Consider the following 257,719-nt stretch of genomic DNA (forward strand, 5'->3'; position numbering starts at 1 on the left):
TTTTTTTCTTTGTAGCAAAACACCGCGTTGTCACATTGGGGCTCCAAAAAGCACGATATTTTTAATAGTTGAGCTACGGATAAGGGAGTAACTTTGACAAGCTATTGCGGGACTATGCTGTGATGTTCTTGAACGTAATTGCATACAGCATGCAGATCAGTTATGCATCCTCTAACTTTTTCTAAGAAATTTCATTAACATAAATGTTACTTTCAAATGAAGAAAAAGCCCTTTGCCGACATATCAATTTAAGTAATATACACCTTTGTATCGCCAGACGTCATTGTATTTACGCTTGTTAGTCACACCAACAAAGGCGAGGCAAGACCGATTTAGTATATTGTACTATCTTCAAAGGCATCCAAGCGATCGCGTTGTAGTCGATATAAAAGACTGACTGGACACGGAGGTTGGTTTTTGGTGTCACTTTATCGCAATATCGCATAATACATTCGGATGTATTTGCCCTTAATCTAAGCAAGTTAAGACATTAATACTGTTATGAAGCATATCATTTTTTTCGTTGATATATCCCCTTTCTTGTCGAATGCTGATATTTTACATTAGTTGTTGATGCTAATGTTAAAACAGAAAGATTTCAATGCACATGCAAATTTTAGACCGAAAACACGAAAATTTACGCATAATTTCTCACATTTTTCGAAAAATATGAACCGGACAGTCCCGGAAACGATTGCAACCGATTTATGATATCTTAATCATAGTGAATTGCGTATTCATTTCAAGATTTTTCCATTATCTGTACAAAAAATATTAAGGATAAGGCATATCAATTAATTTTGGCAGCCATCTTGGATTTATGCAAATTAGATGCCTTTCCCATATTCGGAAAGTTTGGGACTTTTAGTATGTTGTACTAGGGACCTTACAGAAATGCATTGTGATAAAAAAAATTCTGTTGCAATTTGTTCCAAGTTTGGTCAAAATTTGGGCTAAAATGACTGGGCTATTGGGGATCCAAATGTCATCCGTCTGTTGCAAACCTTATGACACATAACTCCGCACCCATACGTCACCTTATGACACATAACTCCGCACCCATACGTCACTTTTCAACAAAATTTGGATGGTAGATGGACTTGGGGGACCTGCATGTTAGGCTGCAGTCAGAGGTCACATGGTAAGGTCAAAGGTCATTAAAGTTTACATGCAAGACTCTTATGACGCCTAACTCCACAGCCGTAAGTCACTTTTCAACCAAACTTGGATAGAAGATGTACTTGGGGGACCTGCATGTTATGCTGCAGTTGGAGGTCACATGGTAAGGTCAAAGGTCATTTTCAAGTCAATTTTAAAATTAACATCAATTACATGCAAGACTCTTTAAGACACCTAACTCCTCAACCATAATTCACTTTTCAACCAAACTTAGATGGTAGATGTACTTTGGGGACCTGCATATCATACTGCAGTGGGAGGTCACATGGTCAGGCCAAAGGTCATTTTCAGGTCAACTTTAAAGTTTACATGCAAGACTCTCTTATGATACCTTACTCTGCAGTTGCGTGGCCTAGCAAATCATGATATTTTTGGTCATATTCATTATTGGGTGAGACACAAAATCGCTTATGCCTTGTTCTTATGTTATTATATAAAATCATAGTTGTTTCATTTTATTCACACATTTGTGAATGATAAGTCTCCCTTGTAATGTAATAAGTTGTTATACCAATAGTTTTGGTTCTTGAAGGAAAAAAATTGAATAAACCTAATTTCATAATAAAATACAAACGAACAAATGGGGATATGACATCAATTTGGTCATTGAATATTCATGAAGACATGCCCAGAACTGTTTCACAGGAATAATGCAAATCTTTTATATGCCATAACTGTTATATCTTGTCCAATTTTGATCAAATTTTCTGTATTTTGTTTTTTCTGATTTTTCTTAATCTCTTCAAATTACATCATTTTCAGCCTGGAGTACCCCTTTAAGGATGTTATTAAAAAAAAATATACAGATGTTTTATTTCTATCCAGCACCCTATCAAAATAAAATTTGATGTAAAATCATTAGTTATCCATTAAAACAATTTATTGTTTTATAGCCTCTACATCATAATTGTTTTGGGCACATGCATTCTTATAATCTGGTTATTAATTGGAATAGTTACTGTAAGATACATTTACTTTGGGGGATTTTATTTACCAAAATTAGAGATATGATTTAAACTTAAAGTATTTTGTGGATATTGTACACAGGAAAAATGCAACAATCACATCTAATAAAATAAATATATATGTACATTATTCTAATACATGTTTATTCATTCACAAAATTGATATTTCTATAATGTATGGGAAGATACCATTTGCACAAAATATTTTCAGCACCAATTATTTTCTTTTCCAATCAAGAGGAAACTTTAGACGGCATTCGCTTTAATCATATCCAGCAACTCTGAAAGGACAGGACAATTTAGTCAGTGTTGACGACTACAGTGCTTTGATATACATATTCAAGCTCTGTTATCCAATCTTATTTTTTACAGACTTTGGATAAAATGATGCTAAGTGAAAAATTCTTCATTTCATACACGATAATGCCAAAAAGTAAAGGTCACCAAAAATGTGAAATTATAAATTGAATTATGTCAACAGAGAGGGAGAGAAGAGAGAAATAGCAATTTCAGTACAATCTTCTGGGAAACAAACTAACAGCATTTTTAAGACCTCTCCTTGTTTTTGTTAATGGGTTAAAACTTGAAACAGTGATATGCAAATTAGAGAGTTTATGTCAATGTAAGATAAATTTTCTTATATACTTTAAAGTACATCATATAAAAATTTCTATTTCCAACTGTCGTTAACTCCTCAAGGAATCCTCATTCTAATTTATTCTAACAGAAAGACATCTTTGTGAAAGAAGAATGAACATAAAAACAATTTCATATGCCACAATTAAAAAGAAAAAATGAGATATAGTATTGACTGCAAACAAAGTATTTCATATCAAAGAGGTTGACATGTGGTGCTCCATAAAGTTCTCAAACTCTTTAATGATTATTAGCACAAGGCCTAATTAAATAACTATCGATCAACCAAAGTCATGAATTTTTTTTCAAAATGTGGCTTTTCTTGTAAATGGACAGAGCATAAAATCACACTGATAAGAACACTTTGCAAATCTTTGATTGCTTTTTAAGGCTCCATAATCTCGAGAATTTGAACAGTAAACAAAGAGGTAGATAAGGTGCATTGCAAAAAAAAACCTACTGATGACATAGGTCTAATCCATATCAATTGGATGGGCATAGACATTCATTTCCAAGTTTAAATAAAAGTAGTGCACACCATTTGATCACTTGTTACTAAATCGCATTCATGCTTTCTTAGCAGTTGGATACAACAACCACACTATATCGTGCACAGTATAGTAAAATTCATTTGATGTGAATGAACAAATCAAACAGTTGCATGTTTGATGAGATTGTATTAACAATCATTCAGTTTGACTAGATAGGTATTTTCCCCAAATGCCTTGACATGAAGTTTGCTATAATCCAGAGATATGCAATCATGGCAATGAAATGTTCTTTCTCCTTGCTGTAGCAGAATGGTTTCCTTGTAAATACCTCAATATAAATTCAATTCACTATTAACTTTCTTTCAATATCATTTTTGGTAAAGTTCTCAAAGTAAGAAACCTGCTGTTACGTTTTATCCCTGATTATCCCAAATTCATCTTCTAGTTCAACACTTAAAGAGTTTTCATTATCAACAAACATCTCTTCTAAGGCTATAGCAAGACTCTCTCCCATCAAGATGGGTCTATCTGTTGGTTGATAAGACTCTACTTTCTGACATCTCCTCAATGGCCATACAATGTGACTGGCTTTGGCATGTAGCAGACCAAGAGCAATCTGACAAGACAAAAAATATTGTATAATATTGCACGTTTTCATGTTTGGGGAAAAAATAAGTGGCACAAGAAAGATGTATTAAAAATGTGTTCAATAAAAAAAATATTCATCCTGACATAAACATGAAAAGAGAATATTTGCTTGAATAATAAATAGTAAATATTGAGACTAGGAGATTACTGTCTAAAAGAATATTTGCAATTCAGTTCTTCCTTACACTAGGACCGATAAGCCTTTTAATGAAGGTCCATTGGACAAATATTGTTTTTAGTCCTACCCTGATATATATATATATATAAAAAATCATAGATCAATCTCTTGAAAAGCACTGCACTTGACAGAACTTGTGAAGGGGGACAGAATAGTCTCCAAGTTAAATTTTACTACAGGAGTTAGAATATTAATACTTCAGAAGTAACTTTTCTACATTGAATAATAATTATCCCTGGTATTAAAAAAGATAACTTAATGTTTAGAGAATGTATGCTGTATCTTTTTGAATGATAAAGGGAAATCCAAACTTAGTAATAAAAGAATTGTGTGAATGGGAAAATAAGAAAAACAATGGTGAAAGTTATTGGACCAGGAAAAGAAAATACAGCAGTTCAAAAATGATAATTAAATGATCTTTTGAATGATATCAAATATGCATTGTGTAAAATTTGGATTTGGGAGAAATTAATGGCCAAACTCAGATTTACAAACTTTTTTTGAGGGGTTTAGTTAAAGATCACTGATCATTCTTACATTTGTTTTAAACTTATAAGGAATGAGTTGTCTTCTCCTTGGTACATTTCCCCTAATACGGTGGATATTTAATTTTCACATGCCATCATAAAGGAAAATATTCTGAGTGAAACTTTCAACAAAGATGACTTTTTATTAATTTTGTTTATTAGAGAAAATTGAGCAGAAGTCCCATTCTCCACACTATAAAGATATCACTATGTGTCCAATTTTAATTTCCCCAAAACCTACAGTGATTTCAACCCATTTTCCACACCATAAAGATATCACTATCTGTCCAATTTTAACTTCTCCAAACCTACAGTGATTTAAACCCATTCTCCACAATTATAAAGATATCACTATGTGTCCAATTTGAATTCCCCATACATATACCATAGTGATTTCAACTTCACTACTTACATATAAATTTCCAATGTTGTCAATTCTCATACAATATCAAATTTCACAAGATCTGCTTCTCTGAATTTGATTCCTCATTGAAGATAACTTTCTACTTGGTTTGGATTCCCCATTATCATCCCTACTGATACTTACTGGTCCAAAGTAATTACTATCCAGACTGACTTCTCTATGGTCTCCTTCCAACCAGCAGTGACCCTCTGGTACAGTCACATAACGGTTTTTATATCCCAATGTTCTGCAACACAATGATTTACAAGAAAATTTAAAATCTAAAATCTCCCAAAACATGTTGAAATTTGCATAAGTCATTTTATGGCCCAAGTCCAAGCCAAATTTCAGACCAGAATATGCAAAACATGTGTTGGTAACATATTCTAGGTGAAATTTCACTTAAGTCAGAAACGGATTTCTGTGGTCCGAAGAGCTTAACTTAGGTAAAGTCACCATTATCTGATTCAGGAAAGCAGTCACAAATAAGCCCTAATCATAAGTTCTTCCTTACTATGCATTTTTTTCAAGCTTCATCATAGTATTACATCGGCGATTGGTCTGTCACATTAAAACAAGAATTAATTTATTGTACAACGCTTACTTAGCTTGTTGTACGCGAACAAATGAGAGGTTGAATGTTAAACATTCATACCATTGCACACAAGACGTACCATCTACACTATACCGTAGAAAATGTACCGTTGCACGGCTTTAGGAGGTGACATCACAATACGATTTATGAAGGTGCAATACGCGTCTATAAGCCTGCTGGCTAAATGCGCAATGCTGCCCAAGGTCATGTGCGCTTGTGGGATTTTCCTTTTCGTTTTCAATTTTTTTGCTCCCTTCTCATAGATTACTGCAGGGAAAAACTCTTGTTTTTTTTTCATATTTTCGCTAAATTCTGAGGCACTGTACTACACAAATAGCGAGTATTCTTATTCGTGCAATGGTGCGAGATTTTGCATTCGGTGAAAGAAAGAGACGCTCTATTCAATAGAGCATCTTTCTTTCACCTCATGCAAAATCTCGCAACATCGCACTCATGCCTTTTCACTTTGTATAATGACAAGCTGATACCTACAATGAAATATTAGATAGTTTCTTGACTGTACAGTCCTCTTTTCAAGATTCAATCAGAAGCACGTAAGCATTGGCAGATGGTGGGCTTGGATGATCCCCCAATGTAATTAATATAGAAGAGAATGTCATGCTCCTCCACCCATCAGAGGGTAATAACCTCCCTTTTTCAGAAATAATAACAACTTTTTGTTTTGCCTGTCTAGTTATTTTGGAAACAATAAAATCATTTGACAATGAGAACCATTTTCCCCTCAAATTCTTGCAAAACAAAACTAGAATATTGTTCTAACCCCTCCCTCACCCCATAAATAGGTAACCGTAATACCGGATCCACTCTTGCACACATCGCTCATACTTGGATTGTGATCATTTTGAGCAGTCAATGGTCATGACATCACAATGCATTTTATAAATCTCTTTATTAAATTGAAAGTCTCTATTAAATGTTGATTTCATTTAAAATTAAGTGCTAATCTAAAATAGATTACAACAAAAGATTTACCACAATAATTGTAAGACCAATAGACCAACAAAGGGCAGTCAAACTTACCTTATTGTATCTCCTTCAAGAGCAATAACCCTTTTAATTAAAACTTCCCGAGGGTGATGAGGAGAGCTGGCAATAAAAAATAAATGAATTACATGTAAAAAACAAATAAAAAATCAAGACTTGAAAAGTTGAAAGTGCTGGTTAAACATACATGGTGACTGCATCACACATGATATTGAACGATAATTTTTTTTGATTGGTAGGCCTACATAGTGCACTAGGCTTCACGGTACACCATGAAGCTTTCTTGGGCAAGTGTTGGTCCTGAAAAGGACCACCCAATCTCGACGTTTCAACAATTGTGTTCTTGCCATCCTTTCTCCTAAGGACGACAAAGATTACACTTGTCAAAACGTATTATCAAAATTGTGTCTTTTCATTTTTAAATAACTATTAATAGTTGTTTTCAAAGGTCAGCACTGCTGGCTGCTGTATTTAATGGTGAAGGCAAGACTGCCAGAGGCACTCCACTTGTTTCTAATCAAAAAGAGAGTCTGTAAAGATGAAGATCTGCATCAATCTTACTTTCCACGAATAGAGGGCCTCACAAAAATATGCTCAAAATTAAAGTTTTTGAGCACTCTGGTGAATAAAAGATATTATTACCCGTATCAGACATCTGAGCTGGTCATTTACAAACCCGTATTGCCCTACATTTTCTGAATATCAGGAAGGGATAGGTATATTGTTTGTATTTTCCTCGGTCTCAATGCGCATATTTACTTTGCTTGCAGAGACGACGCAAAATATACCTTTGTATTTTTCCTGGTCTCTCATCCGGGTATTTGAGGATGCGTATAAAGAGATACGCTTCATAAGGATCTGCGCACCAACAATATACGTCATAATAAAGACAACGCTGGATCCGAGCGCTTGCAAGTACGTCATAATGGTAAAGTGCAGAGCCTAGACCCTGATATTAACATGACACAATAGAACTCTATTTTTAAAAAAAATATCCCCATTATCATGATTTTTGCTCTAAATATCTGATTTGGATGATAATGAAAATACTGACTAGCTCTTCTTTCGGGGAACATCAAATATATTGCCCTTAAATGACCCATATTGCCCTCGTCTAAAGACTCGGGTCAATATGATTCTTTTGCTGGCAATATATTTGATGTTCCCCTCAAGGCCAGTCAATATTATATAATTATTCCTAAGTCTATAATAAAAACAATCACACCTGAATGAAAGGGGGGGGTTGTCACAAAAGTGATATTCTAAAGACTTTTTTGAGTGTGTGTTGTATGTTGAATAGACTCACCAGTCTGGGTAGTTTCCAGCTCGAGCAAGTGCCAACAAGGAAATACATGTACGACACTTAGATTCAATGTTTATTTTTATGAATTCATAAAAAAATATATAAATGTTCATTATAAATTGTTTTAAAGAGAAATGCCAGTAGTTGCAGTAAAGACTGATTTTATGAGAAAGTTTGTAAAACCAGGCTTAATTGTCAGAATATCATCGAGGATCTCGATCTGGTACAGTTACATAAACTGAACTTTGTGAAATCTTGAAATCTACGCTGAAAAATGTTCACACTGAAGATCACCAACACAGATAGGCACACGTGGGACAGAGTAATAATATTGCTGGAATAAAGACCCGACGGAAGTGACCGAATCCGCGCTTATTTTGCTTATTTCTCAGCAATTACACAATTTCTTCCAGAATCCTTTGGCACATATTTTTTATTCATACAAACAGACACTTGGGTGGTCATTATATTAGATTCTGTCAAAAGTCATTTTGAGATCGTTACCAAAACTGGAATTTATCTTTAATATCAGTTTGTGCTATGACACATGTTATAACATTTTGTGGATTAATTATTAGAGATCTATTTAAAACTAAATTGTGCAGTTTATAACAAAGCAAATATAAGATGAAATTACCAAATTAAATTAATGGAAAAGGATGAAGGTGTTATGAATCCTTGACAAGGAATGAATGAAAATTGAATTTAAACAAGTAAATTAAAAATACTAGAACTATACAAAATATAAAATCATCAGTTAAATAAGACCTCAAGTACATGTAGAACACTGATAATTTGATTACTGATTCTTGTTTACATCCCAAGGAGATTGCACATTCTAGATGAGCCATCCAGCAAAAATGTGTGTACTGCAGAAGTATAGACAAGAATATTCAGAGAAATTTCCTGTACTTTCTACCTCAGAACGCAGAGAACAGTATACGTACTGCACAGTGTGTTCAGCGGACGTAAACACTGACTACGAGGGAATCAGTGATATACAACGAAATATAAACTAAAAAAAGCATAGCACATGCAGAAGCTACAATGTACATGTACTAATGGAAAGCCCCTGACATATTTCACAACCTCAGATGTAAACGTTATTGATGCAGAGGTTTTGTTGACAGAATTCATCATTGAACATAGCATTCCTCTTAGTGTGGCAGACCACTGCAGAAAACTATTGAAGAAGATGTTCCAGGATTCTCAGATTGCTCAAAAGTATGCATGTGGCCGAACAAAGACCAGTTACATTGTTGATACTCTCGGGAAAGACAGCCAGAAAAGAATTCTGAAAAGCATCAGGGAATCGGCATTCAGCAGACCCAGTGTGGGTGAGATACTTTGCTCCCAAAGAAGTCATGTCTGTACTTCTGTCACTCACTGTGTGTGCCAAACCATCAACTGAAGAAAATATATTCCTGCTTCTTCAAAGTGAAATGGAAAGTTTTTAATTCCCAGGAAAAACCTTGTCTGCTCTTTTCTCTTTTTTTTTGCTGATAATGCATTGGAGATGCTTGGCAAGGTGAAAGGAGTTTCTGCATTCATACAGAAAAAACACCATCTTTGTATGTTGCCTGTAAGATACTACACATGTAATTGTAGATTTCTTTGAATAAAATTGCAAATTGCAGATTGTGAATATGAAATTTAGAAAATAACTGATTTGTTCCTTTTTCTTTAATTTATTTTATTCAATCTAATTTGATTTTCTGTTTGTGTATTCATTTACTTATTTATTCATTATTTTTTTATTTCATTTTATTTTTTTTTTTTGGGGGGGGAAGGTCTTGTTTGAAGAAAGTTTGGCAGAGACCTAGTAATCACTTACCGTATCCTGTTAGTCTGTTAGTCTCAATACACATGCAGTAACACTATAATTAAACAACCATAATGCTAAATTATACGATTACCAAAAAATATACAGCATATTTACAGTGCGTATCAAAAAAAGTTTACACTTTGAAAAAAAAATTTACTTTCATTGGATAGATGAGACCGAAACCAAAGATTATATGTGAAAAAATTACCCACATGTTGTATATTTTTTAATTCCCAGGGCTTTTTCAAAGTGTAAACTTATTTTTTGATACGCACTGTATATATCCATATAATCATTTCCTGTTTTCCTAATACAGGCTGCCCCTGTCACCTTATGCATAATGCTGCAGAGACCATAAAAACATCTTTCAGTCAAGATTGAAGATCTACTCATAGACATTTTCTATCATCTGGAAAAAAGTAGTAAGAAGAAGCAGTCATCTAAAGCCCATCAGGAGAAGACAGGTGCCCCTCCTCATAAGATACTGCCTGCACTTGTTAGCTGTCTCTTGGACATTGCATTGCAAGATTTCTTGAACAATGGGATGCATTGCTATCATTCTTCAAAGAAGTAGTTGCCAAAGATAAAACTATAATAAAAAAATGTGTTGAACAGGGCTCATCACTGTCAAAGCCTGCATCCCTGACACAAATGAGTGATACTTCTGCTATCAAACAAAAGTCAGCTGGTATGCCTTGCACCAAGACACCATTGAGTGAAGGTGGAAATCTTGCAACAAAAAAGAGAAGAAACAGAAGTCTTTTGACTTGCCTGCCTGGCTCTAAGAAAGCAATACCCAGTAACTTCATCTGTCAAGCCTAGCAAAAACATACACGCTGCAACTTCATAGTGCCAAGATACATCAAGTTCTGAGTTTATGTCAAGTAGATTAAAGACTTGTGTTGCCACTCCATTCTTTCCAAGAGAGCCTGGGGTCTTGATACTGGAATGTCAAGTTTACAAGCCTTCAAAGCGTTTGTCATCATCATAAAGTAATGCTTCAAGAAAGTCAACTTCAAAGGGGTGTAATTCTGCCACATAATCTTCCATAACAAACACTGATACTAATCCTCAGCATGTAATTTCTAGGATGACTGATCTGAATGTCAAATTGAGCTGTTTGAACTGCTGTTGTTTGAGAGCAATGTGATTCTTCAGAAGGATAAGCCTTGTATCAATAGCTTACACAGTACATTCTGCTCTCAGTTCTGTGATCTTTTGGTAAGGTTTGTTAAACCTCAAGTGATAACATCACAAACTAATGTATATGAAGTAGACTTCACTAATGAAGATAATCAAAAGACTTTAAGAGTGATGAGTTGTATGTGAGTCAGACAGTCAGAACGTTTATTCAGTTGAATGGACAAGAATGTGTCTGAAGAACTTCTACAAGTGTGTACGAAGCTACATGTATTATGTCACCGCCTGTAGGGTCAAGCTTACCCTTTCAAAAAGGGAGTCCTTCAAAATGCTGAAGTTTTGAGAGTGTCCAAGAGAAATTAAGTAACACTGAAGCAATGGCTCTACTTTGCTATGATTATGAGATATTAACATTTGCTTGGAGATGGGGAAAGAGAGAGCATACAGAAGAATTCTGCAGGTTTCAGGTTGATTCTCTAGATGACATTTTGAAGCAAGAGAAGAGATTCAATGAAGTATGGAATGAAATTTCTAAACTGAAGTTACCTGCAAGTTGTGGTGCAAGGTATACTGCTCTAGTCCAGCTAGCAAAGATTGTCATGGTCATGTCTAGTTCCGGTCAAGCTTGTCAACAAAAGTATTGGGGAATTTGATAATGAGAAGGATGGGCATGGTAGCTACATCTACACCCTGCTATGCAGTTACCCATTCTGCAGCTCTCCTGAAGCAGGCAAAGCAAGCCACATCAACTGGCCTGAAATCATAGACTGAAAAATGCTTGTTGTTGGTAAGATTGATCTTACATCATTATGTAGTACACATACACAACTGTCAATAGCAAAAAATGCTAATGATATGTAATAACAGACAAAAAAGAATTGATAAATTATATCAAATTACATGAAGTTAAGTCATCATCTGGTGTGGTAATGAGGGTGAATTTGCTTTAAAAAGTGTTGGGAAGTGCTACTTTTACATGCTGAAAATGCAAAGAGTCCTTATCGTTGGCGGGGACACCTGCTAGGCACCCTCGTAGCTTTGATACTGATTTTTACTATCAAAGCTTTGCAGGTAAGATGTAATATTAAAATGAGGTGCAATAGCAACCGTGTGTCCCCTTATACCATTGTGTGCTAAACATACAAATGCCTGTTCTCCCTGACATGGCTTTCAAAAATGAATAAAGAATAGCAAGTGGAACGCCTCTGCCAGTCTCGCCTGCATTATGCGATACAATAAACCAGCAGTGCTGACTTTGAAAACAGATATTGAATAATTATTCAAAAAAGAAAACACTCATATGATAATAAAGTAAAATACTATATGTCCATCGACCAAAGTAGACATTTGACCATAATCATATAACCTAATATGTGTGCAAAACAATCATTCATACTTGATTGCCATTCATGTAATGTATGTCTAAGCTTTATGAACTATAACCTTTCTAAGTTATGATTAAGATTTCATAAATACCCTAAGCATGATCAAAGTTAATTGACAATAAATGACCTTTGACCTTGGTCATGTGAACTGAAACTCGCACAAGATGTTCAAGGATATGTAATTGCTCTTATGTCTAAGTTTCATAAACTAGATCCATGAACTTAAGTTATGAGTTATGACGACAATTCCACGAATTCCCCCAACATGGCCAAAGTTCAACGACACTAAGTGACATTTGAACTTGGTAATGTGACCTGAAACTTACAATGTACATGTAGGCAGGATCCTCATTAATATTTGATTACCCTTATGTCCAAATTTCATTATCTAGGTCCACATACTTTCTAAGCCATGACTTTTAAAAAACTTAACCTTGGTTAAGATTTCAATGTTGACGACGCCGCCGCAGTCACCATTGGATAAACGGCACCTATCGCCTTCCTCTCCTATGCAGGTGAGACAAAAATCATAATCTCAACTGAGATAATTAATGGCTGATAAGTTTGGAAATTATGTTCTCTAAACTTTAAGGCTCTAAAAAAAACATCTTCTTGAGATGCCAAGCAAAGAATATGTTTATTGAACCACAAAAAGTACATTCATCATCGAGATCTATACTATAGATGGTGGTGTAAATGTCAATTCTGTTTGCAAAGATTTTGTTTTTAAACCAATATTCATCTTAGATATAATTACTGTTATTACTGTATATTATCTAAAGGCCTGTTCACACCACCCGAGCGTCGTTTGAGCGGTCGTGAAGCGGTAGGGAAAGAGGGTATAATTTCGCTCTAAAAAATTGGGGAAAAAATCGAAAACAAAAATCGAAAACAATCGAAATCGAAAATGGTGAACGGTAGCAAGCTGTGATGATTTTTTTCTCTCAGCTCCACGACCGCTCCAACAACGCTCGGGCGGTGTGACCATGCCTTTACTGCCTTACTTTTTAAAGTAAGCAACTTTGGTCTACAATATAACTCACATTAAAGAAACAACATCTCCCCTCTCGATGTTATAGTCACGTACAGACCATCGGCTCAAGAATAATACATCCCTTTGCTTAGAAGAATCTGGATTTAAGGCAGGCTGAAGAATAAAACAATCTATTTTAAGTTAGCAGCAACAAGATTTTGAAAAAGAAAAACTTGAAAGGTCAAGGTTTATAATAAACTTTAGGATAAGCTCACCCTTAAAAACTTAATTGTAAATATAAAGCAAAACAAGTGTCGCTAGGGCGAGCACATAATACGCCCGTCTGTAACGCGGAAAACAGAGTTATTGGTCAAGCAAGAAAAGTGAAGGGTGGCAACTTGTCCTTTGACATTTTGACCTCACAATCGATAGGCTTTCTGGGATCTGTGCTAGTTTCATACACACCAAATAATATGAGCCAAGGTTAAGTTAAACTGAAGTTATCGCGATTACAAGGAAAAGTTAACAGACGGATGGACAGACAGACGGATATCGAGCGTGATACCATAATACATCCCGTAGGATGGGAGTATAAAAATCAACGAAATGTCATTTTATCAAAAAATGGAAAATAGGTTTTATTATACAGAACATCAACAAATTATTTAACACCTGCTCCTTAAAGAAAAAAGTCATCAAGATACAAGTGGAACACCTCTGGCAGTCTCGCCTGCATTACGCCATTCAATATACTAGCATCAGTGTTGACTTTAATTTACTAAATTTACAAACATGAGTGCCGCTAAAGGCGAGCAAGACGGAAAATGGAGTAATTGGTTAAGCAAGAAAAGTGGAAGGTGGCGACTTCACCTTTGACCTTCTGACCTCAAAAGCAATAGAATTGCTGGGATCCATGCTAGTAACATACACACTAAATTATACGAGCCTAGGTTGAGTTAAACTGAAGTTATCGTGTATACAAGGGAAAGTTAACAGATGGAAAGACGGACGGACACCAAGCGTGATACTATAATACGTCCAGTGTAGATGGGCGTATAGAAAAAACGCAATTCATATGATAATAAAATACTATGTTCATTGATGCCGCAAATTTCATCAAAATCAGATAACAAATAATAAAGTTATTGAAGTTTAAAGTTTAGCAATATTTTGTGAAAACAGTCGTCATGAATACATGTATTCATTAGGTGGGCTGATGTCACATCTCCACTTTCCGTTTTCTTTTGTTATTACATGTAGTATGTACATAAAATCATATTTTTTTCATTATTTCATACTTGTGTGAATAATATGTCTCCCTTATAATGACATAAGTTGCAGCAATAAATATCTCATGCACTAAAATCAGTTGTCAATCCAATTTTTCTAGTTCTTGGAGGAAAAAATTTAATAAACCTAAAATTCATATAATAAAATACAAAAGAACAAGTGGAGATGTGACATCAGCCCACCTAATTAATATTCATCATGACTGTATTCACAAAATATTACTAAACTTTAAAATTCAATAACTTTGATATTTGTTATTCGATTTTGATGAAATTTTCGGCATTTTGCGCCGTAAATTCTACTCTATGTATTAAAATATAAATATTTTCAGCACTGACCATCCCTTTAATTCTTGGATTTGGGATAACTTGAGATGTAAAACAGTGAAGCAAAACAAAAATCTGCACTAATAGCTAATTGAATTTAAGATACAGATTAGACCTATAGCTTATGATTTATCACAATCATTACAAATGAAGAAAAAGATTATGAAAAGTCCATATGAAGAGGTGCGTTTTAAATCGTAGGGTAGGCCCCTATCATGACAAGTTCTCTCCTTCTACCCCAGTCTCGATCGGCCATTTTGTTATGATTCACAACAAAAACGGCTGATCGAGACTGGGGAGGAGAGAACTTTTCAGATTTTTGAGGTTTCAGTCTGTGCATCGATGTCAGGATTCTACCACTCGTTAGACCTTCATCCATATAATCGTTGTAAGTGCATAATTTCTGTTTTCACAATTTATCTTGCTAGATATTTTGACCATAATCTACCCTTGTCCCGTGAGTATGGGTAAATACACGATAAGCTCCTGGGCGCCGGACTAGCCTGGAGGCGTCTGGGAGTGAAAGTTATATACTCTACGTATGGTCACTCCCCTAACGCCTGGATTTGCTTTATATGCCTCTCCGTGGAGGCCAGGATTACCCGTGTTGAACCTAGACCTAAATCACCAATTTTATTTTTTGTTTTTCGCCCAAAGTTATGTACATGGGCAAGTTTTATGTTAACCCCCATTTTTTAACTTTTTCATTACTTTTCATTAAATAAATAGTATCAAAATTGAAAGAAGTTAAGAGCAAGAGCGTTCACTTACCCCGTCTGTTTACGTCGCCATTTTTATTTCTTTTAAAATACTTGCATTTGCCGATTAATATCACGATTTGTAAAATATTTGTTTCGGTTAAGCTTGTAACCGATTTTGCAATCGGCTACCGATTCCATTCGATTTCACCACAATCGGCGATCACTTGCCGATCTTCGATCATGCCCCTTGAAGGAAAAAATCGGATAAAAAAATTGGCGTAGATCTAACGTTAATTACAGTGCGTGATCCTTCAGAACATATTTCAAGATTGTTTTTGAGGTGCTAGCTAAGAAAGACGCAGTATTATCTCTGACGATGTGGTGATAGTGGATGCCGCCGTGAAATTTTAAAGGTTGTATTACTGATGGAGATCACAGCGCTTCTCTCTTACAACGTTTATGATGATAGACATCTTCTCTTCAACCTCTTGGTCATAGCAGACGCCGCCGTGAAGTTTTAAAGGTTGTATTATTGACGGAGATCACTGCGCTACTCTCTTACATCGTTTATGATGAAAGACATCTTCTCTTCAACCTCGTGGTGATAGCGGACCCCGCCATGAACTTAATTAAGTCGTATTATTGACGGAGCTTGTTGCGTAACTATCTTACATCGTTTATGATGATATACATCTTCTTTTCAACCTCGTGGTGATAGCGACGCCGGCGTGAAGTTTTAAAGGTTGTATTATTGACAGAGATCACTGCGCTACTCTCTTACATCGTTTATGATGAAAGACATTTTCTCTTCGACCTCGTGGTGATAGCGGACCCCGCCGTGAACTTAAAAAGTTGTATTATTGACGGAGTTTGTTGCGTTACTATCTTACATCGTTTGTGATAATATACATGTACATCTTCTCTTCAACCTCGTGGTGATAGCAGACCCCGCCCTGAACTTAAAAAGTCGTATTATTGTTGGAGTTCGTTGCGTTACTATCTTACATGGTTTGTGATGATATACATGTATGTACATCTTCTCTTCAACCTCGTGGTGATAGCGGACCCGCCGTGAACTTAATAAGGTCGTCTTGACGGACATCACGGCGCTACTCTCTTACATTGTCTAAGATGATAGACATCTTCTCTTCAACCTCGTGGTGTTAGCGGACGCCGCCATGAACTTAACAAGGTCGTATTATTGACAAACATCATTGCGCGACTCTCTTACATCGTACGAGATCAAGAGATCATTCCAATAATTCTAAATAGCTAGCACCTCACATAAAAATACTTAAATGTCCCGCCGATCGTTTATTGACATGTGATCTTTGAGAATTATTTTCATTTTATTTTCCTTTGCTCGGAAGCTGCGTCATTCGTTTATCTTTCTAATAAAAATCACTCATTTTAATGTAAAGCAGTAACACCTCAAAACACTTTTAAAACATGTTTCAAATGATCGCGCATGTTGGCGACTTCCATTCCAATGCATTCGTCTTTGTGACTATGTCAGGAAGATGCGCGCGACCGCAAACAAAATTTTAATTTATTCCTTTGTTTTTAAACATCACCGATTCGATTTTCGATTCGATTTCGATTTTAGAAGCTTAACTGCCTATCCGATTTTCGATCTGATTTTTTATTCGATTTCATTTAGGCCTACAACATTAGTTTCTGTTGATAAATATCATAAAGTAATTTATATATTTATTAAAACAAATATTTTGCGATTCCTGATATCTATCGGCAGATGCAAGTATTTTTTAAATCCAAGTTGGCAGCTCCCTGGGTTAGGTCTAGTCACTCATACAATGAACAAGGTTATGATATATATATGTCATTATGTGTGGCAAAATCAGGGTGGCAATGTTTGGCTTATTTTCTCTTTTTCTTTGGGGCAAATGCCTGATTTTTTACACTGATAGTTTCCAATACACCTATTTTTCATACAACTTGACTCTTATTTAAATTTGATTCTTTAAATCATTTTTTCTTAATTAAAAACAGAGATCAAATTCAAAAAATGAAAATTTTCTTGCCATATTACTTTCCACCAATAGAGGGCGTACACAAAAATATGCCCAAAATTCAAGTTTTTGAGTGCTCTGGTGAATACAAAAATTTATATTCCCAAGTTACTAATGAAAAATCAATTGCAACTGTATGGAAATTAGTAATTTTGGTCACAAAAGTGATATTTTAATGATTTTTTAGTGTGTGCTCTGTACAACATTGGCATTCCATAGTCCTACCTGTAGATTCCCCACAGGCAGGGTGGTAGCAGTGAACAAGTGGGTCTAGTACCGGTACCGTAGTAGAGTCCACCAACCACGGCATGCATGGTAAGCTAATTGCCGGCCCGGCGGCACGGCACGAAAGCCTTCGACCTAGTACCTAGTCATGCTAGTAGAGTAACGTTACTTACCTGCATCGATTTGCCCGAGACTGTTGCAAAATATCCTATATTATCAAAAAATGCCAGAGACCCGCCAACTCCTAGAGTAAAACCACCTGCAAACACTCTAAAAGCCTGCTTTCCGGTCATTGTTAGCTCAAGTTGATAATTCTTGTCCCGGCAGGGAATTAAATCACGACACGTTCTCAAACCATCGATAAATTTATTAAGCAAAGACACTAAATAATACGACATGTCAACTCCGCGTGCTTCCGTAGGTAGCGAGAGCCCTTTAACAGTGCGCGTGCCCTACAATGAGAACGTAAAGAAAATTACACCTTTCACCTGTCAAATAAATTAGGGGGCTCTCACAAAAGGTTCCCCACACAGCAAGCAAAAAAAAAGATATTAAAAAAAATCATCTTTTTCATATGAATGAAAATAACCTCGCGACTTATTAGTATTTGGCTCACCGGCCACGCTGAAAAACCCCGCTATTTCAAACTTTGAGCACGTGCATTGTTGAATTAGCCCTTCACTCTAGATAGCTCTATATACAATTGTTTAAAGTTTTAAACAGGCTATTCAATTCTTCAATTAGAGTGACGGGCACAGTGGCGTAATTTCGGGAGACACGGGGGCATGATGAGAAAAAAGAAAGAAAGGGAAGGAAAGGAAAGGGATCGAAGGGGGGAAGTGGAAAGAAAACTACGAAAAACATGAACAATGGGAAACGGAAGGAAACTCGCTGGAAAAGATGACGGTCGCAATCAGGACAAAAAGTCCTTCGCAAAACACGAGACATTCCCGTCCTTTCGTTTGAGGACGCGGACGCTTATTTACAACGGTCGTTGACTTTGGAAGGGACTTTTTGGGCCCGTCATCATGGTCGTAAAACTCAGTCCTGCAATGCAAATTGTGTGACATGAGATTTTTTTTTCGTTTCGCATCTGCGACGGAAACATTCAATATGCGTTTCGTGTGCAAAATTCTGGTTGCTACTATGGTAACAGCGATTTATCCGATTGAGGACGACTTTCCAAAGCCACATTTGACTCCTCCTAGGGCTCGAGAGGCCGCCCGGGGGCCCACTTCCATTGATTAGTGGATACCAATAGCGACCACCGGTAAAAGGGGACAGAGTGGGCAGGTACGTTACGTATATAGGCCTATGTAACGTTATAAGGGTGTCAAAACGATGTTTAAAATGCTGAAATAAGAGATATATATTCAATACTTGTAGGGTTTCACAAGCCAAATACTTGTTAAGAGATGCATTTTCATAATCTGGAAAAGAATTGCTTCCCTTGTTTAGCATGTTTAGGGTACTTTTCGAAACCCCATGGTCGTGCCTGGTATCCACTCATCAATGGAAGTGGTCCCCCCGGAATTTAAATCTAATCCCCATTTCTGGGGAATGTAAAACATAATGCCCCTCACATCGTGTGCGAGAGGCATATCGTTTGTGTATAAGGAGTAAACAAAAGAAGCAAAGAAACAAAAGAAACAAAAGGAAACGAGTTCAAAGGTATCGCATATGATGTGTACATATCAACGCATGCGAAATGTTCGGCTGGAGAGGTTGATCTTAAGCCCCAGTCACATATAGAGCCCGGACCACCCCGGACCATCCCGGATCTGATCCGGGGTGGTCCGGGGAGAGATCCGTGTTGGCACCTTGGGCATCCTTGGAGGTCCGGGGTGGTCCGTGTTGGTCCTTGAACGTCCGGGAGGCCAACACGGCAGTTTTTGACTGTCAAAAACATCCGGCGTCATCCGTGGACTGCCGTGTTGGCAAAGCCATCCGGGATGGTCCGTGTAGGTCCGTGTGGCTGCCGTGTAGGTCCGTGTAGCTGCCGTGTAGGTCCGTGTAGCTGCCGTGTAGGTCCGTGTGGCTGCCTGGAGTATCCTTGGCAGTCCGTGTTCTTTTTTCCCCATCAAAATCATTACAGCGCTATTTACTTTATGAACTTTTCAGTAGTTATTAAACAGTTGACACAAACATGCTTAATTTATTCAAGTGGATGATTAAATGATTCAGGATATTTTCTTACGCTTTGGAGATTGGCCCCAACCTAATATTTGTAAACTTAGTGCATGTATGAATAATTTTTTTCCTTTTTTTCCTAATATTTACCCACTACTTTGTTATCATATGTATATGTTATATGTTATGTACCTGTTACATCGAAATTGTACATTAAGTTTTATACTACTGCCCTGCATCGACAGTAATATGCGTCATAACCTGGGCCTATCTTAATTGTTATTATGTTTTGTATAGACTTTGTAAATTTATTTCCTTTATTGTGATTTTAATGAAGTGATATCAAATCAAATCGAAATTACATTTGTCGTTCAAGATTTAAAGTACTTAACATTTAACAACTACTGTTAAAACAGTAAACTGTGTTGTATAAAAAAAAAACTGCGTTTTTACTGGTTAAGGAACTTTTGATATATTTTTAAACACAACATGATAATTTTGCGACAAGGATGAGAAAAAAATGAACAAATAGATAAATAAATATATAATTAGATAAATATCAGCTCATTGTTGTGAACAGATTTTCATTTGCCGTGCTGGTCAATATAGCTGCCGTGTTGGTCCTTGAGCTGACGTGTTGGTCCGTGTAGCTGACGTGTTGGTCCTTGTAGCTGACGTGTTGGTCCGTGTTGTTGACGTGTTGGTCCGTGTAGCTGACGTGTTGGTCCGTGTAGCTGACGTGTTGGTCCGTGTAGCTGACGTGTTGGTCCGTGTAGCTGACGTGTTGGTCCTTGTAGCTGACGTGTTGGTCCGTGTTGCTGACGTGTTGGTCCGTGTAGCTGACGGGTTGGTCCGTGTTGCTGACGTGTTGGTCCGTGTTGACGACGTGCTCTGCCGGCATGGTCCGTGTAGATCCGTGTGAAGCTGCCGTGTTGATGCCGTGTTTACAGTCATCCGGTTCAAAACTATCCCGGACCTCCCCGGATCATGCCGGTATTGCCGTGTTGATCCGTGAGGATCCGTGTCTATATGTGACTGGGGCTTTATCCATGAAATCAATTGCCAGTGATCCACCAATAATCCACATTAAATGTAATATCGATTCGATGGACTGTAATGATCTATATTTAAGCCTTCATTCAGTAAGGTTTTTCCTCACTCAATATGTTCTCGATTTGTTTGAAAAACCACTTTCTTGTCCATGTCATAAATCTATTTTAGGTCCTGCATTTTGAATATCTCCAGCCATCAGTCGTAACATGCATGTATGCGGTACGGGTGTCGCGGAAAGGGATTTTGCACACGAAAAGCAGATTTGTAGGGCCTGTAACCTCCCTGTTACACAAAGCTTAGCATTGATCGTAGAGCAATTTTCTACGTTTGATTTTATTGACTGTAATGCACAATCAATCTTAAAAATCAAGTGTATGATTAAGCGTTAACTTTTGTGTTAGGGGACCCTAATACTAGCGTCCGTGATGATTGCGAAAGGTCCCAATTATATATCCCCACAGACGGTGGAGTAACTACGGGGGCACGTGCCCCCTCCCCCAATTGGCTGCCCCCCCCCCAAAAAAAAAGGAGAAAAGGAAAATAAAAGGGAAAAGCGTATAGTTGGAGGGAGATGAAATTGGATATCATATTGTATAGTAGTATTATGTTATGTCATGTTAAATAATGTATATTATACTATATTACATCATATTTTAATAACTTTATGAAATAGGCCTACTCATTGCTTAGGTGTGTTCATCATTCCTGGTGTTCACATTTTTGTCTGTTCAAAGAGATATATAAACCTGTTGTACTACAAAACATCCTGTTTTCAAGTCCGAAAATATATACAATAATACATATATCATCGCATTTCCAGTTATTAATGATTTATGTCGTGACATAATATGCTCATTTTAATGACGACTAAAAGGGATTGCCTCTTTGAAGGTCTCAATTCCCGCTTACGTTCGCAATATTTTGGTGAGATAATTATGTCTGTTCTTTATGAATTCCTAAAAACAGTCCCCTTTTTCTGGTCAGAATTATTAGTTTGATGAAATAGGCCTACGGTCTTAGTGAATTCTTAAAAACAAGAATTCTTCAGGTCTGAATTTCAAAAATGTTCAGCTCACACTTTTCACTCGTAATATTTGATTAAAGAGATATTCATGTTCATGATTACAATGAATTCACAAAATCAGCACTCTGGTGAGATTATGAGATAGGCCTATGTATAAGCTCTTCATGAATTTCTATAAGAAACGGTCCTTAAAAAAACTGTTTGGGGTCAATATATACAAAAATTTGGCGCACTTTGTGCTCGCATCGTTTGTTTATTGAGAAAGGTGTATCGTGATTACAAAAATGTTGCTTATGACATCTATTTTTTTGTCTGAATATGAAAAAAAAAACTTCAGCTCGCACTTCGCGCTCGCATTATACACGTTTGTGACATTTCTTAATTATCTCTCTATTAGGTCAGCATATCTGGCGCGCGCTTCAATTTAAAGAGATTCAAAATTTTTGCTGGTGCCACAGCCCCATCATGGCAGTGACCCAAGCCATGTGTCCCTACCAAAGTAAAGATTTGCGCCCCTTGCGTTGGCAATTAGAGCACCGTTAAAAAGCTTTGTCTAAATCTCCAAAGCTACCGGGGGCTAAGGGCTCATATAACCTTCAAATGGCTCAAGGCTCCCTGTATGAACTCCTCCTGAATTAAACGTTGAAGCCACTATAGCGTACCTACGGGGGTGGCGAGAGACGTATCCCTGCCCCCCTGACGAACTTGAGGAACAGACCGGGGGAACAGACCCTTTTTTTTTTGCTTGTCAAATTTTTCTTGTACGAAATCCTATAGTTGTGGGGTTTTTTTGGGCCCGGAGCGGACGAATTTGCCCCCCCCCCCCTAGGTACGCCACTTGTTGAAGCACTGTCGTACAGGGGGGGGGGGTGCTTGGCTCCATTGCAAATAAAAAAAATATAGGATGTAACACAGTGAAATTAATGGAGAACAATTAGTTAGATTATTTGCTGAATATGATGGAAAATCCATCACTTAATTAGAATTTCATTTAAAAAAGCAAAAACGTTTTTTGGCTCGCTTCGCTTTTTTTTTTAATGTGTTGTGTTAAGCGATATATAATATGTACCGCGATTTTTTAAAGGATGTTTTATTGTATTCTCTCAAAAATCAAAATACACAATCACAATATATAAGCAATTTGTACAAACTATTTGAAACATAATTATATCCATTATCAATATAATTATACATCAGATTTCAAAAATACAAGAAATTAACTCTAACGCGTTTCAGCAATTACAAAATGAAAAATTAACAAGATATATGACATGAACAGAGAGAAAAAAAATTGATTAAAATATCGGTCATCTGTAAGGTTTAAAATGGCCTTAATAGCCCACGGTCCCCACTTACTAAGCGCTGGCGTACGGATAGAAGGGTTTAGGCAAGGGGGTCTCAAACATTTTCTTGGAAGGGCCAGAGGAGACTCCAAGTAAACCTGAAAGGGCCAGGGTGAAATGGATACTTAGAAACAAATGCGCGCGAAGCGCAAAGACCCTTGCATTCGGGGTCCTAGATGCTCTCCTGTGTAATCTTGCCCTAATTTTGGAAGTATTTAATCCAACTAATTGATAACAGTTTCATATGGAACGCAGGCAAAATTAGAAATTAATGATAACAAAACTGCATAGTAATTTGTTAAAAGGAATCTAGATTGTACCTAAACATACCTGGTATTGGGGAGACAGATAATGTCTTGAAATATTTAATATTTTTTGTAGTCAAAGTAGATTGAATAATAGAACATGTCTATTGTAGACTCTATATGTCAATCTCCTAGTCACTTTCAATATGGGAAACGTGACAGGCTGCCAGCAACAAGTTGCTTGAACCAAGGAGCTTCAAACAGAAGCTCCTTGCTTGAACCTTTTTCACTAAAGGTGTAATTGCCAGACGAAGGCACTGGTGCAAATGTTTATTTATTGATCTATGTTTCATATTGTGACTTAAATATGTTTATAAAAACCCAGTAGAGGGTCGCGGCCCGGTTTGAGAACCCCTGGTTTAGGTCATGACTCCCAATTATACAATAACAATAAAGAAAAAGAGGAAAGAAATGAAGGAAAAGTGTAAGAAAGGATGTTGTATTCTGAATGCCATATCAAAATATATCTCAAAGTTAGATTCTCATGAAAAGATGATTTTTTTTTCTCGCTCTCTTGGCTTGCTCAGGACTTATGTAAAGTAAATTTTGTCACATGCGACCCCTGTTACGCCCATGCATATGGCAAGCCGCGCGTTTTATCATTTATTCCTATTTCTTATTATGATATCAAGGATTCATTTCTTGATATCAAGAAATAGGAATAAATGATAAAACGGCTCGCCATACGCCCCTATATTAGGGGTCATTCCCAGGGGGGTGCAGTTACATTGACGGGGTCATTGCAGAACACTAACGTCCCCCAGGGTCGATCGGATTGTTATTACCATTAAGGGTCTATCCTATCAATGCTACCTATGCAGTGCGGTGCGGTTTCCAATCCGGCTTTCGCGAGTGAGCTCTCTCCGTAATTACGTGTCTTTGATAAGGCAATTCAAAGTCTGAAAAGTTAGTTGGCTGCAAGTTATAGTGCAGCGCAGGTACTAGGTGTCAGTCAATGTTCATTTCATACGAATAATTCGAGGATGTCATACCGACCGGCTGGCTATGAGGATGAGTATGATAGTAGTGACTCTGACGACTACTACTTTGGAGGAAGTAATTCAGCGAAATCGCAGGTAAACATTTATTTTTTTTATTCTGCTTGCAGTTACCGGTACGGCGCTCGTACGGTACCGTACGCGGGAGGACACGTGTTGTTGTAAAACACTAGTGGGATAGGGCAGCGGGAAATCCTCTGCGAGATTCGTGGATCACATTCTACGGCTCAGGCGATGGTTCTTGATCAATCCAGGCCAGGCAGCTCCCGCCCGCTTCCCGGGAGCGGGAGCCCAGGAGCTCGCCGTGCATTTACTCATATTTAGGCATTATCGTGATACATGTATAGGGAACCACCGTTCACTTCATACAGCAGCGCTTTATTCCAGTCACACGCACGGTTCCCTATTTCCACCTCCATTCACTGTCTTTGTACACAATGCACAAGTGCGCGTACACAAATCTACGAGTGGTTCCCAAAACCACGATTTGGCCCATATTTACTCACGGGACTAGGGTAGATTGTGGTCACAATAACTGTCTCAGAAATAAAATTGAGGAAACAGAAATTATGATTTATGAACTTTACTTACCGTGATTCACCCAAGGCCTAGCCTGGAGGCTTCTAGAGAGTAAAAATCATTTACTAACGTAAGCCACTGCTATATGGTAGTGGATCGTATTACCGAACACTTCATGAATTCAATCATATCAAAAACATTATTCTCATAAAATTCACCAAACTTTAACCAAAAATATACAATTACCTACAAAATATAAATATGTAAAAAAATTGATGAAATCGTTTTTCCTTTTGACGATATTAGCTTCCAATCGGACCCCTCTCCACATGTGAAATATTTTGGTCACTTGAAAAAGGTATCGTATTACCGAACGTGTGTTTTCTATGGGAAAAGTTGAGAAAACAACAAAATCACTGATGAGCTATTTTGACCATATTTTATTATTTTTAGAATATTAAAGGGGAAGTTCACCCAGAAAAAAACTTTGTTGTAAAAATAGCAGAAAAAATAGTAAAAAATATTGGTGAAGGTTTGAGGAAAATCCGTTAAAGAGTAAGAGCGATATTAGAGTTCAAAGTTTTGGATTTGTGACATCATAAACGAGCAGCTGCCCTATGTGTTATGTAATATAAAATGCATGAATTTAAAATTTTGTATGGTTCCTGATGACTCAATTTTGTTTTCTATTCATGGTCAGGTGTGAAATGATTTGTCTATTGATATACAAAAGGTACAGTGAAAACCATTTTCAATTTTCTGAGAAAATAACATTTCATTGATTTTTTACCATTCGCTATGTAGGAATGCTGCTCGCATATGACGTCACAAATCAAATAATTGAAATTCTAATAACTTTTTAATTAGTTGATGAATTTTTCTCAAACCTTCGGCAATATTTCTTATTATTTTTTCTGCTATTTTTACAATAAACTTTTTGTCAGGGTGAACTTCCCCTTTAAGACTTTGAAAATGTGTTTTTGACCATTTTTCATCATCTTTCTATTCAAGTTCCCTTTGGAAGGATGTTGCAAAGAATTGAGCGTATGAAATTATTCGGTAATACAAGGCCGATCGGTAATACAATCACTCACGATACTACCCTGGTCCCTGCCTGTGGGGAATCTATAGGTAGGACTATGGTATGCCAATGTTGTTTGTACAGAGCACACACTTTAAAAAATCATTAAAATATCACTTTTGTGACCAAAATAACTAATTTCCATACAGTTGCAATTTATTTTTCATTAGTAACTTGGGATTAATTTTTGTATTCACCAGAGCGCTCAAAAACTTGAATTTTGGGCATATTTTTTTGTATGCCCTCTATTGGTGGAAAGTAATATGGCAAGAAAATTTTCATTTTTTGATCTCTATTTTTAATTAAGAAAAAAATAATTTAAAGAATCAAATTTAAATAAGAGTCAAGTTGTATGAATAATAGGTGTATTGGAAACTGTCAGTGTAAAAAAATCAAGCATTTGCCCCAAAGAAAAAGAGAAAATAAGCCAAACATTGCCACCCTTATTTTGCCACACACGGAGATATAAGTGAGAACAAGGTTATAATCATAACCTTGTTTATTGAATGAGTGACGTAAGCTTACTCTCATACGAAGCCAGGTCTTCCTGGTCATTGACCCACACGACGGAAGCCACAACCTGAAACTTTCACCCCCGAAATTTATACTTTCCTTCGAAAAGATCTAGCCCTAAATCATGTACATGGGATAAACTTCATGTCCGACATTTCTACACTCGTTATTTTTTTAACAAGAATTCATAAAAAAAAAAAATTAAAAAATATTGTGAAAAGACGGAAGAGACTTGCCCGATGTTTACGCCGCAATCTTGCTTCCTATTGTTCTTCGCCAACGTTACCCGACGCACGCGTCTCTTCCTGCTTTTCACAATATTTTTCTCATTTTTTAAAATGAATTCTTGTTCAAAAAATAACAACGAGACGAGAGTGTAGAAATGTCGGACATGAAGTCCTATCCCATGTACATGATTTAGGGCCAGATCTTATAGAAGGAAAGTAGAAATCTCGGGGGTGAAAATTTCAGGTTTTGGCTTCCGTCGTGTGGGTCAATGACCAGGAAGACCTGGCTTTGTATGAGAGTAAGCTTACGTTAGTAAATGATTTTTGTCTCACCTGCGAAGCAGAGTGAGACTATAGGCGCCGCTTTTCCGACGGCGGTGGCGGCGGCGGCGTCAACATCAAATCTTAACCTGAGGTTAAGTTTTTGAAATGACGTCATAACTTAGAAAATGTATGGACCTAGTTCATAAAACTTGGCCATAAGGTTAATCAAGTATCACTGAACATCCTATTAGAGTTTCATGTCACATGACCAAGGTCAAAGGTCATTTAGGGTCAATGAACTTTGGCCGAAATGGGGATATCCAAGGCTCCACATTAACTTTTTTTGGTGGTGGCCCGTTTCGGGCCACCAAAACCTTCAAATAAATTTTTTTGGTGGCCCACTAATAAGGTTTGGTGGCCCGAAAAATATAAAGAAAAACATTAATTAAAAATGAATAAAACAAGCTGAAATATTCTGAAATAACACGTACCACTATTCTTTGTACATCTTGTATGTAAATCGTGCTTGCTGTTATTTTACTTTGCTTATTTTGTGGTAATATATATATTGTTCTATCATTGTAAATATGAAATGATTGAAAGAGAATAAAAGAATTGTATTGTTCCCAGGTTGTGTAGATTTTTAATCTCCGTATAGACACATACTCATGATGATAAAGTAAATAGTGCATATCAAACTCAGATAGATTTACAAAACAATGATTTTTCCTTTCTTCCTTTTTGATTGTTAAACCTAGATTATGCAGGCCCCAAATCGAGTTTATTTTCTCTTTTCCAGCATATTATAGCAGGAGAAAATCACATGCTGCAGAATAAGAACAATGTGTAAAAGGGGGAAATAAACAAAAATAATTTTTAGAATAGTATTGAAAAAAGAAAACAAAAATTGTAAAAATGAATACGGTAAGTGAAATAAAACAAAAGAAAAAATGAAGAAAGAAAAAAACAAAGAACAGGTCATAAAAAAAAAATTTGAGAAAAAACGAAAGAAAATTTAAGAAAAATAAATAAAACAAAATTATCAAAAAATGGGGGAAATTATTATTATTCAGTAGAAACATGTTCTTTAATCAGGCATTTTCAATGGGAAGGGGTATAAATGGTTTAATCACAGAAAAAAATGAAAGAAAAAAATAAAATGGCAAAAGTTATCTGGAAAAAACAGTGAGAAAATTCCTTCCCTATATTTGACAAAATGATGGGAAAAAAATCACATGTCATATCAATGAAATGCCTTCCCAAAGTATTTACTTCCGTAAGAATGGTTTAAGAAGTCATTTGTAAACAAGAAAGAAAGAGCTGCCTATTTATTTTTGGCTCAAAGAGACACAGCTTCGAAATATACCAAACATCAACATACATACTAATGCACATACGGGACTGTGATGTACTCACCTATGTGTTTTATGTGTATTGATGCATTTGGAAATCGGTCTTTTTGAGTCAAAAGAGAGGTCATTATTCCTCCTTTTAATGCTTGCAATTAATCAGGTTTCAGTAATATGGACTGTAGAAGGGCATTTCATTGGTGTAAAATGTGACTTTGACGTAGATTTCCAAAGTTCTGGGGAAGATTTCTTAGCAGTAACATTTCGTATCACAGCTCCCTGGGTCTGAATAGTCTGCTCGTGCACAGCTAGCTGCATTGGTTTCATGCATGCAAAGCTCAGCCAGACAGCCGGTGCGGCCGGCTGAATAATAGTTACTGTATGCTAGCGGTAGGCCTACATACTGTCATGACTATGCAATCTTTGTGTGTGTGTATTTGTGTGTAGATTAACAAAAAAGGCGCATGACGAATTGGCTTGCAATTTTAACTGTAGAAGGTTGATAAATGCATGCAAAATCGGGAGAAAAATTGCGCTACTTTGAAAATTATTGGTTGCCCGATTCGGGCCACCAAAACTTAACATTTTTTCAATAATGGTTGCCCGAGATGAATTTTTTGTGGCCCCGGGCCACCGCTAATGTCGAGCCTTGGGATATCTGTTGAATTCCCATCATAACTTTGAAAGTTTATGGATCTGATTCATGAAACTTGGACATAATAGTAATCAAGCATCACTGAACATTTTGTGCAAGTTTCAGGTCTCATGATTAAGGTCAAAGGTCATTTAGGGTCAATGAACTTTGGCCGAATCGGGGGTATCTGTTGAATTACCATCATAACTTTGAAAGTTTATTGGTCTAGTACATTAAACTTGGACATTAGAGTAATCAAGTATCTCTGAACATCCTGTGCGCGTTTCAGGTCACATGACCAAGGTCAAAAGGTCAATGAACTTTGGCCGAATTGGGTGTATCTGTTGAATTACCATCATAACTTTGAAAGTTTATGGATCTGATTCATGAAACTTGTACATAAGAGTAATCAAGTATCACTGAACATCCTGTGCGAGTTTCAGGTCACATGATCAAGGTCAAAGGTCATGTAAGGTCAATGAACTTTGGCCATGTTGGGGTTTTTTGTTGAATAACCATCATATCTCTAAGTTTATTGGTCTAGTTCATAAAAAGTGGACATAAGAGTAACCATGTATCACTGAACATCTTGTGCGAGTTAGATTAGTATTCAAAGTCAGCACTGCTGCTATATTGAACCGCGTGATGCAGGTGAGACGGCCAGAGGCATTCCACTTGTTACTCTCTAGAAGCCGCCTGGCTACCAAGGCCAGGGTTCATTACCATCCTGCCTGTGGGGGCCAAATTCGCTATTGTGCCCAAGCGCCATTAAAACTGCTCAGCCCAACGAAAATTATTATTGCTAGATGTGCGCAGAGCTACCAAGCATTTTGGACTCTTGTTCATCCCCTCAAATCTCTGTCTCATGCAACTATCACAGCCTATCCCTATATACATTGTACACAATGACTGATCTCACTCAGATTCACAGAAAATCTCACGCATAGCTGGTCTTTGAACTTGGCATCTCTGCGTGCGTAAGAGCATGGGCGACCGTAACCCAGGGGCTTACCATGTAGTTGACCATACTCAAGGGACTAGCGTGATTTATGGTCTAAATATTTCTCCAAATGAATTGTGAAAAGAGAAATTATGCACTTACCATGATTGTATGGATGAAGGTCTAACGAGTGGCAGTTTTCCTGACATCTGGGCACAGACTGGAACCTCAAAAAACGAAAAGTTCTCTCCTACCCCCGTCTCGATGGGCCATTTTTGTTATGAATTGTAACAAAAATCCATGATGGATTCAAAAATAAAATTCTGAAATGGCTGCTAGTACTTAAAGCGGACATAGCTCATTTCATTCTGCCCTGGCAGAAGTGATTTTTATGTCTGAACCACTGGTTTCAAGGGTCAAATAATATATTAGGATAAGTAGTCTGTTATGTCCAAAAATGGAAGATGGCTTCCAAAACATGATCTTTGAAATTGGCTGCTGATACTTAAAGAGGACATAGCTCATTTCATATAGACCTGGGAGATGTGATTTTTGGTGTCTAAACCACTGGCTTCAAGGGTCAATTAATTAGAATCTATGCCACTTTCAGTATCAGCAGCCATTTTAGAATCAATTTTTGGAAGCCATCTTGGATTTTGGTCATACCAGACCACTGACTGTCCTTAAAATTTGTCCTAATGTATTATTTTGACCCTTGAATCCAGTGGTTTAGACACCAAAATGGCATCTCCCACTCCCAGGCCGATTTGAAACAAACTATGTCTGCTTTAAAACAACAGCAGTCAATTTAGAATCAATTTTTGGAAGCCAACATAGATTTTTTGAAATACCAGACCACTGGCTGTCCTTAGCTTGTCCCAATGTTCTAATTCTCCATTAAAACCATTAAATAGAAACCAAATTAAAGCCATTTATGTAAGCAATAGATGTATTGTGGATTTTTTATTCATTGGCAGCCATTTTGGGCACCATCTTGGATTTTCCTGGTACCCTGGAGTGCTAATATTCACTGTAACTTGTATCAATGAATTTGTTTACCCACTGGACCATGGAATATGAACCGAAGTACGACTATAGGGTGGATGAGTGAGTTACATCCATTTACAGTGAATGGCGGCCATCTTGGACGCCATCTTGAAAATAACTACTGTCCTGTATGCAGATTTTGGTAGATTTTTGTCTCGCCTGCGTAGCGGAGCGAGACATAGGTATCACTATTTCTGGCGTCGGCGTCATCGTCAACAATTGTGTTGTACACCCAATAACTTTCTACAGCTTCGAGGTGGGATCACCATATTCATACCAGAGGTCCATCTCGTGAAAGCACAGGTCAAGTTCGAATATGAGTTGAATTTGAATAAGGTCAAAGGTCAATGAACTTTCCATGACTGGCACTGTGCTATGTTGTACATGTACACCCAATAACTTTCTACAGCTTTGAGGTGGGAGCACCAAATTCATACCAGAGGTCCATCTCCTGAAGGCACAGGTCAAGTTCGAATATGAGTCGAATTTGAATAAGGTCAAAGGTCAATGAACTTTCCATGACTGGCACTGTGCTGTGCTGTATATCCAATAACTTTCTACAGCTTGGAGGTGGGATCACCAAATTCATACCAGAGGTCCATCTCCTGAAGGCACAGGTCAAGTTCGAATATGAGTCGAATTTGAATAAGGTCAAAGGTCAATGAACTTTTATGACTGGCACTGTGCTGTGCTGTATATCCAATAACTTTCTACAGCTTCGAGGTGGGATCACCAAATTCATACCAGAGGTCCATCTCCTGAAGGCACAGGTCAAGTTCGAATGAGTCGAATTTGAATAAGGTTAAAGGTCAAAGGTCAATGAACTTTCCATGACTGGCACTGTGCTGTGTTGTACACCCAATAACTTTCTCTAGCTTCGAGGTGGGATCACCAAATTCATACCAGAGGTCCATCTCCTGAAGGCACAGGTCAAGTTCGAATATGAGTCGAATTTGAATAAGGTCAAAGGTCAATGAACTTTTCATGACTGGCACTGTGCTGTGTTGTACACCCAATAACTTTCTACAGCTTTGAGGTGGGATCACCAAATTCATACCAGAGGTCCATCTCCTGAAGGCACAGGTCAAGTTCGAATGAGTCGAATTTGAATAAGGTCAAAGAACTTTCCATGACTGGCACTGTGCTGTCTTGTACACCCAATAACTTTCTATAGCTTTGAGATGGGATCACCAAATTCATACCAGAGGTCCATCTCCTGAAGGCACAGGTCAAGTTCGAATATGAGTCGAATTTGAATAAGGTCAAAGGTCAAAGGTCAATGAACTTTCCATGACTGGCACTGTGCTGTGTTGTACACCCAATAACTTTCTATAGCTTCGAGATGGGATCGCCAAATTCATACCAGAGGTCCATCTCCTGAAGGCACAGGTCAAGTTCGAATGAGTCGAATTTGAATAAGGGTAAAGGTCAAAGGTCAATGAACTTTCCATGACTGGCACTGTGCTGTGTTGTACACCCAATAACTTTCTACAGCTTCGAGGTGGGATCACCAAATTCATACCAGAGGTCCATCTCCTGAAGGCACAGGTCAACTTCGAATATGAGTCTAATTTGAATGAGGTCAAAGGTCAATGAACTTTCCATGACTGGCACTGTGCTGTGTTGTACACCCAATAACTTTCTACAGCTTCGAGGTAGGATTGCCAAATTCATACAAGAGGTCCATCTTTTGAAGGTGCAGGTCAAGTTCGAATGTGAGTTGAATTTGATTAAGGTCAAAGGTCTATGAACATTTTACTTCAGAACTCAGTACTCTCTATACTTGAACCAGATTTTGTATTTTACTTGTTTATTCTTTAAAAGCTGTTGTTGTTATTTATTTAATGAGCTATAGTTCTCGGCACCATTTATAATATTCACACAAATTTGCCAAAGGTACAATAGAAAAGCTGTCAAAGTTTTCACTCACATTATTATGAATTACATTCTTTTTCACTAACATTCATTTCCTTACTTCCATGGAAATCATTATAGCTTCATAGTATTAACAGCATTCTTAGTGTTATCTCATTTCAAAGTAGGCCTAAAGCATTATTGCATATGTGAACTGTCAGAACCACAATTCACCCCCTAAACTGCTGACAGCCTCGGAAGTCATATAGCATAGTTTTGACATACATTCTCTTCATGACTGCAATATGCAGGCGAGACAACGCTTGGCGTTTGCCTTGTTAGTATGCTTTTCCTGAGGTAATTTATACTGCAAGAGATCATTTGTTGCAATTTGCTCCAGGTCAAACCATATATTGACCCGTCTACCCGGTAAGCGGAGGATAATCTGAACTTGGTGTTTTCTACATATGTATGTGTGGTTGAGTGAGATACACACAGACACTTATACCTGCTTACCTGGACATCCCCAGGGGATTTGTGTGTGGCACTGTGGCTTTATAATTGTTCAAGTCATTTAAAATTTTGATGTTATTTTCTTGTAGCTTTTTTTGTTATTGAGCCAATTACTATGGTCCTGTAGGACATGTGCAAACTGGGAAGTTTGTTTAATCCCTTTTCATTGGTCTTTCTTTTTCCATTTTGTGATTCTGAAACTGAATGATGTGAGGGCCTATCTGTGATTGAACCAATCTCTTAATGACATGTCCTTGAAGTTACAGTAGCCTGTGTAAAATATATTGTTCATTTGACTGACTGGAATTTGTGCAGTGCCCTTGTAAAGTTTGATCAGTTTCTTTTGGAACCCAATTATATGCTTACATATAGCTCAAAATTACAGGATTTGATCTTTGCAGAAAGCTTTAATACAGTCATGGTAGAAACTGAAACCAATTCTGTAGTTTCAAGTCAAGAATTCTAATTCAAAGCAACTTGTCACTGATGAGATACATGTACCTGTGTAGTAGGCCACATCATAAATGAGTGGATTTGTATGTGATTTTCCTTCAAATGAAAATTTGTTTTATTATTTTGGAATGATTGATGATTTCTAATGAACTTTGTGCTTTACAGCTTTCCAGTAATACTCAGCTCTTTTGAAAATTCAGCATTTATATGATTTGAAAGGAAATAATTGGTTTTACACTGCAAAAATTCCGGTGGTGATGTAACACCAGCCCAGAATCTATATATGTCCACACCAGAGAAGTATTGAATCGACACCAGTTTGGAATCAAACCGATGCTGTTTTAATACTAATTTGTGTTGTAACACCTTTCTGGTGTTAGACCAAAATGAAATTGGTGTTGTGTAACACTTCTCTGGTGTGGACATATACAGTGCATCCCACAAAAAATGAAACTGAGATTTATTGATGATTTATCATAACTTAATTACAAATTCAATAGACAAATGACCTACCATTGTAAAGCTTAGAATCTCCTCTTTTATCCGAAATTACTTAGATTATTTCTCATTCACGTATGAGTGAGCAAAAACAATTTGAAGAGGAGATACCAAAAAGTCATTTGACAGGCTGTATCTGGGTTTCGAAAAGAAAACCACATTTTCAAAAAGTTCGATATCTGCTCTTTAATCAATTTGATACCTCAATTTCAGAAAATAGCAAATTTATTTGGTTATTTGAAATAAGGCTTGAATTTCAGTAATTTCATAAAATTAAGAGGTACTACATGCTAGCGTTCAAACTCACTTGACACTCTGTTTTGTTATTGATCAGCCATGAATTAAGTCTTTTGTTAACGATGCGAAAGCTTCTGTGGGAAACCGGTGAAAACACGTTTATTTAATGAAATTATGGAAAAACAAGTATTATTTCGAGGGAACATAACTTTTTTACTTCTTGACCATTTTTTGTGACTAAGGTATCAAATAAAAGAGCAGATATTGAACTTTTTAGGCATGTGATTTTCTTTTTTAAATTCAGATACCCCCTGCCAAATGACTTTTTGGTATCTCCTCTTCAAATTATTTTTGCTCACTCGTACGTGAATGAGAAATAATCTAAGTAATTTCGGATGAAAGAGGAGATTCTAAGCTTTAAAATGGTAGGTCATTTGTCTATTGTATTTGTGATTAAGTTATGATAAATCATCACTTAATCTCGGTTTCGTTTTTTCTGGGACGCACTGTATAGATTCTAGGCTGATGTTAAATCAACACCGGAGTTTTTGCAGTGTAACATATGCATAGCTAGTAGAATACAGATTCACCAAGTTCTGATGTGATTTTCAATTTTCAGTCAGTATTTTCCCTCTTGCAAAGGGTTGCTGAAGTCTCATGCCATGATGACATTCACTCTTTCCCCTTCTTTCTCTCTTGAGCTTCCTTCTTATTAAGACCAATTTTCTTGATCGTCGTAAGTTCTTCAAGATGAAGACACTCTTCTCACTACCTTCCTAAATCTAGTTTACTGGAAACTAGTTAAACGTGTAGTGAGAAACTGAGAATGGTCGAAGTGATCTTCCAAACCGGTTCAGAAAACCACCTTGTGATGTCGTTTTCAAGATCACTTTGCTTCGTTAAACTGGTTTTAGCAAGTGAGGACCCAACTGTTCTTCGGGAAGCGATCTTCAAAAATGATTGCTTTACATGAAGTGATTTTGAAAACCACTTTCATGTGATCAAGTGGGAATGCTAGCAAAGTGATATAGTAATACCCAGAATGCCACGATGACACTCACAGTCTCACACCCCTTTCATAAAACCATCCTCCAATTATCCGCCTAAGAGTTATGTGGATAATTCATTAAAAATTGCATTCACAAACTCCGAAAATAACCTGCACTTTTTTTACGAGCGCTCGACCTGAAAAGGCGGATACATGTAATTGTCATGGCAACTGCACATGCCCCCTCCGATGGGGTTGCGTTGGAAAAGGGTGACCTTGTGACCGCACCATGGCAATTATCCGCATTACTTTGGAAATGCGTTCATTAAGTCAAAATCTGGTCCCGATGCTGCTATCATGCGGATAATTGAAGCATCGAAATAATGCGGATAACACTGGTCTTGCTCCGATCTTACGACCAAATTATGCGGATAATGTCTGCATAATTGGGTTTATAAAAGGGGTATCACTCCTTCCACTTCTTTCTCTCTTGAGCTTCTTCCTCATTCACACTAATTTTTTTGGGGGGGTTTACTTTCCTTCTTCACCACATAATAGTAATACCCAGGGTTTCAGCATATATATCATAGGGTGCGTTTATTCAACACTTTTTTACCCTAGAATCATGATTCAAATCACGATTCTGCAGAATCACGATTGCGTTTAGTCGAAAGTGGAAATAAACTTCTTTCAAATCACAAACATGAAACACGGAAAAAGGGGCGTTTGGAAAGACGTTTCTGTAGAATCACGAACGAAAAAGGTCGTATAAACAATATCGTGATTTGAATCATGATTCTATGACGTCATTGTGTCGTGCTTCTTCCGGGTTCGACTCAAAGGCGCTCGCTGTGTTTCATGCAGGTTAATTTTCGTGTAGCAGTATTGCCAGTGTACTAGTACCGGTATATACCAATTGTCACGTGCATTTAGGAATTATCATTCTGTGTATTGTACCCCCGGGGTTGTACTGTAGATTTGTATATTTCGTTGTTTTCATCAATCATATCCTCAAGTTCCAAAGGCACAAATTGGACTGACGACGAACTCAGGGCTCTGCTTGTGCTTTGGCCTGAAGCAAAAGCATCCCTTACCGGCGGCGCTTGCGAGGGAGGGATTTCTACGGAGATGTGGCACCGCCTGTCGAGACAAAATTAACAGAATTTGTGCCCAGTACTACGGCTACCGAACACCATTTTCGATGAACCGACAAGATTTAATACAAGTAAACAAAAACAATACGAGGTACAATACACGGAATTCTGGAAGTAAAAGATTTATTTTTCGGAAGCCGGGTAAACGTTGCACAAACGATCGCGCGTTAGCTCGAGCGGCAGCAAAAATCTAGCAGCCGACTTGAAGTTAGAAACGCGCGAAAATGTTGACCTATACTTCCTGGGTCAAACTGCGCACTGTGATGCGCACTGGATCGGCCCGAATTCAGGGAGAAACAGCGTTAGAAAGATGGTCGTATAAACGCTGATTCTGTCGGATCGTGATTCATGTTGCTGTTTTGAATTATGATTCAAATCATGATTCTGGGTTGAGGTCACATAAACGCAGCCATAGTCTTCCAAGGTTAAGACATTTCCAGGGTCATTTCTAATCCATTTGTGTGTATATTTCTGTTTTGTGACTTGCAGGGTAATGGAACCACAGGAACTAATGGAAACATGGGAGGTTTTGGGATGGCAACTCCTTCAAAAGTCCAGAGGGACCAACAAGGGTCACCTATCGTTCTAGATGACTTCAAGACAGCTGCTTCTAGGGGCAAGCTAGAAGAGGTGCAGGAATTCATTGAGAGGGGTAGAGTAGTTTTCTATAATATTCAGTCTTTGTATCAAAACCACATGTACAGAGTTGGGTGAATTTTTTTTCATTTGAACTCAGCATGGTATCCATTTTGTGTGTGTTTTTGCATGGATGCCACTTTTCCATCTTTTTCCCTGCTATCTGTCTTATTTCAGTATTTCTGACTTTTCCTGTTTTCTGTGTATTAAAAAAATCGGAAAGTCCTCCTTTTTTCCCCCTCTTTCTCTTGATTGTGATGCATGTCGATCGACGGAGTGAGAGATATTTTTTCCACGAGATATTTGCTATTATACAGTACATCATAAACGCGCGCACTACCCACTATGTTCATTGAGTTATGCTTTTATCAAGGCTTTCCGATTAGAATTCTTGATATTCTGGCCAATCAATGTGAGCGACAAGTTCCGAATGCACCCACATAGACAAGCGCAAAGCAGCGGCACGAATCGCGATATAATAGTGACTGGTAAATACATCTGTAAGGATGATGACATCAACCAAGATGGCAACTTACGATGACCAACGAAAGGATCGAGGATGACTGTTTGGATCATCATTTGAAAGGAATTAGCGGTAACTGCGGTCTAAGGTACGATGTTTCTGAATTTTCTATATTTTCTTGTAAATTTGGATATAATTATTTACTTATAATGTGACATTTTATGAACAAAAAAAATAATGATCCAAAAATCAGGTCTGACGAATGTTGGATCTAACGTTATGGCTCCCTGGGTTAGCTGATACGTTGTCTTTACGTACGGGGCAACAACTCTTCAGTCTATGTATTTGTGAGTGGAGCCAACGCGGTTCAGTGGAACAACCAAAATACAGACACTGAAGCTTTTGGTCTAGCGTTCTAGGAGCAAAACACAACAACTAACTACTGTCAGTTTTTTACCTGTGTCCATCCCAAAATTTAAGGTGGATTCCCCCCCCCTAATTTTTTTGGCTTCTGCCGCCAATGCCCCAATTCACTGTTCTTGGACACTTTCCCTGCCCGCAATAGGTTTCATTATTTTTGGAGGACACCTAGTGGCATCCCAGTGCCATGCATAATGAATTTGGTTTGACCAGGCTATTAAACATGATAATAATTGTTATGAAATGAAGTTCTGCTTCCATTGCAGTAATGAATTTATTCAGCTGGAGCCCCAAGTTTCGATGGAGATTTTAAGCTGAATTAGTATATCATTGATCTCATAATCTGATGACCTGGGTTCAAACTCAAGTCACCTGTAACCCTTTGGTGTAAAAGCATTCTTCAGAGAGATTATCCAACATTTTTTTTTATGTATGAACTCTACTAGACATGAGCAGCATTCTATAAAAAGAAACAAAGTGGAAATAAAAGTGAAATTAGGACCAATCAAACAGGATGGACATTGTTTATTTGATGAGATCTGTAAAAATAAAATATGAAAGGAAGTCACTGTAAACATGTGACTGAGGTTGTTTGTGAAGGAGAGAAAGCTAGAAAAACACATGTAGAAAGGGGGGTTGTGTGTACCTTCCCATTTACAAATTAGGATTAGACTTTTGAAATAATATTGCATCACTAGGTGGTTTCAATCCACTTTGAAGTTCCTCAGTTTCAGATATTTTCTGATTTGCCATGACAAGGCTCCACATTAACTTTTTTTGGTGGTGGCCCGTTCGGGCCACCAAAACCTTCAAATAATTTTTTTTGGTGGCCCATTAGTAAAGTTTGGTGGCCCGAAAAATATGAAGAAAAACATTAATTTAAAATGAATAAAACAAATTGAAATATTCTGCAGTCACTGACAGTAACACGTACCACTATTCTTTTTACATCTTGTCTGTAAATCGTGCTTGCTGTTATTTTACTTTGCTTATTTTGTGGTAATATATAAATTGTTCTATCATTGTAAATATGAAATGATTGGAAGAGAATAAAAGAATTGTATTGTTCCCAGGTTGTGGACTTTCAATCTCCGTATCGACACACACTCATAATGGTAAAGTAAATAAATAGTGCATATAGCAAACTCAGATAGATTTACAAAACAATTATTTTTCCTTTCTTCCTTTTTGATCATAAAACCTAGATTATGCAGGCCCCAAATCCAGTTTATTTTCTCTTTTCCAGCATATTATAGCAGGAGAAAATCACAGAAAAATATGCTGCAGAATTAGAACAATGTGTAAAAGGGGGAAATAAACAAAAATCATTTTTAGAATAGTATACTGAAAAAAGAAATCAAAAATTGTAAAAAATGAATAAGTGAAATAAAACAAAAGAAAAAATGAAGAAAGAAAAAACAAAGAACAGGAAAAAAACATTTGAGAAAAAACAAAAGAAAATGTAAGAAAAATGAATAAGACAAAATTATCAAAAAATGGGGAAAATTATTATTATTATTCAGTAGAAACATGTTCTTTAATCAGGCATATTCAATGGGAAGGGGTATGAATAGTTTAATCACTGTAAAAAAAAATGAGAAAACGGCAAAAATTATCTGGAAAAAACAGTGAGAAAATTCCTTCCCTATATTTGACAAAATGATGGAAAAATTCACATTTCATATCAATGAAATGCCTTCCCAAAGTATTTACTTCCTTAAGAGTGGTTTGAGAAGTCATTTGTAAACAAGAAAGAAAGAAGCTGTCTATTTATTTTTGGCTAGAAGAGACACAGCTTCGAAATAAACCAAATATCAACATACATACAAATGCACATACGGGACTGTGATGTACTCACCTATGTGTTTTATGTGTATTTGGAAATCGGTCTTTTTGAGTCAAAAGAGAGGTCATAATTCCTCCTTTTAATGCTTGCAGATAATCAGGTTTCAGTAATACGGACTGTAGAAGGGCATTTCATTGGTGTAAAATGTGACTTTGACGTAGATTTTCAGGGTTCTGGGGAAGATTTCTTAGCAGTAACATTTCGTATCACAGCTCCCTGAGTCTGAATAGTCTGCTCGCGCACAGCTACATGTAGCTGCATGCAGTGGTTTCATGCACTCAAAGCTCAGCCATACAGCCGGCAAGGCCGGCTGAATAATAGTTACTGTATGCTAGCGGTAGGCCTACGTACTGTCATGACTATGCAATCTTTGTATGTGTGTATTTGTGTGTAGATTAATAAAAAAGGTGCATGACGAATTGGCTTGCAATTTGAACTGTACAAAGTTGATAAATACATGCAAAATCGGGAGAAAAATTGCGCTACTTTGAAAATTATTGGTTGCCCGATTCGGGCCACCAAAACTTAACATTTTTTCAATAATGGTTGCCCGAGATGAATTTTTGGTGGCCCCGGGCCACCGCTAATGTCCAGCCTTTTCCATGACCATAAAATATCGGGTATTACCGCGATACATGTAATATCCCAGAAAGAAAATACTCCTGAATAGTAAGTACTAGTCAAAACAATGAGATCTTTCGCAGGGATTTGTATTTTGGCAGTGTGAAAGCAAATTACAGGACTTTTTTTATTTGAGTACAGACTCCATGAGTGGCTGCTGAGCTAGTTATTTTGAATCTTGCGTATTGCCTGTTTATCAGACCATACTGTGCATTTCCCGAATTGCATGTTTCTGGGCAGTATGAATGCAGGAATAATTATCATGTATTTTTAAGCCTGAAAAAGTTTTAATGATTTAACAGGGATTCTTGTGATCGAGGGAGTATGAAACCACCTCATCAAGGCTTAAACTATTATAATTTTGAACAGATAAAGTAAAATCAGTCCTACATGTACCTGAAAATGTCATCAAAATCAGACTAACATTGCATTTAAAATGTTTGCATTATTTTGGTGAAACAGTTTTTTTTTTCGTTTTTGGTTGCTACCCCTAACTCTGAATAATAATGCAATTTTAGTGTATACACAGTTTATTACATGTGCATTTTATCTTTGTATCATGCTTGTCTTTATGCACGGTTTTACTGAGGGCACTTGAAAATATATTGCAAGTGAACTGAAGAGTACGAAAGTGCCAGCGCCAGAAAGTCTCCTGTTCAGGAGATAAGTGGCATGAAAGTAAAACTGTTACATACATTGTATAGTGGTATTGTAAACAGGAACATTATATAGTGCTTGTTTGATGCTATTAACAGAAATTAATTGTCTGTTTCAATTAAGTTAAGCCTGAGTCATATCGATTATTTTGAAAACCGGTGTTCGACAGCTCTAATTCGATCGAACATCGATGCATCGAATATTGAAGGCGGGGAAAATTTAGTCTTTTGTTTTTGCGTCGATGCGATGCGCTTTGCATATGCACTACGTACTGACGGTATGCGCTGGCGTTGGCCGGGTGAGCGTTGCACAAGCAGATGACAGCAAAGTTCGTTTGTATTTTCCATGATCACAAAACACACAAAAAGGCCGGGGACCAAAGCAGAATTCTTCCCAAAATATCTTCAACAATGATATTTGCAGATGACAACATATAAGTTTAAAATGAAACAATAATAAAGACATGAATCATGCAGAGTCGATCCGAATGATTTTCGGTCAACTAGCATTCACAGTCCATTCACCAGCCCCGTCCGCAGCTCCGTACACTCACTCTGCCGAAACGACAGGCGTGCTTGACGTCAGCGCCAGCAAACAAGTGCAATCAACGGAGAGCGCTGTAACTTGCCTGAGATTGTGTAGTTTGATCCAAAATGAGCTCCAAATAAATTTATGGGAATAAATACGTAATTTTCTCTGGATGGTCATTTGAATTGCTATTCAATGCTGATATAACGATTGTGAGGAAAGATTGTGGAATATGAGTTATGACGATGTTCGAGAATTAATCCTGATAATGACAATCCAGTTTTTTAGACGCAATTGAGCATGCGATCAAAATGAATACGAATGTTTCGAATCGAACCCTAAATTCATCTAAATTATTACGATTTAACAAGATTTTATGGTCATACTAAGAATATTGACGATGTCAGCAAAGTATGTTATGTTCATATGGAAGAATTAATACTGGCTGGATTATTTCTATTGTTATTCCATCTCTAGACGTCTCCTCCAAGCTCCGAGAAAATAAGCACAATGCACATGCGTGTTTGATGACGTATGACATATTTTTCCATTCATGAAATCAGAGCCCAAAGTTGGGCACAAACTAGCTTCAAATTGATGGGGAAAAAAAAATCAAACACAATTTTCTCTGTTTTGCCATGTAAAATGTTGCTGAGAACAATTATTTTCTTCAATTCAGGTGTTGCAGTGGACTGCATGTTAAAAGCAGGTTGGACTGCTCTGATGTATGCAGCAAGTTGTGGTCAAGCTGAGATGGTCAAATATCTGCTAGATCAGGGAGCTAATCCAGATTTCAACAAGGCATCTTGTTAGTATCATACCCTACTCATGCTACTCTCTCATTCTATATTCACTTTCTCTTTTAAGTTTACTATATAGAATAAAAACTGGATTCCAAAGAAGCTGGTTAAATTTTACAGGGGCACTGCACAAATTCTACTCCGTCAAAATGAACAATTTTGTTACGCAGGTTAGTTTCAATAATCTTTACTAAGCACATGTCAAGCCAATCACTTAAACATGCATTTTAAGGACATGTTTGATAAACTGGGAAGTTTGTTTTGTTTTCATTGGTATTGTGCCATTTTGTGACGTTGGATTTTGAAACCAGTTGAAGTGATGGGCTATACCCTGTCTGTGGCGCGAACCAATCTCTGAATTATTGAATGTTCATTCTGACTGAGTGGAATTTGTGCAGTGCCCTTGTAAAGTTTGATCAGTTTCTTTTGGAATCTAGTTTATTTACCTTGACCTTTTATTTAAATACCTTCGTGTACAGATGGGCAGTTCCACGGTAACGGAGTGACATTCAGAAACAATTTTTTTTTTGCATTCAAACAAAGATACATGTATCACCCATATTTCAATAGTTATTTGCAAAGAAATGGTACCTGACAGTAGTTGCTGAAACCCACTTTTCAAAATAATTTAATACATTTGTTATTTTGATCCGCTGAATTAATGAGATATGAATATTCTTAAACATGGTTACGGAGTGACGCAAAAGGACATGCATATTTGAGGAGAAAACATATTGCTAAAACTCTGTGAATTTTGGATTGCTATCATAATTTTAATTCATTTATTGGATTGTATGTTCTAGCTTTAGTATGCTGCATTACATTAAAAAATTGGTGTATTATTTCATTTATTATGACTAAAACCGTAAACCCATACCCGGTTACAGAGTGACGGTTACAGAGTGACATCAGAAATATCCACTCACAGGCAACATAAAATGAACTTATATTTCAAAATTTTTGTTTGATATGATGTAAAATGATGACCTAAAATTTTACGAAACAAGCAATAGTTTTCTGTTGAATTGAAATTAAGTAAAAAACAATCTATGTAGTCCAGTGTATAGAATTTCTTGTATTGTTGCTATTTTTGTTCCCCTTTTGTGTAGTCCGTATGTGTATGAGTTTTGATAGAAAAATTTGATCCAGATTTGAAATACAGCCAATTTGGAAAATGTCCACTTTTGCTTGGAATTGCCCAAATGCATCTGCAACAGTTTATGTGTCTTGATATATTTTCACTTATTTTTTCTTGGCTAATAGCCTACATGTATTCAGTAATCTTTCTTAAGTTACCGTTCCCCTCTCTCTCTCTCTTACTAGTTATCTAACTTAATTCTCAAATTTACTATTGTTCTTCGTGATATAAAGGTAATATTTTGGGAAATAGGAAATACTGTATTGTTTGATAGTGTTTTAAGATATTTTCATTATTTGAAAATAAAATTACTGACTGTATTTAAGCCTGTGTGCATATTGATTTATTTTATGATTTATTTCAGTCATGTATAGTCCTCTGATGGCTGTGTGTTCCAGTAACCTACCTGAGAGGTCTATTTTAGAATGCTTGACACTCCTAACTGATCGCGGTGCAGATGTTAATACTCATGAAAAGTAAGTCCATGCCCCTGTTACACAAAGCTTTGAGATCAGGGATTCAGACAAATTGGGCAAGAGTGTTCGTTTCAATATGAAAAAAATCCTCTTAGGGTAGGATTTATACCAGAGATTTATCCTTTTACATTGATTTTTGTCTCGCCCACCAGAGGTGAAGGCGAGACTTAGGGATCCAAATGTTGTCTGTCGTCCGTCCGTCACAATCCAAATGACACATAACTCCACAACCGTAAGTCGCTTTTCAACCAAACTTGGGTGGTAGATGGATTTGGGCGACCTGTGTAATTTGCTGCAGTCGGAGGTCACATGGTAAGGTCAAAGATCATTTTCAGGTCAACATTAAAGTTTACATGCAGGTCAACATTAAGGTTTAAATGCAAGACTCTATTATGACACCTAACTCCACAACCGTAAGTCACTTTTCAACCAAATTTATATAGTAGATGGACTTGGGGGAACTGCATGTGATGCTGCAGTCAGAGGTCACATGGTTAGGTCAAAGGTCATTTTCAGGTCAGTGGTAAAGTTTACATGCAAGACTCTCTTATGACACCTAACTCAGCAACCATAAGTCACTTTTCAACAAATCTTGGATGGTAGATGTACTTAGGCGTCCTGCATGTTATGCTGCAGTCAGAGGTCACATGGTAAGGTCAAAGGTCATTTTCAGGTCAGCAATAAAGTTTACGTGCAAGGCTCTTATGACAAGTGTTATTCCATCCCAGTCATTTCACAATGAAGTTTTGATACAATTCTGTTGCGTGCCCTCGCAAATCACAATATTTCTGGTTATTTTCATAAGTGGGCGAGACACAAAATCGCTTTTGCCTTGTTAATTCTGTCTGTTTACGTTGAACACTTCTTCAATTTCAGAGGAAAGAATCAGCCATTTTCGGAGAGGATTATGTGTAGTTTTGGCCCAAAATGAAACAAGAAAGTGTGTCAGTTGGCAGGCATTTCCTGAACTAATTGTATGCAACTTAATTGAGTTGGCTTGTTTTCCTTAACCTTTCCTAATCCTATATGTACATGAATTTTGAGGTATATGTCAGAGTAATTAATTGTTCTCCTTGACTCACAAATTTTACTACTCATTCACTCTTGTGCAATCAATATTTAGAACTTTTTCTAGTTGATAAGTGTTTGCCAAATACAATTTAAAGCTTCTGCCAATTTATACAAAATGATGAAACGGCATGTTCATTGATCTGTGTGTATAGGTAGACCATGTACTTGAATTTTACAAAGTTTTAACAAAAGCATGAATAGGGGAAGGTGGGGTAAGTTGTGACACTTTTTGCATTTTGCATGCCAGATTTGATATGAATAATAATATTCTAGAAATAAGTACCTAGCCTTTAGCTTTGATTCTTGGGAAATGTTTTTCACCTATATATAACTTTCTACCCCCACACTGAAAGTCATTGTGACCTTTGAAAAAAACAATGTCAAATGGTTCAACTTGCCCCATCTATGAGGTAAATTGTGCCATGTTCTGGGGTAAGTTGAGCCACAAAAACTATGTACAAAATGTATGCGGGAAGAGCCATTGTGTCAATCTTATCATTTTAAGTCTTTTTAACTTGCTAATTCTCTATAAATACTAACATCCTCTAAAGGTAAAAGAAATGTCATGTGAATTCACACATTTCTGCCTGTATATCAATGACTTTTTAAAGTTTTTTTTTTTATTACCATAAGAATTACTATGGCTCAACTTGCCCCATGTTGAATGGCTCATATTACCCCAGTCCTAACTTAATGCAATATTTTCACATCCACACATTTCTTATGCATCCATCATCTAAAAGACTATGACAAGAATGAGAATCCATAGCTGGACTAAGAATATTGTTCTTATTTCTTTATCATATCAAAGACATGTGCGGATGAAAAGCACTTATCTATTTCACACCCTTTTTTACTTTTTTTTGCTGAAATTTGTATTTTTCCCTCTAAAAAATTAAGTTCTGTTTCAAAGTTGAAAACAATGTGGTGGGGTTAAGGATTATGTAATGGGTCATCAAATACATGACACCACCACAATGTCTGACTCATTCATTATTGGCCTGGGGGTGGTGGCTCAACTTGCCCTTTTGCTCATCTTATCCCACCTTCCCCTACTGCACTTCAGTTTAGTATCATTGATTGTTTACACAATTATTTACATAGCAAATTATATGTACCTTATATATCTGGCTTATTTACTCACAGGTACATGTATTTATTAAAAGTTCAATTAAAATTGCACTTCATGCAAAGTGGCCATCTAGGAAAACCCATTATTTTTGGTTATTTAGGAGCCGCTTTTCTGACGACGGCAACGTCGACATTGAAAGCTTAACCTTGGTTAAGTTTTTGAAATGTCATCATAACTTAGAAAGTATATGGATCTAGTTCATAAAACTTAGACATAAGGGTAATGAAGTATTACTGGACTTTCTGTTAAGGTCATTTGGGGTCAATGAACTTAGACGTTGTTGGGGAATCAATATCGAAATCTTAACCAAGTTTAAGTTTTTGAAATGTTGTCATAACTTCCAAAGTATATGGACCTAGTTCATAAAACTTAAACATAAGGGTAATAGTGTATCCTGCCTGAGTTTCATGTCACATGATTAAGGTCAAACGTCACTTAGAGTCAACAAACTTTGGCCATGTTAGGGTTATTTGAGGAATTGTCATCATAACTTTAGAAGTTTATGAATCTAGTTCATGATACTTGAACATGAGAGCAACCATGTATTCCTAAATATCATGCACGAGTTCCAGGTCACATGACCAAGGTTAAAGGTCACTAAGGGTCAATGAACTTTGGCCATATTGGGGGTATTTGAGGAATTGTCATCATAACTTTGAAATTTTAGTGATCTAGTTCATGAAACTTGGACACAAGAGCAATCTCCTGGAACATCCTGTGCTAGATTCAAGTCACATGATCAAGGTCAAAGGTCATTTAGGGTCAGCAAACTTTGGTAATGTTAGGGGTATTTGTGGAATTGTCACCATAACTTTAAAAGTCTATGGATTTAGTTCATGAAACTTGGATATCAGAGCAGCAATGTATCCCTGAATACCCTGTGTGTGTTTCAGGAACATGGCCAAGATCAAAGGTCACTTAAAGGTCAATGAACTCTGGCCAAGTAGGGAATATGTGTTGAATTGGCATAACTAAGGAAGTTTATGGTACTTGCTTATGAAACATCGACATAAGGATAATCAAGTATGAATGATGGTTTTGCACGTCTTATGTCACATGATCATGGTCAAAGGTCATTTTGGGTCAATGGACATAATATTTTATTATCATATTAGTGTTTGTTTTCTTGTGTGAATGATTATTCTTTAGCTGTTTTTCAAAGAAAGCACTGCTGCTATATCGAATTGCTTAATGCAGGCGAGACTGCCAGAGGCGTTCCACTTGTTTAGTAGAAATATCAGCCTGATAAAGTCATTTTAATTTTGACTTTATTTCGTGTGGAATAAAATCTTTTGGACTAGCATAAGTGATGCCTTGATGGAAATTGTTCAAGATTGAAGATTCATCTTGATATTTTTGTGGAAGAACCATGGTGTAGTGGTTCTGACACTCGCCTTGTAAACAGAGATTTGTGTGTTTGAATCTCATCACGGTCTAGCGTCCTTTGGCAAGGCGTTGATCCAGTTCCACTCTCGACCCAGGTGCTAAGTGGGTTCTCAGTAGGATGCGAAGATATTGTATGTTTGAATTTGTCAGCGCCATAATAAGGCTGCAATGAATGCAAGGAATACACTCCAGGGAGTGGAAATTGTCCACTTTTCGTGCGGGATCAAAATGAATCCAATGACCGGGGTAATAATATGCTGTAAAGCGCTTTGAGCCATTCTGGGAAAAGTGCTATATAAAAATTGGCTATAAAGGGCGTGTACAAGAGCTTAATACTCCTAATTATGTTGTCATAGGTCAGGATTTATTAACCCAGGAGCTCACCGTGTATTTACCCATACTCACAGGACTAAGTAGATTACGGTAAAAATATCTAGCAAAATAAATTGTGAAACAGAAATTATGCACTTTCCACGATTATATGGATGAAGGTCTGTCATATGGCAGTACCCTGACATCGAGGCACAGATTAGAACCTCAAAAAACCAAAAAGTTTTGTCGTGATAACTCTCCTAATTATTTCAAAATTCATAACAAAATGGCTGATCTGAGACTGGGGTAAAAGGAGACTCCCAGTGGTTCGGAAATTATTGATGTTTGTTTAGGGGGAGGGGACTTACTTTTTTTGTTGTGTATTGATCAAGTTCATGAAACTTGGATATATGGGGAATGGTGCATTACTGAAGACCCTGCCTGAGTTTAAGGTCACATGACAAATGCAAAAGGTCATTTAGGGTCAACAAACTTTGGCTATGTTGGGGGTATTTGTGAAATTGTCGTAAAATTTTAAAGATCTAGTTGAAACTTGTATCCCTGAATATCCTGTGCAAGTTTCAGGCACATGAGCAAGGCTAAAGGTCATTTAAGGTCAATGAACTTTGTTAATATTGGGGTTATTTGTGAAATTGTCATCATAACTTACAAACTTTATGGATCTAGTTCTTGAAACAGACATAAGGGTAATGAAGTATGAATGATTGTCTTTAGTCACATGGTCAATGTCAAAGGTGATTTTGGGTAAATGGACATAGTATTTTATTATCATATGAATGTTTTCTTTTGCGAATTATTATTCTGTAGTTGTTTTCAAAATCCGCACAATTTGCGTAATGCAGGCGAGACTGCTAGAGATGTTCCACTTTTTTTCTTCATGCTTCTTTTATTTTGATACCTCTCACATTCATTCATTATTATTTTCTTATGAATATCAGGAAGTGTTCTATATTGGTCTGTGCCATAAAAATATTTTTCCCTAATCTAATTTTTCATTGACCTGCTAAACAGTTATTGGCTGAAGCTCATTACTGTGTTCAAATAGAATTAAATGAATGTATGAAATAAATTTTCAAATATTTTCTTAAAAGCCTCTATTGCTATTGATAAATTTATGGAGCTCTTTGATCTTCATTTCTTGTTTAACTCTTGTTCCTTGTTTTAAAAACTTAGATTTTGTTTTATATTTATATTGACTTGTGATCGAGATGTTGATGCATGGTATTTGCCAAATGTTTTCATCAGTTCTATTCATTGGAACTAACACAGGAAATGACTATCAGTTCAAGCTGGCAGATATGATCCCTAGCTTGGTTTCCTGTCAGCTAGTCAGTGTTACTGTATATCAGACTCTCTCCATTAGATTTAATGTGGGACCTCCTTTATTTTACTTTAAAAACAAAAACAGGAGGCATAAGAGTGATTGACCCCCAAATCACAATTCAGAACAGGTCTGTTTGTATTAAAGAGAACAGAATCTGACATTCCGTAAAAGACCTTATTCACACAAAATAACAGTGTAAAGGGATCATGTTACAGTTAACTACTCTTAATTCAGTCATTTTCCATACTATTATGTAAATACAACAAATTAAAATTGATGCATGAAATATTCTTTCCTATGCCCTTAGACTCACAAAATTTAGATCACCACGTTCCATTGCCACCTAGAAGTTTTTTGTTTTTTATTTATTTATTTATTTTGGGGGCCTGGGATTTGAAAGATGATTATTTAAAAAAAAGGGTAACTAAACTAGTAAGGTTAAATCATAAGTGGATAAAATAATAAAGAGATGTAGCCCCTACTTCTAACAATTTTGCCAGAAATTGAGTATTGCTACTTTTTTAGATAATAGGTATATGATTGAAATTTAGTCCCCTATGTTGCTTATTTGAAGCTTTTGTCCATGACCATTTCCAAGTTGACTTTCACCTTTGATATTTCAAAAGGTGGTTTCAGACCGCCTCGAAGTTCGGCAGTTCCAGGTATTTTGGTAATGTGAAAGCAAACTACGCATAATTTCCCCAAAAGAAAATACCTGCTAAATAGTAAGTACTCAGACCATACTGTGCATGCTCGTAACTTCAGGAACTTATCCCGAAAGGTATGTTTCAGGGCGGTGTGAATGCAGGAATAATTAATGGGTATTTTTTAGCCTAAAAAGGTTCTTGTAATTGAATGGGGATTCTTATGATCGAGGCGGTTTGAAACCACCTATTGATGCTTGACTCTTCCCTTTATAATGATAACAGTAAGTTTGGTGTCATTCAGATAGTAATCAATTTTAATCTATGGATGATATTGCTTACCCTTGTCATGAATTATTTGGCATTTTGCCTACAATGTGTGACAATCCTGCATTATGTATTGAAATCTGGCAGGATTACCATAATACTAGTCAAGGTCATGTAGAATTGAGTGCTAATGCACAGCAGGACGGAAAGTGCTTACTTGCTGAAGTTTACATTCCACCGAGAATGCAATTTCACAATGGGTTCTTTTATTTCTTAAAATTTGTATTGCATTTTGGAAATATACACCTTAAAAGCATGAACCTTTTAATTTGTAAAAAAAATTGTATCTGAAATTATTAGGTGATATTGGTTTTGCAAGAATAAAAAAAATTGCATTTTTAATGCATTTGCTCATTTTGGAGTTTTGTGAATTGATTCAATTTGCATTTTATCAGTATTGTAAGTGACTGTATGCATACATTCTGGGCTATGTTCAAAAGTTTGGTCACAAAAGATAAATGGATGTAAGAAAATTTGTTGGCTTGGGATAATGATACATTCTAATATTTTTGAGAAAGATTTCCACATAATTGCAGGTTAGTGGAAACTCCAAATATTTTGTGATTTGGGACACTGTTGAGAAACTCAAGCTCTATTCTGTATGCTCTTTTCCTTTCCATGAAGAACATAGGTATTAAAACACATTTTATCCTGCTTGCGTACCAGCTCGTTGCCAGTGTAAGGAAGCCAAACAACTTACATGAAATGATGTTTTTCCTGTAAAGTTTCCTCTCTTACAATCATCAAGTTGAAGTTCTGAAAACTCATAAAACCCTGGCATATTTTGGATATGATCTCTGACCTATCTTTTATGAGAAGGCTGACACTACCATTCCCTGCCTTCTTTCATCATTCTAACTGGCCCAGCACAATGACCCTGTTACTCTAATACTGTCACAATCACGATTTCGGTCATGATTGGAGGTGGCTGAAACATTTCAACCATATTCCTTTCGTTATACAGCCTCCCCCTTCTTCTCTTTCTCTGTCTCTCTGCCTCTCTCAATCTCCCCCCCCCCCCATCATGTCTGTCTAAAAAAAAAATAGTTAATCGCCGTAAAAAATCCCACTTTACCTCGACTTGCATTTCTTTCCTCTTTTTTTCAAACCTTTTAGCGTGAGATAGTTTCAATAGAATAAATATATTTGAATTTCTATTTGGATCATTTATTGTTGTGATATTCGGTACCTGCTTTTGTCTGATAAAGAAATAAAAGTTTAGAGCATAAAACGGCATAGAACCTGAGCTAGTATAATTAAATAGTTAACAATTGATTCTGCAACAATGTGCACAATAGCATGCCTGATAATAGAAATTCAGTCAAATTTGTTTGCTGTAGCGTCCTGTCCATATCTCAACTTTTCATATTTGTGCTTAGCTGTCAAAAAGAACCAAAACATCAGTCTTCTGTAAGAATTCTCTGAAAAATCTGCTTATAGACACAAATGAATAACCTCCTCCTGTCCTAAATGTTCAAGTACATAGAAGCAAGGTCCATTTCTGATATTTAATAAGTACTGTTCAGGGATGTTTGCTTCAACATCATACAAATGTATATTCCTATAAAATGTGTCATTTCAAATATGACTATGAAAGTAAAAGTAAGCAATGTAACCATATTTATATAGTTAAGTCAAATAAAGGAGGGTTGAAATGTTGAAATGATTGATAGTATATCAAATATAGGACACAATAAATGGATCTCTCCGTCTCAGGCACAATAGTTTTGTCATTTTGTCTTTCATTATCACACACAAGTACATAATGATTGTATGATGATGCTGAGTAAAGAGATTCAATTATCTGATGGATGTGTACACCATATTCTCATCCCTTTTGGAGATGGTATTATGGGAAGGTGTTGAATTCAGAAGGCCATACTATGTCCTGAGTTTATATCTAGTCATGATTAATATGATTAACCAGAGACTGGATATTTTCTCTTATGTGTTTTCAAGCAGAGAGAAGTCATAGAGTAAATTACAAAGATACACAAAGTATTCAGCTTTCTTTGAGATACATCTTGGAATGTTTCTTAGAAGTATTATCATAACCACAATATTTGCTGATGTAATGCAGCAATAATGTTGCCAATTTACCAGCCCGGAAACGTTTGATGTGGGCGGGGTGTCCAGGGACTTATCATAGTGTGCCAGATCAACTAAGTTCATTCTAAAATAGGTTTCACTTTAGCATGGTGCTTACACATTTTATGCACTTTGAAATGCGGTTAGGCTATCGACTTATGTATACTGTGTGTAAGAGAGAGAGAAAGAAAGGCATGTTCATGGTTGAATTATCTTTATCTTGTTATGCGTATCAAGCATATTTTTATGGAACATTTAGCCAGCACAATCGTAAGAAAGAAATTTGTGATTTGGGTGATCAACTCTTCTGTACTAAATGGTTTCTCAAAGTGGTATTTATAACAAGAAAGACATGTGGTGTCAATTGCAATTGGGGACCTGAGAAAAATTGGAACTATTTCAGTTTTTGTATGAAATATATGTATATCTCTTATGTTTCTCTTTTGTCTCTCTTTCAATCATTTCAAGGAAATTATATACATATTTTTTTACTAATGTTTGTGCACACAAAACATTTAACAGCATTTCTGAAAAGGGGGAAATGACAAAATATACTTGTGGGGTTCACAAAAGAGTCCATGAAATCAAGATTATGAGAAACCAATTCCAAAATGAGGTGCCACATGGACACTGTTTTCTCTTATCATGGAGCATAAAGTTCTAAATCGAAATCAAGAAGCATTATGTCTATGTGTATTGCAACTTAGAAACTTTTTTTATCTTTGAAATCCGTCCTGCCTTTTTATTACATTGGGTTGTAACCTGATACTAATAGGCCCTTAACACATACATGTCGTGACATTCGATATAGGATGCTGTTACATGAAAATTATTTGTAGCAAAAGAAACCGGAGGAAGAAAATAATAGATTCCTTGTATTATTTACAAAAAATAGGAAATAAGCTCAACTTAAATAGAACAGCTATGCAAATCAAGCATTTGGTATTGTGTTTATTTATTACATAGTTGTTGGTCAGGGTAGGAGCGGGGGGGGGGGGGGTGATTTCTTATATGCAGCTGTAGTGAGATATGAGTCATGAAAGTCAATATCAAGTTTCAGATTGTACAGAGTTTGCAAGTGATCATGATCATATATTTGAGTATGATGACTTCTATTTGTCAAGTCAACATCATAGGTTATCATGTCTTATATTCCCACCCAACCTCATTCTATCCCATCATAATTCCCTCATTTTAATAAAGTATATGTGTTTAATATGTCACCCTCTGTTATCATAATTATGTGATAAAGAATATTTTAAATGGCTCTGATTTGAGAAATTTAGAATGATCGATTTATAGCTTTTTCTTTTCTTTTTGTTGGAGAATGGTTACCTGTATCTCTGTCTATTCTCTTTGTTGAGTTGAGTGCAAACGAGCCCATGTGAATGACAATTGTTTAAATGAAGGCAAGCATGAAAAATGGCCCCTGTGCAGCCTGTCAGTCTCCACAATATTAGATAATGTGAAATACAGAAGTGGATAACAAGAATACTAGTACTCCCATTGTAACCCATTTCACTACTCTTTTTTTGTACCCTGTATGTGGTCAAAAGCGGAAGGGATCATTTGAAATGTATCATATTTCACTTGATAGCAAATCTTTAGATCCTGTTTTGTGGTATTTTTGTTTGATATATATTTTTGGGTTTTACTTTCAGAAATGGATATTTAATAGTCTCATTACTATTACCCAACTTTAGAATACATGTATATTAATGATTATATTAAAGAGGGACGCTTGATTAAAAATCACATGAAGGAGAAAAAGTGATAGAATGGATCATGTATCTTAATTTTGTACACTGATCAGAGAATGATTTTACTTGTCAAATTTTGATTAGCAGTTTTATACCCTTTTCATAAACCCATCCTCCAATTAGCCGCCTATTAAAGAGTAATGCGGATAATTCATTAAAAATTGCGTTTACAAACTCCGAAAATAATCCGCATTATTTTTACGAGCGCTCGTTCTGAAAAAGGCGGATAATCGTCATGGCAACTGCACACTCCCCCTTCGATGGGGTTGCATAACTTGCGTTGGAAAAGGGTGACCCTGTGACCGCACCATGGCAATTATCCGCATTACTTTTGAAATGCGTTCATAAAGTCAATATTTGGTCCTGATGCTGCTATTATGCAGATAATTGCAGCATCAAAATAATGCGAATAACTCTGGTCCTCCGATTTTACGACCAAATTATGCTGCTTTTAGCCGCATAATTGGGTTTATGAAAGGGGTATTAGTCATCAGAGAAAGAATTTCAGCAAACTTATGTACAGTCCTATCTAAAAACCCACAATAGGACATTTCTAAAGCAGTATTATAAAGAATACAGAACAAAAAGCAATATGATGCCAGGAAAATTATTCTCTGGTATGAACTTGGGTATAGTATTTCCCAACATTAATTTCATATAAACATAGCAAATTTTGTGATGACACTTTTGTGTCTCTTTAAAATTCATACTGTTCAAGTTCATTCAGCAAACTTGTAAAAAATTTATATTAAAAAAAATGCTTTAAACCCTGTGAAAATATCCCATTTCCAAGTGAGACAACTCTTCAAGATCTGTATGACTCATTGGTGAAAATTATATTTGAGTATCTTAGTCAGTGGAGGTGAGGTAAATCAGAATTAGTTTCAGCTATTATGAAAGTTACATGTATCTCACCTGGCAGTTTACGATGCAATGAGAGAACAACACTCAGGCATAGAATGTTACAGTGTGACATTAAAGTATGAAAAAAAATCATGATTAGCTCAGAGTAATACATACTTGTTTTTATTCTAATTTTATGATTTCTGTAGGTTAAGAAATAGGAGCTCACCTTAATAGAAGTTCACCTTTTTACCATTGCAAGAAAACCCCATACTCACACTGGGTCACAAAAGTTTGTAGTCAGTCAAGTCTGAGTTCATTATGCCTTGATAATACTGATTTGTATTACCAGGGTAAATTGTCTTATGCCTTGATAGTACTCATCTGTATTACCAGGGTAAATTGTCTTATGCCTTGATAATACTGATCTATATTTCCAGGGTAAATTGTCTTATGTTCTTCATTTCATTTACCTCTTTTATTTGTCTGTGTTAAATGTTGTATATTATAGTGGTTATTTGTTTATTGTAGTTGAATTATTATAACAAGTTCTCATTAATGTTTGTGTCACATGACAGAAGTCACATGACTCCTTTGATGGTTGCTTCCCAACATGGCCATGTCAGGGTTGTAGAGAAGCTGTTGTCTTGTGGAGCAGAGGTTAACAATGTGGACAACAGGAGATGGCCAGTAAGTATCATCATTTTTTAGTTTGAAAATAATAGTATTGGCCTTTGTCTTTAGTAGATCAACAGAAAAAGATTGGCTGTGTACATATAAGAATCAAACTTCAACACATAACTTCTCGCAGCCATAACAGGGGATGCTTTCAAAGAAGAGTAATAAACTTTTAAATGGATTATGCAATGAGCATGATGCGTCGCAATGTCAGTGCATACATTCTCATTTGTTAGGTATACTTGAAGCTGCATCCCCCAGTTATCAATCAACAGTAAAAACAGCACCCAAACCGAATCAGTCAAAATGTTGATATGTTTGGCACTGCTCAGTCAAACTGCTCAGTCAAGTTTCAGCGCAATTCAAAGTAAGTTCCAACTTTATTTTTAATAGGAATTTTCTGGCACCAGACATTCACATATTTTTCTCTTTGAGACACCTTACCGAGTTTCAGAGCCACATCTTTCTCATAGGAATCCTGCAAGCATCTTTTCACTACAAATTGTCACAGTTCATTATTGACAAAATAATGGGTAATGTGGGTAAACATTTACAAAATAAATGGCAGTGTATCCTATTGCCGGACACTTTTATTTCAGTGCTTTAAAAATGACAACTAGAGGAAATACAATCAAGAAAAAAAATTCACTTGCTATTCCAAATATTCTGAAAATTATGAATATGATGAAATAATTTTATATTTTCCAACCGTTTTCTTTGCACCGCACTTGCCGCATACCCCTTCGCGAAAAGCAATTATTTTCTTACGTGACAAATTACATCCTATTTCCGGACGCGCGCCGGATGGGTCAAAATATTTTTGATTATGATGATGTAAGAAAGAATTGCATGTGATTTTTTCATGATATATCATATATCATGAGTAAATTCTAAGTTTTTGTCTGCTTTCTTATATTGATTCTGAGCAGATCTTTGTAATAAATTTGTGTTTGCCATAAACTAATTTCATTTTTTTTTATTGCGCGTTCGATATGGCACTTTCCAGTATTAATGCTCGTTCATATTGTGACCCTCAGACATCAAGTTCTATTGATGCGCTGTCGATCGTCGACGGCTCTCTATGCACGGTAAACCTCGCGCATGGCCGGGATTCCGGGTAATTGTGAACAAGCCGCGGCCGTCGACGATCTGAGCGATGGAGCGGACGAGATTGAAATTCGGCATATAATTAGGTCCGTATTTCCATCAGAAAATAGATCAGTTGGAATCAATTGTTAATGCAAAACTATGTTATATGATATTCTAAGCATTTTCTGTCATTTTAGAGAAAAATAAGGTAAAAGTTTGATTTTTTCGCCTTGTTTTTGCAATCTTGTTCTTTGAATTGATCTGTGAAATTGAACTGTGGAAGTCTTACGGAACGAAATTGATTTCGTACGCAGTAATATGCGCGTCCGGAAATATGATAGTGTCCGGTAATACAATACATGCCTATACTAATAGTCCCCTTGATTGCTGGATTTCTACTAAAATAAACGACATGGAAGAAGCTTGTGGTAAGCCACCTGAACAGATAAATAGATTGATTCTAATCTCTACTGATTTTTATTCTAACACTCCAAATTCCTTTGATTTGTTGTCAAATGGTAATTTGGGTATGTACATGGAGCCTAATTAGTGACTTTAATTTTATGCTGCAACTCACCATCGAGAACTATTGCAATTTTTTTTCCTATATTGATATTCTATCCAAAATGATTTAGATCTGCAGTGTGAAGTCTTGTAAAACATATCATTGGTTGCATTGTATTATGAGTGATGAATCATCATTCAATTATGATTGATTGAGAATGAAACATACTAGTAGTTGAGTACTAAACATGCGAACACGTGTATGTGCACCTGCATGCTCCTTTATAATGTACACAGACCTAACAAACATTTGGAATCAATCATGACATAGTCTGTACACTCGGTTAAACCAAATTACTTGTACTTTTTTTCTTTTGTATAATATTTTGTCTCTACCACATCTTTCTCTGTGTTTCTTCAGTTGTTCTATTTCCACTAAGTTCTTTTATCTGTTACTGTATAGGCATTGTTCTATGCAGCTGAAGGAGGTCACACTAGGGTTGTTGAATTACTACTAGCAAACAGAGCAGATGCTACCAAGTGTAGTAATGATGGGACAGCAGCAGACATTGCTTACAGCAAAGACCATGTCAAGGTTTGTATATCATCTTGTCCAGCCATTTGTGACTCCTTCAGAATGACAATAATTATTCCATACTGGGTTAACATGGGTCAGGAGAGATAAGATTTTTTTTCTTTTCAAAAGTTATTGAAAATCGTGTCTCTGATTGGCATTTATCCATAATTTGTTTAGCAAAGTCGCCATTGGTCAACCATATGTACACTGGAATCAAAATTACAGAAACTTACAGTATGATTATATTCTTCTAAACAGGGTAGGAATTAATTTTTTTTTTTTAGGGGCTACTTTTTTTTTTATATTTGGGCTACCACTGAATATCTTGGGGCTATTTTCAAATTCATGGGGCTACATTTTTATCGCATATCAGCAATTACCTTTTGGCATTACGAGACTCACTGTAACCCAACAGCTCAGAACATTTTTTTTTTGCTCCCGGTGGTGGGGGAATGCCCTACAGGCCTTACAATAATCAACGGTGATCCCACAGTCGCCTTCAGCTTCACACACTTCAGATTTGAGCCAATTGAGGCCCCAAGACTTTATTGGCTTATTCAAACATTTAAGAAATCAGATTCAAATGTTTAAGTGTGTTTGACACCCTCACTCCACATCCCCTTTACAACCACACACACATATGGGCTTATATTTTTTATCTTTAAGAACCATGAAAAATGACCCTCCCCCCCAAAAAAAAAAAAAAAAATTTAAATAAAATTAATGAATAAAACAAACATAAAGGAGAGAGGGAGAGATGGAGAAAGAGAGAATTCAGATCAAATAATAAATTTAGAATTTTTTTTTCATGGTTAGAATCACAGGTGTGGGTGAGGGTTTGTGTGTGATTGTGACTGTGAGGTGCACTTGGATTGTAAAGAAATTATGTTAAAGAAATGAAATTAATATCTTACTCAGCCTATTCAAATTCCAACACATAGCCACAGGCTATACCTTCAACCTTAAGTTTTTCGAAAGTTATTTTGAAAACGCAGATCTCCACAGAAAATGCCTTTCATTCTGGGAGAGTCTAAATTCGGTGAAAATGTATGCATTAATAACTTAAATATTAATCACAATGAAGAAATCATAAAGTGTTTTGACAGTTTTCAAAAATTAACATGAAATCTAAACTCTATCTGAAACAGAAAATCACCATCACTTAGGCCATTACTGATAGAATTCTCACCCAGAGCTCTGGCAGAGAACGTGAGCTCTAGCTGGCTAGCTAACAGCATGCAAGTACCACACTCAAGCGCACAGCGTCCTCCTATTTTTTTTTTTAGATTGAGCCTTGTTTGATGATTTATTGTCAGATATTTACCCCTCTTCAAGAAAGAAATTAAAAAGTTATAATTCACAACTATAAGCGAAGTGATTTTGGATTATTAAGGCTCCGGTTTGACAAGCAAAGACAGCGACTGTGAGGATAAAAACTCGCACATCGTATGTGCTGTGAACGGATTTATTTCCTGAGCAATTAAAATTATTATATCACAGAATTGTGATATCCCAAATGGGAAATGTGTGCATTAGATATTGCACATGGTGAAGTATGGAAAAACCATGGTATTGAAAAAGAGATGCACTTGGCAATTTGAAACTGTGCTTATCGTAAATTGAAAGTTACTTGATTTTAGCTTTCCAGATATTCAAATTTATACATGTACGATATGGCTTCGCTGCTTATCTATCTCGCACTCCGACTTGACGATGTTGATAAGCAGAGCTGTCACAATCACCAGCTGATCGCTTAGTACACATACCTAGTACACATACTGTACGATGCATGTGGTCTCGTTACCAGCTGTGCAGTCTAATCGTGCATGCGTACATATACATAAGCCATGTGGCAAGTGCGTCAACAATTCTAAAAAGCCTGTGCTAAAGACTATGCGTACTCCGCATCCCATATTGCATTGCACGTTTATTTACAACCGCGAAGCTTCCGGTGTTGCGGAAGGCTCGGATAATGCATGGACCGTTCAACTTGAAGCTGGCAAGGGCGATATAAAAGATGCGCTTGCTCCGCCGCCGGAGAACGTAATTGTGTGAAGTATTTTTAACATTGTCGATGGTATTTTATTGGGGCGATTCTAAAATAAATAGTCGCCCCAAAGCATTGGGTTTTGAGAATTTTTAGGGGCGATTTGGGCTGCCATGGGGGCGAAATCGCCCGTCGCCCCCGTGTAATTCCGACGCTGCTTCTAAAAAACAGGATTCTTGTTGTAAATTTCAGTGTACCTATGCATAATATTGTGATATGTAGAGATGCCAGTGTTCTGGCTGTAGCCGGAATTTAAAAAAAAAAAATTACCTGAAGTTCCGGCTGGTTGACTTCTCATGCTGGAAAGAACAGTCACTGGCCAGACACAGCCGTTCAGAGAGTACTGCACAGTCCTTCTTATTTATAATTTTGTGGAGCTCAATAAACTGCTCTCCTCATTTTTTCTCAGAATTGCTTTCCTAGATCCTCAATTTAATACAATACATGTATGCTAAATTGTAGATTTTCATTAAAATTGTTAATGCAATATATGTGTAGCTATTAATCAATTTGTGGTGAAACTAGGTCTGGCCCTGGGTCATTACAATTACAAAATATCACACTCCTGAGTTTGAAAAAGAAAAACTGCTGAAATTTCACATTTTACAATTTTAAATCCATGAAATGGCCATCTATTTTCCATGATTCCTTGAAATTATTTGATTCAGTTGAAAACTATCAGGAAAATAAATAATATTCAGCTCTTTCTTAACCCTATCTAGGCCGGGGTATTTTGGGAGTTTCTATGGCCGTCGACCACGCGATCGCGCCGAAAATTGGCACGCGGGTTGCCGGGGCATAATCTACAAGATTGTATAGTAATTTATTTCATGCGAATCGCTATTAAGTGATTATGCTAATTTATGCGTGATTTTTTTTTCTCTCTGCCTCTTCCTTGAGGATTTATTGTTTAAAAATATTTACAAATATACATATTTACATGAGAATAACTTTTTTCACATTTATTTTTTCAATTTATGCGTAATTAGTATGCGACATCATACTTTTCCCTCTAACTCCCTAAATAAAGTTCCAAATGTACCAATTTTTGGTATAGAAACTCTTTGTGGTGTCCTTAGCAAGTTTACATGAAAAAAATTGTGATATCAAATTATTTTCTTATGTATTATATTGTTTTTTGCAATTTCTTATGTATTTCTTTGTTTTTTGGACCTTTTGTTTGTCATTGTTTTTTCAATGAAATTTGTTGGGGACTCTTCTGTGATCATAAAAAGCATAAAATGAATACATTTAGACTAGAAAAACTAAAAATAATCATACATTTATGAATTTTGGTTGAAAACACAATTTGCATTGACTTTGTACACGAAATCACGTTTTTGAGCAATTTTCGGTCTGACATGCACTTACATAATGTTGCGTAATTTCGGAACCACGTACCCTGGTGACGCAAAATTGGTCTCAAAAGTTGCGCAAGACTTGAAAGTAAAAAGTCAGCGAGCGTCGCGTCAAAATATTTGGCACGGCGAAAATATCGCGCGATTCGTTGAAGGGGGGGCCTCCGAGGCCACCCCCCCCCCCCCCGGCCTAGATAGGGTTAAGTCTGATTGATTATGTTGAAATCAGTAAATATTGAAGTCTCAAATGTAGACTTCCATGGTGTTGCAATATGAACTGAAAACGATTGTTTGATTGTTTACACTTGGTCATCGTCATGAAAATCTACATATGGGACTACAATATTTACCGAGTTTAACATCAGAAATCAGAGCCAAGAAACAGGTGAATATTCTTCATTTTTTGGTAGTTTCTAACTAAATTAAAATAATTTCAAGGAATTATGGAAAATAGATGCCAATTTCATGAATATAAGGATGTAAAATGTGACATTTTAGCAGTTTTTTTTTAAATTATTATAATTTAAGGAGTGCTGGCGCGATCACGCTCATCAAAGATGAAGGTCTAACTGCATGCAATATGAAACCCGGAAGTTGCAGCGGCCATTCACTCCTGCATTACACTCGAACCCCATGTCGAATGAAGGCCTGTCACAAGCATGCCGTCAAATTGATTTCTATGCAAATTCAATTCTGTATACTTCCTCTGTTGGTGATGTACATGTACGATTACCATATATGGTATAACTCCAGCAATGGTCAATGGTCATTTGGTTTGTACATCAGATTAATTAGAATTACTTAACCTTGACCTGGGATGTGTCACAAACTGAATCATAACAAACAACATGAAAATTATTTATAAAATCAATAGATTAATTAACGGGGCCCTATGGCTGTCTCAATGAAGATCTCAATCTACTCCACAGGCCTGTCAAGCTAAGGCAGAGATGTAACTCATATACAAGTTGAAACCAGAGTCTGATTACATAGTTTCATTTTCATGTATGAAACAGAACAGTAAATTGGATAGCCTTGAATTATCAAATAATGGGTAGTTCCTGGCAGATAATCATTTGAGGAAGCAATTAGAAAATTATATCTAAAGCAAATATTTGGTGTAGCCACTTCCATATGATATATAGTTAGCTTAGTTATAACCACTGCCATTTTGCCCTAAATGCAAGGTTATCAACATCCTGAATGGAACTAGATTTCAGCTTAATATACATTAAATGGTCATTGTGTATTTTTTTAAATCTCAGTAAATGTTGGAATGAAAATTATATTCCTTTTTTTTAAAGTGCGATGTGATTTACTTTGGAATGTACATTGCTTGTAATTGTTTATAATTTTGGTTTGTGGTTAACATGCCATCCTGTTTTGAAAAGGAAACGGTTTATCAGACCAGTATTTAACCTATAGGTATTGTCAGGTAGAGGTATTTAACTTTTTTGTGACCTTGTACAGAGTAAACATATCCTGACTATATGGAAAGTTCCATTCAAAGACATAGGAGAAAAGTGCATAATACTAAAGAGCTTGCCATAGTAAGACAAATGAGTTTGATATTATTTAGTTGTTTACATGGAGTTAGTTACTGGGTAGATAGTTTGTTTTTTTATATAGAGCAGCTTCAACAACTTGATCCTACATACCCAGGGGTGTACTAAAATGATATTTTGATTGGGGTGTTCCCTAAAATTAGAAGTGACCATAAGGTGTAAAATACAATGTCTTATAACAATTATGATCTAACAGGCATAGTGGAAAACTTGGTCTAGGGAACTTCACATTGTTGTTAGTATTAGTAAGCTTGATTTCTGCATCCATTCTTTCCCATTGGCTCTGCTTGCAAACAGCTCTCTTTTTATTTGGGGACCTTCAGAGCGAAGATGAGCAGCTGCAGATTATCTAGATAACTAAAATGGGTCTGAAAAATAGGTTGTCAAAGCAGCATATCTGTGTGTGAGCTGTCCCCCTCCCCAACAGAACAACATTTGAAACTAAGTATAGAAAACTAATTGTACATCATAATTCTGAAATTGACGTACTTTTATGACAAAATTCATCTTCAAACTTGACCAACACTGTGTGGTCTCTCATTGACTGTATAATCAATGTATGTTATGACCTGAAGACATGTTATTGTGAATCATCTTGCCAGAAGATTTAAAAAGGCAATCCCCAAGTGAGTGATGCTTCGTTAGAAGGGTAATACCATGATTTTTATTGAATTACCCTTTCTTTTTTTTTCTTTTTTTTTCTGGTTCTAACCTGTAGTTGTCTGAGTTACTCGAAGCTGCTGCTAATCCAGCCAAATCAAAGACTGCTAATGGCACCACCTCATCTCTACCACCTAGTAATCCCATCAGAGCAGGGTAAGGATTAGGTCCTATTACCTGGGTAACCTTTCATGAAAATTTTTTTCAGTGCATCTAATAAAACAAGAGGGAAATCACTGAAGAATTTTTCTTTCACGTTGTCATTTTCTGACTGTTATCTTAGTAATAGACACCTGTGTTTGTCAGCAAATCAAAACCAAAGTTTTCAGTTCACTACATTTGTCAGGGCTGAGACTCTTCATTAAATGCCCACCCCCCCCCCTCCCTCCACCCTGAAGTTTACACTTTACAATCATCTCAGGCATCATATCTCAATTTTATCCTTTTTGTTTGTTTGTTCAAGACATCCAAGTAATTGCAAAACAAAGCTGTTTCATAGAGGAAGACTGATCAATATGTAATTTTTTATTAAAGTGAGCATTTCACTTTGTTCTGATTTTTAAAAAAATCTCATTTTATTTTTTTTTAAATGGGCTAAACATTAGGCTTATAGTGTAAAATGCAATCCCAAAAGTTTAAAAGTATCATATTTAAAGGAACTATTTAAACTTTGGAGATGTAAACCAAAGTTTGAAAATAATTGGGGGTGGTTTCAATGTTCAATGTCTTACAGACGGTTCTCAAATCAGGCTAATAAATTGCTACTTGTGTCTTAATTAGAGTTTTTAATCCTATATCATGGTCTGTGTCTGTTTTTTAGGACAAATACATGCATTCATACACACGTTTCATCTTAGTTTGAGAATTTTTCAATCAGCTGCTGTCAAAGTGAAACAATCAGTTTAAGATACACTCAATTTAGATAAACAGTATATCTTCTTAAGATTAGATCCACAGTCTCATTCTCATTCACCAATCCCTTCAAATTTTGCCATTTTTTATTTTCTTTATGTATACTTTGTAATTATGTATCATTTCACTCTAATGACAATTTTTTTTTGATACTTGCCTTAATTAAAGTTTAACACCAAGTTCATTGTCAAACGTCAGAACTGTGTGTCTCATTCATAAATTCCCCAATGGGCATTTGATTATCAATTCTCACACTTCATGATAGACAAAACAGTTGGGAATGCAGGAAAGCAACCATGAAAAGGTGCTTTTATAGGGGGATTCCTGCTAAAATATGTGGTAAAGACTTTTTGACAAGGTCCCTTAGATATTTTACACTCTAATCTGGGAAATGTTAAATGAACTCCCATCTGCATCCCTAAAGCGAAATGTTCCTTATTTGATAGGGAAAGCTTTGCTAATGAGATAATTTGATTAATTTTTCAGAGGTGATATTTCACCATCGACACCCGCCACAACTACAACTGCTCCTACAACAAACAGTATCACCAACCACCAACCTCCACCACCTCCTAGCAAAGCATCTACCATGTCTAATCATCAGCCCTACCATGTCCTAGATGATCTAGAACTTTTCCTGTATGGCCTTAAGTTAGGTGACCTCATCCCTCTCTTTAAGGACCATGAAGTCACATTTCCTCAACTCCTTCAGATCTCAGAGGAAGATTTAGAGAAGGTAGGCATTGGCTAGATCAAGGATATTCATTATAAAACTAATACTAAGGAAATATCATGACTCTTTGTTTTTCATCCTTACAAATTTCAAAGAGAAGCAATTTTTCTTCATCCTGCTATGTAAGGCAAGCTTACGTAATATCGTGCTTTGAAATCTGCCTATCATGATGAAAGAAATGAAAGGTCATTTGACCAAAATTGCCCATGAAGTAACTACGAACTGGTCTATTTTGGTCAAATGACCTTTCATTTCTTTCATCATGATAGGCAGATTTCAAAGCAAGATATTACGTAAGCTTGCCTTACATAGCAGGATTAAGGAATTAAATAGACCAGGGGGGCGTTTCATGAAAGGACTTGTCGGACGTTTTATCCGACAAGTCCCATTTTATCAGACAGTTACCATAGGAACAGTGCCTCACAGCCAATCAAAATCATGGAAAGATGTCAGATCTGACAACTTGTCGGATGAAAATATTGATGAAACGCTCCCCCGGTGACTAGAATAGCACACCAATGAACACTTAGTGGAGGTATTTGTTGCATTCCTACTTTGAATGCATATCTTAGCATGTTGCACAATGTATTTGACAAACTGTGAAATACCAGTTGTTCGTGGAAGCATTGTTGTTTTTTGTGGATGTAAATGAAAACGACAATTCAAAAGAATATATGAATAATCAAGACATCAAAGTTGGTGCTTTTCTCATTAGATTTTAAAGCACCATGTCACTTTAGTACAAATGACCTTCTTCTTCTGATCATGCGTAGAATCTTTTGATCATGCGCATTGTCCATGTAGTAACTACGAACTGGTCTATTGATTGGTTGATAATTTTGATTAACAACCAAAATTATAAATTGATTTGCTATATTTGAGACTGATCTTTCAATTTCTGTATAACTACTTGCGAGCAGCCAGGAAAATGTGTAAAAATTTGTATTTTTCCTGTTGAATTTTGATTCATTTTGGATACTTAAAAGGTATTAAAAAAAGATTTTTTACCTAGTAATTCATGTAATATTTCAGAGTATTTTTCTTTCCTCAAAATTTAGTCTTGATATTCATTTACGTAGATCCTTGATCAGGGTTCGAGACATGTTTATTGCCATGAGTTAGAATTTACAGAAAGCATGTTGACATAGCTAGAATGTGGAATGAATTAGAGCAATGCATTGAGGGTTGGTTTTGTGTAGTTGCCTATTTATACAGTAGTACAGATAGGTTGCCCGACAGGCATACATCATCTTTAAGGAGCCATGTAAGGGCTCTTGATATTTCAATTCTCTTGATTTGAATATCTTTTATCATTGGTTTGATTTTTTTTGTCTGTGTTTTTATTTGATAGATTGGTGTGAGTCAAGTAGGGAATCGAAAGAGAATTGTAGAGTCAATACATGCAATCCATAGGAAAAAATGGGAACCAAACAGTATTAGGAAACCATCCTTAGTTTTAAGGTGAGTGAAAATTGCAGAAGAACTGTTTACAAAGCTTAACCATGCACATGAAATAATGGACTAACATTAGATGAAATTAGTGGCTTGACGCCTTCAGAACCATCCAGTTTCTGTAAGAAAATATGGAATTTCATAGAATGCAACATACTTGTAAATGGTCAACTTTATCTGATGGAAAGAAAATCTGATTTATCTCCTGGGAACAATTCATGATCAGCCTCATGAAATATTGTGTAAAGATATGATAATTAAAGGACAAGTCCACCCCAACAAAATGTAGATTTATATAAAAAGAGAAAAATAAAACAATCATAACACTGAAAATTTCATCAAAATCGGATGTAAAATAAGAAAATTATGACATTTTTTAATTTCACTTAATTTCACAAAACAGTTATATGGACATCCTGGTCGGTATGCAAATGAGGGAACTGATGACATCACTCACTATTTCTTATGTATTTTATCATATGAAATATGAAACACTCTAATTTTCTCCTCATTGTACAGTGAAAGTTTTATTTTTCCCTGAACATGTGGAGTTACCATTGTTTAACATTTTATGGTTAAGTAAAGTTGGTCCTTATTGTGTAATCTATAAAAACAAAATATTGTATATAATTCAAACAAAAAAAACAAAAGAAATAGTGAGGGACATCATCGATTCCCTTATATTTGTATTGTGCATACAACTATTTTGTGAAAAATAAGTGAAACTTTAAAATGTCATAGCTTTCTTATTTTACATCTGATTTTGATGAAATTTTCAGCCTTATGCTTGTTTGATTTTTCTCTATCGATTCAAATCAACAATATTTCTGGGGTGGACTTGACCTTTACATATTGAGGCCTTGTGAATGCCTCTGATTGAATCGTATTATTTCATACAAGGTTGACTGTAGTAAAATGCTAGAACTGGAACGTCACCCTTATCTTCATTAATGCAGAAGCAATCTTGATGAATCCTATGTAAAAAATCATGTGATCAGATCAAAATGAGAGGCAATAAAGAAAGGCTTAGCAATTTTCAAATAAACAATGTGTCTTATTAACCACATGGTGTGATAGAGAATAATGGAGGAATACTAGTATCATAGCTTCTTTTCTTTGCTATTATGCTTAACCTAAGTAGTATGTCTGATGCTAGCCACCGCCTGTACACTGTCAGGCAAAAAAATCAATTTTTTTTTTCCATTGGGATACTTTTCTCAACTTATTACCTAAATATGCAACATTTGATAAGCTTTAACATTGCAGTAAATGAAATTTTCCAGGACTCCTTTCTTAAGTCTCCCAGGCTCTTGAGCATTTTGGGCACAAAATCACCCCTGGCCCTGTAAATTTTTTCCCCCGGCACTATGTTCATGCATTGGTTGTTGCTTTCTTTTTGTCAACCTTGATTTTGTATGGGTTTTTCATATGAAAAATGCCAAAGAATACACAACTAATGTAAGACCAGTGGGTATTAGCAGCGGCTTCCTCGCAGATACTGTGTATAGTCTTCTGCATTAGAGGTATTATTGACATTTTATGTAACATCATCAGACTCGTCGATGAAATGGCAAAAGCTGCAGCCTCCACATAGATAATAGGCTAGTATCATGATGGATCTGTTAAACAAAACTTAAAGGGAAAAACCCTTACAAATAGTTTATAAAAATACCAGAAATTATTGTAAAAGATATTTATGAAGGTTTGAGGAAAATTCACCAAAGAGGGAAGAAAAAAAAGTCATTATCATATGCAAGCAGCTTTCCATGTGTTTTTATTTAGAAATATCAGTGTAAATAATGTAATTTTCTCAAAAAAATGTAAATTGTTTTTATTGTACCTTCAGTATAATAACAGATAAATCATTTTACACCCACTCTTGAAAGAAAAAAAAAATGTTTAACTCATAATGAACTATTCAAAAAATTTAAATTGATGCATTTTACATTACATTACATGACATATGGGGCAGCTGTTGTGTATGACGTCACAAATCCAAAACGGCAGTTCTAATAACTTTCTTAATCTTTGATGGATTTTTATCAAAGCTTCACTAAATATTTTTTTTGGGGGGGGGTTCTGGTATTTTTACAACAAAACTTTTTGTCTGGGCGAACTTGCAATAGTTAGTAGACTAACCAACCAGAAGTAAACTGCTTGTTTTCACTTTGAAACATGTAACTTCACAGAGGTTAATTTTTTTGGTTTACCAATCAAGAGACCTGCTATGAGTCTGGGATTTGGGATTGTTGGAAACTAGAACTGCGATGATCCGAAGTAAATATCCATCACGAGTTTGGTCAAATTCTTGCTGTCAGAACTTTTATTGCATTAGTCCAACGGGCGTTCATGATGGACAGATTATAATGCAAGTCAATTGGCCTTTTGCAAATTTCGTATTGATTCAATTTCCCCATGTTTTGTCAATGGCATGGCTCTTTAACATCTTTTCCTTGGATGTGGTGTCAAACTTACTTGTTTCTATTAAATTAATTAATTTATTTGGCATTCAGTTTGCACATTTACTAGGAAGAAACACCTAGGGGTTCATTCTCAGCTGCACAAACATGATTTAAAAACGTGAACGCCCTGATCAAGCAAATGCTCAAGCTGCTCTGACAGAGCTTGAAAAAAACCAAAGCAAGTGCTTTAACGCACAAGCAAAATGTTTGCTTTGTGCATGCGCTTTTCAGCAATAGCTTAATCATCAAGGATTGACAAGAAAATCCTAGCAGTAATATAGCAATTGCTTGAACTTACTAACAAAAAATTGGCTGGCTCATTTTATGCATACGGAATCAATTAAAAGCCAAGCAATTGCTACTTTTTATGCATCTGACGCATTATCGTTATTTTCCAGTCTTCCAGAAACCCACTTAATCCTTGACAATGTCAACAAGCATGTAGCATACATCAAGTCAAGTATTGTTCACATTAGAGACAACTTAGATAGACACAACAGCTTAACAGATCCTCGTCAAGACCCTGGAAGTCGAGACCTAGTATCAACGGTCTGTACAGAAATGCTTAATAACACCAAACTGTTACATCAAGAACTGAGATCTCTCAAGATACAAATTAATTCGGTAAATTAAACAATCTTACACTCTTCATTTAACCAGACTTACCTGAACTTGTTCCTCTTTATTGTTTGTATTTTCAAACTAACTTTGATAATGCCAATCTGTAATTCCTATCAGATATTCAATGCTTCTTATATGATCTTGTAGATTAAATGATTTTTCAGAGGAATTTTATATCAAAAAATATTTTATCAATACTATTTAGTAAATGGGTATTTCTTTTCTCTTGATATTTTCTTTGGTCATTTTGGTTAATAAACATAAATTTTAATTTAAACCTCATGGAGATTAGAGATGTGGCAATTTGTAAATACTGTCAACAATGTCTAATAATTCAATGGTTTCTTTTTGTAAAATTTGTATAGTATATTTATATTGATACACATTTTACTGGAATTTTCTGTAAATTGAGATGTTACAATGGCATTATTGGCAATTGATTACTCCTGAGTATTACTCATGTTGTATTTTTGTTCTCTATATCCCTTATGTAGGCCTGTGATACTACCCCTGATGTTGTACCTGCTGATCTGATTGAAGATCCTGATAAACAACACATGTCAATACTAAGGAAAACTTTATTGGCACTCATGGTTGCAGGGGTGGCTGGAAGTGTAGCATGGTATTACAAATCAAGATAGTTAGTTCTGTCTTAGGTGATTAAACGTCCTTCATTATGTTCTGTGGGTTTTTTTTCCTTTGATGTATTATCTTTTGTAAACTGTGTGAAACACGGAGAGTATTTGCTATACACGTTTGAAAAAAAATGTTAAGTTTAGTTCTGTCATTTTATTGTCTCCTGGTGGGTGTTTCATAAAGCTGTTCGTAAGTTAAGAGCGACTTAAAGAACGACTGGTGATCCTTTCTTGTGGTAAATTGTATATTCATTGGCGATTTGGTTAAGTGCATCAGAAATGTTCACCAGTCATTCTTAAAGTCACTCTTAACTTACAAACAGCTTTATGAAACGGCCCCCAGGATACCAAGCTAGCTGATTGAATTTGAATGAATCTATACATTCAGACACTTGCAATCAGCTAGCTTGGTATCCTGGGGGCCGTTTCATAAAGCTGTTTGTAAGTGAAAGATTGAACATACAGACAAAAAAAATTGAGCAGGGGTAGTAGGAGAAAGAACACCAAAATGTTTTGTTTTGATACAGGACACCTATTATTGGGAATCAGGTAAATCTTTCAAACTTTATTGGGATGAAGTTTCAAATGACCAGCATGTCTACGTGAATGTTATTGTTATGATTATGTCATGAATATCATAAGTGATTTGGGGTACAATTAATAATTTTAATTGTTTTTTTTATTACTGAGGAGTTGGGATATTCATTACTTGTAAGACTTTATTTCTTGTCAGGGGCCGTAAAGATGTTGATTTAATCTATTTTGAACAGGAATCATATTTCCAAGGAAATTATTTTTTTTAACCGTCAATGGTTAATCTGTTATTTTTCACCAGGAAGTCAAGTAAAGCAATGATTTATGGATGTAAACCTCATAAATTGTATTCTGCAGAAGAATACAATTTATTGTATGCTATTTTGGGTAAGTCATTTGCCATTTTCATATAAATATATTGTCACATCAGAATCTTTAAAGAAAACACCAGTGTTGGCTATCTTAGGAGTATTGATAAGTTTTTCAGATGTAGTCTCATTTGCTATCGCAGCAAAATCTGTATAAAAGAATACCAAGTTATAATATTTTCATGCCTTTTACAAGTCATCCGCAACCAAGTGAATAAGAGGTGAATATCACTTTATAACATGTATGTTGTATAGTGCAGTATACTTTGTATGAAATAAAAGCATATTTGTTAGTTATTTTATGTCAAGTGTTTAGCTTTTTCATTGATTTTTTTTTGCCAGTGCAAAATGCTATTGGTAAAATAGTATATCGTGCTTTTCTTGCCAAATAGTATCCTCAGTGCTGAAGCATTCATGTCATTGTTCATGTTATTCTTATCCATCTTATGTCAATATAATTACTGATCGCAGACCATCGTTACCAGGTTCTATTCATGCTCTAAACAAATGCATATCATAAAATGGATGTATGCATTCTAATAAAATATTTGGCTGAGGGCCGATCATGTGACATGCATCATTTCTATTTTTACATGGACCGCCCTTTTTTTTTCTAACAATCGTTCATTAGGAAAGTTGATTTGCCCGCATATTGGCAAGCCTATTTGTGCTGTATTGGACTGACCGGCTAAGCTGCGCGCGCGTGCTGCTCTACTCATCAAGGTTGTGATTTCTAATCTTACATTTTATTGACATACAGTTTGATATCTTATTTATGGTATTGTACATTTATTTCAGAAAAATGGCAACTGCACAACATTTTAGTGGATGCATTTTGAACATCAAGAACATCAATTGTCAAATGTTTCCTGCAATTTTGTTTGAAAGAGTAGACCTTCAAATTAAGAATAGTTTTGTCAATCTAACATAAGTTTAGATCTAGAATCATGTTTATTATTTAACGACAAGATCCCTTTCTCATTTTCAAAACAAATAACTTGCAGCTCTTGTAAGTGCATCAGTTCAAAATAGCCAATTTGATAACTGCACGATTGTCCATAGCCATTCCGCTGCTCATCCTGACTCCAGACAAGTAGTTAATGCTTGCACTAATATGACCCAACAAACTCCTTGTATATTGTTAAACTGCCATGTAACATGTGACTTCACCTGAACTAAAAGAAGAACAAGTTTATGGATATGTTATGTTATGTGCAATTTACCAGACTCTTCAAACCACCTTTGTAGATCTTGTCATTTTTGCATATTTGCTTTTGTGATTTATATGGCAAAGAAAACTTCATTCCATGTACAAATTAAATATTTCATTTCTTTTATGACCCTTAAAAAGGATGCTGAAGGTTATCTATGTCACATTCATACCGTCTTTACACAGTAACTCGACTTGGGGGTTCGACACCCGAGCCATGCTCAACATGGCAATTTTATGCTGTGTAAAACACAATCATTGTGGTCCGCGAGCCATGTGATCCACCAAAATTGTAGGTTTCAACCCGTGAGCCGAGTCAGACTCGCCTATTTTTTTTAGTGTAAATAGAAAGCCTTGTCGAACCTGCATAACCCAGGTTAAACATGGCATATATTTGTGATGTCTATTCTACTTCCATTCCTGATTGCGGACCGTGGCAAACTCACCATTTTTGTTTCAGTATAAATGCGATCACAGTTGCCCTCTTCGCGGCGTTTGACACTGCTTAAAGATTCAACACTCGAGCCGAGTCACTGTGTAAACATGGTATTATATCAAACATGAAGTTGATAGTGTTCATTTTGTAGAGCATTTCATTAATTTAAGTCTATGTCCATTAATGCCAGGAAGATTCTCTGAATGGGTGCTATTTTTACTACATCTATCCATGCCATAGTTATATCTCTTTTTGTTTTGATTTGTGTAATAATCCACTGCCCAGGGCTATTTTGAAATTTAAGGAGCTATATTTCATATTTTTAAAGACAAATCACCTTTTCCATTTCTTCCCATGTAATGTGCCCTACAGAAAAGTCACCCTGCCCTTAAATCATTGAAATCTAAGTAGTCCTGATTAAGTGTCCTTTTCATTATTGAAGTTACATTTACTAATTTCAAGAGCAATGTTGATATTTAATTGCATTTATTTTGTTCGCACTAAAAAAAAGTAATGACATCCACCAGAATAACAATATTGTAATATCTCTGAGAAAAGATAAAATACAGAGAAAAGACGATTTTCAGAGTACCGTCCCTGGACTATAATAAACTAAATTGGGTTACAGCTTTATGTACATAAGGTTATTGCTCGTTCAATAAATCCTGATGGTCCACGTCTTTGTACTGTGCTTTTCATGAAAATAAAACCCAAATCACTGATGTTGAGAAAATGTGACTATAATGAATAAGCAATAAACAAATACTTTGAAGTATTTGGCCTCTTTCTTTGTGCTGCTTTTTTGTGCAAGTTTGATTTTATGTCTGTGTTTTCTTCACTGCAGTTATGTACAGTACCTTTATTTAGAAATAAGTGGATATCAAAAGAGTTGCAACTTAGTAAGTATTAATTGTTGACTGCTGCTGTCACATTCATTCAATGAAAAGGAATACATTAACTTAATCGATATGAATATTGTTTGGCTGGGAGGGGGGCGGTTGTGAAGGGAAGGGTGTATTAAAATCATGCACAATATTGTGTGAAAGTAGTGGGAAAATGGTTAGCTTTTGCAGGCATTTTCCTGAAGTTCACATCTATGCTATTTTTCTCATGGTAAATTGACAAAATGGGAGCATTACTAAACAAAAATTGCTTGTTATAAATTACAGTATATGTTTAGTAAATGTCTATGCATATGATTTGCTTGAAGCTTGCCTGTCTCAACATTTTATTTTTAGAGCTTACATTATGATATATGAATATGAAAACAATAACATGAAACAAGTGATATTATAAGTTTGGAGCTGTTAGCTATACAAACTATGTTTATCTTGTTTTTGAAACTTTTAAGTAAATGTAAAGTGAATTGTAGTTCATACAAAATTATTCAACTGTAAAAAAATATAAACATACAATTGTGGCACAGTATAAGATATCTTGTTTACTAGATCAGGGAGGACATTACTTATCTGGATGTGGATGGGATTATATACCAAGGTGATATTAATAATTTCATTATGTAAAATTCCATTGTGTCTTCCAAATCATGTTTGATAAATGACAATACATGCAAGTCACAATAAATTTCATGAGTGAGATGCAAATAAAGTTTTTGTTTATGTTATTTTTTCTCAGTGATTTTATGTTGGTTGTATTATGTGGACACATTTCTGTTATGTAGTTGATTACTTATTTTAGCAAGGGAACTACTAATATACTTTGTAAACAGACAGGGATAACAGGGCAATGATACCATCATATTTAGGGCAGTTCCATAAAATAGTAAACCTTTTTTTAAAATTTAAAAGGTCAAGTTTGCAACAAGTTCTAAACCTTTTCTAAAGCTTTGAAATGATCAAAATTAATGTTGTCCAAGTTGTTATTATGTCAGGTTTCTAAAAAATAAGTTAGGTTTTTTTTATTTTTCTTCTATCTTTTAAACCAAATATATGAAAAGCAGGCACTTTCAAATGTACGTCCGACCCCCTTTCACATACACTTTTTTTCTTACAAGCAAAACAACAGCAGATAAATTTTCCCAAAGTCAGATGCAAAGCAAGCTTGGTTTGTTTAATATATATACCAGGTAGCTCACCACTAGTCCAGGATTTCAAGTTAAGTGGGGATCGGACGTACAACTTTTTTGTACGTCCGACCCCCTGTACGTCCGACCCCTTTGAAACTTTTTTTATGAAGTTATCTTTCACTGCTCAGATATTTTTTGCAAAAGTTTAATATCATAACATCTTTTACTCTTATTAATCTTTCAAAATTGATTACGAATTTCAATTTCAATCTAGTTTAAAATGACCTTTTTTGTATTTTTTTTACCCAACAAATAGTGGGGGCAAATTTCACCTCCATCTTTTATATTTTGCATGATAGTTCTTTAACACACCTTGATATTGCTGTATAGTTTTATTGTTTTTTTCATTGAAGTCTTGCACAAGTTTTGAGACCAATTTCACAAAGAATACCACACATTTTTGACAATATGTAGATTTTTAAATGATGATATCATATTCAAGAAATGGTGATTTATTTGTGTTTTGTGTGCATATTCAATGGAAACTGCCTTCCTTCATCTCAAATTATCACATAAGTTTGAATTTAGTGGTAATTATGACTGAATAATAGCCTGCAGGAAATTAAAAAAAGAAAATCAAAATCAAAAACCTACAAATACATGAGAAATTTAATAAACAAAGAAGTTCCATATAAAAGAAGAAATTGCCACTTCCCCTCAATCTCAGGTACAGCAATTGCCCCTCTATGGGAAATAGATCTGCCCATTTGCTATAATGATACATGGATGTCTAGACTATTCTACTTTTGCCTATAGGGGTGTAAGTTATGAAAATGTGAAGGGTTATTCATTTAATTTTGACTTGTTCTCATTTCTTTATTTCTGCATCAACCTTGTTCAAACTTGGTACAAATGATCCTTGGTTGATACCATGTGTGTGTTGATGAGGTCAAAGGTCATCTAGGGGTCAAAAGGTCAAAAGATAAGAGGCCATTAAGTCATTTTTTGACAGATTTTGTTTAAATCATTTTTTTTGCATCAATATTGTTCAAACTTGAAACACAAAATCAGTGGGTAATACGATTTTTTGGTTGATGAAGATGATAGTTTCTAAGGTTATTTAGGGGTCAAAAGGTCACTATTGCTCATTTTGTTATTTCAAGGTCAATTGTTCAAGCTCTCTAGGGGTCAAAATTTAACTTTCGATACCAGTATTTTTTGTATATGTATTGTATTCAAATGTATTCAAACTTGGAACAATTATCATTGGGTAGTACCACATATTTTCTAAAGAGGATGGAGAGGTCAAATGTCATCTAGGTGTAAAAATGTCAAATGACATATTTCTGCATTAATTTTGCCCAAACTTTGAACAAAACGATCAGTGGGGAAAATTACATGTGTTCTTGAGGATGGAGAGATCAAACGTCATCTAGGGGTCAAAATGTCATATTGCATGTTTTGTTGATTGCAACATCAGGGAAGACTCATGGTTCATAACCCACCTTATTCAAACAAAGTTTGTAACAGGACAAGTTTTTTAATGTTGAAGAAATTCTTTGTCATGTCTTTTGCAAACCATTAAAAAAGATACATTTTACTTGAAGTTTAACAGTAAGAAATATCCTGCATTGTGTGAATAGTTGAGTTGTTTAATTATTGATGTGATCTAAAAATGTAGATATCAAAATGGAAACAGTTTAAACCCACTGACTCATTTGTTATAGATATGAGGAGCATTTTGCTTGACTGTAAGAAAAATCAGTATGGGGGTCGGACGTACACTGTCTGCGTGCATGTCAACTTTAATCAAGCATAACTCTTCACCAGCATCAGATTCATTTGTTAATTCCATCTTATGTGAAAGACAACTAACCAAACAGTATGTATATTTAAAAAAATTCCAGTTTAGAATGTCTAAGTTTGGTGTAACTGATCTTCAAAGGGGGTCGGACGTAGAGTGTGCAAATATTTTGCACAATGTATGGCAGTGAGTCCAAACTTCGCGGACGGTCATTATCTCCAAAACTAGCCAATATCGTTAAAATCTGACATCATCAATGTGAAAAGCGACCTAAAATTACCCTTCGTTGAAAGTTTCTTTAGGATTAGTCCAGTATTCATGAAAATATTGGCAAAAGATCGGCAAATTTGTCACCGTTAGCGCCTGTTTTGAAGAAAGCAACAAGAATCACGATATCACCATTTTACAAGCAGAAATCATCAAAAATGTGAGTTAAATGTGGTACTAACCGATTCCATAGCATTTTGCCATCAATCTGATATAAATATTTCACTTTTTGAGCTTGAGTCTTTGTTTAAATCTCCACAAAAGCTTTGGTGCGCGAAGTTAGGTCACACTTTTTCTCAACGAGTTTCCAGCACAGCCCGCATTCGCTGATCGGAATAGAATTTTGAGATCGCGATACCGGCGAAACCCCTTGACCTACTTTACATTTTCGTCCATGATTTTATAGTTTACAATCTTGCCGTAAATGTGGTAACTATTTCTTGAATTGGTTTTGTATAAATTATGAATAATTTGTGGACAAAATTAAGCCTGGGGCGGTATTCTGAAAACGTTCTTATCTTAATTTTGTTCTTATCTACGTCACTTTCTTAAATTGGTATTCTGAAAACGTTCTTATCTTTTTCTTATCTTTTGTTCTTATCTTTGTTCTTATCTTGCTCTCCACCCAATGCTGAGCGCGTAAATTTACAACTCGCGCATATAATACCAAATCGCGCTAAAAGATAAGAACAGAATGTAGATAAGTGGTATTCTGAAAACGTTCTTATCTTTTTTCTTTCTTATCTTTCACGATATTTAAGATAATATTTAAGATAGCTAGAGGGTTATCACATCTCACGATGTCCGCGTTTTTCTTGCTAAAAATCGATGGCCTCTAGTAGTAACAAGTACCCACAAGTATTCCTCCCACCATTTATTTCATTCACCCTTTATTTTGCCCGTCTCTTTTTTCTATCCCTTCTTTCTTTTCCATTTTTTATTCCTTTCTATCTATCTGTCTTTCTTCCTTTCTCTCTGTCTGTCTTTCTTACTTTCTATCTGTCTGTCTTTCGCCCTTTCTATCTGTCTGTCTTTCTGTCTTTCTATCTGTTTGTATTTCTTCCTTTCTGTCTGTCTTTCTTCCTATCTGTCTGTCTTTCTTCTTTTCTTTCATTCTTCATTTATATCTTTACTTTTGTTCTGTTTGAATCTTTTAATTTCTATTTTTTTCTTTTGCTTTGTTTCATTTATACTTCATCTTTCTTCCTTTTTTATTTTCCCTTTTCGTTTTATCCCTCCTTTTTTTTTCTTTACTGAGTCTTTTTTCTGCTTTCCCCCGTTTCTCTTCCTTTTCTTTCTTTTTCTTTTTTCTTTCTTTCTTCCTTCACTTGTTTGTAATCTTTATTTTTCTTCCTTATTTTTATTCCATTCTTTCGTTTTTATGCTTTCTTTTCCTTTTTTAATCATTCATTTCATTTTCCCCCTTTTTCTTCCTTCCCTTTAATAATTCTTAATTTTTCTATTTTTTTTATTTCTGTTTTCTGACACTTTTGTGTGTTTTTTTACTTTCTTTCTTCTTTTTCATTATTTTGCTCATTCTTTTTTCGTTCGTTATTTACTCTTTTTCTTTACTTTCTTTCTTCTCTCTGTCTTTCTTCTATTAACTTTTTCTTTATTCTTTCCATTGATTTTTTTTTCGTTTTTTTTTCCCAACTTTTTATTTTCCCTTTCGTTTTCTTTTTCTTTCTTTCTTTCTTTCTTTTTTTTCTTTCTTTCTTTCCTTATTTCCTTTTTTCTATGAATTTACCTTTCTTTCTTTATCTTTTTGTAGTCTTCATATTTGCGTCAAATTTCCTTTCATTTTTTTCTCTCATCTTTATTTCTTTGTTTAATTTTCTTTTTTTTTCTCTCTTCCTTCACTTTTTACATTTTTATTCCCTTTTTTCTCTTTCTTTTTTTTTCTTTCTAACTTTCTTTCATTCGTTTTTTTTTTAGACTTTTTTTTCTTTTTCGGTTCCTTGTTAATTTATTTTATCTTATATTAGTTTGACCTTTTTCTATTTTTGTGTGTATTCCTTTTAGTTAATTTCTTTTTTTCTTCATTTTTGTTCCTTCACTTTATCATGGATAATTGTTCTATTTTTTTTCTTCCTTTTCCTTCTTTTATTCATTCTATTTTCTTTCTTTTTTATTTTTGAATTCTTTTTGCTTGCTTTCTTTCGTTTACTCTTTATTTTTTCATTATTTTCTGCTTTGTCCCTTTCATCTTTTTTTTCTGCTTCATTCTGACCCTTTTCTGTCTTCTTTCTTTCATACCTACTTACTTTCTTTCTTCATATTTTGTTCTTTATTCGTACCTGCTTTATTTACTTTTCTTACTTTTTTTTGCACGTGGACGTCTCGAAATAATAAAATCAGTCATTGCGTATAAAATGCCTATTTCGCGCAATGCGCCAGAAACGGTGAACGCGCAGCGCCCATGATATTCTCTTCACATAAGGAACGCTTCTATTGGTTAAACTGCCAATATAAAGCGCATTTTGATTGGTAAAATCTAAAAAATGGGCGTGTTGGAGATAAGAAGGGGGCAGTCCTTACAGAGATAAGAACGCGTTAAGAAGATTTTCAGAATACCGATTTGCAATGATTTTAGCGTCTTCTTATCTCAGTGAGATAAGATAAAAGATAAGAACAAAGATAAGAACGTTTTCAGAATACCACCCCTGATGAATATTTTTGAAAAGTGCGCGAAGTTTGGACACCCCATCATACATCCGACCCAGGGGGTGGAAACTCCGCTTCTGCATCCGGTCAGACATGGGGAAATTTTGGAAGGTCAAAAGTGCACACTGCTCCCATTTTTCGCGTACAAGGCTATGGACACCGCAACTTCATGGCACACCAGCGAAACAGAGGCGTGGTCATAAATTGGCCTGCGCGCACAGCGTAAAAATATGCAAATAAGCAAATTGTCAGAAATTAGCATAATACGCGACGTGATTGAATATGAAATGTATAGAGCTGCGTCTTTGGCAAATTCATCTCATTGATCGTTTTCCCCCTCAAGGTATTCAGTTGTTTATTCATCTTTTCTTGTTTACATATTTTTAATTCTTTCGCGATTATTACTACATCAATTAAGATATTTCCCTGGAAGACATTTTGGAAGCTTACAAGAGATCCATTAGTAGGATTGAACTTAGGGGTCTGCTTGCTCTATTCATCAGGTGTTCATCACTGCCCATTATTTTCATTACACATCATGAATAGCCACAAATATTTGTTTATTTTTTGGGGGTGGGGTACATACTTAAAATGATCTGAGCAAGAGAGCAATCAGGTCATTTTGTCTTTATTTTGATATTGAAATGAACAATCTGGTGCAAATCTTGTGAAGATTTTTTTTAAAAGTCTGAGTTTGGAATGGGAGCCAAAGAGAGCCCAGTACCCCCCCCCCCCCCATGTATTTGCTCTCATCAACGCTATCTTAAAGGTCACTTCAATATAAAATAAAAATTTTGTACCTGCCCACCCCCTATATTTCTCTATCAATTCCACCCCCCCCCCCCTCTCTCTTCCACACACACACATTCCACATAATCATGCGAGCAAACAATTATTCTCATTTCATTTTTATTTCTATCCCACTTTTAAATCAAACTCATTCATGTCTTAAATTCGGCTGCACCTGAATGTCACAGTATGCCATGTTGCAATGGCTTTTATGGGCTATCTTGCCACGCATGTTATTTTGATACTAAATACCTGTTGTACTAGTATTATACCCATGGATACCCGACATACAGAATCAATCAATCAGTAGCACCATCATATTCCAGTCATATAGAAGTGATCTTCAGTGCCATTTCATCACAACACAGTTTGGTAGCAATAACATCATCATCACATATCTTTCACGCAATATAAATTGGTGGATTAAGTAAATCACGAATATCAAGATTAGAAAGTAATATTTCAAATTAAAATGTTTATTAGTTAATAAATTTTTGAATACATGATAAAAATATTTTTTTCTCACCAAAGCATCAAATTACATCAGCAAAATGCCTGTAATGAGTGCAACAGAAATTGCAAGGATATTACAAGAGAGGGGATGTATTTTTTTGGTAAAATCTAGAGAAAAAAATATGAAAAAAATAAGTATGTATATTCACTTACATAGTTATTGATAAGCCTTACATAGTCAATATAAGGGGGGCATCAAGGATGCCATTAATAAAAAGATTATCAATATACCTCTCTCTCAAAGTCAGTTACTAAAATATCAAATTATTTTTTCAGCATTTGCTGACAAGAAATATCATGCTAATCTAATCGGTGACACTTCATACAAAAAGGGGAGCACATTTCTCTAAAGAGTGCCTTCCCAAATCTGCACATTGGTAAATCAGTAACAAAGTTGCTTATTGTCTATTGTTGTGAAGTGCTGCTAGAGCTGTGTTCTATTTCCAACAAATTCTTTTATTTGCAGAGCTAATCTAGTTCATTATACGGGACATCGACAATACAGTGTTACAAAGACAAAGAGATTAAAAAAAAAATAGTGCAACTTTTCACTTCCCCCAGAAAATGAATTCAACAGCTTAATGTCCAGCAATACATACAGGTTCTTGTTTCATAAGGACTTCAATTATGGTAAATTGGCCCCAAATGTAACTAGCAACTAGCATGGGAACCCCAATGTTGATCTGTTGCTTTAATGTTTCCATGGTAATTACCAGAATGGCAAAGCTAGAATAGTGGTTGGTCTTAAAGCTAAATTCCAGCAGTTGCAGTAAAACACTGATTTCGTGAGAAAGTCTGTAAAACCAAGGTTAAGTATTACTATATCATCGTCGATCTAGATCTGGTACAGTTACATAAACTGAACTTCGTGAAATCATTAAATCTAGGCTGAAAAACAATCACACTGAAAATCGCTTACACAGATGGGCACACGTGGGACAGTGTATATTAAATTGCTGGAATAAAGACCCGACGGAAGTGCCCGAATCCGCGCTTATTTTGCTTATTTCTCAGCAATTACACAATTTCTTCCAGAATCCTTTGGCACATATTTTTTATTCATATAAACAGACACTTGGGTGGTCATTATATTGGATTCTGTAAAAAGTCATTTTGAGATCGTTACCAAAACTGGAATTTACCTTTAATGAATTGGGGTCCAGGACTGAGAGTGATTTCTTCGCCCTCTGTTCTGTCACCTTGTTTTTATTATGCACATTTTTTCAATGAAAATCCATTATTTCTTATCACCTTTTATATGTCTGTAGGCATGTATGTTACATAGCCCAGACCTCAGTAAAGGCCCATTCTGCATTGTTTAGATTACCAGAATACAACCTATCCCTTTCAAACTACTAATATTATTCAAAGTGCTTTCACTACTATAAGTACTACATGTAGATGATTAGAACATTAATAAAGGGGGGGGGATAAGTGTGCCCTTTCGAAAAATATTTTAATCTTGTGTGAAACCTATGGACCTAAATATCTATACTCCAAATAATCTTTTTTTGTTCAACAGATGTGTAGTTTAAGCAACATTCAATATGTATCGACACATTTATTTAAATTCATTAAATTTTTAAATCTGTAATTGCAATGAAGCAACTGCTTGTTATGAACCTGGCCTTCATATTTCTTCTTGATCTGCCCTGGTGATACTCAAACAGCCTGTGAAACCTGCATAGTAAACAAAAAGAAAAGGGAACAAAATGAGCTGCTGATATGAATTATTCTTACTCATCTAGTCCAGTTTATTTAGAAGTTTCAAACTTTTTATGAGCCCTTACTCTTCCATGCAATATTATTTTAAAAATGCACATGTAGAAACTTATGTTGCCTGATAAAAAATCATAGATCACTATTATAGATCATTATTCATATAACTTTTTTTATCAAGTGTGAAAACACATTCAAATATATATCGAAAGATTAATCTCAATATTTTGTCCTTTTTTATTTCTGTCTTCAGAGTAACTGAGTTTTAAAGTGATTTTATGTATGATTAATATAGCTAAGATAGATGGACAATAAGTATGCATTGATGATAACGGAAATACTGGTGAATCTGAATCCAAAGAATATTGTCTCATCATGGAGCTTTACTTTATGGGATATAACATGATTCAGAAAAATAGGTTTTTTATATTTTTATGAAAACAAGCATACCTGGCAAGCTTTTAGATCAGATATCCTGTTACTCATCAGATTGTACCTCTTGGTGATGTGCAAATGGTATTTGACTTTGTACTTCTGAATAGGCTGGGACTGCTAAGAACTGGATCCCATTGGATCTGCAATTCAATATACATACAATACTTTACAGTTAAAAAATTCAAAAGTGATAAACAAAATTCCTCTCTAAAAACAATTTTTCAGAGTTTCCAGCTTTCACAATTCCTAACTAGAAAAAAGCAGGTCTTGACCAAAAACTAAATGGTTCAAGCATACGTGGCCTACTCTAGTGAGGTCTTTTGTCAATCTTCAATATATATACACACCAAGCCAGCTTTGACAGATGTAAGATAATTATCATTTGTGTGATAATATGGCTCTCGCTCATTCATCAGTGCGAGTCAATCATTAAATTTTTTGCACTCGTCAATAAACATGTCTGATTTGAATCTCTACGTTAAGTGAGTTCCTCTTTAAGTTTAAGTTTGATTTTTATTTTAAAAAAGGGTTAGCTCACTTGCTGGCAGGTTTAAATGACCCTTTGCCTTTCACCACAAATAACATCAAGTGAGGACAATAAAGATAAATCAATCGGATCAGCCGCTCTCTCTGCTTAGCCTTATACTTAAACAATTCAAAATAGGGCACTATAAATTTTCTCAACCCTTCCCAAAAAACAATTGAGCAGTTTGAACCCTGACATAGAAATGTTGCCCCCCCCCCCCCGAAAAAAAAAGAATCATTAAACTCCTTTGCTAGGCTAATCATATTTTAGTCCAACGGTCCAGCCAGGAACTAAAATGAAATTAAAGTTAACTTAAAAAATCTTTGTAGAAAAAAAGTCAAACCATACAGATCTAGATTTTTTTTTAAATCTATATCTACGATAGACCTATCCTAGGGGCTTACTTTTATTAAAAAAAAAGAAAAACGTTAACATCTGTCTCAAATCATTCCACGAGTGACCATGGGCATGGCAAAATCTACCAATATCATTCCAAACAGATTCATCATTCAGTTCATTTAGATTTAATTTCATTTCATTTTAAATGCAGATAATTATATTGAAATAGCGGTGTCGAAAAATCAGTACTCGGCCCATGGCCTATAACTTCAAATTTCAACTCGAGCTTGTTTGACACTTAATTTCCAAAACCTAATGACCTAGCCTACCGTGATCGGCAATTTCGCAGCCGGCTGGCACCGGCGATATCAAAGTCCGCATCCCGCTCTGGCTATATATTTGGCTTAATTTTGATGCAGCTTTGCCGTTAAACAAGTCCACATCTAACCCTGATATTTGACAATAAGAACTGAAATACAGATTTAATAAGGGCGGACATGAAGCATCCCAATTAACCAACTTAGTTCTACGAAAAACTATATTATTTTCTGACAAAATATGTCAGTCAGATTTCAGACTTATTGGATCAGGACAGGAAAAAGAAATGGAAATATGGAAATTGTGGTTTGCATTGTAAACTGCACATAAAGCCATGCATGCGACGCCGAACCCCAGCAAACACATTACAATTTCAACTAAGATCAAAGTAAAAAATTGAACTTAACTTACTTTTATTCCTATGGAATGTCATTAGATTGATATTAATGTTTCCTCCAAGACTTCTGCTCCATTGAAGTTCACTCAGAAATCATGATTTCGAACATCAATTCTAAAAACAGATAATTAGACTTGCTATTGTATTTCAAAAAGTTGAATTTCGCAGAATAAAAAAGAACGACACTTCGCACAGATATCGTAGGGAATTGTGGGACGGAAAAAAATGTTTAATGCATGAGGACATGAATAAAACATTAGCGTTTTATCCAATTATACAAGTGCATTGTGCGTATTTTGACGTCATTACTCATGAATTAAACATTGACCTTCCAAAATCAACCTTCAAATTGGACAAATGGCAGCCATGTTTGTTATGTACAAAACCTATGGAAAATCAAAAACGCGCAAAAAGAGTTGCCTCTCTAGCTCCCTTCGGGAGCTTACGTATACGTAAGATCGTATCTCTGTGATCCGACCCCTTCAAAGTGTACGTCCGACCCCAAATAGATCAGCCTGTAACTAAAACAAGGCGATGCCTATCAATTTCTTTGCTTCATTTCTTTTAAGATTCATCCTCTAGCTAACAGCTCATACTACAATTTTAGTACCTGCATCACAAAAATCACAGAGATTTTGACATGAACTCAAAGCATAAACCTGTTTTCGTCTGATGTACGTCCGACCCCTCACATTTTTGCCCATATTTTTCTATTCTTCATATTGCTGAGCGCGTAAATTTACAACTCGCGCATATAATACCAAAGCGCGCTAAAAGATAAGAACAGAATGAAGATAAGTGGTATTTTGAAAACGTTCTTATCTTTTTTCTTTGTTATCTTTCACGATATTTAAGATAATATTAAGATGACTAGAAGGATATCACATCTCACGATGTCCACGTTTTTTCTTGCTCAAAATCGATGGCCTCTAGTAGTAACAAATACCCACAAGTATTCCTCCCATCATTTCCTCCATTTACCCTTTATTTTGCCCGTCTCTTTTTTTTCTATCCCTTCTTTCTGTTCTTTTTTTTCTTCCTTTCTATCTGTCTGTCTTTCTTTATTTCTATCTGTCTGTCTTTCTTCTTTTCTTTCATTCTTCTTCATTTATATCTTTTCTTTTGTTCTGTTTGAATCTTTTGATTTATTTTTTTCTTTTGCTTTGTTTCATTTATACTTCACCTTTCTTCATTCTTTATTTTCCCTTTTCGTTTTATCCCTTTCTTTTTTTTCTTTACTGAGTATTTTGTCTACTTTCCCCCGTTTCTCTTCCTTTTCTTTCTTTTTCCTTTTTCTTTCTTCCTTCACTTGTTTGTAATCTTTTTATTTTTCTTCCTTATTTTTCTTCCATTCTTTCGTTTTTATACATGCTTTACCTTTTTTAATCATTCATTTTATTTTTCCCCCCTTTTCTTCATTCCCTTTAATAATTCTTACTTTTTCTTTCCTATTTTTGTTATTTCTGCTTTCTGACACTTTTGTGTCTTTTTTACTTTCTTTCTTTTTTTTCTTTATTTTGCTCATTCTTTTTTCGTTCGTTCTTAGTTTACTCTCTTTTTTACTTTCTCCTATTAACTTTTTCTTTATTCTTTCCATTGATTTTTTTTTCGTTTTCTTTCCCCAACTTCATATTTTCCCTTTTCGTTTTCTTTTTCTTTCTTTCTTTCTATCCTTCTTTCTTTCTTTTTTTCTTTCTTTCTTTCTTTGAATTTTCCTTTCTTTCCTTTATCTTTTGTAGTCTTCATATTTTCTCTCATCTTTATTTCTTTGTTTAATTTTCTTTTTTTTTCTCTCTTCCTTCACTTTTTACATTTTTATTCCCTTTTTTCTCTTTTTTTCTTTCTAATTTTCTTTCATTCGTTTTTTAAGACTTTTTTTTCTTTTTCGGTTCCTTGTTACTTTATTTTATCTTATTAGTTAGACCTTTTTTCTATTTTTGTGTGCATTCATTTTAGTTAATCATATTTTTCTTCATTTTTGTTCCTTCACTTTATCATTGATAATTGTTCTATTTCTTTCTTCCGTTTCCTTCTTTTATTCACTGCACTTACTTTCATACCTACTTACTTTCTTTCTTCATATTTTGTTCTTTATTCATATTTTGTTCTTTATTCGTACCTGCTTAATTTTTACTTTTCTTTCTTTTTTTGTGGACGTGGACGTCTCGAAATAATAAAATCAGTCATTGCGTATATAAAATGCCTATTTCGCGCAAATGCGCCAGAAACATGATATTCTCTTCACATAAGGAACGCTCTTATTGGTTAAACTGCCAATATAAAGCGCATTTTGATTGGTAAAATCTTAAAAATGGGCGTGTTGGAGATAAGAAGGGGGCAGTCCTTGCAGAGATAAGAACGCGTTAAGAAGATTTTCAGAATACCGATTTGTAATGATTTTAGCGTCTTCTTATCTCAGTGAGATAAGATAAAAGATAAGAACAAAGATAAGAACGTTTTCAGAATACCACCCCAGTTATGTCTGGTTTTCATAATCTGCATTTTAATCATAGCCAGGGATAAAACGAAACATTCTGGTATCAATTAAGGGGAAGTCATTAGCCTACAACTTAGTATCTACCATCTGTGATTTTGGCATGGGTTGTAATGTACCTGATTGATTAGATTTATTGTTGTGATGTATCATGTTTTGTGTTTGCTTTTATATCAAGAAACAGTAACATCATCAGCCACTGAAATAGAATATCCGCCATACTCTATATCAATTCTATTCCTATGTTTTTAGATGGAAATGAATACAAACAAAACAAACATTATTGCATATCATATACATGTCATTATACCAAAGAAATAGTATGTCTTTTTTCTTTTCTGTTAATCTTTCTTTTCTTCATTGCCTTTTTTCTTTTCTTGTTTTTCCCCTTAATATATATTTTTTTACTCACTCCTCATCTTCCCTCATTGCTTTTGTAATGATAGAAATTGAGATTTCATTCAGTAGATTTCTTTTCTGTTACATTGTACTATACCCTGATGGCGGCAGGGAATTTTGATAGGGGTGAGCCGGGAGCAAGACCATGTGGATAAATCATTTCAATCAAGTAATGGCCGGCCTATAGAATATCTCTCCTCTTTATAAACGCTGTCCACAAGTGGGAAAGAATAATTAGGGCCTAAAAAATAGAATTAGAATTTTGAAAATATCATTTGTAAAAAAAAAGATAGAAATAATTCATGATTGGAAGCAGCTATAACAGCGTACAAATGGGTTCAGAGGGGGCTTTTGACGTTGCAGACAGACCAAATCAGGGTTTGCGGATGGGAATTTGATAGAGGTTGGGGGACCAAGACAACCAACAGTGAATTCATTTTGAGCAAAATATGAGGCATTGCAAGAAACTTGCAATCGAAGCAATCGAATGCAAATCAATTTCAGACTCCAAATCATGAGAGTCATACTTTTCATTGCAAACTTGCAACTGATCCATAAAAAAATCCAAATTGTTATGTTCTAGATAAACTTAATTTTTATCATCACCTGTAAATTTGCATCTGATCGAATTTTGGGATTGATTGCAAATATCTTCTTGGAACACTCAATATATAGTTCTTTTTATAAAAAGCGGCTATAAACAAGCAAAATGATTATAAAAATAGAATAAAACTTATTAATTAAAAATCAAAACCCTTATTATCAAAAAAGATTTCATTGACCGATTGATTTTATTTTTGCAACCAATTGCATCAGATTTAAATTTAGAAAGTAACATGTACAATTGTAACATATAACAAATTTATAATGTTGTATTATAACCACTGGATCAATAATATTTAAACACATATAGACCTTTTACTTAATAAGGAAAAAGACAATTTAAAAGAATGCAAGATACCATGTTTACAATCATGAGCGATTACACTTGATTTGGGGAAGCTGCTCGCATTAAAGTCACAGCTCAAATATTTAATTAATTCTAAATACCTTTTAATCTTTGATATATTTTCTTTAAATCTTCGGAATTATGATAATGGGTAATGCAATTGGGCATACCATTCACCATTAACACTAATGGCATTCATTAGGCAAACACCACTAAGCCACTATGGCTTTACAATTATCCAACATGATTATATATACCACTAGGCACATGCTACTAAGACACCATATTGGGTATATGGTATACCATTGATACCAATCATACCATTATAGAGGCACATACTACTGAGACACCATTGGGTATATGGTATACCATGCAGTCATACCATTAGAGGCACATACTACTCAGACACCATTTGACACCACTGAGACACCATTGGTAATGGTATACTATTCACCATACTAATCATACCATTATACATGTTATAGAGGCACATACTACTGAGACACCATTGAATACCACTGAGACACAATTTGGTATATGGTATACCATTCATCATACCAGTCATACCATTATAGAGACACATACTACTGAGACACCATTGAATACCACTGAGACACCATTGTATACCACTGAGACACCATTGGTGTATGGTATACCATTCATTATACCAGTCATACCATTAGAGGCATATACTACTGAGACACTATTGAATACCACTGATACACCATTGTATACCACTGAGACACCATTGGTGTACGGTATACCATTGATCATACCAATCATACCATTACAGGCACATACTACTGAGACACCATTGAATACCACTGAGACACCATTGTATACCACTGAGACACCATTGGTGTATGGTATACCATTCATTATACCAGTCATACCATTAGAGGCATATACTACTGAGACACTATTGAATACCACTGAGACACCATTGTATACCACTGAGACACCATTGGTGTATGGTATACCATTGATCATACCAGTCATACCATTACAAGCACATACCACTGAGACACCATTGAATACCACTGAGACACCATTGGGTAATGGTATACCATTCGTCATACCAATCATATCATTAGTCACATACCGCTGAGACACCATTGGGTATATGGTATACCATTTACCATTAAATAAACTACCAATTACCATTAAGAACTTACCATTGAAACACCACTTAAATACCATTCGCGTACCATTTACCATTCAGATCACCATTCAACTACCATTCGGCACCATTCAAATACCATTGGCGATTTTTATAAGGGTGTTATACCATCAGCTCTCTCATACAATTCAATTCTTTATTGATAATCAAACACGTTAACAATCGCAAATGAAAAAGCAACAAGAACTGGAAAAATCATGTTTACAAGTTGGTGTTGTCACAATAGAATACATAGTAAAAAAACATAGTAAAATGCATTAAGAAGGTATACATTTAAAAGCTAATGCAATTTAGATAAAGCATAAAAGGCAATGAATGAATGAGTGATTGTAACATGATAATGGCAGACTTGAAGGAGAGGAGGCAGGCACTTATTCAAATGACAAAATAACAGCATGGGTTACCATTGTCCATTGTCTTTCCTATAGTCGACACACTCATCTTTTGTTGAGTATGTCAACCAAAAAACGGCAATGGATTGTTTTTTAATCTCATTGTTCTTATTTGAAATTGCTGATAGTTGTTTTTACAACGAAGAGATATGTTTGTATGTTTTTTTTCCGAGATGTAGCCATGTTTTATACAGAGGATGAGTTGAAAGTGATTTTGCAAATTTTTTACACAACAAGTGCCAATCTTCTCTCAAGTATTGGTAAATTGCGTACGTGACATGGATTTGTGTTTGTGATGTAATTATGTCCTAAAACAATTTTACATACTCTCCTTTGTATTCTTTTAATAATATCATTTGGTTTTGCTGTAAGACTGCTATGGAAAACTGATACAAAATATTCTACTTTTGGTCGTGTACAACCCATTATTGTCACTAGATTATTCAAAGGAAAACTGAACTTGTTCAGTTTCCTTCACAATATTTTCTATTGCACCCAGGGTGGGGCAAGTTCGAAATTTTGTTTACAGCCCATATTTGCCAAAGCCGTATGTATGTCCTCGCCGAAAATAAAGTATTAGGTAGATAGGCCTATTACCTAAACCTTTATACATCCTAAAGCACGACCTTCTCGCTGTTTGGCATATAAAAATGGGGGTCATGGGGAATAATTAAACATGACAAATTATGTACATGTGTATAGAGCTGTCTAAAGATGTACGTAGATAGCAGATGAGAGTGTGATGCAATCAGGGAAAGAAAAGTTGTAGAAAAGGGGAATAAAACAGTAGAGATCAAAGAAAGAAAAGAAGAGAAAGAAAGAAAAGAAAAACAGAAGTGAGAGAGAGAAAGAAAACATCACGTCAATGTAAGAAATTTTGCACAACAGGTACATGAAATATTTATTGGTGCTTACAGAGAGTAGTCTGAGAGTTTATATACAATGCATTCAATTTTATAAGCCAGCAGATAAACGCAAATTTATACATAATTTATTCACTAACTGTTTAAAGTTCGAATTAAATAAGGGATGGGGAATTTCGATATCTGTCAGTTCTCATATATGATCTGCTTAATTTATGTTTACTCATAAATTGCGTTCCGTGGGTCACGGCAGGGGGGGGGGGCACCAGCATAAAAATTCAATCACTCAGTGGGCGCACGAATTAGCGCGCTCATGACTGTGCCAGGTATACTTATAATAGAGACAATGACTGTGCCATTAAAGGAAACCAAAACCCAAGACGAGAAGCAATCTTATTGGAAAGAGTAAAATGAGAGGAACAATTTAAAAAAAAGTTTCATCAAAATCGGTTATGATATAAGCAAGTTTATGGGAGTTTGAAAACTCTTGTTGTACTTTCTATGGGGATCCTCAAATTGGCAAACGTGCTTCAAAATGGCTGATTTTGTGGACAACTCTCCATTTGTTTTGTACACAAATTTTGAGATTTTCCTCATTATCTTTCAAATTGCATCTTGCCTCCTTCTGAGCACAACATATGTCATGGGGGCATATAATTCTCACCACATATGTCAAGGTCAAGAAGAGATAATGTGAAATATGTAAAATAATGGGGAAAATCTGAAAATTTGTGTACAAAACAAATGGAGAGTTGTCCACAAAATCAGCCATTTTGAAGCACGTTTGCCAATTTGAGGATCCCCATAGAAAGTACAAGACTTTTTAAACGTCCATAACTTGCTTATTTCTTAACCGATTTTGATGAAACTTTTTTTAAATTGTTCCTCTCATTTTACTCTTTCCAATAAGATTGCTTCTTTTCTTGGGTTTTGTTTTCCTTTAAACGGATATAGTACTGATCAAAGTAATGCGAGCGCGAAGTGCGAAGTGAATTTTTTTTTATATTCAGACCTAAAAAGGGACATTATAAGCACATTTTTGTAGTCATGTCTTACAAAACAAACAATGCGAGCGCGAAAGGCGAGCTTATTTTTTTTTATATATATATTATATTGACCCCAAACGGACATTATAAGGACTATTTTTCAGGAATTCATGCAGATCATCTCACCATACATGCCATAGTCATCTAACGCGAGTGCCAAGGGCTTATTCATTTTAGACATGACGCACTTTTTGTAGTCGTTATATTCATATAAACAAGGACTGTTTTAGGAATTTCTGAAGAACATGTCATGTCTATCTCACTAGTCCACTAATGCTAACGTATATAAGCACGAACTAGATTCAGACCTTAAAAATGGGCAATCATTTTAAGTATAAAGTCTCATTAATCAGACAATGCGAGCACCAGGAATGATTATCACAATTAGGCTTCATGAAAACAAAAAAATCTTATGTAATATGATACGATATGGTACAATGTTATAACGTAATATAAATGTAATCTAATATACAGTAGGCCTAATTTCTTCTTCCCCTACTGTACTATATCCGCTTATCTTTCTTTCTCCCTCTTAATTTTATCTCCCTCCTATTCCAGTCGATATTCGGGGGGGGGTGACCCCGTAGTTACACCACTGTCCAACCAATCAAAATATAGAACTGAAATCTTATGGTCTTTATATGGCGGGGTGGGTAATAGGCTCCCAACTAACAATCTAGTATCGCAGACTATATGGCACTTTAGGAGACTGTGTTTGGGCTGGCCCCTGGATTTTCTTCGGTTTTGTAAAAAGTCTTTCAGAATTAGCATTCATGTTCAAACTGATGCCGATCCTCCGGGCGCCCCCTTCTATTATGCAGATATACCATTCTTATTTTACTCTATAAGCACTTATTCCAGAAAAAAACATAATTCCCATTGATTCGCAGACATGCGTTTCCGTTACAATGTGTTTTTTACTACTCTCGTGATCATAATGGCACGAGACGTGAATGCAAGAGATCATATTTCTATCATTCTATCGGAGCTTTTGTGTTTATCTGGGACCACTGATGTCTGATATCAACCATTCACACTGTACAAAATCCAATACAAGAGATCAGAGTACATGAATATATGGGATCCTGACTGCATGTTATTCAAGCAATGTATAAAACATGCATGGACTATCTCACTAATTTTTTGTTTTAGAATTTGCCATATTCAGAAAATTGTATATCATTTGTCACCCTTTTCCTTTTCTTTAACTTTTTTTACTACACGCAAGTAATAAAATAGGATCATATTTTGTTGATCCTATTATTTCTTTTGTGCGTGACGGGTGTGTGCCGGTGTATGAGGGTGTGTGTGTGTGTGTGTGTGTACTTGCTATATACGGAGAAAAGACCATGAAAGACAAGTGTATTTTGCTTTGACTGAGGTACAAAGGTCATAATTTTTTAGACTTCAACCAAATAAACTGCAACAATACCTCTCAATGAAAAAACTACTTTCATATTCAAATTAATTAATCTGTATCACGCGGTCACGGTTGTGTAGTCAGCGCCATACCACACGGCGCACCCATGCAGTATAGTGTGAGCAGACCACCAAATAGGATCCTGTAAAATTCCGTCGTGAATATTATTTTATTTAACTTCGCTATAAATCGTTATCGCTAAAGGAAAAGCATCAACGAAAATCATCGTCCAAGCAACAGATGTGTAAAGCATATACCGACGAAGGCAATCTATTTAGGCATATATTGGCGATTTGAATTACAAAAAAGTCACGCCTTCACGAACAAAACAGGACATTCAAGTAAGATATTTTTCTTCAAATCGATTAATAACTGATAAAGTTTTTTTATAACATCTATTAAGAGGTGCCGTGGCCGAGTGGTCTAATGTGCCTGGCAATAATGGAAAGTCCGAGGTTCGATCACCGGTCGCGGTATACCTCTTTTATCCTGCATTCAGATAAACTTATAGGTTTGCTCTTGTTTGAAAAAATCTACAAATGATTTACAAATACAATACATGAATGTAGGCATATTATGAAGCAGTATCTCCTTCAACATTCTCGTAGTAAGATTTCACACTTCAACTTTTACATAGAATCTTTTTTTTTTCTTGTGCAGTTACAAAGGATCAACAATTTGACATTTTCAATAATGCCGTGACGTAGAAATCGGCAATTTTAACAATAAACACCAATAGGCCTATTATAATATAATTATGAACAGATGAAGATAAAAACTCACTGGAAATATCACCTATGCAATGAATAGTTAAATAATCGAACACACACTTTTTATACAAGGTTGTAACATCAAAAATAATATTGATTAATAATTCCATAAATCGTTGAAGAAATACGCTAACTTGGAAACAAATGAAAAAGTGGGTCGTACTGTTATTTCGTTTCGAGAGAACTAGTGAATTGATTTCTATAATCATGTGTCAAGTAATGTATTAAAATGTTTTTGGATCAGATATTGATTCTAATTTATAAACTAGATCGACGTCAACCACCCCTTTCAAATCTTGTTATGGTTTCCTTCTTTCCCAGCAGGAATGGATCTTAATAAAATCCTTGCAATCATCAAAGAGGAAAACCTTTTGGCAGTACGCTTCGAGCAGACTGACACTAATGGGATCGCAAGGTCTAAGCTTGTACCTGCTAGACATTTTAAAACAAAGGCAACGGAAGGGCTGCAGTTCATCCTCTGTCATCTATCTTTTGACGTTCAGCTAAACGTTGCCACCAATTCTGGCTATGCAGAGGAGATAGGTTATGGAGACGCTGCCACTTTTCCTATTTACGACACGTTTCAAGTTCTTCCATGGTTGGAACGAACAGGTAATCTAAACCGAATCTTAGAGATAGTTTATTTCGATAATAATAATTGGTGCGTAAATCTAATCATAAATCCTTACTCATGAAAGTAATCAAACAGCTTATTAGGTTTTTACTTCCACGTAGTTTCTACCCTATGACATTAACCATAAACAGAATAATGTAAGGATGATCTGAAATGAGTTTTTTTTTCATTTAAACGCACATCTCCAAAGGTATTTCATTATCGAGGTTCGTCTCTGCATTTTGTCGACCAACTAACTATAGGTCCAACACGGGGTATTAATTTTGGGCTTGTGGCACTTGACCGCCAGTATGGTCTCTGCCTTACGCCTAAACAGAAGAGGATTACTGAAAATCCATGAAATTTAAATTATGGTAATTATAGTAATCTTGCATTCTTGGATTTTGACTCCAAGTAAATTCAATTTCCTTGTACGTTATCACCTCTTGAATATGACTGTGTTGTTTATTTTTTATTTCGGTTCTTGTCATTTTGAATACAGGTCGAATCCTGATCGAGCCAACTTGGAAAGGTTCCGAAGTAGAGGGTCATCCAAGAGTTGTAGCTCGCAGACAGTTGGAGAAACTGAGGCAACTCGGTATATCTCTCTACTCAGCTCACGAACATGAATTCTACGTGGTGGATAAAGAAACAAAGAAGCCACTCAACGAAGATAAAAACGCACATTCTGCTATTCGAGATACACCATACCATAATCTTCTAAACAAGTTCATGGAATATCTTCCTAAGGTTGGTGTAGATGTTGAGCATGTCGAGAATGAGTACGGGCCTGGTCAACTTGAAATCTCTTACAAACCTGCTTTTGGAATAAGTGCTGCTGATAATGCCCACACCTACAAGACATCTATCAAAGAAATTGCCATTCTAAATGGATATATGGCATCTTTCATGTCTAAGCCATATCCTAACAAATCTGGTTCATCTAGCCATTTCAATCATTCTCTTTGGGATATCAATGAGAAAGTTCCACTCCTTTACGATGCAAACGATCCATTGTCTCTTTCTGAAACAGCTCAACACTGGATCGCTGGCATCTTAGCTCATGCTCCTGCCATCGAAGTTCTTATGGCTCCAACCGTCAATTGTCTCACCAGGGTCACCCCACACACATTTTCCCCAATCAACGCTACCTGGGGCTTCGACAACCGTACGTGTGATATCCGTGTAAAAATCAACGGTCCAGAAGGAACCTACATTGAACATCGCGCTGGAGCCGCTGGATGCAACCCATACCTATCTCTGGCTGCAACAGTTGCAGCTGGGATTGATGGCATTGTCAACAAGCTTAAATTGCCACCACAGGTCACTGGTGATGCCTGTGAAGAAGCCGATCTTCCTCCAAAAACAGCCAACCTCCCAACAAACATGGAGGACGCCCTCACTGCTTTGACCAACGATGAAACAATCTGTGATGCTCTGGGTAAAGATTTCATCAAATGCTTCACAGCGGTGAAAATTTGCGAAGCTAAGCAGGCGAGGGAAGCTGAAGCTAGAGGCGACAAAGATTGGGCCTTCAACTTCTATTTTGAATACTTGTAGGTTATTTGTTGTATGATATAGAACGGCAAATAGCTTCAGGGGTCAACATCTTCATTTGTACGCTATACTATTATGGGTTACTTGTTGAATAGAGGGAGACAAAGTAGTAGTTGAAGGACGTAAAAAAATCGGATGTAAAAAAAGAAAATAATTTCTTTTTAAAGTTTCGCTTACTTTCATTATGCACATTCTGCGTCGGTATGCAAATGATGAGACTGATGACTGCATCCTCTCACTATTTCTTTGTATTTCATTGTGTGAATTATGAAAGTCTAATTTAAGTCTAATTTACTCCTCGTTGTCAGATGAAAACAAATAATTCCTCCCTGAACATGTAGAAAAGCATTGTTTAATACTATATGGTTCAGTCAAGTTGGTCCTTTTTGTCAAATCTGAAATATTGTATAATTCAAACAACAAAAAATAAAAGAAATGGTGAGTGAGGGACATCATCAACTGTCTCATTTGCATGTCACTGAGTTGCGCGTATCACTTTTTTGGGGAAAATTAAGCGAAACATTAAAATTACCAGTCCTATAATAAGGGATGAATATAAATTTATGCAAGTTTCTTTTAGGAATGCCAAATCATGCGATCGAACACAATTTCTAAAAATTTTCCATCTGGACCAAGTTTGATTTTGTCAGAATCGGAGCACCGTTAAAAAAGTAATATCTTAAATTGATTATTGGATCTAATAAATTTCACTTTAGAAATTCAATGAAGTTTTCAAGAAGCAGAAAGAAATATTTTGTCTCCCAATATTTGTTACCGTCAAGGGTGCCGGAAGCGGGGGGGGGGGGCAGGGGGGCACTTGCCCCCCCAAATAAAATTTTTGGGGGGCAAAACGAGATTTTGCCCCCCCCCAATGTGCCCCCCTGAAAGTAAAAAAAGGATAAATTATTTAAGGACAAAAGCAAACGAAGGCACTTTTCTGCCTGAAAATTGTCATTTACATTGTCAAAAATGAAAAAAATTTGCCCCTGACGGGGCAAATACATTATCATAGTAAGCCTCGCGTCTTTCGACGAATAGTTCCTCTGTGAAACATACCTTTGATAAGCCCCTTTTCCATCTTATTACAGTGTGACAACGTTTAACCTTTTAATGAATACAGTTCAGACTATAATAGCGAATGGCAAATTGATAGTGGTCCACCAATTATTAGGTTTATAACTCCTTGATGCTGGCTGTGTCGTCTAACAAACGCGCGGTCGGCCAGAAACGCTCAGACCGGACCCGATATCACTTCCCACTCGAAAGCAACTTGAGATAATGTTTAGACATGAAAAAAATCAAATCTGTGAAAGTGTCTTCTTGATCGGACTCATATTATCCGAGATATGAATAAAAATGTAAATAAAGAATATAAAAGAAAAAAATAAGCGTTACAGTACTGCTCTACTATAAAAAAAATCTTAAGATATTTTCACAGCCCCGTATTTTCCTCTATTCCTTTTCATTGGCATGACTGGAAGGCGTTTTGTCTGATACTATTTCAGCTCATATGATATAGCACTTATGTATTTTAGATTCCAAAACTTCTTCCCATTACCTGTTACTAATCAGATCGAGATGGCAGCTATGTTCTCTGGTTCATCCCAGCTTTTGTTATTCATGGACGTTTGCAAAAATCTAAAAATAATCCGGGAGTGGGTGGGGCTGCAAGACCTAAATTTTCGAAGAAACTTAAGAGCGAGGGGGTTTGTGATGGGGTAGCTTAACAATTTTCTAGAATAAAATTGAAGGATTTCGTGCACACTTTTGGTGAATTTTGTGAATTTTGCCCTCTCGATCGGCGGCCCCGGCTGCGTACGGTCATGTTTGCCATCTTAAAGTCTTTAAAAGGCCTATATTACATTGGTTTGAAACAATTTCGTTTGCAATAAGGCTCGTAATTTGCTGGAACTGCGACCCTGATCATGAAGAAACACCAGTCTGGGTCAGAAGGGAGGAAACAGAAGGAGCAAAAAGAACTCCAAGACTGTTTAATTCTCAAGAAATTTATTTTTGAATGCTATTAGAAACGCAACTTTTATACTCCATTTTTACACAAAGACCTTACCAAGGGGGGGGAGTCCCACAGCCTCTCCCACTCGATCGCTTCGGTATCTCACACTGTCAAAAATATTGTGCCCCCTTCGGGATTTTGCCCCCCCAAAACTGAAAGTGTTCCGGCGCGCCTGGTTACCGTTGTCGATGTTTAATATTAAAATATTGATTAGAATATTACACATTTGTCAGTATACACTTCCGTTTTAGGTTGTATTCATTAAGTGAGAAATGTGTAAAATAAAACATTTAGAATTCGGTGTAAAATATGGATTTGATAAGTTTAAAATATTGTTGACGTAATAAAAATGGATATGATGTCTTGTGCTAGAATGTAGATGTTTCCGAGAAACTATATCAATTATTCATTATAGTGATAATGATAACGTTGGTGAAATGATAGATAAATTATACACGTGTGGTTCAGGGTGATTTTTATCTCGTAATTTTGTTATTTTATGTTCGCATTCAAACGTTTAATACTATTGGATGAAGCAAAAATATTGGGTGAAAATGCTCCATGGGGTAATGTGACCAACAGTCCAACCAACATTGGGGTTTTTTTTTTGGGGGGGGGCATTTTTATTTATCCAGTATGATGACAATTTTGCCCATTCTGAAGTAACTGCTGCTTATACTTTTTAACCTTACTGGACAATATTTTGATTTGATTTTTTATTTGATTTATTGTTTCACATTCCACAAAAACATACATCTAGAACATAATAATGAGAAGATGATGACAAAAATACATAATTGTAGTGTTTTACAAGGAAATGCAATAAGCCAGTTCATGGTTAGCTCATGATCAACTTTTCTCATATGACCTTTGTGATTTTTCATTAGGATAAGCACTATCATTTTCAAATGTACATGTTGCCTATTCAAATTCTAAGAACAAAAGGCGTTGTATAGACCAGATAACTAGAATAGTATATCAGGGATAAAGGTTTGGAAATCTGTTTTATTGTCTGCCTTTTGGCACATTTGACTATTGTTTAGGCTACTGTCAAATACCAGTGATTATTAAGGCTCTATTTATTACTCTTCAGCTTGGATGTGATAAAATGAATATTTTGAAAGGAACACATGAATAATCATCAAATCACAAATGCCTCTGTCGGTGAATTTGAAAGCCACCTTCATGCTTCATGGTTTATCTCAAATGACCTTTCTCTGCTCGTGCGCAGTTTGCAACCGTGAACAGGCTTATATCGTGAAATATGAGGAACCAACACTGTTAAAACTGTGGTGTTAAAACTGACACCAATTGGTGTTAGTAAAGGACCACTCCCTGAGGTGTTAAAATTACACCCTAGAGATTGAACATAACACCAAAGAATGTAAATGTAACAACCAAAGGTGTCGTAATAACACCTATAGGTGTAAAACTAACACCACCAATTTAACACCGGTGTAAAGTAACTGGTGTGGTCCTCTATACCGATTAACACCACATTTTTTGCTGTGTATTAAAAGGCCAAACTTGTAGACATATAGGCATTGGCGGCGGAAACCAAAAATTTTAGGAGGGGGCAAGCAAAAAAATTTTGACAAGCAAAAAAAAAAAAAAAAGAGGTTCGTCCCCCCCCCCCCCCCCGCTTCCGCCGCCTATGCATATAGGTTCCCAGAAGAAAATGATCAAGGATTAAAATCTCCTAATGCAATGAAGCGAGATAAATCAAATGAAAAATAATATGCTTCCCGCACTGTGTATTACTGCCCAAAAATGGTTGGACACGTAATTACCCTCGTAGTGGTAAAATTTTTCCCAAATATCTTTTTTTACAGTGCAGGGATGGCGCTATGATACTTTCAAATTTTAAATGTGAGCTGACGACAAAAGGGCGATGTATGATAATGATAGGGTTATTATTGTAGCAACACTCTACCCATACCTCTTGTTTTATGATCTACTTTAATTTAGTTAAGTAACGGAAATAAATGTGATCTTAATTTTATTCTTGTAAAATACACTATACTTGTAAAAGTCGCCCCTATTCTATACTCTGCAACTGGAATGAAGTATGATACCTTCCAATGTTGTATATATATCTGGTATAAAGCATCTATTTATATGCCTACATCTGGCATTTGATAGAGACAAAAGATGAGGTAACGAACAAAAAGTGGAACTTTCACTCCATGAGACGAAATAATCCATATAGTTTTTAGAAATTTTATGAACATAATTTTTTTTCTGGACCCCGCATTCTTTGTTCAATCGAAGAATTTGGGTTTTTCTTCTAATAATTTTGCCTTGTATAGTTTTCCCAAATTTTGCACGAGAAAATACATCGATGTAGAATTGTAGAGTAATTTGGTTCTGGAAATCACGAAAACGAAAGCAAGGGTTATTTTTTAATGAACAAAAACTTCACAACTGGTACTTAGGGCGTCAATGATTTTTAACTTTGATTAGTATGATAAAATGATTTCTAGTTATAATGTAATTTAGAAGCCATTCTCATTTTTATTTGAGCTTAACACATATAGGCCTACGGTCTGGCTCAGCCTTTATATTAGAAGATTGTATTCTATGATTAATTTTAATCAATGTTACGATTATCTTTTAACAGTTAGTTTTCACTACGCGTGAACATAATTATTATACAGTAAAAACTTTCAGGATTTCAGAAAGTCTGTATATATGACCTATTTCTTTTTTAATCTACCCTATCTGAAATATGAAAGTTTTTCATAACTGATATTTTTTCTTATACATGTATGATATTTTGTTGTTATAATCATCCAGGGGTATTCAGTATGCCATTTTATATGACAATGACAAACTTATTGATAAGCCTATATGCATATGTCAATAAAGGAAATGCATATATACACGCCGGTCGTATTGGTAATATTGTAAAGCATCGGGTTCGGGTTGCCTCCCCGATATTCGGCATGTTCGGGCAAACTTTGGATGAATGGTCAGTGGTGTTTTTAAAGCTCTTCGATTCCCCCTGTTTGTCTCGCATACCCCTTCCAATTCACTCCTTACGAACGCCTTGTAAACTCCTTACAAACACCATGCCATGCACGTTTTATATTCACACCAGCATGAGACGTTAAAACTATATACATGTAGGGTTAATCCGGATAGACTCAGAAATCGAAGTGGAGAACGTCTGCGGTACTTAACTTCAGCTCAGCTGAATTGGCGAGAAATTGGCATGCATTGCACGATGGCAGATTGGTGCACATTATCCGTTACATTTCTATATTTAGGAGGCAATTAAGGCTACTTATACAGTATAAAAGCACCTTTTATTATTATTATCATTATTTATATTTTATTGCTACATGCTCATTATGACCATCAGTAAAGGCTGAAGGGGTTAATTTATAAAATTTTGAATTGCAATAATCATGATTACACAACAAAAGGATAGTATCAAAGGAAAAAGGATAACATCATATACAAATATGCAATGATTTAATTGTGTCTAATCTTTAAATCTAGTTGCAAGAAAATAATTAGACTGGGAATGGGAAGAAAGGATTAAACACATTAAGAGAAGGAGAGAGAAAGGGTGCAGAATATGGATTACAGAATAATTAAGAAAAATTGAAAGTGGGAGAGAAAGAGAGCGAAGGAAGGAGAAAACGAGAATTAAAAAAATCCTTTATCATGATTAAAAAATAAGTAAAAATCCACCCATCCTACTTTAAGGGATCCTCCAGGCTGAAGAATTTTTATTTCAATAAATAGAGTAAAATTCACAAAATAAAATGCTGAACTGAAATTTGATCAAAATCGGATAACAAAGTTATTGAATTTAAAGATTTGTCTTTATGACTGGGCTTTATGAATATTCATTAGGTGGGCTGATGATGTCATATCCCCATGCACTTGCTCTGTTGTATTTCATTACATGAAATTGGGTTTATTCAACAATATTCTACCAAGAATTAAACAATTTGGATTGATATTTGATTGAGTGCATTATATTGCGCAACTTATTTAATCATAATGGAGACACATCATTCACACATAAATGAAAAAATGAAACAATTATGATTTCATGTGATAACATAAAAAATGAATGCGGGGATGTGAAATTATCAGCCAACCTGATGAATATTCAAGACGATATATACATATAGCTTTTTTTTAGATACATGTATTGATAAACTTTAAAATTCAATAACTTCGCTATTTGCTATCAGATTTTGATGAAATTTTCAATATTTTGCTTTGTGAATTTTACTCAGTTTATTTAGATATAAATATTATCAGCCAGGAGCATCCCTTTTGAGAGTGTGCACGACAGTTGAAGTATTAATTTAAGAAATAGTTAAATTGATAATATAGAGACCAGACATTCAGTAAAAACAGTACTAAATCAATTACTTTCATTATTTTATTCTGCTCTACCTTTGACTTGTAACATGAGAAATCTGTTGATTTATAATATAGTCCAAGCTTTGCATGAAAATGAATAAAACGATTGTCGTATATGGCCGCCGTATGGGAAATGTGCACTTGACTGCAACATACTAGACACATAATTCTAACATTCATAATGGTAAAAAAAATTATTTCAATGGGAGTAATCCTTTCAGACTGCTGCTTTCAGTTTGCCCAGATATGCTCTGTTTTGGTGCAAAGCCATTTGTCACTCTGTACAAAAATGTCAGTGTCTGAACATTCGAGCGTGAATAATATTTTTCTCCTGTTGTGTCCTCTGATAGAAAAAAAAACTGATTTCAAATCAAATTTTGACAGGCTTAGGAATGACGCGTTTTAAGCACCGTTGTGGTACTTTTCATTCAAAGTACAAAAAAAAGGAAAAAAAAAGGATAAAGTAGGCATTCCGTTATTAGGGGACAGAGATTTAAAAACACAATTTTTCCAACCAACTTTGTGTTAAAAAAGAAAACCACGATAAACATGAATGTTGATGCAGAAGGATATCAAGAAATGTGCTGCATGCACACCCACACCCACACACTTTAAAAAATGAAGTGCTAATTAAACTACCTTTAAAAATATCAACAAGTGGAATGCCTCTGGCCGTCTCACCTGCATCACGCGTTTCAATATAGCAGCAGTGCTGACTTTGAATACTACTCTAACTCGCACAAGATGTTCAGTGATACATGGTTACTCTTATGTCCACTTTTTTATGAACTAGACCAATAAACTTACAGAGATATGATGGTTATTCAACAAAAAAACCCCAACATAGCCAAAGTTCATTGACCTTACATGACCTTTGACCTTGATCATGTGACCTGAAACTCGAACAGGATGTTCAGTGATACTTGATTACTCTTATGTACAAGTTTCATGAATCAGATCCATAAACTTTCAAAGTTATGATGTTAATTCAACAGATACACCCAATTCGGCCAAAGTTCATTGACCTTTGACCTTGGTCATGTGACCTGAAACGCGCACAGGATGTTCAGTGATACTTGATTACTCTAATGTCCAAGTTTAATGAACTAGACTAATAAACTTTCAAAGTTATGATGGTAATTCAACAGATACCCCCGATTCGGCAAAAGTTCATTGACCCTAAATGACCTTTGACCTTAATCATGAGACCTGAAACTTGCACAAAATTTTCAGTGATGCTTGATTACTATTGTGTCCAAGTTTCATGAATCAGATCCATGAACTTTCAAAGTTATGATGGGAATTCAACAGATATCCCCAATTCGGCCAAAGTTCATTGACCCTAAATGACCTTTGACCTTGGTCATGTGAAGTGAAACTCATGTAGGATGTTCAGTGATACTTGATTAAGCTAATGTCCAAGTTTCATGAACTAGGTCCATATATTTTCTAAGTTATGATGACATTTCAAAAACTTAACCTCAGGTTAAGATTTCGATGTTGATTCCTCCAACATGGTCTAAGTTCATTGACCCTAAATGACCTTTGACCTTGGTCATGTGACATGAAACTCTAATAGGATGTTCAGTAATACTTGATTAACCTTATGGCCAAGTTTTATTAACTAGGTCCATATAGTTTCTAAGTTACTAGTATGATGTCATTTCAAAAACTTAACCTCAGGTTAAGATTTGATGTTGACGCCGCCGCCGCCGTCGGAAAAGCGGCGCCTATAGTCTCACTTTGCTTCGCAGGTGAGACAAAAACAAAACGTTATACTTATATCCTTGACAAGCATTCCGTTAATTTGACCCCCTGAACAGCGGTTTATACAGCTGAGCAATCATGTGTATATGCACATTTGAGTTACATTTGTGCAGAGATGCAAATAAACGAACAATTATGGAGTGATGAGTAAGTTTGCAATTAATTTGATTGCATGAAGATGGGATGAAATGTCAAGTTATAATCACTTCAAGAGATTTCACGACTTAGTTACTTACAGGTAAAACAAATAAAATCACGTACGTTGCGTCGCAGTTTTAGAGCAAAAAGTACATCCTTTCTATACCATTTCAGTGCTTTTATACCCTCGCAAATTGGACCGTAAACACATATGAATATAAACCCGTTACGTACCTAACGTGCCCACTCTTTAATTTTGTGTGTTTCTTTGGTCGCGCGTGATATCCACTCGTCAATGGAAGTGCCCCCCCCCCCCCGATTAAGGCCCTACATATTTTTTTTCCTAGAATGACACACTTACTTGTAAAATCAGGAAAAATAAAGATGTAACAAGCAAGATGTCATAAGATTTTCAAATAAACGAGGGTATCTGATAAAATCATTTTGAGTATCAGATTTTGCCGCATTTGACTAATATAATACTTCCTATTCGCATTGCTCACTTCAATAAATCTACATGAGAATGCGTTTTTCAGACTGTATACAATTCATAAAGAAGTCAATTACGTGACATTAACCTCACCAATCACTATAAATATGTATTATGTTGGAAATTTGGGCTCGCTCGGTTCTACAGCTTGTTCGTTAAACATACACACACAAAATCAGAAAAGAGAGTGACACAGAACAAAAACGATCCAATTACATATTGATATCTGAACTTAATTTCTTAAAGGTGCATGCGAGGGGTGAGAATGAGCAATGTCATGATTGTCAGCACCGTCAAGAAGTTTGTCGGAAAATCTACCCCCCCCCCTATATATTTCCTAACGATGACTCTGCTACATTATTATCATAAAGGAGCTGAAGGTCAAATCTTTTTCGGTAGCTAGCTTTAGCCTTCTGATTAATAGGTAACCTACAGATATTCAAAATAGAAATTGAAGGCCCAGTCAGTGTCGCCTCTAGCTTCAGCTTCCCTCGCCTGCTTAGCTTCGCACATTTTCACCGCTGTGAAGCATTTGATGAAATCTTTACCAAGAGCATCACAGATTGTTTCATCGTTGGTCAAAGCAGTGAGGGCGTCCTCCATGTTTGTTGGGAGGTTGGCTGTTTTTGGAGGAATTTCGGCTTCTTCACAGGCATCACCAGTGACCTGTGGTGGCAATTTGAGATTGTTGACAATGCCATCAATCCCAGCTGCAACTGTTGCAGCCAGAGATAGGTATGGGTTGCATCCAGCGGCTCCAGCGCGATGTTCAATGTACGTTCCTTCTGGACCGTTGATTTTTACACGGATATCACACGTACGGTTGTCGAAGCCCCAGGTAGCGTTGATTGGGGAAAATGTGTGTGGGGTGACCCTGGTGAGACAATTGGCGGTTGGAGCCATAAGAACTTCGATGGCAGGAGCATGAGCTAAGATGCCAGCGATCCAGTGTTGGGCTGTTTCAGAAAGAGACAATGGATCGTTTGCATCGTAAAGGAGTGGAACTTTCTCATTGATATCCCAAAGAGAATGATTAAAATGACTGGATGAACCAGATTTGTTAGGATATGGCTTAGACATGAAAGATGCCATATATCCATTTAGAATGGCAATTTCTTTGATAGATGTCTTGTAGGTGTGGGCATTATCAGCAGCACTTATTCCAAAAGAGGGTTTGTAAGAGATTTCGAGTTGACCAGGCCCGTACTCATTCTCGACATGCTCAACATCTACACCAACCTTAGGAAGATATTCCATGAACTTGTTTAGAAGATTATAGTATGGTGTATCTCGAATCGCAGAATGTGCGTTTTTATCTTCGTTGAGTGGCTTTTTTGTTTCTTTATCTACCACGTAGAATTCATGTTCATGAGCTGAGTAGAGAGATATACCGAGTTGCCTCAGTTTCTCCAACTGTCTGCGAGCTACAACTCTTGGATGACCCTCTACTTCGGAACCTTTCCAAGTTGGCTCGATCAGGATTCGACCTGTTTTCAAAATGATAAAAATCGAAATCACAAAAAACATTGCATAGTCAAGAACATAGCTTTGTTCACTAAGTAAACTACTCAGTCTGATATATTTTTATGAAGAAACTGATCTTATCACCGTTCTCTAAAAAAAGTCATAAAGTTTCACTTAGCTTGAATAAAGGCGACATGATATGCATAAAAATAACCATTTCGTACAAATATGCAATGCCACTCTGTTCACAAATTTCACTTGTCCATATTTCATTAAGTTAGAAAGTTAGATCATAAACCTAATCTATCCCCTAATTCCATACATACAAAATACAATTCCGCTTTACAGTTTGTCAAAAGCTAATCAAATGGGACTTTCGCACATCTTTCAAAAGTTCAGGATGCATTTTGTACTATCCAAGATGAAAGCTCGTTGTACTGCACTTCCTTTTTTTTTCAATAAAGGGCATACATGACATTTCTTCGACAGATATACCTCGGCGATGAGATACCTTTTAGGTATTGTGTTCATATTTGTTATACCAGTCTCTCACTAACTGTGGGAGATTTATTGTAGTTTTGACAAGAAGTTTCTATGACTGGAGTTCCAACAGGCAACAAATTTATCCAAGCAGCTATTTCTAAAGAAGCACAAAAGAAAGAACGGCAATGAGGACCTTTTGATGTCCGCCTTCGAAGCCGCCAGTTTCAGTGAAGAAATCCGAGGGGTGAAATTTCACGAATATCCATTTGTATCAATTTTCCATCTTTCATATTAATAAACAAACTGAAATTTGAATGCATGATAAAACATCAATAACCAAGCACTATTACAACGAGGAGATATTTGCCCAGATTATATCAATCAACCTTTAATTAGTGAAAAAAGAAAGAATTTTACCTCAATTGAAACTAGATTTTAACACTTTTCCTATCGTTTGCGGCGAATGAAAATTTCAAATGTGGTCGGTGCATAGGCGGTGGAAGCGGGGGGACGTGTCCCCCCACCTAAATTTGAGTTGGGGGGGGGCGATCGCCCCTAAATTTTTAGCTGATGACCTTTTTTTTTTTTGCTTGTCAAAAAATTGTGGTCGTCCCCCCTAAAATTTTTGGCTTCCGCCGCCAATGGGTCGGTGGAATATTGTTGTTCATTACTGTACATGCAAGATGAGTGCCAGCACATGCCCAGACGAGCAAATTTGAGTCATAATTTAGGACATATTTCATAGTTTATTTTCGCATGTCTCCGAATTATGTACTACCCATATAACCAGACCAAGATGCGGCGAAAAAGTAATTATCATCACAAAATCATATTTCCCTTTGTGTATGACCTATAACTGCGGAGCCATGCGGGAATCATTAAATTTTTGTCTACACAATTGCAAGAGATGTTGAGCAAAGTGCATGCCTGACATACTTTCTGCTGGCGGCTTTTAAACTTGTTCAAAAAGATTTTATTTGCTGTTACTCCATCTCATTTGAAACCTCCTTGGTTTTGATTAAATGATATCAAATCACCATTTTAGATATAAATTACCTGTGCGTTTCAACCACGGAAGAATTTGAAAGGATTCAAAGATAGGAAACATGACAGCATCAGCAAAACCTATTTCCTCTGCATAACCAGTATTCAGTGCAAGTACATTTAGCTGAACATCAAACGCTAGGTGGCACAGAGCAAAGTTAAGCCCCTTAGTAGCCTTCTCCTTAAAATGTCTAGCCAGAACAAGCTTGGACCTTGCAATTCCATTGGTGTCAGTCTGCTCGAAGCGAATTGCCAAAAGATTTTCCTCTTTGATTATCTCAAGGATCTTATTCAGATCCATTCCTGATACGGGGAATGATATGTCACTGTAAAAATAAGAATGTACATCATTATGATAAGAATGCCGATTGAAAGATTGATGACCACCTTGTGAGAAAAAAAAACAAAAATAATAGGAAAAATAGAAGAAGAAAGAAATAAACAGGGAAAAGAGAAATGGCGAAAATGAGATATCCTCACTCCTCAGAGGAATATAGATATCAGCATAGGCGCCGGTTTTGGGTGAAAAGGTCTCCCTCGCGTTTAGGATTCTTCGAAAAAAATTTTTTTATTGCATATCTCCCTCAGCTCCAGAAAATCCTTCATACTGTCCTAGTTGCTTCCAAAATTATTTGACCACCCCCCCCCCCCCATTCATTCATGAACCAGCAATCACAAATATCCCAGAAGTTTACATCGAGTTTTTTTAGAGTTGTTCAAGCAAGTTGCAATATGTATTTGTTTTATGCAAAGAGATTATTGGAAGTGTAGAGCATGGTGGTTTCGTTTTATTATTAATCTTTTTCATTAACACAGCGTGAAATCAACACTCTAAAAAATATTGGGTAAAATGCTCCATGAGGGTAATTATTGTGTCCAACCAACATTGGGAATTTCTTTGGGGCATTTTCATTTATCCAGTGTGATGAAAATTTTGCCCATTATAAAGTATTTGCTGCTTTAAAAAAAAAACCTTTCCATGCTTCCCGCATTGGATAAAATACTGCCAAAAAATTGGTTGGACACAAAATTGATTTGAATGCTAACAGAAAATTCAACAAGCATAACACTGAAAATTTCATCAAAATCGGATGTAAAATAAGAAAGTTACGACAATTTAAAATTTTGCTTAATTTCACAAAACAGTTATATGCACATCTTGGTCGGTATGCAAATGAGGAGACTTATTACCTCATCCACTCACTATTTTCTTTTTTTACTTTATTATATGAAATAGAAAATATTCTATTTTTCTCCTCATTGTCAAGTGAAACAATGATAAATTCCTCCCTGAACATGTGGAATGAGCATTGTTTAATACTATATGATGGTCAATTTGGTCCTTTTTTGTCAATTCTATAAAAAAATGAAATATTGTATAATTCAAACAATAAAAACAAAAGAAATAGTGAGTGAGGGGCATCATCGACTCATCACATTTGCATGCCACTGAGTTGCGCATATCACTGTTTTGTGAACAATTTATAAATAAAACTTTAAAAATGTCATAACTCTTATTTTTATTTCAGATTTTGATGAAATTTTCAGCGCTTTGCCAGTTTGATATTTCTTTATTTATTCAAATCGACATTTTTTCTGGGGTGAACATTATATTTAAGTGTATTAATGATATTCGTTCAGTGACATTTACAAATAAGAGGAAATTCAAACTTTAGTGACATAACGTCAATAATACAGTTACCATTAAAATAAGGAATTCATAAACTTATATCCGTATAAAAATCTATAGATCAATCATACTGGTCCATTCATTTTTCAATTCACAGAAAAAAAACTTAAGAAAATACACAAAATGAAAAAATATAGAAAATAAAAATCCGCACATCCCCCACACACACACACACACACCCAAAGCATCATTGTCCTTCAGGTCCCGTTCCCACCTTCCCCCAGCCCCACCATTATGAATCATAACCGGATCCAAGGGGCTAAGTAGCCCCCCCCCCCCCCTCATCCATTTTCGGCGCAAAGGGGCCGGGGGGAGTGGAAGAAGAGAAATAAGGAAGAAGAAAAATAAATCAAATATGGAAGGGGAATTTGAATGAATCATGGGGTCATGATTTAAGATCTATCTCAATGAATGTCTTTAAAGAGGAAAAATATAAAGCCATTCTGAGTAGCCTTTATACAGTACAGTGAAACATTGTGGTACATTTAAGTCCTCTATTTTCTAAATCAAGAGCAGAAGCATACTTGGCAGAATATACACCCGCGTATTATAATTAAATCATAGGTGGGGACGATCATAAAGCTTTTCGATTTGATCTTGTTCTACTTTTACCTTCCGTTCATTTCCGTCCATTCTGCTATATAATGCAGTATATAAGGTCATTGGTTATTTTTTTCACATCAGCATAATCGTATATCTAATTGAATGCTAAACTCATTGCACTCGGGTGGAAACAAGCACTTGAGATAGTCTTTATCGGGTCTCTATATCGAGCTCCATCATAAGATGCAGTAAAATATAACTTGATGTGGTTTACAAAGTAAAATATTAATTAAAACTTACCTATATGCTGATAATTTTCAAAAGACACCAATGTCTCCTTGCTTTTAACCAGAGTGCTCGATTGAACAGGTCATCTATGCTGCATGACTGAACAATACAACCTGAGAAAGGATATGACCTGAAACCCTGCGTACGATTAACCAAGTGCACCTGCCGCCGCCCCCCCCCCCCCTGCAGCTAGTTATTATCATGATGCGTTATGGATAAATTTCATAAATAATTCAACACTTCAGCACGTAAGGAATATGGTAAGAGAATTAAGTATGGATAGTGGAGTCTTAAGTATGAATCTGGAGTGTGGGAAGATCGAGTGTCTTATAAAATAGGTGACTTGTAAACGATGGATTTTAACACCAATAAATCCTCATACAGAATGCAGGAATGGAGTATCAGCAAAATTTAATCAAGGTATGTGTATAGAGTATATTAATGATGAGAATGTAAGTATGATCCAGTGGTTACAGAATTGGACTCATAATCGCAAGGCTGTGAGTTCGAATTATCCCCACTCTGCCAGTCTTCACTTTGATAAAAAGGCCCGAGAGTAATCGTCTATAGAAGGTCAGCCACTGTCTGATTAACCCCCGGGGGCCACTTACATTGACGAGTGGATACCATGCGCGACCAAAAAAAAACACGTAAAAAGGAAAAAGGATGTCTTTTTCACGATAGGGCACGTTACGTACGTAACGTGATAAGGTGTCAAAAACACAAAAATAATGAAAAAGGGTATCTATTTCGCTAGGAAAATTACGTGTTTAGGGTCGAATTTGCGGGGATGATAAAACAAAATTAAATGTTTTGTAAAGGATGTCCTTTTTGCCCCAACACTTCGTGTTTAGAGTCCGATTTGCGCGAGGTGTAGAAGGTGGGGTCGTCGTACTTAAAGGTGAATCCAACCCAAATAAAAACTTGTTTTTATAAGGAAAAGAAAAATCAGACAAGTTGATAGGTGAAAGTTTTAACTGGACAAACAAAAAGAAAGATATGAATTTTTAAAAGTTGTAAATATTGGTAATCACTATACCCATGGAGTTTTCAAATTGGCCGCATATGGGATGTCATAGTGATGTAAGGCAAGGACTACTCTTCCATCTTCCATGTACTCCAATACATATTATGGCTAAAATGTCATTTTTCCCAAAAGTTTTATTTCAAATTATATTTTTCTTTCATGAGGACATAAAACAATATACTACATGGGTTATATTTAGATTACTGCCCCAGGGGAATGGGTACTCAGGAGAAAACCACAAATCCCTGATAATAAAGTACATGGCCTATGGGAAAGTTGTCCTTGCCCCTTGTCATAATTTACTTACCCAGTTGCCAATTTGAAATCTACATAGTATTAGTGATCTCAATTTTAAAGCAGCTATAACTTTCTTATTGCTTGTCCAATTTCTTTCAAACTTTCACCATTCTGTTCAATTTATTTTTCTCCTTCCCAACTCAACATTTTATGGCCAAGGCTGGATTTCCCTTTAACCAAATAAGGTAAAACCGACGACCGAAGGACCCGTAAAAATAAAAAATTCCTGTATTTTTTTAGGGGTTCATTTCAGGGAATATTTGCCAAGAGTATCGTTTTGTTTCCAATACTTGTTAAGGGTAGGGTTTCACACGCAAATACTTGTTAAGGGGTGCATTTTCAGAATCATTCATAACTATGTCTATATACCTTTGTTGTTTTATTTGTAGCTTCTCTTAAACTGTAACTGACTTTTGAAAGATTTTTCTAATTGTTAATTTCTGCAGTAATCATTCAACTTTCTCTTCCGAAAAATCATTGGCTAATAATGTTATAACCCACTTTACATTCATATTTATATTTTTGTTCAGATCATATTACTTCCACGTCCTCTTATTTTTTAATTTAAATTCATTTTGAGATAATTCATTGATTACTCCGATTCCTTCAACTATATTATTACCATCAACACAGTGTTTATTTAGAATCATTATCAAGTATATCGAGAACAATCCCAACCCAGATAACTGTTTCATTTATAATGTTTATACATGTTTTCCTCCTTCAATTTCACCCAAATTAATGATAGCTTTATTTTTTTTTCTTTTCTACAAAGCAAGTATTATTTCATACAATCCACTCTTCAACCTACATGTATTGTTATTCATTCAAAATTGGTTAAATATATATTTATGTTAAAATGTGCATTATGTTAAAGGTATATACATTTAGTCTACTCCTAACCTTTCCCCATTCCTGTATTTGACATTACTTCTCCCTCTGTATACTTTTCTTTTTGTATCCCCTTTCCAGTATTATACATTAGTATACTTTAATTGTTGTTATTTTTTTTACTGTTTCGCTTGTTTGTTTACTAAAATTTTACTATGTACAAATTCATGTAATTCAGCCTTTGGCTGCTAATTGAATTTTTATCTATCTATCTAATATGGAAATTACGTGTTTAGGGTGCTTTTTGAGACCCCATGGTCGCGCATGGTATCCACTCGTGAATGGAAGTGGGCCCCCGGGGATTAACCTAGAAGTAAAATGTTTCCTATAGGTAATTGGTTATGTACCAGCTTGGCGTTTACAAGCAAAATGCTGTCCTGCGAAGTTCCTACGGGTGTTACCATAAAACAAACAAAAACAAAAATATCACAACCCGGTCCTTCTGACAGCCTTTGCTCATCTATTTGAAATATATCCGTTGATGGAGATGAGGAATGGCGTATAGGAAATTCTTCGTATAATTTGGGACCATCAGTTTTGTAAATCAGCATGTATTGGAACATTCAAGAATTTCATTCAAGTTTTTACATGCATTCTGACAATTATTGAGGTAACAAAAGTATATTGAATGCATATAATTTTGCACTCTTGGCGGTTTGCTTCCATTTTCATTTCATTTATTTTATTTCGACACGGAACACGTACATCAGCGAAATTAGGCTGTTCTTCAGAACGTCTGTGTATAATGACAATAATAATAAAAATAAAAAAATATTACATGTATACAATTAAGAAATACAAAATAAAACAACTCAATGTACAGGTAAAAAAATCGATATTACACAAAAAGAGAACGTATTAAAAAAAAGCAAGACAAAAACTGATAGATTGATATTGGCAAAAGAATCTGTTTTCACAGTTTATGCTTTAACTTGATAGGGATGTAGACTTGCGTTGGATAAGTCCTTGTTTAATAAATCGAGACATGTAAACAACAAACCAGATTGAACCACATGCATGCAGTATAGATCACGTATCTACCATTGAATTTTATTCACAGTGAATGGTTGATATTTTCAGGGGTCCCAGCAAAACCCCAAAATAAACAACTCAAAGACTCGGCTAGAATGAAAGAAACATGATCCTTTGCATTTAGCCGTACCTATTCACCAGGCCTGCTATTCACTCATGCCATTGTGGCGAAGCAACAAAAGTTTGACACGCAGGTTTAATTTACGGCAGATCCCTTGGAATTTTTTTTTCAGAGAGGAACACGAAAAAATAGCCTAAGTATTTCCGCATACAAGCAAAGCAAAAAAAAAAAAAAAAATATCACAGTGGGAACAATTTCTGAAAATCAGAAGCTTCGAGATTCAATACAATGACGCGGGAACTTAAAGGACAAGTTCACCCCATCAACAACAAGTTGATTTGAATAAAAAGAGGAAAATCCAACAAGTGTAACACTGAAAATTTCATCAAAATCGGATTTAAAATAAGAAAGTTATGACATTAATTTAACGTTTCGCTTAAATTCACAAAACAGTTATATGCACATCCTGGTCGGTATGCAAATGAGGAGACTGATGACACCACTCACTGTTTCTTTTGTATTTTATCATAAGAAACATTCTAATTTTCTGCTCATTGTCAAGTGAAACAATAATCCCCCCCCCCCCGAATATGTGCAAGGAAGCTTATTGATATGTGTAATTGGCGTTGTTGATACTATATGGTTTCGTCAAGGTGGTCCTTATTGTCAAATCTGTAAAATAAAAAAATATATATATATATATATATATTGTATAATTCAAACAATAAAAAAACAAAAGAAATAGTGAATGAGGGACATCATCGACGGTCTCATTTGCATATCACTGAGTTGTGCATATTACTGTTTAAAATGTCATAACTTTCTTATTTTACAACCGATTTTGATGAAATTTTGGCCTTATGCTAGTTTGATTTTTTTCTCTTTATTCAAAGCAACAATTATCTGGGGTACACTTGACCTTTAGATGTCTCTCGATCCCCTTTATAAAGGTGGATTGGTTTCTTTTGGCTGTTATACCCTACAGTACATTCCGGGAGTATTTATATAGTCAAAGTTCTCTAAGCTGTAGTCTCTAAAAACTTTAATTTTATTAAATAATGAATAAAATTATTGGCTAATTCATTCTCTGTGTTATATATGGTTATCTTGGAATGTTTACACAGTCATTGAAAGACCACATAAACGGTGATGGTCATTTCGATCGAGGTACTAACAAGTTAGCGAAACCGTAAGAGGTCCAGGGGGTGGAACACACGTTTCATCAATATTCTTGTTCGACAAGTTGTCCGATCTGAAATCTTTCCTTGATTAAAACTGCATGGTTGACAAGCACTGTTACTCTGCACCGGTCGACGGGACAGTTATATCCTGCATGGCCGGGCTGCCGCCCCTATGTTTAGGTTACAAAAACCCCTAATATTCTCGAATTGAATAGCCTAAAAAAGATATGAATATTGTCATTAACTCTTTGCTTGACACGAACAGAATCACTTCTTGTTCTGCGCCACATTATTTTCAAGGTGCAACATTGAGAGGGGAATTAAATTGACTAAATTAATTCAGCTCACAGGAGCTTTTGATTTTTTTATTGCAAATGAAATCTTTGCGATGAACACATCACTATTTCAAACTTACATCATCACCCCCTGTAAAACAAAAAATAAATAAAATAAATCGGTCCCATGCATTGCCCTGTACGGCCCGATGCTGAAAATAATTGCCGGTATATTTAAATATATATAGTAAAATTCACCGAGCTGAAAATTTCATCAGAACCTGATAAGAATATATCGAAGCTATTGAATTTCAAACTTTAGCGTTTAAGGAAACAGTTGTGCACGTCATCATTAAAATTCATTAGGTGGGCTGATGATGTAACCACTTTCATTTTCTTATCATAGGCACGGGCACTAGGGAGGACGGGGGACACGTCCCACCCCCATCAGCTGGCAAAACAAAAACCGGGAGAAAGGAGAAATAGGTGGAGAAAGAAAGAGGAACGTAGTGGGAAAGAAGAAATTATTATACATTATAATATGCTATATTGTATTAAATATATTATGTTATATTATATTATAATATATATCATGAAACATGAAACATAATGAAACATAATTTGCTCAGGGCCAATAATAATAATAATAATAACAATATTTATAAAGCGCAACATATCCATCTCTAAGAGATGCTCAAGGCGCATACAAATAACAAATAACAAAAGAAAAATTAACAAACTAAACATAAGAATAAAGAACTAGACTGTAAACTGCTGGTATGATTTAGCAGTATGCATTAAGCATCAGGTGAGTTTTAAGTGCTGCCTTAAATGTAGAAAGAGTATTAGCTGTCTGAATAGATAGCGGTAACCTGTTCCACAAAAAAGGTGCAGCAGATGAAAATGCTCTATCCCCCCAACTTCGTTTAGTACGTATTTCTTTGAGCCTTACATTATTTGAAGAACGCAAACCAGAACGACCTGAGGAATGGGTTAACAGAAGCGATGAAATGTAATCAGGAGCTAGATATGGAAGCTTAAAAGTGCCACCGAGATGTTGAGATAATTATCTCATCATGTCAACATCTTTTAGAAGAGATGATGAGATGACAAGATCTTGGATCTCGTCATGTCGTCATCTTTAAGAAGAGATGTTGAGATGACAAGATCCCGGGATCTCGTCATGTCGTCATCTTTTAGTAGAGATGATGAGATGACAAGATCTCGGATCTCGTCATGTCGACATCTTGTAGAAGAGATGATTAGATGACATGATCATGGATCGAAGATCTTGTCATCTGACCATTTCTTCTGAAAGATGTCGACATGACGAGATCCGAGATCTTGTCATCTCATCATCTCTACTAAAAGATGACGACATGACGAGATCCCGGGATCTTGTCATCTCAACATCTCTTCTAAAAGATGTCAACATGATGAGATCCGAGATCTTGTCATCTCATCATCTCTTCTAAAAGATGTTGACATGATGAGATCCGGGATCTTGTCATCTCATCATCTCTTCTAAAAGATGTCAACATGATGAGATCCGGGATCTTGTCATCTCATCATCTCTTCCAAAAGATGTTGACATGATGAGATTCAGGATCTTGTCATCTCATCATCTCTTCTACAAGATGTCAACATGATGAGATCCGGGATCTTGTCATCTCATCATCTCTTCTTAAAGATGTTGACATGATGAGATCCAGGATCTTGTCATCTCATCATCTCTTCTTAAAGATGTCGACATGATAAGATCTGGGATCTCGTCATCTTATCCTTTGCTATCAAGATGTCGACTTCCCGAGATAATTATCTCAACATCTCGGTGGCACTTTTAAGCTTCCATAGCTAGATTATTTTGTGCACGATAGGTTAAGAGGAGAATTTTGTAGATTACACGCTGTTGAACAGGGAGCCAGTGGAGGGATTTTAGGATAGGAGTGATACGTGAGGATCTTCTTGATTTGGTCACAAGGCGAGCAGCAGTATTTTGGACTTTTTGCAGTCTGTTAACTTGGTTGGCGGGTAAACGAAAGAGTAAAGAATTGCAATTGTCAAGATGTGAGGTAACGAAAGCATGTACTAACTGTTGGGTGGATTGAGGTGAGAGATATTGTCTAATTGTACGGATATTTCGAAGATTACAATTAGCTAGTTTCACACAATTCGAAACGTGAGACTCAAATGACATGGCAGAATCAAATAGTACTCCAAGATTCTTAGCCTGATGTACAGAAGTTACACGGGCAGAGCCAACTTGGACATGAGATATGAGATATATGAACTTTACTACTCTACTACTGAAGCTGTTCTCACTCAACATTCCTTCTGGTTTACAGTTCTTTTCAGGACTATATATTTTCAAGAAAGAATATTCTACTCTCAAATCTCCACTTTCTCGCCTATCCACTTCTTCTCTTCTTCTATCCACTGTTTCTATAACACTCCACATGGTGTACCGTTAACCACATCAGCAATAATCCTGATCATCGTACATGTATCACCCACAAAAAAAAGTGAGTCACCTTGACTCACTTTGGCGAGTCACCAGTTTGTCCGTATAGCGAAACACTTTTACGAATATGTGAGTCACCATGACTCATTAAAGATGAGTCTGATCATAGAAGACTAATTTTTAATGCATCATAGTGAGTTAGTGACTCATCTTTGCCTTGCAGACTCATTTGTAATGAGTCATGGTGACTCACATAATCTAAAGACTCACTTCAAATGAGTCACCTGACTCATTTAAAGTGAGTCATTAAGACGCAGACTCATTTGTAATGAGTCGTGGTGACTCATATAATCTCCAGACTCACTTTAAATGAGTCACACTGACTCGTTTGAAGTGAGTCAGTAAGACTCAGACTCGTTTGGAATGTCACGGTGACTCATGTGATCCTTCTAGTGTGTCGTTATACGGACAAACCAGTGACTCATCAATGATGAGTCAGGGTGATCGACTCACTTTTTGCCTAGGTGAGTCACATGACTTAGTTTGTTTTACTTAAATGAGTCATTACTTCTGTTCGTAGATCAAGCCTCTTGACTCACTTCATGTATGAAGAAGTGAGTCAAGGCGACTCAACTGAAAATGAGTCAAATACATAATGATAATTAAACCAAAAGAGAAGGGTGTAAAATGATGCCAAATAAAATAAATGGTCTGTTGTCATCATAGGGGCTTTTCCAATAATGATTAACAATAACATTTTCCAAGTAAACATAGATCATCAGCAAAATCGAATGGATCAGGAAGTCTCTTTGCAATTTGCATGCTTTAGAAGTGCATGCCGATTATGATGGACCTACAACGTACAGATCAATAGCCTAATGCTAACTTAACAGACACATCACAATCAGTTAAAGCAAAAGAACTAAAATGTATAAATGCATTGTACATGCCATCTGATTTATTTCCTCTCAACAATAAATCTCCGGAGTCACCACCAATATTACCAAACAAAAGTGACCATTATGCATCAGTGATGTAACCACAACAGACAGAAATGTGTTTCATGGGATAAATGTTAAAGAGTTTATACGTATCTCACTAATCAACTATTGCGAGCGCGAAGCGCGAGCTGAAAAATTAGGATAGACTGGAAGAGGGGTTATTCTAAGGATTTTTCTGCAGGAATTCACTATGACTGTAGTATTTCACTAATGATGCGAGCGCGAAGTGCGAGCTGAAATTTTTTGATGTTGAGATCAGAAAAATTGACATTTTATGGACTGATTTTAGCAGACATCTCACCAATCAGCTAATGCGAATGTTAGCACGGACAGGAAATGTTTTTTATTAAGACCTTAAATAGGGCAATCACTTTAAGAAGTCATGAAAAAGAAGCAAATGTCACCACATGAAATAATAATAACTCGAATTGCGAGGAAATATATTTTGTGTACAGTATATTGATTTGAAAACAGGAGGTTTTAGTACAACAGGATTATATTTCTCATTAAACAGTCTATGCGAGCACCAGGAACAATAAAGACATAGAGGCCCTGAGCAAATAATATTTAATAAAGTTGTGAAAAAGTGTTTGTTATAACATGATAATATAACATTTATAATGAACATAATTTCTTCTTTTCTTACTACGTTTCTCTTCCTTTCTCCCTCTTTTTCTCCTTTTCCCGTTTTTTTTACCAGCCGATGGGGGGGGGCACGTGCCCCCCATGCCCCCCCCCGTAGTTACGCCACTGCCACTAAAATCACAAGTTAGGACATTTGGGAGTGGTTGATATGCATGGTGTTCTTGGATATTCCTTCATTGTTGCAGTGTACTGTACTTATATAATTTTCATAAATTCAATTTGTGTTACAAGTAAGCCTATTCTAAACTCATACGAAAGGAAAAATGACAAAAATTGTTGGGACCATGTACAAAGTGATCTTTTTCTTGCAGCGGACTTTCAGATTCCTTTCTCATTTCCTTTTCTGCTTTCTTGCTTGGGGTTGCTTGAAAGAAGTTTGTTATTTTGAAATACTTTTTGCGCTTTGCATCCATTTTTAGCCTCAAATATGTCCGCGATATTATCAGGATAATTTGCTCAAGAGCTTATACATGTTTTATGACCAGCGCGTTTTGTAATATATGCGCAAAGAAAAAATTTTGGTAGCTTGTTAATTTCGCGCATTGGAATTTGGTTATAATAACTTTTTATGACAGCGATGCCTGGCGATTTACTTATTTTACATAACAAAAATGAAGTGATATTCAAAAGGGTTGTAGATTAAATGGGACAAACATCATGCATTTGGATGTTGGGAGGGGTAAATCTTAGAAAAGTTATTTGTACTTTTTAAAGATCTACCCCTCTGGGATTTACGTCCATGGGGTTTTCCCCGTTTATCGTGCCACCCTTTTACTCCCGTTTATTTTCCCATCCTTTTGAATTAATTGATTTATCAAAATTAATTTATTCACCACTGGTGGGATGGAACACCCTATCAACAAAAATTGTTTTTCGTCGGGTCCTTTTATGTCAGGTGTTGAAAAATATCATTTTAAACATTTCATTCTTTTTCATCTTGAACCTCCACCCATCTGTTTAAAAGTCCTGGGAAAGAACGTTTTTTATCTAATAACAATATACACAAATTGCGAGGGAAACAAACTGATTGATAGCAGGCTATAATTATCAATCATCATAATCAAACTTTTCATTTTTTCATCATCGTTACTATAATTTTTCTACCCTAAATTATTTGGGGATGATAATACAGGCCATCCCCCCACTTGAAATATTGGGGGGGGGATATATCCCCCATCCCCCCGTGATCGACACCCATGGTTCATAATATAAAAAAAATCAGCTCGCGCTTCGCGCTCGCAGTATTGAGATGTTAATCATGATTACAACTATAAAAAGTACTTCATGTGTTTAGATGTAATTCTAACAAAATCTATAAGCGCTTGACACTCGACTGGGGTACACTCTTAATTGATTAAAAAAAATAGTCCTTAAAATGTCCGAGTTTGGGGGTCAATCTATACAAAAAAATGTCAGCTCTCCCTTCGCACTTGCATTGTTTGTTTTTAGGTATGTATCATGATTACAAAAAATTGCTTATAATGTTTCTCTTTAGGTCTGAGCTCAGCATCAAAATTTTCAGCTCGCACTTCGCGCTAGCATGATATGATCAGTGAGATACATATCCGTTTAATGGCACAGACCTTAAAATGTCTCTATTTTAGGTCCTCCACCTGGCAATTAAGAGCGCTTCGTGCACCCATGCACTTGACTCCAAATTTTTGTTACTTGCCCCGCCCCCCGCGCCACTACCATACGTACGTACGTGACATAATATTTATTTCAAATCTTCATACATGTATGTATGATGTGTCTCCGACTAAATAAGTTGCAGCAATGAGTATCCAATGCGATAAATCAGTTGTCGATCCATTTTTTATAGGTTTTTTTATTTTTCTCATGGACCTATTATACTTAATATGTAAATGTGTTTGTTAATTTCTCTTTGTATATATGTTTGATCGTTTTATGATTTCTGTATACGGTGTATGCTGATTCATTTATTTTTTTTTGTTTATTTTTTATTCATTGTATATATGTATTGTTTATTTCTTTATTTTATCTTATTTTTATTCATAAAATGTACTTATGAAAGGGGGCCTTAACCCTACAAGCTCTGCTTTTTAGTTGGCCTCCAAGTTCTCTTTCGATTTCATAGTATTATAGAAATGATTTATATATTATATTTTGTAAATATGTATATTGAACTATCATTGTAAATGTAAAAAGATTGAAAGAGAAAATAAATGAATTGAATTGAATTGAATAGGGCACAGTAGTCATGTTAGCATGGTTAGTCTGCGCATGGATTAACAGAGCTCAGCTCGACGTCGGATCCGGATACGCAGATTTCGGATCGGACGTACCTGACCGACCATCTCTGTCTACGTCTGAGAGATAGCTGATTTTTGGTAATGACGGATTTGGTCGAGTGATGGACGACGAGCTGCGAGCTGAACGGGGCCTAGAATCTATCATGGTAAATTCTCACTTCTGATATATTTTTTGGATTTTTTTGATGTAACAGTGAACTACTTGTCATGTTCAGTAAAATTTTGTGTCTACTTTAGAACATTTTCAAGTCGTAATTTTGAAAAGCTTTGACTTGGATACACTTGGCAACGAGACTCTTCCATTCGGCCGAGCTGTCTCTCCAGCTGTTCTAACGTAGCGTACCGTACCATACCCACGCCAGGAGTCGCCCGTGCAAAACGAGGGAGACACAGGGGTAGATTGGGGTCTCGATAGTAATCTTAATAAATTGTGGAAACAGAAATTATGCACTTGCCACGATTATATGGATGAAGGTCCATTGTGACACACAAATCCTGACATCACGGCACAGACTGGAACCTCAAAAAAACCCGAAAAGTTCTGAACTTCTGACTTTGTTCTGTCGCGATACCCCACACCCCCACTCATTCAATGAACAAGGTTATGATATAACCTTTTTCTCAGTTATAATATCTCCATGTGTGGCAAAATAAGGGTGGCAATGTTTGGCTTATTTTCTCTTTTTCTTTGTGGCAAATGCTTGATTTTTTTACACTGACAGTTTTTGTTACACCTATCATTGATACATCTTGGCTCTTATTTAAATTTGATTCTTTATATAATTTTTTTTCTTAATTAAAAATAGAGATCAAAAAATGAAAATTTTCTTGCCATATTACTTTCCACCAATAGAGGGCGTACACAAAAATATGCCCAAAATTCAAGTTTTTGAGTGCTCTGGTGAATACAAAAATTATTTCCAAGTTACTAATGAAAAATAAATTGCAACTGTATGGAAATTAGTAATTTTGGTTACAAAAGTGATATCTTAATAATTTTTTAAAGTGTGTGCTCTGTACAACTTTGGCATACCATAGTCCTACCTGTAGATTCCCCACAGGCAGGGTGGTAGCAGTGAACAAGTAGCAGTGCACACCCCCAGCCAGTCTCAGTCTCCCGTAAGTTTCAAAACAAAATGGCCGATCGAGACCGAGGTTATATTTTGTACTTTTGAGGTTCCAGTCTGTGCATCGATGTCAGGATTTTTGTATGATCACGATAGACCTTCACCCATAATCGTAAGTGCATAATTTCCGCAAATAAAATTCAGAACAAACAGACTCAGGGATAGCACTATCCCATACTCGGTGAAATTGCTGAACGAACTCTAAATTGAACATAAAACCTCAAGTACCCCAATGAACTAAGTAATTGAAACCAATATTCTTATCTTTTTACATCTACTTCAAGTCAGTTTTATATGTAAGTTCCAGTAATTAATCATTTAATAACAAATATTTAGGGTAAATTATTTTTATATATTTCAACATTTTAGCCAGTTTTTGTGTCTTAATATTTTTGGGCGAGGAAATGTTTAAAAATCTGTTACCATGGTTACAGCATTGTCGTTGGAACACTCTCCCCCTGAGGTTTGTCGGAATATGCTAATGATGGTGTGTGTGAGGGTGTATGTGTCCCGGGGGGGGGGGCACTCAGTATATAATGCATAGTGGGTATGTGCCGCGGAGGGGACCCCCATTTTTACACTCAAATTTCCGTTCCAAGGCATAGCATTTTTGTCTTATTGAGAAAAAGAACAAAGAAAGCCGCTCCAAGGCATACCATTTTCTTCTTATCGAGAAAAAAATAAGACAGAAATCCGCTCCAAAGCTTCGCATATTTTTCGTTACGCCGTTCCGGTCGCATTGATCTGCTGCGATTTTGGTGAAAAGCGGCCGCCGAGCGCTGTCCGACCATCGTCTCTGTGCGAGCGCACCCGGCGGAGGCCGCGCTAGCTGCATCATGCACGCTTGCCCATTCCATAGGGGTGCACTATGCACGTACTCATTTGCTGGCGATCCGTTCCAAGGACCCCGTTTTCACAAAATTGTAGTTCCGAAGCCCGTTCCGAGGACCCTCCTTTTTACAATAAGCCCGCTCCGGGGCCCCGTTTTTTGTCTCGCCCGCGGCACACCCCTACCACTTTTTTGGTCGAGTGCCCCCCCCGGGGTATGTGTATGCTGTGTGTGTGAGAGAATGAGATGTATATTTCTTAGGGCGGGGATAATGCTTCATGTACCTTGTTCGGATCAGGAAGGGGGGGGGGGTTATCTTCCAATATAGTTCACACTCTGTAACCCAATATAATTTCATCACATAGAGTATCATTGTCACATATGGGTCAATTTTTTGTTTCTCATTAAATTATCAATATTTCAATCTGTGTGATTCATCTTCCATCCTTCCTCTTTCTTTTGTATGCCTTTTCCCTTTCACCTTTTCTCTTATTTCTCCCCTCCTTAACTTCAGTATCTTCTCCCCCTCCTTTCCTTCTTCGCCTTTTTTTTTTCTCCTCCATCTACGTGCATATTCTTTATTACCTTTCCCTGAATTCATATATTGGTTTTCAAACTGATCTCGTATTATACATCTAAATTGTGTTTAAAATGTATTACTTTCATGAAATTACGAATGTATGATTATGTGATATATTTTTCTTAACTAATATTTGTATTTACTTTGTTTGGATTATTATGATTATGTAATGCCTCTTTTGTAAACTCATCGCAATTCGACTTTGTCGCAATGATGTTTTTATCAATAAACCAGTTATCTATTTCTGTTTCCAATTTTATTGACTAATATAAAGAGACCCCAATCTACCCACTTGTTCACTGCAACCATCCTGCCTGTGAGTGTGAGGAATCTACTTTAAAAAATCATTAAAATATCACTTTTGTGACCAAAATTACTACGGTAATTTCTTTACAGTTGCAATTTATTTTTCATTAGTAACTTGGGAATAATTTTTGTATTTCTTGGAAGAAAAAAATCTTTGAAAAGGATCATACCGTATCTTGGCACTAATCAACATCCCCCGCTATATACCTATTCCTGAAGGGGTACTTTAGGCTGAAGAAAATAATACAGTTTTAACAGTAAAGTGAGACGAACAAAACACTGACAAATTGATAAAAATTGGAAATGAGTAGAAAAAATTTGGTTTCTTAAAATTTTGCATTAGGCCCTATTTCGGTGAAATTTATATTCATGTCTCCAGGAATATGCTATGAGGGTCTGTTGTATCATTCATAATTAGGTTTATTTAAAATTTTTCCACACAGAATATTGCTTCAAAGATCATCATTTTGTTACTCGGGCGACATACATACATTTGAGACAATTACGAGCCCATTTCAAATTTTCAATAAAATCAGAAAAAGGGGAAAGAGCTTGAGGATATGCCATTATCGTTCCATTTACAGAGCTGCCAATTAAGTAGTTCGGATTTTCAGTATTTAGTACTGAAAAATAAGAAGAATACTGATGGTTTCATGCAAAATACTGATTTCTATAGTTTCAGTTTTATGTGTTGTCCTATGGTATTTCTTTGAAAATACTGATTTCCTCACCAAAATACTGATTTTCAGCATTAAAAATACTGAAATGTTCTTGTTCAGGTTGGCAGCTCTGCATTTATTCATGGCCACATGCTGCTCAGTAATATCAGTTGCAAAATACAGTGTTTAATTTTTAATATTCAAGAATTTATTATTTTTTATCAGATTTTGATGAATTTCCAGCAATTTGCTCATCTAATTTTAACTCAATTTATTCATATAATGTTGGGCCCAGAATACCCCTCTAATTCGTTCGAGGTATATTATAAATTACTTGGTATAAAAAAGGAGACAAGTTTTAAAGAGAGAAATTATTCACTAACATCACTATTGGTGCCCTTGGCACTGTTTGTATAAACATTAGCACCACTGTTAGCTTCTGCTAAGCCTTTTAGTGTTAGATTATAAGGAATTCAACTAAGGTTCTGTGAGTTTATCAATACCGGTAGGCCTACTTTTAGTGCTATGTTAGTGAAAACAATGCGTCTAGCGGTGGTCGCCTGTGAAAGGTGTGTCTGGCCCTAATGTTAGCGTTCTGGTACGCTAACAACGCTTCTGTGCGCTCGCCACAGAGCGCTCAAAAACTTGAATTTTGGGCATATTTTTGTGTACGCCTTCTGTTGGTGGAAAGTTATACGGCAAGAAAATTTTTCAATCTCTATTTTTAATTTTTAAAAATTCAAAGAATTAAATTTACATAAGAGCCAAGTTATATTATGATTAGCTGTAATGAAACCTGACAGTGTAAGAAAATCAAGCATTTGTCCCATAGAAAAAAGAGAAAATAAGCCAAACATAGCCACCCTTATTTTGCCACACATTGAGATGTAACTGAGAACAAGGTTATATCATAACCTTGTTCATTGAATGAGTGAATCTACCCCAGTCCCCCGGGGGGGGGTCACTTACATTGACGAGTGGATACCATGCGCGACCAAAAAAATACGTAAAAAGGATGTCTTTTTCACGATAGGGCACGTTACATACGTAACGTGATAAGGGTGTCAAAAATACAAAAATAATGAAAAAAGGGTATCTATTTTGCTAGGAAAATTACGTGTTTAGGGTCGAAATTGTGGGGATGATAAAACAAAATCAAAATGTTTTATAAAGGATGTCCTATCTGCCCCAACACTTCGTGTTAAGAGTCCTATTTGCGCGAGGTGTAGAAGGTGGGGTCGTACTAAACCAAATAAGGTAAAGCCGACGACCGAAGGACCCATAACAATAAAACATTCCTGTACTTGTTTAGGGGTTGATTTCAGGGAATATTTGCCAAGATTATCGTTTTGTTTCCAATACTTGTTAAGGGTAGGGTTACACACGCCAATACTTGAGGGTGCATTTTCAGAATATGGAAATTACGTGTTTAGGGTGCTTTTCGAGACCCCATGGTCGCGCATGGTATCCACTCGTGAATGGAAGTGGCCCCCCTGGGCCCAGTCCAGTGTCTCCCTCGTTTTGCATGGTCGACTCCTGGGCCCCGGCCCGCAAAGCGGGCTGGAGCTCCCTGGGTTACAGCTGTTTCAGCCCATTTGCCAGGGCAGTTCGCAGAGCAACTACACAGTAGGCCAAGGGTTTTGGTTCTGCACGCTGCTGGCTTTTTTTCGCTTCCCACCTTTATGACTAGACCAAAAGCTTCAGTCTCTGTATTATTTGGTTGTTCCGCTGAACTGCATTGGCTTCACTCACCAATATTCTTGCAGCACTTGTTAAACTTCAGAATTGTAGACAGTGGATGGTAGTGAATAGGCTAATTTAATGACTTGCACAATCTTCCGAAGGTCCAGTTAGACGTTGGTGGCACACTCAATAGACCCTCAGTAAAAATGTAAAATCTTGGTGTTATATTTGATTCCCACATGTCAATGTCGTACCACACCTCTCATATCCTGTAGTCACTTTTTAAGAACATAAGTCATGTAAGTCTAGAACCAAGTTCATCGACCAGTGGCAGTCTGCCTGTCACAATGCTGTTAGTTCATTAGTTCTGTCTCATATTGAATATTGCAATGGACTTCTTTCTACAATCCTCTCTAATCAATTAATTCATTTTCAACGACTGCACTTAGGTCAGCCATCGACCCTCTTTGTCTCACATGTTCATTAACTCATACATTAGCCGGTGATTTTGAGAACTTTTACTGTGTCAGCTTCAAAATACTGGAATGATATGCCTCTAATGATAAGACATCAAATTAAATTTTCAAAAAGGCATTGAAAACCCATCTCTTTCGTAGTTTGTAGTTTCATAGTTTTAGCATTATAAAACTTATTTGAAGTAATTTCATTGTACCTGGTAAGCGCTTAGGGGCTTATAGGAAAAGCGCCTTAGAAGTAATAAGTGTTATTATTATTATTTTCATTATTATTATTATTATTATTGTTGTTACTATTATCATCATCATTATGAAAAACTTTAATCCTATAATTGCTCCATTTTTAAAGGTCAAATTCATCCCAGAAAAATTGGTCAAGTTGGTCCTTATTGTCATTTTGGATCTATAAAGAAAAATTCACACTGAAAATTTCATCAAGAGCATTAAAGATATATTGTTACCCTGGTCAATGGCTTCTTGCATGCCCACATACAATTTTTTGCACCTTCTCCACTCCATGGGGAGCATTCCAACAAGAGTTCCAAGACTCAATTCTTCGGCATACTACATCTGGATGGAGAGTGGCAAATCGTAAATTCACGCCTTGCCAAGGATGCTAGGCCGTGATGGGATTCAAGCAAACTGTTTTCCCCCTTACCATTATATTCATATCTCAGTGACAATGATAGAGTTAATGAAGTCCCTTACTTATTATATTACTTTGTTTCTTGAGTTATATGATAATTCAATCTTTACAGATAAGATTTGACAATAAGGACAAACTTGACTACATTATGATATAAATGTTTATACAATTTCAATTCCACATGTTCAGGAGGAATACAACCTTGTTTCAAAGGACAATGAGGAGAAAAGTATATTTCATATAACAAAATTTAAAAGAAATGGTGAAATAGAGTGACACCATCAGTCCTCATTTGCCTACAGACCAGGATGTGCATATAACTTTAAAAAATTTATGCTTGTTGTATTTTCCTCTTTTTATTCAAATCAACTTTTTGTTGGGATGGACTTATCCTTTCAGTAAGAACATTGTGAATTACGCACTTCTGGAACGGAGATTAATGATGAGTAAATTTTAAGTCGCTGATTCTAAACTTTTTGACAGTGCATTTTGCATTTTCATGCATCAGTATCAACCATTACACAATGTGTGTGTTTTTTTACATGATTTTAATATTTCAGATGACAATTCCTTTCTATGATGGAAGATTAGACTAAGATCAATTTCAAGGATGTCTGAACGTTCTAGAAGTGGTTCATCAAGTGGCCGGTCTAGAGTCGATAGGTCGTCATCACAGCGGAACAGCAATACATCCATTTCTCAATCTAAGAAAAATCAATTTGACCCAGGAGGCTTGAAAAGTGATGGTGGCATGGATCAAGAAAAGACCAATTTACCTCCTGACAAACAACATGAAGAAAAGATACTGCCAGAAAAAACTAAAGATGACTCGCATAGAAAGAACACTCAACCTGTAAGGTTGCTCTTGGTGTCAAATAAGATCAAGAACCATGGTCCAGTAGTCAGTGCTGTCCTTCCACATGTAAAATTAGTGCAATATAAATATGAGACTGTTAAACTGGAAACAATCAAGACAGATATTTCCCAGGCCCTGGATGGAAAAAAGGCTGCAAGTATTGCATGTGTGCTACATACAAAGCCAGGAACAATCCTTTTATGCTCTAGTGGAGAATGCAGGGAGGTAAGTGATGGTGCATTTTGTACAGTCAAACCTGCTTTAGTAACCACCTCTCTAGAAAGATTCCTTTCTATAAAGACGTAAAGTTTTTGTTTCACATGAATAGTGTTACCCATTAAAATATTATTGTGTAATAACACCCAATCAATCCATAAAGAACCACCTGCCACTTTCCTTTTCTCCCTTAGGTATATATTCTGCAATTTTAGCAACAGCTTATGTTTGTCACTATTTTTGTTTTTTAGATAATTAAAATCTACTTGAATAAAACATGTTGCCTTCATGATGTATACAAAGTTGTACCATTGTATCACAGATTTCTTTCATTCTTTTATATTGGCAAATGCTCCAAAGTGAAAAAAAGGTTGGAAAGGATTAAAAAAAAATATTGATCTATGGAAGGTTCTTACATTCTCAGGTACTAACATCTGGTAATGGATCAGACAACTGTAGTAATGTCAAGGAATTCTTCAGGTATCTCACCTCCAATCATCTGGACAAAAATTTGACTGGGGCCAGGATAGATTTCCTTGCTTGTAGTGCTCTCAGACCTCCAGAGATAGGAAAACTTGTACCTTTGTTTGAGAGTGTTACTCAGGTAAGTATTCAACTCTTATTACACTTTGCTACATGAAAGTCATTACTGGCAGTATTCTATTAGGTGGAAAACACAGAAGGTGGGAAGCTTTTCATGCTTGATGTAACTTGTGTATTTCAAAACCTGAGAAGTCTTACTTCTCATAATTCATATGATTTTTATGAAATAATAGATTTGAGTGTTCTCATACCTTTCCCATTAATGGGAATATTTTACATTATACAGTGCGATTTATCATATCTTAATCCAAAATACAATAGACAAGTGACCTACTATTGTAAAGCTTAGAATCTCCTCTTTCATCTGAAATTACTTAGATTATTTCTCATTCACACATGAGTGAGCAAAAACAATCTGAAGAGGGGATACCAAAAAGTTACTTGGTGAGCTGTACCTGGGTTTCAAAAAGAAAAACACATTTTAAAAAAGTTCAATATCTGCTCTTTAATTTGAAGAGGTTTTAGAGGCTAGCGTTCTGAGTCACTCAACACCCTGTTTTGTTGACGATCAGCCATGCATTAAGTCTTTTGTTAATCGTACGATAGCTTCTGTAGGAAACCGGTGCAAACACGTTTATTTCATGAAATTATGGATAAACAAGCATTGTTTCGAGGGAACAAAACTTTTTTACTTCTTAACCGTTTTCTGTGATTAAGGTATCAAATAAAAGAGCAGATATTGAACTTTTAGGAATAGGATTTTCTTTTTGAAATTCAGATACTCCCTGCCAAATGAGTTTTTTGTATCCTTTCTTCAAATTGTTTTTGCTCACTCATGCGTGAATGAGGAATAATCATAGTAATTTTAGATGAAAGAAGAGATTCTAAGCTTTACAATGGTGGGTAATTTGTCTATTGTATTTGTGATTAAGTTATGATAAATCATTGATAAATCTCGGTTTCGTTTTTTGTGGGATGCGCTGTATATGGGAATTTTCAATGTCTCAGTGGAATGTAGGGATGAAATTCATTCAAATGAGCCTGATATCTCAGATCTTATATGGTTGCAACTGACTGAAAGTTTCATAACCCTGAAGAAGGCGCGAGGGTGTGTCGAAAATTCAGACTACACATTGGAATGAAGTTTTGCTGGAAATTGGTGCATTATCAGGCAAAGATGTACTCTTAATCTCTTGTCTCCCACACATATGTGATCATTTCACTTGATTAAGTTCAGACTCATTTTAAATACTTTGTCACAACTGGCATTTATTTTTCATTGTGTTAGGTACCAGTAGGTATTTCCAAAGAAATCCTTGGAACAGATATTCAGATGAAGGGTAATCCAAGCTTATTCAAGTAAGTAGTCTATATGAGATGACACTGGCATAGTAATCAAATGGGACTGAATTTGCTCCCACAGTACTTGTATACAGTGAACACTATTCATTTTTGTCTCACCTGCGAAGCAAAGTGAGACTATAGGCGCCGCTTTTCCGACGGCGGCGGCGGCGTCAACATCAAATCTTAACCTGAGGTTAAGTTTTTGAAATGACGTCATAACTTAGAAAGTATATGGACCTAGTTAATAAAACTTGGCCATAAGGTTGATCAAGTATTACTGAACATCCTATTAGAGTTTCATGTCACATGACCAAGGTCAAAGGTCATTTAGGGTCAATGAACTTAGACCATGTTGGAGGAATCAACATCGAAATCTTAACCTGAGGTTAAGTTTTTGAAATGTCATCATAACTTAGAAAGTATATGGACCTAGTTCATGAAACTTGGACATAAGGTTAATCAAGTATCACTGAACATCCTACATGAGTTTCACATCACATGACCAAGGTCAAAGGTCATTTAGGGTCAATGAACTTTGGCCGAATTGGGGATATCTGTTGAATTCCCATCATAACTTTGAAAGTTTATGGATCTGATTCATGAAACTTGGACACAATAGTAATCAAGCATCACTGAAAATTTTGTGCAAGTTTCAGGTCTCATGATTAAGGTCAAAGGTCATTTAGGGTCAATGAACTTTTGCCGAATCGGGGGTATCTGTTGAATTACCATCATAACTTTGAAAGTTTATTGGTCTAGTTCATTAAACTTGGACATTAGAGTAATTAAGTATCACTGAACATCCTGTGCGCGTTTCAGGTCACATGACCAAGGTCAAAGGTCAATGAACTTTGGCCGAATTGGGTGTATCTGTTGTATTACCATCATAACTTTGAAAGTTTATGGATCTGATTCATGAAACTTGTACATAAGAGTAATCAAGTATCACTGAACATCCTGTTCGAGTTTCAGGTCACATGATCAAGATCAAAGGTCATGTAAGGTCAATGAACTTTGGCCATGTTGGGGTTTTTTGTTGAATAACCATCATATCTCTGTAAGTTTATTGGTCTAGTTCATAAAAAGTGGACATAAGAGTAACCATGTATCACTGAACATCTTGTGTGAGTTAGAGTAGTATTCAAAGTCAGCACTGCTGCTATATTGAACCGCGTGATGCAGGTGAGACGGCCAGAGGCATTCCACTTGTTTATTTTATTTATTTATTTGTTTATTTATTCATATATTTATTTTTATTTCAACAGGGTAGCCCCATCAGTAATTCAAATACTGTTTTACAAAGGGCTCTGCATAACATAAAAAATGTAGGATTACAAACATACAAAATAAACAAAAGATAGTGATAGTAAAATAAACAAAATCAATTACAATCTCTGTAGTCAAACTTATTAAGAAGATTGTATAAGAACAAATTTTGAAAAACAGATCATTGCATCCAGAAAAGAATCTGTTAACACAAAAGGAAAATCATGGTAAATATTGGGTTGGATAAGTTGGTCTTAAATTTAGTGTACTGTAGTCATAATCCTCTTATTTTAGAAAGAAGTTATAAAAAAGTATTAAAAACTACACATGCACAAGCTGGTTTTGGAAGACTGCCATTTTTTCTCTCTCTCTTGTGATGTTATGGCTTTGTAAATATTTCTTGTTTTTTCACTTATATGGGTTAGGTGGGAGAGGAGAGATCAGTGTAAACAACGACCCTGCAAGGTTTTTTGTTCTCTTTTGAAATGAAAAGTCATTGCAAAATTGATTTCGTCTCGCCTGCATAGTAGAGGGAGACTATATGGGCTGCTTTTCCAACGGCGGTGTTGTCAACAATTAAGTTTTTGAAATGTCATCATAACTTAAAAAGTATATGGAACTAGTTCATAAACTTGGACATAAGGGTGATCAAGTATTACTGAACATCCTGCCTTAGGTTCGGGTTACATGATTAAGGTCAAAAGTCATTTAGGGTCAATGAATTAAGGCCATGTTGGGGGAATCAATATTGAAATCTTAACCGAGGTTAAGTTTTTGAAATGTTGTTATAACTTAGAAAGTATATAGACCTAGTTCATGAAACTTAGACATAAGGGTAATGGTGTATCATTGAAGATCCTGCATGAGTTTCAGGACATATGACCTAGGTCAAAGGTCACTTAGCAGGGAATAACTTAGCTTTAGAAATTTGAATAGCATTTTTGGTCATAAGAGAAAAACTCTCAACTAAATAATGTACAGTCCTATATGCTGTAAAAAAGACTTTATGCATAGCAGTCTTTCAATAATGTTAAGCAAACTTGCGATGTGATACCAGGAAAATTATTCCTTGCTTAAGGTCGATGAACTTTGGCCATGTTGGGGGTATTTGTAGCTTTTTCATCATTACTTTAAAAGTTTTTAGATCTAGTTCATGAAACTTGGACATAAGAGTTATCATGCATCCCTAAATATCATGTGCAAGTTTCAGATCACATGGCCAAGGTCAAGGGTCATTTAGGGTCAATGAACTTTGACCATGTTGGGGGTATTTATGGAATTGTCATAACTTTAAAATTTTATGGATCTGGTTCATGAACTTAAACATGAAAGCAACCATGTATCCCTAAATATCATGTGCGAATTTTAGATCACATGCCTAAGATCAATAAGGTCAATGAACTCTGGCCATGTCAGTATTTGGTTGAATTGGCATTGTAACTTGGACAGTTTATGCATCTAGCTCGTGAAACACAGACATATAAGTAATGAAGTATAAATGATTGTTTGGCACGCTATAGGTCACATCATCATGGTCAAAGGTCATTTTGGGTCAATGGACATGATCTTTTATTATCACATAGATTTCTTTTGTGAATTTCAATTCAATTCAATTCGGTTTATTAGATATAAAACAGAATACAATGCTGTAGTCCGAAGACTAATTGTGCAAAGTTTACATTGAATATTATTTACATTTGAAGAGCGTATATATATATATTTTAAAAAAAATCACATATAAATGAGAAACAGTTAGTTGATTGAGTCATGCATCTAAAAAGTGAGATTTCAGTAGATAATAGTACATGTACTAGCGTGGGATTAAATTAATTGTGTATTGGGGGAAAACTGTTTTAAACTTAACATCATACAACAAGAAGGTCAGAAAATAATACAGATTTGATTTCTATTATAAAGGTTATGAAATGGTACAGAAAAAAATAACTAAAAAGAAATGAAATTTCAGTACTCACCATTTTTCTGTTTCGTTTTGTTTGGACTTTTTTCCAATGAAACTGATTTGAAAATTGTAACAACTGAAATTTAATGATCTGCTATAAATATAATTGTCATCATGCTGAATTTCTCTAATAGCATTTGTGTGATATAAATGTATGTTTTATTCATATTGGTATCATATTTTACCATGACCATTACTTGCAAACATAGCTCTATCCCTGAGGAATGTTAGCATCAGTATTAATTAGAACACAGAGTAACTATAAATCATATTTCTCTTCTCTCTTTTTTTGCAGTTGTGTTGGAGAGATGTATTTTGAAGTTGAGAAATTGAAGAATTGGAGCCCTCAGCCTCAGAAGCTGGCTGGATTTGAAAGAATTAGAACTGTTGGCAAAGGTAATTATCATTTGATTTCTGCGATTGATTTTAAAAATCTGTGTACCTGCTTCCAAGATCACATGGAGCATTGACAGTCATATGTACAGATTCTCTCTGAATCGGTCTAGTACTGATGCAGTTCAAGAGAGTGATGTGAACAGGGTCATATTATTTGAGATTATTCTGAATCATCCAAATTTTACTCTCTTGAGCAGGCCCTGCTTTTGAATCGACCTCTGTATACTATCCAAATAGGATCTTGTTTTCTTCTCGTTTTACTTTTCCCTTAATTGATTATTTTATTTCAAGAATCATTTAAATTTCATTTGCAGGTGCATATGGTGCTGCTGTACTGTACAGGAAGAAGGATGATGACTCTCTTGTTATCCTCAAAGAAATTAACATGCATGAACTAAATGCGAATGAAAGACAAATGGCCCTTAATGAGGTACTGTATGGCAAATTAAAGTAGCATATTTATGGAGAGAAAGATTCACATTTTACAAAACAATGTATGATAATTGTGATGTTAATGATTTTAGTTAATAAAATGTTGAAGCATTTTGAAGTTGAGTCACGGTCATTTGGATAGATTGTATAAGTAACAAAGGAATATTTGGACACAGTGCCAAATTGTGCATCATATCTCCTGTAGCCATTCAATGGGGAGTTCAAAATGTACCACTATGCCTACATTTGAAATGGTTCCATATTTTATGTGAATGTGAAGCCATGTCATGTTTTCATTCTTTTGAAAATGGCACATGGAAATATGGATGTCCCAGACATTAAAGAAAAATAATTTATTACATTGTGTTTTGATTAGATCCGAGTATTGAGCATGCTTGATCATCCTAATATCATCAGTTACTATGACAGCTTTGAAGAAGAAGGTACCCTTATGATTGAGATGGAGTATGCAGATGGAGGGTAAGTGCTCACATATCATTTTTTTGCTTTCTTCGGCCAGTATTTGTGTGTGTGAACATATAATAAAAAAGAAATAATTATTTGTTTACTGATTATAAAAGGATAAAACAGAGGATTAAAGACACACTGTACATGTATGTTTAATGTTATATTTGTGTTGGTATCTGTTTGAATTGAAAATCATGATCATTAATGATATTTTGTGTACTGTAAGTTTTGGAACATTGATACATTGCAAAGAGAATGATAACAAGGCACTTTAGATATGAATGTTGTCCATTTTTCCATATTAAAGGACTTTGGCCCAGTATTTGGCTAGTAACCAGGGTAAAAGTGAGATGGAGGAAAGAGAGATTCTTATTATGTTTCAACAGATGGTATCAGGTATCAGACATGTTCATGATCACAAGATTTTACACAGGTAAGATAAATTGACTACACTTTAAACATTTCTTAACCAATTTTGTAAAGTCTACAAGGCACATAGTCTCATTTTCAATTATTATCAGTATGCTGTATTTAATGGGTTTTTGTGAAAAAAAGATATATTTCTTTGTCCTCAAAGTCTGCACTGCTGCTATAGTTAAGCACATAATGCAGGTGAGGTCTTGTGTTGTTCAAGCAAATAATAATGTATGCAATAGATATGCTGTTTGAATGAGTTAACATCTTTGTGAGTATCCCCTGATGAAGTACACTTTCAGGAATACAACCTTCGTTACCAAACATAAAAAAAACGATAATGACAACATGAGGTGAAATGCTTCCAAAGTTTTGTTTCTCTTGTGTATTATTTACAACAGAGATCTTAAAACAGCCAACATCTTTCTCACAAAGGAGGGTGTTATCAAGATTGGTGACTTTGGTATTTCTAAGGTCTTGACATCTAATAATCCTGGAGCAAATACTGTGCTTGGAACACCATACTACATCTCACCAGAAATAGTAAGCCTTCCATGTACCCATTCTCATTCATTTCATTGTTTCCTTGAATTCCTTCTAAGCATTACTTGTTTGGTATTGATTTTGGGTTTGTCTCTCCTTATCAGAAGAATATTACATCCTAAGCAGAGGATTAAGTTTAAAAACTACATGTATACATATGTATGCAACTGTGGTATTTTTTTTATCAGGCAAAATGTAATTCAAGATCAAAATTAACTTTTCTGATTTGTAATCATCCAAACATATCTTTTTTGCATCAGGATAATTGATGTGGATACAAGAAAGGGGGAATACAAGCTTTATAATGCCATGATCTTTGAATCGTTTGTGAGAGTTTTTGTCTCCCCTGCATAGTAGAGCAAGACTATAGATGCCGGCGAGGGCATCAACATCAAATCTTAACCAAAGGTTAAGTTTTGAAATGTCATCATAACTTAGAAAGTGTATGGGCCTAGTTCATGAAACTTAGACATAATGGTCATCAAGTATTACTAAGATCCTGCCAGTGTTTGATGTCACATGACCAAGGTCAAAGGTCATTTAGGGTCAATGAACTTAGATTATGTTGGGATAATCAAAACAACATCTTTATAAACAAGGTTAAGGTTTTTTGAGTGCTGAATTTAAATATTATAACTCTGAAAGTATATGAATCTAGTTCATGAAACTTGGATGTAAGAGTAATCAAGCATCAGTGAACATCCTGCGTGAGTGTTACGTCACATGACCAAGGTCAATGAACTTTGGCCGTGTTGGGGGTATTTGTTGAGTTGCCATCATAACTTTGAAAGTTTATGGATTTAGTTCATGAAATGTGGACATACGGGTAATCAAGAATCATTGATCGTCTTGAACAAGTCTTTGCTCACACGATCAAGGTCAAATGTCATTTAGGGTCAGTGAACATAGTATTTTATGATATGAATGGTGTTTTTTTCTGAATGATTATTCAATAGGTGTTGTCAAAGTAAGTATTGCTGCTATATTGAATCATGTAATGCAGGCGAGACTACCAGAGGCGCTCCACTGTTGTTGTTTTTTTATTATTATTTCCTGTTGTAAATGTTTCATGTTGATTATCTTTGACAGTGTGAAGGGAAACCATACAATGATAAATCTGATATATGGGCACTGGGTTGTATCTTATATGAGATGGCTTGCAGACAGAAGACATTTGAAGGAACCAATTTACCTGCTCTGGTTAATAAGATCATGAAGGTAAGAAGTTGAAATATATATATTTCTATATTGAAGATTAGTTAAATAATGGAGATTATGATCTAAACTTCAAATACTCATAACTTATTATTTATTCAATTTTTTCAAACTTTCGTTGATCTGTTTCTTTGATTTTTCTGTTTTCACACAAGCTATCTTGTTTCAAAGGTTTCATTTTCCTTTAATAATGAGATAACCAATGTGGAATATGAAGTAATTAGTCACCTTTTGGTTTCAGTGGTTGAGACAAATTATCACTTTCCCTGTGATATGAATATGGATGCCTTTTTTTCAACCATCTTCATTTAAATACATTTGTTCTTTGTGAAAGAAAAAAAAAGAAGGCCACATCTAAATAACTTCATAAATGATGGTTTGCCCCAACAAATATTTGCTTACTATATGAAAGTTTAGTCTTGTCAATGTACAACAAAGTGCGAGATTTATATATATATATATGATCCTCAAATTAAATCTTGTTCGTCATTCTAGAAATTAATTAATTATGATGGATAAGTCCAGTTTGGAACTTCATACCATATTTACCTTATCATTTTCATTCCATTGAAACCAAGCTGGATGCAAATTTGTACCCATACTTCTATTCAAAGTATTTGACTGACATCTAAGATGATGATCTACTACTTCATTTGTGAAATGGAGAAAAGATTAAAAAAATAATGTACTCCCATCATTTATACACATCCCATGTGGATGGATGTTTTTTTGTTGTTATTTTTTGTAGACTTATATTAGATTTCATTTTCTTTTAATTTTCATTTCAGTCTTTGCTGAAACAAAGGGCAAATCAAGTTTTGATAAAGCTCATTCTGACAGTTTTCTAACATTCAAATTTATGTTGATTTCAGGGCCAATTTACTCCTGTAAAGGGAAACTTTAGTCAAGAGTTCAAGTCTTTAGTACAAGATATGCTTCAGAGAGAACCAGAGTACAGACCCTCCGCTAATGCTCTTCATTTCAACCATATCCCAATGCTGATGGAAAAATTCATTGATCCCACAACAGATGTTGATGATGAGTTGGCCACATCAACAGATAGTTCTCATAGGAAAAGAACTAGGTATTGTTTTTTTTCTTTTGTGTACAGAAATGATAGGTAATGATAATTAGGCCTGGGAGTAAACATCGATTGATCGAATGGCGTGCCGCCAATCACCAATCGATTAGCAAAATTTACACTAATCAAATGTTTGGAAGATCCCGATTATGACGTTGGGATAACTCAAATACCCAAGTAATAATAACAAAATGACAAGAAAACAGTGATGACAACGGTTGTTTAATACTTCATACATGTTTAAAAATTATGTTACCGAGGTAATTTTTAAAAAATTATCAATGATTGTATCACATTCACAGTTACACACCAACATGAAAGAGCTCCGAAAACATTAATCCCACCCGACCTTGCCCTTGATACACAAAACATGAAAGAGCTCCGAAAACATTAATCCCACCCGACCTTGCCCTTGATACACAAAATAAGTCATTGTCTGCTTGCTTAAAACAGAAAGTAAACACACAACCAGCTCACTTAAGCTGATTGGACCTTCGGCTTCGATAGCCAATGAAACTTTTTGGGAAACAAAGAAGAAGCCACGTGGATCCCTTATAAGGAAAGGCCATGACTTCAGAAATAAATTGACCCCTCCCCGATCTGTGTGTGTGTGAGGGAGAGAGAGAGAGAAAGATAGAGGGTGGGAGCTGGAGAATTCCTTTCATGTTTCAAAATACTGCAGCCTTTTTTATATCACCCTCACACAATGAAAACTACATTCCAACACGCGCCCGCCTTCACCGGTAATTTCTTGACTAGTCTCCAAAAATAGACCCAGTTATACATGTAGGTTCAAATGATAAAAAAAATGTAATTTTGAAAGGTATTTCAAATGAAATATTTTGCAAAATATTTTTTTGAAATACATGTGTAGCATCGTGGGCAGTGCCACAAGTGGGGGCGGGGACATGGTGTGGGCAAGGGATGAAATTTTTCAAGTAAAATGCTCCACCTGCGGGTCAGTCTCAAAGAATACTTCATGAATGAGTTCTTTACGTCTTTGGGCTTTGGACTTTGGACTCGGCTGATCTGGGCTGATTCATTCATGTGCATAGTACCAGAGTACCAGCATTGATTTAGGAAAGATTTTCATTGGAACAATAAACTGAAAGATTTAATCTCATTTCATGTAGTTTGTTTTGATATAAAAATCATGGAGAAGGGGGAAAGGGCTTACTTTCATTTATGATAAACATGTGACTTTGATGGAGATTTCTTCATGGGGGGTCACCATAAAGTAGGTCAACTATTGTGACTTAAAAGACGTGATTCCCAACGAACAATCAAATCATTCGATTGTTTTTTCAGGAAATAATCGAATGGTAAAAATGACAATTGTCCCAGGACTGATGATAATGATATAGTTGAATGAGCTCAATAACAAGTTTTTGGACTGACTCAAATGTAAGAAACAGTATTTGAAATGGGAACTACTGACTGGTGTAATTCTAGAAATGTAAGCATTCTATAATAAAGCGAAATAAACATAAATGGTGAATTAAATTAAATGAATGTACTTATTCCTTTCCTTTCAGGAAGTTTATTTGTCATATAATCCCTCTGTTACACTAGTTTTGCATGTATATAAATCATAATTATCATATATTTTTCTCTCAACCCCCTTTCCCCACCCTGTCCAGGTCTGTGCTATATCAGATTGATACATCCCTGCCAGGAATTCCGCCCATTCCTTTCAAAATTGAATTGCCTTCTATACTAAAGATAAGACAGGTAAGTACAATGTATTTTTTTAAAAAAGCCTCACATTTTAGTTTTTGGATATAAACACGTCCTTTTTCAAACATTATTAATGTAAATGGTCAATATTTTTTGTTGTATCATTTGATGATCAAAAGATTTGAAGTGTGCTAGACATCCAGTATTAATGAAATATGATTTACTTGACAATTATTTAACATCTTTTACATTGGTAGTAATCAATAACCTTACTGTTTTCTTTCCTTACAGGTTGCAGTAAGTAGCACTCACATTACCCTTGTGACCTATGAGAGAGTTGTGTATAGTTGGGGTGAAGGGAGTAAAGGTCAGTTAGGTCATGGTGACCTTGACCCAAGGAAGGTACCAACCTCTGTTGAAGCTCTCAAAGGAAAGTCAATCACTAGGTAAGCTGTCTCTTCTACAAGATTAATTTTTGTTGTATTAGTTGTATCAGTATTGTTGTAGAGTCTACCAGTATAATGATGCTTGTGTTGCCAAGCTAGCGCAAGCAGTGCACCCAATGTAGTTACATGCAAATTCAGAAGTCTCTGTCCCTCCCCAAATGTTGTAAGTGTGATAACTTGAACATACCAAGATGCAGGCCTTTTTGAATTTCCAGACCACAGGTCACAGTCAAAGTTCATCATATTTATGAATGACTTTCACATAAAGTGGATGCAGCCATATCCTATGATCATATGAAATGTATAATTTAAATTGTTTTTATTTGTTATTTTCAGAGTTGCTTGTGGAGCAGGATTCAGTGTCTTTGGTAGTGATAATGGTATAGTAATGACATGTGGGGATGGTTCTACAGGTTGTCTAGGACATGGTGATTACCACAGTGCTTCAAGACCTCGTCTAATTGAAACATTGCTCAGGTTAGATTTCACCATATTATAATTGATTTCTTGCTATTTTACCATGAACAATTTTTAGATTAATATAAAACAAAATATTGAAATTTGATATGAATTTCTCTTGTAATTAGAGTGAAAGTTTTTAACATGCTAGCTCCTATTTTCATAATACATTTATTCATAAAACGCATCCATCTTTATCCCCTCTAAGAGGATTTTGATTTTTAGACTAATGCATTTACTCAGAGAATCATAATTTATTTTTAAGCTATTGCTTTATAAATTATTCTGATGCTGAAACAGCATACCGTAAGTACATTTTGTAAAGCAATGAATTAGTACCGTTCTTACTTTCTACATGAGAGAATGTTATAAGGTAATTTGTGGTTTCCACAAATTTTCATTTGCAAAATCCATTCACAATGCACATCAGTGAATTGTTTCATTTATATTAATTTTTTTTCCTTGTTTATTTCAGTGTGGATGTTACCAGTATCTCATGTGGCCCGGAGCATGTTGTAGTAGTAGGTGTAGATGGAGAAATCTTTTCCTGGGGGAAGGGAAAAGATGGAAGACTTGGACTTGGAGATGAACAAGATTTGTAAGTTTTTCACCAAAATTTATTCAAAAGGAATCAAATTTGTAAAATGACAATTTTCTTTAAAAGGGAGGAGGATGTTTGGTTTATGTTTTGGGACAAATAGAATAAGAATAATATTAGAATTCTAATTTAGTTTGAACAGTGTTTTCTGCTTTTTAAAATCACTTCTTTAAGGTGACATCTTCATTTCAACTGAAAATGTAACTCCTAAAGAAAGGAGGTCAGATGAGTAATTGTTATCTTTTTATCCTCATTCCTCTCTTGAGGGAATTATGTTTGATAGAAACCAGGGGTCCTCAAGTAGTGGTGCACATGTAACTTTAGGGTGCATCAGGCCTTGCTTAGTGGTGCTGCTTTGAAAAAAAAATGTTCCCACTCTTTCCAGGATTGTGTTGAATTTGTATTTATGTTGTTTACATTTATAAAAGCAGGGTTTTTTAGCAAAAAAAAGGCCTCATTAAGAAAAGTTTTGGAGGTCTGCCCACTCGACCCCACTAGGAATCTCAAACAGGCCCTTAGATCTCCTGCCATAATACATTGCTTGCTACATATGGTAGATAGTGGCACAGTACAGCCTTTCATTGTGGCACTATAACAAACTAATTATTTCAGACTTTTGGCCCTGACCTCATTAAAGAAGTGACCATGCTCTCAAGCAAAATTTTTGTGTCAAGTTCATAAAAATGTATTCCTTGATATGATTTCATTGTGTGATCTAATTTTGATTTGATTCACCCAGCTGTGAACCAATAGAGGTGACATTACGAGACCCTGTATTCATCCAAGAAGTCAAGTGTGGTGTTGATGGTACAATGTTTCTAACTGATATGGGCTGCTTGTTGGCTTGTGGCAGTAATGCATATAACAAGCTTGGTCTCAACCATAGACAAGGTTTCTTGGCTTCCATGAAGAACATGTTCACAAAGGTGATTTTTATTTATATCGTTATATATACTCAACAAAAAAGTAAGTCCCCCCTAAATCAAAATTCTGTAACTTTTGAAAGGAATAATTTTGAGATAAAAAAATTTGTAGGTGTTTTTTTTTAACACACATTAGGAAACTCCTGTTAAAAATGAGATCGATCAATTGCGTCATGCATGAGTAATCATAGATTAAATAAAATGACAATTTTTAAAAGTCACAAGAATTGTTTTTCAGATTGTGTAAGTACAGATTTGGGCGAAGTTTGTGTTTTGGTAATTTTATGGTGCTTTTACTGCTCATGCTTTTTTATTATCCATCATTTAACCACTCCACACAAAATTTTGATAACGCATGTTCATTGTTGAGTGAGCACAATTTTTTGTGACATATCATTATAGGGGTTTATGGGGCTACCCTCTATAACTTAAAAACACAAGTTAAATTTGAAAATGTTAGTTGCTCCCCTCCCCCGATTTCTTGGTCCCCCTCCCCATTTTCAAATTCTGAATCCACCACTGAATTGTACATTATTTCAACTCATCCTGAAAAATTGTTAGGAAAAGAATGCACGTATGCAATATAAAGAGTATTCAAAGTTTTCAAGTGTACTCGCTCAACCATGAAAGTGTAAACAGTTCGGACAGTATGTGTGGCTATAAAAATAATGATGGATGATAAAAATAGCAATTAACTCACATTTGAAACAGAATTTGCCCCCATTATTCATTTTATAACCCCTCAAATGAATCTGTGACTTTGCAAATGCCATTCCCCCCCCCTTATGCGTGCTCACTCATCCATAAATAAATCAATTTGAATTTTGCACAGAATTTTGCCCATAGGTTGATAAGCATTACTGCCAAATGATATTGCTAAAGACTTTTTTGGAAAAAAAAATCCACCATATTGAAAATGGAGTTTCTTATTCTGAAACACATGCCTGTATACAATGTCTGGAGAACAATTTTCAGAACTTACCTGGGTAAAATATGATATTATGATATTATGATATTATGAAATCAAAATTTTAACAAAAGTGAAATAGAGGTTTGTTTCTTTTTTTCACGATTTTGGCTACTTCTGCCTATAGTTTTTTTCATGAAACTTTGCACATGGCTTCAGAATGACACTATCAAAAAGACGCGCATACCAAAATAATCATTTGATCCGGCACAGAGTGGGGCCAAGGCCTTGAACTTCATTCTCATTTGCATAATTGTGCGCTCACTGAAGCATTAGCCATCCAGATTTTCATAAAAATCCAATCAAATGAACTATGCAAGATGGTTTGTGATATCCATAGTAAGCAATTATATTTTTTCCCAAAAAATGTAAAAAAGAGCTATTCACATTACACATGTTCATTCAAGCATGAATGTTTTGTTGACTGATTTAAAATCATTGAAGCATATTAATTGGTCATGAACATAACAAAAAAGTGTTGATGAGATAATTTCAGTTCCCAAAATGAAACAATACTTGCCTAGGATATTTGAAAATTGCATTATTTTTGTTTTCATTAAATGTTCATTGAACTGTGAAATGATGAGTATTGTTGAAGATAATCTTCCCCAAAATAAATGTCATCATATTCAATCATTTTTATTGGTAGAATTTTGATAAAATCCCAATTATAGCAAATTTTGACTTGTGTTTATTCAACCATGAAATTTAGTTTTATATAAAGTACATTTTCCATTCCTTCTTAATATTTATCATAATGAGAATGTAGAATTTGTTATGATATTCTAGAATCAAAGATATTGGCTTGTGATTTTTTTTTAAAGTTACAATTTGCCTTCTGGCGGTGCTCACTGGAGCATGACATAACATATGTCTGTAACATTCACTCAGAGGGTAGCTTATGAAATTACCTACACGCTCATGTCAAAAAGTCTTTAAAACTCCTACATTGTAGTTTAGAATTTATGGATGTTTGTTTTAAGGGGGAGGGGGTGATTGCACTATGCTATCCTGAAGATTGACTGAGCAGACACATAAAGTTAATCCAGAATGATAAGTCATCAAATGTTTGCTCGACATTGCTCTCAATAATATCGCTTGTTTGGATTGTAATTGAATCTACTTGGAAATATTTTTCCAAGAGAACTAGGGAATGTTAAATTCTATTTCATTATATCTCATAGAATTAATGCCTCTATGCACCAAAGATGTGCAAGGCTCTATATCAATTGAAACAACACTCAAGACTGGTTATAGATCATTCTCTTGAACAAGATATACACCACTAATTTTGATTGGCCAGTACCATCTTGCAGCATACAGACCCCTGGAGGTCTTATTCAATGTGAACATTTTCTTGACTTTCTTATTTCCTTTGTATACTCCTAGACTGAGGTAGAGGGGAGGAAAGTTCCCACAGCCGTCAAAGCTCTGAGCAAGTTTCGTGTACTTGATATGGTAGTAGGTCCCCATCACAGTGCAGTGGTTGTAGAGCCAGGTCTTGTCTACATGTTTGGTAGAAACCAGCATGGTCAACTTGGCTTTGGAAATACCAAGCCTAGAGAAGCTCCAGCTCAAGTTCAAACTATGGCAGATAAAGTCATATCAGTAAGTCATAACACTTCAAACCAACAATGGTATTCTCCATTTTAACAGTATATTTTTTTACAATTCTAATGACATCAGTTATATTTTAAATTAACATGATTCAAGATTCTCCAGGTTCCTATCAGATGATTATAAGATGAATTAACTTTTCATTGAATTCATTTGATTTAATTCCAAAATTCATTTTAGACTTTTGATCAATACATATTTATTTTGAATTCATTAATGTAGTATGTTTTGTTTGTGAATTATAATATATCTATTACATATGTTTATTGATTAAAATGATCCAAATATAGTTGTTCCTTTGTGGGGAATGATGGGATATTGATTAACATGACAGGGAATAATTTTGCTTCACAAATTTGAATAGCATTTTTGGTAATTAGAGAAAAGCTCTCAACTAAGTAATGTACAGTCCTATGTATAAATATGCTATACAAAAGAGTTTATGCATAGCAGTCTTTCAGTAATGTGGAGCAAATAATGATGTGATACCAGGAAACTCATCCCTGCATGATTTATATAGATAGAAGTATAGTGTATATTAAGGTTGCTTATTTTGGGAGTAAGTTTACATGTATATAGGTAAAATCTGAACAATTTTCGATAGTAAGAACAGTCTTAGCTACCAATACTGACATTTAAACTAGTAACATTCGGACATCATATTACCTTGAGTAGATGATCCTACACACCAAACTTGCTACATGCAAAGACCTACATAAAGCAAATTCAGTTTCTATTTGATAGAATCCACTCACAATTCTCAACAAGTCTATAATCTTATGTGTACATCTGTTTGAATAGCTGTGAAAGGAATTATGATAAAGATTCACCCTTGATCTAACTAATCATCCATGGCTACTGCAATTCATGATTGAATGATTTACTAACCTCTATTGTTCTACTACCATTAGACTGTTTCTTGTGGAGAAGACTACACAGTAGCAGGAGCTACTGATAACTTTCTTTATCTGTGGGGCAAAGGATGGTTGACTTCAGATCCAGGTAATGACAGCACTCAGAGCAGCCTTGACCTCAGCCAGGCCAAAGGTCAAGAGACCAACAATGGTCATAGGTCACTTGGATCAACAGGCAGTCTGAAGATTCCAATGGATGTTATTATGGAATCCACAAAAGATGATGTGGAAAAAGCTGATTCTGCCTGTAAGTCTCTTTTCTTAACCTTGTCGTAGTAAAGTTAGGAAGTTTACTTCAACATGTAGACTTGAACTGAATCAGTTGATATTTCATGATGGTCACTTAATAAATTTCGGTATTCTAGAAATATTTTTTGATGTACATGTATCTGTATATCAGGGAGTGGTCATAATAATGATGACTTCTAATACTTGCATTATAAGTTAAACAGATTGGGATTCTGTTATTATGATCTAAATTTTTGCATCTCCAGTGTAAAGATGATGATGAATTTATTATGTTTAATCATTATTTATTACTAATGATGGTGAAGACATATAGAGTTTAATGTTAATGATGATAGAAATTAGTATGTAATGATAATAATGAAATCGTAGTGCTCTTATTTAAAAAAAAGAATCCTAAGGGCTTTGTAAAGAGAAATTATCTGATCTAATTTGTGGTTTGTTTGTTTTTTGGTTAGAATGTAGAAAAAATATAATGGTCTATTTTAGAGAAAAAAGTTCATTTTATCTTAATATTTTTCTTAATCAATTGACATTAACTTAGTAATATGATTTATTACTAGCGTTAATTATTGTATTCTATTTCATAATCAGCACCAGATTCTTCTACACTGAGTGTTGCAACAACTCCTAGAGCAGAAGGTAATTATAATCATATATGCTCCTTTTCTTGTTCATGATATATCATCACTCATGAAAGAATATATGTCTATATTTAAATGATAATGTTGATTGTAATATTGGTAATGAAATTATCATGCATGGATTAATAAAACACCTTTCCAAACTTTGCTCATTTATGCATTTCTGAGTTAGGATGGTCTGATTACATTATTGCTTCACAAGATCAGAGGTCACATAGGTCATTGTTTGAACATTTCAGAAGCGTGGTACATATTCTTGGTCTGTCAATGGCAGAAATGTTGAATGTGTTTTGAGAATCTACAATTATTGTGTTATGTTGCCTAAGTGTTTTACTAGGAAACTGCAATGCCATATTCCTCTAAATTTAATAATTTTGATTGGCCGTTAGTTGTAAAGAGTGCACCAGTAGGAGGAAGACAGAAGCGTCCTGATAGTACAGACAGTGTATTTCTTCCAAATGGAGATAAATCGGCCTATAGTGCTTCACCAGATGCAAGAATAACAGGTACATTCAATTTTTATAATTATGACAAACAAAATTATACTTAACTGCATTTATAAGCTCAATTTCAGGATCTATATGCAATCCTCTTTGTCATAGTCACCCCCCCCCCCTTTAAGGACTTATGGACGATTAATTAAAGTGTTAGAATTTATTGATATAAATATTTAAAAAAATTAGGATATAAGGTGACTATATCAACTTTCCTACTGCTATAAGCTCTTGATAATGAAAATAATGTTAATTCTTCTAGGCAAAACAACAGGATGTGTCAGAGTATTTTACAAAATAAATGGCATATATATAATGAGCTATCTTGATTTAGAGATGATTGCCCTGCCCATTATAAATGCTGAAATATATGTGTTGAGACTTGACTGTAAGGTTCATAAAGTTGTTCCGAGTATGATATATGCATCATGATTGTTTAATTCATGTACAGTCGCAATGTTTAGGGATTAAATTCTGTTGCAAAACTAATATCCTTCAGAAATACATTTATCTACATTTGTCATATCTGGCAGGAATTTATTTATTCAAATGCTTCAGTGCCTATTGGCAGCTTTGCTTGATCTACTGTAATAATTGTAGAGTACAAGTGAATGCTATCTTATAGAAGTAAATCCAATCTCTATCTAAGAGCCAAATGTTTTTATTTGCTTTAGGAATGTGACCAATGACAGCATTATAGTGTTGCTCGATCCTGAAAAGAATTATATGACACAGTCAATATTTGAATAATATATTCTTATATACATGAAAACATGCATTCTGTCATTCCTTTTTTAATTCATGGACAGTGTGACTCAAATTTATTACAAAATGTGTTTTGTTTATGTATGTATGTTTAATATTCTAAAGGCAGAATATACTTGCTGAATGTCTTGATAAAAAATGCAAAATGTTGGCCATTATAAGCTTGAAATCATGATGCCTGTACTTGCAGTAATTTGTGCTGACTCGGTCATTGCATGCATGCAAACTGCTACACCCCAAGTCTGGCCTAAAGAAGAACCTATAACTGAACAGGCACTACAAAGTGCCATCAAATCTGGTAAGATGTTGCATCACATAGCTTGCATACATCACATTTGTTTCATTGCTCACCCAACAAAAAGCCTGTCCTATCATTATTCATTTAGAAGACATGCATCTTCCATGTTCCCTGCTGTTGTATTAGTGTGTAGTGTATGTTGCCAAGATTGTTTAAAGTTCATAGATCACACTCTCTGGTGACTGAAATGAAAAGGAGCCTTCTAAGCTTACAAACAGTTTTCTTGCTCTTCTATGCCCTCAGTAATGATTTTATTTCATTGCTGCTTTGTATTTTGCTGGTCAATTTTTGACAAACATAATGATAGAGATTATGTATATTTTTTTCCGTGAGCTGTCAAGAGATTTGCAGTATATCCGCCAGGCAACTGATTTTGTTTCTATGTACACTCGTAGATTATGATAGATGTTGCAAAAAAAATAAAAAATACTGATACATGTAATTTTTTTTTATAGGCGCCACTTTTCCCGCGGCGGCGTCAACACCAAATCTTAACCGAATGTTAAGTTTTTGAAATGACAGCATAACTTATAAAAGTATATGGCCCTAGTTCATGGAACTTAGCCATAAGGTTTATCAAGTAACACTAAACATCCTGCCCGAGTTTCATGTCACATGACCAAGGTCAAAGGTCATTTAGGGTCAATGAACTTAGACCATGTTGGGGAATCAACACCAAATCTTAACCAAAGGTTAAGTTTTTGAAATGTCATCATAACTTAAAAATATATGGACCTAGTTCATGAAACGTGGACATAAGGTTAATGAAGTATCACTAAACATCTTGCATGAGTTTCAAGTCACATGACCAAGGTCAAAGGTCATTTAGGGTCAATGAACTTTGGCCGAATTGGGGGTATTTGTTGAATTACTATCATAACTTTGAAAGTATATTGGTCTAGTTCATAAAACTTAGATATAAGAGTAATCAAGTATCACTGATCATCCCGTGCGAGTTTCAGGTCACATAATCAAGGTCAAAGGTCATGTAAGGTCAATGAACTTTGGCCATGTTGGGGGGTATTTGTTAAAATTACCATCATATCTCTATAGTGTATTGGTCTAGTTCATAAAACGTGGACATAGAGTAACCAAGTATCACTGAACATCTCGTGAGAGTTATACAGTGCGTATAAAAAAAAGTCAACACTTTGAAAACACCTTGGGAATTAAAAAATATACAACATGTGGGTAATTTTTCCACATATAATCTTGGGTTTGGGTCTCATCTATCCAATGAAAGTTAAAGTTTTGATAGAATGTTAAACTTGAGTGAGCACTGTCCATTTTTGTAAAGCTAGCAGAAATCTGCGCAGAATTGCTTGTTTTTACGCTGTGTCAAGGGGAAAAGGCTAAACGTTTCTCATACATTTCTTTTGCAATTTTAGTCAATTGAAATAAAACGGATACATTCAAGCATTTTGTAACAATTTTTCCACCCAAATTGAAATTTCAACACTTAGTAAGCACAACCTTTACCCTGTTTGTGCCAGCTGGATCTGAGGACATAGCTGAATCTAAACAAAAGTTTATATCAGACATTTCCGGCATTTTTTCACTTAGTTTTTATCATTTAAAGTGGATTTACATTTCATTTTTCATTTAATACTTGTTTCTCCACACTTTTCCCAAGCTTGACAATGATTAACAAATGAAAATCAAGCCTTTGCCATTTCATGTAAATCACAGCTCAGTGTAAAGAAAATATCGTCACGATGGCCTCGGTGTGTGGGGGAGTGGGATGGGGTGAAATGCACTTTTTGAAGTGTTTTGGGCAAAGAAACAAGTCAAGAAAGGTAAAGTATATCTTCAAATCAGTTTTACTAGCTAAATTCCATGTGTTCTTCATGATTAAGGTCTACTTTTATTCGCATAACTATTTCAAAGTTCTGCGCAAATCATTTTTCACTAACTTTTCAAAAGTAAGTGGTGCTCACTCAAGCAGAAATATTTTTCGACAGTTATATCGTCATTTGCTTAAATGGATTTGTACCAATCTTAAAATGTGGAAAAATCTTCAAGATATTACAAATGTATAATTTTGCAGGATTTTTTTCAAAGTGAAATTTTTTTTGGATACGCACTGTAGTAGTCAAAGTCAGCACTGCTGCTATATTGAATCGTGTGATGCAGGTGAGGCCGCCAGAAGCATCCCACTTATTAATTCATATATTTGTGTGTCGCAGACTCTGTGGCTTAATGTATACCTGTTTGCCCCCCCCCTTTTTTTTTTGCTTTTCTCTTGCTTTTTTCTCTTTCTTTTTTTTTTATGATTTCGAACTTTAAAATCCTCTCCTCATAAGCGCCTCTTCGATTTGACTTCTATTTTGGTTTGAATTTGTATTTTGGTTTGTAATTTTACCCACCTATATTAGGTGAAAATGCATACTCACATGAAATTTATATGGTGTGATATGAAGCCCCATTTGATAAGATCTGTTTGGTGAGCTTTACATCCCCAAGTTATTTACAATCATTGACATTGTTGCAAACATCTTGGTGAAGTCTATCCCAACATTAAGTTGTTTTAAAAAAGAAAAATTGCTCAAGCATCACACTGAAAATCTCATCAAATTTGTTGTGAAAGAGAACATTTCCAAGTTTCACTTTATTTTATAAAACATGTATGTACGTGAAATCTGATATGCAAATGAGAAAGCTGATGATGTTACACATTTACTATTTGTTTTTGATTTATGAACTTTAATTAAAATGTTTCAATTTTGTAGTGAAGAAGCTCTTGATTGATGTGTATAATTATGAAACTTCACATTTCAAGGTTGTATCAGGCCATGTGTTACTTATATTTATGAAGAAAATAGATACATGTATATGAATATTTTGTAAAATACAATAGATATAGTGAGTGTGTGTCATCAACAGTTCCCCCATACTGCCCAAGCTGTGCATGGTCTTATTTTGAGAAAATAAGCAAAAACTTGTTGAATTTTTAATGAAATTTTTGGGTGAATTGCTTTTTAATCTTCCTATTCAATTAAAATTGTTACCTGTAAACAGTTTAAAAAAAGAACATTATGAAAAGAAAAAAATAATTTTGGTCTTATAATTCATTAGATTTTAAGTTAAAATGGTGTTTGCTCCTAAAATAATATCCTACAAGTTTTTAAAATATTACTGCATTGTAAGTTGGTCATTTCTGCATGATTTTTTTCCCCAAAAAATTGCAGTGATTTTGCTTGTTTTACTTTATTTTTTAAGAATTTGTTTTTCTTATGTGAATATTCTTAATATTTTATTCTACATTATGCAGAAATCGCTATTGAAGGACTGAAATCACCTTAATGGTCCAAACATTTTTTATCTTGTTAAATTGTTTGCTGTTTTATTTTATTTGTCCCTGTTGAATAATATATGTATCCTTATAGTTTACATGTAGGTGACCGTTCATTCATTTTAATATGTTGTGCTAGTGAGCAGACCATAGTTTTTAGCCTATTGCACGCATTGCATTGTACAAATGCTTCATATTGTGTCTGTGATCATCTCAAATCCCCCTCCCCAACCACCCTGTATAATTACACAAATATCCTATAATAACCATTTTCTGTATTAGAATACTGCACACATACATGACTACATACAGTGTACATGTATTTGATAAAACCAAGATATTAAGGCCTTGCAAAGGGTTGGTTTTATCATTATAATGTAATACTAGTAATCAGACTCACCTGAATAATTTTGAGACTGTGTGTATCTTTGGCTAGTAGTTTTATCATCAAAACATTCTCACTGATTTAGCAGAAAATGATATCCAGCTTTTTTTTATTGTCAGAATTTCAACTAAACTCATTAAAAAATTATAAATTATATTACTCTGTTATATCCAACATCTAAAAATTTTATCTGAGTTATGAAAGAATCAGATATTTAATTTGAAAATAGAATGTTTTAATCTGCAAAATTTCATTTCTAATTTGAAACTATAAAGTATATATATAATATAACAGTGATATTGATATACAATTGTTTTGCATCACATTTAATGTTTATTTCATATGTGTTATCAAAAGTTAGAATAATGGTTCACAGAGTGTTCATCAATGGGAGGGTTATCATCTTTTAAATTAATTTTATATCGTGTCACAGATGGATATTTCATTATTGCCCTTGATCCTGATCAAGTACATTTGACATCCCTCATCTTTTTTTTCCTATATACCGATCGTTCAACAATAACTTAAGTCTGATTTATATTTTTCTCTTTATTATTAGACATTATTTATGATTCAGCATTTCATGTTAAAACAGTACATGAAAATAAATGACACAATTTACAACGATACTGATGAATTAGACAAAAATTTACCTTGATGAGAGTTAATAAGGCTGCCTGGTGTGGATGAGTACCATCCTCCCCACTTTCATATTGTTCATTGATTGTATAAAATCACAATCAAGCATTTACATCCCAGAATTAATCCCTGAGAATTAATGATGATTTATCATAACTTAATAAACAAACAGACCATCATTGTAAAGCTTAGATTCTTCTCTTATCTGGTTTGTCTGATATGACTATTCATTCATGCATGAATGATCAAAAATATTATTTCGAATGAACAGAACTTTTTTATTCCTTGACCTTTCTTTGATTTAAGTATAATTTTGAACATTTGAGACTACCATCTTTAAAACTGTTTTTGGTGTCCTTCAGATTTTTTTACTTAACCATGCATGAATGAGAAATTGTCTATGAAATGAAAAGGGAGGCTCAAAGCTTTGCAATGATTGGTCATTTGTCATTATTTGTGATTAAGAAGTGATAAAGCATTGATAATTCTTTGTTTTATTTTTTTGGCTGCATTGTGTAGTCCTTTATTTTGCATTTGGTTCATATTTGATGGGATCATCCAAACAAAGTCTCATTTTTTGTTTCTTTGTTTATTTGACTTGACACAGCTTTGCATAACATACCGGTACATGTATAAGCACTATGGTATTCACTTTGTTACATTATTAATTGTAAAGTGCATGTTCAATGTAGGGAGGTGCGATAGCTCAGTCGATAGAGCGGGGGGTTCGGATTCTGATGATGCTAGTGCCCTTTGGTCAGGCATCCATCCTTATTACCAGGTCCCTTGGAGAGGACCTTAATCCGTCAGTCCTCTCGTTGCTTGCTGCTTTCCAGCTTTCATGCTTAGCAAACAGGTAAAAAAAATCACCAGCATTTACGAACCAATAGCGCCATCTCGAGTCCTCAACTATTGATACCTGGCCAGTTTCCTGACCCATTATGCTAGTGTAGTCTAGTAATCTAGGCCCATTTGAATGATAACATGCTAATTAACCACTCAATACATTTATACTGCAATAGTATGTTACCAAGTGGCAAAACAATTACTTTTCCTCTCAAAACATTGTAGTTTCTTTAAACAAATGCAATTATAGGTCAATTTATTCTCTGATAGTGTGTGTATATATATGAAAACGTATATTTTAACACTATGTATTTATATCACAAAGTCAATGAGAGACCACACACAGTTCACTCCTTTAATAGGTACCGGTAATACAAAATGCTTATTAGATCACTGCAGATGAAATAAACCTTGTACATGTATTTCAAACTATGTGTAATATCCAGGAGAGAGAGAAAATATGTATGTTATGCAATTGTACTACATTCCCTTAAATAGCTTAGTAATGTTATCTTTTGTCATAGAGGTATTTTGACAGATCATCACTTGCTATATTTTGTAGTCATTAAAAGAAAAAAAGTTTTTTTTCCATCAAATTTGAGATGTTGATCTTATAAGGCCTTGTCACCCCAACAACGTTATGCACTTGCATCACATTGTTGAATTTCTTATACTATCATCATATTTCTTCATTATAGAGAATGCATTTCATCATGGAATTTCAGCCCTACCCCTCACAAAAGGGAAACACACATTCATGACAATGACTATATCTGTGGATCATCTGACAATTTCTTTGACATTTACAGACCCACAAGGACATTCCATCCTATGTCATTCTATAATGTATTATTTTTAAAAAATGTTCTCTTCAACTAGGTGGATCAGGTGGTGGTCATCGTCGTCACATGACTAGTGCTACTAGTCAGATGAGTAATGATAGTATAGAGAGGTCTGAACTCTTCCTTCAGCCAACTCCTATATTAAAGTAAGTAAATAGATGATTGTTTCAGTTTGTTTCATTTATTTTGCAAAGCATTGAGACTATCTTGGTCCATGGGTCTATCTTCCAGTTGATTCTAGTGTATTATCGTACTTTATTTGACAGGTCAGGTGTGAGTTCCCCATAGAATATTGCTACAAAATTAGTAATTGTTCAAATCGTTGCTCTTTTTAACAAAGCGGGTGTCTCTTGTGTATAGAGTTTAGAGGAGATATTTAGCTTGTTTATCTGGCAAGGAGTTCATTATTCTGATTGTATCTGGGAAGGACTTTTTGATAGATGACAGTCCTTTGAAGGGGTGTTTGGGATTGAGGAGTGTGTCGATAGATAGATGTGAGCTTGTACCAAAATACATCTTTATGTAATCTTATACTACTTCTTTTGAAATCGTTCAACTTTATTAACATTAACATTTTGAATTAGAGAAATATCAATTGGAATATAATTCTAGATTAGAGAATGATGAAGATTGACACTACATGTATAACATGTGTTAAAGTGTAATAATATTCATATTTCTCTTGATGTATTTGTCAGGCTTGGTTCCGAGAGTAATGATGAATCATATGAACTCAGTCTAAGTCAAGTGTTCTGCCAAGGAGAAAACATATTTGTTCAATTGGAAACTAGCTGTCCTCTGCCAAGAAAGAAATCCAAGAGAAAGAGAAGAAATTTCCTCAGGAAACTGTAAGTACACAGATATATAATATTGAAGGTATTTTTTATGTAAAAAAGGATATTGTATGTATTTTTGTTGATTTAATCACAAATATTTTTATGAGTTCTAATACTGATTGAAAATTGCAGCAATTAGAACAGTTTCTTTTAAATTATCTCACATCTGAACCATCTTCTTCTTAGCTCTCATTTCTCATTCAATTTTGAAGATTCTTGCATGATAAATTGCTGAAGAAGAAATTAAAATGAAATGATCTTGATGTACTTTTGTTGATTCAATGATTTCAAATTTAATGGTTTTTTCTCAATTATATTTCAAAAGTCAACAAAATTCTGATCGTACATAATGAAAATCATTATAAACCCATTTTTCTGTAGCTCTATTGTTTCAAGTTTATGTGATGCACTACATAGTAATAAATGTATTTCCTATTATATTTTGTTATTTTATGCAGGAGTAATAACAGCCTTCTGAATTCTGCTGATAGTACTGGTCAACCATCTAATCTTAGTAATGATGCAGGGGATGAATATACTAGCTCAGAAGCATCAGAACTTGATACACAAGGAAATGTGAGAAATACATATATCTTTATTTATTGTTTTATGCATGTTCAAATTTACAATCACATAATTGATAATATGATGATACATAAACAGAATGATACATGTTTATTACATAAAATGGCATTATACATGAATGGTTTCGGAAACCAGATTGAATACATATGCGCATTGCTTTCTTTTGCAAGAGGGAAATATAATTTGTCAAGTATTTAGTTGTTGCCCACAGATTATTACAATATGTTTTGTGTAATAATCTTTTGAATATGCACAATAACCATTATCAAAGAAAGTCACCTGTATAAATCAGCACTTCACCCACGATCAGCTTTAGAACCCATTAAAACAGAACTTAAATTTTAGACTGCCTAACACAACATGGAGAATTGTATGTGGATTTGACTGACGCATCATGTAAGTTTGATTTGTCAGATGAGTTGTTCATCTCATGATACATCTGGATATTAATTACAAAACATTAGTAATGTGCTTGTGTTTATATCTTGAACATAAAAGGTTTCAAGAATGGAGTCACAAGGAACAATACATTAATTCATACAGCTTCCTATTTCTAAAGAAGTCAAAAAGAATACCTTGGTGCACTGTAGACTGTGATGAGGATTTGTGATGCTCCAAGCTTCATAGGAAAACTGAAAAAGCCTCTAGGCCTCGTTTCGCCTGTTATTTCCCCTCCATTGGCTTGTTGAATGTATTTCATTTTTGTTGATGATGCTTACAATCTGTCATTGAATATTGCCTGTTCTTATACTAGATCCCAACCTGGTTACAGAAGGAATTGAAGGATTCTTTAGATGCTGCTGTTGATGAAAATGATGCAGATGATAGTGAGGAAGATCAAGGTCATCCAGATGAAACCAAGACTAAAGATGAGAAAGGGGCTAAACAAGCAGTTCATCATCTCAATGCCAAAGAAATCAAAGGTTAGTTTCATACATAAGGTTGAATGTTGAAAGTTCATCTGCCATGAGCCAAACTTCTTCAACTTTCTTTAGCTGGATGCAGCCAATACAAAGTCTAATTCTGGAGTGTAAATCTTTCTATTATGATTTTTTTTCACACATTTACTTATTGACTTGCCTATAGATGCAATTTAAACCTTCTTTTTTTTTCATTCCATTCAACAGCATACTTCAGGGCTTTAAAAGGTGACATGTGTTGAATATATTAACAGTGCACACTGACAGCTTTTCCTAAGTTTGTTTGACATTTTTTTAACATGTGAACCAGTAATTTAGAAGTTTCTGCTATATCAGTTCAAATAGCTTTTGTACAATCAAGAATGTTCCATAAAATTGTCTTTTTCATTCTTTCAAAAATTTATCATAGGAAAGATAATCATCCTTAGAGTATGTTTTTTTTTATATATAACTTGGAAAGACAAAAAAAAACCTTCTGCACAAGTCCTAACTTATGATTCCTATACACATGACAGTATAGTATAATATTTTACTCAAATGTGTCCATTTCCCCCCTTGAGCCTTGCTGTGATATCCACTAATACCCACCATTTTTACTAATTGATGCTATTCAACAAATGTAGAGAGCTTCAACACTATTCAGTGTTGCTGAAGGTCCACTCAATATGCGCATAGAGTTGAAGTGTGGGCACAATTTGGTAGGCATGCCAAGGAAACCATTAACCTATACAATACACTGATGGAGTATTAGCAACATGGAGACAAACTGGAAGATGATAAGAAGATTGGATTCACTTGATAAAAATAAAAATGTATTTAAAAAATGACTTAATTTTACACATTTCAAATTAATTCAAACTAAAGTATTACCTTGAAAGATTTGTAATCTTCAGTAAATTTAAGTGATTTCTGTCACTGAATTAACTAATCTGCTAAATTCACAGTTTTATCCAAGCTCATTCTCTCAGAGCACTTTTGTAGTAGTTTGCAGGGTTTAAAGTCTAGATCTAACTCAAGTCACATTGAGATATCCTGCCAGATAGCACTTTGATTTGTGCAGTATACAAACTGATATGACCAAGCACGCCAAGAGATCATGATCTTGACTCTGGTTTTGCTTTTGTAGATTTGTTGGAGGCAGCAAAATTAAGTGGAAGAATTGTATCACTATTTTATTGCTATGCAAATTTAGAAACAACTCTACCAAAAAGTGCTCTGAGAGAACGATGGTCACAACATCTTAGCAACACTACAAAATGTTGGACACTCTCTATGTTCGTTGATGCTATCATATCGTATGCGACAAATTATTTTGAATTATGTCATTATGCTCCCTCACTACTTTTTAATTCAATATTTTATTTTGCAGATAAAGCATTATCATTATGGCTTATAGCTAATGGATCTTGAAGAGTTATAAGAACCCTACTTCCTAAAATGAATTTCGCACATGGTTCTTTAAGATCTCACATAGTTCTGAAATTAACAAATTATTCTTGACAGGGATAATTCATTAATATGTTGTTGATAAACCAGATATGAAATTTTTAACTCTACAAATTGTTTGATGACTTGTTTTCTGTTTTTCTACAGCACTAATCAATTGATACTGATTCAATTCAATACTACTATAAGTGCCACTATTCACTTTTCAACCCTGTATACCATTTTAGATGAATGGTAAGATTTATCAGTGGTCTTCATTAAGATGGTCATGAAGAATAATTGGACAAATTTAAGAATGTTTCCATTTAGTATAGCTCTTTTTTTAATTCATTTTCATTCTATCAACAGATCAAAGTAGAAAACCTGATCAGATTACCAGAAGAGACAGTAATACAAAGGTGTAGTATTCAAATTTCCAATATTCTTGAAGTGTCTAAAAACATGCCTCTTCTAGTTTATTTTCATGAAATGCTGTTTCCTCTCTGTGCATTTTCTTAATTTTTAGCTCATGAGCTTATGCCTTTGGCATGACGTCCTTTGTCCATCCACAATTTAAAATGCTTCTTCGTCATTTCAAGTCCGATTTCAATTCTGTTTGCTTTACATGTATATGATATTACTTGGTAGGGGACTCAAAACTTCTGAGTTTCAAAACACAGAGTTTTGAAACTCATTAGATGTGCTAATTTATGTGTATTTTTCAAAATTCACCAAAAATGTGCTTCTTTATTTGTTGACTAATTTTGACGATTCTGCTTCCATCCAGTAGAGCTTCATGAGGTTTACCAAACTTCTATGTATGATATTAAAACTCATTGAATATGCTAATTTGTGTGCACATTTAAAAATTCACAACAAATGCTCCTTCTTTATTTGTTGATCGATTTTATTTTTTTTTATTCCATCTGGTAGAGCTTCATGAGGTTCACCAAACTTTTACATAGAATTTTGAAATTTTGAGTAGAAATTTATGAATGCTAATTTATGCAGAATTTATTAATAAACCATAGTAATCCTTCTTTTTTATTTGTTGACCAATTTTTTTTTTTGTTCTTCCATCTAGTAGAGCTTCATGAGGTTCACCAAAATTGTACTCAGAATTTTGAAATTGTTAGGAAACTATTTATGCTATTAAATTTATGTGAAATTTATTCATAGTCACCAAAAATGCTTTTTTATTTGTTGACCAATATGGATTTTTTTTTCATCCATCTAGTAGAGCTACATGAGGGTCACCAAACTTTCAAACAGAATTTTGAAATTTTGACTAGGAAATTATTTATGCTAATTAATGCAAAATTTATTCATAAATCACAAAAATGCTTTTTCTCCTTCATTTGTTGATCAACTTCAATGCTGTTCCTGACTTTATGTCACCAATAGAATTCACTCCAGTGTTAACTGGGCTGAAATTGAAAAATTGTGTTAAATTTTATTGCAAGATGCTGGATGAGCTCCACATGTTGTGCTTTTTTTTCTTGAAGTGATAATTTCACATGTATATTAAGAAAGGCCAGGGAAATTATTGGACAGAAGACTGGTTTATTATAATTGCAGCATTGTGTCACTTTCTCTATTTCAGACCTTCACCAAATGTTATATGGCTTGCCATGCATTAACTGTCCCACTGACATAAAAGAGGAGATGAAATTCATCTTTTTATTGAATTAAGCCCTAAAACCTACAAATTTGGGCCTTTTGAACCCTGAGGTAAGGAGCTAGCAATAAAGTTTCCTGATGACAAGCCTGATTGATTTTACTCTATAACTTTTAAAAACACATCTGATCTTAGAGCTTAATTATATCAACAATTGTCATTCTTGTTAAATGATTTTTTCTACATCCATTCATTTTTGTTGTTCCATTATCAGAGAGGATTTGAAGGTCAGAATATCCCAGTGTTGGTTAAGAAAGCTTCCGGTGAGATGCAGGTCATCACATCACCAGAGAGTGGAGTAGATTTTAAAACAGATCCTGCGTCCAGTGATTCAGGCTCAGAACTAAGGCAACCTAAAGATAGAATGTAAGTTTATACTTTAGTGTTCATTGATTTTGAATATTATTTTCTAGGTGCACAAGCAGGCAATCCATTAAACAATCTCGTTGTACATCCTACCCTCATTTTCCCCATTCTTACATTACTTTATGATCTACTCAAGACATGGCAGTTTGAGGGTACCACACCGTTTCATATGAAGCACAAAGCAGTGACAAATAATTTCTGGATGTTTAGACATACGTCGGGGTGTGATGAACATATATACATCTACTTAAGGGAATTCCCCATTGATTTAGATTATTGATGTATTCTTGACCACTTTTCTTGTTAAAATGGCGGATTTGTATGGGTAATTTGATAATGACGATATTTTTCCATATAATCTTATTAATGAAGGAAAACAATTTTTTTCTGAATTAGACCTGAAGAGCCTACAAAACAAGGAAAGAAGTTTGCTTATGTTGCCACAGCTGCTATGTAAGTATCATAGTGAAAGTCTATTATTTCTAAAGAGAGGTGTGGTTCAGTGAATTAAGCTTATAAACTTCTTTAGCTCCCTTCATATAATAGAGATTTTGAATGGAAAATTTATGTTATGACAAGATGCATAAATTTGATGATCATGTATTTATCTGCAGCTGTATTTCATAGCCTACACCATGAAACTAGCTGGAGTCATTATGTTTTGGGGTTAGCTGCTGTCTTTCCATACATACATTTTCCTTGTTTGTTTCCTTAATTTCTTAAATGGGCAAATCCAAGGTTACTTAAAATGACTTGTTCCAAGAGCTCGAAATGATTATTTGCATCCATTAACATAACATAGGCAGGTCATTTACATGTAGTAGACAATTGAGCTTTACAAAAAAAAATTAAGTAAAAAATATTTCTAATTTTGTTGTTTATGCCAAAATTTATTAGTTACTGTTTGTTCCATTTCATTTGACAGCAATAAAGTGATAAAGAGTGTAAATTTATTTTTTATATGCGTAATAGTGGGACGATCATTTTTATATGCCCGTCTTGACGGGACATATTCTGGTATAACGCTCGGTGTCCATCCGTCCGTTCATTTTTCCTTGTAAACGCGATAACTTCAGTTTGAGTTAACCTAGGCTCATATTATTTGGTATGTATGATACTAGCATGGATCCCAGGAAGCCTTTTAATTTTGAGGTCAAAAGGTCAAAGATCAAGGTCACAGTGACATATTTTTATCGTACCCTTCTACAGTCCTTGTAAACATGATAACTTCAGTTTAACTTAACCTAGGCTTATATGTTTTGGTGTGTATGATACTAGCATGGATTTTAGGAAGCCTTTTGATTTTGAGGTCACAAGGTCAAGGTCACAGTGACGTATTTTCATCGTACCCTTCTGCAGTCCGTGTAAACGCGATAACTTCAGTTTAACTTAACCTTTATTTTCATATAATTTGGTTTGTATGATACTAGCATAGATCTCAGGAATTCTATTGATATTGAGGTCAGAGAGTCAAAGGGGAAGTCGCCACCTTTAATTTTTCTTGCTTGAACGATATCTGCATTTTCCACTTTACAGGCAGGCGTATTATGTGCTCGCCTTAGCGACACTCTTGTTGGTCAAAGAGTGGTACTGGTAGTTTTTACGCAAGAGACAGGAAACATGGTTACTCATGTTACAGTTACGTTATATTTGTGTCTAGGGGTTATTTGACTCAGACATAATGTCAAATAGCAGTTGGAATGTGGAAACATGGAAATATTGTACCCATCATTAAAATTTTCAGGAAAATATTAAAGAATTACTGTGTAATATGTATTCAAGTGATTTTTTTTTCTGCAGTCCCACATGTGCAATATTTAATAGTGATGGATTGGTCTGTCAAAGAATTTGGTGAAACATAAGACAAAAAATTATTCAGACTGATAGACTTGTATCATTTTTTTAATGTAAGATCCAAGATTTGTGATAGACCAACAAATCAAGGAGATAAATCACATCTGTTATTTTGTTTTTATACATTGTCCACCAAATTTTGCAATTGCCTAAATACCATTAATCCTCAATATGTATTGATTTTCGTCACACATTTCATTTGTGAATTCAAAGTTTTTTTCTTACTTTTCTGTTGGAAAAACTTTAAAGTTCATTTGATTATGCTTCTGTTATTTGTCTTAAATGTTCTGATATATATTGTTGATTATTTGTAGGCATGCAAGTAAAGTAAGTCCATACAAACAGCAGAAACCACCAGTACCAGGTGCTCCTCGACCACTCAATAGATTGCGGATGGCTAGAGGCAGAGCTAGAACAAGGTATCTTGCATAAATAGTACTTTTATTGACACATTTCCATTTGATTTTGGAGTTCACATACTACCTTTTATGTATAATATACACTGGGACTCTAATTTTTAGGTTTGTGATTCTTTGGAAAAAAAAATTACTTTAAGTCAGTAAGTTTTTTACTGTTCTAGTAAAATTGAACCCCTGTTTATCATCTATGAATCCTTTTACAATGATTTTGTACATTTTTTTTTAAATGCAACATAACAAATAACAATCGACCTGAAAAAAGCTTTTGACACCGTAGATACTACAATACTTATAAGAAAACTCTCAAGAATTGGTGTTTCGATGGACGCCTTACACTGGTTCGAAAGTTACTTGTACAATAGGAAGATGTGAACTTTAATAGATTCTGTAATATCAAATATATCATAAATAAACTATGGAATTCCTCAGGGCTCCATACTTGGACCAATTTTATTTACAATTTACATAAATGATCTCATAACACAAGTAAAAAACTGCAAATTGAGACAGTGTTGTATTTTTCTCATAGAAATGTTGATATTATTGAAAAAAATATAAATTTTGATCTCCGTAAAATTCATAACTGGTTATGTTGTAATAAACTAAGTCTTAATGTTAATAAAACCATTTGCATGTTATTTGGAACTGGGAAAATGCTATCTAAATGTGATACTTTAAATGTAACTATATCTGGTAAACGTATTGATCAACGAAATACTGTTAAATATCTGGGAATGTACCTTGATCCAAAGTTAAAATGGAATATACACATTGACGAAATGTGCACTAAAATTAGTAAGGTAGTCAGCTTTCTGGCCCGTCTTAGACATTTTATATCAGAATCCAATCTTTTTGATTATGCAGATATTGTTTATGATTCGGCAAGCAAAAAAACACACTGAACGTTTGCAAAAATTACAAAATAGGGCCGGACGTCTCATTTTAAAAATAAATCCGTTTAATCACGTTTCAAACAATGATATTCATATAAAACTAGGATGGCAGTCTCTCAAATCAAGGCGTAAATCACATTTAAACATAATGGTATACAAATCCCTTCATAACTTAGCCCCACCTTATTTAGCAGAGTCTTTTCAATATTGTAATCATTCGTATTCTCTCCGATCGCAAGGAAATATTAAAATCCCCAAACCCAAGAGTGAATGCTGTCGAAGAACGTTCTTATATAGAGGATCACAAGAATATAAAAACCTACCATCTACAATAAAAATTGTCAAATAGCCTATTTACTTTTTCTAAAAATTTAAATCAGTTAATTCAGTCTTGCCGTGACCTTTAAAAGAAATACTAGAGACAAGTGGGTGGGGGGGGGTCGCGTTAGGGTATAGATGTATTCTCTTGTATTCTTTTTGTTGTTTTTCATTATTGTTTAGCTCAATTATGTCTTATGTTTAATTCTATTTTATGTCATGTACAGTAACTGTTGTTATGTCATATGTTATGTACAGTAACTGTTGTTACATATTTTCTGGACCCCAGGGAAGAACAGTTTTGTTACATTAACAAAGCTGAGTGGGTTTATCCAGCCATCTCACTTTTGATTTTTATTATGTACATACATTTACATTGTATTGTTTTTTTTTTAACATTGTGATATGGAAAATAAATACCAATACCAATTCTGTTAACCCTCAGCAGTGCAATTTATCTTGATGTTTTCTACTAAGTTTCTGAATTTTCTACTTTAAAATCTTATCCAAAAGCATGGTGATAAAATGGTCTAGAAATGATTGAATTTTATTTGAGAAATTGAAAAGTTCTTTCTTTTTTTTTAATGAAGTTCATGGACCATAGAGGGTCTGCTGAAAGACAATCCCAAGAAGCCTGGAGAAGGAAGCAAAGAAATGAAACTACAACAGGAACTACATAGACTACAAGAGGAAAAAGAGAAAACTGAAGCACAACTCAGAAAGCTAGAAGATGAGAAAAAGAAACAAATGGAAGAGATTGAAGAGAAGGCTAATGAAGCAGCTAAGGTATGTGGTTTATCAATAAATTTTGTTCTTTTCAAATTATACATTTTTTTTAAAGATGGACTATATTGATTTCTTAATATTTGCCTATTTAGTAAAAAAAAAGTTGTTTCTCTCTCTCAAGAAAAGCCCCACACACTCCAGCTAGGGAATTAGAAAAAAATTGTTCTTATAGAATAGTTGTAACATGTCCTGTTTGGACTGTTTCAACTGTAATGAATGTATGTAATTATTACCAATGCCTGGGCCAAATAATGTGTATTATTTTGTATGGATCCTTGTTATTTGATAAACCATTCACATCTCAGAACTGTGACTAGTCATTAACTTTACTGATGATTGCCCATCAACGGTCATAAATGAATTTATGGCTTAGGCAAAATGTTACCAATCATTTGATCAGGATCCACTTTGTAATATTTCTTATTTGAATGTAGTTAAGGATTTTCTATGGCAACCTGTTGTACATATATCCATGTGAATTTTTATGTTGCTTGCAGATAAGGTGTTTAAGCGTGTGTGTGTATTTGAGTTTTGTCAGACGTGTATCAATCAGATATGATTATTTACGTCTGGGACCGACCTTTAACGTCACCATCCAAAAGACGTGACCAGGGCTCGAACCTCTGCATCAATTTGTAACTTCCCCACAGCTTGGATTACAGGCGCACGCCACAAAGCAATATCAACACAGACTTATATACAATAGTTTGTAAGCATAATGGTGAAGTTATAATGATGACAGCAAGCTGAACTATTCTGGGACTGAAATCTAGGATAGGCCTTGGTCAGATCTATGTTCTTGTAGATATCGACAGCATGTGTTCCTTGATAGCAACCACCAATGAGCATGCTTGTAAGATGCATGTATAGACCAACTGAATCTCTCTATCTCTTTCTCTTTCAAAGGAACGTGAGCAAATCTTAAAAGGTGAAATCAGCCTACTACGTAATGAGCTAGTAGACCAGAGTCATAAGATGGCTGATAATAACAAGATGATGCTTAATCTTCAAGAACAACTAATGAACCTTCAATCTGAACAGCTGAGGTTGAGTGCCAGAGAGAAACGAGCCACTTCCAGTGTGACACCAAGAGGAAAGCAAACTTCTCAACAGAGCAAAATATGTACACTCAGTTGATTTGTATGATTGCTTTTTTATCAGAAAACTCTGAGTTATTATCTGCTTGAAGAGCTTGACAGCATTCTGGTATACAGGTAGACTAGAGTTGAGTGATTATGGATATTTTACAATATGGCTATTGTTTGCAAGGTCCTCAGCCATAAGGGGGTGTTGCAAGAAAATATTTGCAATTGATTGCCAACTTCAGTCGCAAATTTGCAAGTGATGGATGCTTCATCAATCCAATTTATACTTGTTGATGGAAGAAAAAGACCAGCAACTGCAAGCAATATGATTGATTTCAAGACTCAGAATAGACATGTAATTAATTGTAAGTTTATTGGAACACCCTATTGGTCAATGAACAAGAAATATTGCAGGAAACTAGAAGGTATTTCACATATATCTTTGGCTTAGATAGCTACATCACCTCCAGTCTATTGGAGTTAATTGATGGAGTGATGATACGATCTTAAAGTCATCCTTGATAATCTGAGTTTGATTGAGCATGATTATCAGGAACATACAACTCTAGACAGGAGCATGATCTTATTGCTAATTTTGTTGATGGAGTATCAACTGAATTGTTTTCGCGGAAACTACACTCTGTATGATTTGAAGTGGAGTTCCATCAAACAAACAAAAACTAGATGAAGTAATAGAACTTTCATTATATCACAAAGTGGTGCATTATCTGTGTTTCAAGACTTATTTCAACTGTTACCTTGTAATTGATTTGACAACATCTCTTAAGACTTGAACTTTAAACCTGTTGACATCACTATAAAGTAGTGGTTGAGTATTTGGGTTGTTATGCTCACATCAAATTTATTTTATTTTTTCTTTTTTTTCCTAAAACTTTTTACAATTGCAGTAGGTTGAGTTACATTTATACCTCAATCATTGATGTTCACTTTACTGGGTTATTTGAGATGTATTGAGGGCAAGGGGAGGGTACCATGATACCCCCCCCTCACGGTACCTCCTGTGATGTTTGCAAATTGTACTTATTTTACAACAAAACTTACAAGCTAGTATACAATAGAAATTCATTAAATAACTATTTTCCATTATGAATTTTATATGCAAATTTATTCATGACACCAATTTTCTCTTGTGACTTTCATTCTTTTCAAGATGTCATCTTTGTCATCTTATTTCTAGGTTTTGCAAAGGAAAATTGCTAAAGCTAATTTTGTCCTTCTTTTTTTTATAATTTCTTATTTATTTCTATGTTTTTTCCTCCTTTTTAAATTTTTTTTGCAATGAAAATTATTACAGAATATTTTACAACTGAATTCAACAATAAATCAAGTAAGCACACCAATTAGAATGAAAAATAATTTCATCTCCCATTGAGGTATACAATGAGCCATTATCTTGTAAAGAGTGGTGTTGCAAATTTGATCTCAAAAAGTTCAAAAAAAAAAAAAAAAAATTTGCTTCAGTATCTTTATGCATTCAAAAAAATCATGCAAAGCGTGGAGGGAGGCCATGATTCCTCCCCTGTTTTAGTATACCTAACATGTAATAGTCTGCACAAAACAAAGAGAGGTTAGTTAGTACAGAAAGTAAATCCAGTATGACCAAACATTTTGATGTTTTTACATTAGATTTTTTTAAACGGGAAAGTCATTGAATTAAGCATATTCAATATTGAGAAAGGTACTAGTAATGATTGGAAAAAAATGATATGAAGAAGATTATCAATTATTATAAATCTACATTTTTAGTGACATATTTGAGTATAAAATAAAATAGCTTTTGGTGTTTAATAAAAAAAAGAAGAGAAATTGTAATGCAAGTACCTTATTTTGATAAATATCTTTAAGCGATGCTTTACAGAAGTCTGCATTGAATGTCAGTAAAATATATGAACACTGGTTATTTTTTATGACATTTTCTTGTAACATTAGGGTCTTGTACAATAGGAGTTCCTATCTTTAGCTCCATAAATTATACTTTTGAGAGAAGTGCAAAACCATTTAGATCATACCTCATTTCATAGTACTTGTAGTATACAGATAGTTATTTTTATATTGTATATTTTGTATTTACACCTTACAACTCGGTAATAATACCATCCTCTACTTTCCTTTCAATTTTACATCAAATGTTTAATTGTTGCTTGTCTATGAATCTTATTAAAATATGATTAAAATTCTCATGAAGTTAGATCTATAATCCTTTCTTTATTTTCATGACGCAATTCTTGTTAATGCAACATTTGATCACCTTGATATGCTTATCATATTTGCACAGCTATTAAGCTATCATGCCTAATATTATAAATAAGGTGAAATTATACATATATTTAATGAATAAAAGACAAAAAAGAATGAAATTCAAGTTCTTAGTTTTGATTTTGTGCTGTGTACTATTTATACTTTGCTTTGTTCTATATCTGGTTGTGCTTTTCAATGTAAGAGTGAGCTAAAATGAAAATCTTTAGTCACCTGGCAGTATACCCAACTCATGAAAGTTTCGTTTGTACTTAGTTCTACATTTTTCTTAATTTTGGCACGATATATTTGAATTTTTTATGATCATTACTGTGACACTCTCAGAGTACCATTGGTATATTGTTGAATTAAAATTATATTGAATTTGATCTTTCATTCCATCCTTTTTTAATGGGATGTTATTTCTACTATTAAATCATATGAAAAATATCTATTGTTTCCATTTTTAAGGAGATTGATGTTCTGATACAGTCATTTTAGCAGCATTGGGCCCAGTCAGGTCAGTGACCTCTGTATTCCAGCTAATTTACACAAGTTTGAATATGTACGCATACTTATCCATAGTAATCTACCTTACACTTAGTATTTTTATGAATAATAATTCAACTTTGATGTCCAAGAAATATCCATTTACACGTATGTAAAACAGTGTTGGCCAACTTCAGTTCCATGTATAAAATATGTATGACTCTACACTGTGCATATTTAGGTACTTGTATTCTTGTGGTATTGATGACCAAAGGAAGTGTGTTATATGTTGAATTGTATGACACAATTTCCAGGAATGCACTTATTTTTATCTCTTTCCTAGAAATCATCTTAAACAATGTGGAATATTTTTAGATTTCATAGTAATTTATTTCAATTGTATTGAGTACAGTATCTGTGTATTCACCATGATATGTTGACACCGTGACGTTTTTGTCTTTTTTTCTGTAAAACAAACAAAATATGCTTTAATGACCTGTTCCCTCCATCATTGTTATGTACTATTGCCTAGCAGGCTAGAGCATTTGTATTCTAAGTAATAAATTTTAACATGCTTAATTATGATATTTTGAACATTGTATATAACAGAAAAATTGAGAATCAAAGTTTTGAAAACTATTTTATTTTACATTATTCCATGTATTTGTATGAAGTAAGGTTTATGTCTTATTTTTTTCATTAAGGAATCAAGCCAATGAAGTGTTTAAAGATATAAAGAAATAATAATATTATATCACAGGCTTGTCTACTTCAACTAAATCTATTTGAGCTATGGCTTCAAGATTTTTTAACTTAGCATATCTATGTTTCTACTGACTTTCTTCATCATAATGAGATGATCTAGGTACTCTAAACGATATCTCTGGTCACTCAATAAGAATCAACTGATTTTTCTTTTAATCTTGACAAAAATATATATAGTGAAAATTCTTTGGCTTTTGCCACCTCAGCTTCATGGAATAATCTTCTGAACTCATTTCAAACAAGTGATACATATTTTAAATCTACAACTTCTCTTAAATTTCACTTTAATACCTCAATTCAACAAAGTGAACTTAGCAGCACATCTTTTTTTTTTTCTTTACATATTTATTAAATTGTAATTTGAATGTCAGAAAAGGTATATTTACACAGTGTTACTAAATGATGAAATGTCTTTACCTCCATATAATTGTTGGTTACTTGTATACATTCTAATATGAATACTTACTCTTGATGATTTCTCAGTAAAGAATTCTGTAGAGAGTCTTTTGCTCAACATCATTTAAACAGTGACAGATTGGTTCCTTAATATATTTAAGAAATGAATGTATTACATTTTACATAAATTAAAAACAAAGTTTTATAACAAAAGTTATTTTCATGACAGTGATATTACCCACTCAGACAGTCAAAAGTAACCAGCTTTTAGTATTTTATGTGCCTTTTCTGATAACGTACATTAATTTATCAGATTGTTTTTCTCCAATTTATGTTTTTGTAAGTGGAGTATGCTTTTTCAATCTAAGATGATTCTCATTTCAGTTGGGCAATGTGTATTATTTCATGAATATTTCTTCACATTTCATTATCATTCAGAAGAGAAAAGAGCAAAATACTATTGTTATTTTGGTTATTTTTGTCTTGCATGCATAGCAGAGCAGACTGTATGCGCCACTTTTGCTACAGCAGTGGCGTCGTCAACATTAAAATCTTAACCAAGGTTAAGTTTTTGAAATGCCATCATAACATGAAAGTATATGGACCTTGTTCATGAAACTTGGACACAAGGGTAATCAAGTATTAATAAATATTCTGCCTGAGTTTCAGGTCACATGACCAAGGTCAAAGGTCACCTAGGGTCAATGAACTTTGATCATGTTGGGGGTATTTGTGGAATTGTCATAACTTTCAAATTTTATGGATCTAGTTCATGAAATTTAGACATAAGAGCAATTAAGTATCCCTGAACATCTTTACAATCTTAACCAAGATTTAAGTCTTTGAAATGTCATCATAACATAAAAGTATATGGATCTTGTTCATGAAACTTGGACATAAGGGTAATAAAGTGTTACTAAATATTCTGCCTGAGTTTCAGGTCACATGACTAAGGTCAAAGGTCATTTAGGGTCAACAAACTTTAATAATGTTGGGGGTATTTGTGGAATTATCATCACAACTTTAAAAAGTTTATAGATCTAGTTCATTGAAACTTGGGACATAAATGTAAGAGAAACCACGTTTCCCTGAATATCTTGTGAATGTTTCAGGTCACACGACCAAATTAAAGGTCATTTAGGGTCAATGAACTTTGGCCATGTTGGGGGTATTTGCTGAATTGGCATTACTTAGAAAGTTTATGGATCTACACATGTAGCTCATTAAACATAGACTTAATGGTAATCAAGTATAAATGATTATTTTGCCTATGTCTTAAGTCACATGATCATTGTCAAGGTCATGTTGGGTAAATGGCCATAGCATTTCATAATTAACGTTTTCTTTTGTGAATAATTATTCAATAGCTGTTTTCAAAGTCAGCACTTCTGCCATATCAAATCCTGTAATGCAGGCAAGAATGCCAGAGGCGTTTCCACTTGATACTTTATTGAGTCATAATGGTCCTCGGGGAAATCACATATTTGTCCCTGAATTGTGTTAAAATGTGATTCTCTTAATTCAACACTAAACCCTTATTAGACTTGTTGTTTGGTTTATTTGTTAAAATTTTATACCAAATTGACTGCCATTCCAGCTTTCTCTGTGTATCTTTATGTCTATTCCGTAGTCTATGTATGCAATTACAAACTGTGTGTGAGAATAAATTCAGTTTTGCCAGCATAGATGTTTCTGCCTTCATATTTGATTTTTATGCAACTACATTGAAAAAATAAGATTCCATCACTTATGGCACACCCTTTGTCACCAAAGGGACAAAAACCTTGTTGATAAACAAAGTGTATCACTTGAAACACTCGTTATATGAAAAAAAATGGTTTTTCTGTTTGTGACACCAAGTTTTTGCGATAAACCCTAGTATTTAATTTGAAAACTTATTAGTTTTTTTTCATCAGCGATATTTTAGCTGTTCTCTTTTACATTTCATTCAATGCATTGTTTATGTGTTTAACAAGCAGATAGGTAAATGACTAAATGCACTGGAATTACATTATTTTTCAAATGGATTCAACATAAGCACAGAAAAGAGCATAACATAGAAAAAAAAGGAACACAGATATACTGAATCTTTATGACTTCCGCTCATCAGAGCATAATTGTAATGTCCTGTATGACATCGTACTGTCCCATTATGGACATATTTGGATAAATCTGGTTACCCTGATTTCCCCCCTTTCAGTTCAGGTGTAATGATGGTAGTGATTGATATCGTATTTACGCGTGATAGCATTTGATATGGCAATTTTAAACTCGTATAGCCACTGACCCCTACGCCCCCCCCTAAACTGAAAGAAAAAATGTTAGAAAAACGGCAAAAGCAATGAACATGTAAAATATTTTCATCTTTCTTATTATATCTGCTACTCTACCAAATCTATGTAATGTATCTTTCATAATTCTGTTAGGGGCTTTTATTAACCACCCGGCCTGATAATTATTTTGTATCTAATGTCGATTGTAAAGGAATTATGCAATACGAGCTCGATCGGTCATCCTCGATTTCTATTTTGCAGTTTTAGTAGACTTACAATTTTTATTTTGTATTTGTTAAAATGTGAATATCCAGTTTTGCTTTTCAATATGAGGAGCAAATGCTCTGTAATCAGATTGGAATCAAATCCTTCGTCTTATTCTCAAAACCTGAACGAATAGAATTACACAGAAATACTGAATGAAGTTGATATCAAAGTAACGCTGAATTTCAAAATAAGAAGGAAAAGATCCGTCCTCTTTTAAAACATTCACAATACGTATTTAATCAAATTCCATTTTTTCAAGAAGATATTTTTCTTTATTATAGGATTTTTAAGATAAGATACATAGAATTGTTTGTAAAAATAAAAATATTAGTATTTATAGGACTACCCTTCAGCGATCATGTGTATGAACTCCCCATTATAGACAATGCTGGATTCGATCCAGAACATTCGCTCTGACAGGACTGTATCTATAATGCAGACAGGGTCAAAACCTTGGATCAATAAAACGTCACCTAAATATGACAGCATTTGCCTTGTATCAATTATAAAGAATTTAATTTCCTTTGTCTCTTATTAAAACCTACGTCCTTCAACGTTGTTTATGACGTACCCAGTCAAAATTGTTGGAAGTTGTGTCGATAAGAATGGAATTGGAAATGACAAAATCATTGGTCTGAGAGTCTGCCAAATTGATTATTATTGCATATTTAGAATAGGCAGAACTTCTCATTTTAAGATTATACTTCCTCAAGACCAGTGCAATCAGGAGTCGAATTATTTCCTTCGTCCAAAATAATGGTATGTCTGTTTTGATAAATCTATCTTTAATTATATTTTATGTTGATTTGTACTGATTTGCATACTGATGTAGAAATTAACAGTGTTTTCCTCCGACGTTCTACATATTAAATGAAATGTGGTATTAAAACTATATTCGATTGATCGAAGATGGTCGATGGATTATGGTTGAATGTCCGATGTACTTTCCGGCCGATGAGGGAAACGGCTTATATTCGTAAGATATGATTTAACCATGCAGACGATTGATTTCATCTTAAAAGAAAATCTATTTGGGGAGAAGTTTATAACTAAGACCTACAATGACACAAGCCGTCAGTCACGAACACAATATCTTGATTCATTATTTTCTGTATTTCTTCATTTTAAAATTACAGATGTCTGCGTTAGTGAAGATCAGTGGGATCCGATGTCCAAGACTAATCACACGTTATCGTATTTATCTTATACTTTTCTTTCTAGTTTTGTGTGTGATGTTACGATGTAAGATCAAAAAAAGCTTTGATTTGCCAAGTATTGTAAAATTATCAATTGGAGAATGGAATCAAGTGATATTATCCACAACCTTAGACGCGAAACAGTCCGTCTATCATCAGCAAGACATCCTGGATGACAATGGGAGTGTCGCTCATATTACACAATCAAAAGAAGAAATAAGCGATCTTCATCAGACAGTTAGCAGCACAAACACAAATGTGACGAAGCTAAGAAACATCACACAATCAAGTGATGGTCGTCTTAAAGATGGCAACCGGAACATCCTTGATGGTGCTACCAAACACCCTCAAAGAGACACCATTAAGTCAAGCAACGATGGCCCCCTGGCTACCAAACATTCTCTCACAAAGTTCAGACACATAAAACAGTTTAGCAATCGTTATCTTAAAGGTGGCAACCGTAACCGTCATGATAGAGGAAAACATTCCCTAAACACTAAACAACCTGTAAGTCCTATATTCCCAGGTTATTATAAGCCCAACACCTATTATAATTCTTCTGTACAAAACTCATCGAAATCAACCTATCCGAGTTTTATAGCAACCCAAAACTTGTCTTTGAAGACTGGACCGTGTTATAAACAAGTTCATATATGGACTAGCAAGGGAAATATCAGTTATTCAAACCGCGTTGGAGATTTCCCATGTCCTGGTCAACCGTGTGGACTCCGTCTCGTGTTTAATACTGAATACGATACCCTTAACAACAGCGATGCAGTGATTCTTTACCATACGACTACATTGGACTGGGAAAAAATGCATCGTTATAAACCAAAAGGACAAAAGTGGATTTTCTACTCTCACGAGAGTCCAATTCACACGGATAAAGGCATTGTTCCACCACATAAATTCTATAACAATAGTTATGATCTCATCATGTCATATAGGGTACGGGAATCCCATATCTATGGTGGATTCGGTCGTTACTATACAGATTACCCTGAGATAAAGGAAAGAAGAAACTGGGCTGAAAATAAAACCGAACTGGTTGCTTGGATGGCATCAAACTGCGACTGTCTATCGTGGGATCGCAATGGTTTTGTCAAAGCACTGTCTAGTTTCATTCCAGTTAGCACATATGGTATTTGTGGATTAGAACCTTGCCCGAAAGATGAAAGATGCATGCAAACCATTGGAAAACACAAGTTTTACCTGGCCTTAGAGAACACAGCATGTCGAGACTACATCACAGAAAAGGTATGGAGGAACGCCCTTCTCAATCACGTCGTACCCGTCGTTTTTGGGGCTCCAAGAGAGGACTATGAACGCATTCTCCCGCCAAATTCCTTCATTCACGTCGAAGACTTTAAATCTGTCAAAGAATTGGCAGCATACCTTCTTAATGTGAGTAAAAACGATACACTTTATAACACGTATTTTGAGTGGAAGAAATTTGGTTGGGTGAAGTTGTCTACAGAGATGTATCTTTTGGAACCAGAGCAGATATGTCACCATATTGTATCAAGACTACTTAATGATGAGAGGGACGTAATGGAAGGAAAATACCATCAACCATTGTTTCCTGATTGGACAGATTGGTGGACTAATTCATGCAAAACAGATTTCACGTGGCCAATCAAATTTCATTGAAAATATGTCACGTATAGTGTCTGCATAAACACTTCTCAAAAGCTGTAAAAACTTTCATTTAAAAAACGAAAACATTTTAATTTAATAGTCTTCAAAATCTAACAAATAATATAAGAAAGTTATTGTTCATGAATCCAAAAACTCCGAGAATCTGATCATTGGTGTCGGTCAGTGTTGGGGTGATGACCATGGTCGTCAGCAGATTTTTTTTTTGGGGGGGGGGGCTAAGACGCGTAAACATTAATTTTCGATGAAACTCTAAAGCGAGGGAGCCAAGCTTGCGATTGGAGCGTTTTTGCATTTTCTAAAGTAAAATTGAGTAATTTCATTCACACCTTTGGTAAATTTTAGGACAATGTTATTAAAAATGTTATTTTGTGTGTGTGGGCGGAGAGTAACTGCCCCCCCCCCCCTGCGTACGGCCGTGGGATTACTGATCCGACTTTTGTTCTTTGTGATGGATCTTTTGTTAGTTTGTGAGGGCAGTTGCGTGTTTTTAGAAGGCCAGACATGATGTAAGGACGTAATAGGCAAAATTCGTTAAAATAAAATTGCAAGTGACCGAGCACAAATTTTGACCTTTTAATTATAAAGTCTATTTTTTTATAACAGGTTTTGACATAATACCTTAATAGTATATATTTCAAATTCACCTTTTTTCTTAATGATAATAATAATAATGATGATGATGATGATGATGATGATGATGATAATAATAATGATAATGATGATGATGATGATGATAACAATAATTATGATAATAATAATAATAATGATTGCAATAATATAATGAATTATTGGGGATGATATCACTGGCCACTCCACCTGAAATTTTGGGGGATATATCTCCCCTCCCCCCCCCCCCCGATCGACACCCATGAAACTTATGATGATGTTTGTCCTTCGCTTGCGAAGACGACCAAATCTAATTGTACAGAGTTTAAAACGAATTTTTAAAGTTGTTAAAGTGTACGTTCTTGGAAAAACAAGATATCATTTTTGTATATCACAAATGAGCGAGTTAAATAAGACGGCAGCAGCATGTTCAAAAGATTTTTTGTAAACCATCCTTGGACAGGGTATTTGAAAGGAACATTGTTCAAAATATCGAGTTTTATAATATATATATATATATATCCTATATATATCCTATATATATATATATATATATATATATATATATATATATGATTTCTTATATTTAGTTTATATGATTGATTTGTTGCTTTTATTCTGCACAACGATTAATTCCTCCATGAGCTACAGTACATGTGGAATTAGCAGTGTTTAATACTATATGGGTCAGTCAAGTTCATCCTTATTGTCAAATCTGTGAAAAAATGAAATATTGTATAATACTAACAATAAAAAAAATAACAGTGAATGCAGGACATCATCAACTTTTTTTTCATTTGCAGGTAGTGCATATCACTGTTTTGTGAAAAATAAGAGAAAATTTAAAATGCCCTAATTTTTTTTATTTTACCTCCGATGTTGATGAAATGTTCAGCGTTATTTATGCTATAGGTTTTCTCTCTCTTCCCCACCCCCTCTCTCCCTCTCTCTCACTCACTCTCCCTCTTTCTCTCTCTCTCTCTTTCTATTAATTAAAATCGATATTTTTTTGGTGTGGACTTGACGGTTGAAGATAAGGAAAGTTATAAGAATGTTTTTAATAAAATTAATCAATTTGAGTACCCGTTTAAATTGTTCTCATTGTTCAGTCTTCAGTTTACATAAAAACCTGAATTCTACGATGGAACACTGGAGCTTGCAAGACTACAAACAGCCATATGTAGAGAATCTCTGTCAAAATCTTAAGAGTGAAATCGATAATTTCCCTTTTAGAATAAATTAGAAGTAGATTATGATTGTATTAACTGCAGTGCAATGACCGAAAGTGCTCAAGTATTCAGGAACTCCCATGTGCAGCCAAGTCATTAAACAACTCTTTCCAGCCTATTAAACTTTGCTCTATGTCGTAAAAGAAATAATGGAGAGAAAGTTGAACCGACAAAGTTCCCAGAGCTATCGCCCTTTGAGGCTGAAAATGAATGTATCCGCTGCTACCATTGTTTTCTTTCCCCATTTCTTTGTATAAAGAGTCGACACAGCTTTCTCTCATACTGCATTATGTACCAGATTTTCAATATCAGTATAAAAATAAATTTGTGATCGATTGTTGCCGCATACATGAATTTTATTTGTTGAAAAGCCTTTTTGACTAACCCAAATAAGTATGGAGTACTTGACTTTGATTTGATAGCATTTTTATCATAGTTGTCACCCTAATTAGTTCATCAACTGATATTTTGACAAAGTAAAACGTAGACCATTATGGTTGAATTAGAACCGATGGAAGTATATCGTGGCATGTATAACCATGGACCTCTGGTCTAACCCACCGTGATAATATTGGAGAATCTAGACATTATAATCAGATGAAGTTCCGTATGGTGTTTACTTTTAATATAGGGTATTTACTTTTAATATAGGGTATCATGTGCCCAGTATAGGCCTATATGTTTATCTCAAAATTAACAGTTACAGGAACGTGAAGCTGACTGACGAGTAAAATATGATTTTGAATTTTGAAAATTATAACAGCTCTTCTATAATGTTTGCTTATTCATTCTGGGTTCATTCTACTTCGTCAGAAAGTACGATATTAAGATTTTATCCAGGTAAACCGGGTAGACAGATCAGCCGGAAATGTTTTTTTTTTTGAATGAGTATAGTCGGTTCTTCATTTGATCAGGCTATTAAAAGCTATTAACGGTACCCGCAAATATCAAAGAGTGACTCAGGATAATTATGTCCTTACTGAAATAGATTGTACTTTTATAGATAATGTTTAACGTGCAAAAAAAGTCATCTTATTTTAGGAGTGAACCTATAGATTGAGTATGGGGTTCCTCTCCCTTGAGTGAACGAAGGATTTTACAAAACTAAGATATACATGTATCATTAAATGAGTGTTTTGGTATCCTCCTGTAAGTTAACGAAATTATTTTGATAAAGCTGAATGTCCAATGATCGTGGGAACAGTGTGTGAGCAAGTCATCATAAAACAGACCCTGTCCTACCGAATCATGAAGAAGCAACGAGCATGGTAAGTCATTACTTGATTTTTGTTGTTGTTTTTTTTTTTAAATAAGAGACACCCAAGGGCAAAGGCATTCGAAACCTTTCAAACAGCCAATGTTTGTTAATTTATTTATTTATTCCTAAGATTTAAGTTTGGGCCCTTTTGGGGCATCATGAAGGGTGCACATTTTCCTCGCCGAGGAAGCGAAGTGACTGATCGGGGAGATAGTCCGGAAAGGGGTAATATACCCCCTAGCACAGTATGGACTCTGTAAAATTGAATATAAAAGTCAAGTTTTCTTGGGACTTAAATAAAGTATAAATTTATCGTGAAATATTTCATGCAATATCCTTTCAGAAACATTTATTCTTACATGATGCGATGCGAGCGAGATCTCAAATATTGTAAATTTTCTTTATATGCACTTGGGAACGAAGTGACCGAGCGCTTAGAATCATCATGTGTTTTCATTTCTAAATATCTAGGCCTACAATACCACTATCATTAGCAATGATATATATTAAACTCCAAATGAACATTAAAGGCAAAGTGATCATGTAAGGTAATTACTAACTGAACAGTAAAAAATAGCTCATGCACAATTCTTAATATCATAATCTAACTTGATATTGTATACGTGTAGCTAAAGGAAATTTACGGCTACCAAATACACTATTAACTTCTAAGTGCCCCGTGAGGGGCGAAACTTGTTTTTAGTTATGAAACTGACCATTTTCATACAAGAAATTTGCCTTCCTTCCTTATTTTTGACTTTGAACAACAAATGGTTAATTCAGTAAACCAGATTGTTTATAATGTATTTTTTGTTTCACTTAGTATAGCACAAATGTATTTTTTCAGTTTCATACCGAAATGAGGGAAAGAAATTGGAGACATAATACATAATCTAATTTTGGGTTTTTAAAGACCAACTTTCATGCTGGATAAAAAAATACCCGAAAACGGGATTTTGAATGACCTCATGTGGTCAAGTAAAAACTCGAAACTAGCCTAAATAAAGGACAAGTCTACCCCCAACAAAGAATGATTTGAATAAAAAGAGAAAAATCCAACAAGTATAACATTCAAAATTTCATTTACAATAATGTAAAATAAAAAAGTTATTACGTTTCAAATGTCGCTTAATTTCTCAAAACAGTTTTATGCACATCCTCGTCGGTATGCAAATGAGGAGACTGATGACGTCATCCACTCACTATTTCTTTTGTATTTTATTATATGAATTATTATAATTTTCTCCTTATTGTCAAGAAAAACTGCGATTAATTCCTCCCTGAACATGTGGAATAAGCACTGTTTAATACTGTATGGTTCAGTCAAGTTGGTCCTTGTCAAATTTGCAAAAAAATGAATTATTGTATAATTCAAACAATAAAAATAACAAAAGAAATTGTGAGTGAAGGACATCATTACTTGTCTCATTTGCATGTCACCGAGTTGTGCACATCACTCTTTTGTGAAAAATAAGTGCAAATATAAAATGTAATATAAGTTTCTTATTTTATATCCGAAAAAGTAAACCCACTTGGCTGAACTCTTGTATAAAAAGATAAAATGAACATCATATTTTGTTAGATAGATTGTTATTATGATCATACTGCTGGTCAACTAATACCTGATTCAATGTAAAGTCATTCCTCGCGGGTCAAAGTCTATTTTAACTTATTTGACCCTGATCCATCAGTAAACAGCTTTTAATTTCGCCACTGTGTCTATATAGGGATACATGATTGCCGAGAGCAGAGGCGGACAACATTTTTTTAAGAGAACAATTAGAAAAAACTTACAAGAAAAAAGTGAGAGTGGGGAATGCCGTCTCAACCCCCCCCCCTTCCTCTCAATCCCTCAACGGAAAAAAGAGTATCGGGTATATGATTTATAAATGAGAAGAACATAAACTCTTATTTTGTTATTGTTCTGTCTCCTCTTATTCCTTTTCTTCTTCTTCTTTTTCGTCTTCCTCCTACTCCTCCTCCTCCCCCTCCTCTTCTTCTTCTTTCTTATTCTAGACTGGAAATAATGAAGGCAATGGTTCTGACGTCGTATCTGGATATCATCTTGGTTCTTTATCTGGTCCCTATAGGAAGTGCCAGCAGCATTACTTCTCCACAGCAGACTGATATCAAATGCTGGTGGGTAGACATATTATTGTCGTATTTTCGCTCGATATAATTAACCTAAAAGGTCAAGTCCACCTCAGAAAAATGTTGATTTGAATCAATAGAGTAAAATCAGACAAGCATGATGCTGAAAATTTCATTAAAATCGGATGTAAATTAAGAAAATTATGACATTTTAAAGTTTCGCTTATTTTTCACAAAGTAGTTATGCACAATTTAGTCACATGCAAATGAGAGAATCGATGATGTCCCTCACTCACTATTTCTTGTGTTTTATTGTTCGAATTATACATTATTTCAATTTTGGAGAATTGACAATAAGGACCAACTTGTCTGAACCATAAAATGTTAAGTAATTGTAATTCAACATGTTCAGGGAGAAATAAAACTTTGTTTCACAGGACAATGAGGAGAAAATTAGAATATTATATAATAAAATACAAAAGAAATAGTGAGTGAGTGATGTCATTACTTCCCTCATTTGCATACCGACCGGGAAGTGCATATAACTGTTTTGTGAAATTAAGCGAAACTTTAAAATGCCATTTCTTATTTCATATCCGATTTTGATGACATTTCAGTGTTATGCTTGTTGGATTTTTCTTTTTTTATTCAAATCAACTTATTGCTGGGGTGGAATTGTCTTAAGTATACCTGGGGGAGGGGATAATTTGATATAGTTAAGAGAATGACATTCAAATCAATTTATTAAACGTTTATTCTATCGTGATGTTGATTTGATTTTTAAAAACATTTTTATATACTCCTTTGAAGAAAGAAGTCAAAACACAAACAACGAAAATGAGGGCCTCGAATTGTTTTCGAATATTAAATGTGCTCGAATAAAAACTTCAGCGCATGTGATATTGTCTGTGACAGGTATCCAATGATATTCACTTTCACAATATTGACGTAATTTTTCATATTCTCTTTCTCTACACAGCTCATGGATGATTTACTTATCATTGTTCATATTAAGCTGTGTGATCACGTGGTTCGTCTTAACTTTATTCGTTGTGAGTTTCTACGTCTATAGACGATCTTGTACAAAAACAGACTGCATTCAACGATGTATGAATAAGAGACAAAATCATGAGACTAAGATTGAAATACGCTATCAACGTGCCATCAGATACGACATCGCCACAGTACCATTACTAAGTGATGTCAATGAGTTTGAAAGGAATGGACAGGAGAGATGTTTCGGTGCATCAATGAAAGACTATATCAGCAGTAAACCACCAATGCCTATCTACCCAAACATTGAAAGCGGTTCAAACAAGAGATGGGATCCAGGATTAGATGACAAACATTGTGATAACCAGTCTCAATTGTGGACATATTTTACAGAAAAGGACATCTCCCGCGAGAGGACGGACAATAATTAGACGACACATGGAATCATAAGTGATGAAACTGGATTACTTTAAATAGAAGCTTAATGGGGTTTTAATGAGACAATACAAAGATTTATAATTTATAAGGTGATTAGCTTTTCTCCCTGGCGAAGCTAGCTTTATGGAAAGCAACATTGGAATTACAATTACCATTTTCAATTTTGAAAGTTTGTTTTTAGATGCTTTTATTTGTGTTTGTGTGTTTCCCAAACGATTCCTGAAATTCGTTTTTGTATTACAGAAAATTTGTTAAAAGTCTTCTGCCATCAAAAAGTATGAAAGTAAGCCGTATAATTTCTGTCGATTCGCAGCGATGTAGGTTTATGACCTTTCTTTCTCAAACTTGTTAATGCTCCAAACCCATTTCTCCAGGTTAGATATAATAAAGTTCGCCATTATATGCTTTGCGCGCAAAATTAATTACTCACCCCACTTATATCTCATCACATAAAGTTTGAATATGCAAATATAGTGATGGCGTGGTTGTATATAGTGATGGGGTGATGGACGACGACGCGACGGTGATAATGACGATGATGATGATGACGATGATGACGACGACGATGATGATGATGATGACGACGATGATAATGATGATGATGACGAGGGTGGGACTGCTTTTTACATACAAAATTATACATTATGTCAATACATAATTTACGGATATAATCTCAACCAGTCAACGGCTTGATCATAATTATGAGAAGAATCGGGCGAACAAGATAAAATGCATCAATGTTTTCCCATTGAAAAAATAATTAAGAAATATAAATATATATATATATTTTGTTCTGTTCTTTGTTCTTTTTGGACCTTGAAACATAAAAAAAATAAATCAATGTTACAAGCCAATAGCGCAAATCAATGTCAAATATTGGTTGTATTACCGTACCTGGCACTGCATGGTGTGTTCATTTTCATGTTTATTGTAATCAACGAATATACAGTGTACGAAGCGAGGCGTCGAAAATGGGAATTTGAAAAGGTCAAAAGGAGAAAGAAAGAAAAATAATTACGAATTAGACAATGAAACCAATCAAAGATTAATCTTCACATGTCACATTTTGGTTAAAAGCCAAGCCTGCCTCAACAAAAAGTTGGGTTAAAAAGGGATAACTGAACTGAACAACAATGTAACAAAAGAAAAGGGTGGAAATGAAGGAAATGGATCGAAAATGGCTAAGGAGTATGAGAGTTTTCATCTCTTGGTTTGTAAAACGCCTATCCTAGCTTTGTCCCGACTTACCATGTTCATCACCCCTTTGATGTTTCTTAAATTGAAATATAACATTGACAGTTTTAGGAAAATCGGATAGCATGAGAAATTTATAGAATTTTCAATTTTCACTTACTTTTCACAGAAGTGCTGTCACATACCTTCTATTTTATTTCTTGCTACGATGTAAAAGCTGGTTTCAAATCCTTATAGAATTCATTGGTTTGCTTCCAGATGGAGAATATCGAATCAACCATTATCATTATTGTAAATCACTTACAATAATGACATCAAACCTTTATCAAATGAATATCTTAAATTATTATGATTTTTGAGAAATATTGAGTGAGTGACATCCCAATCATGGGCCGAATTATATAAAAATAAGTGAAATTTAGAAATGTAAACTTTGTTAAATGTAGTAATAAAGATCCCTTGTACTTTCTTTGATAATAATGAAAAGTAACTTGCAGTATAAAACAACACAAATAATAATCTTGATAATAACAACAGTAGCTCTGGAAAAAATCCAGTGTTGTGTAAGAAATATAACAATAATCACATCTACTGTTGGTGCTATGTCAATTTCGGATATAATTACATCAACCAAAGTTCGATCATGATTTTTTTAAGAACCCCCCCCTCCAAAAAAAAAGAAGACAGATATAAATACGGTATAGCGCCATATCTATAGCTGAAAAAATAAAGTGTCTTAATTCACTTTAGGTCTTCCCCAGACATAAATAATCATATCTGATAAATACATGTCTGGAAAAATAATTAAATAAAAATACACACACACACTTCATCGCAGTTTTGTTTTGTGTGTTTTCTTTGAATATTCAGGAAAAAATCGACATTAAAAAAAAAGAAATTATTTCTAACTCTATTTCACATTGGCTTTAATTTGATCATTATTGATCACTTTTCTTTTTACGAAGCTTTTAGAACTGTTTCTTAGGCCACCTCTTTTTTTGGCGGGGGGGTACGTTATTCCAGGTATTTTGATACATCACATGAAATAATGGCTGGCATAATAAAGGTTTATGTTTATTTTTTTATTTAAAAAAAATCAACTATTGAAATGTTAGAACACCAAAGCAGTAGAGGAGGAACTTTGTTAGAAATCATTGAAATATCAATTGAAGAAAAGAAAAAAAAAATTTTATGCTTTCTAAATCCTTCACTACTTCATCTGCTACCGTTAAAGTAATTTGATATTTCATAATCATCACCTGTTATATCTTCTTTTGATATGAAAATTGACAAAATATAACATGTAATATTTTTTCATACCGTCAATCCTTTGAACTCAGAAGAGGAATCAATATATTCTTTTTAAAAATATGGATATGAAACTTGCGCCAAATATACAGATCAGTGAAAAAAAATTGAAATATATCTCGCTATAGTATCATGTACGGATATTCATCTCATTTTCTCTTTCTCCCTCTCTCATTCTCTCTCTTTCTATCTCTCATTCAATGTTCTCATCCTCCAAAAACCAGCCCTCAGCTTTAAACCTCTCATAAATTATTCCCCAAAATTTTGATTTTTTTTTTATCTAAAACTTCAATCAGGTCCAATGATTATTTTCAAATTTCTTATATCAATAATGCCCATTATATTATGACTGATAATACCATCAATTTAAAAGTGACTTCCTTTCCATCTTAATTATTATGCTACAAACACAGCAACTACAAGGACATCTTATAGATTTGGTCACAGTCTGTTTATTTAAATGAGATGACAGTGAAATTACAACATTCTACACATAGCTTTCTTCCATATAATTATGAAATGCTAGTAAAATCACTGCCTTTGCTAAATTCATATGACACAATAAAACCTTACAATAGACCGCAGAATAGCTGAGTATAGCATATATGATCAGTCCAAATAAAACAGTATATTAAACCAAAACTCTCCAAATTATTGCTACAAAAACCAACCACTTAAAAAAAACCCATCTTCATCGAAAATTTACATGACATGATTACAAATATTAGTCCCTGTAATGCCCCTTAGCCACATGCATAAAGCCGACCTACTTGGCTAAATTTATATGAAAATGTGTATTGTATTGTTATACAGTATACATTGTTATAAACATCACACAATTCCTTCCGTCATTTGCTTAGTTGGTAATTGCACATCACATATTTTTCTTATAGCTTGCCTTTAAAAATGTTGATGACCCAAAACAGCACATCAAGATTAGCTTATCATAATACATGTAAATAAGATTCTTACATACATTCAGTGATTGACTAACTCTCCAAATATTTAAAATATCATTTTAAAAGGCAGATATCAAGTTACATAAAACTGCATGTACATCATCACTATTTGCTTTCTTAATAAAACACATTTTAAATCTGTTATTGCATAAATGTGCAACTTCAAAATAAAAGAGAGAAAAGCTTTAACATGAAAAATATGCGATCATTGCCTTACCACATGGCGTGATCAGATCAAACAAAAATATAAAATATTGCAATATATTTGTTTGGCTACCATCATCAGTAGGCCTATATATTTTAGACCAGAAATGGTTTTCTCAAAATACATAACAAAATATAAATGCAATATGCAGTTCAATAAATCTTTAAACATCAAAAGTATATCTTATATTTCAAATGAATTTGAAAGCAAGCAACATTTTGCTTGGTTTATGTATAATGTATAATAATGAATAACAGGGGAAATATAATGCAGCAGTGAAATGAATCAAAAAAAGATTTCAGACAAAACTAACAAGAGAACCATATTGGGTTAAAAGGGTAAACAGCAATTCAAATCATTTACTCTTTTCAGTTCAATTTATGAAAAATTGATAATTCATAAACATTTTTTCATTTGCAACCATTAAACAGAATGTACTCAACATTCAATATACTTTGCACAGGAATGTATATAATTTTTCTAGAATATAGTGATTTCATCTTGCAACATGACATGATCATTTAGCTTTGAAGCATGTATTATCAGCTTGATTTTATAAACATGATTCCTAAATAACTTCAATCTTAATGTAAGACAAACAAACATTTTGTAAACTATATTGCTAACAGAAAGGCTACTTTGAAAAAAAAAAGGATTTCCCGATTACAATGAAAAAAAATACAAATCCATTAATAGCTATGTAAGGAACAATGCAAATAGGGGCTACTCCTAAATTTGTCATATCTTATCAAACCTATAAACTCTGTAACATTAATTATCAGCTTACCAATTACCCAATTCATGCACGGCAATGTATACTGAATGCATACCACGAAACTTGTCACATTTACTCATTCATTTCAGCACCAATTTGATCATACATAAACAAAATGAAAGGAACTATGAACTCATTTTCGATAATGCATTATATTCATTGCTTACTGTAATAAGTGTTTTGCACCTTAAAATAAAACTCTATAAACCTTTCAAAATATTGTCAACATTTGTCAAAGCTGGATATACTACTAACATTTTCTTTTTTTTTTGTTGGGGGGGATATCAATGTGTTACTTTTAATTTAAGGGAGATAAGTAAGTGTACATAAGTATCATATCAAGAAATATGCACATCAACATGCACATGCTCCCATTCTAACAGACATCTTAAACTGACTGTATAATGCATGACTTCACAGGAATATGAGTATCTATTAATATGTAATGTTTCTGGTATGAGATTTTGGTCATTTGAAAAATTCTCTGCCATGAAAACCATTTTTTTAATCTTTTGGACTGGAAGTAAATCAATCTTATGATAATTCAAAATGACAATTAATTGACAGACATTTCCACAACATGACTGACCAGGAATACACAATCAAAGTAATCTAGTTTCATACTATCTATTTGGGGGATGAAAAGTAAATCAGATTTGCTATGCACATACACTATCGTATAAGCGTATGGAGAAATTATGATGTTCTAAAGACTTTTTTTCATTACAGGAATGTATTGTTCATGGAAGAATACACAAGATATATATTTCAAGACATTTCTTTTTGGCAAAATATTGCACAGAGTCAAAGGAAAGAAAGGCACTCAAAAAATGGAATACTAAAAACTAAATAACATCAAGACTACCATGCATTACTGTTCCTTGAAGTATTGCATTCCTATAAAACATTTCATCATAAGCAAGATAATGTAAAACTAGCAATGAAAGTAAGCAAACATTAACTCTAATTAGCACTGTACTCCTTCCAGTTCAAAATAAATCTGATATCTCTGGAATGATGTCATAGGTTTACACATAAATCAGTATTACTCTATTACAAGCATATTCTACACAGGTTCCAACCAACTACAATATATGAGACAGGAATTTAATTAAACAGAATATAAGAAAAGAATGAATATATCGCTCCCAAGAACTAAAACCACAATTTTATAAAACCACAGATGAACCCATAAAATACATCCTTGTCTACTGCTTTACAAAGCAAAATATGTTTCTATAATCAAAGTGCTAGCAGGTAATTCAATACATTATGATTAATTATTACAATCATTTCAACATTTGACCTAAACTAAAATATTATGAAGCATACATGATCCATTAGCGAAATAATAATAATGTGACTAAGATATTACACTTCCAGGTAAAATTCAAAACACACCACAAGCTGTATGTCATATCTATATAACCCATGAACCAGAAGTAGTAACATTAGCCTTGACTTCCAACACCAAACTCTATGTACATTAGCTAATGAATAATGATAAGAGACACAGCCTAACATATGTGTACTATGTTTAGATGCCTCCCATTATAGATACATGATAAAAATGTCCAATCAGCCTCCAATTAAAAGAATACATTGACTTTGATTTATATGAACCTGACAATATACTGAATAATACATAATACTTGTACAGAATCAGTGATATATCAAATGTGTGGTTATCTAATTCCACATGAATTAACTACAAGAATGAATGTGTTTTGTGATTCATTTACATCAAAACTCTTTTATGATATTGAAATGGCAATCTTCTCCTACTTAAATTTCAAGAAAAATTATCAATGAATTATCAGTGTACCAATCTAGGGGGCGATCTTGTATGGGTGTGCTATTTGAGAATGGACTTAATCTATCAAACAAATCTATTTCCTTTAGACAGTATAGATTGCCAAACTGACAGCCTAATATATCAAACCCTAAACTAATTATTCACGATAATATACTATGAAAATTACACCAGTTTGTTCATTAGAATGTGTACATTTCTTTAAATATGAACGAAATGTGGAAAGCCCCCAGTACAATAGATATCAAGGAAACAACTTTATCATAGGCATGTATCTGCATATGATAAGACGACAATGGCTGGCTTTAAATCTTAAAATATGACCTCCTATGCATGGTTTAAAGTGATAGTGAGAAATCACAATCCAAACTATAACACTAATCTACATAGCTTTTCTCCATCATGGCTTATAAGCATAAGACATATACAGCATAACATGTTTCAAAATACAACCTAATATCACACAGTACTGAACCATACTTCCATTCCTTGATAAAGAAGCTGCTAATATGGAAGACATAAATCAATAAAAGGAACATTTACAATGCACTGGTAATCCACATAACATAGGCCACAGAATAGATCAGTCTTTTCAGAGCTGTTTCCTTGAGTATTTGCCAGCAAAATCACCAATTACCAATAAAGCCCTCAAAGAAAACAATTTTTAGAGTGTACTGGATTGGAATCAGCTCGGCACCAAAGACTTGGGAAAAACACCAATCTTGACAAAGTCATCCACCATCTGAGTGAGAATAATAATAAAAAAATAGAAACATCAAAGAACATGTTTACATGCATTTGTCAAAGTGTAAAATTTTCAATAAATATATGATTTAAATTAAGAGGGAAATGTTAAAGGAAAAGTCAACCCCAACAAAAAGTTGATTTGAATAAAAAAAGAAAAATCCAACAAGCGCAACATAGAAAATTTCATCAAATTTGGATGTAAAATGAGAAAGTTATGACATTCACAAATTTTGCCTAATTTCACACAACACTAACAGTTATATGCACATCCTGGTCGGTATTCAAATGGAGACTGATGACATCACCCACTCACTATTCCTATTGTATTTTATTATATGAAATAGAAAATATTCTAATTTTCTCATCTTTGTCATGTGAAGAAGTTTTATTCCTCCCTGAATATATGGAATTATCATTGTTTTAACATTAATGATTCAGTTAAGTAGAGCCTTATTGTCAAATTCGTAAAACTTGAACTATTGTATTATAATTAAAAAAACAAACAAAAGAAATGGTGAGGGTCATCATCAACTCTCTCATTTGCATGTTATTGAGTTGTGCACATGACTATTTTGTGAAAATTTCATATACGATATTGATGAAATTTTCAGCATTATGCTTCTTGGAATTTCTCTATTGATGAAAATCAACATTTTTCTAGGGTGGACTTGACCTTTAACTATCTAAAGAGGCAAAAATTAATCAAGGTGTGTTGTTCAACATGCCTCAATGTTATGGTAATATGCTATTATTAATTTTCAATCATAAATATATATGACTGACTACTTAGTACATTAAACACAGGCAATTTCTCTCTGACCTGAAGATTTGCAGACACGACTACAACATAAGCTGGAGAGATAATAAATTCTAATTTTCAAATAATTTTAACTGATCAAAACTTAAGCGTCAAGCAGGTCTTCTTTGTCTTTATATCTAGTTAGAGACGTGCTCTTACACACTATTATCCCTCACTCTTGTTCCTTTATTCACTTGGTAATGTAATTTTGGTATGTACAACCTCTTAAATTAGACTCTCATTGGAATCAATTAACCTCAAACAACAAAACCAAGGCTGTATTAACCAGCCAGTAATATTGCAAGTGTAAGGTCAGTCAAGCATTCCCTGTTCACAGAGATGAAATGATTAACTACAAATCTTACCTCTTGTAAAGCTTGCTTGGTTATTTTTGGTCTGTGGTGAGTAAAGCCTGTTGCCTCTAACTTACTACCATCCAACAACATGTGTTTGTGATAAAGAAGTTCCTGAGATACAATCAAATAAAACAGATGCATTATAAAGTCAAGTGTGCACTCTATGAATGGTATGGTATGTTAAACTAGTAAGAGGACATTGACCCCAACTCACAAATTGAAGCCTATTTAACTTATCTTTAACAAGACTCATAAAAGGCATATCTTTGCATTTTTTTCAACCATATACTTTGAGAGATGAATTAAGGTCAATCGTAAAAGTTGAAATGAGATTTTTTAAATTCATGTCCACAAAAATAAAATGTTAGCATGTTTCAGTATCAGTATTTTCTAGACTACCTATACAAAGCGAAGGGTTCACAGTTAGTTTTTTTTTGAAGTGACAATTAAGAAATCTGTACTGTGCCACTGTCCATTAGACATAGGAAGCAAAGCAACAACAATAAAAAACAAGTGGTGTGCCTCTGCCAACCATACCTGCATTACGTGATTCAATATAGCAGCAGTGCTGACTTTGAAAACTACTATAAAATAATTGTTCACAAAAAACACCATTCATATAATGATACAATGCTACGTGACCCTAAATGATATTTGACCTTCTTGATCATATGACCTTAGACTTGTCAGTGATACCCCTATGTCCACATTTCATCAACTATATCCATAAACTTTGAAAGTTATGACAGCAATTTCATAATAACTCCAACATGACCAAAGTTGATTGACCATAAATGACCTTTGACTTTAATCATGTGACCTGAAACTCAAACGAGATGTTCAGTGATACTTGATTACTCTCGTGCCCAAGTTTTATGAACTAGATCCATACACTTTCAAGGTTACGATGGTAATTCAACAAATACCCCCAATTTGGCGAAAGTTCTTTGACCTTAAATGACCTTTGACCTTGGTAATGTGACCTGAAACTTGCATAGGATATTCCGTGATACTTGATTATTCTTATGTCCAAGTTTAATGAATCAGATCCACAAACTTTCAAATTATGAATTCAACAAATACCCCTAACTTGGTAAAAGTTCATTGACCCTAAAGGACCTTTGACCTTGGTCATGTGACTTGAAACTCAGTCAGGATGTTTAGTAATACTTGATTACCCTCATAGCCAAATTTCATGAACTAGGTCCATACACTTTTGAAGTTACAACGTGATTTCAAAAACTTAACATTAGTTTAAGATTTTGATGTTGTGTGTGTATTCGAAATTTGTCAGACGTGTATAAATCAGATGTGATTATTTACGTCTGGGACCGACCTTTAACGTCACAATCCGAAAGACATGACCAGGGCTTGAACCTCGAACCTCTGCATCAATTTGTAACTTCCCCACAGCTTGGATTACAGGCGCACGCCACAACGCCCAGTTGATTCCCCAACATGGTTTAAGTTCATTGACCCTAAATGACCTTTGACTTTGGTCATATGACCTGAAACTCAGGCAGGATGTTCAGTAATACTTGATTAACCTTATGTCAAAGTTTCATGAATGAGTACCATATACTTTCTAATTTATGCTGTCATTTGAAAAACTTAACCTTTGGTTAAGATTTGATGTTGACGCCGCCGTCGGAAAAGCGGTGCCTATAGTCTCACTCTGCTATGCAGGTGAGACAAAAATAAATAATTACAGGAGTAAATGTTGTATGTATCAGCAGCTAAAGAATAAAGCAGATATACATACCGCATCTAGATATGGGCTGAGTGGTGTGTGTTCTATCTTATCCAGTTTACATGCCTCTGACCAAGGTTCAGTATGTTTATCATTGCAAAATTCAGCTATGTCCTTGTTACTCAACTACATAGAAACAAATGAAAGAAAGAGATACTACAATCACACTTGGACACACTATGAGAACATTAAAATATACCTGTAAGAATCAATTATGGGGGGTTACAATTCTTTTGTTTATGAACCATAGGATGTTAATCATTTCATCCAAATGTTCAAATTTTATTTGAGTATTATGGACAAGAGTATGAACACAAATAATCAACCATGATTAATTTAAAAAAAGAAAGGTAGAGAATTTGAGAGGTGGTTGAATCAGTTTAACACAAATACATATATTATGACGCATATTTATGCTATAAATGCACAGAACAGTAGATTTAATTCACTGAGCCAATTTTTCTGTGATTCAACCCATTGAAAACTAATTAAGCAATTCCCATAGTCCAATAGACATAGTCAATAGGTTAATAGCAATTAAGTTTGTCAAATAATATAAAATGGTAAACTAGGTCAAAGGTTAAAAATATCACTGTCATAATATCCACCATCAGAAAATTTAACTTGCTAATCTGTAACATACATGATTGGATCATCATGCACAATAACCACTGCACCTGTCTGAATCTCAGTTATAAACAAAACATAATAACTATTTAACTCTTTAAAGGTCAAGTCCACCCCAGAAAATTATTGAATTTGAATCAATAGAGAAAAATCTAACAAGCATCACGCTGAAAATTTCATCAAAACTGATGTAAAATAAGAAAGTTATGACCTTTTCAAGTTTCGCGTATTTTAAAAAAGAAGTTATATGTACAACTCAGTGATATGCAAATACCGGTAAGCTTGATTTTTATGATTGTACATTGTAGTCAATGGAATCACTCGTCGATCATTGCTATGCTTTGTGTTACGGGCCCCAGGTGAGGGCTCAGCTGTATGATTAGGGTCCAAAATGTCCATAACCCCTCCACCACAAATTTACCATTTTCCTAAGCTTAGGTACTCAATTATCTGTCTATATTAACAATATTTTTAGCTGATTAAATCCAACCTTAGGCAGGATTACATTGTTCTATACGAACAATGGACCCATATGAAAAACAGCATTTGCTGATAGGGTATTCCATCCACAAATAAAAAAAAAATAAATGAATGAATAAATAAATTAATCAATTAATAAACAAATTAATCAATTAAATAAATAAATACAAAAGAATGAACTGAAATCAGAAGAACCAACAAGCAAGCCAGCATGTAAACTGCTACAAATGATAGCCTGAATTTCACATTATACTGCTGTAGGTAATGATGACATTGACTGGCACTAATATTGAGGAGTTGCCACATTTCCCTCCGAAGAACCAATCGTCATGGCTCTGGGCAATATGAGACTAATTTGGGATGTATACAATATCTCCTTCAAGGCCATTCAATAATATATAAGTACTTAAAAATATATCAGTCTTTTGAGTCAGATTGAAGATAAGCTTACTTCAGCAATCTTAGTAAGAGCTGTTCCCAAGAATCCAAACTTGATATCAAAGATTTGACAAACAAGATCTGAGATCACACCTTGTGCTGTATAAATAGAAACAAGAAAAGAGAAATCTGGCTTTAATAAATACTTCACACTCGATTCATATGCAACAATAGCACTACAGACTAAAGCTATTAACTCTGGGGAGTAAGATAAATGGAGATAAAAAGCCATAAGTTCCAAAAGAAGTTCTGGGTTAGATCTTTAACAACTTTCCTAATATCTGAACCAAGTTTCACAAAAATGGTAATTTAAAATTGATGTTGATATTCAATCAAAAGCAGAACATTATGTAATATATTGTATTTTGGCAAATGGGATCTAGGACTGTGAGGGCATTTCCTCACCAAACATTACATATAGCCTTACAAACTTATGTACATTACTGATCAACATAATGTTGTAGATACATGCAAGGATTCTGTAGATATATGGAAGAATTCTACAAGGAAATCAATATGGGAATTCTGTATGGATATAAAAAGTGTCATGTATAGCATAATTTTATGACCTTGTACTGAATTCTCATATTGCTTTGCTCATCCTTCCTCTTAGCATACTATTATCAAATATCACATAATTCATACTTTCTGCCCAATACATTTCTATTTCCTCATAGTGAATGTACTTGATTTTCTACAATGATGCCTCATGATCATAATAGAATAACTCTTACTTGTAGATGACTTGTCCACTACATTAAAGACTTCACCATTCTCAGCCTTATTAGCAACATGCCAGATAGCTTGGCATACATCATCTACATGAACTGTATTCATCCCTAGATCAGCTGACCACAGCATCTGCACACATTCAAGAATAAAAATTGACCAAAAGGAATACCATGAAAGGGGGTTATAGTGAATGATATAGTGAATGATACAGTGAATACCATATTTGTTTTATTAATGAAAATTTGGTCAGTATTTGGTCTATGTAGCATCAATATAAAAATAAAGCAAAATTGAATATATTACTCATGACTGATTGATTTCTGCTTGCACTATATATTCAAAACAAATGAGCTACAGTTGCACAGAGCAAGAAGCTTAGATACTAGTGCACTGTTTACATATTCTATTCTTACAATAGATGGATGTGTGTTTTGATACATTTAATGCTGATTAGGTCCAGTGCACTGGAATATTTGCAAATAAAAGTCGAATATTGGCAAAATTTGATCTGAAAAAAAAAAAAAAAAAACGATGCACTGTTTAAGGGAATTATTTAGTAATCTAAATACAAACTACTTTCTTAAAGGTTAGAATATTATTTTAATAGAATATAGTGCTGTTCATACTTCTGGTATCTCTGAATTCAACTAGTGTATATCGTTGCATGGTATGTTTAAGGCCTATTTCACGTACATGCGTACATGTGTACACGCCCAGTCAAGTCAGTGCATGTGTACTGAATTCCATGACCGTGTACACAGTAGCATCTGTATAAAACTTGCATCGGAGTTGTAAACAAGTGAACAGATATCTAATTGAACACAATTCTATTGCCATGCTCACAGCCTCACAATAATTCTAAGTTCTCAGATGCTGTACAAGTTTTAATCACAAAATTTGACTTTCACACCCACCCTAGAAGCAACAGCGCTCACTCACAATTTTTTTATGAATGAAAGCTATCTTGGGCCAGCCTGGGGCACAAAGTTTTCATACGATGCAGTGACGTTATGCTTTATAAAACAATGAGCTATGACCTTTCATCCGTGCCTTATCATAGTAACTTCTACTTACTTGATCTATATTTCCCCAAAATGAAACCTATTGTGTAATTATGATGCCTATTCTCCATTAATTTGAAGTTTATTTTGATCCTAGTTTGAGTCTCACTCATGTGTTTGTGCTGAGATAATTCATGCATGATGAATTCATGAATAAAAATGGAATTTATCGTAATCGATTGTGCATGCGCATTGTGCTTTAATCAAACCAGATCGAAATTGATCTAAAATTGATAATATTTCTTATTATGATCATAGAACATTATTTAATCGTAATATTTTAATAACAATTTAAAATGATAATCATTGTTATGAATTTAGAGCTTGATGTGAAACATTTGTATTTCGTTTCCATTTTTAATGACGGACATCACAAATTCCTTAACGAGTGATGGGAGCACTTGTGTAAACAAGTGGAATGCCTCTGGCTGTCTCACCTGCATCACGCGATTCAACATAGCAGCATTGCTGACTTTGAAAACTGCTATAACTCGCACAAGATGTTCAGTGATACTTGGTTACTCTTATTTCCATGTTTTATGAACTAGACCAATACACTTACAGAGATAGGATGGTAATTCAACAAATACCCCCAATGTGGCCTAAATTCATTGACCTCACATGACCTTTCACCTTGATCATGTGACCTGAAACTTGCACAGGATATTCAGTGATACTTGATTACTCTTATGTCCAAGTTTCATGAATCAGAACCAAAAACTTTTAAAGTTTTGATTGTAATTCAACAGATACCCCCCAAATCGGCCAAAGTTCATTGACCCTAAATGACCTTTGACCTTGGTCCAGGGACATGAAACTCATGCAGGATGTCTGGTGATTCATAATTGACCTTATGTCCAAGTTTAATGAACTAGGTCCATATATTTTCTAAGTTATGATGTCATTTCAAAAACTTAACCTCAGGTTAAGATTTGATGTTGACGCCGCCGTCGCCGTCGGAAAAGGGGCGCCTATAGTCTCACTTTGCTATGCAGGTGAGAAAAAAATATATCATGTCAGGTTTGATATTCAAACATCGTCGTTACAGAAACTCTTCTCATGATCGTAATATCACCATAGAATACACTTTTACATAACAAAGCAGAGAAAATTATGTCTGATATTTATTCCCATCAATTTGAAGCTTGTTTTTGCCCAACTCCGCATAAGAATTTAGAGCTCTCTGAATTCAATTCAATTTGCATTTATGCATTTGAATTCATGAATGGAAAATTATATCATCAATAACGCATGTGCAATGCCGGTGCTTCTTTATCTCGGAGACGTCTGGAGCAATTCCATATTCCAAAATAACATAACTTTGCTGACAATACCAATATTTTTAGTGTGGCCATAGAATGTTATCAAATTGTAATAATTTAAAGGACAAGTCCACCCCAACAAAAACTTGATTTGAATAAAAAGAGAAAAATTCAACAAGCATAACACTGAAAATTTCATCAAAATCGGATGTAAAATAAGAAAGTTATGGCATTTTAAAGTTTTGCTTATTTTCAACAAAATAGTTATATGAACGAGCCAGTTACATCCAAATGAGAGAGTTGATGACGTCACTCACTCACTATTTCTTTTGTAATTTATTATATGAAATATGAAATATTTTCATTTTCTCGTCATTGTCACGTGGAATGAAGTTTCATTCCTCCCTGAACACATGGAATTCCATTATTTTAACATTTTGTGCTTCAGGCAAGGAGGTCCTAATCGCCAAATTCGTAAAAATTGAAATATTGTATAATTCAAACAATAAAAACAAAAAGAAATAGTGAGTGAGTGACATCATCGACTCTCTCATTTGGATGTAACTGGCTCGTTCATATTACTATTTTGTTGAAAATAAGCGAAACTTTGAAATGTCATAACTTTCTTATTTTACATCCGATTTTGATGAAATTTTCAGCATTGTGCTTGTCTGATTTTTCTCCATTGATTCAAATCAACATTTTCCTGGGGTGGACTTGACCTTTAACAATAATTTACATCCAATAATCATTCATATAGATTTAGAACTCAATATGAGACATTTGTATTTATTTCGATCGAGTCAGTGCTCTGCATTGTCCTGTGTCTAAAAATGGATTATCAATCATAACATTGTCATGATTAATTCTTGAACATCGTCATAACTGATATTCCACAAACTTTTCTCACAATCGTTATATCAGCATAGAATTAGAATACCAATTCAAATGACCATCCTGAGAAAATTATGTATGATATATATTCCCATCAAATTTGGAACTCAATTTGGATCCAACTACATCTCAGGCAAGTTGGTCTCCGCTCGTATAGCACTTGTTGGACGACAAGCACGCCTGTCGTTTCGGGAGAGCGAGTGTATTAGGGATGGGCTGTAGTCATGTAGTGTGTGTGCGAATCTGGACTGTGAGTTGACCGAGAATTGTTGTTCAGATTGACTCTGCATGATTCTGTTTTCCATATCATTTTATTTCAAACATATATGTTGTCAACACCTGCAAATATCATTGTTTTAGATATTTTTGAGAAGAATGCTTGGATACCTTGTTTTTTTTAGTTGTTCTGTGATCATGGAAAATACAGACGATCTTCATTGCTCTGCATCTGGCCGCTTGTGCAAAGCTTACCTCGGCCCTCAGCGCATGACAGAGCAAAAAAAATTGACTTGATTTTCCCGCCTTAAAATTTTTATGCATCGATGTTAAATCGAATTAAAGCTCTTTACAAAATAATTGATATGACGTAGGCCTAACGCAAGTTATCATATTACGTAAAATACCTGGCTCTCAGTGTTAACAAACTTTACGTGTACATGACCGAAAAACATGCCGTGTACACGTGCATCAAAAATGGACTTTCAAAACGGGCCGAGTATGTTTATTATGAATACTTTTCATTTCATCTTTAAGATTTTTTAGTGATTAACAACTTTGTCTTCACATCAATGTGGTCCATTTATGAGCCTCCTGTATTTTCTACAAAGATCAAACAAGAAATTACAAAACTGCAGAAAATAATTTCTCACCTCCATCTTTTCTCCCAGCTGTCTATAAACTGCACCAATTATTAATCTAGGAGCTGTAAAACATGGGGGAGAAAACATTGAATTTGAAATTAATTCACTTTAGCATGCAACAATGGCAATTAAACCTGTACTCAAAAATTCAAATAGTAATGAACATTCTCATTGAATAATAGGCAATCATAAATCTCATAAACTAGTATGAAAACTTAAAAATAGAAAAAATCTCACATACACACACGTTTTAGTAGCAGCAATCTACATGTAAATACATTATAGTAAAACATAAAATGATAGTTCAACATTACAAATCCCCTCCCACTCGTTTCAATTTACTCACTCAAGCCATATTTGTCTCCTAGTCCATACACAATTGCTGGCCTTAATACACAGTAGTTTAATCTGTAGGATAAAGAAATGATACGATATGATTAGATTATTATGGAATACTTCATGGTTTCAACCAGTAAAAAGTCTACAACAGCTCCTGGGAAGAGACAATCTAACACTTAATTCAACCAAAACAATTTGGGGAGAAATGTTAGAAGATATGTCAAAGTTCTTCCATTCTTCTCTACCTATCGTTCATGAGCAATTTAGTTACGTGAAGACATCTGCCTTTAATACATTCATAGCCACAAAATCCAGTCTTATTTTGCAAGAACTGGAAAGAGGGATACAGAGAGGGGGAATATAACAGGGAATGAAAGAGTGTGGGAGATGAAGAAACGGAAGTAACAGAAGTGTCTGACAATGAAATGGGTGAATAGACAGAAATGAAACTTACCCATCAATCTTCTTGAGTTCTTCTTCTACTTGTAATTTACATTTAGCAATGCCTGTCCATGGAGAAAGCTTGGATGAACTTTCCTTGCTGGATTTCTGAAATCAGGTTTTATTCCAAGGATACCAGGAATAAGTACTTAGCTATTTTAATGTATTAATTTAACTGTATATATTACATATTTTATGATTTAGCGCCTATATGGCAGCTCTGCTACAGAACTTTGAGGTATGATACCAGTTGAGCATATACATAGTAGCAGCGCTATACATATGAACATATTATCATAATTTATGTATTTTTATGAATTCAGCACATTGCATCAATATCATGACAATCAATGCCTCACTATCTTAAGTCTATAAACTTATCATTGGCATTCATTGGAACTGTCGTATCAGTCAATTCTGGTAAAAAAAAGATTTTGAAATTTTGCTCTTTTGCGATATTTTCTCTGATTCTTGGCTTTGTGTAAAATAAGGATACCAATGTCTAGCAATTGTCTTGGTCTTTCAAACCATGTATTTTTCTCGTAATGAATATGTTGTAAGGCTGGGGAACTGAATGTGAAAATAGTAAATAGTAAACTTTGAAGTCAATTTTCTCTGAAAGAGGTTTGCACCATCGTTTGTGTTTGGATGACCACTAAAGTTATGATCATTAACCACACTCTATTAAAATTTGTGTTTTGAACAAATTGATTTTAAGAAAAATTATGATAAATTAATAAAATAACATAATGACAAAGGGGATGAACAATAAGCGGGGACTGATAATGAAACACATTCACAATACTTTACTTTTTGTAGATGTGATATATCAAGGAAGCACTTGATTATTTATTGTAATATTACATGGTCAAGGAGGATAGTACAAAACCATGTTCAATACTATCTTATCTATACAATTGAATTATGAGATACAATGAAATAAAAATAGGGATCATGTGACATAAATGACAAACTCACTAGCATATCAACCAGACTATACATAAAATTGTTTTGTGAAATCAAGGAGAAATACAATACCCTTTGTGGTAGGGTCCATGGTGAGACTAAAAAAAAATTTGAATACAATATCCCTCTCTTCTTTCACATTGCAAATAAATAGCATTAATTTACTCACTCAAGCCATATTGCAAAAATTTAGCAAAATTGTTGTTTTTTAATCATTTTTTTTCATCATTCTATATAAATCAACTTCTTTTGGGGGTGGACTACGCTAATGATATTCAACAAAAAAATAACCATAATATCACATAGAATTATCGATTGAAAAAGAGAGGATACAAAATTAGCAGTAACTCATTCCTAGTGAAGAAACTACAAATTATTACTATACGTAGGGCCTACCTTGTCTGAAGAATAAACTTGACCTGTTGATAGCTCAATATATTTCTTGACATTTCTAGCTACTGCTTCACGGGCACAATTCTGGCTGAGTTTTACAATGCCTTCCTCATATATCTACCAATAAAATAGAAAGAAAAATATTTATAACTACAATTTAAATAAGAATTTTAATAATAGACAAATATCTTGCCATAAGATTTGTGGCTAACTTCCTCCTGTATATGAGTATTGGGGATGCCCCATTATTTCATCCTTCTAATATCTGTCACAGTCAAGATAATGATGATGTTTCTTGGACTACTTCTCTTACCATCTCAAGAAGATTAATCGGTCTCCTACTTTCAATAAACTGTAGGGGAAGGCGGGGTAAGTTGAGCATAGGGGCAAGTTGAGCCACCAGCCCCAGGCTAATAACGAATGAGTCAGACATTGTGGTGGTGTCATGTATTGATGACCCATAGCATAACCCCTAACCCCACCATATTGTTTTCAACTTTGAAACAAAAAGTAGTTCTTTAGAGGGGAAAATATGAATTTCATCCAAAAAAGTAAAAAAGAGTGTGAAATAGATAAGTGGTTTATATACACACACGTCTTTAAATATAATCAAGACATGATAACAGCATTATTAGTCCAGGTATGGATCTTCATTCTTGTCATAGTCTTTTATATGATGGATGCATATTAAATGTGTGGATACAAAATTATCGCACTAAGTTCGGACTGGGGTAAGTTGAGCCAAACAGCATGGGGCAAGTTGAGCCATGGTAATTCCTATGGTAATGTATCTTAAAAAAACAAACCATAAAAATCGATTGAAATGCTGGCTGAAAGGAGCAAATTTACATGACTGCTCTTTTCCTTTTAAAGGATGTTAGTATTTATAGAGAATTAGCAAGTGAAAAGACTTTAAACAAAAAATTGGCATGCTGGTTCTGCCCTCATACATTTTGTACATAGTTTTTGTGGCTCAACTTACCCCAGAAGGTGGCTCAAACTTACCCCATATATGGGGCAAGTTGAGCCATTTGACATCGTTTTTTTCAAAGGTCACGATGACTTTCAGTGTGGGGATAGAAAGTTATATATAGGTGGAAAATATTTCAGAAGAATTAAATTTCAAGGCAAGGTACTTATTTCGACAAGATTATTAATCATATCAATTCTATCATGCAAAAAGCAAAAACTGTCACAACTTACCCCGCCTTCCCGTACCATTCCCAATGTATTGGGCTATGATTCGTTTTTCACAAATTTCAGAGGTTAAGCAATTGATCCCAAATGACATCCTCCATTCCAAACTATATATGAACTGAATTCATTCAGGATTTTGCACCTTGACCCTCCCCTATGTAATCATTTAACAAGTGGCCTCTGACTGTCTCGCCTGCATTACGCGATTCAATATATCAACAGTGCTGACTTTGAATAACTATTCACAAGGAACACTATTCATATATTAATATAAATATTATATCCAACATAGATTAAATCCTGTATAAAGATTGGTTCAAATACCATCATGCGATAAAATATTTTTCAACTATGATGTTGCGTGACATATTTTTCGCTATTACCAATATTCTGACGTCATTATTTCAGAAAACTGAATATTTAGCTAAACTCTTGGTGCACTGGTCAGCTTTCTCTCTCTCTCTTCCGGGTAAGTCCCATGATGTGTCAGCGCAAGCACAATCCGCATTCCGCTGAGCGTGGAGGTTTGAAGAACGTAGGTCATTCAACACAATTATCAAGATTCTGCAAGTTCAACGCATATGACAGGGGCTGCCGAACGGTTTTCAAAGTGGGAGGGGTGCTGACCATGCAAAAAAATCACAATCATATGGTCATTTCTACGTTTTTATACTCAGTTTTGGAAAAAAGTGGGGGGCTGAAGCCCCCAGCTCTCCCCCCCCCCTGCTTCCACGGCCCCTTATAATTTGTTTCTAAATTATCAAAAGTGGGATATAAAACAAATATATCATATGGTCATTTCTACGTTTTTATACTCGGTTTTGGAAAAAAGTGGGGGGCTGAAGCCCCCAGCTCTCCCCCCCTGCTTCCACGGCCCCTTATAATTTGTTTCTAAATTATCAAAAGTGGGATATAAAACAAATATATCAGGCATTTCCTTCAAAAGCATAATGGGAATTATAAATCCTCAGTTGGACTGGCAAAACTACTACATTTCCCTCGGGTCTTTGACCCTCAGGAAAAAATATTAATTGCCAGACCAACCTCAGATAAATAATTCCGCTATACTTTCTCAAAGCCTGATATATTTATTCATTACACTGTATGTTCATTGACCCTGAAATACCTTTGACCTTGATCATAAGACTCGTGCAAAACAATCGGTGATACTTGATTTCCCTTATGTCTACATTTCATGAACGAGATAAAAAAAAAAAACCCTTGTCAAAATTTTATGAACGAGATAAAAAAAACTTTCAAAGTTATGATGGCAATTTGACAAATACCCCCAACATTTAACCTTAAATAACTTTTGACCTTTTGTCACGAGACCTGATACTCATACAGGATGTCAAGTGATACTTGATTACTCTATGTCTAGGACTCTTAAAGTAGATCCACATACTTTCAGTTATGATGGCAATTTAACAACTATCCCTAACATAACTAAAGTTCCTTGACACTAAATATGACCTTTGACCTTGGCCATGTGACCTGAAACTCACACAAGATGTTCAGTGATACTTTTATGTCCAAGTTGCATGAACTAGATAATCATCTTTCAAAGTTATGACAATTCAAGGAATACCCCGAAACATGGCAAAAGTTTGTTGACCCTAAATGACCTTTGACCTTGGCCTTGATACTTGATTGCTCTTATGTCCAAGTTGCATGAACTAAATCCATCAACTTTCAATGTTATGATGGCAATTCAACAAATATCCATGACATGGTCAAAGTTTGATGACCCTCATTACCTTTGACCTTGGTCATGTGACCTGAAACTCACGCAGGATGTTCAGTGATCCCTGATTGCTCTTATGTCCAACATGCATGAACTAGATCCATGAACTTTCAAAACATTTTAAAAACTTCACCGTTAAGATTTCAATATTGATCCCCCAAACATGGTCTAATTTCATTGACCCTAAGACCTTTGGTATGTGACCTGAAACTCAGGCAGGATGCTCAGTAAATACTTGATTACCCTTACTGTACTGTATGACCAAGTTTAATGAACTAGGCCTATATACTTATGATGACATTTCAAATACTTAATCTTGTTGATGGAAAAACCATCAGTAAAGGGGCGCCTTTAGTCTCCCACTGCTATGCAGGCGAGACAAAGTTTGTTTATTATAGAAATACGTACACTGAAATATCAATCTTCAGGAAACGGGTATGATATTATATGTTGTACTCACCACATCAGCTCTGCCGTACTGAGTCTCGGCTGCTAGGTTGACTACAATATCATATGAATCATCCCCATCAGAGAAAACTTTAGAGACTGAACCTAGAAAACAAAAACATATCTAAACTTACTAGAAACCAAAACTAATTGATTCTTAAAAGAAAATGACAAATAAAGATAGGCCTATTTAATAAACAAGTGGAATGCCTCTGGCCGTCTCACCTGCATCACGAGGTTCAATATAGCAGCAGTGCTGACTTTGAATACTACTCTAACTCGCACAAGATGTTCAGTGATACATGGTTACTCTTATGTCCACTTTTTATGAACTAGACCAATGAACTTACAGAGATATGATGGTTATTCAACAAAAAACCCCAACATGGCCAAAGTTCATTGACCTTACATGACCTTTGACCTTGATCATGTGACCTGAAACTCGAACAGGATGTTCAGTAATACTTGATTACTCTTATGTACAAGTTTCATGAATCAGATCCATAAACTTTCAAAGTTATGATGGTAATTCAACAGATACACCCAATTCGGCCAAAGTTCATTGACCTTTGACCTTGGTCATGTGACCTGAAACACGCACAGGATGTTCAGTGATACTTGATCACTCTAATGTCCAAGTTTAATGAACTAGACCAATGAACTTTCAAAGTTATGATGGTAATTCAACAGATACCCCCGATTCGGCCAAAGTTCATTGACCCTAAATGACCTTTGACCTTAATCATGAAACCTCAAACTTGCACAAAATTTTCAGTGATGCTTGATTACTATTATGTCCAAGTTTCATGAATCAGATCCATAAACTTTCAAAGTTATGATGGGAATTCAACAGATATCCCCAATTCGGCCAAAGTTCATTGACCCTAACTGACCTTTGACCTTGGTCATGTGACGTGAAACTCATGCAGGATGTTCAGTGATACTTGATTAACCTTATGTCCAAGTTTCATGAACTAGGTCCATATATTTTCTAAGTTATGATGACATTTCAAAAACTTAACCTCAGGTTAAGATTTCGATGTTGATTCCTCCAACATGGTCTAAGTTCATTGACCCTAAATGACCTTTGACCTTGGTCATGTGACATGAAACTCTAATAGGATGTTCAGTAATACTTGATTAACCTTATGGCCAAGTTTTATTAACTAGGTCCATATACTTTCTAAGTTATGACGTCATTTCAAAAACTTAACCTCAGGTTAAGATTTGATGTTGACGCCGCCGCCGCCGCTGTCGGAAAAGCGGCGCCTATAGTCTCACTTTGCTTCGCAGGTGAGACAAAAAATTAGTTCTTAAATATGATATCAACAAATCGTTAAAAAATTTACAAGTGCAAATTTGCCTCCAAAATGCAAAACATCTGATTGGTGATTTATCAAACCATTTAAATAGCATTTACAACAATTCATTAAGCTTCACAAGTAAAGTTTTGAGAATGCTTTCAATGATTGATTGATTTTCTATGTTTTTGCACGATTAATAATGTAATAAATTTTCTAGCCAATGACTACTAAAATTCAACCACAACTCCAGATTAATTTCAAGTGGATGATTCAAGTAGAGGAGAACCAAACAACGTACCTGGATTGATGAGATTAGCTGATACAAAGTCCACACTTTCAATTGCTTCCTGTAATAGGAAACCACAAGACGGATATTACTTTACAATACAAGGAATTGGTTTATAGCGGCCCTCAAAGTACAGTTCAAAAACTGGTTTTCAAAACTAAATTTGAAGTGGATAAAGAGTTCTAAAAATATTTCAGTAATGTTGGTACTGTACACTGTGGTTTATAAAAAAAATAATCTTAGTTCATACAATATACATCATGTTTCTACAATTTAATGACAAAATCTATATATACAGGTAAAGTATCAGAAGAAAATCATAAGAATTTTTTAATGTATTTAAAACTGACAATGAATATCATTTCAATAAATAGGGTAATCTAAACAAGCAAAATGCAGGTATTATCAGATAGTAATTAAGTTATATATAATTTTTCAATTTTTCCATTTTTGATATCATTTCATTGAAACATTTTAATGCCTGTCATCAATAAGTAATCACAGCTCTAGTAGAATTTCCCCCACTCTTCCTTTTGAAATGAATAGGAAAATCTAAAATTATTCAAGTTTTATGCTCAAAGAATAATCTAGGATTGACTACTGACTCAATGTGTAAGATCTTCATTGCTGTATTAACTTTTAAAAGAAAGTGGAGGTAAGACATCATCAACGCATTTATTGCATTAAATTATTATTGACGGTAAATGACGAGCTGTGACTGGCTGTCAAGGTAAACAAGTGAGGGTTAGTACCAGCAGTAAATTGAAGTAAAGCAACTATAATGCAAGGGTTCTTACAAACTCCTTCTGGCAGCATATAATCGGGTCTGTTGGCTGGATATATGCTGCCTCGAGCATGCGCAAATGAGTGAAACTCCTTGCTCAGCTGAGCACCTTAAACCAAGATGAACAGTATAGTTCCACCGCTTCTGCGCATACTTGAATTATTATTATTGGCATACAACTGTTTCACCAAAACAATGCAAAATTTAAAGATGCAAAAACCTCTATTTTGTATTTCCTTTAAAAAACATGAAAATACTAAATGTGTTGCTATGGGAACGACTTCAGTGGGGTGACACACTTCGCGCAAAATTCAAAACCGCAGCGTAAGCATTCTACACATACATTTAGTGTGTGGAGTGTTGCGCTCAAAATTTGCGAAGATAGCTTCCCGAAGAACGCCTGTGTCCTCATTTACGCTCAAACCAGTTTAACAAGGCAAAATCTTGAAAACTACATCGTGAGGTGGTTTTATGAACCAGTTCGGAAGATCGCTTTGACCGTTCTTTTCACACGTTAAACTAGTTTCCAGTTAACTAGTTTTATGAAGGTAGTGAGAACGGTGTCTTTGGTACTACAGGGAAGTGTTCAAGCAATAATTCAAAGCAAGGATTTCATAAAACAGCACTACTGCACTGATTCTCTCTGAAATTATATGAAAAGTGTGTGCACATAGCATACCCAAACCAGACCACTTGATATCAAGATTATGTCATAGAATTATGATTAACTCTTCTTTTTTAAAGTGATTTTAGCAACAACGGTTCTGAAAATTCATGATACAAAACCTATTAACCACTGTCAGCATTAATAGTTTTATATCAAGACACCCAAAAAATGCTTTCATACAACAATATCTAATGCAAATAGTCATTAAAGTATTAATTCCAATATTCCATATAGTAGTTGACTTGAACACAACCTACACACCATGTTAAAACTCTAAGATGATTGAGTGATTCAAGGCCTGAAGGCATGTTTATAAAAACACATATGCTAAAAATATATTTTCAATATTAGACATATGGTATTTTCATCCTGACATGCTCTACCTTAAACCTGGCCGTAGCATCATATCATCATAAGCCAAGAAAAATATTCACAAGCGGAAAATTTTTCTTGGAAAAAAAAACATTTCATGAGGATTTTAGTCCATACTGCAAGACTACATGTAATTGGAGAAATCAGACAGTAAATATGTTACTGATAGAGATATGGCATGAAATGAATACTCCATTTATCATTTATATCTGAAGAAGATGATTATAACATTCTAGCTTTGGGAAAATAAGTAAACAGTAGAAATTACTGTATTCCCTTTTTTCATACACTCATTCTTTTCTGTGCAATCTTTACGGAGTTGATAATTTAGAAACATATTTCTTCAGGTTTTCCCTTGATTAATAACACAATCATTTAAAAGCTGTAATTGTTCTGATTTAACAACGTAAACTTAGCGATTGATTGTGAGGCAGATTTCATAATTGATCAGGTCTATACAATATAATCAAAGAAACTGATTGAAAAAATCCACTCCACGATCAATTGCTAAGCTTGACATTATAGGACCCAGGTATACACAAATCAACAAGAAAAAATACAGACACACATAGGTTAACTAACGAAACTAAAAAGATTTCTTTCAGTTTCAAAATACAAATTATAACATTTGGTGGTTTCAAACCTCCTCAATCATAAAAATCCCTGTTAAATTACAAGAACTTTTTAAAGGCAAGTAAATTCCCATTAATTATTCCCACATTCACACTGCCCCAAAACATACCTTTCGGGATATAAGTTCCTGAAGTTATGAGCATGCGCAGTATATGGTCTGATAATCAAGCAAGGCGTGAGATTCAAAATCGCTAGCTCAGCAGCCACCTACAACGCCCGCGCCCTACTACACGCTGTACTAAAAGTTCCTGTAATTTGCTTTCACATTGCCAAAATACCTGCAACCTTGGAAAAATCCCCACGAAAGTTCTCGTAATTTTGACAAGTACCTAGTATTTAGCAGGTATTTTCTTTCAGGGAGATTACTGTCGCGTAATTTGCTTTCACATTCCCAAAATACCTGGAACTGACAAACTTCGAGGTGGTCTGAAACCACCTATTTTGTACTTGTTTCCTTTCCACTAGTTATCGGTATAATATAAAAAATATCCCTCAACAAGCAACACAATCTTCTTGTTATTACAGTCTGCATAATGAAGTAAATTTATATTTCCTCAACAGGACAGACATTTCCTCCTCAAACACAAAAAATACTCTCATTTCTTTCCGCTTGCTGTGTTGGGAGTACATTACACTCTACTATAGATGTACAAAGAAACAATGTAGCCTACAAATAATGTTGGCCTGTATGTTGCAGTGCAGTCATCTACATCAGTATAATGTAAAGCAAAGTCTATGACCAGGCTCTGAGCTAAATCATTCAATTTATGAAGATAAACTTTCAGAATTGTTTGAATTACTCTTGCAGACTACATGTATGTTCATATAAAAAACTTCTTTAGTTTATGGCAGTGATGGACATGAAAGTTAAATTCACATTACTTTTAGCCAATCTATTCATTCCAAAGCACTTCAGAATAATAGTGTGTTCAAAGTCATTTTTCTTCAATATTATGTAAACAACTGCAATCCCCCTCCCCCTGTAATTGCACTTGTACTTTATCATTTTTTTAATCTTGAATTGTCTTCTATAATTCTATACCATTCTATCTTCCGTGTTTTTGCATTGTGAGATGATGTGTGGGTGGGTGGGTTGGTGTGTTTTTTCTACTGATTATGATATTTGTAGGGCCCCCTGGCTACAAGCAGTTTTGCTACCTAGGGGTCCAGACCATTAAGTAACTTGTAACTTTTTTTTGTAATATTTTGTTGGTATCATGTTATTTCTGTAAATATTCTGTTTTAATGGTCAATAAATTGAATAGCAACTGAATTGAATTGAATAGTAAAAAATGATATCCAAATAAAGTACAACCAGATGATCAGTTAGCCTTGATAGAAGTGGAAAACAGGATAGTGAAATTCATAGAATATTAAAATCAAAGAATAAACTGGATTATCACTTTAAATTTACTTTGAGATTTCATGCTTGCTTCTCATTCTTATGACAATAAGATGATTGGAAATATCAATTTCTTCTCAAGGAGAATTGTTCATTGTACATGAACTATCTATGACCATAGACGTATTCATCTCTCAACCTCTGCAAGTGAAATCATGATTTTCAGTTATGGAATTGTATACACACATAATTGACACCAAGCTTATGAGGTAAAACATGTTTGGTATTTTGATATCATTAATTTAGTTTTAATGTTAGATTCTCTTAAAACAACTGTTTCATGTAATGTATTGTCAATACATTTACAAAGGCTAGAGGTAGTTTTATAGTCCTCTTAGTTTGGCCTTAAGATTAGAAGAAAAATATGGAGCATAAAGTCAATTCTTTTTTACGATATTGTCATGAATATTGAATAAGAAAGACGAAAGTTAGGATACACAGAATTATGAACTAGATATATTGTAGACATATACATGTATACACCCAACATTATCAACTTTACAATTCACTAACTTCCATATCTTTTGATTGGAATTTGCAAAAATTTGGACCGATCTATGAATATGCACCATTTTCTACCATCACAATGTAAAATGTATATAATGTATCATTAAAGAAGTTTTTCTTCTAATATCTCCTCTGAAATAATATGAACTAGATTAAACATCTACCCAACTACAAATAAGGAATATTCTCCTAACAATAGCAAGACGATTCACAATCTATATATGAAATAATTCCCACCTTGTGCTTCTCATTCATCCATGCCATCTGAGGAGGTGTTTTGTCAGCCACACGGATCTAGACAAGGGAAAAATTAATTTAAAAGAACAATATAATCAATAGATGAATCCAGTACATGTATATTCAACTACATGTAGTCATAACCCCCCCCCTCTCTATTATTTGATTCCCATTGTTTGTATTGTACGGAGAGTGGTACATTACCTTGGCCTATATGATTATTACACCAAAATAAATACATACCAGTACCTTATCTTTGACAAATTTCAATGTACAGCTTGGACTCCATAAAAAAATACACAATGTTTCTGTTTACTTGTATGTACATGTATGCAAGCTCTTGGAGGAAAATGAAGCATATATTCTGTAACAAAATATAAAGTATAAATGTACTGTTAAAGGGATACTGAGGCTGAAGATATTTATATCTCAAAATAGAGAGTAAAATTCACAGAGCAAAATGCTGAAAATTTTATCAAAATCGGATCACATATAACAAATTTATCAAATTTTAAAGATTTGCATTATTCTGGTGAAGCAGTTCAAGGCATGTCTTCATGAATATTCATTAGGTTGGCTGATGTCATATCCCCCTTGTTCTTTTGTATTTTATTATATGAAATTAGGTTTATTCGATTGACAACTGATTTATTGCTGCAACTTATTTCATTATAATGGAGACACATCATTCACACATGTATGGAAAATGAAACAATTATGATTTCATGTCATAGAACATAAGAAAAAGGAAAGTAAGGATGTGACATCATCAGCCTACCTAATGAATATTCATGACAACATGCATATATTTGTTTTCGCAAGATATTGATAAACTTTAAATTCAATAACTTTCGTTATCCGATTTTAATAAAATTTTCAACATTTTGCTTTGAATTTTACTTTATTTATATTTTCAACCCAGAGCATCTGGCCACCTTTAACCTGGTTTATGTAAACAGGTAATGTACCGTCCCCCCCAAAAAAACATAAATGTTGCAGCAATTTTATGAATATGCCCCCTTCCAATGGCCATCACTACAGTGCTCAACGTTCATCAATGCATATTTTGTCATATCTTTTTTGAGGGGGAACTATAATGCAGGAACAACAGAACATTGCACTACAAACAGAGCTAACAAAGTGCATCTGAACAAGAAGATTCTATGACTGGAGTTCCAACAGGCAACAAATTTATTCAAGCAGATTTTAATTTCTAAAGAAGCACAAAAGAAAGAACGGCATAATGGACCTTTTGATGTCCGCCTTCGAAACCGCCAGTTTCAGTGAAGAAAGCAGAGGGGTGAGATTTTACGAATATCCATTTGTATCAATTTTCCATCTTTCCTATTAATAAACAAACTGAAATTTGAATGCATGACAAAACATAAATAACCAAGCACTATTATGACGAGATATATATTTGCCCAGATTATATCAATTAACCTGTAATTAGTGAAAAAGAAAGAATTTGATCTTAACTGAAACCAGATTTTAACACTTTTCTGATTGTTTGCGGCGAGTGAAAATTTCAAATGTGGTCTGTAGAATATTGTTGTTCATTACTGTATATGCCAGATGAGTGCCCGCACATGCCTAGTCGAGCAAATTTGAGTCATATTTCAGGACATATTGCATAGTTTATTTTGAATGCCTCCGAATTATTTACTACACATATATGATATAACCAGACCAAGATGCGGCAAAAAAGTAATTATCATCACAAAAGCATATTTCCCTTTATGTATGACCTATAGCTGCGGTGTCATGCGGGAATCATTTGTCTACACAATTGCAAGAGATGTTGAGCAAAGTGCATGCCTGACATACTTTCTGCTGGCGGCTTTTAACCTTGTTCAAAGAGATTTTATTAGCTGTTAATCCATCTCATTTCAAATCTCCTTGATACTGGTGCTACAGGGACATGCCCCTTTGATGACCCCCTTTTTCAGACTTAATTTTCAGTTCTCTAGATACTCAAAATGACAAAATTTCCATTTTCCGGCCCTGCCTAAATTGTCCAGCGTGAGCACCGTAAAGCTAGCTGCACGCGCCGCTTCATATTCCCTCTATACAAAGCCGCTAGCACCATGCATGGCTTGCACCCACATGCATAGCGCTAGCGTGCACCGTACCTAGTAGTACCGCGATCCAATTCCATAGACCCTGTTTTTCACACTGTCCTAGTTCCCAAGTGTTCATATTGTACCCTTGCCGTCAGTTCCTTAGACCCCTGTTACATCTGAAAGTTTCCTACCCAAGACCTGACCGAGTCCACTTGCAACCTTGACTGGATTATTGGTGGATTAGCTTGGCGAACGGACCGAGTCCGAAATGTGGTCTGTTTACATCAGTGTTCATTCCCTCCCCTATCGCCCTATCTGTACTGTTTCGAGCGGCATCCGATTGCTAACACCTTTAAAAGGCGCTCTCGATCTAGGCTCCGAATAATTCGCATGCGCTAATTGAAGTTACCCGAGATTCTGAAAGAATGCTGATGATCCCAGCAGTCGTTGAAGATATGATCGACTTGAAAAGGATACGTTTAAAATGCTTCTTTTCACTCAAATCAAAGACTTTATCAATCACAATTCACATGTCGCATGCCGCAAAAACATTTGAAGAACGACGGGGCTGGGGAGGGGATAGCGCGCGCTATGACGTAATTTGACAGCTGGCGAACGGACCGAAATAGGTTCGAAAGCTTGTGTGCGTTTACATCTATGAATCGGTGGACCGGGGCCGGCCCGATACCTACCCGAGACTACCTCTGGATGTGGTCTCGGGTAGGTTCGCTAAAAGGTGGCCCAAGGTAGGTTTGGGATGTTTACATCTGATTTCTTTCCGACCCGAGGTAGGGAATCTCTCAGATGTAACAGGGGTCTTAGACCCCTATTCCAGAGTTTTGTGAGTCGTGTACACCCCCATCAAAATATAATTCAAGGGTAAGTTTATGCTTCCACTTTTCAGTCCAGAATCAGTGTTTTCATACGTGATTAGTCCAAACATGGTTGCGTCCATGCTTGCTTTCATTCAAACACCTTTTCAGAATGCCGATCATAATCTTACAAAAGAGGTGTGTTTCAAAACTTTGTTTGACCAAAATCAGGGATTCTAGGGAAGTATAAAAAGGATGATGATCATAAAATTGTTTGGGGAGATTGGGTTACGGTAGCTGGAACATTTTTGACAAAAATGGGTGTTAGTCCTGATAGATTTTATTCAAGAAACAATCAATATATCAGCTTAAAGCATATATCTAAGGACTACAAATGTACCCATAAAATCCTTTATCTTGATGATGGTTACTGAAAAAATCCACCTGAACAAGACCATCTAAACTGTTCCAACTTATTCCGTATACAAGGTAGGTTGGAACATGGAATGGGGTAAGTTGGAACACTGCATTGTCAACTAAAAATTTTACTAAAACTACACGTGTATAGAAAACATATAGTTCAACAAATCCGAATACACACCTTTAATATGTTTTCAAGTTCAAAATATTAAAGGTGTATATTATACAAAACATTAATATTTTTTCAAGTTAAAAATATTAAAGGTATGTATTCTGATTTGTTGAACTTTATGTTTTCTATACATATGATATACAGCTACTTACGCAAGCTAACATGCACAGTGTAGTAGAATTCTGCATTTGTGTGCATTTGATTTTTTTAAAATATGTTGCAGCATGGAGCTACTACAGATCTATGGTTGCAGTTACGATTTTGAACCAACAAATTTGCTGTTCCAAATAGCCCCTTCAAACAGTGACTTCACCATGGCATATTCATAACTTTATTTTGTAGCTTGGTATAAGTGTATTATACCCCCAAACTGGCTAACTTTATTTATTAACTTCTCTGAGATAATAAATTATTTCTGAAAGAAAAAAAATACTTAGAAGGTGAAAACACAAACATTCCTTTCAAATTTCATCAGGCTTGTTGCACATGTGTTGTCTGTAATATAATGGACGACTGCTGATAAATGGCAATAAATAGAGAGCAGTATTGCATAAATTTATTTATAGGTGTTGAAGAAAATTACAATGAACATTTCAACTTACCCCGCGTTCCAACTAACCCCAATCCCCCCTAAATTACGTCATTTGGTAAAATTCGGTGATATGAAAATCTGTGGGCAAATACAGTCCCATGGCTCTAGCAGGGAGCTTCTCCCACAGAATTACCTCTCCCTGGTTCTAATAACAGCAAATGTACATTTGCATGTGTGATTATGAAAATTAAGTACTCTCACTATTACTACTCCTCTAATTTGTCATCATGATGAATGTTGAGGGATTAAAAAAAAATGGAACATGAGTCATGATGAGGAGACATTGGTGAGCCAGAAGCCCCGGAAGCATTTTTTATAAACAAATTGATGTCTCATTATTTTTTTATGTATAGGCCTACATATACGGTAGTTTATTTTGTCTTACTATTATCCTTACCATGGTGGCTATGTCAAGTTACTCCATGCAATTAATAAAAGATCGGAAATTGTTCAAAGTTAAAATAGTCAACCATAACAACACTTGGGGAATAAACTGTCGAAAAAGGGCGCTTCCAATTTGACCTCGCTTTACTGCTCAACAAAAATTATGATTGCTGATGTGGTTTACAGTACACCATGTGGAGTGTTATAGAAACAATGGATAGAAGAAGAGAAGAAGTGGATAGGCGAGAAAGTGGAGATTTGAGAGTAGAGTATTCTTTCTTGAAAATAGTCCTGAAAAGGACTGTAAACCAGAAGAAATCTTGAGTGACAACAGCTTGAGTAGTAGAGCTGATGAGGAGATGCTGGCTGATGGACTGAAGACGGACAGTCAACCTGTCCGAATAGTAAAAAAAAAGAGTCTCTCTACTACTCATCATCTCTACTCGCCGACTTACGCCAGCATCTCCTCATCAGCTCTACTTCTCAAGCTGTTCTCACTCAAGATTCCTTCTGGTTTACAGTCTTTTTCAGGACTATTTTCCAGAAAGAATACCCTACTCTCAAATCTCCACTTTCTCGCCTATCCACTTCTTCTCTTCTTCTATCCACTGTTTCTATAACACTCCACATGGTGTACCGTAAACCACATCAGCAATTGTACATGCCACCATGCAAACCTTCAAACAACATAAACAAGTGGAATGCCTCTGGCCGTCTCACCTGCATCACGCGGTTCAATATAGCAGCAGTGCTGACTTTGAAAACTACTCTAACTCGCACAAGATGTTCAGTGATACATGGTTACTCTTATGTCCACTTTTTATGAACTAGACCAATAAACTTACAGAGATATGATGGTTATTCAACAAATACCCCCAATGTGGCCAAAGTTCATTGACCTTATATGACCTTTGACCTTGATCATGTGACCTGAAACTCGCACAGGATGTTCAGTGATACTTGATTACTCTTATGTACAAGTTTCATGAATCAGATCCATAAAATTTTAAAGTTATGATGGTAATTCAACAGATACACCCAATTCGGCCAAAGTTCATTGACCTTTGACCTTGGTCATGTGACCTGAAATGCGCACAGGATGTTCAGTGATACTTGATTACTCTAATGTCCAAGTTTAACGAACTAGACCAATAACCTTTCAAAGTTATGATGGTAATTCAACAGATACCCCCGATTCGGCCAAAGTTCATTGACCTTAAATGACCTTTGACCTTAATCATGAGACCTGAAACTTGCACAAAATGTTCAGTGATGCTTGATTACTATTATGTCCAAGTTTCATGAATCAGATCCATAAATATTCAAAGTTATGATGGGAATTCAACAGATACCCCCAATTCGGCCAAAGTTCATTGACCCTAAATGACCTTTGACCTTGGTCATGTGACGTGAAACTCATGCAGGATGTTCAGTGATACTTGATTAACCTTACATGTATGTCCAAGTTTCATGAACTAGGTCCATATATTTTCTAAGTTATGATGACATTTCAAAAACTTAACCTCAGGTTAAGATTTTGATGTTGATTCCTCCAACATGGTCTAAGTTCATTGACCCTAAATGACCTTTGACCTTGGTCATGTGACATGAAACTCTAATAGGATGTTCAGTAATACTTGATTAACCTTATGGCCAAGTTTCATGAACTAGGTCCATATACTTTCTAAGTTATGATGTCATTTCAAAAACTTAACCTCAGGTCAAGATTTGATGTTGACGCCGCCGCCGCCGTCGGAAAAGCGGCGCCTATAGTCTCACTCTGCTATGCAGGTGAGACAAAAATTATGATGTAAAGCCAGCTGCAGATTGCAATTTCGCCTCTGAAAAATGAAGCATAAACAGCACTCCCAGAACCATGATTGGGATTGACATTCTAAAACAACATTTAAAAGCGCTGATTCTGTCTCTCCAATAGAACAAGCATAAACTAGACCAATCCTAAGATTATGAAACAGAGCCTGTATTATGAATGTTAAATTCATTGACATTACCAACATGAACATCCCACTACAAAATTCATCGTGAAATTTCAAACTGTGGTGTAAACAATCATTCTTTACTTTATTTCTGGTCTACATGTATGCATGCATATATCACTAACTACCCATTTTGAAATAATGTTATAAATTATCATAATACAGAACCCAAAATCTCTATATCATAAGGGTGTGAAAGCCTTCAGTAATATCATATTGAAACAGACAATTACTCCATATTGCTATAATTACTACAACACATCATAACTCTTGTCATGCATGCTCCTGAAAATCAATAACTACTTAAGCTTCATTAACAAGGCAATTTGAAACTACAGGTAATTACCTGGTAAATAAGTCAAGTACAGTGTGTAAAACATCTGTTTCTTAATTAATTCATTCACAGGGAGGGTGAATTAAAAGCTGCTATAGGTTTTTTGACAAACTCTGACAAGAAAGAAGCAAATTGTTGATAAGTGATCTCGCTTCAGATATCATACAAAGACTAATTACTATTTAGTTCAATCTTAAATATAACAATAAGAAGGCATGTAAAAACAAAACAAGATTGCAAACACGTACTTAATACTGTATACAATATATGTCATTTTATGTATAAAGAAACTAGTTGGATAATTTCCACCCTTGTATTAAACACAAGTTGTCTGGTCGGAGATCTATATAATCACATCAGAATTTGAGTCAAATCTTGGGGAGAATTTCATCCTCATATAAATTGCATTTAATGGAAAAATTGAAATACATAGCTTAGATACTGTGGGTTTTAGTAACTGCATGTGATAACAAGCTTGTGAAATTTTTCATCAATCTTAATTTCTATTATATTTCTATGGATATGTAACATTTTTGTGGTTTATTTGTATATTATACCACATACATATATGCAACATTCATTTTCAACTGTCACCATTTTGTCTCACTTATTATTTAGCAGGTTTTATAGGAATGAACACATACTTCCCTTTAAACTCTGTTCTAATAATCAACCAGTAGAACCCCTAGTAGGTTTGGGCCTCATAATTGAAGACCCTCACAGCTTACTGCCAGCTATTATTAATTTCACAGTCATTCTCACAGTCATACTGACTGGTGTATGCAACACTGTTTATCTCATATTATTCCAAGTACTCAGATGGCATTGAAAATGCTATGTAATAACTCTATCAGATTCTACATCCCCTAGCAAGCAACTTTAGATATTTTTATTTTATTTTAACTTTTAATGTCTGTCTGTATTTATTTGTTTATTTATTTATTACTTATTTATATATTATCCATCTATCCATCCATTCATTTATTTTCTTAATTCTTTTATTCATTTATTTTTTGGGGAGGGGGGGGGAATAAATGCAAACATCATACACCTTTGTCCTTACAGTGTACTGTACATGTTTATTAGCTTATTTTTTGTGACCAACTTTATTTGTAAAAATTAATATCAGGTACATGTAAGTAAATCCTCATTTGGCCAATTTGGTGTGCACATAATATGGCAATATCTAAACATCTCTTCTATTTCACTATCACTATCAAAATGTACATTATGTATTACATTTTCCTTTTAAAAATATAAATAGAAATTGTAGCTATACTTGCCTTCGCTGCTAAGTCTTTGCTCACCAAATAATGCACAAAGTTCCTCCCAATAAAACCACAACCTAATAGACAAAGAGACAACAGAGTTTTGAATTTGTTATCTGAGATGGCTAAAGAAAAAGTGTGGAGACATCCCATCAAAAGTTGGTTTGAATATTGGAGAAAAATCAAATAAGCATGACACTGAAAATTAATCAGGTCCTTTCATTAGGACTTAATTTTGCTATGGCTCCTAAGCAAGTTAACCGAAAAGAATTCTAATTGGATGTAAAATGAAATACCGGTAATGACATTGTTCACGAAAACAGTGTACAGTTGGTCTGCAAAAAAGAGAGCCAACAACAATACCACACACCCACTATTTCCTTTTTGACTTTATTTTATCAAATATTTCACTTTTCTCTAAAAATTATCAAATTGACAATTATTCACTTAATGAGTTTCAATTGCCCTTGGTAAATATGAAACAATTTATTAATATTTCAAGTGTGTGGGTGAGTGACAACACTTGCTCCTGCATTTGTATCCTGACCAGAATGTACATATAAACCCCTCAAAAAAAGGTTTGGAAATCCGAGTTTGACCATTAATTTCTCCTAAATCCCAATCTTACACAATGCATATTTGATATCATTCAAAAGATCATTTAATTCTCTTTAAAATGATACCATGCTTGTTATGATCATGCCATCACAAACAGAGCAAGATTCAAAAGTGGTGGAAATTGAGAAGCTGCAAAACGAGCAGAAATTGTCATGATGGGTCAATACAGAACATGATTCTTTTGTCTGTGACGATAGAGATGAAAATCCATTCAACTCAAGCCCCTTCTTCTGTAGTGATGGTACTGTGATGCCGTTTTCAGTAACTCATGATTTTTTGGTCCGTACCAGGCCCGCGCTAAAATAGTCCGCACCAAGCGATAAAAAATGCTTTCAGTAACTATAGCAGAGCCGCGCCACTTTTACGATCACCCATTCAAAAACTCGGGCACGTAAGGGCAAACTGTCATGGTAACTGAACACGCCATATACAGAGCGGAAGTGCTCCGTATTCGCTGAATATTCGCGCGGTAAATTTGATGTACACGCGATGCGGAGGCACGGCCAGAATTGTGTGACCTTTGACCGTGTGAGGAATTTTGGCCAGGGCCTGGTGCTGCTATCCGTTCATAAACTCTTTGGTCGGCGCCTGGTGCGGGCCTGGCGCTGGTCTGGTGCTGATAAAAGCAGCACCAAAATAGCCCGGGCCTGGCGCGGGCTATTTTGGCCCGCGCCATTCATAAACTCAAAATTTTACGACTTAGCCCGGGCCTGGCCAGGGCCAGCGAGGAACTGAAAGGGGTGTGAAATAACATGGTTTGAGTCGTGGTTTGAAATACCCATGCATGTTTGTTTGTTATTTTTTTGCTTATGTAGAGGTGTGTTTGATTCCATGTTAATGTTGATGTTAAGGTGCATGAAAACAATTAAAAGAAACCGCTGAGAAACTCACTCATCACCACTGAAAAAGATCAGTGACTTTCAATATTGTGTCATTTTGCAACTTTTGAATTTTGACCTTGCCCCATATTTCAAGGCACTGCACCTCCATGTGCACGATAATCATATCATGTAGGGTATCATTTTAAAGAAAATTAAATGATTTATTCATTTATATTAATTAAACATTGATATTTACTAAAATTGATGAGGAATAATCTATCAAAGTAAAAAAAAAACGCTGAGAAACTCACTCATCACCACTGAAAAAAGAACAGTGACTATCCATATTGTGTCATTTTGCAACTTTTGAATTTTGACCTTGCCCTACATTTCAAGGCACTGCACATCCATGTGAATGATAATTATATCATGTACATGTAGGGTATCATTTTAAAGAGAACTAAATTTTCTATTAATCGTTATTAATTACACATTGATATTAACTAAAACCGAGGAGGGATTATTGGTCAAAGTCAGATTTCCAAACTTTTTTTGAGGAGTTTATGTACATGTAATCATGTTTTGTGATGAAAAACAAAACTTTGAGTAATAACTTATTTTACATACAATTTTGATGAACTTTTTAGCATCAATTTTATACTTGTCCGATTTTTCTCTGTACCAATTTTTTTCTAATTTCAATACAAATAAGCATTCAATCAAATGCTCTGCCACACGCAACTTGCCTACTGGAAACATTGTGGGTCCCTGCAAAAAAACAGCCTATTACAGACCTACATAGTCAATGGGTTAAACAATACAAGAAATACAAGTAATCAGAAAAGAGCCGAAATTGGACTGTAGCAAAGTAGAATTAAGGTGTTCTAAAAAATAAAACAAAAGAGGCAAGACAACATTTGTTTTAGAAGCAAAATAGTGAGTTAATATCAAGCATCATTTCAGCCTTATGTACATTTAACATGCAAGAGGCCCCCTGATAGCTTAGTCATCATCCATAAAGGTACTTTCAGATATCATAAGCTTTGGTGTGATGTCCATTCCAATAACATTCATTGTAGCTTCCAGGGGAATCCAGAACCTTACATGGCTTTTATAATGAAAGTCCCCATTATATTGTTGGGGATCATCAAAACTGTCATATCCGGGGGGGGGGGGGGGGGGGGGCACTCAGTATATAACGCATAGTGGGTATGTGCCGCGGAGGGGACCCCCATTTTTACACTCAAATTTCCGTTCCAAGGCATAGCATTTTTGTCTTTTTCAGCAAAAGAAGTAAGAAAGCCGCTTCAAGGCATTGCATTTTTTCTTATCGAGAAAAAACAAGAAATCCGCTCCAAAGCTTCGCATATTTTTCGGTGCGCCGATCCGATCGCATTGTCTTGCTACAATGAGTTGCAATTTTGGTGAAAAGCGGCCGCCGAGCGCTCTCAGACCATCGCCTCAGCTCTCTAGCTGCGCCAGCACACCCGGCGGAGGCCGCGCTAGCTGCATCATGCACGCATTTCCGTTCCACAGGGATGCATATACGCACTCACACGCTGGCGATCCGTTCCAAGGACCCCCGTTTTCACAAACATTTGTTGTTCCAAAGCCCGTTCCGAGGACCCTCCTTTTTACAATAAGCCCGCTCCAGGGCCCCCGTTTTTTGTCTCGCCCGCGGCACACCCCACCACTTTTTTGGTAGAGTGCCCCCCCCCCGGGGTCATATCAGAGATACAACAGGGCTAATTATCCAGATAAAAACGACTTCAAAGTCTACTATAATTTCCATATATTTTCATTGCTAGAAAAATACATGGTCAGAAAGAACAAGATAATTGCATGACCCTGGTATCCTTATATTTACACAAAACTGAGAATCAGAGAAAACATCGCAAAAGAGCTACAAGATTGTAATTTTGGTTTGAGTGGTTTAAATTTTCCCTAAACATACAAGCACCATAGGGAATACAACAATGGCTAACTGCATTTTCAATAAGCACGATTAGCGAAACGTATCACGCTTTCACATGCAAAGTCAATGCATGCAGATATGACGGTTTGGCTGACAGCGCATTTGCATGTTACATATGTGCAGCTGTTGATTGCTCTGCTATAGTCTTCGTTTTCAATGGGATTTGTATGTAATCGCCATGAAAATCTCCACATATACATATACATTAGAAATTAAAACAAACTGCTGCCTAGAAATTTATATTTAGTAAGACTTGAAAGTTCTTTTCTACAAAAGTTTTAACAAAATTTTTTTTTAAAGACCGAATTGACTGTTATGACGGTTAGGATGAACACACACGATGATAGATCATTATTATGAGAAATAGTCCCCCACAGTTAAAAAAATTTTCACACAAGTAGAAAACAAATTTATAACTTAATATACTCAATATAAAAATCTATTTTTTATGAGTCTAAGAATCCCTTACTAAAAAGTGAATCTTTAGCAATGGGGAAACTGTGCTGGTAGGATGTACTAGTCGGTACTATCCATAATATCCTGGAAAACTTTACACTAAGCTGTAAAGAAGATCAACAATGATATGAAACATAGCTGGTACTAGGGCATACATGTACATCTACAGGCAGTTCAAACTTAATATGTTTCTGGTTCACTATACTACAGTGTTCTGTCTTCTACAGTTATTACCATTTGCAGTTATAGAAGGGGGCAGGAGTATTCTTCTAGAACGTAGTGGATCGAGGCATTTGAGGGCATTATGAATGTAACAAAATCATTGGCTATAATCTTCTATACTTTTCATCAGTAGTGAATACTTTTCAGTCCCTCCCTGGCTTCAAGTGACTGTCCACAATCTTGCAAATGGAATAAATATCTAAAAATGCAACACAAGCTTTTTATGTTTAAATTGATGTATTTTATGTTTTGAGTATTTGACTTCAGAAAGGAAAGTATTTGTGTCTATTGCACGTAAATGTTCAGCAGTTGATTTATTGATATAAATCAATAATAATTTCAGCTACAAAATGTAGGGGAGATGCACTAGCGTACCTACGGGGACAGGGGGGCAGACTGCCCCCCTGACGAGTCACAACCATGCAGGGGACCTATCCCTGCCCCCCTGACAAGTCACAACCCATGCAAGGGAGTATCCCTGCCCCCCCCCCTGACGAGAAGTTGAAGAACTTGTCAATTTTTTTTCTGGCATGAAATCCTTTATTTGTGAATGAAGACCTTTTCTTTTTTTTCAAATTTTTTGCGAACAATTTTGCCCCCCCCCCCGTGGAAAATCCTAGGTACGCTACTGGGGAGATGGATGGGTACACGATCAGTGATTCACATCATCTGTACATAAAAAGGTGCAGAATTTTTTACCATAACAGGCCGTACAGGTTTGAGTTTCACCATTATTTAAAGATGTTTCGCATGGAATCCTCAAAGAAAATCTGTTATTATTTTTTCTAAACAATATCCTCAGTCAGGGTATTAGTATTTCCCACAAGTTTGTGGATGGTACAGTATGCAATGAAATCTTCTTCTTATTAACCAATAAAGTTCCAACAACTTTGATTTTTAACAATAATTATCAATTTGAATTTCATTTTCTCACAAATTTGAATCCTGAAATTTCTCCCCGGGGGGGAGGGGGGGGCACTCGACCAAAAAAGTGGTGGGGGTGTGCCGCGGGCAAGACAAAAACGGGGGTCTTGGAGCGGGCTTATTGTAAAAAGGAGGGTCCTCAGAACGGGCTTCGGAACGATAAATGTTTGTGAAAACGGGGGTCCTTGGAACAGATCGCCAGCGTGTCAGAGTGCGTATACATCCCTATGGAACGGCCATGCGTGCATGATGCAGCTAGCGCGGCCTCCACCGGGGAGCTCTGCGGCCGCTTTTCACCAAAATTGCAGCTCATTCAATGCGATCGGAGTGGCGTAACGAAAAAATATGCGAAGCTTTGGAGCGGATTTCTCTCTTCTTTTTTTCTCGATAAGATGAAAATGCTATGCCTTGGAGCGGCTTTCTTTCTTTTTCTCAACAAGGCAAAAATGCTATGCCTTGGAACAGAAATTTGAGTGTAAAAATGGGGGTCCCCTCCGCAGCACATACCCACTATGCATTATATACTGACTGCCCCCCCCCCCCCCCCGGAATTTCTCTTTCAAAAAATATATGCTAAAGAATGTTTTTCAGTGACACTGTATTAAACCAACAACAAATAATGGAGGTTTAAGACTTTGAATATAGGAGAAAGTGTGTGACTCACAATATGCTGATGCAGTGACATTTCACCATGAGTCACATTTTGTCTAGAGCACTCACATCCAATACAGTCATGTCAGTAACATATAATTATCAGTACATTGAGAGAACATGCACAGTAGATACTGTACATGTAGCATTGCAATCCTTCTTTCAATAAAGTAAAGTACTACTCAACCAATTTCTGTGCATGTTCTGTACTACTGAAACTCTTAAATTACACTGACATTTCTCTATCTGCTACTTAATTTCAAATTGTTGTTCTACATTTTAGGGGTACGATCTGGACGTCACACATTTCGCACAAGTAAGTACCTCAAATTTTCAAACTAAAATAAAGTCTTACTGGGTGGCCAAATAGTCTCACTCTCACCATTCTTTAATTTTAATACACACAGTGATGGCTGATAATCTTAAGTGCAGCCAAGAGATGCTCCATTTTTGGGTACTTTCAGACCAATTAGAATATTTCCTGATTAATAAATTCACCCTGATCTATCCCAATCAATTATGTACCAAATATAATAATAATAAATAATGTAGAGCGCGCACACCGTCAGTAGACGCTCATGGCGCTAGCCGAGCAACAGTTCTCTTTTACAATGGAAAAATTCCATTTTATAGAAATTTATATAAATACTACACAAGAACCATGAACAAGTCAATGTAAGAATAATAATTTCACATCTGCTTCAACCTGTGTGAAAGCAAAGAACTCCTAAAATTCCAGGAAGAAAATACCTGCTAAAAAGTAGGTACTTATTAAAATTATGAAAACTTTTACACAGACTTGTAATAATATATATATATATAGTACCTTTTCCATGAGATACAAAGGGCTTTGAGATGCCATCCATGATCAGCACAGGATTATATAATGTACAACTTACCACAGAGTGAGTAAAAACAATTTCATGAAAGGATAATTATAAGTTACTTGGTGGGTGATATCTGAATTGCAACAAGAAAATCACAAGTCTAAAAAGCTTGTGAAAAATACTAATTTGATACCACAATCACAAAAATGGTTGAAAATATCCAAGTTCTGTCTCTTAGAAATAATGCTTGTACACTCTAATTTCATTTCACAAATGTTTCCAATGATTCCTTACCATATAGCTTGTGCAAAGTTTTTATTTTATTAAACTTTTGGAATTAACAGAGCTTTCTTATTTCTTGACCAGATGGTTTTTTAGATATGTGATTTTCTTATTGAAACTCAGACACTACTCACTGAGTGGCTTTTTGTATCCTTTCTTCACTGTTTAATTGCTTGCTTGCATGAGGAGTTATCTACCAAGAAGAAGAGATTCTAACCTTTACAATGATAGGTCATATACATGTCTATTGTATTTGTAATGTAATTGAAGGTCTGATATATTATTCTCAGTGTTTGTTTTTTCCTGGGACACACTGTAGTTTCCCACATATTTTCACATCCCAGCCACTTAACGAGTATGCTTGGGAAGGGTACTAAAGTTGCTTTCTGAGGAAGTGATTTTGAATTGTGTGTCTCGTCTACTATTGAGACTATATTGCACCTGCTTAAAACTTTGAGAAGTTACCCTAAAGGGCATGGTTCAGGTGGGTATTAATGCAGAAAATAATTATCAGGAATTTTTATGACTGGGCCCCTCAATACAAATGTTAATGATAAAATCTCTAATATGAAAGATCGATTCTGATTGGTTCCTAGTCAGTCTACCGGGCCAAATGCGTATGCAACGATGGTCTTGATAGGCCTTTTCATTTTAATCGCTGAACAAGTTCTTGTACTATGTACAATATACCAGAATTTGGGTGATTGTGTTGATCTGAAAGCAAAATGGAACTACCTATATTTCACCTTGAGAACAGTAATGCCGAAATGTTCTATGCAGACAGAGCTTTGGGTGGTCAAACTATTGTCTGGTTAGAATATTCCAGCTCAACTGTTTGTGAAAACAGGGATGAAATAATACAAAAAAATGTAGTGGATATTGAAATAATTGGGCAACTCAAGGAACCAATCAACCAAGATTTCATGATATAATTCAACTGAATTTTTGTTTACAGGACTTTCTTTGAAAATTTTTCCCACTTGATGTGAAATGTCAGCATTGAAAATACATGGGAGCAACGAGCGATACTGCTTTTCGTGATATAGTACCTGTGTATAAAACAATGTGTTTGGTGTGTGTTTTGGTAATTGATGAAACTGGCTTGTGAAATGAGTGTGACATGTCAAATTTCAGTCGCATGACTCTAATGTTTAATAGCTATCAGGCTGTAATGCACTGAATATTTAAAAATCATTTTCACATGAGTTTTTATCAAATAAGAAACTGAAAATTGTGGAAAGGATTCCTATCAGTAAAAATCTGTTCAAATTTAACGAGATTCATCCATCATTAAATTATTCAATTTGATAGACAATGATGTTGGCCCTGTCCACTTTCCAGCATGTCCAGTTAATTAAGGCCTCCATGAGATACAAACAATCAAATGTTAAATGAAATGGATTTGTAAACAAGCAGGAAAAACTGATATGTGAAATCATGAAACAAAAATGGCTCAGGAAGACTGGAATATACTGAACAAATTGGCTCTGATAAAATGAAAAATGGCTCTCAAATTTGTTTTTAAATGGCTCCCTAGAAAAAAGTGATTTCAATCCTGGAATATGTTGTGAAAGGTCCCAATTTCAATGTGCATGTAAAAGATGCTTGCAGTCGAAAGTGCATGATATGTGCAGACTGCAGAGAAAAGGACCCAACAAAATCAGTCCATTACAATAGACCCCATAGGCATAGTTTCTAAAAATACTATGAAAAATAAGTGAACAAGTAATAAACATACTATACTTGTGTTCTCTGCTAACATGGTCGACTGCAGAACACTTTAATCGTAAACCTGGATAATTTAAGAGATTATCAAGATATATGATACACATCACATATCCTTCAATATATGCTGGTAGGATCAAGATGACTGAAAATGTGCATTAACACAAGCACAAGTAACTTTCTATCACAACACACGGTCGATGACGAACGGACAACATTTGCATAACCTTAGGAAGCATTTTATACAACCTCAAAGAATCACAAACATGAATCATGATTCAACAGTCAAAACACAAACCTAAATCACAATAACTAAAGGATCAGGGTTTAGTTGACCCTCTCTCCAATGCCATTTCTCCCCAACTTCGAGCCTGGCAGTGTGCATCGTATTGCACAGTTTGACTGAGGAATTATAGGTCAACTTCAATGTGGGTTTAATTGCAAAAGATACACATCAATTTGCAATACATGTGTACATCTACTTTGAAAAACAAAAGCAAAGAATACCATTGGCACCGCACAGTATGACATGAACAAGGAAACAGGGTGACACAAATCACACAATGTCATAGAATCACGATTCAAATTACTGTTACGTTTATTTTCGAACGTGATTCTGCAAAATCGTCTTTCCAAGTTATACTGCCCTTTTCTGTGTTGTTTCATGTTTGTGATTTGAAACATCTTTACTTTTACTTTTGACTAAACACAACTATGATTCTGCAGAAAAGTCTTTCTAATCATGATTCTGGGGTAAAAAAAAAGTGGCACATAAACTTAGACTCCTGTTACATCTAAAAATTGGTGGCCTGTGGCCAGCACGAGTCCAGTTGCAACCTTGACGAGGATTAAGTGTATTAGCTTCACGAATGGACCTGGTCCCTAAATGTGCATGTTTACATCATAGCATTTTTCCTCCCCTCTTCAGAACGCGGATGGAAGGGTCGAGCTACATGGGACCAAATAGATTTTTTTTTTATAACATGTTTTTCTCGGTTTATTGTCGTGCATCAAATCAGATATAATATAATGTCTCATGAAAAAATCACTCATCTGGCTTTTTTGATGTATAAGTTTGGTTATTATTGTACTGAAGTAATTTTTTATGCCTTTAATGCAATATTATCTTATACACTACACTTTGTATTCCAATTTCCACTCCCCATAGTTCTTCTTTTCCTTCTTCTCCTTTGAGCCCTTTTCTTCTCTTTCTTCATAGAACTTCCTCTCTCATTTCTCTTTTTCTTCTCCTTTCTCTTCTTCCTCCTCCTCTTCCTCTTCTTCTTCTTCTTCTCCTCCTTTTCCTCTTCTCCTTCTTCCTCTTTTTCTTCCTATTCTCCTCCTTCTTTTTCTCCTTCTTCTTCTACATCTTCTTTTTCTTCTTCTCCTTCTTCCTCCTTTTTTTCTCCTTATTCTGCGTAATTTGCAACAGCTGGCGAACAGACCGAGGCAGGTTCGAGGAAGGTTTGCCTTTACATCTAAAATCAGTGGACTGGGGCCAGTCCGGGCCCTGCCCATGACTACCTCTGGAGATGGTCTTGGGTAGGTTTGTTAAAAGGTGGCCCGAGGTTGGTTTGGGAAGTGTAAATCGGATTTCTTTGCTGTACCCGAGGCAGGCCCTGGGCCACCGATTTTCTTGATGTAACAGCGGGTGTTGCAAGAAACTTTCGATCAATTGCAAGTCTATTTTTGGTTCCTAAATCAATCATGTGTCTTGCAATTAATTGCAAATTAGTGATTGATTGCCAATCTGCTCCTTGAAACAAGAAGTTTAATCTGATTTGCTATACTCAAATAGCTAATGTTGATCTGTCAGTTGTGAAATTGTGACAGAATATTTGCAATTGATCGCAAATATTTTCTTGCAACACCCCTAGTCTCGCCTTCACTTCTGGTGGTGAGACAAAAATGATAGGAACAATAATTGAGATGTTCACATTATGAAGCCTTATTATTCACTGGAAAGGGAGTGATGTGGGGATTATCATTATGGCATTTGAAAAAATAGAAAAACAAATACCTGGAGCGGAAATCATCAGTTAAAAAAAGCGTTAAATGCCTCTCCGAAATGAGCCTTGAATCCGTCTCTGAATTGACTTGAATTTGATTGAGAGCTGTGCTGCACGTACATCTACTCTCTCAGCAAGGTGAGCAAGCTAGCTATGTTTTCAATGGTTTAATTACAATCACATGCAAGCTACACATGTAGTGGATGATCTTTTACATACATGAATAATATTGATTTACCTCAACTATTTGCCTGAACATAGGTATTATAATGATTAAAAAATGATTTTAAGTGTTAATATATGAAAAAAAGAATTCCCAGAGTTTTGTGATTTTGCCAAAATAATGAGATCAAATTTTGATCTAACAGAACGAGCGAGAATCTATCCCAGCCACATGAATTTCATCGTCATTGCATATCGTCTGTTGCTATTTGTTAGTTGATTTGCTATCAGAAATTATTTTGTTGGGATATTTTCACTCGTTTGTTAGTACAGTATATAAGCATTATTTTCCGTATCATTTTGAAGTCAATAGGTTTACTGAGTGAAGAGACTGTCTGGATGGTCATGGACTTGATTTTCATGGATTAGGTGTTGTGGCACAGTGTAGTTGCATGTGAGTTGGTAGCAACTCGGCAAGTTTTTGTGCCAGCTGAATCTGAGGACATAACTGAATCTGAACAAAAGTTTATATCAGACATCTCCAGCATTTTTTCACTATTAAGTTTTTATGATTTAAAGGGTGCGTTTACATTTCATTTAATACTTGCTTCTCTACACTTTTCCCAAGCTTGACAATGATTAACAAAATAAAAATCAAGCCTAAGCCATTTCATGTAAATCACATCTCAGTGTAAAGCAAATATCGTCAGGATGGCCTCGGTGTGTGGGGGAGTGGGGTGGGGCGCAGTGCACTCTTCGAAGTGTTTTGGGCAAGTTAAAAAGGTAAAAGATATCTTGACTTGAAATCAATTTTACTAGCTAAATTCCATGTGTTCTTCATGATTAAGGTTTACTTTTAATCGCATAACTATTTCAAAGTTCAGCGCAAATCATTTTTCACTAACTTTTCAAAAGAAAGTGGTTCTCACTCGAGCGGAAATATTTTTCGACAGTTGCTTAAATAGATCTGTGCCAATGTTAAAATATGGACAAATATTCAGGATATTACAAATGTATAATTCTACAGGATTTCTTCTAAGTGTTAACTTTTTTTTACACTGTATGTATCAAAATGTTATGACCTAAGCAAAAACAATTGACAGAATAAAGCCATATTTTGGTATGTATCCAAATTTTCCTTCCTAAATCTCATAAGGCCACCGCAAACCTTACGATTGGTCTGCGACCTGATTTCAGAATAAAAGGCAGTAGAAATTGATGCTAATATTGAGACTTGGAATATCCGGGGCTCAACACTAGCGGCGGTCCGACGGTCCCAGACCAGTAAAAAATCGCTGTCCGTCCGGTAGATTTTCAGAAATAGGAAAATTTACTGGTCCGATATGACCAGTAAAAATATCATTGTCGGGCCAGTAATTTTTCCAAAAATAGCAAGATTTTCAGGGTCCGACATGACCCGTAATAAAAACCATTGTTGGGCCAATAACTTTTCCAGGAATGGTCAAATTCACTGCAAACCATTCCCCCCCCTGATAATTTCTGTCATTCACACACAGAATGAAACACACGTAAGTGATACTATAGAGTAGCACACAGTATACATGTAGCCAGCCACACAACCCACATGGTACATTCATACATTCTCTACTGGCTGCGCGAACGAATCTTGGCTAAACTCTGGCAGAAATCTCTCACAGAACTGTCAAAATTCATGGTTCATACTCATGAAAGGCTCTTATAATGTCCATATTTCCTAAAAATTGGAGAAACTCTGTCATTTGTAAGCAGTAAAAGGATAAATTTTCACTTCTGTTTGGTTCAAACAGATCAGGTTTCGGGTGATATCGTCTGAATACATGTTAGCCCCACATATGCATTTATGTGTGTGTTGATACACTTGGTTTCTGACTTTCTTTCATAGCTATTTTAATTGAGCCAACAAGAAAATGATAAATTATTTATGATGATAGTTTTAGCTTTCTTCCTCTGTTTTCTTCCTATCTTTCTTTCCTTCTTTCTTTTCAATCTTTCTTTCTTCCCTCTCTTCTTTCATTTTTTTGTTACTGTCTTTTTATTTTCCCTTATTTTCTTTAATTCGTTTTTTTATTCTTTCTATCCTAAAAAATATTTTATCTATTTCGTTTTTCTCTCGTCTTTCATTCTTTCTTTCTTATTTTTGTTCCTTCTTTATTCCTTCCTTCCTTTCCTTCTTTAGTTCTTTCTTTTTTCCTTCCTTCACATCTATCCTTTATTTACCTTTTTCTTTTTCTTCCTTCCTTTCTTTTATTCTTTTCCTTCCTCCCTTTCTTTTCTTTCTTTTCCTTCCTTCCCTCCTTCCTTTTTCTTTCTTTCTTTCTTTCTTTCTTTCCTTCCTTCCTTCCTTTCTTTTCTTCTTCATTTCTGTCTTACTTTCTTTTTGTCCTTCATTCCTTCATTTTATTTGGAGGGGGGGGGTAACGAAAGGCTAGAAAAATAAACTTGCGCCTTTTTTAATGTCTTCTTTATTTTGGGGGACCAGTAGATTTTAGGTTCGGACCAGTACAAATTTGAAAAACTGGGTATCAACTGGTCCGACATGAATAGGTAGGACCAGTAGAAAAATGGGTTAGTGTGGAGCCCTGGAATATCTTACTGTGTAATGTTCTAAATCATTGTATGAATACCTATGTTCAAATCTGTGACTATGCTGTAATCCTTCTTAGAATAAAAGCAAATTTAATGTCTAGTTGTAATGACGTCATAGCGGTCGTACGATTGGCTAAGAGTTGAAAATAATTTGGCCTTTACTCCAAAATAAAGGCTTGCCATCTTTCAAAAATGGTTATTCTTTCAATAAATTTTGACCTCAAATAAAATGATGAGCAAAATGCGATTTGTTCCAAAATCAGATCACGAACAGTCGTAAGGTGTGCGGTGGCCATTAGATATATGCTAGATAATTTTTGATAAACCTCCATATTTTTTTTTCAATTTTAGTGGAGGGAACATATGGAAGTCTTGCCGAGAAATGCGATGCAACTTTCCAGGCCATGGTAAGTTTATTTGCTCTTTTTTTATATGCTTTTTACATAAAAAATATTTGTAAAATTGAAAATAGAACGCTTTTCACCAGAAAAAGCCCTGGGGCAGTATTCTGAACATTGTCTTTTTTCCATATTTTATCTTTTCTCAGATGACAAAATCGGTATTCTGGTGGATGTCATATCTTTTGTCACAAAAATTGTCATAAATTTTGTCTCTTCTCTTTAGCGCGCACCAAAAATACGCGGCTTTAAATGCGCGTAATCCTTTTATACAAGCAAAAGATATGAAAAAAGTTATGACAGGGGGGGTAGCAGTCATAACTTTTAGTACCAAATATCCCAATACCTTGCCGACCGAATGTCAAGCATATAATGATATTATTTAGATTAGATTGTGGTATAAGTTTCACTCATCATCCATGGCAGTTTTCAAAATTATTTTTTCACAATTAGTTAGGTCGTACATATTAATTCCTCCTTTTTTTCTCTGTTTTCCTTCTTTTTCTACTTCTCCTCTAAAATCCTTCACAGCTCCGTCTCTCTTTGTAATTAAGTGCATCAATATTCGCGTGGTTGCGCGATGCCAGCAACTGTATTGGGGATACGCCTTACCTGTCACGGGGCCTTTCTATTGGCTAGAAGGGCTCCCACTGGAAACTAACAATGATTTTGATTGGTTTGCTTCCGAAAATATGGGCGGGAACTTTGAGAGATATGACAGGGAAAAGACAATTTCAGAATACCAATTTGTGACAATCATAGCGATGTCACATCTCGGAGAGAAATGACAAAAGTTCTGACAGTGTTCCAGAATACCACCCCTGGTCATTAGAGGCGCACGGCCAATATATGAGACTGTTTCCCATGAGAGAGATTATCTATGATATCAGAGACTTTTTAAAGAATTTGGGTATCCAATTTCAGAGACAGTCTCCAGTTTGGGAGACCAATTTTCTTTGTTTCCATTTGCGGCAAATAGAAATGTGATTAGTAGATTCCTCATGAAAAATTACCCCTTTTCATTAGGCGGTGCTGCACCATCCCGAGTAATCTTGAGATTTTAGCCCGATCGGCCCTCTTTGCGATTAATCTCGAGATTTAAGAAACCCAGTCTCCACCATCACAAGAAGAGTAATTCCTGCTCGATGCATCATGGTCTGACGCCGTGAATAAATAATCCCGAGTGCGTCTGCACCTGCGAATTCTTCTTCTTCTTCAGGTTAGATTTGCCTCCTTCAGGATTGAAGATTCTTGCAGATATTAGCTCTATAATTCATCAAATAGCGCACTATTTTGCAAATAATGCCAAGTTGACTTGGGATTGCAATCTCGAGATTAATTATCTTGAGATTACAAACTAGTGCGATAATTTAAAAAATCACCGTCTACTTTTGTTTTATAAGGATTTTTTTGTCATCCACACACAAAACAAATGGGCTTCTGACCTCAGTGGCACAAAATTTTTGGTGGAAAAAAATCCTGCTTTTGTTGGTGTTGTTTCTGTTATTCTTTTGCAAAGCAAGTCTCAAATATGGGAGATTGTCTCCCTTATCGGAGAGTCTCCCATACTGACCGTGCACCTCTAGAGGCTCTACTGTCTGCTGGTGAGTAGCAGAATGATTTTCGGCTAACATTATTCGTGTTATGAAGCGATGCCGATGTTAACCGACAACTCTAAAATCTGTTGCATAAACACATCGTAGTGCGAGGTTAGTATGTTACTCGTTAGCATACTAACCTCGCAATATGTGTGAGTAAATGGTGGATCATGACTAGTCTAACTTCATGAACTTGTCCTGCCCGTTTCATAAAGCTGTTTGTAAGTTAGGAATGAATTTATGCACGACTGGTGACCATTTCTTTTGCTAAATGATATCCCTTTATAAAATAGCTCTGTATTTTTAAGCATCGTGATTGGCCAATACACGCACATGACATCCAACTTTTTTGGTGCACTGCACGGCAATGCAAAAGGTGTGCAACGGAAATTGATATTGCACGCTCGAGCAAACCAGTGCGGGAGAAGTCCAACTAAACTGTACTGTAACTTTTTAAAAATTTGTTTCTGTGTTGCTATTTTATAAAACAAATAATGCACTCGCTCTGTCGTGCATTAAAGTAAATGCAGAGAAAGCTCGGTTTCTTCAGATGATGCACACTGGGCACTCGCCGCAAGCGGCTCGTGCACAGTGCGGCATCTATCTAAAGAAACCTCGCGTGCTCTGCATTTCCACTAACGCACTCGGCTGCATGCATTATTTGTATAATATATGTAACTGATGTAGTAGACCAAAAGCTTCAGTCTCTGTATTTTGGTTGTTCCGCTGAACTACGTTGGCTCCACTCACCATACATAGACTGAAGAGGTTGGGGGTCCGTAGCTACAGACAACGTATAGTGAACTAGCGTTTTATAGATCACGATTTAAACTGTTTTTTGAGCAAAATTTACAGTTTAATTATCAGGGAAATACAAATAATTTAAGTAATTGCATACCTTGGACCGGAGTTATTGAAAAAAATCCACTGGATGATTGAGAAATCTGTCATCTAAGACATTTTCTCCTGACCTGACGGTTTTTCTTGCAAGTTGCCATCTTGAATGACGTCATTATCGTTAATGTCAAGATATATCGCGATTACACTCATTCAATGAACAAGGTTATAATATAACCTTGTTCTCAGTTATATCTCCATGTGTGGCAAAATAAGGGTGGCAATGTTTGGCTAATTTTCTCCTTTTCTTTGGGGCAAATGCTTAATTTTTTTTACACTGACAGTTTTCATTACACCTATTATTCATACAACTTGGCTCTTATTCAAATTTGATTCTTGAAATCATTTTTTTCTTAATGAAAAATAGAGATCAAAAATGAAAATTTTCTTGCCGTATTACTTTCCACCAATAGAAGGCGTACACAAAAATATGCCCCAAATTCAAGTTTTTGAGCCCTCTGGTGAATACAAAAATTATTCCCAAGTTACTAATGAAAAATAAATTGCAACTTTATGGAGATTAGTAATTTTGGTCACAAAAAGTGATATTTTAATGATTTTTTAAAGTGTGTCCTCTGTACAACATTGGCATACCATAGTCCTACCTGTAGATTCCCCACAGGCAGGGTGGTAGCAATGAACAAGTGCGCAATTACAACTATTATCGTTCGTCTTCGTGAGTGTATCGTATCGTATTATTGCCTTGTAGGTGTGCTGGTGGAATGCAATATCGATATCACATTCGTATATTGTTGACGCCCTCTCCGTTCATTTGTAAATATTTCATAGTTTGGCTGTCTTAATTTGGATCGATTAGCTGTGCTTTTCCCAACTAAACATCAGTAAAGTATAATTTTCATGCATTTTCATCTATATCGTTTAAAGTATTTTAAAATTGAATAATTAAATATTTCTAATTTGTAGTTTACATATCCTTAGATTGTGACCCCGATGTGTTATATAACCCCAAACTTTGGACTCTGGTCGGACAAAAGTGCTGGTGTTATAACAAATAGGAGCCCACACGGACACTTTACCGTCATGACCGTCGGTGAATGGGGATTACAGTAAAATGTCAGAAATTGTTGAATAAATCCCCAGAAACAACGGTTATTCCTGTCTACTGATGTAGCGCCTGACAGCAGGTTCCAGTCACGCATAAGGTTGTGCGTAACTTTACATTTTATGAAACACCACCCTGGTGTTGAGAAGCGGACCCCCAAGGTTCTTGAGCTCCCCCGGTCCCGCTAAAGACTCCAGCGCCGGAGCTCCTGGCTGCCGCCCTTCCTTGCTTGGTCTGGCTCGGCTACTGTCACCGCTTATCAAGCATGTATCTCATTAGAAAGAACAAGTCTCTACTCACCTCCAAGCACTAGCACCCTTGGCTTTTCCCCAGTACTTGACGATGCCATGTTGTCAATGTTGCTGCTAGTTTAAATTCAAGATCCTATTCGTCGTAAACTCGAAAAAGCCCTCACTTTGCACTGTCAGTCTGCCGTCCTCCTCGTCATACGTGCGCTGATTCTTCTGCTAATTGTATAAAGAGTTGTAATGTAATATGGCAAGAGCAGACACTACGCACGTACCGGTACGCGTAAACCTGTAGTATGGTATGGGTGTCCCCATATTATAGGGTATACCTCATACCAAGGAGGTTTGAGAGGTTTACTGACGGTTGGTCTAATATATCACTTGGTCAAATCTTCAGATGCGCTATACAACATTCGAGTTATTACCACTTAGTCCAATTTGGTCTAATGACCACTTGGTCTAATAGCCATTTGGTCTAATGCCCAGTTGGGATAATCGTCACTTGGTCTATTTTTCATTTGGTCAAATTGCCATTTCGTATAATCTATTTTTTTAATTGTCATTTGTCTAATTTCCATTTCAGCTAATTCCCACTTCGTATAATTCCGGATAGTTTAACTATTTTGTCAATATGCCACTTGGTCTAATTTCCAATTTGTCTAATATCCATTTGGGATAATGGTTTGTTGGTCTATTCTCAGCGGCCATCATACATATAGATTATTCAGGGTTTTTTTTTTCATTTTTGAACCTGAACACTGTAGGAATTTCATACTGTATTGCATGTTGTCTGCCGGCTAGGCCTTATATTAGGGATATTACGCCTACCCCCTATCCATTTTCTTAAATGTAAATGAGAAATGAGAGGGGTTGGGGAAGGAATGAAAAATTAAAAACAAGCGAAAAATGAATTAAGAGGAAATGACAATGATAATGGTTGAAAGAAAAAGCCCTATAAAGAATCAGCAAAAGAAGAAGAAAATGAACCATAAGAAGAAGAAAAAGAGAAAATGAGGAAGAATGACTGGTCATAAGATATCTGTGTATCTTTTTTCAAATTACATGATCTAAATTATTTTATCTTTATTTAACACTCTTGTAACCCCCCCCCCAAAAAAGAAGAAAATTACTGCCTAAGTATTTTGGGCTACGTACCGTACACTCAGCCGGCGTACATTTCTTCAATTATCGTCTGTAATGATGCATTATAAAAGAGGAACATGTTTAATAGATACATATCAACACAATCAATTACATTATATTTTCTTTCCTTTCTTCAAAATAATGCCCGCCATTTGACCATTAAGTTACTAGGTCCCCAACTTATTAGTGACCCAATGTGCATGCGGTGATGTAATGATTATTTTAGGTAAAAATGGGTACTTATACGAGAAAGCGAGAAAGGACCCCCCCCCCAGTGGCGTAACTACGGGGGGCATGGGGGCACGTGCCCCCCCCCCCATGAAAGTTGTCATTGCTGACAATTTCAGTGAAATCCTTGGTTTTGATTGGCTGAAAAGCACTGGCCTCTGACTGTTACTATGGTAACTGTCGGAGAAAGTCAACTTGTCAGTGCTGACAACTTTCATGAAACGGTAACTCGAAATGTTTGCTGGTGCCCGCCCAATGCCGTGACCCACGGTACTCCACTGCCCCCCCCCCCCTCCGCTGCATCTTAAAACAAAGAAAAAATGACTACCCCACTCAAAAAATATCGCTGTACTTGTTTAGGGGTCAAGTCAGGGAATACTTGGCAAGAGTATCGTTTTGTTTCCAATACTTGTTAAGGGTAGGGTTTCACCATACGCCATTACTTGTTAAAGGACAAGTCCACCCCAACAAAAACTTGATTTGAATAATAGAGAAAATTCAACAAGCATAACACTGAAAATTTCATCAAAATCGGATATAAAATAAGAAAGTTATGACATTTTGAAAGTTTCGCTTCATTTCACAAAACAGTTATATGAACAAGCCAGTTACATCCAAATGAGAGAGTCGATGATGTCACTCACTCACTATTTCTTTTGTTTTTTATTGTTTGAAATGTGAAATATTTTGATTTTCTTGTCATTGTCATGACTTGTGAAATAAGGTTTCATTCCTCCCTGAACACGTGGAATTCCATTATTTTTAACATTTTGTGCTTCAGGCAAGGAGGTCCTAATCGTCAAATTCGTAAAAATTGAAATATTGTATAATTCAAACAATGAAAAACAAACGAAATAGTGAGTGAGTGACATCGCCTCTCATTTGGAGAGAACTGGCTCGTTCATTTAACTATTTTGTTAAAAATAAGCGAAACTTTGAAATGTCATAACTTTCTTATTTTACATCCGATTTTGATGAAATTTTCAGCATTGTGCTTGTTTGATTTTTCTCCATTGATTTAAGTCAACATTTTTCTCAGGTGGACTTGACCTTTAATAAAAAAGTGCTTAGAATTACCATTTTTTAGGTCGGAATGTAAAAAAAATTGCTTGCGCTTCGCGCTCGCATTATTGATCAGGATCACACATAACATTGCCCAGAGTATTACATTTTCAGGACAAAATACATGAAAGAAAAAAAACACTTTTTATAAGGCTTATGAGATTATTTCATGTTTATGTTGTTTTATAAGAATAAAACCAATAAGTGACTGATTGGGGAAAATATAGGTGAAGATAATTTCGCGCCCCGTCCCCTATTGGCGAAAGTCGGATCCGCCCTTGTGACACATACACACACACCTGAAAAATGGCCGGTTCCCCCCCCCCTGAAAAAGCAAGGACCTCCAGTGCCCCCCCCAGGAAAAAAATCCTAGCTACGCCACTGAGAACAGGCACCTATAAGGCAAAGGGTCACTCGTCAACACGTACACTAACAGGTCCTTCTCAGGTGACAGGGGCACAGAGCACGTTCGAGGAGCACTTTTCTTGGGCACTGATACGAGAAAGGGCACCAGATAAGAAAGCAAAGGGCACTTGCTAACGGCATAAAACGGATCCTTCTCAGGTGAAAGGGGCACAGAACACGTTCGTGGGGACACTTTTCTTAGGTAAATGGGGGCACTGATACGAGAAAGCACCTATTAAATGACGAAAGGGATCTGTTAACGGAATAATGTTAACGCCCAGCCATGGCATAATTTCCTTTTGCAAGAAATTTATCCACATTGTGCTGCACTCGACCCAGGTGAGGTGAATGGGTACCCGGCAGGATTAATTCCTTGAATGCATGAGCGCTGAGAGGCAGCTCGAGCTAAAGCCGGGGTAATAATGATAATAACAAAGCGCCTCAGAATAGAATATTTCTAGATAGATGGCGCTATATAAATACCTATTATTATTATTATTAAAAACTTGATGGGTCCTTCTCAGGTGAATAGGGCACAGCCACAGAACACGTCCGTGAAGGGGCTTTTTTTAATGGCACTTATACGAGAAAGGGCACTCGGTAACACTTAAAACGGGTCCTCTTCCGATGAAAGGGGCACAATACATGTTCGTGAGGGGGGGGGGGAGGGGGCATTTTTCTTGCATAAAAAATAACACTTTTTCAGTGCTTAAAAAAGTCGGGGCACTGTGCCCCGCCCCAGGATCGCCACCTCTGCCTCGAACTGTACTATAACTTTGTTTTTCCTTGTCCGATTTAGATCAAATTTTCAGCATTTTTTTTCTGATTCTTATTCATCAATGGAAATAATAATCATTCTCAGCTAGCGGGATACCCCTTTGAATTGTGCTTTTTAAATCTTACCCCCTCCCTTTTCTCAGGCCTTTCCCGCCCTTTTTTTTTTGGGGGGGGGCGGCCGGCGGTTGATAAGCCATTAGCACATCGGTTGCGACACAATGATGGCACCGTCATGTGGTATGCAGGGGCGGATCCAGCCTTCGCCAATAGGGGGACCCGGAATTTTTTCAGCCATATTTCCCCGATCGGCCGCTCGAAGATGATTTTTGGTTTCTTTGAAGGGGTAGTCCTAATAGACTTAGCTTTATTGTTATTATTCAACATAAATATATAATAAAACAATCCTTATTTATATGATGCGATCGCGAGCTAAATTTTTACCCAAAATTTGAACATTCTGGGCAGTGTTTTTTATCCTGAAAAAGATGTGTATGCAACTAAATAATTACTACGAACGCAAAACGCGAGCAGAGATGAACTGATGGAAAAGGTACCTGTTAAAGGCTGCATGCAGTTAGCCACGAAGAGGTTACATATTTTAAAAATCAAAATAGATTTGACATTTTACCTACAGAATGGAAATTCTAAGCATTTTTCACAACTTCTAAGCACTTTTCACAACAAAATAGTTATATAACTAAACATTATTGCGAGCGTGAAGCGCGAACGGAAAATTTCGATATTTAGACCTACTGAACGAGACACTCGATCTACTCATGTTTTGTAAATCATGAAAAGGATGAGTATTAGCGTACCTACAGGGGGGGGGGGCAAACTGCCCCCCCTGAGAAGTCACAACCGATCCCTGACGAGCCACAAGTGGCCCGCTCCATTGAATTTGAAGACATTTTCTTTTTCGCTTGTCAATTTTTTTTTCTGGTACGGGACACTCTATTCATGTTTTGGAAATCATGAAAACTGGATAATGCTTTTAAAAGAGAACAAGTTGAGTATCTGAATAAACATGCGCACTCGTTTCATATTTAGACCTAGAATATAAGCAATTTTTAGCTCTAAATTTCAAGCACTTTGTAGGAAAATTGTGAGGTGGGTATGGATCGCACTTAATAAAGAGCTGATATTTTTCATTATTATTTCTTTGAGTTTTGACATAGGACCGGCACATCATTAGGAACATGTCATCATATGAAAATGAGGACTGTCTTTCTATTCCCCTTGCTAAGCGTGAGATGAAACAAAAGGGACAATATTATTTAATTATTAAGTTAATATCTTATTCATTAATGCCTAATGAGGGCACGAAATCTGATGATATTATTGCCTGAAAAATGAACATTTCGAACACTTTTGTAATTATAGATAGGATGCATCAGTTAATATATCATTAACCATTAATGCGAGCTTAGATTGTTTATACAATGTCATGAAAAGGGGATTTTAAGTAGTTTGTTGTATAATCATATAAGACATAACTCGCAAATCAAATGCGAGCGTGCAGCGCTAGGTGATACGTTTTGACAATCAGACCTGAAAAGGGATATTTTGACAACTTTATGGAATACAATGAAATAATAGGTACCTGATAAATCAAACTTTGCGAGAGCGCAGCGTGAACAGAAATGTTGATATTCAGACCATATAATACTGATATTTTTCAGAGCACTTTTTAAAAATCAATTTGTAAATCACACAAAATAATGAAAGTTCGATTTCCGAGATGAAATCTATATTGTATATTGACTTCCAAACTTGATATTTAAACTCCATATTGCGCAAGGTATGTAAATCACCTAAAAGGCAATGCGAGCGCGAAGCGCGAGCGAAAATTTCATAAAGTGACATGAAAGATCTTCTTAATTATTTTCAAGTCTTCCCCTTAATCTTATTTTATTCGCTCATCTTCTTCCTCTTATGTTTCCCCTAAAAATTTCCCGGTCATATCATGGTAAGAACAGGTGTAATGGTGTAATGAGGCGACGATTTTGAGAGGGCCAGATTGCGCATCGGGCAGAATTTATCTTTAAAAATAAAAGTTGCGAGCGAGCAAAGCGAGCGAACAAAACTATTGACATTTTTAATACAAAAATCAAATTTTTGATAGATTTTGACATGATATCCAGAGAATGATATATTTCACTCTTCTCTCTTTCCATTCCTTTTTTGTGGTCTTTCCGCCACTGAGAACTGGATTCTTCGTTTTAGTAGAGGGCGTTGTTCGTATTCCAAGTCTCCAGCTACATTGATCCATCAAAAGAATGCAGTGCTATGGCACAAGAGTGCAGACGGGGCGACAGGGGTGGAAGGACGAGTCCCCTCTCTAATTCAGAAATTTGCGCAAAAATTATTTATATATCTTAATTAAATAACCCTTAAAAAGAAACCTTCTTCCATGTACATAAATTACATACTGTATTTACAATCATTGCTTTTGTACTATATTCATGATATCATTAATTTGTATATTCTACATTAAAAAAAATTGATGAAATGTCAATCGGAAGAAAATAAATGTTTTATTGAATTGAAAAAAGTAATGAAACAGCATGTCAAATTATAATCAGTTTCTTCTCCTCACCAATATTTGCCCTTCATGGTATTTCTCTTGTGGAGCGTTGTGGCCCAGTGGATTAGTCTTCGGACTTTGAAACAGAGGGTCGTGGGTTCGAATCCCAGCCATGGCGTAATTTCCTTCAGCAAGAAATTCGTCCACGTTGTGCTGCACTCGACCCAGGTGAGGTAAGTGGGTACCTGGCAGAAATTTATTCCTTGAAATGCCACCGCGCTGTAAAAGGCTGCGGGGCTAAAGCCAGGGTAATAATATCCAATGAAGCGCATAGGGACGCATTTGGCAGTGATATGCGCTATATAAGAATGTTGGTATTATTATTATTATTATTCTATTGTCGCAATCCCTTGCCTTTTACTTTCGAAATCTATGCTGTGTACAAAAGAGAGCAATGCGAGCGTGTACAAAACCCCCTCTTTTCTCTGCAAAAATGTCTCTTTGTGGAAGCAAATATGTGCTGTTTTCATAAAAATACGCCATCAGACTGCAAAAACAAAAGAGAATTGCACAGCACGGTCAGTTTGTTTTCGGCGTCTTTTCCCCTTGACACATAGTGAACATTTGCGCAAACCGATTTCTGCGAGCTTTATAAAAATAAAGCATTGTCTATACACTTTTACTTTCATCCAGAGGCGTCAATCCTGGGGGGGGGGCAGGGGGACGATCGCCCCCACAAACGAAAATATTTGGGGCAAGCATGGCGTTTTGCCCCCCATAATTCCATAAGTGCAAAAAGAAAAAAAGAAATATAAAGTTACACAGAAATTGTAAAATTAACCAAATACAGTATAATATTTGTTTTACAATATAAAATTATGATTTTAGGATATACCTATCCTGTTTAAATTTAAAAAGTGCTTAGTATTTCCATTCTTCAGGTAAAAATGTCAAAAGTTTTCAGCTCGCGATTTGCTTTCGCATTATTTTATTGTTGAAATATGTAACGTCTTCATGACTAACTGCAAGCAGTCCTTAACAAGTACCTTTTTGATCAGTTCAAAACGTGTATTTAAAAATTCTAATCGCGCTTCGCGTTCAGGATAACAAACATTGCCTAAATTTTAAGACAAAATATCTAAAATTTCATCAACAACAGCAAGAAAATTAGCTTGCGCTTCGCTCTCGCATTATATAAATAAGGATTTTGATATTATATATGTAAGCTGATTCATAAGAATAAAGCTAAAAGTGACTTTTAGGACTACCCCTTCAAAGAAACAAACAAAAAACATCTTCGAGCCGCCCATCAGCCCCTGCAATGGGTATCTAATCAAACAGGTAATGCGAGCGCGAAGTGCGAGCTGGGGTTGTTATATATTTTTTTAGATTTAGACTTAGAATCGGGCATTCCATGCAGTTTTCGCCATTAAGAAAAGGAAGGGTATCAATGTATGATGCGAGCACAAAGCGCGAGCTGAATATTTTGGATACTTTGACTTTTTAACACGTTTTCAAATTTAGAACAAACTCGGATTCCGCATCTGTTATTAGACAGGCTGTGTATCCCATTAAATACAATGCGAGCGCGAAGCGCGAGCTGAAAATTTTTATATACTGACCCGAAAGGAACTGTGGAAGCACTTTCCAACTTAAAGGATAATTTTGGAGAGGACATGGATCTCACTAAATATATGATGCGAGCGCGAAGCGCGAGCTTGATTATTTTTTAGATTTAGGCATTAAAACGGGACATTCTAATCCCTGTCGGTACAGAGAGCTCCTCACGTTCGCATTGCGAAGAAAAAAAAATCCGTTTAAAAAGGACTGGTTCATTTGATCATGGACCTTTAGCAATAACACAAGAATATTATGAAAAAAAAAGATATAAAATTGTTATCATGCGAAAATACGATAATCATCAATACTATCATCCGCATTACTATTGTTAATATCATTGTAATACCATTATTATTATAATCATTATTATTATTATTGTTATTATTATCATTATTATTATTATTATTATACTTGTCATATGATATCATTAAACACAGTCCATACAGCTGCATGGTATCGGCTACTGCCATGATACAGGTTTTGACACCGCGACACAGAACGTTCTTAAGAACAAAGAAAACGTATTGTCAAATATCTTTCAGGGCATGAGCACCCAAGACTCGATATTTATCGAAAATTGGTGAATCAAAACAGCAGTTCGTCCTGGGGAGTGTTTCATCACTTTTCATCCGACAAGTTGTCAGATCTGACATAGTTCCATGATTTTAATTGGCTGAGAGGTACTGTTACTATGGTAACTGTCGGGTAAAATGGGACCTGTCGGATAAAACGTCCGACAAGTCCTTTCATAAAACGCCCCCTGGACTCTGGAAAAACGGCATATTTGCAATTTTTTTGTGAGCTCCTAAACTTAGGTTCACAAATTTTTGACAAAGACTTCTCCCAGCTTTTCATTGTCATTTGACGGGCAATTTCAATATATTTACTGTATTTAAAATTTGTTCCGCGTAGCAGTGCGAAAATTGGCTACTTACAATATTACACGGTGGAAGAACATGATCACATTTCCATTTAGTCCTATATACCTGCGTATCTCTTTATTTGAATGGTCTTCTTCTCAAGTAAAGATCAATATCTATCCAGTTTGGTGGTGCTTAGAAGTTCCTTTTATGGGAGGGGGTTCAAAATATGCTGGTCAAATCATAATGAATGATTTATGGGAAAAATGCGAAATGTTTTTTGCCACCCTCCATTTTTTTGGCAGGGGGTTTGGCAACTGCCCATATCCTCAGCTTTTTGCACCCAATGGGAACATGACTTTATATCTCATCTTACATCTTATGAAAATTGGGCCCCTGGTTCACGTATCTCTGTAATACCCCTAATATTTGGAAAATTACATCACTGGCGTACTGATGGGGAGGATTAATATTGATTGCCATGGTCCTCCCAACATTTTCACGACCAAGAAAAAAAAAGGATTAAAAGGAAAGACAGGTAGGGAAAAGTTCTGAAGTTTATTATTTTCTGAACATTAAATAAAATCTATCACAAAATTAGATTTTGTTGGCCTATTTAAAAGGTCAACGTTTTTGCTTGCTCACTTTGCTCGCTCATAAACTAAAAAAAAAGAAAGAAAGAAGGGGATGAGTTTCGTCCCTTCATCATTAATTGTCTGCCCCCTCAACAAATTTTGCTCATTACGCTACTGTATTACATTTTGGTTGTCATGATCCCTATTTTGAAGCCGCGCCCTGCAGGGGAAATGGAAGGTGTGCCATGGCGCATTTGGTATTATTTGGTATATGTCCAATACGCAAATGCAACTTTGTTCATTGTTCATGTCGTCTAATGCCGTTTGGTCCAATATAAAAATAGCCATTTCGTCCAACATTGAGTTAGTCTAAGAGCCACTTCGTCTCGAAATAACAACGTCTAAAGAGCCACTTGGTCCAACAGCACAGCTTTAAGAGGTTTCGAGCCATCAACGGTATCGGAAAAATGGATGTTGGACGAAATGGCTCTTGAGAAGCTTGAGCGAAGTGTTATTGGACGAAATGGTTATAGAAAGAAATGATTTTGGATCTAACAACATTATTTTGTACTGAAATACAGTGATTGTCTATCTTTCGCGGGTAATTACTTTCACTGTATATATATTTTTTTATAAATGTATTAATTGTTCTATATGTTTAAAATGGCAATTTTTTTATGTTTATTGACTTGAAGTTGTGAACAAAACAAATTTCCAATATGGATATAAAGACGAACTTGAACTTGTCAATGGACGAAATGGCATTGGACGTAGAGGCAAAATTATCCAGCGTCTACGATAGCGAGCCTGAGTGATTTGTCTTTAACATTACGGTCTTTGATTTACCGACATAAACAAAACAAAAAAAAGACACACACGTGCAATTGTAATTCAGTGTGCAGTGAGTGCAGTGCGGCTCGATCGATCGCTTTTTTTTGTCGTCAGCGGTGCATATGCATGCAGCAGTCGAGCTGGGCTGGCTACACAATTTTATCATCACCAACTCGTGAATCTGAGTCTGTCGGTGAGCTTCTTTTAATACTCGATCTTTTAATACTGATCCAGGTCTTCTTCCGATCTTCTTGTCCATTCATCTGACCAGGAAGCAGTCGAGATCCTGCCTGGGAGTGAGACTTTCAATATTTTCGTGTATCGAGGTAAGGTCAACAGACAACAACAAGGCATGATGATTCTCGCCCTTTTCTAGGACTAGTACCGGTAACCGTGAGGCATCAACTCAAAGCAAAGCCATATACTAACCTCGTATTTAGTGTGAGTGAGCGAAGGCAAAGGCAAGGCCATTTTCTACTAGGGTGCCCTACCTGAGTAGATCAACTACTAGAATACAAATAATGAATTTTTATTAGTGCAATGGACAGCTATACTTCATGATGTGGTGAAAGATGAAATGATCCATTCAATGAACGAGACATAGCCGAGTTAATTTGAATGGATCATTTCATCCTTTTCACCGAATGAAGTACCGTAAGGGCACTCATTCAATGAACAAGGTTATATAATATAACCTTGTTCTCAGTTTATTATATCTCCATATGTGGCAAAATAAGGGTGGCACTGTTTGGCTTATTTTCTCTTTTTCTTTGGGGCAAATGCTGAATTTTTTTACACTGACAGTTTTCATTACAGTTTACACCTATTATTCATACAACTTGGCCCTTATTTTAATTTGATTCTTGAAATCATTTTTTTCTTAATGAAAAATAGAGATCAAAAAATGAAAATTTTCTTGCCATATTACTTTCCACCAATAGAGGGCGTACACAAAAATATGCCCCAAATTCAAGTTTCTGAGCGCTCTGGTGAATACAAAAATTATTCCCAAGTTACTAATGAAAAATAAATTGCAACTGTATGGAAATTAGTAATTTTGGTCACAAAAGTGATATTTTAATGATTTTTTAAAGTGTGTCCTCTGTGCAACATCGGCATACCATAGTCCTACATGTAGATTCCCCACAGGCAGGGTGGTAGCAGTGAACAAGTGCGTAAGGGCACGAAGTATTCAACCCGGCATAATTCAAAGATTTTGACATATTCCCCAAAATATTTAGAAATAGGGACTTAATCTTAATAATTTCATACCTTTATTATTTCCAGGGTAATCTGTTGTGTAGGTATTTTCTTTATCAATCTGTCGACTGTATGCGTGGAGGATCGAATTATGCGGCGAAGCTTTTTGCACTGAATGGCAATAGTATTCAACCTAGTGAGGAAAGATAGCAAATCTCAAAAGGATTTAAATTGCTAAATTAGATCTAGATCTATGTAAGTCTCTGGCTTTGATTAATTCCCTGTTTGATCTCATCTCAAATGGTCGAGTCCATAGTCGGATGGGACAAGGGAAGATTGAGAGACGGGGCCATCTTTTCATCGCTAGGTTGAATACTAGTGCGGACGGGTTGAATACTAGTGTAAAAAAACATATAATAAAAACGTATAATTTGATCGCCTGCAAACACAGCCGACTGTTTGAAGAAATAAATAACGGAAAAAGAATAACCAGCAGTTGCTCTTGGAAATAAGACGGGTCTGAAATTCAGGTAAATTCTATATTTCTATATATTTGAGGAAACTCTCCAAACTGGTTGAATACTAGTGCCCTTACGGTATTCTGTCCATTGCACAAATGATAAAACATTCATTATTTGTTGTATATGACACCTATTTTTTTTTCAGATGGAATTAATTTTTGATGTAAAGCATGCATGACATGCTCTAGACCAAAAGCTTCAGTCTCTGTATTTTGGTTGTTCTACTGAACTGCGTTGGCTCATGGGGATGATAGTAAAATGTCAGAAATTGTAAACTACGGTTATTCCTGTCTAACGTTAGATATGCTCGTGCGAGTTCTGTCTGTTGATTGTTACGTCATCACAACATGCGCACTGCTGGTGCCTGCAGCTAGCTGCAGACATTTCAGTGTGCGCGTGCAATGGAAAAAATTGTATGGACCCAAAATTGCACGATGAATGGATCCAAAATTGCACTGTTGATGACATCATTGCAAAATGGGCTGAATGAACGATATCAAACAACCAATCATATCACAAGTATCTATCTAGGTGTCATAAACTTCACTACTGCTAGGGTAAGTGGTAGTGAAGTGTAGAGTGGAGCCTGGGCTATATGAACCATCGCCTGAGGTACATTGTAGCCTTGAGCCTTATTACAAATTTTTATTAAATAATATTGATTATAAATATTCAAATTAGTACTGCAAGGCTTTACATTCCTTTTTTTTGGGTGGTGGCCCGAAAAATATTACATTAAAAAAACATTAAAAAATTAATAAAACCAACTTTTGAAATATTAATTCTACAGCCACTACCACTAAGTTACTTTCACTTTGTACATCTTGTATGCGAACCTTGTTTGCTGTTATTTTAGTTTTCAAATTGATTTGTGGTAATTTATAAATTGTTCTATCATTGTAAATATGAAATAATTGAGAGAATAAATGAATTGTATTGTTCCCAGGTTGTGTGGACTTTTTTTTACTCTCCATATAGACACACACTCATAATGGTAAAGTAAATAAATAATGCAACAAAGTCAGATACATGTACAAATGATTTTTCCTTTCTTCCTCTTTGATCTATTTCCTAAAACCTAGATTATGCAGGCCCCAAATCCAGTTTAGTTTTTTCTCTTTTGCTGTATATCATAGCAGGAGAAAAATCACAGAAAAATATGCTGCAAAATTATAACAATTCTTAAAAGGGGAAACAAAAATCTATATTACAAAAAGAAAACAAATGAAAGAAAGAAGTGATATCAAACAAAAGAAAAATTAAAATATATACAGTAATAATTAAAAGCCAAGCAAATAATTTTCACTTACCTTTTGGGAATGGCCCATTTCTATTTTTATAAATTATATCATTAAGTTTGTATTATAATTTTTTTTTAAGTAGAAAAATATTCTTTAATCAGGCTTATACAATGGGAAGGGCTATAAGTAGTTTAACCACTGTAAAAAAAAATGAAAGAAAAAAAAAAACGGCAAAAGTTTTATCTGGAATAAAAGTGTGAGAAAAGTCCTTCCGTATATTTGCCGAAATGTTGGAAAAATTCGCTTCAATGAATTGCCTTCCCAAAGTATTTGCTTTCTCAAGAGTGGTTTTAAGAAGTCATTTATAAACAAGAAAGAAAGAAACTGTTTATTTTTGGCAAGAAAAGATACAGCATCAAAAGAAAGTATTGAACACACATGCACACGTGGGACTGTGATGGACTCACCTATGTGTTTTTATGTGTATTGATTCTTTTGGAAATCGGTCTTTCTTGAGTCAAAAAGAGAGGTCATAATTCCTCTTTTTTAAGGTTGCAAATAATCAGGGTATACCAGATTTTAGCAATATGGACTGTAGAAGGGCATTTCATTGGTGTAAAATGTGACTTTGACTTAAGTTCTGTGGAAGATTTCTTAGCAGCATCATTTTGTATCGTAGCTCCCTGCGTCTGAATATGCTGCTAGGGCACAGCTGCAATGGCTTCAAGCAAAGCTCATGCCAGCCGGCTGGCGCGACTGGCTGGATACTAGCTACTGTATGCTATAGCCATGACTCGGCAAACTTTGTGTGTATTTGTGTGTAGATCCAGGAAAAGGGCGCATGACGAACTGGCTTGCAATCTGAACTGTATAAAATTGATAAATATGTGCAAAATCGGGAGAAAAATTGCGCCACCAAAACTTAGCATTTTTTCAATAGTGGTTGCCTGAGGTGAATTTCTGGTGGCCCTGGGACACCGGGCCACCCATAATGTCGAGCCTTGAGTACTGTACAAGAATGGCAGTGCTGTGTGTAACTGAGGCGAGTGTGTAAGTGACCAATAATGTCGGAACTTTTCTTTCTTACCATAAGTAACAGACTTTGAACTGCAAATGTGGAGTGACTGCACCCCCAACATTGGACTAATTAAAAGAAAGTCATCGCACTCTATTCCTCTAACATTTACATGCATACGGTGGCATGAACATCAAATCTTAACTGAAGGTGAAGTTTTTGAAGTGACAGCACAACTTAAGAATGTGGACATAGTTCATGAAACTTGGACGTAAGAGTACATGTAATCAAGTATTACTGAAAATCCTGCCCGAGTTTTAGGTCACATGACCAAGGTCAAATGTCAATAGGGTCAATGAACTTTGGCCAAGTTTGGGGTATTTGTTGAATTACAATAACTTTAAAATTTTATGGATCTGATTCATAAAACTTTGACATAAGAGTAATAATGTATTACTGATCCTATGCAAGTTTAAGGTCACTTGACAAAGGTCAAATGTCATTTAACGTCAATGAACTTTGGCCAAGTATTTGTTGAATTACCATCATTACTTTCAAGGTTTATGGATCTGATTCATTAAACTTGGACAAACGAGTATTGAATATCACTGAACATCCTGTGCAAGTTAAAGGTAATTAAGGTCAATGAACTTTGGCCAAGTTAAGGGTATTTGTTGAATTACCATCACAACTTTCAAAATTTGTGGATATATAGTTTATGAATTTTGGACATCGGGGTAATCAAGTTTCATTGACATGTCTTACATGTAGGTCACATGATCAAGGTCAAATGTCATTTAGTGTCAATGAATGTAGTATTTTATCATTATTTGAATGGCGTTATTTGTGAATAATTATATTATAGTAGTTTCCAAAGAGAGAAAGAGAGAAAACATATGAAATTAAGAAATTTTGTACCTTAGACAGCAGTTATCGCTACATGTAATTCTTTCAAAAGATGATGAGAACAGATATCCTTGATCCTTTCTTTGGTCATCGTAATTTGAATAAGCCGGAGTCAATCGATTTTAAAAATGATAAATTTTGCAAAATCGGTGCATAAAAAAAGATGAAACATTCGGCCGGCCGTTTCGTTTGGTTCACACAATCATCAAACTAAACAGCGATGTCTAACTTACATGTAACTACTTACTTGATTTATATTCCTCCCCAAATAAAATTGATTGTGTAATTATGATGCCTATTCACCATTAATTTGAAGTTTAAAGAGTTTGAGTCTTACTCGTCTGCTCTTGCTGAGCTGATTTATGCATGATAAATTCATGAATGGAGGGAATAATCGCCATTGATCATGCATGTGCTGTTCTGTGCTTTAATCAAACCAGGAAAATGACGCAATCAACGAATATAAACCTTTCATCATGAACAATATTAGTATCATGACCATAGAACATTATTTAATCGTAATACATGAATGTTAACATGATTTGCATATGATAGGCCTAATCATTTAAAATGAATTTAGAGCTTGATGTGAAACATTTGTATTTCATTTCATTTTTTAATGACAGACATCACATCTTGTCTAAATAAAATAATCATGTCAAACGTCAGGATTGATTCTCGAACATTGTCATATATGCATAAAAACTTCTCATGATCGTAATATCACCATATAGTAACATTTTACATGACAAAACAGAGAAAATTACGTGTGATATTGTTTTTGCATCAATTGGAAACTCTTTTGTGCCCAACTTTGCGCTCTGAATCCATGACTGGAAAATATGTCATATGTCATCGAACGTGCATGCGCATTGTCCTTCTTTTCTCAGAGATGTCCAGAAATGGAATAGAAATGAAAATAATGACAGTATTAATACTTCCTTATGAACATAACATACTTTGCTGACATTGTCAATATTTTAAGTACAGTATGACCATAAAATCCTATAAAATCGTAATTACATGTATTCAACACCCAATAGTAATTATAATTGTAGAGCTCAAAACGAGACATTCATATTTACTTTGATCCTCGCATGCTCTTTACTTGTGTCTAAAATAAAAAAATGAATCATTTCAGGATTAATTCTCGAACATCGTCGTAACTCATATTCTACTATCTTTCCTCACAATCGTTATATATGCATTGAATACCAATTCAAATGACCATTCATAGAAAATTACGTATGATATTTATTCCCATCCATTTGGAGCTCCTTTTAGATCAAACTACATCAAGTTACAGTGCTCTACACTGGTAGAGCACTTGTTTGGAGGTATTAAAAGGCACGCCTGTCTTTTCGGGAGAGTGAGTGTACAGGGCTGCAGCCGGGGCTGTAATGTGTGCGAGTCCGGACTGCGAAAGCAAGTTGAACGAAAATCATGCGGATTGATTCTGCATGATTCATGTCTTTAATATTGTTTCATTTTAATTTTGTTGTATTTTGATTTTGTTGTCATCTGCAAATCTAACTGTTTGAGATATTTTGGAAGAATTTTACATACATTGTAGGTCCCTTTTTTGTCTCCCCCACCAGAGGACTGTGAAGGCAAGACTTAGGGATCCAAATGTCGTCCGTCCCTCACAAACCTTATAACACATAACTCTGCAACCATAAGTCACTTTTCAACCAAAATTGGTTGGTAAATGGACTCAGGGGACCTGCATGTTATGCTGCAGTGGGAGGTCACATGGTAAGGTCAAAGGTCATTTTCAGGTCAATGTTAAGTCTGCATGCAAGACTTATGATAACTCAGCACCCTTAAATTACTTTTCAACCAAACTTTTATTGTAAATGTAGTTAGGAGACCTGCATGTCATGCTGTAGTCGGAGGTCATATGGTAAGGTCAAAGGTCATTTTCAGGTCAACTCTTGACTACTCCATTGCATCGGATGCCCTTTGGTTATGGTTTAGGCCTATGTAACTTAAAGTGCAAGTCCACCCTAACAAAAAGTCAAATTGAATAAAAAAGAGAAAAATCAAACAAATTTAACAAGCTGTAAATTTCCTCAAAATCGGGAGCAAAATAAGGAAGTTATGACATTTTAAATTTTTGCTTAATTTCACCAGCCAGTTATTCACATCCTGGTAGGTAGATGAAAATGAGAAGACCACTCTTGACATTCTATAATTTGCTCCTCATTGTCATGTGAAACAAAGTTTTATTGCTCCCCGAACATGTAGAATTACCATTTTAAAATTTGTGGTTTAAACTAGAGCGTCCTTATGTTGTCAAATCTGTAATAGTTTAAATATTGTATAGGTCAAAGTAAAGTAAATTAAAAGAGAAAAGAAATAGCATTTACATGTATTCCCCCCCTTTTTAGTCCAATGGCACGTTGGGATCATTAAAAATCATCAATATTCATGAGCTTGGAGATACATGTAGTCTGGGGTAAAAGCATATGTGCAATGTTGAATTGAATTATAGGAGGTCTCCGGGCTGAAATAAATTATTTAAATAGAATAAAATTCACTGATAAAAATGCTGAAAATTTCAACAAAATCCGATTACAAATACAAAGTTACTGAATTTTAAACTTTAGCGATATTTTGTGAAAAAAAGTTATATACAAGTCATCTTGAATTTTCATAAGGTGGGCTGATGATGTCACATCCCAACGTTTCCTTTATTTATAATAATTTACATGTAAATCATCTTTAAGATCAGATTCCTTTTCTATTATATGCTTTCAGTATTTTGTAAGTGGTAAATAGGGTTTCAATTCAAACCAGATTTAGTCTCAAACTTTGATTTCAGTCTACTGGGTATACACATTTGTATGAATTTGGTAGGGCTAATAATGTGAAGGTTAATGGGTGAAGGTGAGAAGGGCACCCCTTTCTTTTTCCCCCTCTGTTTGTAAATATGAGCTGCTATGACTGTGTCAGTAACAATTACCTGCTTGCTGGCCAAAATTTGAACTTCCGGAAAGGGGCTGTATCCCTTTGCTATAATTTGGTTCCTGCGATTCATACTAGAAAATCAGGAAAGAGAGAAAAATGATCGGTATCAAGATTAGACAATGCCTGGTTATGTTAAGACTATTCAAATTTAGTAAAGAACAACGTTTCCTCGAAAAACACACACTGTTGTATTGTAGTGGCATGGAATTTGTATGAAAAAATATAGTAGGCTGATATTAGGAGAAGACTGCACACTAAAGCATTTGCTTGCATACTGTATATCTCAAGTAGGCTTCTTTGTATGATTATGTATCACTTTGAGTGTTGGCTAACAACAATCTGTGTGATAGTGGCTTAGCCAGATAACAATGTTTGCATCTGTGTAACAGCAAATAAACGAGGAAACTTGAGGCTTCAAATAATGTGAATTTAACATAAAAAAAAAGAGGACTTGTCTTGTCCACCATCTAGGTCTACATTGTAAGAAAATATTTTGTGTGTATTGTTTGTTACCTTGTGAACCCAGGAATGTTTGAAAAATAAACAGAAAATAAATGTTGTTTGTGCTTAGAGTATACAACTACAAGCACAACTTTGACATGTAATATAGGTAGGCCTACACAGTCGAGGCATATATAGTTTACGAATTGCTTTTTACTGAAGGTGAGATGAGCTAGTGATAAGATCAGTTCTTGGTGAATTATGCACCTCAGTTACTAGTCAAATGTAGACCTATTCAGACTAAGAAAAATAAATAACTGGATATTTGGTGTAATTTAAAAGAGGGAGAAGGGAGGGGGGGGGGGTAGTCATTTGTGATTTAAAGAAGATAAAATTGCCAGAAAAAATGATTCTCATTCTAGTGGGCATATTTCTTAATCTTGTTCAATGGCATCACATTTTTTACTCTGTAGATGGTAATTTTCAGTTGCCATAGAGTCACAGAAATGAATAGGGCCTACATGTACATGTATCTGCTGCAGTTAGAATATGCTACTGAGTGAATGAAGGAAATTTAAATGTCTACCAATATATATATATATATATATATATATATACATATATATATATACACCAAGGTATTCTGATGTTGGTTTAGAATCAAACCAGGTCATGGGACTTGGGACTACTGTTATACCATTGAGCCTTCATACATTGATGTACTTAAAACTCACAGTGCAATGTATGTAAAGTGGCTGAGTGATGGTGCAAGTTATGGAGGCAAGACTATTTAGGTCCCAGCAATTATTATGAGCTTCAGGTATGCATTCAGTCTAGCTCAACACAATAGCATCAACAGAAAACCTTCATTGCCTGCCAGCCAAATGGGTCTTTGATGCTTTTGTCAACTGGGGACAACAAAATGCAGAAGCTGCAGAGAGAAAAGTACCCTGTTTATTGGCCTCAGATTGAGAAGCGTATTTTCCTTCCATTGAAAAAAAATGTGATTCTGAAGGGGGTGGCAGAGCCAAAAGCAGAGAGTTTCTATATAACAAGGTCAATGAGGTCAGTGCTGAGCAATGAAATAGGTGGTTCTCTGGCCTTCCTCAAGATTGATCATCAGCCCACATAGGGAATAGTGCTAGGACCTGAAGTGTTATATTTAGATATGAAGCTTGCAGACTTTTAAAACTCCATTGCAAGCACTGATGCATGCAGGCCTACATGTGGGACCCCACAGCCCATATTTTTCAAATCTCCACAAAGTCACTTTAAAGATAAATTCCAGTATTGGTAACGATCTCAAAATAACTTTTTACAGAATCTAATATAATGACCACCCAAGTGTCTGTTTGTTTGAATAAAAAATATGTGCCAAAGGATTCTGGAAGAAATTGTGTAATTGCTGAGAAATAAGCAAAATAAGCGCGGATTTGGTCACTTCTGTCGGGTCTTTATTCCAGCAATAATAATACACTGTCCCACATGTGCCTATCTGTGTTGGTGATCTTCAGTGTAAATATTTTTCGGCGTAGATTTCAAGATTTCACAAAGTTCAGTTTATGTAACTGTACCAGATCTAGATCCTCGATGATATACTGACAATTAAGTCTGGTTTTACAGACTTTCTCGTGAAACCAGTGTTAATTGCAACTACTGGCATTTCTATTTAACCTGAGAGTAGTAAGCAAATTTAAGTAGTTTTAAAATTTAAGAGTAGGCCAGACAATATTGAGATTGTAATCTCAAGAAGATGAAACCCATGAAGTAGCAGACTATTTTTATTGTGATTACAAATAATCTCAAAATAGTAATAATCTGATCTGCTTTATCAGATAAGAAATAGCTGATGTCCTACATGTCGTCTGATTCTGAGTGTACCGGAGTATCTTGTACTCCAAATTTAGTATGCCACCAATTCTGTTTCTGTTTGTCTATAGGCCAATGTAACAGAACAAGATAAAAAGATGCTTTCCAATGGTACATGTGTATGATACTGTAATGTGTTTTTTGGTAGCCTATCAGTGACAAGGTTTGTTTGTCTCATTGATTAGGCCCATCTTTTGAATCTGCTTCTAAATCCACATTCATCCATAGTGCAGACGAGATGGGAATATTAAGAAGTTTCTGATGCATTTGTGATGTAGATCACCCTACACATGTACAGATCAGTATGAATTGAGATGTGTATGGGAACCCATTTATGTTTCATGCATGTCAATAGGTACTTCTTTTGTCTACAGTAGAATCCAATGATGCTCTGTTCCCCTGAGATACCATATACACATACATCCCATTAATGCACTTCTCGTTTGCGCTATCTATTTTGATCTTTCATGCTTTGTTTTTACTCTCAAGAAAAATTCACTCAAAGAATTTGTTTATTCAAGATTTTTTTCCAATGCAGACATATTCTATTTTTAAATGTATGAATTATAAATGATGTTTTAAAAGCTCTTGTTTGAAAGACTTTATAATTCAATTACACTATCAATTAACCTTTACTTTTCAAGTAAAAAAAATTTAACTGACTTGGTCGCACTATTAACAAAATTAATAGTGCAAGTAAATAAGCCTTTTGCCACTTCTGTGCAATTCAATTTTACAATGATTTGTCATTAGTTGGCCCCTTTAATTGTCATATCAATAGATCAATGGTTGTAGTTAAGAAGAAAGAACACTGCCTTCCCTTAATACTTTTCCTTTGAAGTTATTTTTCAATCTACAATTTTGTTGATGTTTGATTTGGAGGGAGATTTAGAGAGGTGTTTTCAGCAGGAAACTTATTTAGGCCAGATATAGGTCAAGATAAGCAGTCACATGATCTTGTCAACTGACTTTTAAGAGGACCTTAATCACAGAGTCATGATGATTGGATTGTGTCTTGAGATTAGACTATAACAGTATTTTCTTGAAGGGAATAAGATCTTGGACCTCTCCATCTACATCTGCCTACTTTTCTCAACCAGAAGCTCAATTTACTTGATTTGAGGGATACGGATGTCATTTCAGGAGGGGAGGCAATCAAATTCCAGCCGAGAGTATTGTGCCTTGGAATAGAGCCTTGGTTTTAAGCCCCTGCCCTCCGTAGGTGAAAAGCTTTCAGGTTTTGTGTGTGTCTGTAACTTGTGATCATTATTCAAGAACCATGTGAGATATGAATGTCAAGCTTTCTAATATCGTAACCACTTTTCGTTATCTGCATGCACAAACTTGAAAAGACAAAATTACTACTGTTGCCACTGAATCCATCTATTTTTCTACTATTTTTGATCCAGCAAATTATCATAATCAGAACAGTCTTCAGATTATTTGTAACCAAGTTACAATCACCTCAATGTTTTCAGATTTTTTTTAGATACCATATCATCACACCCTAGTCAGACAAGGAACCCAAAGTGCACACGACACTCAAGCTAGAATACACCCCCCTCCCCACCTAATTAGGACCATCTGCACCAGCCTGAGTTTTCAAATTAGCATACTATTTCTGATCCGGCTAATTATCCTGAACTGAACAATCTCAAGAT

At 35.2% G+C, this 257,719-nt stretch overlaps 8 protein-coding genes and 1 long non-coding RNA gene across 12 annotated transcripts; 5 read left to right on the forward strand and 4 right to left on the reverse strand.

Moving 5' to 3' along the window:
- Nucleotides 1-2,263: 2,263 nt before the first annotated feature.
- On the reverse strand, nucleotides 2,264-18,369 carry LOC121410301 (mitochondrial inner membrane protease subunit 2-like). The gene is made up of 5 exons (XM_041602295.1): nucleotides 17,999-18,369; nucleotides 13,324-13,427; nucleotides 6,664-6,729; nucleotides 5,172-5,274; nucleotides 2,264-3,887 (listed from the first exon to the last, which is right to left on the reverse strand). Exons 1-5 carry the CDS (start codon nucleotides 18,221-18,223, stop codon nucleotides 3,678-3,680), a joined length of 708 nt encoding a protein of 235 aa, XP_041458229.1. The 5' UTR covers nucleotides 18,224-18,369; the 3' UTR covers nucleotides 2,264-3,677.
- Nucleotides 18,370-24,515: 6,146 nt separating this feature from the next.
- Nucleotides 24,516-74,875, forward strand: LOC121410302 (ankyrin repeat, SAM and basic leucine zipper domain-containing protein 1-like). Of its 2 annotated transcripts, XM_041602297.1 has the most exons (12): nucleotides 24,516-24,756; nucleotides 37,439-37,601; nucleotides 42,800-42,928; nucleotides 44,423-44,534; nucleotides 56,021-56,132; nucleotides 58,177-58,308; nucleotides 63,979-64,076; nucleotides 65,319-65,568; nucleotides 66,917-67,026; nucleotides 69,878-70,103; nucleotides 70,595-70,756; nucleotides 71,571-74,875. In XM_041602297.1, the coding sequence occupies exons 1-11, from the start codon at nucleotides 24,664-24,666 to the stop codon at nucleotides 70,739-70,741; spliced, it is 1,572 nt and encodes a 523-aa protein (XP_041458231.1). In that variant the 5' UTR covers nucleotides 24,516-24,663; the 3' UTR covers nucleotides 70,742-70,756; nucleotides 71,571-74,875. The 2 variants fall into 2 exon arrangements, with proteins under 2 accessions (XP_041458231.1, XP_041458230.1); XM_041602296.1 differs by having other exon boundaries at nucleotides 70,595-74,875.
- Nucleotides 74,876-82,855: 7,980 nt separating this feature from the next.
- On the reverse strand, nucleotides 82,856-85,149 carry LOC121412180. Its single transcript, XR_005969564.1, has 3 exons — nucleotides 85,095-85,149; nucleotides 83,516-83,640; nucleotides 82,856-83,026 (listed from the first exon to the last, which is right to left on the reverse strand). It is a non-coding gene; the product is annotated as an uncharacterized LOC121412180 (long non-coding RNA).
- Nucleotides 85,150-93,897: 8,748 nt separating this feature from the next.
- Nucleotides 93,898-97,145, forward strand: LOC121412181 (lengsin-like). Its single transcript, XM_041605086.1, has 3 exons — nucleotides 93,898-94,164; nucleotides 94,918-95,205; nucleotides 95,709-97,145. The coding sequence occupies exons 2-3, from the start codon at nucleotides 94,920-94,922 to the stop codon at nucleotides 96,764-96,766; spliced, it is 1,344 nt and encodes a 447-aa protein (XP_041461020.1). The 5' UTR covers nucleotides 93,898-94,164; nucleotides 94,918-94,919; the 3' UTR covers nucleotides 96,767-97,145.
- Nucleotides 97,146-104,929: 7,784 nt separating this feature from the next.
- LOC121410304 (lengsin-like) lies at nucleotides 104,930-111,222 on the reverse strand. The gene is made up of 3 exons (XM_041602298.1): nucleotides 111,083-111,222; nucleotides 108,562-108,875; nucleotides 104,930-107,045 (listed from the first exon to the last, which is right to left on the reverse strand). The coding sequence occupies exons 2-3, from the start codon at nucleotides 108,848-108,850 to the stop codon at nucleotides 105,988-105,990; spliced, it is 1,347 nt and encodes a 448-aa protein (XP_041458232.1). The 5' UTR covers nucleotides 108,851-108,875; nucleotides 111,083-111,222; the 3' UTR covers nucleotides 104,930-105,987.
- Nucleotides 111,223-123,302: 12,080 nt separating this feature from the next.
- LOC121410305 lies at nucleotides 123,303-170,137 on the forward strand. 3 transcript variants are annotated; one of them, XM_041602299.1, is made up of 32 exons: nucleotides 123,303-123,453; nucleotides 129,081-129,601; nucleotides 130,017-130,196; nucleotides 131,424-131,494; nucleotides 135,001-135,101; nucleotides 135,416-135,531; nucleotides 135,910-136,013; nucleotides 136,309-136,434; nucleotides 136,817-136,958; nucleotides 138,048-138,176; nucleotides 139,046-139,257; nucleotides 140,895-140,985; nucleotides 141,223-141,377; nucleotides 141,714-141,854; nucleotides 142,312-142,434; nucleotides 143,174-143,360; nucleotides 145,714-145,932; nucleotides 146,853-147,102; nucleotides 147,696-147,743; nucleotides 148,135-148,251; nucleotides 149,195-149,302; nucleotides 155,344-155,452; nucleotides 156,005-156,154; nucleotides 156,601-156,718; nucleotides 157,482-157,650; nucleotides 157,855-157,875; nucleotides 159,442-159,491; nucleotides 160,965-161,116; nucleotides 161,513-161,569; nucleotides 163,285-163,389; nucleotides 165,191-165,386; nucleotides 166,293-170,137. In XM_041602299.1, exons 2-32 carry the CDS (start codon nucleotides 129,131-129,133, stop codon nucleotides 166,521-166,523), a joined length of 4,449 nt encoding a protein of 1,482 aa, XP_041458233.1. In that variant the 5' UTR covers nucleotides 123,303-123,453; nucleotides 129,081-129,130; the 3' UTR covers nucleotides 166,524-170,137. The 3 variants fall into 3 exon arrangements, with proteins under 3 accessions (XP_041458233.1, XP_041458234.1, XP_041458236.1); XM_041602300.1 differs by lacking the exon at nucleotides 157,855-157,875; XM_041602302.1 differs by lacking the exon at nucleotides 149,195-149,302 and having other exon boundaries at nucleotides 123,304-123,453.
- Nucleotides 170,138-174,474: 4,337 nt separating this feature from the next.
- Nucleotides 174,475-175,763, forward strand: LOC121411968 (4-galactosyl-N-acetylglucosaminide 3-alpha-L-fucosyltransferase FUT6-like). The gene has a single exon (XM_041604879.1). The coding sequence runs from the start codon at nucleotides 174,930-174,932 to the stop codon at nucleotides 175,761-175,763; it is 834 nt and encodes a 277-aa protein (XP_041460813.1). The 5' UTR covers nucleotides 174,475-174,929.
- Nucleotides 175,764-178,601: 2,838 nt separating this feature from the next.
- On the forward strand, nucleotides 178,602-184,399 carry LOC121410306. Its single transcript, XM_041602303.1, has 3 exons — nucleotides 178,602-178,875; nucleotides 180,882-181,004; nucleotides 181,936-184,399. Exons 2-3 carry the CDS (start codon nucleotides 180,892-180,894, stop codon nucleotides 182,378-182,380), a joined length of 558 nt encoding a protein of 185 aa, XP_041458237.1. The 5' UTR covers nucleotides 178,602-178,875; nucleotides 180,882-180,891; the 3' UTR covers nucleotides 182,381-184,399.
- Nucleotides 184,400-187,108: 2,709 nt separating this feature from the next.
- LOC121410307 (probable dTDP-glucose 4,6-dehydratase) lies at nucleotides 187,109-236,099 on the reverse strand. The gene is made up of 14 exons (XM_041602304.1): nucleotides 235,923-236,099; nucleotides 218,424-218,485; nucleotides 210,367-210,423; nucleotides 205,777-205,825; nucleotides 204,188-204,279; nucleotides 200,790-200,903; nucleotides 199,441-199,535; nucleotides 198,994-199,055; nucleotides 198,657-198,709; nucleotides 194,573-194,699; nucleotides 193,852-193,937; nucleotides 192,306-192,419; nucleotides 190,553-190,654; nucleotides 187,109-189,383 (listed from the first exon to the last, which is right to left on the reverse strand). The coding sequence occupies exons 1-14, from the start codon at nucleotides 235,969-235,971 to the stop codon at nucleotides 189,327-189,329; spliced, it is 1,119 nt and encodes a 372-aa protein (XP_041458238.1). The 5' UTR covers nucleotides 235,972-236,099; the 3' UTR covers nucleotides 187,109-189,326.
- Nucleotides 236,100-257,719: the final 21,620 nt, after the last annotated feature.

This window comes from Lytechinus variegatus, chromosome 3 (genome assembly GCF_018143015.1).
Source record: "Lytechinus variegatus isolate NC3 chromosome 3, Lvar_3.0, whole genome shotgun sequence".
NCBI lineage: Eukaryota > Metazoa > Echinodermata > Echinoidea > Temnopleuroida > Toxopneustidae > Lytechinus > Lytechinus variegatus.

Coding starts and splice junctions, on each gene's coding strand:
- LOC121410301 (XM_041602295.1), bottom strand. CDS start 18,223: ATGTCGTATTATTTAGTGTCTTTGCTTAATAAATTTATCGATGGTTTG. Junction 13,428..17,998: donor TCTCGGGCAAATCGATGCAG/GTAAGTAACGTT, acceptor TTTATTCTTCAG/CCTGCCTTAAATCCAGATTC. Junction 6,730..13,323: donor GGAGATGTTGTTTCTTTAAT/GTGAGTTATATT, acceptor TTTTATTGCCAG/CTCTCCTCATCACCCTCGGG.
- LOC121410302 (XM_041602296.1), top strand. CDS start 24,664: ATGTCATACCGACCGGCTGGCTATGAGGATGAGTATGATAGTAGTGAC. Junction 37,602..42,799: donor GCAGGAATTCATTGAGAGGG/GTAGAGTAGTTT, acceptor TCTTCAATTCAG/GTGTTGCAGTGGACTGCATG. Junction 58,309..63,978: donor ACAGCAAAGACCATGTCAAG/GTTTGTATATCA, acceptor TCTAACCTGTAG/TTGTCTGAGTTACTCGAAGC.
- LOC121412181 (XM_041605086.1), top strand. CDS start 94,920: ATGGATCTTAATAAAATCCTTGCAATCATCAAAGAGGAAAACCTTTTG. Junction 95,206..95,708: donor TCCATGGTTGGAACGAACAG/GTAATCTAAACC, acceptor TTTTGAATACAG/GTCGAATCCTGATCGAGCCA.
- LOC121410304 (XM_041602298.1), bottom strand. CDS start 108,850: ATGGATCTGAATAAGATCCTTGAGATAATCAAAGAGGAAAATCTTTTG. Junction 107,046..108,561: donor TCCGTGGTTGAAACGCACAG/GTAATTTATATC, acceptor TTTTGAAAACAG/GTCGAATCCTGATCGAGCCA.
- LOC121410305 (XM_041602299.1), top strand. CDS start 129,131: ATGTCTGAACGTTCTAGAAGTGGTTCATCAAGTGGCCGGTCTAGAGTC. Junction 138,177..139,045: donor TGGTTAATAAGATCATGAAG/GTAAGAAGTTGA, acceptor TGTTGATTTCAG/GGCCAATTTACTCCTGTAAA. Junction 147,744..148,134: donor AACAACTCCTAGAGCAGAAG/GTAATTATAATC, acceptor ATTGGCCGTTAG/TTGTAAAGAGTGCACCAGTA.
- LOC121411968 (XM_041604879.1), top strand. CDS start 174,930: ATGCATCGTTATAAACCAAAAGGACAAAAGTGGATTTTCTACTCTCAC.
- LOC121410306 (XM_041602303.1), top strand. CDS start 180,892: ATGAAGGCAATGGTTCTGACGTCGTATCTGGATATCATCTTGGTTCTT. Junction 181,005..181,935: donor CAGACTGATATCAAATGCTG/GTGGGTAGACAT, acceptor TTCTCTACACAG/CTCATGGATGATTTACTTAT.
- LOC121410307 (XM_041602304.1), bottom strand. CDS start 235,971: ATGGCATCGTCAAGTACTGGGGAAAAGCCAAGGGTGCTAGTGCTTGGA. Junction 199,536..200,789: donor AAGTTTATTCTTCAGACAAG/GTAGGCCCTACG, acceptor ACCTGATTTCAG/AAATCCAGCAAGGAAAGTTC. Junction 189,384..190,552: donor CCAAGCAAGCTTTACAAGAG/GTAAGATTTGTA, acceptor ATTCTCACTCAG/ATGGTGGATGACTTTGTCAA.